Source organism: Anolis sagrei, chromosome 6 (assembly GCF_037176765.1).
Source record: "Anolis sagrei isolate rAnoSag1 chromosome 6, rAnoSag1.mat, whole genome shotgun sequence".
Lineage (NCBI taxonomy): Eukaryota > Metazoa > Chordata > Lepidosauria > Squamata > Dactyloidae > Anolis > Anolis sagrei.
The window spans coordinates 71,380,314-71,624,106 of NC_090026.1; the positions used below are offsets into that span (position 1 = coordinate 71,380,314).

The 243,793-nt window shown below is 39.7% G+C and overlaps 2 protein-coding genes and 1 pseudogene across 2 annotated transcripts; 1 reads left to right on the top strand and 2 right to left on the bottom strand.

Annotated features, from left to right (window-relative positions):
- The first annotated feature begins 22,727 nt into the window (after window positions 1-22,727).
- Window positions 22,728-23,258, top strand: FANCD2OS (FANCD2 opposite strand). The gene has a single exon (XM_060783418.2). It carries the CDS (start codon window positions 22,728-22,730, stop codon window positions 23,256-23,258), a length of 531 nt encoding a protein of 176 aa, XP_060639401.1.
- A 10,237-nt stretch (window positions 23,259-33,495) lies between these two features.
- BMPER (BMP binding endothelial regulator) lies at window positions 33,496-240,524 on the bottom strand. Its single transcript, XM_060781627.2, has 15 exons — window positions 240,232-240,524; window positions 234,171-234,256; window positions 198,919-199,018; window positions 191,552-191,634; window positions 183,387-183,477; window positions 182,130-182,212; window positions 147,648-147,747; window positions 140,890-140,999; window positions 138,106-138,246; window positions 134,996-135,100; window positions 127,408-127,453; window positions 116,197-116,526; window positions 104,884-105,220; window positions 51,103-51,233; window positions 33,496-37,684 (listed from the first exon to the last, which is right to left on the bottom strand). Exons 1-15 carry the CDS (start codon window positions 240,356-240,358, stop codon window positions 37,503-37,505), a joined length of 2,052 nt encoding a protein of 683 aa, XP_060637610.2. The 5' UTR covers window positions 240,359-240,524; the 3' UTR covers window positions 33,496-37,502.
- LOC137097464 (U6 spliceosomal RNA) lies at window positions 238,640-238,737 on the bottom strand (annotated as a pseudogene).
- Window positions 240,525-243,793: the final 3,269 nt, after the last annotated feature.

Consider the following 243,793-nt stretch of genomic DNA (forward strand, 5'->3'; position numbering starts at 1 on the left):
AATAATAATAATAATAATAAACCTTTATTTATACCCCGCTACCATCTCCCAAAGGACTCAGTGCATCTTACAAGAGGCCGAGCCCAAATACATCAGTAAAAAAGCAACAACAACAATACAGACAATAATTAAACTCATAGACAAAGCAATAAACAATAACAATAACACCACGACGCATTAAAAACCTATGGTGGGCCAATTGTAATAATTAATTTTTTTTAAAGTGCTGGGCATGACAAGGTGACATATAACTAGGATGGGTATTTGGGGAGAGATGGAGTGAGCAGACAATCCTAGATCATTAGTAAAGTGCGATTAGGGACATGTTGCTTAGGGTTTCCTTATTCTGACAAGGCACACGTTTTCAAGCTCCTCTTAAAGACTGCCAAAGTTGGGGCATGCCTAATGTCCTTGGGGAGTGAGTTCCAGAATTAAGGGGCCACCACCAAGAAGGCCCTATCCCTCATCCCCACCAATCCCGCTTGCGATGGAGGTGGGATCGTGAGCAGGGCCTCTCCAGATGAACGAAGAGATCATGTGGGTTTGTACACAGAGATGCGGTCACGCAGGTAGGTGGGTCCCAAACTATTTAGGGCTTTTTAGGTAAGAACCTGCACCTTGAATTGGGACCAGAAAATGAACTGCAGCCAATGAAGCTCCTTAAACAGGAGGGTTGACCTCTCCCTGTAAGGAGCACCAGTTAACAACCTGGCCTCCGCCCATTGGACCAGTTGAAATTTCCAGGCCGTTTTCAAGGGTAGCCCCACATAGAGTGCATTACAGTAATCCAATCTGGAGGTGACTAAGGCATGGACCACCCTGGCCAGATCCGCCTTCACAAGGTACGGTCGCAGTTGGCGCACGAGTCTTAGTTGTGCAAAGGCCCTCCCGGCCACCGCCAACGCCTGAGCTTCAAGCGTAAGTGATGAGTCCAGAAGGACACCCAAACTGCAGACCTGTGACTTCAGGGGGAGTGCAACGCCATCCAACACAGGTTGCCACCCTATACCCCGATCTGGTTTACGATCGACCAAGAGGACCTCTGTCTTGTCGGGATTAATCTTCAGCTTGTTCGTCCTCATCCAGAAGCCACAGCAGCCAGGCACCCGTCCAGCACCCGAGGGGCTTCCTTGGAGTTAGGTGGAAAATAGTAGAGTTGCATGTCATCTGCGTAGAGATGGCAGAACCTAGTTCTGGAAAGCATTTTTAATAGCAGCCTGTTGGAGTTCAGCCTGTGATTGTGTTTCAGGATCAGGGTGATTTGGATGTGGGGAATGATGTAAATGAGGCTCCAAATTGCAATGGTTTGGTCAGTGATATTGATGCAGAGAATGACAGAAAGACACCTGTTCAAAGTGTAGTTTCCCATGAGAACGTTCCCACAGGGTATAGGGATGAGGGTTTACTCCCTGAATTGCTCCCAGAGAGATCCCAGGATTTGGGGCTTGAAAACAACTCGGCACTTGCTGAAACTAATGAGCATATAGATAGGTGGGCGGAAATTAATCAAAACAGATAGGCCGAGCAGTGCTTTCAGTGTTCTGCCAGGCTTCAAGAGAAAAAGATAAGGGCCGCTCAAGGAAAGCGAAACCAGTTTCTGAGTGCTTGGGAAGGCTTAAAAGTTCCAAGCATGGAAAATACAGTCAGATGAAGCATCGTTTAGAATCATGCTAAGTTCTTGTCCTCGTCTTAGAGAAGCCTTGCTTTGAAGATTCATGCTTAAAGATTTCTTGTTTCCTGGTTTGGGTTTTTGCCTCTTGTGATTACCTGCTCATGCCTTGGATCAATGTTTTCTGGTTCTTTGGATTTTGTTAGAGAGTTGTAGACTTTGGATTTTGTTAGAGAGTTGTGGACTTTGTTTTTGGGCATTGCCAAACTCTACCTTGGACTAATTTGTTCCTGCTTATCTTTTTACCTAATTGGATTTACCTGTTCCTTTAAAGTGTTTAAGTACACATTCCCCTGTGGGAGCAAGGGATTTATCATCTCAGTCTATATTCTGAATTTTGAAAGTTCACAAACCTACACCAAGGTTAGACCTCACTTGTCACACATATGAAGAGGAAGGTCTCATGGAGAAATTTAAACAACCAGAAAAACAATATCCTCAACCTGTGCTCATTGAAGTACACATATAGATTTGCATGTGCCCGTTGACTACTATACACACAAGCTTGGGTAAAAAATGAAAGTGCCAAATTGCATTTCAAAACAACTTCCTTATTTTGATAGGGTAATCATGATTCAACTAAATTACTCCCTCCTACTTCGAGACAATTTCACAATGAATGACTCTTTAAAGATCATTTTCACAGTGCCTGACTTTTTTCTGATCACTGCCACTCTGGTTTCATATTAAGGACCTGACTAAAGTCATCCTTCTCTGGGGATGGTGCTACATGAAAAACATCAAAGGAAGGCGTGATTAAGAAAATTAAAAAAATGGTAATTTTCTCCTTATATGACTAGAATGCTAATCCCCACATAATGGTAGTCTATACATCATTTGCACAACATAACAATATTAACTGGAACATTTAGATTGTTGTCCAATCCCATTCCCCAGTAATCATACCATATTAATGATATTAGTTTTGGCATGGCTACCAATGTTAGTAAAGATAAACATAAGGGGCACAATCCACCACCAGGAACCTATTCAGCATGTTGTTGTTGTTGTTGTACCCCATCTCAAGTTGCAGGGAGAGGTGAGGAATACATTCTTCTTCATCATCATTACTGGGAGGAGCCCCTGATGGTGCTATAGGTTAAACCCTTGTGCCAGCAGAACTGCTGACTGATAGGTCAGCAGTTCGAATCTGGAGAGAGCGGGTTGAGCTCCCTCTGTCAGCTCCAGCTCCACATGCAGGGACATGAAAGAAGCCTCTCACAAGGATGGTAAAACATAAAATATCTGGGCGTCCCTTGGGCAATGTTCTTGCAGGCAGCCAGTTCTCTCAAACCAGAAGTGACTTGCAGTTTCTCAAGTAGCTCCTGACCCAAAAAAAAATTATCACCACCATCATTTCTACTAGAAAACTTACTAGTCACCCTCTCTTGGGTGATATTTGTTTAAATACAGCCTGAGAAGACAAAATGCTAAACTGTACCTTGTTAGTAATTTCATAACCTTTCCGTTTGAAGACCAATCAATCCGAATTTTCATTACATTGACCTATGAACAGCTTTGCTTTATTGCCTTTTGTGCTGTTGTAAAACTTTGGTTGAACAATACAGGAATGATAATGAGGCTCTCCTGGAAGGTGTCTATGGTTAAAAGAACTCCTGGCTTCCCTTTGCAACACCGATTGCAACATCAATTGTGTTTCTTTTTAAAGTTAATCATCAGTTAGGCACCCAAGGAGTCCAAGATGCCATTTTTCTTTCAGAGACACAATTTGGGACCAAACACAAAAGGTCATGCATTGTTCCCAAGCCAATGGTTGGGAAGTTAACAGCATTTAATTGAATTTGAGGACATCAAACTATGTCAACAAAGTCTTCTTTCTATAGATTTCAGGCATAAACTGTCTTGACCACTTTGTGAATTGCATTTAAGAGATTCAAAAGAAAACCAGAGAAACCTATGAGTTATTGGATCCTTGAGGCTCATTGACATGGGCATTGTAAATGTACTCTCACTGACTTTGCTCCTTGCTGTCCCTGTGATGTTTCTCCATGTCCAGTAAATATCATGGATTAAATCAAGTTTGTCTGGTTTGGCCCCAAATTAGGAAAAATCAGGGGATGCTCCAGAGTTTGTTTAAACTTTGGAGCTTTGGTTCAATGTCGATACCATGGCTGGGACTGATTTGGACTGGTCTTCTCTCTACGCTGGGCACTACTGACATGCCTTTGCTCAGCATTCATCAGCGCAAGGAAAAATGAATGGATCATGCCCACATCGCTGCCTACGCTGCTACCAGTTGGCCACAGGGCTTCATTTGAGCTCCTAGCCATCATGGGTGGCTCCTGCAAGAAGGTGGAGAGATCAGCCCCTCTTTCTTCCTAATCATATGCTGATATCAGCTCTCACAATGCCCAGAAGTTCATGCAGAGCTCTGCTGCTAGTTGGTAGGAGTAATGGTGACACGAATAATAAGGTGACATCCAGGAGGAGCTCCAGACTCATCTTAGATTTGTGGCCAACATAGTCTTAGTTACAGTCAGCTGAAGAGAGCAGTAATAAATTACGATAGTAGAATGAAAAGTAATGCCTCCACTTTCGTTACTTGGGTTTGGATGGGAATATTTTAATAAATCAAATGCATAAATAATCCTTAGAATCTGCTCTTTAACTATCACTATTCACTTTTCTGTAGATAGTCCACATTTCACAGGCATATAGCAAGGTTGGGAGGACAATAGCTTTATAAACAAACATCTTGGTACCCTACGGATGTCCTGGTCTTCAAACACTCTATGCTTCATTCGGAAGAATGCTGCACTTGCAGAGCTCAGGCAGTGTTGTATTTCAGTGTCAATGTTGACTTTTGTGGAGAGGTGGCTGCCAAGGTAGTGGAAATAGTCAGCATTTTCTAACGCTACACCATAAAGCTGTATTTCTGGCATTGCAGACGGATTGGCTGGTGCCTGCTGGAAGAACACTTTGGTTTTCTCAATGTTCAATGGCAGGCCGAGCTTCTTGTATGCTTCTGCGAAGGTGTTTAGAGTGGCTTGTAGGTCTCCTTATGAATGCGCACAGATGACGTTGTCATCAGCATATTGGAGTTCTATAACAAATATTGTAACCTTGGTTTTGGCTTTCAGTCTGCTGAGATTAAATAGCTTGCCATCTGATGATTTCCACTCCGGTGGGGAGCTTCCCATCAACAAAATGAAGTATCATAGCGATGAAGATGGAAAATTAAGTTGCGGCAATAACCCATCCCTGTTTGACACCTGATTCCACCTTAAATGGGTCACTTTGGGAGCTATTGCTATCCAGGACCGTTGCCATCATGTCATCATGGAGGAGCCGCAGGATGTTCACAAATTTGTCAGGGCACCCAATTTTTTGGAGGATGGCCCAGAGAGCACTGTGATTTATTGTGTCAATGAATGCCATGTACAGAGGTTGATTTTGTTCCCTGCATTTTTCTTGAAGCTGTCGTGCAGTGAAGATCATGTTCACTGTTCCTCTGGAGGGCTGGAAGTCATTCTGGGATTCTGGGAGGGTGTCTTCTGAGAGAGGTAGAAGGCGGTCTGCAAGGGTTTTTGCGAGGATTTTCCCACAGGTGACTGTCTATAATGGTTGGACTGTAAAGATGTCCCTCTGCTGCCAAGTTGGCTCAGGGTGTCCTTGTTGGGTTGAAATGCAGGCTGAAATGGTATTTTAGATGCCAGTTCCAACCCGCATTTGGTGTCTGTGTAGAACCGGTTTATATCAGGTGACATAAAGGGCCAATGGAGTTTAATTTCATCTCATTGCTGGTTATAAACTAGTTCCAGTTGGAAAATCACAGATCCTCACAATATGCCTCAATCAACCTTTATGAGCTGTTGGCCAGTCTCCAATTTGCTAAGCCTGGTATAATGACAACTATTTGTTTATTTGATTGATTAATTAATTAGAGGCTGCAGAGACTGCCACCAATATACAATATTCTGAGGAGTTTTCACTATGGAATCAGGCTACCACCAAAGTCCAAAGGGGTTTTCAATTATTGTTTGACCAGAGTCTTAAAAGTAAGCTGGATGGTACTGAATTCGAACTCAGGGCGCAGAACACTGCGGTGAATATTATTGAGATTCTTCTAAGTAGTTGCTGCCACCAGTCTGGAAACTCTGTTTCCTTATCTTGCTATGAAACTTCTTCATACAGAGGCACACTGAGACAGTTGTTTGATAACAAAGAACAAGGATGTTTATTTGTGTGGTATTTGTGTGGTTTTCCTGGGATCTGTTTACAATCACTATATCAGCTATTCTTCCCTAATAGCTCTCTGAACTCTCTAACTAACTTCTTTGGCTTCACTAACTTCCCCTCTCCTTCTAACTCTCTCCTTCAAACACCAGAACCTATCTTCTTCAAACACCAAAATCTAACTAACTGTCAGATTTTAAAAAGCACTCCTCAAGGCTCATTTTTTTTTCTGCACTTCAACCAAGCTCCGCCCACTTTCTCCCAGCCAATCACAAGGGTTCTCCACATTTCCCCCAGGCTGCTTCTAAGCTCCGCCTCCACTAGGAAATGACTGACCTAAGATTTGTCACACCTGGCTATAAAATTCTTATCTCTGTTGGATAATTCCTTAGCCATATTTTCCATTAACGTTTTGGAAACAGTGACATTCTTCAGCAAAATCAGTACATTCGATTTACATTTTAAATTCAAAAAATACACTACCTAGTCTTTCTATGGTCAGACTTTTAACAACAGAAAATTACAAACAGGACAAATCTGATGAGTACATATTCCACCTGCCCCCAAATTTGAACAGAAAGAATCCAAACATTTGCTCATGACAAATCAAATGAAAACTCTTATCCATTCTGTGCTTGGACATATTTAAGTGGTGATAGGATATGGATGAGATTTTCTTCCTGGAGGGCTTTAACAAAATAGTAAAAGGCATAGGTCATGCATTCTCCAAAACTGCAAAGCTAATAATCTCAACAATCTCAATAAATACATTTCATCTCCAACTATTGTGAATAGACATAGATTTGTATTAAGCCTGTGGCTGCTAATCTTTTTTACTGAAATGAAGGAGATCCGTTTGCCATATTTCATCTATACAAAACTCAATATCATGAGAGTGACAATGCAAACCTTGAAAGAGCCAGATGTCAAAACTCTGAGCTCTTTTCTAAACGTCTCTTTTCTGTCATCGAGCCTCCGTTCTCTCTGATTATTCATATTCTGTATCCCTTGCAAGTGGCACCAATGGTCCCAACCCACACTGCCAATGGTGACTTGCCAGCTCTGCTCCTAAAACACAAAAGCCCTTCATTTCCCCACATTCGGGCTGCATTTTTGTATAAATATAAAAGACTATTCCTGCTTTGTATCTTATTAAATTTTCAAACTGTGCCTGAGAATATCCTCCTGATTAATTCAGAGCACCTATGGGCTACCAGGTGAGGAACTGAAAAACCTGTGAATGTCTCCTTATTTAATACAAAGCGAAGTGTGTGTATCTTTGCTTTGTATTAAATAAGGAGACATTCACAGGTTTTGCAGTTCCTCGTCTGGTATCCCATAGGTGCTCTGAATCTATCAGGAAGATATTCTCATGTTGAATGTTAAAAACTGTGATGCTTCAGAAATATTTTTGCAAAGCACAAGAGGGATTTGAAGTGGATCCCAAGAAAGATTAAAGCCATTAAAGTCATCTCCAGCAACGTTTTGAATATTATCTAGAAAAATTATCTACCTCTCAACAAAAGATTCCCCCAGGCTCAGCCAGGCCTTCAAATGCTAATGAAGGTGGTCAGTTAAAACATTCACACCTAGCTCCAGCAGAGAAGAGCTCTTTGCCCCACCCCAGTCATTCCACAGATATATAAACCCATTTTCCTATTTTCAACAGACCTCACTACCGCTGAGGATGCTTGCCATAGATGCAGGCGAAACGTCAGGAGAAAATGCCTCTAGAACATGGCCATATAGCCCGAAAAAACTCACAAGAACCTAGTGATTCCAGCCATGAAAGCCTTCGACGATATCTAGAAATGATTGATTATCATAAAGAAACAGTAATATTTATGATCTAGGGCAGAATTGAGGAACTGTCCATGGTGGAAAACCACATCACCCCATTGGGAGACATTAGGGAGATGTGTTCTCTGCTATACCAACCTGGATTTATTTATATGTGTGTGTGAATGTTTATATGTATGTATGTGGCAGCTTTCTGATTGGTTGCCACTTTCACAGGTCACTGTAACCTGCATGAGCAACAGACCTGGACCAAACTTGGCACACATAACCCCCATGACCCACTTTAAGGCCTGGTGCGGTTTGGGGGAGGTGGACCGTGAATTATGGGATTTGTAGTACTTTAAAATGCTTGGGCACCTACAGACCGCTGTGGGCTCCAGCAATGACAGAACAAGAACAAATGTGGCACACAGAACCCCCATGACTCACTCTACATCCTGGTGCAGTTTGGAGGAGGATGGACCATGGATGATGGGACTTGAAGTCCCTTCGCACACTTCCCAAGACCTCTGCAATCCTCATCCAATGACTAATCAAGACCAAACTTGGCACACAGAGCCCCCATGACCCACTCTACATCCTGGTGCTGTTTGGAAGAGGATGGACCATGGACGATGGGACTCATAGTACCTTCACTAACTTCCTGAGACTACTGTGAGCCACATAAATGACTGATAAAGGCCAACCTTGGCACACAATGCCTTTCTCAAATAACCCAGGCATCGCAGGTCCCCAAGCTAGTACATATATTTATGGATGTTTTTGTGTTGTTGAAGGCTTTCATGGCCAGAATCACTGGGCTGTTGTGTGTTTTCCGGGCTGTATGACCATGTTCCAGAAGCATTCTCTCCTGATGTTTTGCCTGCATCTATGGCAGGCATCCTTAGAGGTTGTGAGGTCTGTTGGAAACTAGGAAAATGGGATTTATATATCTGTGGACTGTTCAGGGTGGGAGAAAGAACTCTTGTCTGTTTGAGGTAGGTGTGAATGTAGCAATTGGCCACATTGATTAGTATTTAATGGCCTAGCAGTTTTCAAGGACTGCCTGCTTCCTGCCTGGGGAAATTCTTTGTTGGGAGGTGATTAGCTGATCCTGGTTGTGTTTTGTCTGGAATTCTCCTGTTTCTGAGTGTTGTTCTTTATTTACTGTTATGATTTTAGAGTTTTTTAATACTGGTAGCCAGATTTTGTTCATTTTCATGGTTTTGTCCTTTCTGGGTTTTTAAACTCCCATAATCCTCTTTTTCCAGTGCACAGAAGTCATTCACCACCAGAAAGAAACTCCCCAGAGGAAGCAAAATCTCCCAATAGGAAGAAAATGAGAAGATTCTGCACAACTCAGGAACAACTCTTGCGAACTCATGGGAGTTCATCTCAGCAGATAACAGCTGTTCCACAAAAGTCATGTCCTTCTGAAGTTCATCATCAAGAAGCAGTGTCCTTAGAGGCCACTGGCCCCAGTACAAAATCCAAAGAAAACTTAGTCAAAGGCAATGGGAATACACACATAGTGACCATTCCATTTCGTCATCCAGAATCCACACCACAAGTTTCAAATCCACCAGCTTCTGACCACCCCTCCTCAATGTTGGAAACCCAGTCATCACATTCGGAGGATGGGAGCAATCATCCCTGAAACAACTGTATATGCTATGATGACTTAGACAGCATTGCTGCTGACCTTCCAACAGATCAGAACTGACTAAACCAATTCTCACAGTTTCATCAAAATGAAGATTGAACTTAGAGATGGCATAAAATGTATTAAGATCCTGACATGGAATGTGGCAGGGGCAGGGGTAAAATCCAATGTTGAAATGGTTAATTTTCTTAATAGTTTTGATTTAATAGCTTTGCAAGAATCATGGGGGGGGGGGGGGGATCAGCTACAGCTGCCGGGCTATGATATTTGGTATAGTAATGCCCAAAAATCAAAAAATAAAGGAAGAGCCTCTGGGGATCTAGGGATCCTGTTGAAACAGAACTAAACTGGAAAGGAACCAAATTATATGAGGGAGACGATCTACCACAAGTTCTGGTTGTAAGGTTCAGTTACAGGAATAATGATCTTATAATGATTAATGTGTATATTCCACCTCTGTCATCCCCATATTACATACCTGAAATTGTTGTATAGTGTATATAGAAAACAAAACAAATGGGAAAAGAAAAAATGGGAAAAGAAAAAAATGCAAAATATTTACAAAAGAGTGTACATCCAGTGCTCGTTAAACATATGAACAATCAGACTTGGCTATACAATTAAGTATACCTTAACATTTCTATTCCCCCCCCCCCCCACCCATGAACCCCACCCCATGACCTCCGAAGCCCCTCAAAAAAGGATCACACAACTAACCAGCAACTACCCATATGGTAGTGAAAGAAGCAACTACCCTTCTTTCACTGAATCCCCTTTATGGCAATCTTCAGGTTTACCTTTGTCTTCTTTTCCAAATACCCAAGTGCCAGCCTCCATTTGTTTGCAAATTCTTCATTATTTCCTCCTCTGCTGCTATTTGTCAGCTTGGCCATTTGGATATAATCTACTAATTTATATCTCCAATCTTTAATAAATAACCCTTTTCCTCCTTTCCAAGTTTTGGCTCTTATTAGTCTTGAGGCATCTCCTGCACTGGTACACATTCTAAATAGTCCTAATAGGCACATTTCCGGGTTTTTCTTGACCTTTTGGTTAATCATAATGTTTGTTTGTTTCACTACTTTTTTCCAAAATTCTTTAACTATATTACAAGTCCACTGTACATGTAAAAATGGTTTCTTCCTTTCTGTTGAAATTGTCCACATGCTTGTGGATTTCAATGGCTTCTCTGTGTAGTCTGACATGGTAATTATTAGAGTGGTCCTTCTCAAATAATATGTGATCTCAAATAATATGTGATCTCAAATAATATGCTGTGTCCACAGATATATAAACCCCATTTTCCTGGTTTCCAACAGACCTCACAACCTCAGAGGATGTCTGCCATAGATGCAGGTGAAACATCAGGAGAGAATGCTTCTGGAACATGGCCATACAGCCCGGAAAACACAGAACAACCCTATGGAATTTTTGCTTCCAAGCATCCTCTCAGGGAAGAAACCTGGAAGCAGGGGTGGCTCAATCAATTACGCAAAGTAAGCTTTTGCAGTATAGTTGATTTTGCCCAGGGACGCTCTTGAGGCGCTCTTGGGGGGAAATAGACCTTGACATATGCAAGTTGTAGTTACTGGGATGTATAGTTCACCTACAATCAAAGAGCATTCTGAACTCCACCAATGATGGAATTGAACCAAATATGGCACACAGAACTCCCACAACGAACAGAAAATATATATCAATGATTGGTTGAGAGGGGGCACCAAAATACTGTTTGCTTACCATTGAAAATTACCTAGGGCCACCTCTGCCTGGAAGTCAAATTCTGGTTCACGCTATTAGGAAAAAAAAGCCAGAAAGAGGCCAAAAGCATGGCAAAACTACACTCTAGGGGCCAGAGGCGGCCCTAGGCAATTTTCAATGGTAAGCAAACAGTATTTTGGTGCCCCCCCCCCCAATCAATCATTGATATATATTTTCTGTTTGTCGTGGGAGTTCTGTGTGCCATATTTGGTTCAATTCCATGATTGGTGGAGTTCAGAATGCTCTTTGATTGTAGGTAAACTATACATCCCAATAACTACAATTGCCACACTTGCTCCCTTGCCTAGCCCGCTTTGGGTCCAGAGGCATGCCTGAAGACCCCGGTGTGTGCACCAAAAGTCACCTCTTCTCCTGACTTTCTCCTCAGCCATTGGGACCAAGAGAGAGAGAGAGAGAGAGAGAGGTGGAGATGTCCACCTTTCCTGAAGGTAGGTGCAAAAACAAAGGAGGGAGCGGAGCTGGGAGATGCCTCCAGCTGGAGGGGCTCTCTCTCTCTCTCTCTCTCTCTCTCTCTCTTGGTCCCAATGGCTGAAGAGAAAGTCAGGAGAAGAGGTGACTTTTGGTGCACACACTGGGGTCTTCAGGCACACCTCCGGATCCGAAGCGGGCCAGGTGTAGTGTCTCTGCCCCTTGGCCCACCTGCGGATTGGGGAGAGGAGAGGAGGCGGGTGGAGAGCTGGGGGATCGGGAAAGGGAGCCAGTCATGGGGAAGGGATAGAACGTGGAGAACGATTGAGTGCCGGCTCTGTTCGTGCACCCGGTAGCCGGGTGGAACAGGAACGAGAGGGACTAGGCGAGGCTCAAGGGCCCAGCCCCTTTGGGAAGAGGATCACCCGGCAGCCAGGCAAGAAAGCCAAGGCTCCCCCTGGACTGCTAGGGCTGTTGTGAGCTGAGGGGGCGGTCCTCAAGTGGTGATCGAGGGGCATTTACAGAGGCGCCTGGCAAAAAAAAGTGTTCTGCGACCGCTTACTTCGCGTAATGGATGAGCCGCCCCTGCTAGGGGCTAAGAAATGGCACTGGTGAGCATATGATGTCCACATGGGCTGCCCTTGTGGCTTTCCTCCAGCTACCCTTTACTGCAACTCCCACAATAGAGGAGCTGCTATTCTGCTTCTTGCAGCATCTGCTATGGCAATATGGAAATCTCACACAAACTGAGATTTTAATTGCATTTGTACATTCGAGACTATTCAAGGAAGGCTGTAAGTGTCATTCAGTTATCTGTCACCTGGAGGAAAGCCATAAATGTCAGATTCTTTTCCTTTGTTCAAGTAATATTTTTTCAAATGTAGGTTTACTAAAAATAAACATAAAACTAAATATGTTTGGGAAAATGTGTAAAAATGTAGGTATTAAGAGAGCTTTCTAAAAACACATCAATTAAGGAAAATATATGCCAAAATATGTGCAAAAAACTCACAATATGTTCATAATGTTGGTAGGATTCTAAGAAATACAACAAAAATGGGGAAAAAAGCTTTTTGTAATCTTCCTAGTATGACATGCAGGATTCAGCTACCCTTCCAGATGCATTACAATCAAAACACAGCAATTAACATTCTATCTTTATTTCCCACCTGTTGGCATAACAATTCACCACCAGAGCATTCAAGTGTCAAAAGTATATCATCTACAAAACTTGAGGGAACAGCGGGAATGCTCATTATTGATAAACATACCATCTTAATGAGTGCGTTCGGGTTATTGTAAAAAGAAAACACTTGCTCTTTGTAGCACTGGCTTGCCATCTGGGGTTCCATCCTTTCAGCATTTGACAAAAGCTTATGCCTTTCAGGTAATATTAGTCACTAAGGTGCTACAATTGTCATTTATAAAATGGAAAACATAGTTAGAAAAGGAGCAGAAAGACATCAGCTGATATTTATATCCAAAAAAAAAAAAACAGCACTATGGACCTATTAATATCAAATTTACAGAACCAGATGGAGCACTGTTTCTTTATCTTTTTTAAAAAAAAACAAGAGTATTGTCTACATGGAAATGAAACTCTTGTTGGTGTCAATCTTTACTTAACAGAACTTGTTTTTCTCCTATTTCAGATCAAACAATTGGCCGTCTGCAAGGATGTTGCTCAGGGGATGCCTGGATGTTTTGATGTTTTACCATCCTTATGGGAGGCTCCTCTTATGTCCCCGCATGAGGAGCTGGAGTTGATAGAGGGAGTTCATCCACGCTCTCCCCAGATTCGAACTTGCAACCTGTCAGTCTTCAGTCCTGCCTGCACAAGGGTTTAAGCAACTGCACCTCCGGGGCTTCTTAAAGTCAAATGAGAAAGCAAAACATAAACCTTGAGAAAACAGCTATTCCACCATAGCCTCCTTCAGAGAAAAAGCTCTCCAGAACTGTATTCTAAAAACCCATACAGTTATACCCTATTGGGTGTGATCCAAAATTGCTGGTTGACCTACATTACCAGCTGCACATAATAAATTCATTGCCCCACTTACCGGGCAAGGCCTGTTGCGGTGGGGGGGGGGGATGCCCTTCCCTCTGGCCATGTTGTTAGCAGGGGCTTCTCTTTCACAGAAGCCCCTACGTGGCGGGAATTTTCCCGCCACTGGATCAGCTGGCCAACGAGCGGCCATCCCCACCCAGCACCTGGCATTGGCCAGGGGCTGGTTGCACCCCATGCCCAGCAGCCTTAAATAGGCTGCGCTGGGCCTAGCAGGTACCAGGTCTGCTTCGAGTTGTCCTCCTACCCACCCGGCATGTTCATGTTTTTGTTCATTGCTGCAGTTGTTGTTCATTATCTGTTCGTCACAACTCCGGTTGGCATGTGGCATGGGCCCTGGATCTGGTTCTGCCCCTCCCCTATTGGCGGGGAGGGAGCATCCGGCGGTTTCCAGGGGTGCCGTGTCATGTGGCCCGGTATTGTGCCGGTGGGCCCCCTGATGGACTCATCAAGTATCGGTCAGCAGCAGGCTGATCGATCTTGATCCAGAACCCATGCCTAGCAGCCAACCCCTGTGTTCCTGTAATTAATAAATTAAGTTGCGGCCATTTTTACTCCATCTATGTGTCTGTGTCATATCTGGTTCTGCGGGAGGGAGGAATGTCATCCATCCACACGCAATTACCATCATAAGGTTTAGTTCAACACATACACACACTGGTCCTGCTACAACTTACTGTAACACATTTCACATATGCATAGATGCCACTTTCATTACTTAACCATTGGTGTTTGAACTGATGGCAGGTTGGCATTGCTAGTTGGGATGCAAGAACTCATAAGCAGAGTTCCCTGAGAACTATTTTACCATAGTACCATTAGGTAGTGAAGTAACTACTTTAGATGATATGATTTTATTTTGCTTTTATAATTGTAAGTATTGCGGCATCAAATCGCTGCCATTGTGAGCTGCTCTGAGTCCCCCTGCAGGAGTGAGAAGAGTGGGGTAAAATGATGTAAATAAATAAATAAATAAATAAATGATAGGTGATTTGGGATAGGGCACAATATTAGGGACCTCCTGGCTTTTCCTTGAGATTATCTTGTTGTTTCTTCTACTAGAAAATAGAAGATTGCATTGCATTATACAATCTTCTTGCACTTCCTAAACAGTCCTGATGCCTTGGGGGTGATGGAGGATACTGTTTCATCATCTGTGCTGAACAAAGACTGAGGACTTCATCACACAGGCAATTTTACCCATCGTATGACACTTTCAACACACTTCAGCGACAGAGTCCACCAGTTCCCACCAAACGACGTAGGGCTACTCCTGGCATGGCTTCTTCCCTAAACTGTTGTGAAAGTGTCGTACAACTGAGCAATGAGAACACAGGATGCTTCCCCTGTTCTCATTGCCTGCAACAGGGAGAGCACAGGGGGAAGCCGGGCAACAACACTTTTCCCCATAGGATGGAGGAAATGGCACTGCAGGTGATGCAGAACACAGGGTGATGGAGTCCCCTGCTGCCCACCAGATTTGCAATGCTTCCTGACAAATTCCTCCGCTGTTGCCCGCATTGGGTGACTTCATGTGATGAGGTTCTAAATCACCAGTCCACCCAGCTTATATAGACTTGGGAATGGAGATATTATCTTCTCCTTTGCTTTATGGAGCATAATCCCTTATGTCAGTCCCAAGAAATCCACTCATGTGATCACCCTTTCTTGCCTTGATTTTCCCACTGAAAATCTTCCCTGGTGTGACAAAGAACAGAACAGAATGATGTCAGATGAAGAGCAAGAGGTGATGGTGAGGTGATGGAATCAACAGAAACCAGAAGCGAAGACATGTGCTTTCTGACCATGTGTCCCCTGGGCAACATCCTTGCAGATGGCCAATTCTCTCACACTAGAAGCAACTTGCAGATATTCAAGTCGCTCCTGACACGGAAAAAAAAATCAGCACTGCTTACTATGATTGAGGTGATGTGAAGGAGTATGTTCCAGAAAGAAAGAAAATGGCAAGTGTGTAGCAAGGGATACCAAGGTGCTTGTTTATAAAGCTATTCTCCACCCAACCCTGTTATATGCCTGTGAGACGTGGTCTATCTACAGATATCATGTGCAACCACTAGAAAGATTCCATCAGCGTTGCCTCTGAAAAATCCTGCAAATCTCTTGGGAAGACAGGCGGACAAATGTCAGCATGCTGGAAGAAGCAAAGACCACCAGCATTGAAGCGATGATCCTCCACCATCAACTCCGCTGGACTGACCACATTGTCTGGATGCCAACCACCGTCTCCCAAAGCAGTTGCTCTACTCCAAGCTCAAGAATGGAAAATGGAATGTTGCTGGGCAGGAAAAGAGATTTAAAGATGGACTCAAAGCCAACCTTAAAAACTCTGGCACAAACACTGAGAACTGGGAAGCCCTGGCCTGTGAGTGCTCCAGCTGGAGGTCAGCTGTGACCAGCAGTGCTGTAGAATTTGAAGAGGCACAAATGGAGGGCGAAAGAGAGAAATCTGCCAAGAGAAAGCTGCATCAAGACAACCCCAACCGGGACCACCTTTCACCGATGCCCTCACTGCAGGAGAAATGGAGCCCCTGGTGGTGCAGTGGGTTAAACTCCTGTGCTGGCAGGACTGAAGACCGACAAGTTGCAGGTTCGAATCCGGGAAGAGGCGGATGAGCTCCCTCTATCAACTCCAGCTCCTCATGCGGGGACATGAGAGAAACCTTCCACAAGGATGAGAAAAACATCAAAATCATCCCATCGTTCCCTGAGCAACGTCCTTGCAGATGGCCAATTCTCTTACACCAGAAGCAACTTGCGATTTCTCAAGTCGCTCCTGACACGACAAAATAAAAAAAACTGCAGGAGAACACGCAAATCAAGAACAGGGCTCCACAGTCACCTACGGACCCACCGCCAATACACCGATCTTGGAGGACAATCCTACTCGGACAACGAGGGATTGCCTAAGTAAGTACATATAGAATAATAGATTACGTACTGGGTGGCATTGAATTTAATGTTGTTCTGAGTCTTCAAGTCATTTCCAACTTAAGGTGTCCCTAATAAACCTATCACAGAGTTTTTGTGGAAAAAAATTGTCCAGAAGGTGTTTGACTTTACCTTCCTCTGAGCCTGAGAGTGTGACTAGCCAATAGCCAGCCAATGAGTTTCCATGATTGATCAGGGATTCAAATCTAAATCCCAAGTCATCGCCAAATTCTCATATCATTACACCATACCTAATTGTATCTGGATAGAATTAAATATTTGGGAGGGAAATATATGCCTTGTGTCATTATATAGTTTTTTTTTTCATTGAGTGGCAATGATTTTAATTCTATTTATGTCGAGCCAGGTGTTCCTGCAATCTGTTCTCGCTGGAATAAGGGTTATTGTCTAGTTTATTAACTGTTCTGTCTTCTAAGACAAGAAATGTACAGGGAATGTCTTTACAAACATTAGCCCAAATTGTTTTTACAGAACATAGGACCTCAATACAAGTATTTAAAAAACAACAACATTGTTATTGCCTCATTGACTTAAAAATATATCAACGGTATTAAGTACAACTCTAAAATAAAAAAACGGCACTGTAATTACTGCACATTGCCATTTGTCTAAGCTAAAATTGTTCCAATTTCCAGAGCATAGCACATATTCCGCTTACATTTTAATTAAAGGGAATATAATTGGCAATACAAAATGCATCTGGTGGGTAATGCTGGGGATTATATTTTGATTTATCCATTTGATGTATCTATTACTTGTCCAAACGTATTTCCTGCTATGAACCATCATGAAGCTTAAGATCATCAGGAGAGGCTCTGCTCCCGATCCCACCACTCTCGCAAATGTGGTTGGTGGGGACGAGAGACAGGGCCTTCTTAGCAGTGGCCCCCCGTCTATGGAACTCCCTCCCTAAGGACATCAGGTCGGCCACCTCCCTCCTGTCCTTTAGAAGACAACTGAAGTGACAATAGGAAAAGGAATTTGGAGGCTTCCCGTGTTGCCATAGAAAGCCATGGGGGGAAGCCACGTGGTTGATGCTTCCTCCCATGGGATCAAGCAAATCTGCAGCAGGGCAATATGAGGCATGGGGCACTGGGTTCCTCACACCCCCTGACAATGAGAGACGACATGGGGCAACTCCAGTGACCGTATGACAAGGTTGTTAGTCATTTTTGTCACATACTGACCCTATCACAGAATTTTCCTGGCAAGATGTGTTCACAGAGGGGTTGTTATTGTCCTCCTCTGAAGCTGAGAAAGTGTGACTCATCTAAGGTCACCACAACTTAGTGGGGAATCAATACCTACTTGACAGAGTCTTAGTCCAGTGGATAAACTACTACACCAATCTGGCCTTTCCATTGTCTTTAAAGGTAAAGGTTTCCCCCTGACATTAAGTCCAGTCGTGTCCGACTCTGGGGGTTGGTGCTCATCTCCATTTCTAAGCCAAAGAGCTGGTGGTGTCCATAGACACCTCCAAGGTCATGTGGCCAGCATGACTGCATGGAGCACCGTTACCTTCCCACTGGAGCAGTACCTATTGATCTACTCACATTTGCATGTTTTCAAACTGCTAGGTTGGCAGAAGCTGGGGCTGACAGTGGGAGCTTATGCCGCTCCCCGAATTTGAACCTACAACCAACAAGTTCAGCAGCTTAATGCTTTAACCCACTGCCTTACCGGGGGCTCCATTGTCTTTACCCTCTGTTAATGCCAGAAGCAAATGGCAATGTATTATTCAAATTTCTTACTTATTTTCCCCCCCTGTAATCTCAAATATTTTTCATCGTCTTAAAATACATGTGTGAATATGATTTTTCCTTGAATAATACACGTATAAATACCGGAGATAAACCTGCCAACTTGCACCATATAGGTCTTTAGATTCCTATATCCATAGAGAAGTCTGTAGATGAAGAAGTCTCCTTGGACTTTCTATGCAGATGAAAAAAAATCATATTCAACTCATAAGTGCTCTGATCTTGGCACACAATGTCTCTGATGATTTCTTTGCTTCTTTGGGCTTTAATACAGTTTGAAAACTTTGCCTTTCACCCTGCAGTTTTAAAGGACGTTTGAGCCTGTAGCTAGACCCTCAGATGGTATTGTTTTGCTTTGTCATTGAAGGGTGAAGTTTGCGGGTGGCCATAATGGATTGGCAAAAGAGTGACATTTCTATATCAGATATTAAAGTCCCAAGACCAAAGAGCTTTCTCTGAGATGAACCTGCCTCATCCAACCTTTAAACTGGGCCTCAAAAGCCTTGGTCTGAAAAGCCTTACCCATATTTAATATCAGATTCAAGAACATAATAGGCTGCCCAGCCATAATGCTACAATTCATGCAAGTAAGATAGAATCATAGAATCATAGAGTTGGAAGAGACCTCATGGACCATCCAACCAACCTAGAAGCAGGAAAATAGCATTCAAAGCACCCCTGACAGATGGCCATCCAGCCTAGAATCATAGAGTTGGAAGAGACCTCATGGACCATCCAACCACCCTAGAAGCAGGAAAATAGCATTCAAAGCACCCCTGACAGATGGCCATCCAGCCTAGAATCATAGAGTTGGAAGAGACCTCATGGGCCATCCAGTCCAACTCACTGCCAAGAAGCAGGAATACTGTATTCAAAGCACCCCTGACAGATGGCCATCCAGCCTCTGTTTAAAAGCTTCCAAAGAGGGAGCCTCCACCACACTCTGAGGCAGAGGGTTCCACTGCTGAACAGCTCTCACAGTCAGGAAGTTCTTCCTAATGTTCAGATGGAATCTCCTTTCTTGTAGTTTGAAGCCATTGCTCCGTGTCCTAGTCTCCAGGGCAGCAGAAAACAAGCTTGCTCTCTCCTCCCTGTGAATTCCTCTCACATATTTATACATGGCTATCATGTCTCCTCTTAACCTTCTCTTCTTCAGGCTAAACATCCCCAGCTCTTTAAGCTGCTCCTCATAGGGCTTGTTCTCCAGACCCTTGATCATTTTAGTCGCCCTCCTCTGGACACATTCCAGCTTGTCAACATCTCCCTTCAATTGTGGTGCCCAGAATTGGACACAATATTCCAGGTGTAATGATTCCCTTAATTTTTATGATGCATTAGGCCTTTGGTTTCTGCTGGAGTTGGGTCCGGGTCGTCTGTTCCTCGGGAGATACCAAAATCAGTGGCTGCTCAAGTCCCATTATATACAACGGCATAGTAGAATGGTACTCCTTATATAAAATGGTAAAATTGAGGTCTGCTTTTTATAAAAAAAAAAACTAGCTGTCCCCTGCCACGCGTTGCTGTGGCCCAGTCTGGTGAGCTGGAAAATAAAGTAATGAGAAAGTGTTAGCTTCTAATATATGCAATGTTTTTATGCTTGTGGGTAAACAGTATTTCTTCTTGTTTCTTTGTCAGTGTTGATGTGGAGATTGTCTGGTTTGCCTACTCTGGAACAGGCAACATATCGTTGTCCTTCTTTAGGGGTCCTTTTCAAATCTTTGATACTGCATCTGTCATATACATATATGTGTGTGTGTGAATGGCTGGATGGCCCTTTGTCAGGAGGGCTTTGATTATGTTTTCTTGCCCTGGTGAAGGGAGTTGGACTGGATGGCCTTAAGGCAGCATTTCTGAACCTGGAAAGTCAAGACCCGGGGGGGGGGGTCACCAGGGGAGTGTCAGAAGGGTCACCAAAGACCACCGGAAAACACAGTATTTTCTGTTGGTCATGGGGGTTCTGTGACCTTGAGTTTGTTAGTTGTAGTTCACCTACATTCAGAGAGCACTGTGGACTCAAACAATGATGGGTCTTGGCACGAATATTCGATATGCCCAATTATGATCACAGATGGAGTTTGGGCAAAATAGACCTTGACATTTGGGAGTTGTAGTTACTGGGATTGTTCACCTACAATCAAAAAGCATTCTGAACCCCACCAACGACAGAAATGGGCAAACTTCCCACACAGAACCCCCATACTTAAGGCCATCCGGTCCAACTCCCTTCACCAGGGCAAGAAAATGTAATCAAAGCACTCCTGACAAAGAGCCATCCAGCCATAGATATAGATAGATATATATGATACACACACAGAGAGATATATACAGAGTTAGTCAAAATGCATAGGCCAATAAGCCATTCAATTGAATGGCTTATTGGCCTATGCATTTTGACTAACCCTGTATAGTATCATAGATTTGAACAGGACCTCTAAAGGACAATTATATGTTGCATGTTCCAGAGTAGGCAAACCACATCAACAGTGACAAAGAAACAGCAAGAAATGCTGTTTACCCACAAGCATAAAGAAATTACATATATTAGAAACCAACACTTTCTCACTACTTTATTTTCCAGATCAACACACGGCCACAGCAATGAGTGGCAGGGGACAGCTAGTGTTACATAAATTCCTATCTATATAAATAAAAATGTAATGTTCATTTGTGGGATTAACAGAACTCACAAACCGCCTGACAAATTGACACCAAATTTGGCCACAAGACACCTACTAACCTAAGGTGTGACCATCACTCAAAAAATTGATTTTGTCATTTGGGAGTTGTAGTTGCTGGGATTTATAGTTCACCTACGATTAAATTGCATTCTGAACTCCATTGATGACGGAATTGGACCAAACGTGGCACACAGGACTCCTATGACCAACAGAAAACACTAGAAGGGTTTGGTGGACATTGACCTTGAGTTTGGGAGTTGTAGTTCACCTAAAATCCAGAGAGCACTGTGGACTCAAACCTGGAAAGTCAAGACCCGGGGGGGGGGGGTCACCAGGATCTAGACCAAACTTGGCACAAATATTCCATATGGCCAAATATGTACACAGGTGGAGTTTGGGGGAAATAGACTTTGACATTTTGGAGTTGTAGTTACTGGGATTTATAGTTCACCTACAATCAAAAAGCATTCTGAACCCCACCAATGACAGAAATGGGCAAACTTCCCACACAGAACCCCCATGACCAACAGAAAATACTTAAGGCCATCCAGTCCAACTCCCTTCCCCAGGGCAAGAAAATGTAATCAAAGCCCTCCTGACAAAGAGCCATCCAGCCATAGATATAGATAGATAGATAGATAGATAGATAGATAGATAGATAGATATTAGGGCTGGGCGGTTTCGTTTCGTTAATTCGTAATTTGTTAAAAATTCGTTTTTTTTAATGAAGCGATAACGAACCATTCTGGAGAAGCTTAAAAACGAAACGAATTTTTCACTTCGTTTCGTAAATGCTTCGTATTTCGTTATGTATTCGTTTCGTTATTGGTTTGAGGTCGTTTCGTTATTATTTCCGCATGTCTGGGGCAAGTTTTGTAGTTGTTTTTTGTTTAATTAGTGAAAAAAAATTATAATATCACACCAACAGTCAACAACAGAGGGAGAGGGAAGCTTCAGAAGTTCCCCCTGTCCCATTTGGAGGTTTTTTAGAGTATTGCGCGGTCGCGTCCGCCATTAACGAATCGATTCGTTATTGTTTCGTTATTGTTATGTAATTATTTTACCATTTACGAAATTTCGTAAATATCGAACTTTTTTTAAAAAAAAATCGGAATTCTTTTAAATATCGAAATGCAAAAAACCCCAAAAAACGAATCGATTTTAGAAACAAATTTTTCCGTTGTTACCCAGGCCTAATAGATATGATTCACACACAGGGAGATATAGTATCATAGATCTATGTTGCATGTTCCAGAGTAGGCAAACCAGACAATCTTCGCATCAACACTGAGAAAGAAACAGTAAGAAATACTGTTTACCCACAAGCATCAAGACATTACATATATTAGAAACCAACACTTTCTCATTACTTTATTTTCCAGATCACCAGACTGAGCCACAGCAATGAGTGGCAGTGGACAGTTAGTGTTACATAAATTCCTATGTTACATAAATTCCTATATTACATACAATTCCAATGAAATTCCTATGTTACTCCTTCCCTATATGAAAGGAGTCCTTCCATTCGAAGGAAGCAACATTTGCATTCAAAACCAGGTGGTGAGGGAAGCCACTCTGTTCTTTTCTGAGAGCCCATTCTGTGCTAAAAGGAGGAGGAGCTTTTGGAACACTGGCTCACTCCGTGTGTTCCACAGCGAACGCAAGCTCATAATGGGTTGCCGAGGGCGCCAGGCACAGCAAAGATGTAACACGAGCCTGGGGAGAGCAGGGTGGAAGTGGTGGGGCAGTGCTGACCATGGCCAATGGGTACCAACTTTGGGCACCCTGGTCACCACTGGATGAGTCCCTGCAATGGCTGCGGGGTGCTGTGCCCAGACCCTCCAGCACTAAACACCCTTTCCGAGGAGGGCCCAGCCCCGCAACTACTACTGACCTGGAGGAGCAGCTTTGTTTCCAGGGGCTCAACCTGGTGCTGGAGCCCAGTGCAAAGTCCGGAGGGAGGGCACTGCCAGCCCTTGGAGTAGCGGCGGAAACCAAGGGGTGCAGTGGGGCTCTTCACAAACCCCAGGCTGTGAGGCTGACAGGGCTCGACTCTGTCTTTGGCCACCTTGTGACAGCACAGCCTCCCCACTGGACTGGCTCACTGAGGGTGTCCGAGCGCTCCGCCTTTTGCCAAGTCATCAGCCCCCAGCAGCGTAGGCCTCATGGTCTCCGGGAACCACAAGTACGCATGGCCATGGCCATGTGCCGCCAAATGCTGCGTGCCATTCTTCTGCTTTACGCCGCCTACAAGAAGTGTGCCTTTGCCCTGCAGCATTCCCGGTAAAAGTATCTTGTCTGGGAAAAGGTGGGTCAAACTGGGACGCTTTCCAACCAAAGAGATAGCACTTGCACCCATTCTCCTTCAGAGACATCCACTCACTGATCCATCACATGTCAGTCTACTTCCTGAAATAATCATCTCTTCTTTACCATCACCAAGCTAAACATCATCCGTGAAGATCAAACATTTATTTATCAGCATCCGGAGAGTGGCACGTCGCTTCAGCTTATATGCAGAGAGAAGAAATCATTTTTTCCGACTTTATCATGTAAAGAAGAACTTGCAGATGGGTATTTTACAGATGCTGATTCAGAAATGGGAGAAACAGAATAACAGAGACAGTGAAAATCGAGCCTAATTTCTGACTACATGGACCAAATGAAACAAATTTACACACATCTTCATTGAAAGACAATCTTCAAAGACAAAAACACTTGCGGAGGGGTGAAAACATAATTTTTCCTCCAAAGCTGCCTACCTGATCATTTCAACATGGAGAGTAAGAGTAACTGTAATACTAGATGAGATCTATATTCTGAGTGGCACTATTTTAAGATTGCTGAAGGACTGTACATTTTGGACATGTGCAAACTGAATTCTAGTTCTAAGACTGGGACCAAAACCAAATGTAAATTAAACTAATCATTCTTTAAACCAACGACGAATAAAAGACTGCACACCAAAATTCATCCAGCATGTAGTTTTGAAGATTGTGAAATGGCTCAAGTTTCAGATAACTTGAATGAAATATCATTTGCTTCTAATGACTGGCATGTAAGGCCAAATCTCTGCATTTGAAATGCTGAACAGAAAGCATTTTTTTTCTGAATAGAAAGCATTTATGGCTTCTACAAATCATTATTTGTTTACTGCAATGGATGGCCTCTTAAGCAATGTGACTATATGATGTCCAGATTCAAAGAAATTAATACCAGCTTTCTTATGGAAAAATCCTGTAAACGCAATATTTCAAGTCCTACAATTTCCTTATTGATGCCAGATAACTATCAAAATTTGAGAAATGCAAGGTTAAAGATCCCTGTAGTTTTCTGATGTATCAAAAGTGCAAGAATACAAGATCCGAAGCCCCACAATCTCAAATTCTGTATAGATTCTGATAACTATCAACAAGTTTGGAAATGCAATATTTAGAGCCACATAACGTCCAGATTCCTTATTCAAACATTGTGCTAATCTGAGTACTAAAGTCTAAACCAGATGACACAGCTCTAACATCACAAATATCTTGGAAATCGTTTTCTTTTTTTGGTGTGTGTGTGTGGATATTTTGAAATGGATCTACAGAAATACAGCTAGATGGCAACTCAAAATAGAACGAACGTTATTGCTTAATTATTAATTCCTACTTTTGCCTATTTTGATGTTAAAGATCCTGGCTTTACCACTGGAAACTATGGAGGATGGGCTGAACCAATTTAGTCACCGTTCAATGCTTGGATGGGAATTGTTTGGCCATCCTAATATTGCTCCAAATTCCAAGAATTTGGAGGGCCACGTAATCCCTATTCTGCTTTATCACCATTGTAATCACAACTACCTGACACATCCGATTGGTTCAATAACAGTGAAGAAACTTACAGAGTTCGTATCCAACTCTGTACAAACAAATTATGAGTCCATTCTACCCCGCACTTTCCATTTTCTGTTATTGCTTAAAGAATGGGATCCCCTCTATTTTCTAAAGTCAAACGGATGAAATGATCCATAATGAGAAGCAATAATAATAATCTAAATTTGCTTCTTTGTTTCTTCCTTGGCTTTACGTTTTTTAAAAAAAAATCATTCTCCATATGTTCACACGGAGATCTGTCTTTTTGCAAGAAGCATCTTAAATTCAACTAACCTCCGAAGGAAATGGACAGATTTTTTTTTACCATCCGAAAGAATTATTTATATGTGTGTTTTAAATATAGCTGTAGAGACTATTTCTGTTCTATAATATAACAAAATTGTTTCTCGGTTATATTTTGGTTGAGTGACGAGGAACTTTCCGGGTCACTGATGACACCTAAAAGGACCATCTCGCTGAAAAACAGCTATCCAAAATTGACGGCATAAGAGACCACCAGCCAGATTAATATGAATGATTCTTTCACTTCTAATATGAATGTTTCTTTAATTTCTAAACAGTAGCACGGCGTATAAATTAGTTTTGGGGATGTCGTTGGACTGCAATTCCCTTCTGCTTTAGCTCATAAAACCTATGGTGAGTAATAGTAGGATCTGCAGTCCATCGACACTCCATGTTCCCCGACAATGACAAAAAGCAGCATGCCACAAGCATAGTTTGCAATAGAAACACTGGGTGGCTTTGGAAATTAAAGGCATTTATTTGCAATTCATATTAAGTATATCTCTGTGCCATTTATTCATCTTAATATTGAAAGATAAAACAAAAAAAAAGGAAAGAAGGGCATGAGAACAAGGCATTTGGCATGTAGCATTTTAACAGTTTGGAAACGGAAATCAGTGGGCCATCGCTTATTGGAGCAAAAACAATCCATTCTTCGTTTGGAAAAGGGAAACAATTAATTGCATTTCTAATACCAAAAGATGGATGCCACAACAATAAATAGGCACTCTCGCTGCTTATTATAACTAACTTTCATTGAACATCGATTTATAAGGTTGAAGAGGGAAATTTCTATTAGTGGAGTGGAGAGGAAGAACACAACAATAAAAGGACTCCAAATACAATTTGATAGGATTGGTAATGATCACCAAATATACCAGATGACATTCATATCTACCTGACTGCGATTCTCAATATGAACACAGGCTGCTAACACTCAGTTTGTATCTTTGAATGGTGTGTGTTTCCAAAGCTTTGGATTTCACAAGAAAGAAATTAAAATTGAATTAGAAAGAACTGAAGACAAAGGCCAGTCGCAACATTTAGGAAGATAAATGACTCCAATTTTTGAATGGATTGCATTGTATAAAAATTCAGATCTTCAAACAAGACTCTTTACATATAAAGTGGGAAAAGCGGAGAGAAGAAATCTGCAGAGCCAGCCCTAAGTCAAGAAAGCTGTTCCAGGCCTAAAATATCGGTGGCAGAAAAGAAGCATATAATTGTGCTCTATCCGTATTTGGATTGTGCCGCACAGTTTGAGCAAATAATGTTTTTGTTTTTTAAAAAAATGAAGAAGAAGAAGAAAAACCTCATGTTTTTAGCTAAATGGATGAGATGGGGAAGTAGATTTTCACCATGGCATTTAAAATAAGAATTTGACATGACTAGTTTACAACTGAAGTATGGAGCTTAGAAATAACTCTCAACAGCATTTGAAGGGAAGCTTTTTTTGATGGGTTTGCTTTCCATTACAGGAACTAACATTTTAAAAGTGTTCCTTTACCATGTGACATCAAAGGAAATCATACGGGTTTGGATCTTATTGACATGATGCTGTTTGTTTATGAGGAATGTCATACTTGGGGGGAAAAAAATAAAAACCACCCTTATGGTCATGTGTTGTCTGAAATGTTTTCCAGTCTATAAAAGGTAAAGGTTTTCCCCTGACATTAAGTCTAGTCGTGTCCGACTCAAGAAGGTGGTGCTCATCTCCATTTCTAAGCCAAAGAGCCAGCGTTGTCCATAGACACCACCTAGGTCATGTGGCCGGCATGGTTGCATGGCGCCCCGTTACCTCCCCGCTGGAGTGGTACCTATTGATCTACTCACATTTACATGTTTTTGAACTGCTAGCCTTATTTATTTATTGTGTCAGGAGCAAACCAAACAGTTGTGCTGCATTTTTTAACAAACGAACAAAAACAAAGTTTGCAAGCTTGGTAGTTGATTAAATATCCTTTGACCATTAGCTGGCCACTTGGAGTGCCTATGGTGTTACTATAAGAAGGTCCTCCATTGTGCATGTAGCAGGGCTCAGTTTGCATTGCAGCAGGTGGTCTGTGGTTTGCTCTTCTCCACACTCGCATGTTGTGGATTCCACTTTGTAGTCCCATTTCTTAAGGTTGGCTCTGCATCTCGTGGTGCCAGAGCGCAGTCTGTTCAGCGCCTTCTAAGTCGCCCAGTTTTCTGTGTGCCCAGGGGAGAGTCTCTCATTTGGTATCAGCCATTGATTGAGGTCCTGGGTTGGAGCCTGCCACTTTTGGACTCTCACTTGCTGGGGTGTTCCAGCAAGTATCTCTGTAGATCTTAAAAAACTATTTCTTGATTTAAGTCATTGACGTGCTGGGGATGAGTTGGAGATGTCACTGCCTTGGTCCTTTCACTATTGGTTGCTACTTCCAACTGCTAGGTTGACAGGAGCTGGAGCTAACAGCAGGAGCTCACCCCGCTCCCTGGATTCAGACTTACGACCTTTCGGTCAGCGAGTTCAGCAGCTCAGCGCTTTAACTCACTGTGCCACCAAGGGCTCGCGCCTGTGTCCTCTGTTAATTATTACTCTTTCCTGGTATGACTGGCTATGCATGACATGTGAAACAATAGTGATTTGTGTGACCAGTGCCATGTTTTCCTTGGAAAAACATTATTCATGGGGAAATTCACAACATCCATAGCCACTGAGCAGAGAGGGTAAGTGGTAAGTGAACATATCCACATGTGCAGTTTTATTGTCTTATATGAAACAATATAATTATATATTGAAGTTGTCTAATAGACTACAAATTCAGCTTTTATGTAGGGATCTGAAAAGTTGGGCTGTTAAATTAGATAACTGCTATTTAGAGGGTATTAGTCACATTAAAAAGACTTATAGTCTTTTTTAAATGTGACTAATACTCTCTAGATAGCAATTTAGCACAACTTCTAAATTGCCAAGTTAGCTGTACAGCAGGACCTTGTTATCGAAAAAGCACACAGTTCTTTCTATATTTTTCAAAGATTATGCCACTCTGGTCATCTTTTGTCCAAGGCTAGATCCATACCAGCAGAATAATTCAGTTTCAGTGTGTAGCATTCTGCCATGGTTTAACTCCTGTTTCCATTACATGGGCCCCTTATAATTCTTAATTTTTGTATTTTCTATGTTTTAAATTGATCAAAGTATGTGGCTGTTAGCCACCTTGAGTTCCTTTGGCCAGAAAGGCAGGGTAATAATAATAATAATAATAATAATAATAATAATAATAGGTTGTTGTAGGTTTTTCCGGGCTATATGGCCATGTTCTGATTAAGAACTCCTCAATCAACTTCGACATACGACAACAGCTATGTAAATCGGAAGCCCTTCCACCTAGGCTTTATGGACTCCCAAAAATCCATAAGGACTCCACCCCGCTCAGACCCATCGTGAGTGCCATTGGACCTCCAGAACATGGCCATATAGCCCGGAAAAACCTACAACAACCCATGGATTCCGGCCATGAAAGCCTACGACAATACAATAATAATAATAATCTGAAAATAATAATAATAATAATAATAATAATAATAATAATAATAATACTCTGGGACTTCCGAATTTAGACTGACAAGAGTTTTGGAGCACAATACTCCTGACCTCATGATAGTGTTAAAAAGTATGGATTGAGGATGCTGCAATACCAGGTGACAGCAAGATTGAAGAGAAACATCTGGAAAAGCTGACACGATATGAGGATTTAAAGATCGAACTGCAAAGTCTCCGACACAAGCCAGTAAAGGTGGTCCCAGTCAGGCATGTAGGCGGGGGGGGGGGGGGGGGCTCGAGGAGCTTCAGCCCCCCCCCCCGAAATTCTCATGGTGGTTCGCGAAAAGGCCTTACTGGTGCATTATTTAAACTGTTATGTTTATTCATATCATGATCTGATCACCATACTCAATATATCCCATATGCATGGGGGTATTGGGGTAATGATACAAAAGGTTTGCTAGGCTAGACACTTTCACTCAGACTCAGCCCCCCCCCCCCGAAACTCACCCCCCCCCGAACTCCCCCCCCAAAAAAATTCAGCCTCCCCCCCCCCCCCCGAAACAAAATCCTGGCTACGGGCCTGGTCCCAGTGGTGATCGGCACACTGGGTGCAGTGCCTAAAGACCTTGGCCTGCACTTAAACACAATTGGCGCTGACAAAATTACCATCTGCCAGCTGCTCAAGGTCACCTTACTGGGATCTGCACGCATTATTCGCCGATACATCACACAGTCCTAGATACTTGGGAAGTGTCCAACGTGTGATCCAATACAACAGCTAGCAAAGTGATCTTGTCTGCTGTGGACTCATCTTGTTGTGTTTCAAATAATAATAATCTGAAAATAATGGTAATCGGAGGAGGAGGAGGAGGAGGAGGAGGAGGGGAAGAAATTTTCTTTGTTTACAATCTCTCCTAATGGCTCAAGATGGGACAACAAAGTCATATAGTGAGCCATGCTGCACCCCCTCCTTGCATCCGAAATAACATCAAAAGGGAGTGTCATACCATATCCAAGTGTTCATTGCATTGGATTGTTTTGGGGCAGATTACCTGCAGCAGTTGCATATTTATGTTTCTTCCCAACATGTAAAACCCAGCAACCAATAGGCTTGGTTATCTGCTGTCAACCTTATCTTCAACCTTGCACTCTAATTGGGTGGTGTTTTTGTCCAAGCTCATTCCTCCTTTGCAACCCATAGAGTGATCATGGGCGTGCAAGGGGACTTTAAATGTATCACAGCACACATAACACATAACACAGAAAATATGGGGGAATGTGGGTGCAGGATGGGATGAGGGGGCGAGGAAGCAGTCGGGAGGTCGGGCAGCAGGAGAATGCAGGAGAGGGTTAGGGCTTACAGACATGATGACAGTTACTCCTATGGCAGTGGCTTTGGAGGATCTAGCATCACTAGGGAGGTGTACAGCTAGATCCACCCCTTAGCTGAACATAAATATCATCTGTTCTCTACACCTCTCCCACTTCAGTGAGATACTCAAGGACAGACGTTCACACATACTCCCTCCACTATCTGAACCCTTTACACCCCTCTTGCCCCGGAGAGTCTCAGGGCGCTTCCAGACACAAATTAAACCCACTTCAGAGCAGGTTTAAGTCCCCACACCCTGGGGGGAAAAACGAGCTGACTCCTCACCCCCTCACCCCATCCTGCAACCATGTACCCCGGGTCCAAGTCTTGAGGGGCTTCAGCCCTCCCCCCCCCCCATTCTCAGGGTGGTCTCCAAGAAGACCTTACTGGTACATTATTTAAACTGTTATATTTATTCATATCATGATCTGATCACCATGCTCAATATATTCCATATGCAGGCCCGTAGCCAGGATTTTGATTTGGGGGTGGGGGGGGGGGCTGAGTTTGTTTCGGGGGGGGGCTGAGTCTGAGTGAAAGAGGGTCTACTCTAGCAAACCTTTTGTATCGTTACCCCAATACCCCCATGGTGATCAGATAATGATATGAATAAACATAACAGTCTAAATAATGTACCAGTAAGGCCTTTTTGCAGACCACCATGAGAATTTGGGGGGGGGGGGCTGAAGCCCCCAAAGCCTCCCCCCCCCCCCCCCGGCTACATGCCTGCCCATATGCATGGGGGTATTGGGACAATGATACAAAATGTTTGCTAGAGTAGATCCTGAGCCCCCCCACCCCCGAATCAAACTCAGCCCCCCCCCACCCCCGAATCAAAATCCTGGCTACAGGCCTGCCCGGTTCTAATAAAGTATCAACGTAATTCAAGACAAAGCAGGGTTTTCCTGCTTTGTCTCAAATTACTTTGCTTTTACCTGAGGCATCATTTGAATGCCTCAGGTAAAAATCCAACAGGGCCCGGGATACGAGCACTGTCTGGAAGGGCCCTTAGTGACAGATGAGGGGAAAGGAGCACATCCCTTCCACCCATTTACACCTCTCCTGCTCCAGTGAGAGATTTGTGTAATAATAAATATGTTTTAAAATTAATACACAGCACACATTTTCATACATTTAGTAAGAGTGAAATGACACATTGGATTTAGGTAACTACCTACCAATCTGTACTGTCCTCCAAATCACCCCATCTCACCCCACCCCCATTCTACCTCAATCCTAATTTGGTTCAGAAGGTACTCTTATAAGGGGGGGGGGAACCAAAATCACTGGGTTTTCCTTTAAAAATACATTAAAGCCCTCAAGCATCCAAAAGAAGTGCTTTCAAAAGCAGTGAACATTTTGTATTCCAACAGCATCTGCAATGACGTACAGACAAATTGCTTTGCTGGTGAGGATTCAGCCCAATACCTTTTCTGGAGCATGGAATTGAATTGCATTGCAAAGCTCAGAGAATGCAAAATCTGAAGGATAATATCCCAAACTTTGCAGTCGTTCAGGTATGGATTAGCTCAGATGCTATCCGTGGTGGTCTGAGCTGGAGTATGTGTGCAGGCCACCTTGTTCTTTGGAGGACAAGCTCTTCCTCTGTGCTTGGTGAATGGGCCATCTCAGTTTGACATCATAGTTAACACTTACAAAATATGACACAAAATCATCCAGCCCATCACAAACTTGCCCACTAACCATCTTAATAGAAATGGTAGCTGGAGGATGGGAAGATCACCTTTCTCTGGCTTCAGTCTTACTTCGTGACAAGAGTTATTGGAAGTTTTAATTTTGTCAAAGGTGATCCTAAAATAATCTAGGAAAGCAAAGAGGAGTAGTAGTTTTCATGTGTTATGTCTCATTAAGGTAAAGTACCTTTCAAATAGTAGAGAAGATGCAGGAAAGCAAAGGATTTGAACCAATGCAAGTGTTCCCAGGATAATATCATCTGAAAGCCCAGATGAAAATGTGGAATTGCCACATATATAATCAGATCATATATAATCAGAACTTGGCAAAGTAGTCACATCACTTGCAGGATTCTAAAGATAGTTCCCTATCCCCTAGAGAGGAATTGGAGTCTAATGACAGTGGGAAAAAGTCTGGGGCTACTTGTAGCCCATGTTTTTGGCAGATCCCTGGTGCAGGCTAAAGATTTGTAAGATTAGTGGCTAGAAGTATCTAGTAAAATGAATACCCCCTCTGTTTGATTGCTATTGCTAATCTTATTTTATGCAACTGGTCTCCATTCTTTTCAATTCCAAATCAATAAAAATAAAAAGATGCTGGAGTCCTTGTGGACAACAAGTTAAACATGAGCCAACAATGTGATGCAGTGGCAAAAAAAAAAAGCCAATGGGATTTTGGCCTGCATCAATAGGAGTATAGTGTCTAGATCCAAGAAAGTCATGCTACCTCTCTATTCTGCCTTGGTTAGATCACACCTGGAATATTGTGTCCAATTCTGTGCACCACAATTGAAGAGAAATATTGACAATCAGGAATGTGTCCAGAAAAGGATGACTAAAATGGTCAAGGATCTGGAGAACAAAACCTACGAGGAGTGGCTTAAATTGCTGGGCATGTTTAGCCTGAAGAAGAGAAAGTTGAGAGGAGACATGACAGCCATGTATAAATATATGAGGGGAAGTCATAGGGAGGAGGGAGAATGCTTGTTTTCTGCTGCCCTGGAGACTAGGATGCAATGGAACAATGGCTTCAAACTACAAGAAAGGAGATTCCTCCTGAACATTAGGAAGAACTTCCTGACTGTGAGAGCTGTTCAGCAGTGGAACTCTTTGCCCTGGAGTGTGGTGGAGACTCCTTCCTTGGCTGGATGGCCATCTGTTGGGGGTGTTTTGAATGCAATTTTCCTACTTCTTGGCAGGGGGTTGGATTGGATGGCCCACGAGGTCTCTTCCAACTCTATGATTCTATGATTCAATATTCATGTAAGTGATTGCTATGTGTGCATATGTAGCTAGAGAGTAATTTCAGAGATATAAGGTTCCAGGAAAACTGAGCCAGCAGTTACTTTTGTCCATCTTTATTATCCAACATTATATTTATCTGATTTTCCTCAACTGGGACGATCTATTGGTGGCCAAATTAACTTAATCTAAGATGTGAAAGAATGTCTATCTTGGCTTCTTTGACCGTTTCTCAATTTTCACAAAAGTCACACTTGTAATTATTAAGAAAACAAAAAGGGTTGTACAAAAATTGTGAAGTTTCGATACTAGATCTGTGCATTATTGTGATTCTCCATTAACATCAGATCCGTGTGATACGACGCATTACAGAATGATGTATTTAACAGAGATGCAGTTTTCTTTAATTTTGTAATATTTATTTTCAATGGTATCAAACATAATATATATGGGTATATGCCTTTAATTATTTAAATAAACAGATTCTTTTTTCCTTTTGTAAATAAATCTGTACAATACATAGGCCTCCTTGATGTTTTTTTTATATATATATATATGGGAATATTGAGCTCACATATCACTTCCCAAGTTCAACTTGCAGAACATGACACAAATACATGCTCAAGAAGTTCACGGGAATAGTCTTTGACCTTTTTACTCCATTAAGTATATGCCCCTTTCTGGTCATATTTCTTAGGTGTTGCTTAGTAACCAGTTCAAAAGTCTGAAATGCTGTAAAGATGACTCAAACAGGATTTTCTCCTACAATATCAACATGCTAGACAATGCAATGGCCCTGTATTCAGGAATTAATGTCCATTTACTGTAAATGGCAGTTATCTTCATTGATGTTTCCTCCTTTTGTCCATTTGGCAAGATGAAAATGGGTGTGAATCATCAGTCTAGACAAGCTCTTGGTGCTTCTGAGGATTCGTTGTCCTGTTGCACATATCTTATCAAGCAATTTTAGAACAAAGGCCACAGTCCAAAATAGGTCAGCTCAAACAGAACAGCAAACCACAGTATGATCCTAGCTGATCCATAGTTTGTTCACACTTGAGAGCCATTCAAGACATTACAGCATGCAAGGGAATGGGCAGAGAATAGAGAGTTCTGAAGCCTGCACTTGTCCAAGTATGTAACGTCAGACAAGAGGCACGTCTACACTGACCACTTAAGTCTATGTGACAATGGATCAGCCCCATAGAGCAGTGTTTCTCAACCTGGGAGTTGGGACCCTGTGGGCGGTCGCAAGAGGGTATCAGAGGGGTCGCCAAAGATAATCAGAAAACACAGTATTTTCTGTTGGTCATGGGGGTTCTGTGTGGGAAGTTTGGCCCAATACTATGGTTGGTGGGGTTCAGAATGCTCTTTGATTGTAGGTGAACTATAAATCTCTGCAACTACAACTCCTAAATATCAAGTCTATTTACCCCAAACTCCACCAGTGCTCACATTTGGGCATATTGAGTGTTCGTGCCAAGTTTAGTCCAGACCCATCATTGATTCAGTCCACACTGCTCTCTGGAGATAGGTGAACTACAACTCGCAACCTCAAGATCAATGCCCACCAGAACCTCCCGTTTTTTCTGTTGGTCATGGGAGTTCTGTGTGCCAAGTTTGGTTCAATTCCATTGCTGGTAGAGTTCAGAATTCCCTTTGATTGTAGGTTAACTATAAATCCCAGCAACTACAACTCTCAAATGACAAAATCAATCCTCCCCAACCCCATATGGCGTATTTGGGTATATGGGGTATTTTTGCCAAATTTGGTCCAGTGCATAAAAATACATCCTGCATATCAGATATTTACATTACAAGCCATAACTGTAGCAAAATTACAGTTATGAAGTAACAATGAAAATAATATATTAAGGAACTGTATTAAGGGGTCGTAGCATTAGGAAGGTTGAGAAATACTGCCATAGAGGCTAAATGCCACATAGGGATGATCTGACAATTTAGGGGAATGCAGACTTAACACAGCCTTCCCCCAGGTTAAGCTAAACCCTGCACTATGATATGGGTTCTCCCCTGTGTTAGGGGTTGTCAAGACAGTTGGGTTGGTTCCTAACCAGAACTGCCATTCTGGCTGATGTCAGCCAGGGCAACCAAACAAAAAGGTAGGTGGGGATGTTGTGGGGTCCCAGAGGATGCTGTTCAGCGGCACAGGTGTTACAAAAATTTAATGTGCAGATTTTATAAATGCAGATTTAATATTATGTGTGGGAATGAATGGAAGGATGTATGGAGCTAATAATTTTGGAAGCACCAGTAAAATATTAAGGCCTGCAATGACTAACTACCTGCTTGCTGGACTGTGATTAAAACCTGGTAATAAGAGCTGAAGAGTAAACTCTGATAAGAACTGGGACAGTGATAACAGAAATGTTTACAATGTTAAGAAGGAAGTCAAAATAAGATCAACACCAATCAAGAAGATCAACATCTGGCCAGGAAACTGAGATGGAGCCAGGATGGAAGATGTCTCATTAATTTACAACTTTGGGATGACATCAACAGAATATTCTTATAAAAGACTCAGTCTAAAAATGCTGAAAGTGTAACAGACAAAGACGCTGTTCTCCCACTATGCTCTGCTCCAAGGGAAGGAGAGAGATAGTGTACCTATGGATAGTGGCAGATTTCCACGGGAGCAGTCTGGTCACTTTGGGGCTTCTTTCTCAAGGGAAGAGGAAGAAGAGTGCTTTGGAGTCTTAAATTTTGTGCATGGAGTCAGGTTCTGCTGTATGGAAAACAGAGATCTGGTCCTTGACATCGTTCTTAGGGAAAGAAGTATTGGCATTTCGCATTTTGAAGTTTTGGCATTATGGAACTATGCATTGGCAGGTTGCAGGAAAGTAGGGTCTGGTCTAAAAGGTGCTTCTCCAAGGAGGGAGAAATTGATATGGTAATATTTGGGTGCATGAGGATGAATGCATGTACATGTGTGTGAATGTTGAGTGATTCCCCTTTGTTTGTTTGTTAGCCATGTAATTGTAAATCCAATGTAGTTGCATAGAATCTTTATGTCTGTATGTCTAATGTCATTCTTTGTCTAAATGTTTTCTGTAATCTGATATACCCTCTCATACTGGAAATTGCAATAAAGAGAACTTATGCTTTAAAGTCACTGAAAAGTCATTCATGACATAGATCAGTGTTAGTTTTGGTTGAGCAGTCAAAAATCCCTGATATCTTCAAGGTCGCCATGAAGCAGACCTAATTTGGTGTCTTGGATGCCAGATTGGGACAATATTTGTGGTCAGTGTAGAAGGGCTCCATGTTACCATGTTTTGAACCAGCTTTCAGAATTCAATAAGCAAAACACCATTGTCTTCAATGTACTTTAGGATAGGAAAACCTACATAGAATTATGGCCCAAATATTTCTGGGGGTGGGGGGCATGGCAAGGGACTGTAGGCTTCCATGATCCAGTGGGAGGATCAATGTGTTTTCTGAGCCTCTGACCTTATCACTCCAAGCTTTACTACTGATTAAAACGTTATTCCACCCATTTGTATCAGGCAACTAAAGTAATCTTCAGAAGACTGAACCAAAAAAGAAAGAGGACAAAATGCAATGCCTAGCTTCTTTCCTTTTTTGTATTATTAAGTTGTTTTTCACATCCATCCAATTTTCTGCATTTAAGGCTTATCCACTCTTAGGAGGAGAAATCTTCAACACAGACAAAACATTTTCTGCATGTTTATACACAAGAATATAAAAGTAACCTTAACTGGAAATTATGTAGCCTTGGTAATATTGCCATGGAAACCAGAAACATATAGATTGGCAGTCATCCTCTGGGTGCTTTTTAAAAATTAAAGCCCTTGATTTAGTCTCTGCAAAGACTCATATAGTTTAGAGGCTAGAATCATAGAAGTATTCATACATAAACTTTATCCCAAAAATATACATATGATAATTCATCCTTCTATGGTTTATATAAACAATGCTTACATTCATACATGTGTCTATATGTATACTTACGTATATGCATATGTGTGCACACACATGTTGATAAACTTTGCTGCTACCTTGATCAGTGACCTCACTGAGGATGTTGTGTGAAAGGGCCTTAACCCAGTTCAGAAAAGTAAAGGATGGTCCCTTACTGTCATGGATGATATGTGATACTACGATGCATAACCCGAGAATTTATGGTTTTGATTATAGGTTTTTGGTCATTGAATTATTTCCGTCTGTTCCCTCTGCACACAAGTACACATTGCAAACGAGCAACAATTTGGGAAACACATATTCTTTGGATTATAACTCCCAGACTAGCTACCTGGTTGAGGAATTCTTTGGCGCAGTACTCCCAATTTTTTTTACATCAAGACACAAGCCCATTTTGTATGAATACACACATACTTTGCTTGAACTGATAATATTTTTCCATATACACATATAAATATATGGGCACACTTTTGCTTCACTCTTTGTGAGAGCACTTTACAAAATCTGCCAACACTGCAGTCCTTCATTGGCTGTGAGCTTCAAAAGATACGAAAGACACCAGTTTCCAAGTCTTTGGTGCTGAAACCTAATGTCACCGCTGTGGACACAGGATGGGCTTGATGCATCTTCCTTTATGGTGGACTAGGTTTGCAGGACAGTGGCATCCTGCAACACATGGCTTACTGCAGGGGCCAATTTCATTCCAGTTGTCGCAGGTCTTCACGCATCCAGGACCACAGGTGTCATAAACTGCACCGTGTTTACACTGAGTTGCTGGAAGACAAATCAAAGTATTACTGTGTGAAAATACTACATGTGGTTATTCATGGATTCCATCCCAGCTATGACCAGTTTAACACTGATTTCAATGGAACTTCTCCAAGCAACAAAATAATTCAGCTACAATTCAAAGTATCTTCCAATGGATTAACCTTGTTTGTTTCACATCTACTCCAAATAAATCAGACTCCAATTGCATAGATAACCACACATTTCTTGTGTCCAAATTCACTTCCACTTCCACAAACATATCAAGTGATAGCCATTATTGTTTACCTATCAATCTTAACCATCCACCTTGTACTCTTCTTGGATTGCTCTCTCATTCAATCCTCTTTTTCTCTTCAAGTCTCAGTGAGTGTCCATAAGTAAGGGAGGGAACATTAAATGTCTCCTGACACACACAATTTTAATACAATGTAACAAGTAGGAGGTGGGCAATGCTTATATTAGGAAGAGTCCCAAAGGAGTTTACCTTATGGTCATTTTTGTTGGGTGAATGTATGTATGTATGTATGCAGATCTACACCCAAGCAACTGAGTGACTGCATGAGCAAGCATGAACACTCTCCTGATAGGAAGATGGGGGGGGGGGGGTCCTGTGGGATGGGGTAAGTAAATCCTTTGCCTTTTTCAAAAATGGAATCCTACACAAAGAAGATTTTCCCCCACTTTACCGTTTTCCCCAGTTCCGTCTGATGAAGTCCATCGACAGTTTAGTTCTGAAAGGGACACCTATATTTAGTTTGGTCTATTGTGAAAGCAGACCATAGCTATATGTTGGCTGTATATGGCATGAATACATTCTTCTGTCTGTCCTGTACAGGCATGTAGCTGAGTGGTCCACGAGAAGGCCTTACTGGTACATTATTTAAATTGTTATGTTTATTCATATCATGATCTGATCACCATGCTCAATATATCCCATATGCATGGGGATATTGGGATAACGATACAAAAGGTTTCTATGGTAGATCCTCATTCACTCAGACACAGCCCCACTCCCCCCGAACCAAACTCAGGCCCCCCTGAATCAAATCCTGGCTACGGGCCTGGTCTGTATGCATTACCAGTCAACTGCAGTAATAATTTTGATCTACTTTTGCTTCCCATTATTGGGACAACTTTTTTCACCACAGAAGCATCTAATCCAGCAGAACATTTCCACTGGTGGAATGTATAAGCAAGTGGTTTTCAGCGATTCTCCATCTGTATTCCCCCTTGTCCCCCTAAAAATCTACTTGGGAGACTTGGAAGACCATGTGGAACAGCATGAGAGGTAGTGCTGAGGTTTACAGATGGAAAGGGGAAATCAGCAACTGCCTCTCCATGCATATACGTATTCCCTGTGGGTAGTAAAATCCTTTTAATGTGGCCCATAATCTGGACATGCCTCCCAAAATTGGTTGTTATTGTTTTTCTTAGAATGCCTCCAAATGCCACCAAATATTAGTTTGCTAAAGAACATAACATGATATCTGGGTCTCTTCCTGCTCTAAGAGTCCTCTTCTGTGCCTAAAATGGATAAACCCCTCCAAAAATCTAAAAAAAAAACAAAAAAAACTGTCATAGCCCAGATAGCCCCCGCTGCCAGGGGGCTGGGCTACCATCCTCGCCGCCGCTCCGTTCGGAACAGCTGCTCCCGGCAGGGGCCGTTGCTCGGAGATCCTGGGGCTCTCGGCCTCTCGATCGGCCGGGCGTCCTCTCCCGGCGTCTCCATCCGCCCGGCGCCCTTCCTGCTGGCATCCTCTGCACGTTCCACGCTTCCTGTGCCTGGCGGCTGGGCGACGGTGGGTTCAAGCTGCTGCGTCCTCCCCCTCCTTTCCCTGCCTTTCCATCCTGTCTTTCCATCTGGCGGTGGCTCGGCGCAGATCAGCAATTTGGAAAGGCATCTACTGAACGGCGATCGCGCCTCCTCCATCGACAGCGGAGGCTCCATTGGAGGGAAGGAGGCGCCCCAAGGCGGAGGGATCATCAGGGCCGCAGGATCTCCAAGACCGCTGCTGCTTGGGCCTGCACTTTGGCTGGTCTTACCACCTGCCATCGCTGCCCTATTTCCATATGGGCAAAGGGCCCTTTAAAAATCTGGGCCTCATAAGATCACTGCCGGAACACATTTATTTTATTTTTGGTTTGTGTGTTGCTGTGATATGCTGTGTGTTATTGTGATATGCTGTGTGTTGTTGTGATATGTAGTTTGTGATGGACATCTAAGATCTAAACATTGAAATAGTAGATAGCAGATAGGAAGTTCTGTCTGCCTGTCCATGACTCAGCGTTTTTGCGGTCATCTCCAGAGAACTATACTGCCCTCTATGGTCAAGCAAAGTTGAGCAAGATAACATCATTCAACGCAACCAGAACTGGTGCTGGTAATTAGTGTTAAATAATTATTGTCTTCACTAACCGGGCTACCATCTTCCCGTGAACCGGGTCATCTCTTCAAAGGACGGTTAAGAAGAACCAGGGACTTGGCCAATGGGTGCCGGCTTGTCTTTCACGGGTCCAGGAAGCTGGGCCTTGGTTTGAAATTACTGTCCTGACTGAATATTGTTGATTGGATTTAATCCAGAAGGCACTAATTTTGCACTTTAGAACTACCGTAGCACTAAACCACTTTAAATTGAGCACTTTAGATCTCTACCCGCTAGAACTCTGCCAATAATCAACCATCGGTCCCAACTCTAGATCCTTGATCAAGTGATTAATTGTGTTGCACTTTAATCAAATTGCTTAGTCTTGCACTGTCACTTTGGAGCTAGTTGCATATACTGTTGTTACAAATAACTTTTACCCCATGTTACCTCTGATACCACCTCTGCTGCTATTGCTAATTTCTCAAATACTCTTCCCTGACGCTACTGCACAAGTGCACTTTACCATCTCCAATACACTGGAAGGAGCAGGTAACATCAAGGGGGGGGAACATCAGGATTCAAGTGTATGTAATTATATGTGGCATCAAGCACTGACATATGGAATAACAATAGATGGAAATGGAGGGTACACCCCCGGGGGGGAGGGTGGTTCCATGGGTGGGGGCGCCACCATAAGGGTGGTGACAGGTAGAGGGAGATACGGGAAAGGGAGAGCAAACTATTCATTTCGGCCCAAAATTCATAACAACAGATTGGCAAACCAAAAAGATGTTAACAATTCAAGGAGAAATCAAATCAGGCCCAAAATTTATAACAGAACATTGGCAATTCCAAAAATCAATACTACAATCCGGCCGGAAATTAATAAAAATAAATTGGCAGCTTCAAAACACCCTCCCGACAAGATACAACTGAGGTGCCAGGATGGTGGTCCCTCCAGGTTAAAGGTGGTGCTGTTCAACGCCAGGTCAGTGAACGGAAAAACCTCTGTTATTAAAGATCTAATCCAAGAGGAACAAGCTGACTTGGCTTGTATAACAGAGACCTGGTTGGACGAAGGGGGTGGGGTTAATCTCACTCAACTCTGTCCACCGGGTTACTCTGTGCAGCACCAACCAAGACTTGGAGGGCGGGGAGGCGGAGTCGCAGTTGTCTATAAGGATTTTATCCCCCTGATCAGACGTCCCATCCCACAATCAACTGCATTTGAATGTGCCGGCTTTAGGATAGGTGACCGGGACAGGATAGGGATTCTGTTAGTGTACCGACCACCCCGCTGCACTACAGTCTCCCTACCTGAGCTAGCAGGAGTGGTCTCGGACATGGCGTTGAGCTCCCAATGGCTTTTGGTCCTGGGAGATTTCAATGTCCATGCCGAGGCCTCTCTTTCCGGTGCGGCTCAGGACTTCATGGCCGCCATGGCAACCATGGGCCTGTCCCAACTAATATCTGGTCCCACCCATAGTGCCGGGCACACATTGGATTTGGTATTTTCTCAAGGATGGGATGGGGGTGACGGGGTGGAGGAGCTGACCATCGCTCCATTGCCATGGACCGATCACCACTTGATCAGGTTTAGACTAACTGCGCCTCCCAACCTCCGCAGGGGTGGTGGACCCATTAGAACGGTCCGCCCCAGGAGACTTATGGATCCAAATGGATTCCTGATGGCTCTTGGGGATTCTCCCACCTCCTTGGCTAGCGATCCTGTCGATGACCTGGTCTCCCGCTGGAATAGTGAGTTGACCAGGGCCATTGATACAATCGCTCCGGAACGCCCCCTCTCGAATAGCCGAGCTAAACCAGCCTCTTGGTTTACTAAGGAGCTGGCAGCGATGAAGCGAGAAAAGAGGAGGCTAGAGTGCGTGTGGCGCCGGAACCCCACCAAACCAGCCCAAACACTTCTGAAGACCTTTTTAAGGTCTTACGAAGTGGCAATAGCGGCTGCGCAAAAAACATCTCTGGCAGCCAATATTGCATCTGCGAAAAATCGTCCAGCTGAGCTTTTCCGAGTTGTCAGGGGTCTGTTACACCCGCCAAAAAGCGAGGCCTCAGACAACTCGGTGGCTCGCTGTGAAGCATTTGCTCGATTCTTCGCGGATAAAATTGAGCGGATTCGGTCAGGTTTTGACGTCATGTTAACGGCAGTCTCTGGGGATGTAACGAGAGCATCTGCTTGTCGAGGTTTGTTGGATTCGTTTCAATTGGTTCAGCTTGAGGATGTGGACAGGATCCTTGGAGAGGTGCGACCCACTACATGCATCCTAGACCCCTGCCCATCCTGGCTGGTCAAGGAAGCCAGAGGGGGTTTGGCAGAGTGGGTGAAGGTGATGGTTAATGCCTCCTTACAGGAAGGAAGATTTCCAGCGAGCTTGAAACAAGCTATTATAAAACCGCTGTTGAAGAAACCATCACTGGATCCCACTCAATTCGACAACTATCGGCCAGTTTCCAATCTCCCCTATTTGGGCAAAGTCATGGAACGTGTGGTGGCAACACAACTCCAGGGGTTTCTGGTAGACACTGATTATCTAGACCCGGCACAGTCTGGCTTTAGGCCGGGACATGGAACTGAGACAGCCTTGGTCGCCTTGGTAGATGATCTGCGCAGGGAACTGGACAGGGGGAGTGTGTCCCTGTTAGTTCTGCTGGACCTCTCAGCGGCCTTCGATACCGTCGATCATGGTATCCTTCTGGGCCGCCTCATGGACATGGGGCTCGGAGGCACTGCTCTGCAGTGGCTCCGATCCTTCCTTGAGGGACGGACCCAGAAGGTGTTATTGGGTGACACCTGTTCGGCCCCACAACCGTTGTTGTGTGGAGTCCCACAGGGTTCTATCTTGTCCCCGATGTTATTTAACATCTACATGAAGCCGCTGGGAGAGATCATTCGGAGTTTCGGACTAAGATGCTATCTCTATGCAGATGACGTCCAAATCTGTCACTCCTTCTCACCTGTCACCAAGGAGGCTGTCCAGACCTTGAACCGGTGTTTAGTCGCTGTATCGGACTGGATGAGAGCTAACAAATTGAAACTGAATCCAGACAAGACAGAGGTCCTACTGGTCAGTCGTAAGGCCGAACAGGGCATAGGGTTACAGCCTGTGTTAGACGGGGTTACACTCCCCCTGAAGACGCAGGTTCGCAGCTTGGGAGTGATCCTGGACTCATCGCTGAGCCTGGAAGCCCAGGTCTCAGCGGTGGCCGGGAGAGCTTTTGCACAATTAAAACTTGTGCGCCAGCTGCGCCCGTACCTTGGGAAGTCGGACTTGGCCACGGTGGTCCACGCTCTCGTCACATCCCGATTAGATTACTGCAACGCACTCTACGTGGGGTTGCCTTTGAAGACTGCTCGGAAACTCCAACTAGTCCAGCGAGAGGCAGCCAGATTGCTCACCGGGGCGTCATACAGGGAGCATACCACCCCCCTGTTGTGTCAGCTCCACTGGCTGCCAATCCAGTTCCGAGCACAATTCAAGGTGCTGGTTTTGACCTATAAAACCCTATACGGTTCCGGCCCAGTGTATCTGTCCGAACGGATTTCCCTCTACGTCCCCCCCCCCCCGGAGCCTAAGATCTTCTGGGGAGGCCCTGCTCTCGATCCCGCCTCTATCACAGGTGAGATTGGCGGGGACGAGGAGCAGGGCCTTCTCAGCGGTGGCCCCCCGCCTATGGAATTCTCTCCCCGGGGAAATCAGATCTGCAACTACGCTCCTTTCCTTCAGGAAAAAACTAAAAACATGGATCTGGGACCAGGCATTTGGACAAGCAGGTAAATAAAGAAGAACTCCACTGATGGCTAGGAAATGACTAACGGATTGGTTATATGGAACTCTGGAATCGAAACGCTGATTATAAGAATGACTTTTATATGATGTTTATATGATGTTTATATGATGTTTATACAATGTCTTAGGTACCAGTGCGGATGTTTTATTATGATAATCGTTTTAATTGCATTTGTATATCGTTCTTTTATATTTTTATATTTTTGTATACTCTGTATTATTATGTATAGGCATCGAATTCTGCCTTTTTTGTAAGCCGCCCTGAGTCCCCCCCTGGGGGTTGAGAAGGGCGGGGTATAAGCACCAGTAATAAATAAATAAATAAATAAATAAATGTCTTCAAGAGGTGCTGATATGACCTTCTGCCCTCCAGTATTTCCCCATGTAAAAAGGAATGTTAATTTAATTAGAACTGATGCAAACAATCTTCTGGTGGGGGGACCCTTTATTCAGTCATCCCACCACCCCACACCAAAAATATAATGGATTATGCTTAGTAAGGCTTAATTAGGGTAAAGGTAAAGGTAGTCCCCTGACATTAAGTCCAGTCATGTCTGACTCTGGGGTGTGGTGCTCATCTCCATTTCTAAGCCGAAGAGGCAGCGTTGTCCGTAGACACCTCCAAGGTCATGTGGCTGGCATGACTGCATGGAGCGCCGTTACCTTCCCGCCGGAGCGGTACCTATTGATCTACTCACATTTGCATGTTTTCGAACTGCTAGGTTGGCAGAAGCTAGGGCTGACAGCGGAAGCTCACACCGCTCCCCGGGATCAAACCTGCGACCTTTCGATCAACAAGCTCAGCAGCTCAGTGCTTTAACCCACTGCGCCACCAGGGGCTCCATTAATTAGGGACGAACAGACAAATCCTCAATAGGCACAGAGGATTGAATTAGGCTACCACCAAAATTATAAGGATTAATTGAGATATAACTGGATTATGCTGAAGTTGACTGGATTCGAGCACAGAGGGTATAACACAGAGGTCTTCACAGTAGTTGCTGCCACCATATATTGGAACTCTCTTCCCCAGCCCTGTGTATGGGGATATGCTGTAAGAGAGGCACACAGAGGCTTTGGCTTAATTCAACAAAGAAAGATGTTTATTTGTTTACTGTGAACAGGCATTGAATCTTGATGGTTGCAATTTGGTTAGAGCTTAATGGTTCCTTTAAAATGTTCAATACTTCAAAACTTCAGGTTCCAAATAACCTTTCAAAATACCCAGGAAACTGTTGGTCTTTCACTAACTAGTTCCTATTCTCCAAAAAGCCCAACTCCAGGGTCTGTACTACAATACCACTAACAAATTATATCTCTTCAACTGACTTTCCCTAACTGACTCTAGGCTTCAGCAATTCCAACTCCCTCCTTCTACTCTCTCTCACCAACACTAACAGACTTTTCCCAACTGTCAGATTTCAAAAAGCCACTAGACCAAGCTCCGCCCACTTTCCCAATCAAATTGCTTTCCACATTTCCTCCAGGCTGCTTCTGACTCCGCCCCCTACTGGAAATGTTTTACCTAAAATGGCTGCCTCCTAGCACCAATACAAAACTGATGCCAAGCCACTGGGCCTATACTGAGCTAACACTGGTCTTGTAAGGTAGGACAGTTCATTACACCCCATATCTTATTCCAGGAGAAATTAAATCATGCTAAAATCACCAATTTGATCCATGCAGAATTCTAAAATGTAAGAAATTCACAGAACTAAACTTGATGCACATACACTGTTCTGTGATATATACACCTAACCAGACTCATAGCCAGGATTTTGATTGGGGGGGCTGAGTTTGATTTTGGGGGGGGGGGGCTGAGTCTGAGTGAAAGAGGGTCTACCCTAGCAAACCTTTTGTATCATTACTCCAATACCTCCATGCATATGGGATATATTGAGCATGGTGATCAGATCATGATATGAATCAACATAACAGTTTAAATAATGTACCAGTAAGGCCTTCTCGTGGACCACTATGATAATTTCAGGGGGGGGGGGCTCAACCCCCCATCCCCCCCGGCTACATGCCTGCACCTAACATAACATTAACTGGAAATTCATCTAATAAGAGTTTAGGCCTTGAGAGAGAAGCTGCTTCTCCAAATTATGTCTCAGAAGTATGTCCCTCTGTTCCTTTTAAAGACCTGTAGATGGTACTATTTCATTGGCACTAGCCAGCTAAATGGACTGATTCCAAGCACAGCGATTCAAAGAGCTCCACTTCAGACATATATAAAGGCTGCTTCTTGAGCATAAACAGTGGAGTATCTCATTGCCAGCCACAGGATGAGCCACAGGGAAATGTTTTTTAAACCTTAATGGGCAAGGCGGTACATGGAAGATGGGTCACTGAGATTAGTATGTAACTCACAAACTCTTCTAAAAGTTATTCATTGCCCTTTTGCGGAGGTCAAGGTTAAGAAAATGTCTTTATTTCCCATTTAAATTCACCTACTCTCTTCTTATTTCCAGCTATTTCTAAAAACCACCGCTCAAATGTATAATCACTAGTTTCTATCATTTGATTTCACATCTAATTCATTAATCCTTCCAACATTAAACAAATTTTGTTTTTTTTAATAGATAACCTTTCTTTTTATGTCAGTTTTTCAAGTCCTTTTCTTTATTTTATTTAAATAACTTTCAGTCTCTTAAAATGGAATTACGCTGTGAGATGTGCAAATCAGATTACAGTGATCCCTTGCTCCTTCGTGGTCTGCTTATCGTGGACTCACTGTTTCATGGTTTTTTTTATTTTTTAGAAAAGAATTTCACCCTCCTTACCTTCCTCATCCTTCTCTTCACTGCCTGGGGCCTCTTGCTGCTGCTTGGGACCCATACGGCATTGCAGCAAGAGGCCCAGGCCGCAAAGAGGAGGAGGATGAAGAAGGTAAGGAGGCGAAGGGAGAAGAAGAACCACCCCCTTGCACTCCTTACCTTCCTCTTCTTCCTCCTCTTCGCTGCATAGGGCCTCTTGCTACAGCTTGGGCCCCATGTCTGAGGAGGCATCATGGGGCCCAAGCAGTGGCAAGAGGCCCCATGCAACGAGGAGGAGGAAGAGGAAGGAAAAAAGGACGAGGAGGGAAGGTGAGGGGACATCCCTACATCGTGGAATTTCACTTATCGGAATGTAACACCTGCAATAAGTGACGGACCACTGTACTTTAAACTAGGGCTTCTTAAACTTTTCCACTCAGGAGTTTTTTGGCCCAAGACATTTTATGCAAACCTGAACATATATAAAATAGGTATAAAAAACAAATATTAATTTATAACAAATTAGCATTTGCATGGCTTGCTAAACAGACTGATTTTCTTTATTATGAAGCACAGCTGAAGCATCTTCTGCACTGTAAACACTGCACAACTGGTTCATGTAAATGTCTAAAACAACCACTAGATGATTATACAACAACACTGAGTTATACAACAATTTGCTATGTAGGAGCCCTATTCCATTTTTGTCTGGCGACTCTTTTGATTGCAGATGTTAGTACAATCCTAAAAAGTCAATACCATATAATGCAAGGGGGCACTTTATTCCTCTTGTAATTTATTAAATTCACCTTCTGGCACTTTGTTGTTGGAGACAAAGGTCAATAAACCAGAAAGGGGGAAAAGAGCAAGAGAGAAAAATGAATTCCATTAATGTTATCTAACACTAGAATCACACTTGGAACCACTTTACTCATATTGTTCTTCTCCATTATAAAAGATGATCACAACTTTCAGGGCAAATGACCAACTATTTTTAGCTCTTGTCATTCACCCTTATCTGCTAATGCATCTTCCATTTAAGAAGAAGTTAAAAGGCCTTCGTGTCACATATAATTAGTGATATGGGCCTCTAAGTAATAATTTCTTGGAGAAGCAAACAATATTGTTTCTGTAATCTTTCCCAATAAGCATAAATCCTTTCTAGCAAGTGCCTAGGTTACAACCTCATGAGAAAGTCACATGCAGTAATAAAGCCATCAACAAGGAAAACAATTATGTTTAGTAGTGTATCCTACTATGGAGACAAAAGGAAATTATTTAGTATATAAGTCACCAGTTGTAATTAAGGACAGCATATCTGGATGTTCTGAAAAACAGCAATCCAGGATACAAATCAGAAAATAAATGTTAAGAGATGAGGTGGACTGTGATAGCCAAGAGCAAGTGTAGTTGGGACTCCTATCCTTTAGTGCAGGGGTCTCCAGACTAAGGCCGGGGGCTAGATACAGCCCTCCAAAGTCTTTTACCCAGCCCTTGCTCAGGGTCAACCTAAGTTTGAAATGACTTGAAAGCACACAACAACAATCCTATCTCGTCAGCCAAAAGCAGGCCCACACTTCCCATTGAAATACTAATAAGTTTATATTCATTAAAATTGTTCTTCATTTTAATTATTGTATTGTTTTAAAGTGTTTTTTGCACTACAAATAAGATATGTGCAGTGTGCATAGGAATTCATGTTTTTTTTCAAATTATAATCTGGCCCTCCAACACTTTGAGGGACTGTGACCTGGCCCTTTGTTTAAAAAGTTTGAGGACCCCTGCTTTAGTGGGTAAGTAGAACAGGGGATCGGGGCAGACATAACTGAACTATTTAGCATATAGTTAATTTATGATGACTCCTTCTGCAAGTGAGAAATCAGATATGGAATGACAGCACAGGTTTTAACTATAACAAGGGGGCATTACAATCTATGCGATTCTAATACACCATCAAATGTAATGCGCATCTCCATTTTGGCTAAGCAATTAAGCCAAAAAAGATGCACATTACATTTGAGTAAATACAGTACTTTGCTTCCTGATTGAGAAAGAATCAGGAAGTAAATGGCAGGAAGCTCAAGGTAAGTGGAAATGTCCTTCTTTTGAAGGGGGTGGGGATGGGAAATTGTGCCCATGCCCAGCCCTGCTGAACCAGCTCTGGCATAGCTGGGCTGTATGGATGGTCTCCCATTATGGAGCCTTTTTAGGGCACCATTATCACTTGGAATTCGCGTTTTAAAAAAAATGTGTGGCTTGACTATATCATGAGCAGTAGATTTTCCCAACTGCACTAGACCCAACTAAAATGCTGTATTGAGCGACAAACACTTGTATGCATTTTCCAAAGCAACTCTTGTAACAACACAGCCCTTCTATCAACATGGGTATTATCATATTATCAGAGAGCAGTGGAGTAACAGAGATGCATCCAACTATTTTCTTATAGCGGGACTCCTTGTGACAGGCCTCAGTAGAAATCTCTAAGGAACCTCAAGAGATCCCTAGTGGCAATCTCTTTGCATTGCATCCAGTGACAGGAAAACAACTGAATGTATCATTGCTGATCCTCCTTTTCCCTAACGAAATGGAAATGGCCAATAGTGGGGCTTCCCTTCTCATATGGCAGGGTTTCGAAGGGAGCTTTTACATGGTCAGTCTAAATTGCACCATCATAGTTCACTGATAGAATGGCAGATGTTTTTGGACCAGGTCTAAAAGCCGTATTGGCGCAGTAAATCCAAGGCCCATTCCAGAAATTTATTTATTTTATTTTATTTACTTCATTTGTATACCGCTCTCTCTCAGCCCGTAGGCGACTCAGAGCGGTTTACAACCAAATCAGTATACAAAGTGAAATGTGTCCAGTGAGATAGGTTAGGTTAAGAGAGAGTAACTGGCCAAAGATCATTTAGTGAGTTTCATGACAGAGTGGTGACTTGAACCTGGATCTTCCAAATTCCAATCCAATACTGCCATAACCATGCCACATTTTTTTTTTAAAAAAATAGCCCATTTCTTGGCAATATTTTAAGAAAACAGCAAGATTTTGTGTAAATAGAACTCTGTCAGGCTGAAGAGTGGAAACCTCCTGCTTCCCAAGTCCATTCTCTTTAGCCTCCCATTGAGAGACTAAGGAAAGGGGACTCCTGATTGAAAAAGAATCAGAAAGTAAATGGCAGCGAACTCAAGGTGAGTAGGGGCTTCCTTCTTTTGGGGGGGTAGAGGTGGGGAGAATGGGAATGCACTGCCTCCCCCCCACCTCCTCGGGCTGCTTGAGCCCTGGGCATGCAGGATGACTGTGGGGATGCAATCTTTGATCTCTCATAAGGATCCAAAATGGCAATACCCATAGCCCCAAAACTGGGAAAAGGTGCAAATATTTCTGGAAGATCTGTACTTTCCCCAGTATTTTAAAACCTGGGATCAAGCCGGATTAAAAGGCTCACCCTGGATTAAAAGTATTTGTGTGTGTGTGTGTGTTTCATTTGGATGTACCAGGCTAATGCGAGTTCTACACTAGATTAAATGTAAATGTAAATGCAGCCTATGTTGCAGGCACTAAGGCATTTCTAGAAAAGTGAAAGAGCAACATCTCCGCTGCTTCTTCACTCTACTTTTCGCAATGATAGTGGTTAAGACACAGGACACTTTGGAGTTCAGACAGAATTGAATACATCTGTTCCATGCTTCTCCAAAAGGTTTCAGATTAGAATAAACTTGGTTCCCTTGTCCCGCACCCCCTAACTGCAAGCACTTGGTCTTGAATGATTGGGAATTGGCAGGGCTCCTCAGCTTAATGAGTAAAATAGATGGAAATCAGCTGTGGCAGCACCACTCCTCTTTCCTTTTTCCTTCCTATGAAGGCAGATCTATTACAGCTGTGCATCCACATGAACTAAACCTAATGCAGGAAATGTTAGTAATCAGATGGACTGTTTCAGAAGGAGAGCTCTGTGATCCTTCCAGTAGCCACCCAACAAGCTTAAACAAGCAGAATAGGTATGTGACACAGTTTTACAATGGCCTTGTTAGCATAAAGTTGCTGGATTTTCACTTGCTTCCTGTGTTCTCTCTAATACAGAGAACACAAACCGGATGGTCATTGAATTTTGGCACCTGGTAACCATTTATTGATCTGTGCTGTGTCTTTTTTTTTTTTGTCTTACTGGCATCACAGCACTGTAATAAAGTTGACTGCTGGATTATGGATTCAGGGTAGAACTATATTACATGCATATGCCGAACTGCAATTTTTGCTAAGGAAAAGCAGCTGTGGGAGGGGCTGCTTCACCCATTCCCTGGTCACCACTTCCTTTCCAAAACCAATCTTTTAAGCTACAAGATTGTATTTCCAAGGAAAGGAAAGCACCCAGGGGTGGGGGGATATGAAACTGGGCAAAAAGAAAGAGCAGCTATCTGGATTTTGTTATGCGTGTTACCGCACCAGCCATAGTTTTCAAGAAGTAATCAGCATTTCCACTTACCAGCACAATTCTGTTCAGGCTTCCAGTGGATTTTCAGACCTTCCCTCTGGCAGGCTCGAGCATAGGCTAAGAAGGATTCACAGTAGCAGTTCTTATGAACTGGGCACTCACACATGTCTGTCACACAGGACCTGCAGGCAACATCCCAACCAATGAGGAGAGAATAATTTTGAAAATATTAGAGAAGGTCTTTCCAAACGTTTCATGTTAGTGACACACTTTTTTTACATGCATCATTTATTACACAGTAATTCAGTTTTACTATCAAACCAGACATAACCTTCATACAACCCATGTACATACTGCAGCTGACACACTAACATGTTGTCACACAGTCATCTTTTTATTTTTTTGGCAAATCAGTAAAATTGTCACCTTTATTTGGCTACTTATTTTCCTTCTATGAATGGTTCACAGAATAGGGATGGGGCTTTCTCAACGTTTCCCTTCCCATCATAAAGCCTCATGCATCCTACCAATCAGCCGTTGGGTACTATGGGGATCTGGGGGGTGATGTGACATAAGCTCAGTCGATGGAGTAGGAACATCTGAGAAATGCCCTAACTTTAACTTTTTCAAGGACCCTAAAGGCACATGAACTCCTACAGACATATATACACACAACTGGAAATGCCTGTACATTCATTTATGGTTTTATTAAATGTTTAATTGTTAGTTAAACAGTAGGCATGGTTAGGTTCGGTCAGAATCTTCGTAATTCGGAATAAATTTGGAAAGATTTGCTTTTTCAAGCGATTTTGAAGTTTTTAAGGAAACCGGAAGTCTCTTTGCCCTTCTGATGCTTTTTCTGCCATTTCTGTTACGAAGCAATAAGTGAGTCGGAAATGATTCAGCGTTTCCCCGCTTCTGGTCCCTGGGCTTGGGTCAAGCCTGGAATGCATTTTAAAACCCAGTGGATGACTTTCCTCCCTCTTGTCTCCCCTCATGAGCCTGGGAAGCATTTTAAAACCCAGCGGATGACTTTCCTCCCTCTCCTCTCCCCTCGTGAGCCTGGGAAGCATTTTAAAATCGAGTGGATTAATTTCCTCCCTTTGCTTCCCCGCCCCCTTCTGGAGTAAAACAACTACTTTCAAAGTAAAGACCACCCAATGAAACAGGAAATAACACTTTCAAACCATTAAGGAAGTCTCAGAAGTTTCAAAAAGTTTTGAACATTTTTTTCTATGAAAATCGGAATTGACTTTAGAATTGAACCTCCAGCACCCCCTACATCCGAAACAGGTTTTGAACCCTTTTTTAAAATCAAACAAGCCTATTAAACAGTAGTGGGGATCCTGAGATATTTTTTAAAGGGGGTTCCAGAAGAAAAGAGATAATCTGGAATATCTAGAGGACCCAAAAGCTGCAAAAACATGCTTGGGGAAGCTGCACAGGGACCATATCTTGCTCATCTAGATAGTTGTTATACTAAAACTGCCATCAGCCTAACCACCTCATCACATTGAGAGGGGAAACCATGGGTGACTGTCTCTTTAAAGGAGAGAATCACCCCGTTTGGAGTTCTGCCTCCCAATTAGACTCACACTGGAAACTTAAGAGCTGGCAATATATTCATCTTTTACATTAATCACAAGGTCAGTATTATTTTTTAAATCTGAAGAAACAAGAGATTGGAAAACCAAGAGATCCCCTGCCCTGCCCTGCCTAAAGCCCCTTACATTAAAGGAGACTGACACCAGTCTTCACCAAACACTACTGGGTAGTGGTTCTTAACCTGCGGGTCCCCAGATGTTTGGCCTTCTACTCCCAGAAATCCTTAGCTGGTAAACTGGCTGAAATTTCTGGGAGTTGTAGGCCAAAACACTTGGGGATCCACAGGTTGAGAACCACTGCCATAGGGTACAAGAGACAGTGTTCCAAGTTATAACCATTGTCTTCCATGGGTTCCTGTTGATCTTCATAGAACCCCAGAGGATACAAGAGACAGTGAGCCAGGTTCAAACCATTGCTTTCCATGAGATCCTATTGGTCTGCATGGAACTCCAGAAGATACAAGGGACAGTGATCCAAGTTAAAACTATGGCTTTCCATGGGATACTATTGATCTGCATCAAACTTCAGAGGATACAAGAGACAGTGAGCCAGATTAAATCCACTGCTTTCCATGGGATCCTATTAATCTGCATTGAAACCCATAAGATACAAGAGACTGCAGATGGTTGGAAAATGAAACAGGATGGAGAAACTTTGATGGTTCCCATCCCACATGTTTTTCAGTTGTAAACATGTGTAAAGCACAATAAGAGGTAGGCGCCCTGAACATGATTGCTGGTCTGTGTTCAGAGTTCCTTCCTTTCAGGACATTTTTACCTGTTTTCAGCCCTGGAACATGTGATGAGTTCAGTGTCTCTCCATGTTAGGAAAGAGGCTGAAGGTTGAAGGCTGAAGGGTCCTACAGGGGGAAATTTCTCAATGTGATGAGGTCAGATTGCCAGAGTTCCCTCCTTTCTGAATATTTTAGTCTCTTTTCAACCATGGAGGGCTATGCATGAGGGTCAGAAATAGTTTAACTCATGGGATGCGCTCAGTGTCTCTCCATGCTTGAAAAGAGGCTGAAGTGTCCTACCGAGGGGACATTTCTCCATGTGATAAGGCAGTAAGTGAGCTCAACCAGAGCAGAGGAATGACATGTAATGCAGTTCCACATCTTGAGAAGTTGATTCTGCTTTATTCAGACACTCAATTCCATCATGAGCTAGCATCACAATTTTGTCGTGTAAAGAAAACCAGCTAAACAGAAAAATTAAAAAGAATACAACTTTTCATTGCTTTACCAAGCATTTCAAAAGCAAACTTTGATTTTTGTACAAAGAAAACATGCAGACACTGGCTCCCTCTGGTGTTCCAATTCCAAAATGTCATACAATGTGGTTTTCTCGACATATCTTAGGTTGTTATGGCATTGGCGAGCCACCTCTGAATATTCTTTGCCTTAAAAAAAAAACCTATAATATTCATAGACCTGTCATAAATCGACAGCAGCTTGAAGGCACATACATACACATATGTGTTTTTTAGAACAGTAGTTCTCAGCCAATGTTTCACCAGTTTGAAGCAGAAGTAGTCTAGGTGGGGCATAGTTTTATAGCTGCTGTGCCAGTAAAAAGTATTCTCAATAGTATAAAATGTGTTAGATATGTTAAATCTTGTCTAGAGACTGGAACTGACTTCAGCCTGTTTGGTTGCTCCATATTATGTCATTTTTATAAGGTTTTAGATAGCTATTGTTCTTATTTGTTTTATCTAGTGTGAATTCTTATTAAGTGTTATATTTGTATAGGTCATTTAAGTTTCCTATATTTGGATAATTTGTCTATTATTAAGTTTAAAGTTAGGTTATTTTTATCTTCCTTCATGTGGTCTGTCCTGATGTAATTTATCTGTATGCTTTTTCCTTTTTGCCATTGAATGTTTGCCATACATGTTGGAAACCACCCTGAATTCCTTTGGGGAGACAGGGTGGTCTATAAATAAGTTGTTGTTGTTTTTGTTGTTTATGAATAATTAATGGAATTATTAGTTGGTTTATGTATACTCCACCAAGTACTACAGACATTTTATTTACCTTGAAACTTATAACAGGTGTAATAACAGAATGCCTGTACACATAAATGTCATTCTTAGAATGGCTTATTTTCTGTCATGGCGAGACTAATATTGATCAGAAGAATGAATAGTGGGACATGAGATATGAAAGGCCAATAATGACTTTTCTAGAAAGATAACACTGTAGTATATAGGACAAATATTGGCAGCTATTTGCAACGTGAATAGCTGCCAATATTTGTCCTATATACTACAAACTATCATACTTATGCCTATTTTCCTCATGCACAGAGGACGAGAATGTATGTGTTTCCAAGTGCGTGTCAGTTCACCACATACTACAATCCATACTATGTTTCCTTACTTGTCTTGTACATAATTTCATTGTCCATAAAGTAGAAGAGGCAACAAGGAGACCCAGCTTTTTGGACCCAACATTGATGACCCAGTTAATGACATGGAAGTGATGGGATCCTTAAGTGTGAGTAGCCATCTTCTCCCTGAGTATGTTATACAGCATAGTCGGGCATACATTGTAGAAGTCAAGAAAGTTGATTTCAGTAAACTTAGGGAAATACTGGGCATGATCCTGTGGTCAGGAATACTAAAATAGAAGAGGGTTCATGATGGATGGGAGTTTCTTAAAAGTGAGGCACTGAAGGCACAATTTCAATAAGTTCCAACATGGAGGAAAAATGGGATTTGTCTAGAGAAACCAGGATGGATGACTACAGAACATTCAATTGGGGTGAGATTTAAAGGGTATGTGCACAAGAAATGGAAAAAGGAGAAATCACCAAAGAGGATTCCTAATGAAAAGTCAGCATGTGTAGAGAAAACGTCAGAAAGCTGAAGTTCAGAAGAAGCTCAAGATTGCTAGAGAGATTAAAAATAATAAAAACAGATTTTTGATTACATCTGTAGCAAATAAAAAAAACAACCACTGCTTGGAGGAGATGACAAATTAGTAACAACAACAACAACAACACTTTATTTGTATTCCACTCTATCTCCCCAAAGGGACTAAGGGTGGATTCCAAACATAAAAGGCAAACATTCAATGCCTGAATACAACTACAATACATCCATGCTAACAAAATTTATACAACCCAACATATAAATACGAAGTATAACTTAACAAACTAAAATTAAACAGGGCGTAAAGAAAAGGCAGAGATACCCGACCTATCTTTTGCTTCAGTCTTCTCCCATAGGGAAGTGCTTAACCTAGGGAACATGGAGCAGATGTATTTCTTTGATAATGAGCTTATTAAAGGAATACACTTCATGCAGAAAATCTTGATTCAAGAAGGACTTCAACAAGGTCCCCCATTAGATTCTTGCAAATAAACTCATAAAATATGGTCTAGAGATAATGCTACTGTTAGGTGGATGTGTAATTAGTTGAGCGACCAAATCTAAAGGGTGTTCACAAATGGCTCCTCTTCATCCTAGAGAGGAGTGACTAGTATGATGCCATAGGGTTCTGCCTGCTTCCACTGGTATTCAACATCTATATAAATGACGTGGGATGATGAAACAGAGGGCATGCTTATTAAACCTGCACACAACACCAAATACTCAAAAGGACAGGATCAGATTGGACAACTGTGACAAAATTAACAAAAATATGAATTTCAGCAAGGAAAAATGCAAGGTACTACACTAAGGCAGAAAAAATAAAATGCAAAAATAAAGGCTTGATGGCATTTCTCCTGACAACTGTACATGCAAAACAGATCCAGGAGTCTTAGTAGATAGACCACAAGCTGAACATGAGTCAACAGTGTGATGCGTAAGCTAAACAGTCAATGTGATTTCAGGCTGCATCAATAGTAGTATATTGTCTAGATCAAGGGAAGTAACAGTCCCACTCTATTCTGCTTTGGTGAGTCCTCACCTGGAATACTGAAACCCATTTGGATGCCATAAGTCACGAAAGATATTGTCAATTTGGAACATGTCCAGAGAAGGGTGACCAAAATGGTTTAAGGTTGTGGCAAAAGAAACCACGCCTTATGAGGAGTCATTTAAGGAAAGTTAAGAAGTGACATGACGGCCATATTTAAATATTTGAAAGTATGTCATATAGAAGAAGGAGCAAGCTTGTTTTCTGCTGCTCCAAACAAGCTGTTCAAAATGTGCATTTCTGTAAAGATTTATAGCTCCGGAGCCATAAGTGGCTCAGGGAAGGAAAAGAGAGGAAATTATTATTCAGAAACCAAATAAAGGAACCTATGAGAATTGTGCAAGTGAAATACATAAAAGAAAAAGTTCAGGTTTTAAGGGAATAAGTTTGAATAATGGTATAAGGAGATTGTTGGAGAAGCAGCCTATTGAAGAGTTGTCTGCAACTTGAATGGAAATGATATAAACACAAAGGCCCATAGTTGCAGTAAGTATAGCAAATCATCTTCCAGACCTCCTCAGGAACACAGTCTGTAAGATGCATTACAATAAAACATTTGTCCTAATGATGCAGGAGTTAAGGTTTACATCTACGTGGAATATAAGTAAAGCCTTATCTGGCAAATCTAAACCAAGTGGTATGGGTCAATTCACTTGCTTGATTCCCATGTCACCCTTGAAAGCAATGTCCCTGGCATGCCAAAATCAAATTTTAGCCAAACAATTCATCTCCATCCAAAGACTTCAAGACTTTTTATGTCTGCTCTGAGATGCCCAAAGATCCCCACCCTAGTTGAAAATACCCAGGAACATTAAATTCCTCAGAATGGCAGGTACAGCAGCATCTATGGATTGCCCTTAGAAATGTGTGTGCCGTAACATTTGATTGTCTGCTGAAGGAAAGACAACAAGAGAGAAAGTCTAGCATTTCAAAGAGGAAGCTCCTGAGGCAGAAACTGAGAAGATCCTATATGGTTCTGGGATCAAGCTTTGGGCCAATACTGGAAGCAATGTAATAAGATACTATAAATTAACTTAATGTTGACCTGGACTGGCTTTGGAATATGACCTGGATTATGTGATTTTAATTGTTGTTTTAACGTTATGTTTTAATTGGTTGGTTTTAATGTTTTTGTTTATTCATTGATGTATGTGTACAAGCGGCATTGAATTGTTGCCTTTGTGAGGCCACCTTGAGTCCCCTTTGGGGCTGGGAAAAGTGGGATATAAGTATGATAAAAAAAATAAATGTATCATCTACATAGCAACAATACCTGTGACTGCGTTGGGACTGTAATAAGGATCTCAAATGCTGATTTGTTCTTTTCCAGCCATTGATTCCTTATAAGCAGCTTGCAGGTGTTAAAGTTATCAGGCATAAGAATGCAGTTTGTACCATACAGTTCATAGGATTTGGATTTCAAAAGAAGCAACTTAAAAGGTAAAGCTAAGTTTGAAAAATAGGCAAAATAAAGAATTACACCTGTAAAGGAAATAACTATGGGGAGGAAGAGGCTTGGAACTCACTGAGACAGCAATTTGGTTCTCTGTGCAAATGATGTTCCAAGCCAGAGCTCTCTCCAGTTGGTGTTCTCATAGCCTGGCTGGATCTCACTGGAAGCTGTCCTGTTAACTGTTCCAATCTGTTTTATGGAGAAATGAAGTGGAAAGAGCAAAGACATCTATTGTCTGAGGGATGTGCTCTCTCACGAGACAAAACCATATTGTTCTCATGTGTCCAAAGCAAGCCATGTGAGGGCACTTCTTCAGCAAGAGTTATTGAGAATTCTTTAAAACCTACAAGAAAGATTTTCTTTTTGAATAAAAAAGACAGCCCTCTGGTTCAAATAATATCTTTCCCTCTTTTTTATTTGATGGCTGTTTTTGCTGTTCCTGCTGCCCTTACACATTCCACTGCTGTATTGAAAATGCAGATGTTTGGTGTCTTTCATCAACCATCTGTAGTTCTTTTTACTTGACAGTAAACAAGACCTCCAAATCAATCACCATAAGTGGGAATGCCTTTTACATTTAATATCCAGTGTCTTTCATTCCACAAACCCAGCATGATGTATTGCACACTAAAATGTAGAAATTCTTCCAATCCATGACATTAGACAGAAGAGAAGCAAGAGAGATTTGGAATAAAAGATATGGACAATACAGATTTAAACAAAAATCCCATAGGTATATATTTTTAATAGTTTGATATAGAAATAGCTCAAAAGAAAAAGTGTGGGGAAACGTGGTATTGAGATGAATTTTCTTTTCCTTTTAAGGAAAAGGAATCAATGTGCAAATTTTCATCTCAAATATTTTAAGAATGAAATGACAAGAAGTTCATAGTATAGAGATTTATATGAAAAGCAGTCCCAGGCCCTTCATCATTTCTAAGAGGAAAATTGGGATATGTTTGTATCATGAAAATATCATTGCAGGTTTGATAAATGTGGGTTTGAAATGATGTGTGGGTATGAATGGAAGAATGGATGGATGGAGTTAATACTTTTGAAATACCAGTAAAAGACCAAGGCTTGCAATGACTAACTAACTGCTTGCTGGATTGTAATTAAAAGTTGCTAATAAGAACTGAAAAGTAAACTGATAAGAACTGGACAGTGATAAGATAAGTGTTTACAATGTTAAGAAGGAAGTCAACACAAGGCTAACCCCAATAAAGAAGAATCAACATCTGACCAGGAAATTGAGATGGAGCCAGGATGGAAGACGTCTATCATTAATTTACAACTTTGGAACTACATCAGCCGAATATTCCTATAAAAGACTCAGTCTAATAATGCTCAAATTGTGACAGACCTGAGGAGTCTAGTTCACCTGTCATGTTCTGCTCCATGGGAAGGAAAGAGATGGTGTATTCAGAGAGTGGCAGATTTGCAAGGGAACAGTCTGGTCACTTTGGGGCTTCTTTCTCAAGGGAAGAATTGTGCTTTTGGGATCTTGGATTTTGTGCAGGGGGTCAGGTTTTGCTGTATGAAAACAGAGATCTGGTCCTTGGCATTGTTCTTAGGGAAGGAGAAGTTTTGAAGTTTTGAAATTATGGAAGTTTTAGAACTGTGCATTGGCAGGCTGCAGGAAAGCAGGGTCTCCAAGGAGGGAGAAAAGGATATGATAATATTTGGATGCATGTTGATGGATGCATGTACATGCATGTGAATGGTGACTGAAAATGTAACTCCCCTTTGTTTGTTAGCCATATAATTGTAAATCCAATTTAGTTGCATAGAATATGTATGTCTGTATGTCCAATGTTATTCTTTGTCTAAATGTTTTTCTATAATTTGATGCATCCTCTCACATTGGAAATTGCAATAAAAAGGACCTCTGCTTTAAAATTATTGAAGGTTATTTGGTTATTTGGTCATTTGGTCAAGATAGCAAATGTTATTAATGTAGAAGAACATATAAGTTAGGAGAGGCTGCAATGGTTGCTTTTGCCTGAGGTTTTCTTTTTGGAAATTCTGATCCCCACCTGCCATTTGAGTTAACTGATTGCAATCTATATTCACACTTTGACTTCAGGCCCTATTTACATTGACTACTTAGGTGTTTATAGGTGAGGATCGGCCCTGTGGTAACCAAGCACCTATGAGACTGATCCATGGTAACACAAGACAATGCCATCTTTATGCTTCATTGCCCCACATCAGGGGAATTATAAATTCTGCTACAGAATTCATGTTTTCCCCTGACTTAGCACCATATTCTATTCCCAAATAGAATATGGACCCGTTGCACTGGCTGACATCATGGCAAGAATATGTAGGACCCTTTTCATGGCAAGGGACCTCAATGACATGGAGGTATCGGCTAAGGGGAATAGTTAGGGTGACACTCAGCTAAGCTAGGAACTTCCTTCTGCCTCCATGGCAGTGGGGAGCGGGGGTTGTGGGGGCAAGACCCAGATTGGCCCTGGGTTTTAGGTCAGTGTATATCTACCTTCATTTTGCAGCATCTGAAGTAAGCTAAGGACAAAGGGGTAAAATGGTAGGTGTAGTGAGAAACTAGGACATTTTAGAAGCAGCTCAAAAAGTAGGATAAGAGAGGAAAATCTGGACTGTTCCTGCCAAATTGAGTATGTAATTTATACATAATCAGTAAAGGTTTCCCCTTGACATTAAATCTAGTTATGTCTGACTCTGAAGGATGGTGCTCATCTCAATTTCTAAGCCGAAGGGCTGGTATTGTCTATAGACCCCTCCTAGGTCATGTGGCCAGCATGACTGCATTGAGCGCAGTTATCATTCCACAGAAGCAGTAGAGAAGGATAATTAAATGTGCCTATCCTCGACATACAGAAGTTTAAACCTCTAAAGCAACAGGGTGCTACTGTCTTCAGAAGAGCTCACTATCATTGATGCCAAGTTAAACTTTGTATCCCTAAAACAGTGACAATATGAGACAGTTTCTGTTCAAATAACAAACTTTAGTATGTTTATTATAAAATGTGTGGTTTCTGGTCTCAGCATCTACAGCATCCTCCTCTTCTAATAATCTAAGCTATGTATACATTAATGATAGCATCAGATACAAAGATTTCTATGAGGTCTAGCGGTGTGTCCTTTTTATTAGAACGATACTAGCTGCAAGCCTCATCCCCTACTGCAACCACAAATTTGAGTGGTTTGTTTGCACGAAGTCTGGAAATGTACCCAGCAAGATGATCTTTAAGACTTTGCTGAAAAATTGTTCTTTTTTCCCCCCCAAGAGTGGTTTTAAAATTATTATTTTTGAATTCATATTCTATTTCTTTTAACTTGTCACACAGGGTCCTAAAATATAAAAATCATGAAAGCCAAGCAAATTTGGGAAGGGGGGATACAATGTGTTTAATGAAGTTAACATTGAAAGTATCTAAAACAGTGGTTCTCAACCTGGGGTCCCCAGATGTTTTTGGCCTTCAACTCCCAGAAATCCTAACAGCTGGTAAAGTGGCTGGGATTTCTGGGAATTGTAGGCCAAAAACATCTGGGGACCCCAGGTTGAGAACCACTGATCTAAAATCTTGGCAACCAAATTGAACACTACCATAATCATAATAAACACACACCCCAATTTGTTATTGTGATGAAAACTTGAGCCTAGTTTTCCATCATGATTTTTTCTCTCTGGAAGACCAGGTGATGCTTGAAATGCTGCACAATCTTTACGCAAGTTGACTTACATAATAATTCGAATTGAGAAAGCACTAAGAATTGCAGAAATATGAAACATCTTGGAGCTTCAAAGGAAGGGGCCACAAAACTTCTCAATGGTGATGGAGGCTATTTCATGGACAGAAAAGCTGGATGATTGTTTTTGGATGGAGAAGAAAACCAATTTATGAGTAAAATTGGATATCTTGAAAGAAGGCCTGGCTGCCTGGTTGGAACAATGAATGGAAAACTGCAAACTCTTTAAACATTCAGTAACAAGCACCATCTTTAAGATATTTAGTATTCCAGACTGTATCTGTAATAGGGATGATGATGATGATGGCAATGAAAACCACAACAGGAATTCTGAATTCCTATTGTGGTTTTCAAAAGCCCACTACCTGAAAAGCCTGCTACCTGAAATGTAAGTAAATATGCGGTTCTGCAATTAAGAAAGGTCATCATAAAGTTTAAATTTAAATGCAAAACTATGTTGCATCATTAAAACCTTTTAGCCAATTCTGTTAAAAATACAAAGGCTTACAAAAATACAAACAGAACTGCAGTGTGTGCTACAGTGTATTTTTAAACCTTTATGCGAAAAAGAACATGAAACCAAATTTGCATTTAATAGCTTTCATCGGCATCCTACCACAATATTATGTGAAAATAAATAATGAAATCTCCTTGCATATTTTCCAAAACCACACAAAATAAAACTTTCAAGACTATGTAATCATAATATCCACCTCAAAGAGCTTTATTCATAATCCTCCCTAAATCTGGAACCATAGTTTTGAAGGCAATAAAAATCCCACTCATTTCCTCATACTATTCATAATATTCTCCTGATGAACCACCCGGCGGGATCCCTCTTATGTTAAAGAGACACATGGTAAGTAAATCATTCTCAAATTCATGTGTGTGTGTGTATATGCGTGTGTGTGTGTGTGTGTGTGTGTGTGTGTTCACCTCCAGTTTCTGGACAAAAGGCAAGACAGTGTCAAGCCATTTAGAGGCCAGCTTCTCCATTCCCATTTCCAATAATGACTTAAGAATTTTGGAAGAGTCCAAAGTCCACTGGGAAGTTCTTTACAGAAATTTATGTGACTTGTATAAGTGAACCTGCTGGTGTTTATCTTGTATTCATTTCAACTAAGGATAAATAGCTAGTCCAAACCATTTGGCTGTAGGACAATAAGCAGCAAATGGCACCCCTCCACTCAAATGAAGGGACACCATGCCTCTAGTGAGGCAGTAAATCTACAAGTATATCCTTGACAGTAAAATACGGGAGTAAATCTTAAATGTAAAGAAACATACAGGTGCATACTTGCTTCATATGATACACAGGATTTGCTTCCTCAAGCAGATATCTCACTCTGGCACAGTAGGGGTCCTGCCCTTGGGTATCCTCGACTCAAAAAGGGATTGGACCCTGTCAAACAGATCCCTCAAACAACAAGCTCCATTAAGGGTAAAAAGATTTGATATCTGGTCAGCCCACTAAATGGTACCAGTTTCCCTAATCTACCCTTGAATAGTGCTTTTTCTCCACTTGCCTCTTCATGATTGTCCATTTACCCAAAACTAAGAGTGTGTCAGATACCCTCTACCCTCCTTCCATTATGCTGGATTCTTTTAACAATCAGAAACTGGTTGAGTCAGTGTCTTGATGGCAAAGAATCCCACTCTGCCTCAGTTATCCAACTTCCATGTTCTTCCTGGCCTCTAATGGAAGCAAACACAACAGCATTGACTTATCTGCCTTGTTATCTTCTTGTGTAAGAGAGCAATGTCAGGTTTTCTTCCAGGAAAAGGAACATGCAGGCAACACTGCAGTGCGTAGCCTCCTGTTATAGATGAGTTGGACTTCTTACCCTATTTTTCGTCACAAAACCATGAACACTGCCACTAGATATTACGAGTACCTCTGCATGATTCTGTATGGTGTCATTGATATCACTGCTTTTTACAGCTAGGCAGAAAACATGAATATTTGGAATACACACTTAATGTATAGCAGAAAAAGAAAACTGCTGGGCCTTCAGACAAGGGCAACAGTAGAAGATGAGCTTTAGCTTTTAGACTTGAACCCATATTGATGTATCAGGACTTGTGACTTTTGTGTCATTAGTTTTTTCTCTTCTGTATTTGGAAGACAAAACAAATCACTGGAGTTGTGCAGAATCTGCTTCCTGTTCTCATTAGAAATATAGAAAAAGCAAAGCAGATCTTTCATAGCAGGTGGTACAATTTTGGGGCAGATCTGATACTCATTATACAATTTTTGCCCTACTCAACAAGAGAACATACCCTGTCATTAATACGATGCTGTCTGATTTACCTGTCTTTCTGAACATTATATGTCATTTATGCAGCATTCCACACAGGTCAAGTCTATCATTCTAAAGTAATACCATATAGTATTGTTCAGGAAACAAAAACAATGGTTGATGGTTGTTGTTGCTGCTGTGATTGTTGTTAGCTGCAGCCGTTTTTTAGATAACAGCCAGATTGTCAGAAATTGTTCTTATGTTAAAACCCCCCCCAGAAATTTGAGAAAGTTGCCATAATGACCTATTTTAATAAAGTTGGAAGGCAAGTTTGGTGTAAAATGGCAACAGCTGTATTTTCACTTAACATGTCTAAGCCGTGTAATCAGTACAGATATAGTAAGTCATCAAATCATTCAGCTTAGTATTAGTCAAGATACGATTCCTTTGCAGCTGGCTTCAATAGGCTCTGCAACTCTGAGGTGTACATGAAAACAAAGACTAGGAGAAAAGAGAGGTGAAAGAGGTTTCATAGCAAGGGAAACAGCTCTGATAGCTGTTCTTTGAAGAGCTCCTTTCTCCTAATCTGTCTTTTTAAAATCCAAAAGAGGACAACCCAAAGCCATGGTTTCTGATGGAAATCTGTTGTTGCACTAGTAGAATGAAAAAGAAAAGTACTGTAGCTAAAATGACAGTGAAGGACATAGAGCACTGAAAAAATAGACTGATTAGAGCTGGCAAAATTTAAGCATCTTTTCCTACCATTAAAAACGCAAAACCCAGTGCAGTGCACTCAAGAGGATTCTAGTTGGACTACTTTAATATCCCATGTGGATCTGCCTCACCATCACAATGCCATAGTGTATTCACAGCAATCATACCTTATGATGTTTTTCCCTTCCCTCTCAAGACCTTTTTTGAGGGAGAACAAGGCTTCTGCAGAAGCCAGCATTGTCCTTCTCACGTCTGTCTGCAACAACATTGTAGACTTTAGTTCCGCCACTTTTAGATAAGAGAGAGCAGTGGAAACTTTGGTATCTTTGCAACAAGACCTGCTTTTTTGTAACAATATAAGCCAAACATAACGGAATTAAATGGATCTCTGCAACCTGGTAGCACATAAACTTGAATCAGATCTCTTAAAAGAAGCATTTTCCCAAAAGTGTTTCCCATCCAGCCAAATGACTATTCAATCTTTTAGCTCTCAATTTAAATAGTGAGCCAAAATTGAATTTTGTTCCATCCAGGCTATCTCTAGGAGCCCCTGGTGGCGCAGTGAGTTAAAGCACTGAGCTGCTGAGCTTGTTGATCGAAAGGTCGCAGGTTCGATTCCGGGGAGCGGCGTGAGCTTCCGCTGTCAGCCCTAGCTTCTGCCAACCTAGCAGTTCGAAAACATGCAAATGTGAGTAGATCAATAGGTACCGATCCGGCGGGAAGGTAACGGCACTCCATGCTGCCATGCCGGCCACATGACCTTGGAGGTGTCTACGGACAACGCCGGCTCTTCGGCTTAGAAATAGAGATGAGCACCACACCCCAGAGTCAGACATGACTGGACTTAATGTCAGGGGACTACCTTTACCTTTAGGCTATCTCTATGAATGCTCTATTTTTAATGCAGAAGAGCTTCTAAAAAGCTTTTAAAACTTGCATTGTTACTTTTTTTTTCTTTAAGCAAATCAGCTCCACCATTTATGCTGTTTTATCAGTGGCATGTTAATGAGTCATTGTTTTAATAACTCTTTAAATTAATTATTTTTAGTAGGCTACACATAGAAGAATGATCCCCCCTCTCTCTACATACATTATGTTGCAAGTAACAGATAAATATTGCTTGTTACACCATTGCTTCTAATAATGTGTTTACATTAAAAAATGTATAAAACTGTTATTAACCCCTCAATATTGCAAAAAGCACTTTGTTGCATGTTACATTGTCATTTGCAAGATGTTACTTCCATGCTCTGAATTGGATGTGATGTTACTTTTGTAACTTTTAAGATGTTACTACAGGTATCAGACCCCCAAATCCAAAGACAAATGACTTGCTGTCTGGACATCGCATTATCATCAGGTCCCATTTAAAATGCAAACACTAGTTCACAATGATGCTATGATGAATATTCATCAAAATTTGGGGAACAAGTGGCCAAGGGAAAAGGGACCAAATTCCAAGTATACGTGGATATGAAAAGTCAAGAAATTGGAGGGAGATGGCTACAAATTATTCGTCTCCACTTCATGCTCCTTTAAGCAACAGCTCCAAAGGTAATAGGTGGCAACAGGGAAGAAAGATGCACTGCTACTAGACAATTTTTTGAAGTTTTTATTCTACTCCCAGAATAACATCATGCTGTAATCTCTAATCCTTCTGAGGGGAACTGCAAGTAAAAAATGGCAAGAACAATTTCTTTCCCAGAATGCTCTTCAAAACAAGTCCTATGAAAAGCAAGGAGGAAAGCCTGTGGATTTGGTACTCCCTATCACCAAAGTTTATTGTATAACATAGCCAAATTAACCCTCTATCAAAAAAAAACAAAAAACCATGTCACCCAGAACTGGGGCAGTAAAAAAGAGGGGAGCAGTTCAGCCCAGCCTTCAAAACATCAGCAAATCATCTATCTGATAAAGAATGCTCTGTCATCATCTGCAACTGGAACAGTATGGAGTCAAACTGAGATGCTGCAAGATGCGTAGGTGGGTTAACTGTTCAGGCTTTGATGAATCAAGCATTGCCTACTCTGTGGGCTGGTCTTAAATGAACTCTTCCAAACTATGTACTGTTCCATGAACTGCAATGACTGTTTTGCTTAAAGGCCTTGAAGTGATGGCTCTTCTGTAAATACTGGAGCAGTGGAGCTTTCGTGCAGCTTATATTTGGGTTTCAAGCTCATACCAGGCATACTTGGAAAATAAGGTTAGAAATAAATTCTCCGAGAATACGCCAGAAGGGACTCATTAAGAATATTTGGAACAGGATTAAGAATGCAAAGCACATGCCTGAAAGCCTCTCAGAAAACAGACCAATAGTTGTATACCTTGTCCATATGTTAGCCCATGGAAGATTGTAAACTACATATACTTACAATCAATGTAACTATAGACCAACAGGCTTGAGCCCCAGTTATCTGCAGCCTGAAAGTATCAGTTCTGTGGAATCCTAGGTCCTTGTGGTTATGGTCACTGCAAAGCTTAGGAGGTTGTACTCATCTATATAAATATTGGATACCAGTGCTTGACAGAATGATTCAGCTAACAGTAACTGGTCACCAACTTTATGTTAATGAAAATTTTAAAAGACTCAGGTGCGATCTTGCTTAAACTTCTGATCAAAAGATCAAACCATACCAGTGATGGAATAGCTTCACACCAACAGACCAGGGTGGATGCAAACATACTCCCTGGTGCATGTCCTGGCCTCCACGTTCAGCTTACTCATAGATAACTGTTCCGCACCACCTACAGAACACCTTCATTTCTACCTCATCTTCATCATTAATGCCATAGAAATTCAGTATGGAACAATATGTCCATCCTCAAAAGCTATATTACACACACGAGGACTACATAGTAAAGACAAAGAAACCCCATGTCTGTGCTCCTAAACTAGATATGCCAATGTTAAAAATTGCAAACCTGTAGTTATTTTTCACTATAGTGCACCAATTCCTCATACAACCATACTTTAGCATCCAGTTGTTTCTATACTGGCAAAAATACAATGTTTTGATAGGGCTCATGTGCTACTGGCCTTCTTGAAAATGGATATGGATGTTTGGCCTGAGTTTAAATGTGAAATATAGAATTGCTAAGGATTGCACTAATTCTAATCCCAATATGATATAACTTAGTGGAGTTTTCATTTATCTTTTATTTCCCTTACATGTACAATTGTGACAAACCAGTCTTGAAACATTATGTTGTTAAAATAGCTGCCATGGTTCACAAAACACAGTATTATGTGATGGACATGGTCATCAAATGCTAATTTGGTAACTCTACAATCCAAGCACTTATGTATGTATTTTCTTCTACCTGTTCTACAAACTCTAGTAGTACACAAACCTAAAATACAGTCCTATGCCCTAAATATAACAATAACATCATATTCTAGTATCTCTATGTTTAATTATGTTTCTCAAACAAAAGAGAATGCCAAATAACCATTAACTTCATGCAACCAAAGTAAAGATGTGTGAATTGCATTGTAGCCCCACTTAAAAAGTTATTTGTTAACAAATATTCCTGCAAATTCTGAAAATGACAAGTCTCCCCCCCCCCCCCCCCCCCCACAAACACTTCTCTCTGTAACTTCAACAACTGGTAAATTGAGAAAATTGAAATGTTTAAGAGATAGGGTGGACATAAGCTACAGGGGGGAAATGAAGATTACATTGAATGTAGATATACAAGTATCTGCCTAGAACGAACTTCAAATACAATTTATTCTAACAAGTTTGCATAGCACTGATTGGCTAGCATCTGAAATGTCACAAACCCATCTTCCCTACCATCCCACTAGTGATTCTGAAGAATCTTGGAATTGACAACTCCTTATTCTTTTAAATGAAGTTATGAATTAACATTTAAAATTAAAATATCCATGGCACACTTGAAAAGAATGACTAGATAAACAGAATAGTGAGGGGAGGAATGAAGATCAGGATTAAGCTCTTTAATTACTGATCTATATGTCTGCTGGATGTAGAGATGGAAGCGGGTCAAGTGTGTAGGGTAGCTGTCATCCCTAAGGACAGAAAGGCATGGGACCTAGATGGTAGGGAACAAAACAAGACAGTTTGCTAAGCTCTTCCCCACTTCTGCTCCACTCTTCTCAGCCCCAGGGATCAGATTCGTAGTATGGAGTCAAGCAAACCAGAATCTCTCACAGGAGAAAAACCAAGAATATAATGAAGTACATTTGTATATATGCATACAGTAATAATTAATTATTTGATGAGGTTCCTGTTTTTGAATTTATTTAACAAACAATCAAATGATTTATAGGAATCACTGGGACAATGTCTTATTCTTATGATAGCACCGTAAAAGTCCATCAGGTCTTTCTTTGAACTGTATCCTTTCCAGGTGAACAATTTAAGAACTATGAGGGATTACCGGTGAGTATCAGGTTCTGTAGACTACACTTCAGAGGAAGGATCTGGGAAAACCACCTGAGTATTCTTTCCCTATGAAATGAATGCAGTCACAATAAGTCTACAGGCAACTTGAGGAAACATGCACACACATATGCATTTAAGAATTGGTGCCCTGTTTAGGTTTTGTCTTCCTCTGCTCCTTGTCCTTTTTGTGGGATATTTTTCAGAATAAAAATAAATGTATACAGTTCAACTAAAAAGGCAATTAGGTATTCTGATAAAATTACAAATATTAATTGTACAGTTTAATTTTTTTCTTACCTTAAGAACCCATGCATTTAAGTGATCCTGGATTATATCACATAAATATATTCTATAGTTCTACCACAGATACTGACTTATGTATGCATAGTTGACTGTCAGCCGTGACAATTCAGATATAAACAGATTATACTAATGGATGAGAAACCTTTGGCCCTCCAGATGTTTTAGGCCACAACTTCTATAATTGGCCCTGCTGGCCAGGGTTCCTTGGAGTAAAATCCATAACATCTGGAGGGCCAAAGGTCCTCCACCTCTGTTGTATATATTTTTCAAATGTATACAATATTCCATGTAACGAACTGCACAAAGGCTGGGAGAACAAATGAGAAGAATTTGAAAATGGACATACAGATAAAACTCAAATAAATAATGACATCATTTAACAAATCAAAAACTTTCAGAAATTGTTTTCCCATGGGGAGATTGCATCTTGATCACCCCTTGTATGGAATTCAAAAATCTCAAAGACTCCAAATCTGAAATCAAAATTCCAAAATCTGAAGTTGTCCACATGGTTGGCTGAGATAGTGACACCTTTGTTTTCTGATACCCAAATGTTGTTTCATGCACAATGTATACATTTATCTTCAGGCTGTATGTATAAGGTGTATTGAAACATCAATTAATTTTATGTTTAGGTTTGAGTTCCATTTTCAAGGTATGTTATCATGTAATATGTATGTACTGTATATGCTTTTTAGTTTTTACCCAATTTGGGTCCCCCTATGTGACTGAATGACAACTCTTATCACTTTTGGTTATCTGCCATATGGACTGGGAATAATGGGAATTGAAACCCAAAACACTTGTGGTTCTGAAGTTGTGGAAAGATTATAGAACATTTTCAAGTCGGACATCATGTCCACAAGCCTTGTTTCTAAAGTCAAACTCCACTATCTTGACTAAACAGAACAAACTGCACCCTTCCAGATGTTACTACATCATAACTCCCATCAGCTCTAGTCATGATGTCTAATGAGGGGGAGGAATACAGAAGTTGTAGTCCAGCATCTAGAGAGCCACATACAATGGCATGGCGGGCCAGATCTGGCTGATGGGCCTTGAGTTCAACACATGTGAGACAAGGGATACTCAACTCAAATCTCAAACTTCTGTAATCATGTAAGGTCTATTATCAGTACTACTGTTTTTCCAACTATCCAAATTTAGGAGGAACAGTCCATGTTAGATCTCTGCCATTTCACTTTTTCAATTGTTTTAAAATGTCCCAGTTTATCCCTTCCTTTTCCCACATTCTCCATTCGTCCTTGCTTCCTTCCATTGCTGCTAACTGAATTTCCAATTGGGGAAAATGGAAAGAAAGGGGTGAAATCTTGTAGGCAAAGGAAACTGCTGCAGACCCTTGTCTGTACTTTGTCATTAATAACTTTTGGCATCTTGACCACATTCTGATGTGACTAGGCCAGATGTATTCCAGTTTTCACTTGTGAAATGTTGGAAGATGTGCTGTTTTCTCCTACCTGAATTAAATTGTCCATACACTCCTCTTGCCAATGAGGCTGCAAAAATGGTCATTTGTAAACAAGGGCCTTCTTTGAATAGAATTTTCAGCACTCATTTTCACAGTAACTTAAGGTTTCTCCTGCAGAATGTACACATTTTACATAATTAAATTATTATTTCCACCTGAGACTAATTTTTAGAAAGCTACGTTGGAAGCTTAACAACTTGTAATGTAAACTTTGAAGATGAATAAGGTTTTGTTCATGCGAGCATGAAACATTTTAATGATTTTATTAAATCAGAACATGCCCCTGTGTGGACTGTCTTGTTTTTGTTAAGTGTGGCTTGTTTTAGTTTTATCTTAACTATAATCGAAGATTTCTTTCATGTCAAGCCAAACAAGACTAAAGTAAAGCACACATAAGCTATTTTTGAAAGCACACACACTCTAAACATTCAAAAGTGCAGTGTGCTTTTGACATAATTTATGCTAGCTCCATTATGTGTGTATGTTCCTTCAAGATGCCTGTTGACCTATCACAGACCCATGAGTTTTATTTGGGGGGGGGGGGGTATTCTGACCATAGATAGGTTCTTACCTATCCATTATCTGCTGGGCTGTCCTTTGTCTACGGAGCAGTTAAGGAACCAACATATTCTACATGGGAGCTAAATGTGCCACTACTGTGAAGTGAACCATTATGGAAACTTGGGAATGTACACATTATTTTAAAAATTCCAATAACTCCAGTTCAAAGGGATTAATGTGGGACTGAGGAGCATATGGAGGGACTGCTCCATCTTTTTCTCTCATTGAAAACTCCATAAATCTTTATGTCTCTTACATACACACAGAGTTCTGCCAACGGCCATTGGAAGAAAGCTGCCTTTAGTGCAAATCCTCCTGCTCAATCCCTGGAGAGGTGGCAATGTAAGACTTTTGTAGGTCTATAGAGGGTTTTAAAAATAGAATTAACATAATTTAAGGCCACCCCTTAAGACTAATAGCCCTTTGATTTCAGGCTTGCTTTTTATTTACTGTCATCATTTACTTTACAAGGATGCTGTGAACCTAAGAGACTGATACTTCACTACTCAAACAGCTTATCTCACTAATTTACCGTCTATTAAGCAAAGCTGGCTATATAAAGCTAGGAAGACAAAGAGAATGTTTGCTAATGGTGTAGAGTTCTACTTTTCTAAAACACATTTAATATTATAAAACATATATAATATTGGAGTGTTGTGTGGTTTCTGGGCTATATAATACTGATTTTATAATATAAAACAGCTAGTATTAAGCAGAGATCCATAGGAAGGGAAAAAGAAACAGTTGACAAGAAAGGAATGAACTCCTCCTGAAAACATGCATTATGCTTCAAATGCCATGAGCTTGCACTAGGACAACAGGCAGTGTCCCAGGATTCACAACACAATTCCAGTCCCTCTGAAAAACAGCCACTATAAAGTTGAGACTTTCACTCTTCAACCTTTAAAACTGAAGAGCACTTGAATTAAAAAAAAAACAATACTTTATTTTCACAATATTTTTGTCAACTCAAGCCACCCATGACAGCAAGCTTAGAGTCATGGTTTGAGTGTTGGACTAGGATAATAGATACCTGGATTCATGTCTCCACTTGTCCATGGAAACCCACTAGGTAACATTGGGCAAGTCATACTTTCTCAACGTACAGAGGAAGGCAATTGCACCACCCCCTCATGAAGAAATCTTGCTTTAAAAACCGTATGATATTAGGATCAGTATATGTTAGAAATGACTTGAAGGCACATAATAATAAAACCATCCCATAGACTGCAGTGACTGGGTACAACATTCAGAACTAATGCCTGGCTGGGCCTGGGTTGAAGATGATCGAAAGAGGGATATCAGGGTCATGTAATTCTGTCATCTTAATGTAAAGCTTTGTAATAACAAGCTGGATCTCACAGAAAAAATATTAATAGAGTTTAGGATTTGAGGGGGAGGGGTTCAACTCCCAGAATTCCTTAGCCAATATGGCTAACTGAATTTATTCAAAGCCCCCTGCTACTTAGTGTCTCCAGCAGCTCTGATTTGGACCTCTGTAGATCTTATTGGTAAAGCCCCCGACACACTGACTTATCACAACGTCATCCTACTTACAAGTCACATAGATAGGTTTAATTATTGGTTTTGATTATGAGCTTAAAGTGAAAATATTAATGCATGATTCAACTTCAGTATCTTTTCCCAAGAATCTAAAAGATAGTAGTGATTCTGATATTGGGGACATGATCCAGGTAGCTGTGTACAAAATATAAATTCAACTTTGATAAACTATTAGGAAAATGTAAAATAGAAAGAGGCTGTGTGTGTGAAGAAAGAGGGGTTGCTCCACAAAAAAGCTTGCAGGTGACCACCCCCAAAGGATTGCCCCCCCCCCAAAAAAATACCCGTGCGGGTAAAAAGAAATCTTACCCTCATAGTAGGCCAATAACTATTTAATCCTCATACAATCTGCATACTTGTCCATGTAGACCTCTAATGGATGCACCATTGTACAAGTCCAAGCAAGATATTGCCTTCTGCTTGGCCATATGAATGAGTTAATAAGTGTGTGACCTGACAGAATATGTACCTGAACAAGAAGCAATTGAAAGGGGCTACGTCAGTGGTTCTCAACCTGGGGTCCCCAGATGTTTTTGGCCTTCAGCTCCCAGAAATCCTAACAGTTGGTAAACTGGCTGGGATTTCTGGGAGTTGTAGGCCAAAAACATCTAGGGACCCCAGGTTGAGAACCACTGGGCTACACTGTATTCAAAGGCATATCATATTAATGTTGTACAAATGTACAAGAAACTAAGAAGGCTATACAGCTAACTTTAATTAGTACAATGATATTTAAAAATGTAAGGCAAAAGTTATACAACAGTCTGATTCCTTCTTGTCCAGAGTGAGGAGACTCATCCATCACCAACACACCCACCCTGATGATCGCCATCTACCCTTCATCTCTACATCCAATTTTACTTTCTGGAGGAAACACAAATTTCATTTGCCATTTAACTGCCTCACAGTCAGGCAATAGAGAAGAACTGCCTTTATAGGCATTGCAATCTGTCACAGATAATAATCTCCATGAAGTGAGTGTGGTTTAGTGATCTGAGCATTTGACTATGACTCTGAAGACCACAAAACCCCATGATGTTTGCCTTAGGATCACCATAAAACTGAAATGACTTGAAGGAAGACAGCAATAACACCTGCCATGGTTGTGCTATACATATACTTGTGAATGCATGGCGATGTACCTTCTAGTTGGCTATCAACATATGGCAACCTCATGCATGTCACAGGGTTTTCACAGACAAGGAATACTCAGAGGAGGTTTTACTAATTCCTTTTTTTTAACTATATATCACAGCACCTGATTTTCACTGTTGAGGAGACTCAAATTATTTTTGCATTTTGCCTTATGTACAGTCTCATTATGGAAAGATGTGAGAAGGAGAGAGTCCCTGCAATGAACCACATACAACTGCAGGAAATGATAGTTACATCTGGCTTCAGAACTTGTTAAAAAATGAGAAATATATTTCTTATATACACATATGTTTCTTCACCCTCCCACTTTAAAACAAAGATGCTGAAATGGCTCAAGAAGAATACACCACTGAAACACAAGATGAGAGCCTGAAGCGGGAAGAGTAAACTCCAGTAAAGTTATCTTCAACTTCTGATGATGATTCACTGTATATGTTTCGTAGGAGGTCCTGCAGTATAATAATAAACACTCTCACTGGCTGAGAAGGCTTTGCATTCTTAAACTTTTGAAAACACTCTCTTTGGCATGATGGATTAAAAGAATTCTTCCTTTAGGGGTCTACAGAAAACTGAAAAAGGCATTTGGCTCTTGTGGTATGGAAAGAATTGGTTCGGAACTAGCCTGTTGCTTTGAGTCAATACTGTAGAGGACGGATAAAAGCTTCTTAATAGCGCAATTAGTTACACAGAGTTCATACCTCTGTTCTCAGCTCCCACCCTGTGAAAGACCAGTAAACTTTCCAGGCTCCTTTTGCTGCCCTTTTTGTATGGAGAAGGAAAAGAACCCTATCAAATCAAATGGGCTGGTTTCTGTGTCATGCTTTTTCCCACTACTAAAAAAAAAAACCCCAAAATTTTGTATCAAGAGCCCAAACCTGTATTAAATTGCTAAAGAACAGTACATATATAGAAGATTTGGGGCTGATTCCAACTTAGTGCTTTTCTGTTTTGGAGAATATCCATGAGAGAAAATGCATGGAAAATAAGGCAGCCACATGCCCTCTTCCACAAAGTATAGTATTTCATTTCAAGGGCTGCCAAAGGACAGCCCTCTTTTTTGTCTTCTATTTAAAAAGCTATCTAAGCCACATCTGATTTAATGGCAAAGCACCATAATGAGAGAGAGCAGAAGTTTGAAGTTGGCCATCCACATTTAGCACCAAAGCTAGCTGGCACATGGAACTCCTGGTCATAGTGTTAGAATTGTAATTCTGTTTATATCTAAAATTCTAGTTATGGATCGAGATAGGTACATTTGTCTTTTGATCAATAAGCCAGTTCTTATGTGTCTACTCTCAATATGCTTAGCTACAGAAAAGCAAAAGACCTGTGTTTTCTACAGGGATATTTTACACAAATTGAAGCAGCCTCAACCCCAAAAGGACTGATTCTTACTCTTGTACATGAGACAAAAAAAATCTCATGGGAGGCAACACATTCTCACTCAATGGTCCATCTCATATAACAACAAAGAATAATGACAACACTTCTGCAAGATTTTTCTTCTTCATTTCACCATCACCTTAGTGGCAGCCACCACAAGATGAGAGAAAACCAAGAAGCGTCTATCCCTACTTTTTGCTGGTCAAGCATGCATAGATGTTAATGTTCATGCTGTTTGCGCCTGACAATGCAGAAGACATAGATCTACACCACTTTATATAGAGAAAAGACTCATCTCTGTCTCATAAAGATAACATGGGGTGTGGAGAAGAGCAAACCACTGACCACTTGCTGCAATGCACCCTGAGCCCTGCCATATGCACAATGGAGGACCTTCTTGCAACAACACCAGAGGCACTCCAAGTGGCCAGCTACTGGTCAAAGGACATTTAATCAACTACCAAACTCACAAATTTTGTATTTTGTCTGTTTGTTTTGTTCTGTTAGAAATGTAACACAATTGACTGGTTGCCCTGACACGAAAAAAAAAACCATGGGGTATCTCCAAGAAGCAGTTATCTCTTCCTACATGAGCTTGCAAAAGTTATTTTCTGGGTAGGGATTCACTGAACTCAGCATGGCCATTGGTTGTTGGAGTATTCTCATCCAAAGTAGCCATTTTTTTCCAAATTGTGGCCAAGGGTCTTTATAAGCTGCTCGGTTTTAGAGGCTCAACTCAAAATCTTGGGCATATTAAAAGTGCTGGAGAGATGCTGTTCTGATTAAGAGGTTTAACACACTGTATCTCAGGCCTGTACAACTTGTGACCCTTCAAGGTGTTTGAATCTCCAGCTCCCAGAATTCCAGCTTGCCAGCTGGTCCAATACTAAGGTATTCTGGGAGCTTAAGTCCAGAACATCTGGAGGGCTACAGGTTGTACAGGCCTGTTGTATGTTGTCAGACAGCTTCCACCCATGTCATCACTGTTTCGTAAAAAAAAAATGGACTGATTAAAAAGGAGCACCGATAAGTGATCACAGGTCAAAGGCATAACACTGAAGTATTTACATAAAGTTTCATGTTTCTTGATAACACTGGTTAAAATACGTCCAAGTAGTAAAATAAAGAAAGCCTGGATCTACATTGCCATATAATTCAGTTACTGAATACAGATTAACTGCATTCTAAAACTGGATTATATGCGTCTACACTGCCATATAATCCAGTTCAATGCAGTTAATCTGCAATCTAAAACTGGATTATATAGCCGTGTAGATTCAGCAAAAGATGGCAAAGAGCTGCTGAAGGAGGATTCCAGTATCAAGTAAGAGGAATCAATAGTCTAAATCAGCACAAGGTAAAATAATCACACAATGTATTTTTAGCTGTTGTGCTGGGAGCCATCTACCTGGAAGTGCCTCAGATTAGTTTCTCCTCCCCATTTTGCGCTTGAAAACAGCAAGAGATATCAAGGTATTTGTAATTTTTCATCTTCTACTGTCCCCAGAAGGTTTAAAGGCCCAAAGAATGACAGAAATGGATGGATCAGCTTTCTGGGGATGAAAATAGTACCTGTTATACATTCCCCAAGCCATTTTTTTTAAAGTAGCAACACAGAGAAAGCATTCACAAATATGATAAAATTATGTGTATAACTTTTTCTAATGTTTCCCTAAGGTTTTCTTTTAAGCATCTTGTTGTTTGCAACACTTTGCCAATTCTGTCTCAGGATTGTCTGTATCATGTTATGTAGCAAAGAAGCCTGTTTTATTCCTCAGAGTTACTATTGTCAGGAAACAAAGTGAAAACCAAAACAGAAAAGGATACTGACTTCCTCTCTTCACACACACACGTTATTGTATATTCAAAGAGATGAATGACAAAAGCCATAGAACCAACAATGAAAAACCTATTCAGGCTCCTCAAAAGTCTAAGTTTGCGGAGATATTTTTATATAACAGCAATGTAGACGGTGTCATAAATGGACTGATCAAGTAGAATATACAAAAGAGCAAAATAAGAGATGATAGCAATTCGATTTGCAACTGTTGTGATATGATCATAGTTCAAGATATTCATGATTTTTCTTTGGAGACATAACGTAATCTTCTGCAAAGTGAACAGTAAACAATTGTGGTTGTCCTACAACTGATCTGGAATACCATTTTTGATGCTTTCAAGGTAAAGACGATTCATGGTTTTTGTATCAAAAACTTCATCATTGTTGTGGAGACCAGAGCAGTATTGAAAAAATCAAGCTGTTACAAACCATAGACACCGATTTATGGGTCATCAATGGTTTAGCAAGTTCAGTAAAAAAAACCAGCCTCTTCAGTTCTATGTAGGGAAGCACACCTGTGGCTGTCATGAATCCCTCAAGCCCTAGGCATGCAACCCTCACAGTCTCCTCACTGCCATCACCCCATTCCTGTTGCCATTTAGGATTGTGGCTTCTACACAAAAGTAACAGCGCTCATGATGCTGGGTGGAGGAGGAGGCTGCAGCTGCTGTAACACCCATCTAAATTTCCAATTGGCTTTACTGCTTTTGTGTTGTTGAAAAATGTGTGCATTACCTTATATTGCCTTATGTGCCTTTATTTTCACATAACAACTGATGAGGTCAAAATATGACCCTGACTTTTATAGTAATTGCTCTCCCATGATTTTCTAGAATAATAAAGCTATTTTGATATTGTACCAAGAAGGAGATTTTTTTTTTTACAAAAAGAAATATTTCTCTTTATTTGGTGTAGGAAACACAGAGTACAATCCTATGCATATTTACTATAATGGATTTAAATCCCCCTTGAATCAATGGATTTTTGAATACATTAACTAGCATTAAGGCATTGTTTACTTGAGTTCCAGAGACATAGATTCAATCAATAGTCTTAGTCAAGTCATTTTCTTTCAGCTTCACAAATTTCCACATGGAAATATTAGGGACCAACATCTCAAAGTTGTGAGATCTAGTCTGGGAATTAGTATCTTGCATGTTGGATGTACTATAGATATTATTATCAAAAAATCTGTTATTCAAAATCCAATTTAAACTCAATTGCACTTTTATTTTTAAAGTATTATTCAAAATACAAAATAAAGGGACTGTAACTCTCCAGTGGCTTGGGAGATGAAGGAGGCAGAATAAACTTTCAAGTGAGTCATAGAGGACCTCATCACATTGAGGTTCTGAATTTGGGGGAAAGCGGGGGCATCCATGGGGCAGAGGGGCAAATCTGCCGAGCATCATGGGAACCCATGGCCCCATGCCATGCATCGCACCCTTCTCCATCCCACGCGGAGAAGCGACACTGCCACGCTGCCCCCCGCACTTTCCCCATTTGATCATATGAGAACACTGGAAACCTCCCATGTTCTCAGAGCTCCGTTATAGGATGCTTCCAGCACAGTTCATGAACGGAGCCCCGCTAGAAGTAGCTGTGCATCATCTGATGGGATCCAGTGGGCTCCATCCAGAAACTGTGCATGAAGCATCCTACGATGGGTAAGATAGCCCATGTGATGAAGTGCAGAATCATAGAGTTGAAAGGGACCATAAAAGCTGTTGGATTCAACTTTCTGCCATGTAAAAATATACAATTAAAGCACTCTTGTGAGATGGCCATTCAAGTTCTGTTTAAAATTGCCAAAGAGGAAGAATCCATTCCCCTCTGTGGCAGTCTTATTCCACAGGTGAACAGCTCTCAGGAAGTTTTTCTTAATGTTTAGGTGGATTTTTTCCAAGTAATTTTCACATCCTAATCTCTGGAGTAGTAGAAAATTTATTTATTTATTTAGACCATTTTTATCCCGCCCTTCTCACCCCCAAGGGGGGACTCAGGGCGGCTAACACAGGTAACAATTCAATGCCAACAGTATCAAAACAACAATATAAAACAGCAATATAAAATCCATTACATAACAATTAAACAGTAATATTAATTAAAATTACATAATCACATAGAACAAATCACAACAAAACAAACTTGCTCTATTTTTAAAAACATTTTAAAAACATTTAAAGATTTCTATCATATAATTCTGCAACAGCCCCTTTTTCAAACTAAATATACACAACTCTTTCACTATCTTTACAGCCCTCATCTGAGTATGGCCCAATTAATTGATATAATGATTGTGGCTAAAATTCTTGCTTTCCTTGATGTGGACATTTTGCAGCCTAGAATGGTATTGGCTTTTTTGACCATCATATCAAACTGTTGACTCGTGATGATGATGCTTATTATTACGTTTATTTTTACACCACTTTTTCTCTCCACAAGGAAACTCAAAGTGGCTTAGCTTGTGGTCTACTAAGACTGCTAGATCTGTTAAAATTAATTGTGCTAGTTTTGGCCTAAAACTTCAGCCTATCATCTGAACTCTAATCTTACCACTGGGATATTAGCTACCCCTCCAACTTTGGTTTCATCTATGAATGTGGTAATAATGCCCCCTGTTTCATAATATATGTTTATAAAAACACTAAACAAGACTGAGCACAGAACAGAACCCTATGGAAACCCACTGGTCACCTCTGCCCACAACGAAGAGCAATCACTGATGAGTATTCATTGGGTTCATCCTTTCAACCATAAACAGGCAGACTCGGTTAGGAACAAAGCCACAGTTGAACGTACAAGGAAGAGTGTTGAGGAAGACCTGCACACATCAACCCAAAGGTGGTCTGAACACTCAGAGTCACCCAGGCATCAGTCTGACATATTCTGAACACCCTGAACCTGTTTTCATATAAAATCTAGTTGGTGCCACAGCAGAAGCCGCCCATAGATTGGATTATGCCGTCAGATTTCAAGAATTAGCATGGGGAGATCTGCAAACTGATAGAGGACGCACATTTTCATCTGAAAGGCTTCATTAACAAACATAACTACAGAATTTGAAGTTTGTAATATCCTAGGGCAATTCGTCAAAGGGAACTGCAACTTCTTAAGTGTACGGTCTGATATAGGAAGAAGTAAATAGACCTTACTTTTTGATTACTGCATTGGGGACCCTATCACAGGAGATGAATATGAGTATATGATTAAAATGTCTTATTCCCAGCAGTTCAAGATAAGCATGACATGTAGTTCCAATACGAAACAGAGACCATTCATAAAGAAAGGGACACAATCTAAATAGGTATATTTTTGAGGGAAGGACAATTTCCTCCAGTTGTGGCACAACCTGTCCATCACGTTCTTCAGATCTGATGGTGCCTGATGTGTTCTGATGGGGCTATCTCAAAGAAAATGTTTATGTTAACAACCCGCAGACACTCCAACAGCTAAAAAACAATACTCAGGTCAAAATTAAAGAACTAGAATCTAAAACAGTAAGAAATGTAATGGAAAATGTCTTAGGGATGGCATGTTTGTGTGAAGCAGAAAATTGATGCCATTTGATTTTTCACATGTAATGTAAATGATTTTTAATATACACTGCATGTAATGCTGTAAATTTAAAACAAAGAGAGAGAGAGATATTAAATACTGAAACATCTTTACAGTTTTTGGCCCAGCTAGCACTGCCAGAAGCTTGGCTGAATTCTCTGTCTGCCCTGTCTCATTACCATCAGTGTTAACTTTCTTTTCTTATACTTTAGCTAGCCCTCTTCAATCTAGGTGCTGATCTCCTACAGGCAGAGTGACAAACAATATGGTATATACAAATAATACAGATGAATGCACAGTCAGTTTGGTGTCTGTTGCGTCTCACAACAACTCCCTAAGAGCCTATGCAGCTTGCATACAGGAAGAGGAGGAGGAGTAGGGAAAGAAAGAGAAAGGGGAAGTGATTCAAAGCACAATGGAATGGACTATAAGCTACATGAGAAAATGAATTAGGGTCCAATTATAGATGAATCTGCACTAAGAAATAGGTGATTGAGGTGGATAAAATGTTGGTTTTGCCAATGTATTACAATTGTATTCCACAATATGTCATTCCCCTACTGTAAATCAATTCTTTTGGATTCCTCGCTGTTTGTTTTCTTTTTTTAAGTGTTGTATATTTTGCAGACAACCTCTAGTGGGATATAAATAAAACTCTTCAAAAATGTCTATTTTACCAGCACTACAAGCTGACTAATGGAGGGACTGGCATGAAGGAAGGTTTAGGAACAGGATGAAATGCACATTCTGGGTTAAGAGAGGTGCTGATGATAGCAACGGAGGCCAAGAACAATATAGTTAAGAGATAGCAATTGTAGCCACTAAGACACTACAACCGCAACAGGAACAGCAAGAGCCAGGAAGCCAAAGTTTCCCATCCCATATGGGCTGACCATCCTCACATTTACTAGAGGTCTCTGACAATGATACATGCCACATGGTCCTCTCAGGAAAGAAAGAGTTCCATGACTCAGGGCCTGTGGGAATGAAAACCACAAGAGGAAATGGAATCCAAAAGCAGAAGGAGACATCGAAAACATCTGCAGATATGGTTATTTGTGGTCAGAGGTTTGCCATTGAGGAGGGAAGTCTATGCCTATGCAGCACCCACAATGTATATATAAAAAAGTGAGGAAACCAATACTGCTAGTCCCAGCAATGCTTTCAATTACTTCTACTTTGGAAGCATCCATATAAAATGCAAGCCTTGGGTTTTATGAATGAAGATGGAAGGAAAGTACACATGCGTGCCCATGAGGACATCTGTAGGAAGCCATTATGTAGCCCTACAATGAAAAGGGAACAACATCTGTACAGACCACCATCTATGCTGCATTTTCAGAGCAGGAGGAATATGGAAGGAATATTTCAAAAACACAAAAAGTCAGCTGTGTTGATTTAAATCACAGTGCCTGTTTTCAGCACACAATAAAATTTAGGGAACAGAAAATAAAGCTATAGACTAAAAGAGCAGGAATCACTTAGGACCACTGATAGTTAGCCTAAGAGGATGCTAATAATCCTGCTACAAGATCATATGGCTTCTCTACATAAATATGTCCTACTTCAGCCCCATCTATGCCATAGATCCATCATTATGGTCCACTGCAGCAAATCAGAAGGTAGGGAAGACAGTTAGGGTGATCACCCAGCAGCACCAAATGGTAAAGACCATACCTGGGGCCCATCCAGTGTGTGGCATGCCAGAAAAGCCCCAGATGATGGGTCACTGTATATCTGCCCCATGTTACCAATATAGATGCTGCACTTTTTGCCTTTTTAAATACTGATTCAACACCTATTGTAGGGAACAGTCCCATTCCCTATAATACCAATATCATAGTATTTAGCTATACATTAGAATTCCTTGGGCTCAACCATATAACCTAAGAGCATTCTGATCCACAAGCACATTATTTCAAAATACTTTGATTTAAATGCATTTTGTCCTATCTAGAGACCATTCAAATGTTAAAATTATTATTTTTTTGCATTTTGAAGGTCCAGCATTGCTGAATTATCTCAATTACCCAAATTTATTCAAATGCAACATTAAACTTGTTTACTTGTCCAAATGTATCTCCCGCTACGATCCACCTAGGTCTCTAAGATGATCTGGGGAGGCCCTGCTCATTGTTCCCCCATTGTTGCAATCTTGTCTGGTGGGGACAAGAGACAGGGCCTTTTCTGTGGTGGCCCCCTGGCTATGGAACTCCCTCCCAAGTGAAATTAGATCTGTTGCATCCCTCTTGACCTTCCAGAAACAAGTGAAATCCTGGCTATGGGATCAGGCTTTTGTTGATTAAGTTGACTTTCTGATGTGATTACTTTTATAGAACTGACTGACTGCCCCTTGGATGATGATTCAAACCAGTGACTTCTGACTGCTTGATCGTTTTTATACTGTTTTATATTGTTTTATACTATTTTACACTGTTTATTGTTATATTGCAGTTAATTTGTTAGCCGTCCTGAGTCCCTCTGCGGAAGTTGAGATAGGACGGGATATAAAAGCCCTAAATAAATAAATAAATAAATAAAGCATAGTAGTAGTATTATCAGCATAAAATTCATACTATAATAATGGATACAGCATACCTAAAGTATATAGGGTTAAATTTGCGAAAGGACAGAACTGAAGCATAACAATATTACTCCTTGTTAACCTTAGTGAACACATTTGAAGAGTGAATGAAGTGTCCAAACTGACAGAGATGAGTGGAAGTGGGAAGAAGACAAGGGAGATGCAGGTGAATGGGAAAACCTAATTGAGCAGGTTGAAAATGAGAACCCATCATTGAGGACATCTATTCTCAAGCAGACAGTTTTCAGATATATTGAACTCCCCATCTCCTTAGATAACAATTCTATTATGGGCTATGAGGGACAGAATCCAGTTTGGGCCATGAAAATTTGCAAACAAAACTTTTGCATGTGCCAGTTAAAAAAGGTGTGCTCCTATGGTGTCAGCCTCTACACAATTCACTGCAAATCCTATGGCTGTTATGAAAAGTAATAAGAAATTATAACCAATAAAATGAATTATACTATTTCAGCTACTTGTGATAGCAAGCAACAAATCAACACTCCAGTTTCTAAGGTTTACTCTTGGCTAATTAATTTTAAAACCTAGCCTTCCAAGCCTTGGACTTATTATACATCTGTTAATATAAACATTTATAAAACAGTACATTCTTTCCCACATTAGAGCTGTTTCTCTGCTCAACCCAATCCTGAGAAAACACCCATTGTTGACTAATTGAGCAAAATGAAAATGTTCATGGGTATTTGAAAAGTGAGAAAAGTCAGAGGTTCTGGATTTTCGCCTGGGATTCTTAGCATTCATGCATGAATGACATTATTCATCAAAATTTGGATATTAACTCTAATATATAGTATGTGCAATGAATAGCAGTGATATAAATTGCAGTTATGCAATTCTTTATTGGGGGAAGCAACAAATAATTTTAGCATTTTTCTGCTATGAGAACATTTCCCAAAAATTACAATTTTGGATATATTCTGTGCAAAATTCACACATGAGGTTGCACAGAAATAGCACTTTCTACAGAGAAGAATATTGTTGCTGTAAATTGTCTTGTTTACTGAACTTCTTGTCCAAAATTTCCTTACAAAATCTCTTGAACAGTAGCTGAGCAAAGCTCAAACTCTTATGCTCCAAATACGTTTTATTCACATGTCCTAATACCATAAACACAAATACAAAACAAGCAAGTCAGAAATCATATGCACTGGGGATCTGAAAAGTGACAAGTTACTGTTCTGATTTCCAGTTCAGGCATCCAGCTGCTCTTCTTGTCTTTACATCCCTCTCACAAACCTCAGAGGCTCAGCAGCCTGGAGCTCAACCTCTGCACAACAGTAATCAAACTGAACAGGAAGCAAAAAAATTAACCTGTGTAAACATTTCCCTCCAACTCACTGCCTCAAAAATTCCCAATGGCTGAAAACCTAACAAAAGATCAGTGTTAAGCATTTGCCAGAAAGCAGCATTCAAAAAAAACGAACTTATAGCTCTAAACACAAGTTGCTTTTTGCCCATTGCCAATTACATGGGCAATGGAGACTAAGCAAGGAGCCGTGTGTTGAGCCAATGATAATTCCACACAGATAGAAGCAAGCCAACCAATGGAAACCATGATGGAAAGTTCAGACCCAGGGCACTACTTCAATCATCAAGGCCTTGTTGTGATCTATGAATTCATGAAAACCTAAGTTCGAAGATGAGGGCAAGAAGAATACCTTGAAAAAGAAGGGAGAAATTCAGAATTTCTCATAATCAACATAGCTACCTCTGGATTATATGATTAAAACATTTCATAGAATCATAGAATAATAGAATCAAAGAGTTGGAAGAGACCTCATGGGCCATCCAGTCCAACCCCCTGCCAAGAAGCAGGAATATTGCATTCAAATCACCCCTGACAGATGGCCATCCAGCCTCTGTTTAAAAGCTTCCAAAGAAGGAGCCTCCACCACACTCCGGGGCAGAGAGTTCCACTGCTGAACGGCTCTCACAGTCAGGAAGTTCTTCCTCATGTTCAGATGGAATCTCCTCTCTTGTAGTTTGAAGCCATTGTTCCACGTCCTAGTCTCCAGGGAAGCAGAAAACAAGCTTGCTCCCTCCTCCCTGTGGCTTCCTCTCACATATTTATACATGGCTATCATATCTCCTCTTAGCCTTCTCTTCTTCAGGCTAAACATGCCCAGCTCCTTAAGCCGCTCCTCATAGGGCTTGTTCTCCAGACCCTTGATCATTTTAGTCGCCCTCCTCTGGACACATTCCAGCTTGTCAATATCTCTCTTCAATTGTGGTGCCCAGAATTGGACACAATATTCCAGGTGTGGTCTAACCAAAGCAGAATAGAGGGGGTAGCATTACTTCCCTAGATCTAGACACTATGCTCCTATTGATGCAGGCCAAAGTCCCATTGGCTTTTTTTGCCGCCACATCACATTGTTGGCTCATGTTTAACTTGTTGTCCACGAGGACTTCAAGATCTTTTTCACACGTACTGCTCTCAAGCCAGGTGTCCCCCATTCTGTATCTTTGCATTTCGTTTTTCCTGCCAAGGTGGAGTATCTTGCATTTGTCCCCATTGAACTTCATTTTGTTAGTTTCAGCAAACATGATGTCATGTCTCAACACATTTGCTCTGTTTGGGAGATCCTATGTGTCAACAGCAGTTCAACATCTCTGGATCAGCATGATCAGAGGTAGGCAACTAGAGCAAGTCTGGTGAAACCTTTGGAGGCTGATAAAATTACCAAGAATTTAAAAAGAATTGCAGTTAGACATGCAATTCAGTTTTGAAGATAAATAAATAAACAAACAAATAAGCAGGGAAGAATCTGAAATCTATTGAAAGAGGTGAATTGTTGCTTCTGGAGGCTTCCAGGAGAAACAGAGGGGACAAAGGCTACAAAAACAGATTTAAGGACTGTATATGGCCCTGCAGCAGCATTCTGTCCATCCCTGTGCAAGACTGGTCCCATTTTGAATCAACAGCCAAAATGAAGCTTAGATATATAAAGGAATCTTGAAGCATCTTTCTGGAAGAAAGTGGTTTCTTAGGGCCTATCTACACAGACCATTTAATGCAATTTCAAGACAATTTGAACCAGTGTATTAAATATTTTCCTCAATATGCTGACATGTGTATTTGTGTATATTAATTGAAAGAGGCTCTACGTCATTTTCATTTCAGCCTGGTGGATGTGTAAACCAATGTGGCTCCAAGTTGATTCAAAACTATGACAACCATTAAATGCAAATTTCTATTGTCTACTGGAGCATGGATTAAAGCGTATGCATCAAAGAAAGTCACTACAAAGTCCAAGCTAAACCCTTCAATGTTCTGCAGCAGACCCCAAACCCATTGTAGATACCCACTCTTGCAAAAGCCCTTTGTAGAATTTGGAACATGGAGCAACAGGGCTGCCAAAAAATGCCTCAAGTGTAACTGAATAATTGTCATCTTCCCTTTTGTTTCCACCTCCTATACCTCCAAAATGCAGGTGCACATCTCTCTTAAAAATGGGGGGGGGGGGGGCTCCATAAAGCAGCTTGAGGTCAGGTTCAATGGCAGTGGTTTTCAACCTGTGGGTCCCCAGATGTTTTGGTCTTCAACTTCCAGAAATCCTAACAGCTGGTAAAGTGGCTGGGATTTCTGGGAGTTGTTGACCAAAACAGCTGAGGACTCACAGGTTGAGAACCACTGTTCTGTGGTAAATTTAATCACCTTCATGGCTTCAAGCCAGTTCCGCAGAAGTCAATCTAATCACCTGCACACTGAAACCAGTTCTTCCCAAACTGGTTCCAAGGCAACCTAAGTGGTCACCATAGATATGCCCATAGGCAGTCTATTATATCAGATTAAACATCCATTAAAAATTTAAGGATTTTTTTTTTCGAGCAGCAGTACCACAAATGACTTCACAGCATGAAGCCAAAGGAGATTTAAGACTTTCCTCCTTGGTTCCAATTTCAGTCAAAACTGACAGCAATGGAAGATCCTTTCCTCAACTCTAAGTGCTTCAATACAGAAGGGAAGAATAACTGAAAGTGTTGCTGGTGCAGAACTCATCAATCTCAGCTGACATCTTATCGCTGGTGAAAAGGAACCCATTATTACCTCATGTTTTTTTAAATGATAATTTAAGTGCTACTCACATTGTTAGTGTTCAACCTCTGTGTTTGAAACCTTATAAATGGCCCTCCCAATATATAATTAATGAAAAAGTTGTCATTTTAAGAAAATTGGTTGACCTTCCAGTGTAAGTAGAATAGAAGGCTTTTAGACTATTTCAAGATGAGGCTCAAGCTTCATCCAACCAATAGATTCACAAGTATTTTGAGAGACTGACTCTGAGTGGCAGTCTCTCGGAAAAGTGACCAAGATCTTCTGAGGATTCAACCATGACAACACATTGTAAAACACTTCTTTTCTGCCAGAAATGTGTGCAACCATCTCAAGAAAAGTCCTCCAGGAGATCGCCATTAAACCAGCTCTGAAATTTTGGACACGAAGTTGGTAGTAAATTAGAAATATGATTCCATTTCAACTCCAGGTGTTTTTCTCTGTGTTTATGCTGTCTTTATTTGATGGCAGCATTCCACATTTTATGTAAAACGTGAGATCTGATATGAAAATCTCTTCCTTATGCTTCTGCCACTTATTGTGATTGAAATATTCCGGGAAAACAAACATCTGTACTGAGGTATAAAATTGAAATTTCAAACACGACTGCATTTTCATATAGCACTGAAGTGATTATTTCCGCCTCTTTCTGTATCATTATAAATAATGCGTACTAAGCTAGAATGAAAGGCTCTGAAAACTAATTAAAAGAGATGGTTCAAAATATGTGCAGGCTGACACAAAAAACAAGATGTGTTCACTCTTCTCCATCCCATGTACAAAGGCCAACTGCTTCTTATTCCTATAATTGGCTGTTTGAGGCAACTGCCCCAATCTGTCTAATACTAGACCCAGTCCCAGCAACTACTACCCTGTGTCCAAATCAGATGTTCATGAAAATAAGATAAAATTAGTCACATAAGTCCTGAGTGTTTTATGTTCTATGAAGCTGATGATGCTGATGGAGATACCTCCTCCCTCTTAGTACTCTGAGAAAAAGCCTGGGACAAAACTATTTTTCTTGAACCCCACATGCCTATAAATGTGCGTCACCATTACTATACCTGAATGAAAGAAAGAAGTGATGGGGTGGGATTCATTGTGCATTTTATGATTTCTGCATGATTCAGAATGAAAAGGGCAGTGCTATATTAACATTTACAAGCTATCAAGGGAATCACTAGGCAAAACCTTAATGCTGAAGCAAGTGTTTCATATTTATATATACAATGAAACAGTTTTTTTCTAAGAAAGGCAAGTTGATAATGTCTCTACCTGTGACAAAAACACCCCCAAACCCCCAAACCTTCCTTTCTTTATATGTTATTCTACTTCAGTATACAGCCGGGCATATTTTTAAACTTTGCTGAAAAAATGCGGATACCTTCTGTCTATCCCTTTTCCTGTCAGGGCAACCATTGTGGTTGCTGACTAGATAAAATATTTTAAATGAATGTAGTAGCAAAGGAGACAGCTATTCTACCAGTGCCGTTGTAATGAATGTTTCAATACTAGCCTTCCCATTGTTAAAGTCCAAGGCATATTTATTTTGGTGTTGTGCTTAAACAGTTTATCAGACATTATAATGACTATGAGACATAGTTTGGTTCATGTGCCCAAAATCCCAAAATATCTGGGGCATCGTTTAAAGTTCAAATGGCATGGGTGTAATAGCATGCAAGCATATTTCAAATGGTAGACATATTCTCCTTTGGCCGTTTATTGGTTAGAATAAGGTGAACATGTTCAGAAATAATTTTGGCTGCTTTTTTGTAACTGAGAGAAAACAGCAGTGGTTTCATTCCTGAGCTCCAGAAAAAACACTACAAATACAGTATTGTGATTGTTGCTCTTTTTTCAGCTTCAGCCAAATGGTTCCTGGCTGCCCCAAATCCTCCCTTGACCACTAGATGGCTGAGGTAGCCCTTGCAAGAGGTCTGTAGAATGAGGTGGGGGGCACCGTGCAAGGAATTACCAAACAACTCCTTGCACAGTTATCATAAAAGGGTGACCACCAACAGGACTCTGGCCTACAACATTCAGCAGTGAAAATATATTTTGAAACATGTTGAAAAACTAGTGTTCCATGCTATGTCTCCTTTGTTTTAAACTTCAAGTGCTCATGCATATGCTTATGTAATATGCACACCCAAATTCATAATTTAAGTTTTACTTCACTAAGCTGTTTCTAGATATTCTCTGTTACAGGTACACAGAAAAAATAGGCAATATACTGTATTTCAAATTTAGTTGTGGCAAATTAACATGGGAAGGTGTGTGGAAGGCATGTATTCATTTGTAGAATTCAATGACACCACCTCCTTGTCTTTGTTATATAATCTGAAATGTACTTGCAAGATTTAACTACATTCAGTTCATGTACCAATCAGATCATAACTTCCATGGCACAAAATATGTACTTCTCCCTGTCCAGAATTTAATTGTTGCATAAGAAAAAGCACTTCTGATATGAAGCAATCTAAGTATCATCTCATTGGTGGATGTGATTCTCTAGCAACATATGGAATTCATGCACCATCTAGGGGAAAAATATTCCATTCCCTTTTCCGGTTTGATGGTTATGCTATGCAGTTCAGCATAAGAAACTTTGGGGTGGTTTGGATTATCAGGAGAACAATTAGCCATAATGTAAACAGATTACAGCGGAATGTCTTTAACACACAAACTTCTGTTTTCAGTTAACATTTGGATTTATAGTTCCTTGGGGTGAATAGGAACTTGTTTCTTTCCCCTCTCAGTCAATATTTGCTCTCGAGTCAATAAATCTTCATATGGACCACAATACAGAAACCAGTAATTGTTTAATACCAACTTGGCATCCATTATAAAGGCCAAAGGAAGATTTCAATCTCCCAGTTTCCTTTGCATCTGGAAAATCTTTTACCCATTCAGTATAATTTGTTTGCCTTTAGGCTTCATGTTGATTATGGATCATTCCTGTTCCATCTATAATTGCTATACAAAAGGCCCCTGCCTTGGGGTTGGAAACCTGTATCAGTGTGTACCCCAAGAATAGCAAAGAAATTAAGACGGTATCTCCTTGAAAATCAGAATGTTTATCGACTCCAATAATATATAAGGCTCTTACTCTAAGTTGAGGAAACTTGAACACAAAACCCTGAGAAAAGTAAGGGCAATGTTGAAGAATTATTCAGAAATCAAATAAAGGAATCCATAAAGTACCGTACAAGTGAAAAAAAGAAAGGCATTACATTTTTAAGGAAATAGATTTGAATGATGGATAGAGGAGATTGTTGGATAAACAGCCTATTTAAGAGTTGCCTGTAACTTTCACGGAAAAAATATAAACACAAAGAGCCATAGTTGCAGTAATTTTTAAGACGAATCAACATTCTATCATGTTCAGGAACACAATACGGGAAATGCATTACAGTAAAAACATTTATCTTAATGGTACAGGATTTAAGGCTGACATCTATGTGGACAAATAAGAAAAGGTTTAATGGACACATCTGAACTAAGTGCTGTGGGCTGATTCAATCGGTTGGTTTCATTCTGACAGTAGCCTACAGCTCAATAGAACAGATACTGGATATCTACAGTATACACACACCAACTGGTCAGAAGACAGAGGTCCCCCCCCCAGTAACTCTGGTATCTGGCATCTCTGACACGTGGCTCTTGATGTTGGCGAGTTTACCCATCTTTAGTGTTTGTTTGGATTTATGATATGCTTCCTATCAGACTCCTTGCCCAGATCTCACAGAACTGGTCTAAGAAGTGTTGCTGGAGTCACCCAGACTTTTGCTTCTGGGAAACCAGAATACCACTGAAGACCAGTTCATCGCTACAGATGGGAGATTTGTGGTATCTGTGGCAAACATGGGTCTATCTTAACTGATTTCTGGACATATGCACTTGGCGGATGATACCCTTGATGCAGTTTTCAGTTCAGAACATAAAGATCTGGGAGCTGACTTCACTAACATTCCCAAGTTGTCATGGACAGATCATCTTCTGGTGAGGATTAGTATCACAGCTATAACCTGCTTATTAAAATGGTCCACTCTTGAAAGCTAATGGATCCTTTGAGATTGCAGGAGGCCTTAAGAGTTTTATCAGCAGTGATCTCATTAAAGCCCTGGTCAATAAGTGGAATCAAAATCTAATCAGGGTGATGGACAAGATTGCTCCCAAACATCTCTGATCTGTTACTATTCAGGCACTGTGGTATATAGAGACACTTGGGTACCTGAAAGGGGAGTAGTGAAAAACCTGATGTCTATGTGAAAAGAGACAATATAAAGGACTGTTCTTATAAGGGGCAATACATACAGGAAAGAAATATTTTTTCTATGCACATATTGAGTCTGCGAATTTACATCTAGCTGAACAATTTAGAGTGTTTTAAGTCAGGCACTCTCCCCTCTGAACCTGTTGTTATAACACTCAGTAGCTCATTTTAATGACCATTTCATAGATATGGAAGAAGAAAAGGGGAGCTTTCTTCCCCATACTCTTCCCAGCCTCCTTTGAAAGTCATAAGACATGGAAGGAAGGGGAACCTCCAAGCAACAGGTATGTCATTTTTTCACTGCTGCAGCTACCAGCAACACACAGGGAGTAACGTGGCAGTTAGTCTCCTGTCTAGCAACACTAAACCACTGGGCAGTAGGGATGTCTAATTTTGGACACAGATCTTGGCCCACATTATTTGTCAGTGTAGAACCACTTGTGGTTAGATCATGCATGGTCTTGGAATTTCTGTGCAAGCTGTTTAATTTTTCTGACAAACATATAATTTCTAGGAGAGGACTTGGGTTTTCCTGGGGAAAGGGGGGGTAGTCCTGAGTTTCCCTTCTGTAAGTCCTGTACAAATTAATTAAAAGTTGCAGACCACACCGAAAGGAAAAACACACATCACAGACTTTCCAAATGACCTTTATAAGCCTTGCAAACTCTGCCATGGTGCCTGCCCTCTTCCACAATATTTTTTGAAAATATAAATATTCAGTTCCTGTACTAAACATGCGCCGTTTTTATAAACTTCATGCTATATTTGAGAGTTGGCACACAAAACTCAACAATTGGAAGAACTGAACATTTAAAACACTTTCTTCTAAAAAGGTCTTAAGATAAATTACTTGATATGAATTTTCACAACCTTTTTCTATATTTATAAATTTTAAATAGGATACCATTTGTAGGAACACAGGGAAAAGAAAACTGGATCCAACCTCAGCTGTCTTATTTGCATCTTAATTTCATCCAACCATTTATCCCGTCATTTTAAACTTGTCCATGGGAATGACATGAAGGTTTACTCTTAGTTTTTCTGAGAATTTGTCCTTTCTTTATGCCCATCTCTCATGTTCCCTTCACAGGGGAAACTAACAGATCAGATTTTGATGCATACTGGTCGGTCTTTATTAAATATGCTTTAGAGAGTGAACACGGAAAACAATATTTCCTTGTTGGTCAGGAATTTTGGATATGGCATTTGATTAATGATTGATTTATAAATATATGGCGAAGGAAATTATACTTGTTCAGGCCTTGGTGTTAGGGCTATGTGTTTATAAAATGTTCAATGTTTTGTGTTTTGTTTACACTGTAAGTTGTTAATGTATGTAAATAAAATCTTTAAAAAAATAAATTGATTTTCTTCCTACCAGCAACCTCCACTGTCCAGCTTTCACAGCCATTTATAGAAACTGGCAACACAGTGCCATGAGCCATCTTACTTAGTATTATATATCCTTATAATTCAAGATCTTTAGTTTCTTCATAGCTGCTCGTTCATGTCTTATGTCTTGATTTCTTGACATGGGAAACTCTAGCAGCAGCACTATTATCGTCAGCATAGCCTCTTGTTTCACAGATGTATGCAATCCCATACCTCCTCAACAGCATGTAAATTGATATGTGTGCCAGCAGGATGCTCATGGAAGCACAATCTTCCAAATATTTTGCATGAAAAATGCAAAAAATTTTTTTACTACCATCAAATGCTTACTTTATGGGCAACAAGGTCTTGTCTTTGATCTACAGCCTCAATAAAGCCACAACTGCCAAACTTTTCAGTTAAGAAGAGGTGGTCCACAGCTATAAATGGGGAGGAGGTAAATATACTTGGGGCTTCACTGTATTACAGATGACCCAGTGCAAGCAAAATCTTGGAATGAATAATATGTGACAATTCACTTTGAACCTTTACCCCGAGAACCTATTACTATTTGGGACAGGAGCTTTGTTTATTTGTTTGCTTGTACACCTCCAAGGTCATATGGCCAACATGACTGCATGGAGCACTGTTACCTTCCCGTTGAGGCTGTACCTATTGGTCTACTCACATTTGCATGTTGTCAAACTGCTAGGTTGGTAGAAGCTCACCCCATACCATGGATTCAAACCGCCGACCTTCCAGTCAACAATGGGAGCTTACTCCATCCCGCGGATTTGAACCACCTTCCAGTCAGCAAGTTCTGCAGCTTAGCAGTTAATCTGCTGAGCCACCGCGGCCCCAAAGAATAATAGTTTACTCATCAATTATTTTAGTTGAATATTTGGAAGTACTTTGGTACCCCAATTATATCATTTAGAATGTCAAAGATCAAATCTGAACTATTTTAGCTAGAGGGTTTTTTAATTATTTAATGCTGTATTAAAAAACTGAACTGGCCAGCATGCTAACAAGACCAAAACAGACCAATAAAGTGATCACTAGCAACGTCCACAACTCACTTAGAAGAAGAAAAAGTGTAAGTTGATCCTGGGTATATTTTTCTTTTGTCCCTATCCTCCCTAAATGCTGCTGAATAATCCCTGTCAAAAACAGCCTTTAGCTCTGTAGTACAAAGCAATATTTCATAAAGATATATTTGCCCTTGAAATAGATCCAAGTGCACTAAATGGCAAGCATTTTTTTTCTAATCTTTTTCATAAGGAAATATATCCCAAGGTTTTCTCCTTCCTCCCACCTTCTTTCAGCATGCAAGGATTTGAGGCTTGTTCTATAGTGCTATATTATCAAGACACCAGAGCTATTTTTCAGGAAGACAGTATAAACATTTCCAGTAAGAGGAATTCTTATAAATTCGTTTCCCAAATGGTGCTTCAGCTGTTCTTGGTTGTAAAGCTTAAATGTGAAAACAAAGAAAGCAATCTTTCAGTCCCTTAGCTTCTCTACTATACAAGCAGACATGTCTAACATTTATTTAAGAGTTTAAGAACCACACTAGCAAATCCATATAATATTCCTGGGTACCAATTTTAATACTGTTCTTTCCATTCAGTAATAGGTTCATGTGAAATCCAACTCATACCAACACATTCTTCTTGCCATGTCTACGTCTTCAGTCTTTAGATCCCATACCTCAGCTCAATGACCTATCTGACCTCCTGCCTAATGAATTTGAAAGCCAGCAGCAGCCCATAAGGATCTGAAAAAGTATAAGCTTTTCACCATGACCCCAATATGGCATAGACATATGATATGATGGAAAATCGACAACGCAACCGGACAATGATTTGAGATGGAAATGCTTTGACAATGTTTTTAAATGCTGTGTATGATTTTTTTTTTTTTTGCTTTATATCACTGTTAGTATTTTAAAGTATCTATGATTGTTTTAATTTGTTGTATCTGCACTGGCATTGAATTGTTGCCTATTGTTAACCGCTCCGAGTCAGCCTTGGGCTGAGAGGGGTGGTATACAAATAGAGTAAATAAATAAATAAATAAATAATGGGAAGAATATTCAGAGGAACAATGATATGATCAGGATGAAGGTGATGGCCTTTTTGACAGTTTGTTTGTTTGGGTTTTCTAAAAATGTACTGACAAAATAGGAATTTCTAAGAACAAAATTAGGATTCAAACCAACCACAAAAGTATTTTGCCTCCTCTGTGCCCTGTCAATGAATCAAAACACTCCATCTAGATGTGGGTGTAGGAGTTGTTGGCTCATTGCATTGCTTTCTTGCCTTATCCATTGTATTGCCTTGTCAAAGGTGACTCAAGAAAACATATTTTAATCTTCTTAGGCTTTCCACATATTAAATTTTTACCTGTACACATAAGAAGTTTAAAGTGTACACTTAAAATGTAAGTGTATCGAATATACCCTTATAAGACGTTTGTCCTTAGAAGTTATAATGCCTGCAAGCAAGGCATAAAAAAGCTATTCTATTATTATTATTATTATTATTATTATTATTATTTTACTGACACAAAAACACAGTCCAGATCTATATGCTGAGTTTCGTATCACAAAATCACAAGTCGAACACTTCCCAAGCGTCTAGGACTATGTGATGTATTTTCGAATGATGCGTGCAGATCCAAGTAAGATGGCCTTTTGCAGTTGACAGATCGTGATTTTGTTAATGTTGATTGTTTCCAAATGCCGGTTGAGATCTTTTGGCATTGCACCCAGTGTGCCAGTGACCACTGGGACTACCTGTACTGGTTTATGCCAGAGCCTTTGCAGTTTGATTTTGAGCTCCTGATAATGGCTGAGTTTTTCCTGTTGTTTTTCCTCAATGCAACTGTCACCTGGAATGGCAACAAACTTTTTTTCTTTTCCACAATCATGATGTCTGGTGTATTGTGTTCCAAAACTTTGTCAGTCTGGATTCAAAAGTCCCATAGTATTTTTGCATGTGCATTTTCCACTACCTTTGCAGGTTTATGATCCCACCAATTCTTTATTGCTGGCAGGTGGCACTTGTGACATAAGTTCCAGTGAATCATTTGGACCACAGAGTTGTGCCTTTGTTTGTAGTCCATCTGTGCAATTTTCTTGCAATAGCTGAGGATATGGTCCATGGTTTCATCAGCTTCTTTGCACAGTCCGATGATGCTGATGATGCTGATGATGATGATGATTATTATTACTATTTATTTCCCTCCTTTCTCCATGTAGGAACTCAAGGCAGCTAATAATCCCACACTTAGTCAAGTTTAAAAAGCGCAATACAAAAGTTTAAAAATAATTGCACTGTGGTAAAAATAGTGTCAGTTTCAATTTTCAATAAACATACAAATGGAAATGTGCAGTAGGGATTAGTATTTATTACTATATATACTGTATAAGTAAGAAAAATGACATAGATTGTCCTCAAAAACCTGGGTCAACTCATACATGGGTAAGTGCAAAGGCAGTGGCAAGAGGCAGAAGCAAGAAGTGCTTCCACCCCATTACTCCTATCGTGCCCAACATTTCTAATAAGGGTTTCCTGCATAAGCTTCTCTGCAGAAAGGCTATGGTGGCCATTGTAATAGGAGCAGACAGACTTTTAAACCATGACAGTACTATCGAAGTCATGAATTACTGTGATTAAATTCACCCTCTCTAATAAAGATGTCAAAGGTACTTCTGACCACAAAAGCCACCTAGCCTCTCGGGGATAACCCAGATTCCAAGACTACCTCTAAACTGTGAATCTGGTCTTTTAGAGTTAATGCATCCACGCCCAAGACAGACTGTAATTTCAGGCTGGGTTTCTTGTTGACCAACTGAAGACCTATCTTGTCTTTAAATTTATTCACTCTCTCATTGAGTATTGAGAACAACTCAAGATCTGCACAGCCTCCTTAGCACCAGCTGAGAAAGACAGATAGGCTAGTGTGAGCTCCAACCTCTAAATTGTGGATGACCTCTTTTGATTGTTTTATGGGAGTGTTTACTAATCTAGGAAATAGTAGCAAACTATAGGAACCAATGAGGCTGAGTAACAGTCCCAAAGCACCACTTCTAACAGTATTCTGTCAACAGGACCAGAACTACTGCAAATGGTGCTCCAAAGTCCTGTATGAGCAAACGGGTCAGATAGTATGATCCATGACACTGAATGCCACTGAGAGACCAACAGAACCAAGAAAGATACCAGTTCCCATAATCAAACAAGGTGACAAATGCTGTTTCTGTTATAAGACCAAACCAGAGAAACATACAATTAGTAGACTGGAAGGAAGCCATTGGGAGTCCCAGGTGAGTTATGTCTGACCAGTACAATATAATCTAATGTTCCATCCCACTCCTAGCATCTCACTGAGAAACATCCATAAATTTTTGGCAAAGTTTCAGTGTTCTACAGCTGAAATTACAGCCACTAACACAAAAATGAGGTGAAGGTTCAGGGTTAAGGTTTCCTGATTTGAAATAGAAATAGAGCAGTGGTTCTCAACCTGTGGGTCTCCAGATGTTTTTGGCCTTCGACTCCCAGAAATCCTAACAGCTGGTAAACTGGCTGGAATTTCTAGGAGTTGTAGGCCATAGGCCTGGGTAACAACGCAAAAAATTGTTTCTAAAATCGATTTGTATTTGGGGGTTTTTTTTGTTTCGATATTTAAAATAATTACAAAATTTTCCCTTAAAAAAGTTCGGTATTTACGAAATTTCGTTAATATTTACAAAACATTTTGTAAAGATGGCGCCCTTTTTTTTCAATATTTTTAAAATATTTTTTAAATTTAATTATTAATTTAGTAGAATAGGGAGGAGAAATTATTATTAAGGAGGGAAGACAGGCACTCACTCTGGCGGGCCCTCTCGCTCGCCGCTCGCCCTCTCGCTCGCCGCTCGCCCTCTCGCTCGCCCTCTCGCTCGCTTGCTCAGCCGGCGCCTTCCCCGCCCTCTCCTCCTCCTCCTCCTCTTTCAGGCTCTGCCTCTGACTGGCTAAGAGAGGAGAGAGAGGAGAGCTCCCAGCAAGCATCGCCAGGCGGTCATCTTACGTATTTCCGAAATGGATGGAAATACAAAAAATTTTGGCGCCTGCCGTTTCGATATTTAAAAACACTTCCGGGTTTAAAAATAAGTTTTGTAATCGTTTTGTAATTGCTAAAATTAACGAATATTTAACGAATTACAAAATTAACGAACGAAACCGCCCAGGCCTAGTAGGCCAAAACACCTGGGGACCCACAGGTTGAGAACCACTGAAATAGAGAGAACTGAATAATGTATAAAGAATATACAATACAATAACAATGCAGATACAGGTAAATATTTTCAGATAAATAGGAATTAGAGTTAAGATCTGCCAAGGTCTACCATTCCATCTATCAACAATTTATAAGATTAAAGTCACCAATGTAACAAACTATTTTGGTGTCTTCTGGAGCTAATCACAAGGGATATCCAATGCCAATGGCTTTTACCATAACAGTTGATGAATATAAGTTAATGTCAGTTTCCTCCTTTAAAAAATTCAAAATGTTTGGGTTCATACAGGTTTTATATGCACCATATAAAGCAAAAGCATTCCCTTACATTTAATTTAATACAACAGATATTGGTGCTCAGTAGAATTGTGACAAGAAATTACAGGAGTGTTTAAAATTATAAGTGACATTATAAATCATTGATTATATTTTGAAAAGAAATCGAAAGCTGTACTTTTTATTTTCATACATCCATTGTCTTGTCAAGCTTTTTCAAATGTTCTGGCCATTATTTTGACATTCAAAATTAAACAAAGGAGTTATACCCAAAAGTACACATAAACTATCCAAATTAGTGGTTTTGGTGTATGCTTTGGTTTCCAAAATATAGAATAAAATATAATTCAAGAAAAATATCTTAACCCTGAAGAGTAAAGGTATCATCACAGAGTTTTCATTGTTATTAGTGGTGTCATAGGATGTCTGAAATGCTCAGTTGATTGTCTTTTTAGGTATCAGAGGAGAACATTCCCTAATTCATAATGTTCTTTCTCAGTTATATTTCTCTTCTATTTATCAAACGTAAATCCTTTAAAAAGCACTCTAGAGAAAAATAAGTAAGTGTTGATGATTTGAGGGTGGGGATGGATTCAGTCTTAAATGTTTCTTCACAGGTTTCAAACCAAAAACAATGGAATTGAAAGAAAGCAATTCTGCCAACAATTCTATAATCTGTGTTGTGTATGTATTTTTCATTCTATGTGAACCCTATAAAACCGCTTCTCCAGGGACCAACAGAAAGAGAAAAATGATACCCTCACCACAATGTGAAGTTTAACAACATCCATTGAGACTGGCAATTTCTAAGACAATAATATGGCAAATCTATCCTTCTAAGGCATTTAGAGCTAAGACAGACTCAAAATAACATTAAAATCACATTAAAAAAATAAGGAAAATGCTTTATAATCTTTATCTAACAGTTTCTTTAGATACATTGACTTTTGTTTTTTCGGTGAGGGAGTCCAGATTCATTCACTTGTCTTCTCTAATGATAATCTACAGGTAAGGTGCAATGTCTTCGCTTGCCAAGTTAACCCACATGCAAAGCTAGCATGCTCATCTCAGCTATGTTTAACAACATATTGGGCAGCCATGCCTGTGATACACAATCAGTAGAGATGACCAAAACTGTTTTGTTATTTTTCAGTAAATCTGTTCCATTCTATTTCCGTATGGATCTTAAAGATTCTTTTAAAATATTTGCAAATTTGTAATTCAATTCAACTTTTTTATGCTTCAGTGGCCCAAGGACTGCCTCCCTCCACACTGAAAATATAGCTGCAGTTCCCCTGAGGAGTGATAAGTTTGTATGATGAGCCCATTAAAATGGGTCTTAGAACAAACCAAACCAGAACTGACACTAGATGTAAAGATGGCTGTTTAAACTGTCATACCTGGACATGTCAAGAGACATGCTTCAGTTAAAAATATGATAAATATTTGTTAAAGTGGAAGACAATAGGGGTACATTGATTCCATCAGGAAGCCATGGCCCTGGTCAGGCAAGGCCTGAGAATGGCAGTGATCACTAGGAATCTTGGAGGATGGCAGTGATCACTAGGAATCTTGAAGGTCCCTTATTCATAGGGCTGGCTGAAGACAAAGTCAACTTGACAGCAAATAGTAACGAATAATTAAGAATGTGCTATCGCAAGATGTGGTGACCTCTAATTTAAATTAATTTTTTAAAGAATTATAAAAGTTTAGAGTCAACAGAAACTGAGCAATCACGAGTCCAGCTGAATTATGTAGGCCTTCTGTAAACATGACTGAATTTGGAACTACTTCACAGAAAAGGATCTAACAAAAGCTATTAGGCATTATAGTGTTCTCTCACTTATTGCAGGGGTTCCGTTTCATCACCAACTGCGATAAGTGAAAATCCACGAAGTAGAGATGCCATATTAATTTTAATATTTATATATTATTTTATATATTATATATATTATTTTCTTGCCTGCACTTCCTTACCCGCTTCCCAGACCACCCCAAGGGCTCCTGGCTGCCTCCTTGGCCTCCGCAGAACCTCTGGAGCCACACAGGCAGCAACAGGCCAGGGAGGCAGGCCTTCCCCATCGCGTCTCAGGCTGCTGCACTTCCGGGGTCTGTGGAGTCTAGGGAGGCAGGCCTTCCCTGCTGTGCCTCAGGCCACCGCACTACTGGGATCCCTGGCCTCCAGTGGATGTAAATATTTTATATTCAATATTTTTATTAATATTTTCAAAACCCGCAAAACAGCGAGTCCACTAAAAGCGAACCGTGAAGTAGCGAGGGAACACTGTACACCTAATAGAAACTCTAGGCATCAGGAGCCACAAACAAACAACAGGAGACTGGTGCCATTATTTGCTGCTGGACATTCTCAGAAATATCTTGTTGGGAAGTACTACAAACAACATACTGGCCCAAATGGATTTTTGCTCTCATCCAACATGGTTGTTCTGTCTTTAATTCAAAGATATAGCTGTGTCAGTCTGGAACAGTATGCAAAGGGGTCTTCGAAATTAACTAAGACAAATATATTGGTGGCATAAGCTTTTCAGAAGACATAAACTCTCTTTTGTTGTTGCTGGTTTAAAAAAATATTTCCCAGACAATATACCATGTGAAATGTGAAAAGATAAAACTAGCTAGAGTAACCTTTGCACATCATTTTTCTGTAATGTTTTATATCTGCTTCTGCCAAGATATAAATCTTTTTTTCCTGATGTCAAGGAGTTTATTGCACTGAGTTAATCACAAGAAACTTTAAAAGGGGAAATAAGAAGAAATCCCAGATACAAAATAAAAAGAGCAGATGCAGTGTTTGATGGCAGAAAACCCGATTTCTCAGTGTCTGGTCTACATTTTCAGTTTTCATCACTTACCTGTGAAAAATGGTAGAAATAAAATTGAACTATTGTTGATTTACGGACAACAGATCTTCCTTTGATACTTGTTCATTAAGCTTTCTATTGATCTAACACCACAAAGGAAATTAAAATTCTAGGAAGGTCACATGAGACCCCTCTCTACTTTTTGAAGTGCATGTCTCTATGGTCAGAGTTTCAGGTCCAGTCTAATACACTGTAGTGTACATATTACTTTCCTACAGCACTTAATCATATTGCATATTGAAGCACAATATGTTAGCTCTCCATCACTAGTGCTTCCAGCAGCTTGGAAACCATTTCTCCATGGTGCAATACCATGATATGCCTAGTGAATAATAATGCAGCCACTGAATAGGGATAATGGTTTTTTTTTCACTATCTAAACAACAGATTTTCATCCAGTAAAGCTTCCAACTACACAGAGAAATCTAGAGAATTGGGACATTATTCAAATATTTGAAACTGTATGTAAAACTACCTCACTACCTCTGAGGATGCTTGCCATAGATGCAGGTGAAACGTCAGGAGAAAATGCCTCTAGAACATGGCCATATAGCCCGGAAAAACCTACAACAACCCTGCATGTAAAACTAGTTCCTATGTTTCTGCTGACATTGATGCAGCCCGCCTCAGAGAAAGCTTCACCCAGGAGAAAGATATAGAATGCATACAGATTCCAACAATATTTTAAGCATCCAACCAAACAATAATATTCACACGGTATTTCCTTAGCTATGCCAGTGTAACATGCAATCAGCATGTAAAGCAAGAAGAACATACAAATTAATGCAATTTTCCCAGCTTCTTGGCAGGGTTTTGGACTGGATGGCCCACAAGGTCTCTTCCAACTCTATGATTTTATGACACTAAATAGATAAACTGTCATTGGAGACCTTTGATTTTCCACTGCTCTTGATCAGTTTACTGCATACTTTGGGGTGTTTCATCAAACTTTCATTCCAGAAAATGCTAGAGTTCTATGACGTCAACCATAGCCGAGATGGTAGCTAATACTATGTAAACTCTGGGGCAGTTATTTCTTCAAACTCACCTCTTAGTAACATGAAAAAATGAATGTTTAAATCTTAGGTCAGCCAAATTCAAATAAAAACAAACACATTTAGTGTAAGATGAAAACAGGAAAAGAAACAGCAGTTTTAGAATCCATTTTATACGGTGGTGACCACATAATGCTAACATTTGCAAACAGGGCAAAAAAGAACATAATCAAACATGGGCCTTGGCTTTCAGGAATGCTAACTTTAAGTTCAAGGAATAACTCAAGTGAATTTCATAGCTAGACATATTAAAGGAAAATGACACTAAGCAATGGTGGAAGTTACTGAAGAATGCATGCTGAAAACACAAACAATCACTTGGAAGCAGAAAAAAATAGGGAATAAAGATAAAAAATAGTCCATGTCTCCTTTACAGCTGGCATACATGAATCCAAGTTTAATTTTTTTCTTTTTCTGCAATATTATTTATTTATTTATTTATTTAAAGCATTTATATTCTGCCCTTCTCACCCCGAAGGGGACTCAGGGCGGAGCACAGCCCTGAGTCAAACATTCAATGTTATGTTATGTTATGAATAGTAACATAAAAATGAGTGAATTAACAACACTAAGGCATTCAATGTCAAAACTCTTAAATCTTGATTGTCTATTTGTTTTTGAGTATTGAATGTTTGCCCTACGGGAAGAGGGCAGGTTATAAATAAATTATTATTATTATTATTATTATTATTATTATTATTATTATTATAACTGAAAAATGTAATCCTACAAACAGCACTGCTGCTTAATTAGTTAAAATTGTTCTTTTAATGTCCGTAATGTTAATGTCTTGAATGAATCTTCCACATTACTTAAATTTGGAACTATTAGTGGATAATGTAGTCATTTTAACTGATTTCTTTAAACCCACTAAGTATCACAAATGTGTTAAATACTGATTAAGAAAATAATTTTCTTTAATAGCTAAAATGAATAACAAGTTAGTTTTTAATTAAAGTTAACATTAGTGCATAACTTAAATTTGAAAATGAAGACTTCTAAACTCTGTTTAAATAACAGATTTTCTCGTCACCTTGCACAGGTTCAAGTATGTTACATGGAAGGAAAAAGGTATAAATCTTTTCACATCATATGAAAGCATTTCCTATTGAAGAAAACCTTCACCACAAATGACTATTAAATCCCTCTTTTCCTGCTATCAGCCTGTAGAGCAACATGCTATTGCAGAGATCTTTTTTTAAAAAAGAAAAAGAAAGAAAACCTACTGTAAAAATGTTAAAGGGTTCCCAGGCACTGAATTATATTCAGTTTAAATGACTTCACAAACAAACTAAATGTGTTGGGGAAAGAAGGAGTGAGAATTATGAGTTTCAAAATGCCACTAAATCTTCTTCCTCTTTCATATTTCCTTTGGGGTTTAGTTTTGTTTATTTAATGTTAGTAGAGTGTGTTGATTAGCCCCCTTGACAATACTAGCTACTTTGCTATTAAACACTTACTAATTATATACTCTCGTAGTGAGCCAGTTCTACACAAATTCACTGTTCCTCAGCAGTAGGTAAAAAACAACCATTTCTCAGTCTTCCAGCTATGTTATGGGAAGGCAAAGTATCAAAGCTACTTCCTGGCTAGTAAATCCATAGGATTTGGAAAGCTACCAAGTTTAGCCCCTGATACCTCAACAACATTTCTAAAGCATCACCAGCATCATATATCTGAACCCACTGCTGACTTGTACTCCCACTCTTTTGTACAGCAACCATTCCAGAGGTTCTGCTGAAGTGACATTTCATTTGGCTCCATTTGCTAAATCATTTCCATTCCAGGTGACCATTATAAAAACTACTATTAAACTTTAAGAAGTTATGACTGAGATACACCTTTCCTCTTCCCTCTCCATTTCTTTCACCTTCTATATCATGTCTTTTAGCTGTAAGCTTGCAGGCAGGAAAGGACTGCTTTGTTTTATTCACTGTGTGAAAGATGACATGGAAGCATTTTCTGTTGAAGATTTGGATTTAAACAAATCGTATATAACCGTGTCCCTCTTCCTCCATCTAGTTTCTAGAGGATTTGTAGTACAATCCTTGGCAATAATTTTGTTAATTTTACTCATTAGTTTCACTCATTACTTACCGATAAAACACAGTATAATCCACCGTGGAGTGGCAACTCTGAAAATCCCATGCTTTGAGTTTCTGGCATTCCCGATGGGCACGAAGTTTTACCCTCACTGTTCCTTGGCACAGTTCTGGAAATTGTTTCCTTGGAGGGCGAGCACAAAATTCATTTGACTCCACACGCCAGGATTCTGCAAAATCATCCACATCAAACTTAAAGTTCCCATCGCCTCCAATCAGATCATCTCTTTTGTGCCCATTGTAGTTCCCACAAAGGCCACAAAGCCGACCCTTAAGATGTGGTGCAGCCATGACTTCAACAAAACTGTCTCCATCCCAAGAGATCTCTAGTCCTAAAAAAAGAATGAAAGAAGTTGAGAAATCCATTCATTTTCAGCAATGTACACGTGAATAACATGAAGTTATGGGATATATTGAGCCAAACTATTTATTCCTCCAGCCTAGTGATGGAGACTCCTGGTGGTAACAAAGAAAATCATGTTGCCCTCCAAATATCATTGGAATGCAGTTTCAAGCATCCACTGACTTGGCTATAGTCTCCAAGGCTGCTGGGTTTAAGAGACCATTGACAACTGTTCTACATGGCCTTTGCAGTCCTAATATGTGAGCCCTTTTTAACCAGAAAGGCCAGGAACTAAACCTGGAAACTTCAGCCAGCAAATCATGCCCTTACTTCCAAACAATGGTTCCAACAAAGCTTGTAAAGTTATATTGAATGAGTAATTGGTTACAATCTCCGATTTTAAGGTAAAAGCTGTTTAGTTATTCATTTCTCCAAAGTAACTAAAAAGTAACTAAAAAGTCACCTTCTATAAACTTTTTTAAACTATCTGAACACTACAAGAACCAGTTTGTAATACTTTTTCCTCATCTTATTGTCACCTCATTTCCATTATTGCTTCAATCCTACTAAAAGAGTATGAGGTATGGCAACTGCAAAAAACTAATTACCTCTAGTAATAGAGGAGGTAGAAAGTGAAAAAGAGGTAAGTTGTCTAAATGAGCAGGTATTATTGAATCTAAAATTTCGTGATATATTTCAATCAAGAGTTGCTCAGAGAAGACTGTATTTCTTTGCTTGCTATAATGAAGCCCAGTTTAAGTATTTCACTCATTGCAGAAACTGGGCTTCATTATAGCAAGCAGGGGTATTTTCATTGTGCTTTTCTTGCATGGCAAGGGGTGGGATAAGATGGCCCATGCAGTCTCTTCCAACTCTATTATTCAACGATTCTATTATTTATATAGTATTGCAGGCCACTGGACAGAGAGCCTTTGTGAGGCAGTTAGTCCAACAGTGGTACTAGCATTTCCTGCATTCAGCTGGGCACTTCCTGCCACATCCTGTGGACTAGTGGCTGGCCATCTTGGGAGAAGGCAGAGCTTTGTTTGGGTGACAAATTGAGATATATCTGACCCGTTGCACTGCCAGGTGAGTGGAATAAATCACCTGCATGAGGAGGAAAGCTTGGAAAAAGTAAAACTTATTACAACTCCATATTATGTTCCTGTGCTACTGGATCCTGATAAATTTTTTCTAAAATCATATTGAAGGAAAGGGTTCTAGTCCAACCATTTGATGACTATGTTAGTTCCCTAAATTCAGGGAACTTTGATTGTCGAGAAAAGCTTTCCAAACACAAATATTTTGCAACATAGTCATTCAACTTTACTAGCAAACCGGATGTTAAACCAACCCCTTATAACCTTTCATTTGTGTGTATATATATATATATATATATATATATATATATAATATTATTTATTGTTTATTTCACATAGACTCAGAGGTTTCTTATTATGTTTGTGCAACATGCCTACACACTGTAACCAACGTATTATTATGTTGTAACACACAGTTTGTAAACCTCTGCTGTAGAGGAAGATTTGGAAGTGTGATTGTCTACTTTCATGCTGAAGTACTATCCCCGATTGTTTTACCATCTTATTCAGGAAAACAGGGCAATCATGCTGCATAAGGCAGGCAGTTGAGTGTGCTAGAAGAATTCACTGAGTTTTGTTAAAAGAAGCAAATCATCAGAAAGATCTAATAAGGAACTGAAAGACAAGTAGATACATGGTACACTTCAGTGAGACTTCAGAGGCTGTTTTCAGCTATGTGTCAAAAAACACAGAGCCTGCATTAGAATACTGTAAACAACTCTTGTTTAAATAATTTCTAGGGGATGGGAAACTTGGTTGTGCTGCACCTTTCTGCCCATGGAAATACTGAAAGAAATGCTGAGGGTGACATTTTAGCATCTTACAAAAAAAGACTAAACAGATGGTTATTGGATCAACAGCCATGAGGATAAAAATTTTCCCACAGTTTAAGCTCAGAATGAGGGACAACTGAGAAAAGTGGGGCATTCAGACTCTTCTAGTCAATTAAGCAGAAGTGGCAGGACTCTGGATTCTGTTCTCACAACTCTAAACATAGTTTAAACGCACAGTATTTGACAAATAAAGATGCAGTGAAAGACTGTGATAGCCTTTACCACCTTGATTGAACAAACAGGAGTAGTGATAATTACTTTTGAAGAAGTAAACTATTCCTTTTAGTAGCCTAATCCTGTTGACCAACTTAGTAAAGACGGACATTGGAGAGAACAATGAAAATGCTAAAGAAAAGCAAGTTGCTTGTATAGTTCAGATACTTGCAAATCCCTCTTGTCTGCCACATACACAGAAAGCAAGCACATTTGATCTTTTATTCTTCCTCTATCCAATCTAGTGTAGAAATTTGTGTTGGAGTTTTTTGCACACATAATTCAGGCATATTTGTGTCTCCCTCCTGAGGAATGTGGCCAGCAAGGAGGTACCTCAGACAACCTCAGGCAACAGGATATGCAAGTAAGAGTAAATTTAAGCAATAATCCCTGAATTCCCTAGCCAATCTAACTAATGGCTATGCTGTTCCAGGAATTCTGGCAGCTTTACTGATTTCTGATTAAGACCATAAAAAACCAACTACAGGCAGCCCCAAAGTTATGAACAAGATATACTATGTAGGTTTGTTCTTAAGTTGAGTTTGTTTGTAAGTCAGAACAAATACATTCTATTTATTTATTTATTTATTTGCTTTACTTCTATATTTATTTGCTTTACTTCTAAGTGTAACTCTAGCCATATCTACCTATCTACCTACCTACCTACCTATCTATAACCTTTGGGTAGCATAGGGAAGGGTTAACACCCCTGTGATGTTTGTTTTACTGCCAATGCCCCTGTTCAGAAGATTTCACCACACTTTCTGTCCCTGTGATAATTGGATTGTGAAAAATTTGGATTCTTGTGGAAACAAGGATTGTCAAGAAAGCTTCAGTTTTCCCATGATAACTTTCAGGAGTGAATTTTCCTTCCTAGGGGTGGACAGATTTCTCTCACTTCCTGTTATCTCACCCCCATTCTTAACTATGAGTCGTTCGTAAATCAGATGTTTGTGATGCGGGCACTGCCTGTAATCTGAATGGACAATACTGAACCAGATGATAAAACATGGTGCTATATTTGAAAAACTTTGAGATAATATGGAAATTTATATGAACTATTTTAATAAATAATAGTATAATAATGACACATAAGGGACAAGTGTCTTTAAGGACACTTAAAAACACATCACATCATTCTCAGTTAAAGACTCAACTATAATTGCCTATGATTGCCTATAATTGCCATTTGGAATAATGTTACACAATGATACTGACTTTTCTTTCTAAGGGAAAATAGTGGCTGTATTTTAGTAGACGTAAACCGCTTTTATTGGCACCAGAATGGCATGATGGGGTTGCAGAAGGGAAGGCACAGTTTAGAAACATGCTTTCCTTGCATGAAGCCTTGGCCAGGCACAGGATTATCTGTTAATTTCTCTTTCTACTACACCTGTATTTTTTTTTAAAAAAAAAACCTTAACGTTGTTTCTAAATAAAATGTGAACTCTTAAAAAAACCAACTGAAATTATATTCTTTCTGATTTGCAACAGCTAAATTCAAGAGGTAGAGCTATTCTCATTATAGAAACAGCCAGGCTGTACTAGCTCCCAGGAAAAGGACTTTTCAGTGCTAGTTTACCCACGCATTTTAAAATTAAGCATTTAGGCTTCATGTTAATATATTCTACTTTGCCAGTTTTTGTTAATGTTTATCAAAAATTCTCACCCACCCTGAGTGTCAGATTCAATCTCTGTTATTTCCAGAATCTTAGCAGGATTGGGAAAGAACTGGGCATGAAACTGGAAAACACTGTTTTTCGAAACAGTCAGTTTTGGCTGTGATCCCCAAACTCTCATTCTCCAGATTTTTTGACTTCTATCAGCTGCTTTGGCCAATGATCGGGGATTCTGGGAACTGAAGTCCAAAACGTCTGGAAGCAGTGTTTCCTACATGCTGGTCCATGTAGGAAACACGTGAACCAGCAATCTGACTCAGCACAACAGAGCTTCATGTTGACAAATTAGAATGTGTCCAGAGGAGGGTGACAACAATGATCAAAGAGACCATGCCCCATGAAGAGCAGCTTCAAGAGCTAGGGATGTTTAGCCTGCAGAAGAGATGGTTGATATGATAGCTATGTTTAAATATTTGAAAGGATGCCACAAGGAAGAGGGAGCAGGCTTGTTTTCTGCTGCCCTGGAAACTAGGACTCGAAGCAATGGGTTCAAAGCACAGGAAAGGAGATTCCACCTGAACATTAGTTAGAACTTCCTGACCATAAGAGCTATTCAGCAGTGGAACTCACTGCCCTTCTTTGGAGCTTTTTAAGAGAGACTGGATGGTCAACTGTGGAGGGTGCTTTGATTGTGCTTTTCCAACATTGCAAGGGGTTGGACTAGATGGTCCATGTGGTCTTTTCCAACTCTATGATAATATGATCTATGTGATTGTTTCCCTAGTTTAACTAACATATAACTGCATCACATATGAAATAGATGAAAGTCTCAGCAACACTGTTTTCAATCACTGTGAGTAACTGAACTACTGTCTCATTGTTCCTTCAACCCTCAATGCTCTTTTGTAGCTACCTTCAATATCAAAATACCACACCGGCATTTGGTATGAAGAATATAAGCCTATTCCATTGTTAGTTGGGAAATAATGTGGGTTGCAGCATGCTATAATTACATACTATTGAGTGAACCATTCTATGGCATGTTTGTCCTGGCTCTACCAAAACAAAGGCAATAATGTTTGCTGTAATTTGCTGAGCTGAGAGAAGAGCCAAATAGAATAACAAGAAAAATAATATCTTAGTTAATTTAAAGCATCCCACATTGATTTTCAGGAATTTAATGGAATTTCATAATTTAGTTGGCATTGAAGAGAGACACTCAAGATGTTTTTAATTACAGCTTATGAATAACGCTTCCTTGTGTGCATTCTACAGACAGCCACAAAAATTTTAGTCTTGCAACTGATAAATGAATCCATAGCTGAAGCTCTATTTTGTAAGGGACAAAAGAGCAGGTGTATGAGCTCTTAGCTCAGGAGGAGACACTCCAAAATGGGTCTCTAGTGAGGATGACTTTGCTTCACATCCATCTTTTGTCTGGTAGATCAAGGGCAGTGGGGACACAAGCTTGGGAACCTGGATCTCTGTCAAATATTGGAATATAAATGTGCATGTTTTGAGTTTGGCTTTCTCCATAAGCCTCCTCCCACCTACTGCTCTCCCTTTGCATGTGTATTCCCCAGGAACCTTTCCCCACCAGGATCCATAGGTGAGTGTTCGCTAAATTTGTGAGAAAAGTGACTGGAGTGCATGGGAAAAGTGGTGATGGTGGGATTATCTATTCATTTATCATTTTGAAAATAATTTCTCTAAGGAATCTAAGGCGGCTAACAGTTTTCTAAAATTGAAAGAAACAGTAAAAGGAACAGCAACATCAAGCTGAGGAAACAAAAACACAACATTTGGATTCTTTCCCTATCGGCACATCTGTGAAGGTCAACAACTATCAGCCTGCCTCAAAGGCTTCCTCGTGGAACAGTAATGGCTTAACCAGATGATGAAACACACCAGATGATGAAACACATTGTGGAGGGAGTGGGGAGAGGGCAAAGGGTGTTCTAAACCTCTTGCCTGAACATGTGAGAGTCATTGTATATTTGCAAGGGAAATGGGTTCATGCCTACATCAGACCTACATCCTCATGCCTGGACATCAGCCTGCTCTACTGGTCCCAACCTCCTTGGCTACTCACATTCACTTCAACTTGAATAGATCTTGTGAACAGAAACCCTGATGAAGCCAAGCAGCAGCCATCCATAAAGAGTACCCTTCTCATACTCAAATGAGTACAACAACTCTTTAGATCTGGGATGTCAATGTCTGAAGACACAAAGTTGCAGGGGGTAAGGCCAGCACTGTCCTTCCACATACTTACAGCTGCATGCATACAGGGCAATCAAGAGGACAAAAGGGCCGGAGCCAGCATATTTAATCCTGTCCCTATGTAAACAGCTAATGGCTCAAACAAATGCTGATAACAACTAAAAAAGCCCTACTCATAACATCCATCATATTAGCCAGTGGGGGACATACATATGAATGTAATGCTTGAGGTGGCCAGCTTATCAACAGGGACCATGACGGTCTATTATTACAGAAATAATAAAGCTCTTAAGTAGGATAAAAGGAACCATTGGCCATGTCTACACCTATACAATTCAACACAAGTCCTTCTGCCATTCATAGAATTCTGTAGTATGTGGGCAAGAATCAATAATTAGTCTACAAATGCACAATTAGTAATACTGCAGTTACAGTAGTGTACTGCAATATATTGTAGAAGTTCAAACAATATGCTTTATTTCACCCCTATCTCCTGTTTAAAAATGTCCCTTATATGTTCTCGTTCTGTGGTTTACACCCCCACTCCCCAAGAATTAAAGGAACTGCTTTAGAGTAACTATATTCAGGCTTTGTAATATATATATTTAAAAATCCCATTCACACCCTACAATTATAGCACTACAATACCACATGAAAGCCATGATAATATTCCATGGAATCATAGGATCCGCAGTTTAGGAATCTTAGTGCCTCAACAAACTAGAAACCCGAGGATTTCTCAGAATGCAACCATAGCAATTTAAGTCTAATCCTACTTGCACAGTGTGAAATCAAACTCAGATATTGTGGAAGGACCTAGTGTCAGAGCACTTACTCACAACTACATATTCTGGCAGGCAGCCTGTTGGCTGGCGTACTCACAATTACAGAGCTGAAGAGGGTCTGGTAAGCCATTTAGTTCAACCTTCTTCATTGGAAGAAGAGCCCTTCAGGCTGCTGCTAGGGAATGTTGGCTAGAACTGTTGTTGACATGCAGATGTTCAAAGCATCTGGCCAGTGAGAAATTTGCTTTAAGTTCCAACTCATTTTAATTTGGTTCTGATGGAATGGACTAACAAAAACAACTTTTAAAAGCCCTATCATCAAACATCTTGATCACCAATATAATTTGTTTTAGATTTGATTCAACATTCTCAGGTTCCTGTGCTTCCCATTTACCGGCTTTATTTAAAGAAGCTACCAGATGTTCTCAATTTCACTATTAAATCATATTTCAGGTTTGAATGATGCAAGATACATATGCACACAAAAGATTGACTCCAAACACAGAAGCAATTCATCTAGGCAGAAAACGAACCCAGACAGATGTTACACAACACTACCACACTTCAGAAAAGCACAGCAAACAGCTTTTCTTTCACACTTGGGATTTAATATCACACCAGATTTTGGTTCAGCAGGGGATTTTTATGCAGAACACATTTGCTAGTGAGTCCTCTAAAGCCTTCTGGATTTGTTTTCTTTTATTACATTTGTTTGGGTTGGATATGTTTTACTAAACTTATTCCTTGTTCTACAAGTACTTCTGGCACTGCGCTCACGTATTTCCAATCTCAGTGGTTTTCAAACTCTATTCTGAGAAGCCATGGAATCCTTCAGAAGCTAGTGAGGACTGTCACATCTTTTATAAGATCCAAACTCTATTTGGTAGGATCTGAAAGACTTTCAAAATAGCCAGTTCTACATAATCAGTGCCTGTTATTTGAGTAACTATTCCATATTCTCCCACCCTCATTAATTTTTAGCACATAAACATTAATACAATTTGTTGCCAGGACGAATGGCATCAAGCAAAAAATCATTATATCATTTTTAGTAATTTAATTCAAGTTTTAGGTTGATGAAAAATATAAACCTCTTTGATTGGCTTCAAACAAGTAATGTAATTGTCTTATAAAATACAAACGTATTCACTTCATTATGCGTCGATGGGTCAACACCCTTCATGCAAGAAGCAAAAGGAAACTACCCAGAAAATTATTTGCAACTTCTTCCTTATTTTTACACAAAGAACATCAATTGATTTCAGAACTCTGGGGGTGATTTGGGGAGATGGGGGATTAGACCTGTTTGGTTTCTCAGTCTTAACCCAGCAATGAGAAAAGGCATTTGTCCTGTTAGTTCAGTTTGTTTGGCCTTCTTCTTTATTTTGAATTCCCATTGAACCTGGCCTAAACCTGTTAGTCTCCACTATAGCAGGCACACTAAACTAAAATAATTTATGTAAATGCTGGCTTCATAAGTTCCCATTGATGTAATGGGTCCATAGCAGGTGGTACTAACATTTGTATTTAAGCACTTACTTCCTAAAAATAAATATTTGCACAAAGACACTCATGGCATTAAATCTTCTCTGAGCAAGTCTTCATGGGCAAGGAGACGTGGGCTAAACTGAAATCCACTACATAATGTTGGCCATTTCCATCGCGTTTGGGGAGTTTTATTGTTTTCTTTCAACTTTGCCCCACTTTTGGCAAAGTTGAGGTTACTCTGGAGCTTGATGAAAACTCCAGAGTATCTCAGAACTGTCCAGCTGGATTAGGCCAATCTGCTGTCCAGACAGACACTATGCCATCATCCTTCCCCTGCGCCGAATAGGAGGAGGAAATGTTTAATCCATTGTTGCTGTTGCCACTCTGAGACATCCGTGTAGCTCCATTAGCACTCCTGGCCTTTGTGGATGTCTGTTCTGATGTGAAAATGGGGCACCCAAACAACCAGCAAGGAGTAGTCTCCCCTCTTTCTTTCTGGTCTCATAGACAATCTGTTCTGCCATCAGCAGAGACACTCGTAATGCCCAAAATTTCACATGAAGCTCTGCGACCACCAAAAAGCTGTAGTGGTAACATGAAGGAAGATGTGACAATGTCCAATGGAGCTGGTGCAATCTTGTCCTGGATGCCTACATAGCACCACAGTAGATTTGGCTGGGTGGGTCTGGCACCACGTTTAGTGGCCAGTGTACACTTGGACTGTGTCTATTTAACATTTCCACACTTGCTGGCACTATATTCTACTAGAATTGAAAACAGTGGCGTGGATAACAGCTTTTGTTAGATTGAGGAGAGACCTAGGATCCATCTACACTGTAAAATTAATGCAGCTTGATACCAATGCTATGGATTCCTGGAAGCTTCAGCTTTACAAGGTATTCGCCCTTCTCTACCAAAGAGTGATCATATTTCACCAAACTACAACTTCCAGTGTAGATGCTGAAGATGCAAATATATAAAGCTATTAGAAATCTTTGTGGGGCTTTTCAATGAAAATAAAACAGTAGCAGTAGAAAAGTCAATGATTGAGAAGTTCCACAGCACTATCAATTTTCCCATAGACAGAACAAAGTGTTGAATGTTCATATACGGCACCTTAACTCATATGACATAACAATGAGATAAAATAGACTTGGGCTATTCAGTGAATGTAATTGTCTATTTCAGAATCTCCATGATACAACAGGTTCATGCCTGAAACAGGGTAAAAAGATTATCTAAAGAAAAAACTATTGTTGTGGACAGTATGAATGTCTGCTAATTATTCAGAAATCCTGTCACAATGAACTAATAGATTTGATAAATTCGTGACCTCAAAGTTTGGCTGTCAGATTCAATGCAATGTGCATCTTTTAGTTTATATACTTCAAAAATAGCATAGTTCTTGTTGGGAGAAAACTGAGTGCTCCTTTTGATAATTAGTTCCTGAGTTTCAACAGCAATCAAAAATCTTTATATTTCAGTAAAGGTGAAAGTATCCAGCTTAAAATGCTCTCCTCAAACTGTCATTTACAAAAGGCAGTATCTTTACAAAATGTATTTCAAATTAAAGTTTGCAAGGGAATTTCCCCTTTAACAGAGCTCATTAAAATGATTTAGAAATCAATTTCAATGCAAATAAGTTTGGGTATAGAAATATTCAGGTCTTTATGATGAAGCCCTACATGGCTGAACCATGTATATGAAAATTGGTTTATATAATTAGTGTTCATCTTGTATTCTGGGCTGCCATGTTCCTGCCAATGGAAGACAATAATCAAAAACAGAAAATTCAGTAGACCCTTGGGGCACACAACAAAGTTTTGGTAAAGTTCAGCTTGGCAGTTTCTAAGATGGAAAGGTCTAGAGAAAAGTGTGCTTCCTCCAATGTGGAACTCCTTTACTTTTGAGCAGGCCTCCTCAAACTGTGGCCCTCCAGCTGTTTGGGCCTTCAACTCCCAGAATTCCTGACAATTGAACAAGCTCATTAGAACTTCTGGGAGTTGAAGGACCATACAGCTGTAGGGCCATAGTTTGAAGAGGCCTGCTCAAGAGAATTACCTTTGTTTGAACATATACTACACCTCTTTTTTCTCAACTTCATTACTTCTTACAGAATATAAATACTGTAAATAAATAAATAAATAAATAAGTATTTTCAATGTTTGCAAATCACAGATAAGGTCCATTAATTTGACAAAGGATCCACTCATTAATTAGGTCGTCTTGCCTATGAGGCTTGATTGGGCCTGCTTGCAAGCACGTGTACAATCCCAAGGCTTGTTTGAGAAAAGAGTGAGCCCCTCCTTGAATCACTTTATTGTTGTTGTTATTGTTATTATAATATCCTGCTTTTTTACTCTTAAAAAAGACAGCTTCTGAAGACCTTTTAGATTTATCATGCATTCAAAAGTAATGTTGTATATTATTTACTTCTTTCAGCAGCCAATGGCTCTGCAAACGAAAATAATCTGGATTCCACTTTTCAACCAATTCCATTTTCTGACAGCACTCTGGTCCCTTAGAAGATACATTATATTTTCTTTTAAAGTTGTTATGTGCTTTGGTTTATATCAAATAGTTGAAAGGTAGTGATAAAAATTAAAATGAACAAATATCAGATCAATTAAATAAATAAATATCAGAATAATTAAATGTGAGCGTGGACTCAGGAGGGGAAGTAGAACGCTCAGAATAGGCCCACCTGCTTTTGTTGTCACTTTCAACAAATAGCCTTCCAAGTCGATGTGAAAATGTACTGTTTCATATGGCAGAGATATCCGTGTCCCATTCCACTTGACAGTTAGGTGCTGATGAAGACTGATGGTGCTGCTGCCCAGCACAAGGTCTACAGATTTTGTCCAAGAAAAAGAGCGAGTCCTTCGAGCATCGTTTTTCACCAGCACCTGAAAGGGTGAGGTAGAGGAGGAGCAGTCTTTTGTCAAAACATATTGACATGTTCCCTGAAAGTTAAATGTCCGTCCATCAAAAGTGTTGTAGTGGGGGTCTCCAAATACAGTGCAAACACCAGGCTCTGCAGGTAAGTGAGAAACAAAAGTGTCATCAAGATCCATGTTAATGTTTGGAAAGTTAGGAATTCTAGGAATAAAAAGCATTCACATTCAGGGCCAACTTCTATATTACAAGTTTTATATACATTTGAAAATGAAAGAACTATATAGGTAAACTCAGAAAGATAGGTTGAGTTCCAATCCCCATTCAAGAGTACACTCAAAAGGAAACCTGGATTTACTGCTATGAAATTAATAAATTGTACTTACTACAAAACACTGAAATTCTGGACCGGTCCTGTAGATTACAACTACTCAACATCTGCAGACTATGTAAACTGTGATTAGTCATAAAATCCATATGTTGCACATTACAGCTTTATTATGCAATCCAGATACATACTATCAGGAGTAATTCCCACTTTATTTATTTCAAAGGCTCAAGGATCAGACCGATTTTATGGAGGCTTAAATTATATCTTGAGAGACCTTTATCTCCTTTTCACCCATTCAGCCTGTCCATCTTATAACTGAAACTCCTCACACTGCATTATAAACTGCTTTTGAAACTCTGAAGAAGATAACAGTATTCCACCATTATTGTTAAAGTACTGTCACTGCTTTCAGGTTATCTTGATTGTAAAACCCACAGCAAACATGTGGAGGACTGGATTGCATTGCAGACTTGCAGATGTGGTCGCTATCAAAGAACTGGTGGGAAAATTGCAATACTATGCATGCAGCCAGTTTATCCACCTTATTGAGGGAGCTTTTCCCAAACTTTTGGTCAATTTCATCACAATACTATAATATTTTTGCCATTGGTTTTCTTATAAATCGTAATAAAACAAATCTATGAAAGTATCACAGGAAGCCTGTCTTCCATTTTCACTATGTTCCACTCCCTTGTTTTGTGTACTCCAGCCTTTGCATTACCTACCTTTTCTTCCACCCTTTTCATCAGCTTCCCCCAGACTGGAATGACCTGTGATTTGACAGCTAGATTGGCTGTCAGAATTTAAGACACAACTGATGACCTTTTACTTCTCGAAGGCCTACCCAATCAATTTTAACTTGTTAATTTTAACCTGCATTTTACCTGTGTGTATTTTGTGATATGTATATCAATGCTGTATTTTGTATAAAATTGCTGGAAGAAACATTAACAACCTGAGATATGCAGATGATACATTTTTTATGGCTAAAAGTGAGGAGGAGCTGAGGAGCCTTCTAATCAAGGTGAAAGAAGAAAGTGCAAAAGCTGGGCTGCACCTAAACATAAAAAAACCCCAAGATTCCGGCAACCGGATTGATTGATAACTGGCAAATAGAGGGAGAAAACGTGGAGGCAGTGACAGACTTTGTAATTCTAGGTGCAAAGATTACTGCAGATGGAGACTGCAGCCAGGAAATCAGGAGACGTTTATTTCTTCGGAGGAGAGCAATGACCAATCTCGATAAAATAGTGAAGAGTAGAGACATGACACTGGCAACAAAGATTTGCATAGTAAAAGCAATGGTATTCCCCATAGTCACCTACGGATGTGAGAGCTGGACCATAGGGAAGGCTGAGCGAAGAAAGCTAGATGCTTTTGAACTGTGGTGTTGGAGGAAAGTTCTGAGAGTGCTTTGGACCACGAGAAGATCCAACCAGTCCATACTTCAGGAAATAAAGCCCAACTGCTCATTGGAGGGAAAGATAGTAGAGGCAAAGATGAAGTACTTTGGCCACATCATGAGAAGAAAGGAAAGATTAGAGAAGACAATTATGCTGGGGAAAATGGAAGGAAAAGGGAAGAGGGGCCAACCAAAGACAAGATGGATGGATAGTTTCCTTGAAGTGACTGGCTTGACTCTGAAGGAGTTGGGGGAGATGACAGCCAACAGGACGCTCTAGCGTGGGATGGCCCATGAGGTCACGAAGAGTCGGAAGCGACTGAACGAATGAACAACAACATATCAATGGTGTTGTGTTTTATCTCTCTATTTTAACCATGTTTTACCCTGCTTTGAGCTGCAAGGAGAGGTGGGTAATACATTGATTGTTGTTAAAATAATCATCAACATCATCATCATCGTCTCACCTTGGAACACCATTTCTCCTTTTCCTTTTTTCCCTCCTCTCTTGCTTCCTGGACCCTCCCAATGCATTTCTCACTTTCTCTTCTTTCAGTTTCCCTCCCTTGTTCAACTCACCTCCTCTTGTTTCCTGTGTTCCATCATTTGTATGTCTCACCTTTTCCCCTCCTTTCATTCCATCTTAACTCATGATGCCACACCACTCCTGTTTTGCACCTTGCACTTGACAGCTACACCTTCCATCCTCACACTCTTACTCTTGGCTCTGCATGCATTCCTCCTCCGTTGCAGCTGCAGCTCCAGCCACAACACTCTCTTCTTGTTTTACTTTACAGGGATGCCTGCCTACAATCTATACAACCAGAGGCTGCACAAAATTGCTAGTGCTTCTTTAAACAGTGAGCAGGAAAGGAGGCAGATAAAAACAGTAGCAACAATTCTACTGCAACAGGAAGAACTGCAGCAGGAACAGTTTTTTTTCTCCCTTGTTGTATCACTCCCACCTAGTGTTCTTGCAACTGGAAAATTTGGTGAAAATTGACATCTGGAAAGTTTGTATTCTTGGCTACTTTCCCAAAAATAGATATTATACCTGGAAAAGCTAGAAGAAATTGGTTCGTGTGGATTATTTAGAAACCTCTGCTGTTACTCACACCTACATTTGTTCAACCACTTAATTTGATGGGCATAACTATTTGGTTTTCAGGCCATTTTCTTGAATACAGGATGGGTAAAAATAGCTCCTAATTATTTTTTGTTATTTGTTGCACAACCACCATTAATACAGAGGAACTAGTAAATGCAGTAAGCCAGGCATACATAGAAGATGGAGTTCTGGATAATTTCATTTTGTTCCAGGTTATTTCTACATTAAATGAGTTTTTTTAAGCATAATATTTGAAGTGTCTCTGTTCTAAAGTGTGCCCAAAACATTTCAATGCTTTTGGCTTTATTTTATTCAAAAACTGATCCATTCTGGACTATTTAGGTCAGGAATTTGCCCACAGGCAGTAGAAGAAAAATAATTGCCTCTTATAAATGGGGATTTGCCTTGAATGTGTAATAAAAATGTATGCTGTTGGTACATGTAATGAGTAATGAAAAACAACATGGAAAGTTAAATACAAATAATTATATTCCAGGTTCACTCTACTTTACTGCATTTCTCCATCTTCACTACAATGGCTCCACAGCGTTCTATGCAGTATTTCCAAATGTTTCTGCAAAACAGATTTCAGCTGAACTATTAAAATATTTCAGCTGAATTCTTTTTAATAAGGCTGAACTATTTCAACCCCTATTAAAATGGCCACCAGTGTGTCTGGAGAGAAGCTTAAGCCAAAGCTCCACTCTACCTCAATCACCTAAAATTACTCCCATGCTCTGGCTGGAAAAAAAAGATAACAAAAGAGATGGTTACATTTTTTTCTCAGTTTGAAAAATGAAGAACCTTCCCTTGCCTGCCTCTTCACTGCCTTTGCACTGTCCCTATCCCAGCATTGGTCCCATGTGGGCTAACATATTGTCAAAAGAGTTTCAACTTATACATGAGTATAGAATATTTCATCACATAATAGTCCTGGTTTTTGTTTTTTAGGATTCCTTGCATAATAGCCACACCCTTAGTTCATGGGTGTGACGATTATGTGAAGGAGGCAGGCACATGAGCAGGTGAGGCTTCACTCACTCACATACCTATCTTCTTGGAGCTCCGTGGCCTGCCTCAGCTGCCAGTTGAGACAAGCCTCATAGCTGTGGAGGTGAGAGGCAGGTGAGCAGGCAAGTTCATCAGCCTGATTGCCTCTCCATGAGCTATAGAGGATTGTCTTAGGCAAGGGTTGGTTGGACAGGTGAACTCGCCCACCTGCCTGCTTCTCCTCTCCAAGCTACAGTGACTTTGTAACTTGGAAGGGATAGACAAATTCACCTGCTCGAGTGCCTCTCTGTTCTGAGGTATAGATAGCTCAGAAGGGAGATGTTGGTAAGTGGGAGAACTCATCTGCCTCTCCCTTCCACAACTACACTTTGGGGGTGCAACTGTGCAGGCACGTAAAGGTTTACCTGGGTTGTTGTAGGTTTTTTTGGGATGTATGGCCATGGTCTAGAGGCATTCTCTCCTGACGTTTCGCCTGCACTTTGGCAAGCATCCTCAGAGGTAGTGAAGTCTGTTGGGACTAGGCAAAAGGATTTATATATCTGTGGCATGACCAGGGTGAGACAAAGGACTCTTCTCTGCTAGAGCTAGGTGTGAATGTTTCAACTGACCACCTTGATTACCATACAATGGCCTGACTTTGCCTGGGGCAAACTTTTGTTGAGAAGTAATTAGATGTCCTTGTTTGTTTCCTCTCTGTTGTTGTGCTGTTGCAATTTTAGAGTTTTTTAATACTGGTAGCCAGATTTTGTTCATTTTCATGGTTTCCTCCTTTCTGTTGAAATTGTCGTCATACACATGTTATGGTCATAAGACCATTTCAAATCAAATTAAATGTATTCAACTCAGGCTGAAATCTCTTCCACTGATATGAATGGAACTTTGAAATGCTTATTTTTATTTTTTGCTGTTCAGCCATTCTCTTTTCCATTTATTTCAATTACCTCACTAGATGAGACATCTCTTTCAAGCATTAAAGATGATACTCACTCAAGCACATTGGAAAGCTGCACATGCATGCAGACATACATACTTGAATACCTGAAAGCTGCTTCCTTTTCATTTTTCATTTGTAAAGTGTAATTCCACATGCTGAACACCCATTTTCCTGAGTCAATAATATAAATGAATCATACAGATTTGTTGTCCCAGGACTTAGCATCCTAAGTTTAAGAGCCATCGCATGGCGAACTGCTACTATAAATTACTATACCATTGTAAGGATTTTCGAAGGATTTCTGGACTATTTTCATTGTGTCTAATAACCCATGCTGGGAAGATGACCATTTTGCAAATTAAAAGTGCTGTAATATAAAGCATGCAAACCCTGTACAAAAGGCATCAGGGGAAAGAAGGACCAGAACACCCGATCAGTCAAGCTAATTCCAAAGCATCCAGATGTAACATATTCTTGAGAAGGAGCTTGCAGTTAATTTACATCAGCCAAGAAAAATATTATATAAACCATAACTAAGAAGACTTTGGATGTTTTATAAGAAAAAAAAGAAGACATTAAAAATTGAAAAGAGAAAAAATTGTTCTCATATACATAACTTAACAGGCTTTGGCTTTAAAAGTCAAAAAATGAAACAGAGAGCACACTTAGCCAAAATGAACATTCAGATTCAGCACAAAAACAAAGCAGCTGACCCTTAAATCAAACAGAAGCAAACATCAATTAGAAAGACACCTATAGCAGATGTGGAAAAGAAACAGATTACATTTACCATTTTGTAAAGAAGGGGAAACTTCTGCTACTAAAATTGGATGTTTACAAAGTGTTTGACATTGTAAACCACAATTCTCCTCCCAAAAATTTGGGGAGAGAATTTTGTGAAGTAATTAAGGAACTTTATCAAGATAACCAGGCGCAATTACTCATCCATGGGACTGAAATTGAGATGATTGATAGAGTAAAAGATAAAAGGAAAATACAAAGAACTGAACAATACACTCTCAATGATTGATCAATTGAAATAATATTTGAATGAAAGAAAGTACTGTTCCCAGGTGGGGGGAGGGAAGGGGGTAATATTGTTAGACACTTGTGGAAGATAAACACAGAGTTGGCAATGTTGAAAAAATGAGTGAATGATATGCTGTTTGTACAATGAAAAGGTTGCTGAAATTGATTTTATTCTACCTGTGTTAACAATAAAATCTATTTATTTTTTAAAAAATATGTAAAATGAGATATAAGCTCTTTTGTCATGTTGAAACCAAACAAAATTCATATATTTTGCTTATATAATTTTTAAAAAGGTCTTTTTTAAAAGTAGAAGTGACAGTAAAATTGCATTCCCATCATTATATTAGACTATAACTATCAATAATATTGCTTGGTTATGAAAGCAGACAAAAACATAAGCTTCCCCCTTTGTGTTCTATGTTATTGTGAAGCCACGCAAGTATTTTCCTAATAAGGAACCACAGAAATCCTATCTGACAACTGTAAATTTAAATGATGTCTATGCAAAACATTAAACATACTCCAGGTAAATGTACCAGATATAATATATGTGAAAAGCCTCTAACTGCGTGCAATACAGTGCTGAGGTTATAATTGTGCTAAATGAGGGGATGTGCTTATTATTATTATTATTATTATTATTAACTTTATTTGTACCCCGCTAGCATCTCCCGAAGGACTCGATGCGGCTCACACAGGCCGAAGCCACAAACACAATACAAAGAAAACATATCACAGCAGTAAACAAGCAAATCAAAACAATTAAGCAAAATAAACAGCAAATGACATACATCAAGACACTATTAAAAACTGGTTCGGCCGGCGCAAAGGGGTACAGGGTTAAAAGTGCTGATATGGCAGGAGGAACGTAGGATTAAAGTGTGATGTGCGGCAACATTTGTTGTACTAAAGTGCTTCCAGGACTTGGGATGGGGATTCCTAGTTTGGGAAGGCACAACGGAACAGCCAAGTTTTTAAATTCCTTTTGAAAACGGCTAGAGTGGGGGCCTGTCTGAGATCTTTTGGGAGGGCGTTCCAAAGTCTGGGGGCCGCCACGGAGAAGGCCCTGTCACGCGTCCCCACCAAGCGCGCTTGCGACGTGGGTGGGATCACGAGCAGGGCCTCTCCGGATGACCGTAACATGCTTAGCATGTACATGCTGGTATAGCAAATCAATAAAATACCCTGTATTGATTTTATTAGACGTCAGTGTAAGGGGCATATAGATTTTCTCTTTTTCTCTTGTGGCTTGGTTAATTGCATAAAGTATATTTCTGATTTGATCTGCTAATCTTCTATTTTAATAAACCCATATTGGTCCTCTCCTATTAACTTTGGGATTATGTCTATCAATCTATTAGCAAGCATTTTTGTAAAAAATTTATAATCTGCATTGCACAGTGTAATTAGCCTATAAAAGTTGGGATTGTTCTCTTTTTTATTGTGTTATAAAATTGTAATTATTTCTGACCTTTTCCATGTTTCAGAGGTGGTTCTGTTCTTTAATATCTCATTAAATAAAATTTCTAGATTAGGGATGATTTCAGATTGGAAAATTTTATTAAAAATAGAGGTAAAGCTGTTAGGACCAGGGGAAGAATTTGGTTTGAGATTATTAATAACACCTTCAATTTCCTTACTGGTGATAATTTTGTTCAGTCCTGCTTGTGTGTGTGGGTCTAATTTTCTTGTACTGATTCCCTCTAATCTTCCAATTTCTTTATTTGTACAAAAAAATTTCATAACAGTTTGCCGTTATTTCCCTCAGATCTTCCTCCTTAGTTGTTATTTGACCATTACATCTCACTTTACTTATTAAAACCAGAAGAATTTTAACTAATAGAAATTAATTTTGATTGGCTTATGTCTACTACTGGACATTCTCAGGAAAGAAACACATGCCTGAGATTAAAGTTATCAGTTGCCAGAGAAATAAATGTGCTTTGATTTTCTGACATGAGCACCTGAAAACTAGGAAAATAGAAATGAATCGTAAACAATCACCATCTGAACTAGGCTGAATCTTCCAATTATAATTTAATTTTGATTTGTGGGCCTGGATGTTTTGCTTAGGATCTACTCTCATAGTACGTGAACATAGCTGAAGACATAATCTTCGTACCACACAACTCTTTCCTATCTTGTTACATGTCTCTTTCTCATCTCCCAAATATTTTAGAAATGTTACAATTCAGCCAAAGGGTAAAACATTAGGAAAACAGTGCCACTTGGAAATGCAATATCATTGAGTCATATTGTCTCTTCCAACAATTTTGCAACTTGATGAAGTGTGATACACAACCATTCTCTTATAAATGAACGCAGTGGGAAATCCTGCTCGTTTTTTTTTTTTAGTGCTTCTGTTGTAATCAGAAAAACTCATATTGATTTCAGTGGGTATCAATACAAACATGCAAGATGGACAATTTTATGTCTCTTTGTCTCTGTTGAATAATTTTCAACTGTACAATGTGTTCCTGCTGAAGCCAGTGTACCACTTCTTATTTTGCAATGCTGTACCCACTTGGTGACAAAGGCATATTTCCACTAGTTTCCCACTTATTACTAAGAGCTATTTTAATAAAAGACACAATGTATCATTGTGTAACATTTGGACTTACTTGATTTTAATTTAACCAAAATCACACTACCAAATTTGAAACAGTATTTTGTAACTGAGTTAAAAGACTTTATTTCTGAAATACACGGCTCTCCTAGTTTAATCCCAATGACTTCATAGTTATAAATATTTTCACTGTGGCTTAGGAAAGCTACATATTGTGATACATTATGTGCACAATCATCCAGGGAAGTTTCTCTCTTTGCAAATCTAGTATTTTGCAACTTTTAATTACACTTTAATCTAAGGCTATTTAATGGATTAGCTGTGATGGAAAGGGTAGTCAGAATGATATTTTTTTCAAAAAAAAAATCATCTGTTGCAACTTAAACCATTGTCAATCATAACCTATTTCCAGGGCAATGTCCCAGAATGCTTCCTATTTGAATGTTTATGGGCTGTTCATTTCTAACTTTCTCTGCGCATACCCGCAGACGTCTCATCTACCATATTTCGTTTTTACCAGGTTTTAAATTGTACTTCCAGACTGCATTATAAATCAGTGGTGGAGAAATTTAGGGCTTGCTTTCTTTGGAGAAAGTAGGTGATTGCCCTTTCCAATAATATACACTCACACCTTTGCAAATGAACTTGAGTCTCACTCATTTCTCCAAGAATACTGTATTTTGAAATTTCAAACCCTTATCCAAGACAAGAGTTACTGGCTCCTAATTCCAGACTACTTTTTCTGTGCCTGACTTCTCAAAAGCTGCCTTTTGTGAGAAAGAAGACTGCTTGCTAACCATCTGTCGATGGTGGCTATGCAATTGAGGGATTGGTGTCAACTGCTGACTTTGTAAGTTAGCCATGAATCTCTGGCAAGATCCAAGGTACTGTGCCAAAAACATCTACATGAGGGAAAGTAGTTGTATGAGAGAAAACCCAGATATGCACCTTCATCACATTATTTGTGGGCTATCTACATATTTGAATGGGACATCAAAGATCATATAGTACAGACAAGATTATAGTGTCACTTCATATTTTCTGCAAATAACCATAAAGTGAAACTGAATGTTGCATACACTTGTATGAAGTCACTCTTTAAAGAGGAATTTTGACTATCATTAAGATCTCTTGACTTAAAAAAAAACTCCTTAGAAGCTTAGCTTTCATTTTCTCAGGTATATTGAGGAAAGTCATAGTCCCATTCTATTCTGCTTTGATCATACCTTACCTAGAATACTGACAACCTAGGATGCGTCCAGAAAAGAGTGACCAAAATGATCAAAGGTTTGGAGATCAAGCCCTATGAGGAATGCCTGAAGGAGGTGGTATGTTTAGCTTGGAGAAAAGAAGGCTAAGAGGGAGGATGATAGCCATGTTTAAATATTTGAAATATCTGAAAGGAGGGAGCAAGCTTGTTCTGTCATGCTTTGGAGATGAGGACACAGAACAATGGATTCTAATTGCTGGGGGAAAATTCCATCAAGGATACTCTATCTAACATCAAAGATGCTGTATCAAACTCACGTAAAATCTCCCTAAGTCCATCCAAAGAGAACCTAAGAAAGCACTGCGCATCTCTAGTCTCTCTGCCATGGCACCACTTCTGGCTTTTTTGAAAACCTGCTGGGAAATGGTGGTGATGGCAAGGGAACGCTGCCCTCCTGAGAAGGATTGCTGTTTTCCCTTCTCTGTGGAATGACCCTCAACTTATCCACAGGACATATGAAAAATCCAATTTTTGACTCCCAAATCTGTCATTGACATACATGAGTATATTCAGTAGATTGCCCCTGTTTCTTTATATACCTCAACAGTTAAAATAAAATAAACAACTGTTACGAAAAATATTAAATATTTTGACGGTAAATAATAAAAAATACTTGTAGCTAATAAAAAAAATCAATAAATTAAAAAGACCATATGTTGTAGCAGTGACTGTAGAAATAATACTGCACTTTTCTTAAGTGTGCATCATTACAGTAGACTTTACAACACAGCCATGAGATATTATATCCTTATTATGATGGAGGGCTAAGGTTGAAAATATAGTGATATCACACAGACCAACCACTGAATTATATGGAATTTGATTTATTGCTCATTGTTCTAAAATTAAAGAGACAGTACATTTTAACAGACAATATTTACAACTTTCACTTTGGGTTAGCCTGGCTTTAATTTCAAATACTTTAATGTACCAGACTTTCTCATATATACTGATGGGGAAAGGAGTGGCAACAGGAATTTTCAATCTCACTTTGGTTAGTTTAATAGAGCCAGCAAACAACAAACAAGAACAATGTCATCTGCAAATATTATGCCCTAATCAATTTTGCCTCTTAATTATAAATATCTTGACTTAAAGCTTTACAGCACCATTGGTCATCTTGCTATAAATACATAATATGCCGATTGAGATTTCTGATTATATTGATCTTTCTATTACAAACGTATGTTGCAGGGTTTGGGAAATTATCTAAAAAGAAAAAAAACTATTTGGCATGATGAATAATCCCAACACTGTCACAAATATTTTTTCTGTTACTCATAATGAAATTGGAAGGCTCAAAAGACAATTCACACATAATTTCTCTGAGAAACGGTTTAAAAACATGAAGAATGAACTTACTCACTTTCAGTGCAAATGGGACAGCATCCTTTTCGGTTAAGGATCTTTCCCTAGACAAAATAAATATAAATAATGTTTATGAGCAAATCTTTTGAACTATTAACACCTTTTGTAAATAAATAAAATATCTGAAAACACTGGTGGTTCAAATTCACCTAGTAAATCTTGTCTCAGTGGGAAAAAAGATAGTTGATTCTATGGCTTGAACAGAAAGATTCATGCCAAATCATGCCAAATCTTCTCTCTTGGGCCAATAAAATCACAAAAAGCTATACCCATTGTTTTAATGTTTTCTATAGTTGCTTCTGACATCCTTTAAGATGAGCTACTGTGGTGTTCTTGTGTGTGCTACTGCCTTTTCAATTATGGCTGCACCATGATTTTCAGGTTAAGAAATATTTGGCACTCTAGATGTTTTAGATCTCAGATCCCAGGAGCCTTAGCCAACGTGGCCAATGGTAAAGAGTAAGAATTATAGACCTGGAGGTTTATATGGTTAGGTCATTCATCCTATAATCAGCATTCCATTAAAAAAATTCTTTCCATTTCCCATTTTTCCCTTTCATCTTCTTTTCAAACCAACACTCAAACAATTTTTATTTAATTTTATTTACTGACTACTGTTTTTGGTTCTTTGTGGTTTTGTTGCTGCATTTAGTTTAATGTAAATATGTTTTAATTATAGTTTTATGGTTTTTATAGCCCTTTTGAAGATCCCTTCTTTTTTTGAGAGGAAAAGCAGAATATATGTTTCTTACATATAGAGGTCTAAGATTTCATACGCTATGTTCATAAATCCACTTGTTTAAAAAAAAAAGTGCTACATATAACTGAATTTTCTATGTGAATAAGTATGCAACTGTAGAGGTTTGGGCAAAAAGAGCTATTCAAGACTTTGCACTAGCTGTCAGTACAGCAAAGTGGCTCATTTACTTAATGTGTAGGTGTCTGAGGCAGCTGCACAAATGGTCCAGAGCCAAGTCCTATCCAATTTGCCTATCCTGACTTTTTAGAAATGATGTTTTAGACCTTAATCCAACAAGGGAAAAGAAACTAGTTCCTTCAGGAAATTATCTTACAGCAAATAGGTCTCTATTGCTAGCAGCTTCAGTGTATGTTTTGAGGACAGAAGAAATTTTCCAGTGTTTCTGGCTCAGTGAACAGACAAATGCCATTTTAATCTCACTTGAATCTGTAAATTGCTCTTGCATTTCAAATGAAAACAAGGTTCGGTTCTTTATTTAGCATGCTACAAGAAGCCAAACCTTTGTTATGAACTCTGGCAGAACTAGCAGTGACTAAAAGTAAGAAATGTGGTATATGTGCTTTAAAAAAACTCTGTTAAGTCCTTTAAAAATAACTTAATTGATTTTATTTGGATTAACCTATTCCGAGATTGAAAGAATTACTTTACGTATGCTCAAGAGCCTGGACATATCAAGTGGGACTTCCAACTTGGTTACAGCGTAAGGTAGTTCTGAAAATTCTCCAGTTTCATGTGTGACTTGCCATGTAGCCTAAGAAGCAAAAGGTCACAATTCCCATCAACATGTCTTATGTGTTATATGCTGCCTTTGGATTCCACCTTAAAAGTCAGGACCAGTCCTACTGTCATTCAGAAGGAGGTTGGCTCAAGACATTTTGCTATCCGTGATAGAATAGTAAGTAGTCCATCCTCCCAAAGCCCATAGCTCCAGGACGAGATAAGTTGTTTTGGCGTCTGATGCAGAAAATCCTGCACATTTCTTTCACCCATTTCCTGGCAGCAAGAATACAATAAAAATAAACAAATGACGAATTATTTGCTATCTTTTCACGACCCTCAAGAATCTGCTAGGGGATTCTTTCCACTCTCTAGCCAACTTTGGGCAGTAACCAGTTAAAATGATCATAGTTACAATTCAACACAAAATAGAAAACTCAGTCATGTAAAAGAGGTAAACGTTCAAGATAGGGAGTAAAATTCATAAGCATCAAATTGATCAAAAACATTGCAGAAAAATATACAACAGTGACAATTTTGCTTTGTTTAGCATCACAGATAAATAAAATGTCTTTGAATGTGGCTGAAGAGACATAAGGTTAGATAACAGGGACACTATATCTAGGGAGATAATTTTTAACACCCTGGGGACCACTGCTGGAAAGACCCTTTCACATGTGGCCATCCCCTATACTTCATTTGGTTAGGAAAAGATAACTGCAAAACATGAATAGGAAAGATGTGACCCTGCAGGTAGGTAGTTCTCATGTCGCTAAAGCTTCATCCTTAAAATGCTTGGTAATCTGATCATCTATAGTGCCTTTCTAAGTGAATGGTGTAGAATATCTTATCAAACAGATCTCATGGTTTTCTAGTCAGATACAAGAAAATGATAACATTCTTATTTCTTGAAAGACACAGAATGGCAATTACAGTCCTCTCCAATCCTCTGGGTTTTGTGTTCTTCAGTTGTGATACAGGTATAAAGCATGCCAGATGAGCACCAGTTTGTTGGGTCATTGTAGTTCCGTCCTGGGATTCGGTTTTGCCAATGTCTGTTTCATCACACTAGGCCCTAGCTTCATAGTCAACTAGAGTGCTGGGCTCATGTGTATCCATACTGCACAATCTTGGCAGTTGGATACCATTTTAACTGCCTTGGATCCATTGTAAAGAACCCATGGATTTGTAGTTTGGTATGATGCTGGGGAAAATGGAAAGAAAAAGGAAGAGGGGCCGACCAAGGGCAAGATGGATGGATGGCATCCTTGAAGTGACTGGCTTGACTCTGAAGAAGCTGGAGGTGGTGATGGCCGACAGGAAGCTCTGTCGTGGGCTGGTCCATGAGGTCACGAAGAGTTGGAAGTGACTGAATGAATAAACAACAACAACAACAAATACAACATGTACTTCTCTAAATTACAACTCCCTGGATTCCGTCGTATGAGGACAAGGCAGTGGAAGTTGTATCACAGTGGTGTAAATATACAGTGATAATACAGGCTGGAGAAGGCATACGTTCAAATTTCCATGCAACCACGAAGCAAGGATTACTTTGCTTTATCTAAGTGACCTTAGATCATTTCTTCAGCCAGATCTACCTCAAGAGGCCATTCTAAGAATAAAGGCGTGGACTGCAATTCATAATGGGCCTTATGTTGTCCCCATAGTGAAGGGTCATATACCAGTATGTGTGTGTGACAGAAAGCTAATATCTAGCAAGCAACTAGTCTGTAACTTCGCTAGAGATGAGATGCCTAAGCATGCAGCCTATGTACCTGGATTTTGCTCTGAGATTTTGGCAAGTCAATTGTTGCTCCCTTCAGAATAATAATCTGTTATAATTATCTTATATATCTTATATTTATCTTTTAAATGGGAAGCCTACAAGTCATCTCCTCCCACAACCCCCTTGCCCCCACAAGGAAAAGGTCTTAATTAGGCAAACGATACTAGCACGGATGGAAAGGCTACAGCTGAATGCTGCTTAATTGCACTGGATAGTCTTACCTCTGTGTTTGCTTAAAAGGTCTTCAGCCATCATTTAAGCTGAAAGTGGCAGGAATTCAAGTAAAATTAGAGTCTCCAAGCCAACCTGCTAAGGCTGGTTACTTGAGCCACCATGCTGGCATGGGTTTCTGTTTTTGTCTTGCAGAATAAGGAAGTCCATTATTACTACCATGTGGTGCTAGCGTTTGTTACCACTGAAGGCTCCCTTAGGAGTAGACTACAAGATGCATTTCCATTTTTGCCTATGAATATTTATAAGCAGAATACCTTTGAGAATCTATTAATCCTGCAGAATATTTTCCTTCCCTTCTTATTTTTAATGAGGGTTTCAGTTTTATATCCAAAGGTCATATTTTTCTGTCTTTTTCTCTCTCCTACATTTTAAAGACAAAGCTAATTAGGCTTCTTTTTGTTGTTATTGTGTTCCATTGTGCAATAGTAGCAGCTGCTGCTGTTGTTTTGGGGTTCATCTGGCACTGGCATATGACCAGCCAGTTTTCTTTTCTTTTTTCTTTGTAAGAATAACAGATGTGTATAAAAATGTAATTCTGTCTGTGTCAGGCATGGGACAGCATTCTGTGAATAAATATAAAACTCACAGTAAATTCATAACTTCAAATGTATTCACACAATACATCGCTGAAGACCACCAGAAAACACAGTATTTTTTGTTGGTCATGGGGTTTCCATATGAAAAGTTTGGCCCAGTTCTCGCGTTGGTGGGGTTCAGAATGCTCTTTGATTATAGGTGAACTATAAATCCCATCAACTACAACCCCCAAATGTCAAGGTCTGTTTTCCTCAAACTCCACCAGTATTTGCACTTGAGCATGTTGAGTATTCATGCCAAGTTTGGTCCAGATTCATCACTGTTTGAGTCCACAGTGCTCTCTGGGTGTAGATGAACTACAACTCCCAAACTCAAGGTCAATGCCCACCAAGCCCTTCTAGTGTTTTCTGTTGGTCATGGAAGTCCCGTGTGGCATGTTTGGTTCAATTCCTTCATTGGTGGAGTTCAGAATGCTCTTTGATTGTAGGTGAACTATAAATCCCAGCAAGTACAACCTCCACATGACAAAATCAAAATTCTTTGAGTGATGGTCACTCCTTGCATTAGAAAATGTCTTGTGGCCAAATTTGGCAGGAGATTGTCCAGTGGTTTTTGAGTTATGTTAATCCCACAAACAAACATTACATTTTTATTTATATAGATACCTATATGACACTCCTTGACAGTTTATTGACATTCCATTCCAATTCCTTCCCTTCTAGTTTTTCAGTTCTGTTCCCAGCTTGTTGAGAGAACTAGCATTCCTTGCTCAGTAAACTGACTCAGTCGTTGCTGAGCTGTTCTCTGCCCACCTTGTACATAATATTGCTATATTAATTCTATGCTGTCTAATGGGAAATTATTTATTTAGTTATTTATTTATTTATTTATTTCAAAGTTTTATATACCGAGCTTCTCACCTCATAAGAGGGACTCAGTCCGGTTTCCAACCATAAAAACACATACAATCCGTAAAAATTAGACAGTATAGAATTAATATAGCAATATTATTATAAGATAATTTGCTATATCTAACCTGTTGTAACTTCACCTCCATTGCTTTATGTAACCTTACTCAAAATTATTAAGAAGTGTTTTTCCTGGAAAGTTGGATATAGACATTTCAGATGAATCCATTATGACAACATGGCTCTACAGAATATGCACTGAAAATACTATGAAACAGAGATTGTGTGATTATTTTTATGAGACCATACTCTTCTGTCTTAAGGACACAATAAGATATATGAGACACAAACTGATGACTGTGTGCACTTTAATATAATATGTTACCAGAAGCAGCAGATAGATAACTTAAAACTTCCATCATTAGCATGTCTGGATGCAAATCAATTCGACATACTTTCAAGTAAAGGCATGGAGCAAGATGTTATCAGCTGCCTTCAAAACAGCTAAGGATAAAGTGTCTTCTCTGAATGAATGCCTGGATGAGGAAAAACAAATTGAAACAGGATCCAGACAAAACAGAGGTGGTTTCCATCAAGAGTCCTAATCTGGGGATGGAGGTGTGTCAACCAGTACTGGATGAGGTTACATTTCCTCTTTTCTTTTTTTGTGTCAGGAGCAACTTACTGCAAGTTGCTTCTGGTGTGAGAGAACTGGCCGTCTGAAATGATGTTGCCCAGGGGACAACTGGATGTTTAATGCTTTACCATCCTTGTGGGAGGCATCTCTCGTGTTTCCGCATGGGGAGCTGGAGCTGATAGAGGGAGCTCAACCTGCTCTCCCCGGATTCTAATCGCTGACTTGTTGGTCAGCAGTCATACCAGCACAAGGGTTTATCCCATTGCACCACCAGGAGCTCCTACATTTCCCCTAAAAGACTGTCTTTGCAGTTTAGAAGTGTTCCTGGATCCGTCTCTGCAAATGTCAGCCAAGGTAGATGTGACCATCAGGAGTGCTTACTACCAGCTTTGGTTGATACACCAGCTGTGTCCTTTCCTAGATTTGGGGGACCTTAAGAAGGTTGTGCATGTGCTAGTGAAGACCTAGAAAGAGTAAGAGAATCTTACAATAAAGAATTGGTTAAACAAGATACTGGTGACAACTTTATCGAAAAAATGAACCTATAAATTAAGATTAGTAAAAGGAGAATTAAAAGAAGATCTATTTGATAGCACTTGGAAATTTCATGTGTAAAAGTAATGGTAAATTTAAACCATGAAACATCCAAGAAAGATTGTAGTTGAGTAATAAGCCAGATGTTATCATCAGCAAGGATTATAATATATTCATAGTGAAAACAGAAAGTACTTTGAAGACATCAGAATTCAGCTTCAAACTAGGGGAGAAGTTTGACGAGGACATGATAGATGGCTGGAAAATTCAGACCCTTATCACATTAGATGATAACAATGTATTGATCCAGAAGCAGCAGTGGGATGGCAAAGAGACCACAATAATAAGATAGAGAATGATAAACTTGTTGTGGAATGTGTCATGAATAGTGCCAAATGTACCCGGGTGTACCAGAAAGTATGAAGACACGGGCTTCCATTTTGAATTTAGGAGCTAATTATATACAGTTCAGTTCCAGGAACAAACTAGACTACATTCTGTATTTCCCATCTCTTTTTTCCCCTTCACCCTATTTTTCAAACATTTTTGGAGGAATCAGTACTGTATGCAATTAAATTTTGAGTCCTTGATGTAACAACTAAAATGTGAGTAATTAGTAAGCATATTACAATAATTATGTAATGGGTAAAATTAGAATAAGCAAAAGTGATAGAATTGACAGAGCTGTATTTTTATAATGTTATGTGAGTGATGGGAGGGTTGGGATATATAGATCTGGAAACAGATGAGGTGATAAGACGTTTGTATTATGTTTTAAATGTTTTAGAATTTTAAAATTTTGAAATAATTAATAAAAGAAAAAATTACAAAACAAAAAGTTTACACATATTCCATCTCTCTCCACTTAGCACTTTTAATTATTAAAAAGGCAGAAAAAGCGGTGGGTAGATGTTTTCAAAATGGAAGATGGCATGTGAAAACTACCACAATAACATTTCATGAATGAAATAAGGCCTGATTAGACCTGTATTTGGTCAGGTCTAAGGCCAAAAAAAAAGGTATGCATAGTTGCTAAATACAGCCAAGATATTTTGGCACATGAAACAGAGAATCTCACAAGTACGTATCTCCCATCGCTGACTTTAAAATGCAAATAATATCAAATGGAATAACCAACATTTCCTGCTCTTTAAGGATACTCAAAATCTTCTGCCTAAGGCCCTTTAATACTGGCAAGAGAGAGATCAAACACAGAAGGAATGAACCATAGTAGAAAGAATGACTGATACCAAAATAGGAAGGAAAAAGATTATAGACTGAAGAGAAATGGTTAGAGGAAAGTGAAACAAGAATAGAGATGGGTTAAATTGCTTTGTTTATTCTAGTCAACTGAAAAACCTGAAATCTCCTTATTGTTCTTCTTTTCCCAAAATCTTCATGCATCAAACCTGCTAGGGCTTCTGAAAAAAATGGAGGGGTGGTAGAAAACATAGTCGTTGTTACACTCACATGAGGGCAGCTGCTGACTGGAATGCAGTGCTTCTTGCGACATTCAGTCTTGCCTTTCACACAAGCACAGATGGTGCAGTTAACGGAGGACCACATCTCTCCATCCTGCAAAAGAGAGAACATGATACAGCCATCAGCTGGAGAAGCAGAGGGAAGCTATTCCAGTAATGCATCATCTTCTTATACAAGGAAAAAGAAACACTGTCCCTACTGGAGTTATGTCATTGTTTAGTCTAGATTAATTATGAAATGTCCATCTCCACCCAGATAGATTAAGAATGGAAACTCATCTGGGATAGTTTTCCCCTCTGGTCCTTCAAGATGGGGAAAGTATTGTTCCACACATAATGAAGACATATTAAAGCTTTTTTTAATGACAGTCTAATTAGTTATATTTTGTCCTGAAAAACATTCCTTCTGCAGTGGTCCAACATCATGATTTTTTCATTTGGAATGACATAATTAGAAAAATCTGACTCAATATGGCCACTGTGATTGGCATGTTTAAGTTACTGCACATGAAAATGTTTGATTAAAATGTCAGGACACAGAAAATTTATTCCCAGATGTGGCATTACTTTGGTTTAATCCAGAAATATACTTAATGCTGAATTCAAATTTGGATTACTTACAATGCTAAGGCAGACATCTGATCTACTAAACATCTGAAAATGTTTAGAACAGACAGAGAGCACACGCACAAATGAATCCTAAATTCTTGTAGGTACAGTTATATGGGACTAAATCCATGTATTCTTTTCCCTCGCAAGGCTCTCTGACCCCAAATGTTGTTCCAATAATACCATGGCAAACATCTTTGGAGACCACATGTTATAACCAGCATTCCCAAGCTATTGACCAATGCCGTTACGCAAGTCCTTTCATAGACAGCATATGGAAACTCTTGATGTATTGGAATGAAATAAAGATGAGGCAAATAATATCAAAAGGGAGTATTTATAGATCTTGATGTTCCAAAGTACAAAAGGAAGATACATTTTTCAAAAAAGGAACACATCAAAGCATTATACCATATTTCATCGCATAATAGTCACACCCCTATTTCTGGAGTGGGAAAATTGGACCTTTACCATTCCCCACATAATAGTCGCACCCTTAGTTCATTTGCCTGGGTGAGTGAATGAAGGGTGCATCTGCCCTTTTGGAACTACAGGCTCTGACTCGGCTACCACTAAAATGTATTAATGGCAAATCTGAACAGACAAAAATGAGTGTTAAAAAATCTGACAACCTCCCCCCCCCCTTCGCTCCCCCATTTATATTTATATAAAATACAAAGTTTATTGATCTATCAAGGGTGGGGACTGTAACTAACCATGCATTGAGAAGTAAACTTCTTCAACCATGGTATTCAATTGGGTAACTTCAAATCCCTAAACCTCTGAGGATGCCTGCCATAGATGTGGGTGAAACATCAGGAGAGAATACTTCTGGAACATGGCCATACAGCCCGGAAAACTCACAGCAACCCAGTGATTCCGGCCATGAAAGTGTTTGACAACACTTTAGACAAGTCATGTTTTCTCATTTTCCCAGCCTCAGAGAAAGACAAAGTCAAACCTCCTCTGAACAAATTTTGCCAATAAAGTCCCATAATAAGTTCATTTTAGAGCAGTTAGGAATTGAGGGAGTTGAAGTTCAAAACAACTTGAGGGCCAAAGTTTGCCCATGCCTGCCTGAGGGTCACCATAACTCAGAAATGACTTGAAGGCACACAACAAAGGGGCATCATCTCCGCAAGCAGCAAATAACAGTTCCTAGTACCAGTGACTGCAATAAATGAGGCAAAATTGAGGCTCATATAACACTACTAACTAAAAAAAAAATTTGTTGTTCTAAGTCAGTGGTTCTCAACCTGGGGTCCCAGATGTTTTTGGCCTACAACTCCCAGAAATCCCAGCCAGTTGACCAGCTGCTAGGATTTCTGGGAGTTGAAGGCAAAAAAATCTGGGGACCCCAGGTTGAGAATCACTGTTCTAAGTGAATTAATATCCTGGAGTCCAAAAGTCTGTGTGACCTGTTCTGTCAGTAGCTAGATGGGGGAGCTTCAGGTTTTCTTTAGCAGGAGTTCCACTCTTCCAAACCCAGTTCCCTGTTTTGAAAAAGAGGAGTGTTTCACATATATTACATGGGTCTATGAAAGTGGGATAGTCAAGGTCTTGGATGCACCTACAGTAGCCCTTTGGAATCCTGTCCTCATGATAATAAGGCAATTCTCTTCTTTCTTTTTATGAGTGTGCACGGAAAAAGAATGTAAGTTAAGGAGGAGGAAACTGGTTGCACGTATAATTACTGGTCTTTATATGAGTGTTAAGTGAATGAAGAGTAGCTCCTTTCACTATACAGTAAACAGCATTTTCATGACCTACAGAACATTGCAGCTTTGTGCAAATGGGAGAATGCAAATTAATGAAAAGCAGCATTGGCTGGATAAATATTGTGCACATAAGGGATTTAACTTTTCATGTAATCCCAGGATCTCTCAACACACAGATGGTGCATGCAGTGACAGAAATCACTTCCAACAGAGATGTAGGAGGGAGAGAAACCCTGCACCACTTGAAAAAACAAACAGGCACACAGTAATATGGGAAGTGTTTTGAGGGAATCCCCAATGACCTTGTGTGGGAGGAGGGCAGGAGGGGATTATGACAGCACAACTTCCCAATTCATGAAGCACTGTCTGTACTTATAGCAGTGTACTGAATTGAATCCAGAGAAGCAAATTAAGCTCTGATTGGTTCACTTAGGGGTGGGAGTGGGAGGAGGGTTCCCTTTTGGCTGGGCTGTTGTCTTGCAGCCCACAGAGAAATACCTTTCTGATGTCTATCAGGAATCTGCTGGAGAAAATGAATCATATCATCCTGTACATTTTATGGCAAGAGGCAGCAGCTTCGTTCTCTGCCTAGGGAAAAGGGAGCCAGTGTACTGTGCTGTAGGACTGACTAAAATAAACCACATTGAATGCCTCTGCCTTATTGTAAGGGCCACTTTGTATGACATCGATTACTCTAAAATTACAAACACAGTTTAGAACGTGTCACATCCCAGTCATTCTAGTCTCAATGGAACTCTGCATGCCTATTTACCCGGAAGATCTTGTTGCCAAATTTGCACACTTTTGTTTCTTCAGGAGACATGTAAGAGATGCATTCCTTGCAGCATTGTTCATTGGTTCTGATGCAATCTCCAGGTGGTAAGCATTTCTTCTTACACACAACAGTAGAATCCTACAAGGAAGGGAAGAAAAAAGAGACTGCAGATGAATGATATTCCCTCCTCAATTAATGACTATCAGATACACCCAGTGGTAGCCAATTCATGTCACAACTACTTTAGTCAGTATATATTGGGTATTTAGAGACTAAAAATACATGTTAGCATGTAGAGTATTTTCCCCTTATGTTGCACATAGTATATTACCTTTAACATTTTAAAATATGGAACTGCTGTTGCTGAAGTGACATTTTGATGACCAAAGAAACCAAGTCACATCTTTTATTCTCATCTTTGGGGTTGCTTGGGCCCCTTCAACTGTTTCAATGCTTTTTCATACTGGCTGAAGGATTATTGAGTTTTTGAGGTAAGACATTGTAAGCTGGTGAAGCACACAAGATAATGCTTCTGATCTCGGCGAGTGCTCCTTACAAAATGAGTAAAGCAGCACTACTGGGTAGTAGGTAATTTGCCTCTCGTGGAGCCCAGTAACCACCTGTCTGACACCTTTTGGAACTGATTCTGGTGTTTCCCTTTGAAATAGAAAATACACACATGTCTTGTTTTGAATGTGATGCAAATGTTCAGGTAATCATATCATGCTTCTTGCAATGCATCTGAAAGGTGTAGAAGGATTCTTATGAAAACTAACTGGTGTAATTTGACTCTTAACCATATCCATAGCATGTTACCCCATAAGTATATGTGAATTCTCCAGGTAAACCTCAGGCCTAGTTGCAAATATTAGCAACTTCGACATCACGGTTCCAAGATAGCATAAATACAAAAAATATTGCTCAATTATATTTTAAAAGGTTTCTCCTTTCAACAGCTTTCTATATAACCTTAAAGAAGTAGAAAATATGTCCTACAAGTTTTAGTGCACTGTACCCATAACTTACCATGCACAGTCTGTATCAAACCATGATGAAATCATATCGTTGGCCACTAGGGACTTGATAACATTCTTAATATGGGTGACTACCCATTGGAGTAAAAGGACAAGTTTGCCTTCAATAATCTGGCAAGCAAATGTTTGAGTGATTGATTCTGTCTTGGTGGTTTTAAGACCTCCAATGTCAGGAGTTCATGTTGTACATAGTGGAGGAAGTGACTGAACTAAGATGCAAGGGAGAATGGGAATGTGACACTCTGTCCTCCCCTACTACTGTAGTTTATTTCTATTATTGCTGTTTTCTCCTCTGAGCCTGGCACAGAAATAAGGGAGCTGCTGTTTTAAGATTGGGGGGCCACGGTGTCTGAAAGAGATTTTTGACAGAGTCAACTTGCTTCTTTTGGAAGTACAAATGAGTGCAACCAGATTCAGGTAGACATACATTCATGGTGAGTTGCACTGTCTACTCTATATCTTTCCTTGGAAGAAGAGCAAACTTTTTCACTCACACCAACAGCCTTTCTCGGTTTCTCTTACAGTACTTTTTAGTCAAAAAGGAAGGTGCTATTTGGAATAATCAACCAAAGACTGATCTTTGGGGGGTGGGGGGGGGGCAGTATGCTAGAGTTGCGTTTACACCTAGTCTGCTCCAAAACTGCAGTGCGTACATCACAGAGAGTCCACATGTACCAGCATGGAAGCACCTAAACAACTGTTTTGCAATCCAGACGGCTGATTAGCCTAACACCACATTGACACAGGTATCCTGTCCTCCTGAGGACCACCACCACACAGCTGTTTCGCCAGCCAGAAAAAAATCCCCATCAGAATCTTGCTGGCAATGCCACTCCTTGTGATAATCAGAAGCAACATCATTAACAAGACTCTGACAGGGAGTTGCTTCTGGATGGTGAAACAACAGTGGATCTTTTTGACAAGTGGATAGCCCTATTCAGCTGTCCACCCATCAAAAACATCGTACATCACTCCAGAGTTTCTTGGAAGCTCCAGAGTAACTTGCAATTCTTCTTGTGATGGATTAAAGCAGTGTTTCCCAAACTGTGCTCCCCCAGATGTTTTGGACTTCAGCTCCCAGAAATCCCAGCCAGTTTACTAGCTGTTAGAAACTGTGGGAGCTGAAGTCCAAAACCTCTGCTGGAGCATAATCTTAGAAACTCTGGATTAAAGGATGGAAGAAACATTTCTGCTGCAGAACTGACTGTACATCATCTGGATTATTTGGTTTCAAAGTGAGAGTATTTTATTTGGCCTGTGAAGACACAGGGTAAAAAAAGCAAAGTATACGTAAATAAGTCTGCTTCCACTGGATACATAACTAAGATAAAGAAGTAGAAAAAGTAAAGCCAAACCTGAATGTGTCAATTTTACCAATAAGGAACTCTACCTCTGTCTCTAACCTGTTGCCCATGGAGACATACAGACATACATACTTTTATGAAAGTATTTCTCTATTTTCAGTATGTTTAAAAATGGTGGAGTTATGACAGCATATTCACTTTAGTGGGGATGATACTGAAACAGTAGCAAAACAGGAAATAAATCAAGAAATAAAAAAAAATCGTATCCATGGGGTCCAGAAAGAAAGCCCATGATCTTCCCATTTCTATAAAGCCCTGTTTCTTACTTTTAGATGTGTAACTGCAAATCAGTGGAAGAAAGCATCTTATCCTCTGAACTATAAAAATGTCATTGCTGCACTCTAAAAATAACTTAATTAAGAGATGGGTTATTACTGACTCACCCTGCATGTACATTTTGTACAATTGTCATATGCAAAGGAGGCTCCGTTGTCATAAACATCACTGTGAAAGAGACAGCTTCCAAATGGGAGATCAAACACTTTCCTCTGTCCTGGATATAAATAACAGGAAAAGAAACAGAATGTGGTTGAAGGGGAGTGACATTGCTAAAAAGATAATTGCGATTACTGTCATAAAGGGCTCATCTGCCACCAATTGTTGGGTGCACTGTTCTATTTAAATTTCTTTTTTAATAGACTGTTATTTTCTCTATGGTAGACTACAATGATCTAAGACAAAGATAGGGATCTATAAATGACATTGAAGTGCCTGTTACACACCTTAGGAAGTAAAGGAATTCTAAAGCAATTTATGGATGTATGAACAGCAAAGTGAAAGATATGCTTACAACCAGCAGTCATCCAGAATCCAAAGCAAAGATTTTAGTTCTCAGTCCTCCAGAATGACATACCTTTTAAATGGCAGAATCCAGGACCAGGATCCAGTTAACTAAACCTAAGTCTTCCAGAGTTGTGATATACTGTGTCTCACTTTTTTCCCTCTCTCAGGGTTGGGAAACCACAAGGTTTAGGTCACAAGTAACAAAGGAGGGAGTGACATGGCTTTCATTTTCTGTACTAGACGGCACATACAGTTTCTTAATCTGCCCCAGGAAAATGGGATTCTGAAGTAAATTTGTTGGGACCCATAAAGAAGTCAGCAAACTAAAGAAAGGGCATGGATAAAGAGATTATAAAGGAGGGAGAATGAGAAAAAATACAATACTTTTAAGTGGGCTGGGTGAGAAAAGAGGTTTTCAAAAAAATTTGTGTTTCATTCTCTCCAAAACTCAAACCAGGGATATGGAGGGAGAAATTAAATTATAGATGAGACTTTTCACCTTTCCTTTGGTCTGTCTTTTAATAATGCTACAAGAGTAAAAACACCAATTTAAAATTAAATGTTTTAAACACTTCCCTTTCAATGTAAATGCAGTGTAGCTTAATAACGATTAATATTTTATTTTATTTTCCTACAAACTTGCTCTTCTATTATTACAATGCTTCACTACATTCCAAACTGAGATACATCCTAGTTTTCAAACTGTTCTAACAGATCCTACACAAGCAGGGCATGAAGACAGTCTCCTCCTGTTGTGGCACTCCTGACAATGGAAACCACTGAATCTGGGCTGCCAAATGCCATTATAACTTGTAGTCATAGATATCCTTATCTTACTTGTAGTTGTCCTTTTTAAAGAAATGCACATTTTTCTTATCATATGTCGAGCAGTGAATTCCAAAAGCTATTTTTGTGCTAAATAAAAAGGTACTTATTTTTTCTTAAATCCAGGCCCACCTTCTGATAAATGCCAGATTCTACAAGTCAGGTTGGTTCTACACAGACATTGTAATCCAGTTTGGAAGTGGATTAAAATGAATAAGTTTCACTGCACAGCATCTACACAAACACCTCAGGAACTGGATTGAGGCTGAGAAGGTGGCCATAGTATCAGTTGATTGTGGATCAAAACCAAAAACTGTGTGTGTGTTTGTTTCTTAATCTGTTTTCTGAGATACACTAATGCGCACATCCATGTCCATTTTGGAGAAGTGTAGGATCATGGCGGGGCACAGAAAATGGGAACAAAGCGTTGCAAAGTGAAAATTCTCATGGGAATTACGTGGTTTTCTCTCTCAGGAGAGTAATTGTTTACCTTCCAGCCAGGTGTGTTTTGGTGTTTTTAATAATGCTTTAGCTCTAGCCATGTCTTGACAAATACACCATATTTTCCGGTCCTGGTTTTGAGACCTACATGGGATATATACTGTGAATCGCAGCACTCTCTGGACTATCCTCCAAAAAATCAGGTGCCCTAACAAATTTGTGGACATCCTGCAGCTCCTCCATGATGACATGACGACAACAGTCTTGGACAGCAATGGCCCCCAAAGTGACCCATTTAAGGTGGAATCAGGTGTCAACAGGGATGTGTTATTGCCCCAACCTTATTTTCTATCCTCATCGCTATGATACTTCATCTTGTTGATGGGAAGCTTCCCACCGGAGTGCAAATCTTTATCAGACAGATGGCAAGCTGTTTAACCTCAGCAAACTGAAAGCCAAAACCAAGGTTACAACAACATCTGTTATAGAACTCAAGTATGCTGATGACAATGTTGTCTGTGCACATTCAGAAGAAGACCTACAAGCCACACTAAACACCTTTGAAAAAGCATACGAGAAGCTCGGCCTGCCATTAAACATCGAGAAAACCAAAATGCTCTTCCAGTAGTCACCAGCCAATCCCTCTCCAATGCCAGAAATACAACTTAATGGTGTAACTTTAGAAAATGTTGACCATTTCCGCTACCTTGGCAGCCACCTCTCCACAAAAGTCAAAATTGACACTGAAATACAACACCGCCTGAGCTCTGCGAGTGCAGCTTTTTTCCAAATGAAGCAGAGAGTGTTTGAGGACTGGGATATCCATAGAGATACCAAAGTGCTTGTTTATAAAGCTATTGTCCTCCCAACCCTGCTATATGCCTGCGAGAGGTGGACAGTCTATAGACGTTGCATGCAACTCCTGGAACGATTCCATCAGTGCTGCCTCTGAAAAATCCTGCAAATCTCTTGGGAAGACAAGCGGACAAATGTCAGCGTGCTGGAAGAAGCAAAGACCACCAGCATTGAAGCGATGGTCCTCCGCCATCAACTCCGCTGGACCGGCCATGTTGTCCAAATGCCCGACCACCGTCTCCCAAAGCAGTTGTTCTACTCCAAAATCATGAACGGAAAACGGAATGTTGGTGGGCAGGAAAAGAGATTTAAAGATGGGCTCAAAGCCAACCTTAAAAACTCTGGCATAGACACTGAGAAATGGGAAGCCCTGGCCCTTGAGCACTCCAGTTGGGGGTCAGCTGTGACTAGCAGTGCTGTAGAATTTGAAGAGGCACAAATGGAGGGCGAAAGAGAGAAATGTGCCAAGAGTAAGGCGCGTCAAGCCAGCCCCGACCGGGACCACCTTCCACCTGGAAACCGATGCCCTCACTGTGGGAGAAGATGCAGATCAAGAATAGGGCTCCACAGTCACCTACAGACCCACTGCCAGGACACTACCACTTGTAGGATCATCAACCTTGGACTATGAGGGATCACCTAAGTAAGTAAGTAAATATTCTGTTTGGCTGCAGCTCATTATCTGGCTTGTTCAGGACTTTCTAGTGAATTTTTAAAGCTTGATGTGCTTGATATGCATTGGGGGTGGAGGTGATTGGGGGAACCATCCTGTTCCTGAGCCAGTTTTGAACTGCATTATAGTGTCTGTATAAAATCACACTCAGACAGTCATTTTGTCTTTGCTTAGCTACACAAGTTAAAGAAGGGAAGAAAGGCAGGTGTGGAGAGCAGGGGGAGAAGTAGCAGTACTAGAAAAAGGTGATGATAGAGATTTTTTGTGCAGTTAGTAAGCATGTAAAAAGGCTCAAGAAGCTCAGATCAGATGTGAGGAAATGCATACGTTTTGAAAGTTAGGGAATCCATTATTTTAGACTACACATCTTTTAAAGTGAAGAAGCTCTACAAAGCTCTGACTAACCACTGAGGGTTTCTCATACTCTTCAGTGCAATGGAACTCTTTGTTCATTCGGGATATTCCACAGCAATGACAAGAACAGGGGAACACTTTGCCTGTCTGGTCTTCTTTTTGTCCACCACTGCAATTACACATAAGGTACTGCTAGTTTGTATGTGCAAATATGCACCTACATGCCACAGCTATTCTTTTACGTCAATTTGAACAATGCATATGCTAGTCTAGGGCAGCAAATAAGTGTTAGTTCATCTGATGAAAATAATAATAATAATAATAATAATAATAATAATACCCTATCACTATTTAGTTATAATGTATTGAAGCATTATGTTCAGACATTGTGTGCCTTTAACTCATTTTATCTGCTTTGAACAGACAGTCAAATGATCCCCAGCTCCACTGATACACCTAGTTTTTAAATAGGCGCATGACTTTTAAATGGCACATTATATCATTCAAAACAATATCCTTGATGTAATGTTTTGAGTTAGAAAGCAGTAATCACTAAGTGATGATGTGCACCAGCCCAGAAGATAATTCAGTACAACTTTTATGGCATGCCAGCCAAATCTTGCAGGATATGAAAAATCCTAGTCAACGCCAAGACAGTCCTATGTAAATCAGTTCAAGATGTTGAGAATTCCCATATGGGACAACACATCCTTTGCACTGCTGTATATTGCATAAAAGACACATTATATTGGTCTGGCAGTGCTGCAAAGCCACTAGAGTTATCTAGTATGTTCACTAACAAAGCTTCCTTCTCAACCACAACCTCCTTAAAGGCAGTTATATCCCACAATCACCCATCTAGATTGCAGGTACACAAAGAAGCAAAGCATTCTGCAACCCCCAAACAGATGTGGTACTGGATCCAACCTATGTAAAGATATAATTTAAGGATTATCTACACAAGCCCCAAAAGTTGGACTCACTCTTTTTTTCTTTTCTTTTTTTGAGGTTTCAAAAAATATATAACATTTAGGATCGCTTCCACACAACCTTCCCTGCCCTTTAAGAATTCAAATAAAAATAAAAATGATATAAAAGACACAGTTGACTTCTCCCCTTTCTTGCCACAGCATCTATCAAGATGATATAATGTACTTCGATTCTAATTGCTTTAACTTCTGCTAAATATAAACAAATCTAGTTAAAATTTCTTTAAAATGATGGATCAGGAGATGGGAGGGGGAGGAGGGAATCCCCACAGGGCCCACACCTGGAAAGATCTTAGTTTAAGGTCCAGAACTTTCCAGGAATTTAATTAATGCGGAGTAAACGAGAAAAATCGAGTTTTCTCTACATTAATTTGCTTTTACTTGAGGCATCATTTGGACACCTCAGGTAAAAGCGAGACAGATCCCGTGTTTTGGGCCTGTCTGGAAGGGTCCTTAGATACAGTTTAAGTTATTCATGCAGGCTTTGTTAGTCTGTTTGAGAAAAGTTTGAAAATGTATGCCTCTCCTTACATCTCCCTATCCTTGTTCTAGATGGAAGGGAAGGGCTAGGGAAGAGAAAGGGAAAGGGAAGAGAAAGAGAAAGGGAAGGGAAGAGAACGGGAAGGAAAGGGAAAGGGAAAGGGAAAGGGAAAGGGAAAGGGAAAGGGAAAGGGAAGGGAAGGAAAAGGAAGGAAGGAAAGAAAGGATGGGGAAGGGGAAGGGGAAGGGGAAGGGGAAGGGGAAGGGGAAGGGGAAGGGGAAGGGGAAGGGGAAGGGGAAGGGGAAGGGGAAGGGGAAGGGGAAGGGAGGAAAGAAAGAAAGAAAGAAAGAGAGAGAGAGAGAGAGAGAAAGAAAGAAAGAAAGAAAGGGAACATAAAGAAGGAAAGGAAGGAAGGGGAAGGACAGGGAGGGAGGGAGGCCCTTCATGGCTAGGGTGGCCAGCCTGACTCTGGGCTACTCCCTGTAGGGCCTGGGGGCCATATTGCCTGCTGGCAGTGCCTCTGCGCCCCTAGGCCACACTCTATGGGATCCCCACTGCCATCACCATCAAGTTGCTCTTTGAGGAGGGCCTTGCTGGTGCCGCTGCTCCTGCCCTCCTGGGTCCGCCCCACATACCCCTTCTACCACTATTGCCAACAGAGCCCCTGCCCTCCTGCACTGCCCGACTTGCAGTGGTGGTGTTTCTGGCACTGGTGCTTCTGGTGTTTCAGAAGTGGAGGAGCAACCAGCCAACTGGGCATCCTTTCCCGCTGCCATGCACTTGGAGGGGAAGGGAAGCACAGACCCCTGACTATACTTTGTAGAGCCCTAAGGGCTCCATGGACCATAGTTTGAGAACTATTGATTTAATGCTTTGACTATGTTTATAATTAAACTGGCTGCACTTCTTTACCCATTATTGTGTGCCTTCAAGTAATTTCTGGTTTATGGTGGCACTAAGACAAACCTACCATGACATTTGCTCTGATTTGAGGGATTAGCCATTGCCCCCTCTTAGGCTGAGATAATGTGTTTTGTCCAATTAATATATGTGGCCAAACAGGGATTCGAATCCTAGTCTCCACTTGTAGTTCAACACTCAAACCACTACACCATGTCTGCTCTTTGATGGTGCAACTTGGATTCATAACACAAAGTAGGAGGCTTGAAAGTTAGGCCTGGCAAATAAATTCAAGTAGCTTATTCATTAAGTAGAAATGGATCCTTGAATCCTGACAAAAATAAATTCCTAATTGTCTATCCTGCTTAGAAGCAGAAAGTGCACTCAAATTTCTCCTAGCTCAGACTTACAGCTTTCTTAATGTCCCCCTCCACAATGAAAATATTTAATTATTTTTTTAAAAACTCATCACAAATACTTCAATGTCAAAAACACTGCTCACTTCAGAGGGAGGAGAATCACATATACAGTAGTGATCTTTGGAATCCGCTTGATGTTGACTCTCCAAAATCTATTGTACAGCTCACAGCTGAACAAAACAAGCATACATGACTTATTGATAAAAATGGAATAAATTATTAGAATAATAACAATAGCAGTGACAAGAATAAATATGAAGATGCAAGACGTTTCATATAACTATACTCTGTATCATAAAAAAGATTTGTGTTTTCATATTTCTGTCTATAGCTTCTGTTTAACAACATAACACTCAGACTTCCACAAAATATAGTACAATTCACATGGAACATGCAATACATTGGTGAAGACAATACTCACCCAAACATTTTGGACAACACTGTCCAGTAGGAGTGTGACTAAGATGCTGAGGACATGAAAGAACGGGACATGCTTCTTGTATGCACTGTGTCCTGCCCCCCTAAAAGAAAATGAGGCAGTTAGAAAATACACACATATTCTGGTGACAACATAAATATGCAACCTAGTCTAAACATTTTTTTTAAGATGCCAACTTTAAAGTTTGGGCAATTCATTCCACGTGCTTCTGGATGTCTCAAGGACAATATGTAAATTGCACCTAGGTAACTCATGTTCAGCACTAAAGAAATATTATTCTTTTTATCTCCCAAAATGTATTATCCATGATTTCTTATATTTTACAAAATTTATTCCACAGTTTCCAGTTTGCATGATTTATTCTGGTTTTGCTACTCATGTGGCTGGGACAAAGAAAAGAACCCTCACATACATTCAGTGAGATTTGTGTTAGGTTTGGAGGAAAGCACAATCAGAGAACGAAGTATTCTGAAAGCATAGCATATGTTTTCTACTACTACTACTACTACTACTACTACCTAACATGTGGGGACTAGGAAATTCCTTTTGAAATTAATATAGACAGAAAGAAATCTGAAAAGATATAATTTTAAAGAAATTGCATGATCATTTTCTGTATTCATAAACAATTGTGATATAGGAATATACAGTACACAGAGATACCGGGGGGGGGGGGGGGGGAGTACACAAGAGAGAGAGAGAGAGAGAGAGAGATCTGTGCATCTTCTATACACATGCTGAATAATATTTAATGACAGTTTATGACTATTTTGCCTAGGCACAATCTGAACTCGACTTAAGTCAACCACATTTTAGTTGTTTTAATCACCCCAATTGTAACTATATATGAATGTAGTGCTATTTCTTCATTGATTCAGGTGCAAAATAATCCTACAAAGGGAAACGGAAGAGTTGGATAGCAGGCCTGACAATATCTGCAGAATCTACATACTTTGATGTGGACATACAATAGCCTAAATTCTAGTAGACCTCTTACCATTTCAAACCAACCAATATAATACCAGTTAAACTTCTATATATGCCAAACTATGACTCATGGTCTACAAGACTCATGAACATAGAACATAGAACAGAAGGACCCTTCATGCACTGACACCATACAAGCAATTATTGAGGATAAAGAGAAAAAGAAATTTCCCAAAGAAATATCAGTCTATACAAAATCTTGTTTAGGGGTAGTGAACTGTGGTCCTCCCCAATCTCATTTTTATCTTAAGAAATGATGAAGACAACCAGGGGTGTAAGTCTAAATATGAATTAGCACGGGTCTGAGAGATGTATCGATTTCTATCTAAACTATTTTGTGACTATCCAAAGGGCTCAAATTAATTCTTAGTTTAAAGAGAGAGAAAATGTTCCAGATAATCCCATCGAAGCTTCCTGTGCAGCCTATAGTATAATTCAAAGTAGCAGAAGAAGACTGCCCTTGTTTCTTTCCATTCCCTCCTGTAGGGTTGGGTGAAATCTATGCTTTCAGTCTGAATGCAATCTGCAGCAGCTGAGGTTAACTGAGGATAAAGTGTAAATGTAGAAGGTGGAAACAAAAACTGGGACATTTCTAAAACAGTTATAAAACTAGGACAGTAGATGATTAATTAGGACAGTTATGGTATTGTGCGTGTGCCAAATTTGGATTACCTATGACATCTATTATGAAACAAATTATATCACACATATATATAAATATACAGAGAAACAGAGAGAGGAAAACAGATATGTTTTGACACTGATTCCATTGCAGGACATAACAATGGACTTCATGGACAAAGTTGGGTTGGTCTTGATACAATTTTAAGAGTTCCTGTTCATGTAGCACAATCTTTGAGACATTAGAACCCCAAGTAATTCTGACATTAAGGTTTTTGCGGCTGCACCCAGCTGCAAGAAACTTTTGTACTGTCCATGAGCTAACAATTTAGTTCAAAGTGAAGCCACTGAATTACAGACATCTTTCCCAACACTGGCAGATGTGCCAGAGTGTGCGATGCCAAGTGCCAAATCAGTGCTGCTTTTTGGTCATCTATTCCAAGGACTGTGCTTCCTGAGAACACAAAAATACACTTCAGCATATCAGGCTTACAGCCAAAGTGCCTCGTAATTGTGTCAAAGAATTTGTCTTAACAGAGAAATTGATTGAAACTTGTAACACAACAACCTAAAATATTCTACTAATTACTGTTAAAACTGTATATAGTGAATAAATTACTACAATTTGTTTTTATAATTCATTAAATTCAGTACTGCTACCTAAAGTTCTATTACAATACCATACCAAATGTCTTATCACAGTTCAGAACCAACTGTGGATTGTGGATAGCCATCTTGTCAATACTCTGTTTCATGAACTGTCTCCATGATGTAGCAGGCTATAAAGTACCATAATAACCAAAACTGTAGCTTCTCAAAACAGGTTGGGTATCACTTATGAAAAATGATTGGGACCAGAAGTGTTTTGGAGTTTGGAATGCCTGTTTTTGTGTATTTTATTTAGTTATTTGTTTTATTTATATTATTTGTTTTTATTCCACCTTTCTCTGGACATAGGAACTCAAGGCAGCTATCAATAAATATGGCATTATGCAAATAAAACAACACACATGTATTAAAATATCAGTATAAACATTTAAAATGCAATTAAACCCTTTATGTTATTAAACAATTAAACGTAAAAGTATTAAAATACATTAAAAACCACACGGCCACCCCAAAATCCTAATCACACCATTTCAGCAGCTTGCCCCTCATCATTTCATATACCAAATGTCTGATAGTATATGTATGCTTTCATCTCCCTGCAAACGGCAAGTAGGGATGGGGCCATCCTGGTCTCTCTAGAGAAGGATTTTAGCAAAGGTGATTTTAGCAAAGGATTTTAGCAAAGGTGCCCAGCGACAGGCAGAAGCTCCATAGCCATCTCAATAGTAAATGGAAGACGATACAGGCTCAATCTAGTCCCTTTTTCCTACTCTGCCAAGTGCAGGGGAAAGATGATCGACAGGTCTGTAGCCAGAAAAAAAATTCTGGAAGGGTTGAAACTCCCCCTCCCCCAAGATGACTTGTCAGGTCCATGTCTCCTGTTCTGGCACTAGATCTCAACAAGGCCCTGAAATTACCATCATTATGCAAAGGTTCTTCACAGATAATAGGTCTTTAATCTTTGTTCCCTCTTGTCAGACACAAAGGACAATAGTTTACACAATTGGCATAAGGTTTTTTTTAATGTTTTCTTCATCTTCTTATTTCCTTTATCATGATGACGGGTTACATCAAGGCATTTTCCACTGTAAATTAGGAAGACGTTTTCACCCAAGCACAAATTGTTCTGGTGGTGCTCTTTTTTTTGGTGTCCATTAAAGACTTCTATTTCATTTTTCCATTGCACAAATGGTTTAGCCACCAATGCACCAAGCTTCTGATGACCACATTTACCCTCAATGTCTCCTCCAAACACCACAGCATACTTCCAGAGCACATCTTTTACATGAAATGAGTAGGCTAACCAGGGAAATATGCTGAACCATTTGGGTTGAAATCTTAGATGCCTCTTCTTATCCACAGGAAATATATCCTGCCAATGGAATCTATGGATTTTGTAGTATTTGAGCTTTCACTTGTCATCAGAAACAGTCTTGTTCATATAAAGTCTAATGACACAGCTTCTTCTTTTTGCTCCTGTTCCATTGCTTCCTTGGCAGGGCTTGGATTAGATCAGTGGTTCTCCACCAATGGGTCCCCAGATGTTTTGGCCTTCAACTCCCAGAAATCCTAACAGCTGGTAATGGATTTCTGGGAGTTGTAGGCCAAAACACCTGGGGACCCACAGATTGAGAACTACTGGATTAGATGAACCAGTGGTAGACACCTCAGTTTCCACAGTTTCCTCAGTTTTCACCTGCAATCCAGGTCAAATCCCCTCTCCCTTGCCACCACCCTGCACCTTAGGCTTTGCCTGGCGGCTGTGGAAAAGCCAACTTGGTCGCTTCCACTATGTCAGCTATTGCTTCTATTGCAATGTAGATTGGTAGAAAGGTAGGTAATGACAGTGTGAATAATCAACATTTGGTTGAGATAGTGCTTGTAGTTCTGGGGAGACTCTAATTTTTGTTTCTCATATTTTTCACATGAGGATTTGGTTAACCAGTTAACATTCATGAGTAAACCAGGTTTTTTTTAACCTGAAATTTTGAGGGGTTGAATCCCTAAACCGCTCCCTTGTCTATGGGCCTGATGATAGATGGCACTGGGTGGTGTGATCTGTCTGTCGAAATTTATCTCAAGGTCCACCAAAACCCGGAGTCTTCCCCAACTTTACAAAACAGGTTAACTAATTTTCCCTGCATTATGAATTGGAAGTCCCTTGACATTGTTTGGACATGAGGAGCATAATCTGGTCCAATTCAGGGTCTTCCCTGTGTGACAGAGGAGGGCAAGAGCAGAATGTTTTACTGCAGTTGTACACATTGCTGATTTTAAATGGAAATGTAAAAACTTCAGTCACTCCTCCAAATGTATATATGGTGATCGCAATGCATGTAGCTTTGCAGCCACAGACTATTATAATGAAACCAAAGGCATTTCCCCCCATTACAGATCCTTCCTGAGTGAATCTTTTCTCTTTTTTGCCATTGCTCTGTCTCCTATACTTTAATTGAGCACTATGGAATTGTTTGCCTTAATGAACTATGGATTACAATAAGCTGTCAATGCACACAGCCACATCCAGCTCACACACTTCCGCTTAAAGAACATTTGCATTCCACACTTATCACTGATATAATCTCCGGAAAGACAGGATTTCACACATACCACTTCCTTCAGTACAGCTATCAAAGGGCTGCCTTAACAGGAAATCCTGCTTGTTCTTCGAAATATGCAGACATAGGAGATTGGAAATAGTAAACCTCATGCAGTAATAGACATACTTAGTAAAGGCCTGAGAACATTTGCAGCAAACTTCACAAAACTAAAGTATATTTACAGAAACACAATATTCATATGCTTTGTTAAAAACAACCAGCTGTGCGTCCACATTACTAAGTGTCAGTAGCACTGTATCTGTTACGGATACAAATTCAGGGAATATGTTTGATCCCTGTATAATATATGCAAAATCAGATAATGCAGACATGACTACTAAAGTAGTTAATCTCAAACCATTTTTCCTTGGAGTCAATAAACTACTCCTCACTGAATGTGTTTTAGCTTCATCATAAATTATCTTCGGATCACAATAATATGGTAATGTGTTGGATGGAGTTTGCTTGAATTGCAATAAAAGCTAACCAAATTATTGCAGCATAAGCACACTCTTAAATCAATGAGATCCTAAAGGCTCAAATTCCATAAAATTTTATGTTCTAATTAAAAGCATAATTGTGCCCATGTGGAGCATAATGTTCTATTAACAAAGGCTACTACACACCAGAGATAATGTAGAACAGATTCAATATAAAGGATGGCTCCTAAAGTTTTCATTGCCACTACAAAGAGGTCTACATAGTCAAGAGCTGAGTTAGAAAGTACATAGTTTAGCCAATTTAGAAAGTACAGTTGTACAGGACATTCCTCAGCTTGATTATTTTCCTTTTTGTTATGTAGTATGATAACAACATGCTATCCTGCTATACAAAATGAATTCAAGGAATCCACAAGTCTTGAGTGGTTTTGTCTTCTACAATTTGATTATTACATTTAGATAACTGCCATTGTCATTTTGGTGTTTTACTTTACAGAGAACTAGAAATCAGTATCACCACATTTTCAAAATAAAGGTCTCAATGCCTGCCTAAAGCCACTTGATTCTCCCATCTTAGGGAGGGAATCATGGCCTTTTATATGCTATATGGTAAGCAGATGTTCACCAGATGAAGATTTCCCCCACTACTGTAACTGCTGAAAAGTTACTTCTTTTGTATTTTTTTCCTTAGAATTATTTCCCCTTTGTTTAAAGGAAAAGGGAAATCTATCTAGAAAAATGCCTGACAACTTTTACGTGATCTATCAAATAAGCCCCAGAACTAAAACAAGATATTTTCCCATCAATTCTTTGTCACTTTGCTATATCAACTTTTAAGCTTTCAATGGGATATAAGTACAGTACAATTAGCACAGTGGGAGTCCAATCCAATATAAATATGACCTGTTGCATGGTCTCTTTGTTTATTCTTTGTAGTTCCACATTCAGAACATCTTCCTGTTTCTTGTTATCCCATCTTTGTCTTCTCTTCATTACCTTGCTTTTTTTCACACTCAGTCAACAATAAGATGTAGGTTTGTAGTATCAGATCTACATTTCTTATTGTGAAATTGAAAATATAGTATATGGGACAACATGTTTTCTCTAGTCTAGTAGGCAAAATGTATTAAATTAGATGAAAGGTAAATGGTAAAATCCATCTTCAAACCCCTTTCTTCAGCTGGGAAAAGAGTGTGGCAAATGTTTTCAAGGGAAGAGTCCGAAGTTTAGAAAGGAGATTCTCATTTCCTTAAACTAGTGATAAAACTATTTTCTCTCCTTTGTTTCTCAGCCATGTTGTTCTTAGCTGTATAAACTGTTGGAGTTTTATCAACTGGGATTACATACATTTTAATGTGGTGGTACCAGTCAATCTTTTAACAAAGAATAAGAAAATGTCACCTGAAAGTGAAGATTGGCTTCATGGTCAAACCATAACTATAGGCCACTGGTTAGCAGACGAAATATCATCTATCCACAATGACAAAATAATAGCTGTTGCTGCGCAAAAAGCAAGTTTAGTGTTGGAGCCAAGTGCCATGTTTATTTAGATATGTGCCTCACTGCTCTTCTAAGTGGAAGCTGATGACAGACGTGTTTTTAAGGAAAAAATATTAACTCTAGAGATGTCCACATCTGTTCTTTTTCAGTCAAGCCTTACAGAATCACACCTCATTTTTCAACAGCAAAGAGGGTCGCTTTTTTTTTTACTACAGAGAATCTAAAAATACTAGTATAAATTACTGGTACCAGTGATTGGCAGCTTTATTATAACACCTCTAAACCAATGTGGTTCTGCATAATCATGGTCATTTTGTTTATGAGGTCTCCACCTGCATATTGATATTCATAGCAGCATAGGAAGCATTTCAACTTATCTCAGTCTCCATAAATAATTTTAATCATTTTTCATCATCTTCAAAGCAGCTTTCCTATCAAACCACATTGTCCAAAGCAGAGCTTGGAACAGTTATTTTGAAGGGGAAATTATTCTCAGAATCATGCAGGCAGCATGTTCGCTGGGTTGTTCTCAGTATTTGTAAGACTCCCAAAAGTAACATCTTAAAGTTTTACTTCAAGTGAATCCACATATGTAAATAAGGCCGTGGTTGTGCACTAGTAATTTGCAGTCTACTCAGAAAGGAGAACCATTGAGACCTATTTACTTTATCCATTTTTAACTATCCCTCTTTGTGGCTTTTTTCTTCTTTTTCCCTCTATGACAGTGGTTCTCAACCTGGGGTCCCCACATGTTTTTGGCCTACAACTCCCAGACATCCCAGCCAGTTTACCAGCTGTTAGGATTTCTGGGAGTTAAAGGCCAAAAACATCTGGGGACCCCAGGTTGAGAACCACTGCTCTATGAGCTTGTCTACAGAAGCTTAATAGCTTGCCCACAGTATGTAGTACTTCTGGCTGTCCCCACAATGTTCACGTAAACCAGGTTATCCCTGTGGTGTTTAACCAGACTTAGTCCCATGCCTACAGTAGATAGGAGATGATTTGGAATTTGCCCCAAACCTCAGAGTACCTCACAGCTTAGGCAGTGTGGACAGCAGAAGAGGGGCCAACTGGGACCACTGTCCACATGTGCCCACATGTGCTCATCAAACAGCTACAGAGCTTCAAAAGCATTTCTGGTTGTTGCATGCACCTCATACTGATATCAGAAGACATAACCAAGGAGAAGGAGGGTGCCTTTGATGTCAGAACAGAGTGCTCACTATTGTCAGGAGTTCTCACAGTCATCTACAGCCATATGACAGTAGTACTGACAGGAATGGTAAGATGATGATCCAGTAAAACTGATCTTGGCCCAGTTGAACTGTCTGGACTCCACTCCAACATCAATATGGGTTGCGGGCAGTGTATGTGTGGCCACCTTCAGGGTCTCCAGGGCCAATCCAGAGCATTTCAGTGTAGATGAGTTCTCTATCTATGACAGTTACTCAATCATGGGCAATAGCTTCAATTGAGATCTGCTACATCTTTTCTTCATCAAACATAAGATTATAAGAAAACAGTACCATTTCATTTCCATTGCATCCAAATTAGGGAAAAGAACATCCTGTTACAGTGAAATAAATATAAAGGTTCTTCAGCTGAAATATCTAATATTCCAAAAGAGGTACAATAAGAAAAATATTACAATTTCTTTTGGGGACTTTGTACATTTCTATATCCCTGCTAGCTCCTCCCCCCCCCCCCATGCAAAACTGGAACAGGTTTCCTCAGGCAAAATACTTAAGGAATATTGAGGGAAAGCTAAAGAATTGTATTCCTCAATAATATTTATTTCCCAATAATGCCTTTTCTAGTATGTTCCCACTGATGCCTTTTCTGTTATGATAAATTATCTTACAAAGTCTTCTGCAAGTCTTACGAAAATAATTGCACCTTATAATACTCTCATTAACTCAAGATTGTTCTTAAGTATTCTTCCTCACTGTATTCTTTTTCTTATTCCACGCTGTAATGCAAAACTCATGAAGTCTGATTATGGTTTTTTTTAAAAACTAAAACCCATCCCAGTGAACCCCAACCCATTAGATAAGTACAATGAAACCTTGTTAGAGTAAAATCTCCAACAGGAAATTTCGTAATGCAGGGAATTCTCATGAAGAATTTTGACTTATTCCCAATGTATTTCACAGGCAAGGTTAAATTCAGTCTGGTGTAAACAGGTGCTACTCCAAAGAAATCAGTTTTGAATCAATACCCACTTTCCCTGTTCCTCTCTCCTCATCTTTCCCCCACTACTAAATTAAGCAGAGAAAGAGGAAAAGGTGTAATGGAGAGAAAATGCTCACATTCATTAAGATGCCAATAAAGTGCTCACTCTTCAGGTAAATACTTCCCACAAATTGTATCTTGCATCCATTAGATTTCTAATTCTTAGAAAGAAGCCCTTTCCTGAAAGTAAATCTCATAAATTAAACATAATGAAGTAACAGATGTCTAGCTATTTTTAAGCCAGAGAAACATTTAAGAAATTGTCATTCAACATATAGTAAGAATTGCTAAAACATCTGCCACAGATCCATTGGGTATTAAAAGATGCAGTATTTAACCACAGGGAGGGTGGGGGGAGATGAGAGACCATGGCAAGTACAAAAGGAGGCCTTCAGCAAGCCTAAAGGGGGAAACCTGTAGCTTAGTGCTGTCTGCTCCACTGAGTGCTATAGTCATCATATGAGCAACAGACACATGTGAACCAAGACTACGACCTTACTCATCAACATTTCAGGTCTGAGTCCGTGCCTTCCAATATCTGGCTTACATTTTCTCACTGAATACAACATATTTCAGAGAGCAATGGATGCTCTCAGAATCAGACAAAATACACTAACTGAAAATAGTTTACTTAAACCATATTAGCCTATTTGTCTATCTAGAACCATACTATTGAGTGCTGTCACAACCAGAGTGTTTCCAGATCACTTGTAAACTAATTCTTTTATACGTAAGACCCAAGGGACTCGAATTAGAGTTTCTCTGTGGTAAAACGTGTTTGCTCTATCATCTACACAAAGATTTCTACTTGGTGAGAATATGCAAAAGATTTTTCAAAGAAAACAGAACCTATGCTTTGCACAAAATCGCTTACAGAACCTACACTTTTGCACAGAATTACAAAACAAAATACTTCTTTTTTGCTGTTTTGATGGTCTTTTAAAAAGCAACCATTTGTTCACTGGTTCTTGCATAAAATAATCAACTACAAATCATAATCTATATAAATAAAAATGTAATGTTCATTTGTGGGATTAACAGAACTCAAAAACCACTGGACAAATTGACACCAAATTTGGACACAAGACACCTAACAACCCAATGTATGTCCTTCATGGAAAAAAATGACTGTGTCATTTGGGAGTTGTAGTTGTTGGGATTTATATTTCACCTACAATCAAAGAGCATTCTGAACTCCACCAACGATGGAACTGAACCAAACTTGGCACACTGTTCTCCCATGACCAACAGAAAATACTGGAAGGGTTTGGTGGGTATTCCCCTTTGGTTTTGGAGTTGTAGTTCACCTACATCCAGAGATCACTGTGGACTCAAACAATGATGGATCTGGACCTTACTCTACACGAATGCTCAATATGCCCAAATGTGAACACTGGTGGAGTTTGGGGAAAATAGAATCTTGACATTTGGGAGTTGTAGTTGCTGGGATTTATAGTTCACCTACAATCACAGAGCATTCTGAACCTCACCAACGATAGAATTGGGCCAAATTTCCCACACAGAATCTCCATGTGGGCCACAGCAACGTGTGGCAGGGGACAGCTAATATTTGATAAAGTTATTGCGTGATATTTTATCAAATGTTTGTGCAATGTACATTAACGGTTTTATATAAAGCAATGAAATGGAATAATTTCAGACTATTATACAAGATAGGACAGGAAATGATATTCTATGAAAACATAAGAAATTAGCCATTGCAACATGAAATGTACTTTTCCATTCTCAGGCTGGCTCTCTGCCTGATTTGACAAGAACTTCAAAAGAGGAGAAGGATAAAGTGTGAAGCATAGAATGGGAAAGACACTCTTCCATTCCTACAATAGGGCAAGAAGCAACTAATTAAAAGGAACTGTGAAGTAGACAATTAATGTCTTTACTTCTCAGAAAGTAAGAGAAGAGCATTTCCATGGAAGGAAAGTTCATGTTCAAGCATACTTAGTTGTTGGGTGTCTACTTTATCATTCTTACAAAAAGATAAGTCCAAGGATATTAAAAAAAGGTTTAGTCAAATAGCCCTTCTTTATTAAGAATCATGCAAACCTATTCCTCTTCTTTCTCCCTCTCCATCAACAGTGAAATGAATACATCAGAGACCTCCACATTTTTAATATTCTATATCATTGCTCTTAGTTTGGATAACTTTTCGAAAACGTTTTAATAATGGGCATGTGTCCCTTTATACACACGTTGACTAGGACTTAGATCATAGATAGTAAATGCCAATTGTTATCAGCGAACTTTTTTCCCTGCGAGGTCAGTGACTTGCCAATATTTCCTGCTAGAACTTGAGAAGCAAATATGCCAAAGCACTCTTTAAAGACATTATTCTGACAGCATCACAACAACCTGTATATAATTAGTATGTCACATGGAAGAACCTTATCATTCCTGCTACCTTAAGAAAGCTCAAAATATTCCTAAGGATCCATCTCACCCTGGATATTATTTTTTAAAAATTATTACTATCTGGCAGTTGGTATAGTAAGTACATTTTATTGATTAGCCCATTTGACAAACATTTGACAAACACATACACATACACAGAGGGTATAGGATGATAAAAAGGACAAACAGGCTGAGAAATAGCTTTTACTTAGACATACGACTATATTGAACTCTATGGTTTCATACAGATGTGGCATTAGGGGCTGTGCAATAGTGAAAGGGTGATGTTTTGCTTTGTAATCCTACATATATAATGTGTATTGGGCATGGCATTTAGTTTCGTTGTATAATTACAATGACAATAAAGTTATTCTATTCTCTTCTATATCTGCATTAAGAAAGTGTCTGCAAAATTTTTGGCTGACTATCAGAATAATACATTATTCTATAAACATGAACTAAACTGGTATCTTGTTTTAATTACATTTCACAGACTTTAAATGAATTCTTTTTTTTTCATAATGTTCTCAATGGAAAGAGTATTATAAAATTCTGTATCTTCAGAACAACTCTGATGCATTCTTTTGTGAGACTACTGCAAATTTTATCCTTGAGATTAATAACTTTTAAGTATGTTTTCTTTCTATCTGTGACTTCCTCTCGTTGTATATACCTGTGTTGTATGCCACTTTTGTTGTTGTATGCCCAAAAGGCTGTGTTTGACTTTAGATGGCATCCCAAATATTTACCAGTGAGATCGATCATAATTTTCTGAAAGACTGCTTTTTCACCATTCTTAATTTTGGCTTGTAATATGCAGCTACATAATACTGTTGGGTCCAAGATGCACAGAACTCATGTGAGGCATCAGGGAGACCAATGCAGGCCAGGCAACCTGATTGTATGTACAGAACACATAACTCAGAATATAACCTGTAACATTCCTCAATGTACATTGCAAAAAAGCACAAAAACATAAAGTACCCTAGTCACTCCTTAGTAGATTTGATGTATTTCTCATATGCCTCTTCACTTAGGAGTTCATCACCTTCTAAAGGACTATCCACAGTCATCTTGATAAGCCAAGATTTGATAGCAAGATTTGCTGACAAGTACTGGATTATCTGCAAGGGCAGTGTTAATTTCTGTAACTTCTCCAGTGAGTAGGGAGTAGAGGTTACTAGCGGCAAACTCATCCTGTTTGTTCAACTTTATTCCAATTTCTGGAAGACTACAGTAAACAACATCTCATAATGCTTCCTGTACAAACTTGCTAATTCCTACGGTACCAATACTGTTTTCAACCAATACCCATTCATTCTTGTCTGTGAATCGGTGGGAGGCAGCGAGCATCAAGGCAGTGCTGGTGCTGAGCAGATAGGCCTAAGGCAGTGGGCAGAGGCTGCGGAAGGCCTCCAGGGGCAAGGAGTCTGATGCAGTGCCCACCACTGCCAGCGTGGCCCACTCCAGAGAGAGAGAGAAACAGACATTTCAGACTTTAACTCCCAGAATGCCAATGGTACAAGATGCCGAGTATTGAAATCAAATATTCTATATATTATTGGCCTTATTCATATAAAATCTGAATAAATTTAGACAAACTTTAGTCCAAATACCTCCTGTTTTCTTATATGCAAGGTTTATGAAAACAGGAATCATATTATCACTAATAAGGTTCTCAATTTAAATGGAAGAAAACAGTCAAAGCATTTGTTTTGACACAGTTGTCTATAATCTCAGAATCATGCCACATTCTATCATGTCTAACTAGTAGATGGACTACACATTACAAATAATTATATACTAGTATATCATAGCATATTTTAGCCTATTCACCATTTTATGGACAGAAGTATTATTACATTTTAAACAGATTAATTTCTTTCCATCGCTCCATCTCTGCCTTTATAATTTCAGCTGGGCCTGGAATTTGTAAGAGTCGTACACAGGATTCCTACAATGTTTTGAAATGAGACATGACTTTAAAACTTTTGGTATACTTCAGTGGTGTACAGTTGAGTGAAATATTTGCACAGATATAAAGCTCATGGGACAACCAAAGCTGGAGACTATATTTCACAGGGTTTTGTCAGGAGATAGCTCTTGGCTCTCTGAAAGCCAGAGAAGACAGAAACAGGAAGGACAAGTCAACATTTCCAAGAAGGGGTGAAATGCACCTGACAATAAACAAAGCAGAGAATGATTAACATTACAAACAACTTCAAGTCTACGGCAAGTAACCTGGAAGTGCATGAACACTATACTGGAAGAAACATCTCAACTGCAGATCTGTGGTTGTCTCACAGACATTGGAAATATACCACTGCAAGTTGCCCTAAGTACAAGAGACATAAGACAGCAATATAGGTCTTTCTTCTCAGCTTTTGAACACTGTTAAATGGCAGAATGTTATTCACTCCGTACTTTAAAGTATGTGTTTTTCAAACTGTCACTGAAACCTAGCAGTAGTAAAAGTCACAGCCGTGCAAGTGATGCAGGGAAAGCAGTTCACTAATATTCCAACTCTATGTTCCTTTTGTTTTTGCCTTTAATAAGACCCTGGAAAGAAATAAGGACAAAACCCATAAAATCTTTTCGGATACATATATTTTTTCATTAAATGAGTAATAAAACTGTTGAGTATGCGCAGCAACAACAAAAAAATGAAGCGCCAAATTTGGGAGTCATGCACAATGATTACAAAACAATACTGTAATAAGAGAAAGTGTCTGGCTGTTTAATATAGGTATACAGGGATTCTTTAAACAATAAAACATGGAAGGCACCCTCATCTGTTTTCTTTTGAATTTGCTTTAAATTTAAGCAAGTAACAGCAGATGACTCAAAGACTAATCTTGTACTTATACTGGCAATTAAATACAGCATTTGCTTCCTTCTGCTCTTAAACCCCCACCCAAAATGACAAGTATGCATAAGCCTCATTTTATTCAAATGATGAAAAACATTCCCTTTACATACTTCTGAAGCTTCAGTTCAGATGGCCCAAATATTCCAACAAATTTTCCATAGTTAGCCAAGCCCCATGTAGCAGAGATTTTGATAGGATTTGGCACATTCCAAGGCAGCAAATTTACCCTCTCATTATCATTTTTCAGCTTTGTGATCTTTAGCATATTTTATATTTTACTCTCTCAGTCCTTAGCCGTTCCCTGGTAACTTTCAGTATTGGCAGAGGTACAATTGTGCCCGTTATTCCCTTGAGAACCAGGTAGTTTCTAATGAAAGCCACTAGATGGTGCCAGAAAACAGAAAGGTTGGCACGATCATCAAAGCATTTCCAGTTTTTCAGCCTTGATTCTAAAACCAACACTGTACAATTTTGATTGCTGCATTATATTCACTAAATATAATGCTGATCTTTGCAACAATAATAACAAAAACCTAGAACCAAGCTTCATACAAATAATTCAGTGCAATCCTTCAGCATATTTTTCTCAATATACCTCTTTATCTAATGATAACAAATCAGTCTTTTTGTTCTCCTACCAGAAATCCAGGAATGAAAAAAATATACATATGGACTAATAACAGAATTAATTAATTCAACTGTTAGGGCTGGTGGTTTAGCTAGTTCCAATAGTGTTAATTTCACAATTATCATATAATACTAACACTATCGGAACTAGGTAATCCACCAGCCCTAACAATTGGATTAATTCTGTTATTAATTAGTTATTAGTATAATTTTGCAATTATCATATAAAACTATGTGGCAGATGGTTTTTGGAATATACCAAATAACATTTGAACAAATAAAATTCCTAATATTTTTACATCACATTACCAGCAAATATACCAGTCCATCACATCTAAGAACCCTTCTTCACTGCCATATAAAATCCAGATTATCTGCTTCGAACTTGATTATATGATATGGCAGTGTAGACTCATATAATCCAATTCAAAGTAGATCATGTGGATTATCTGCTTTGATGCTTCAAGTCACAGCAGCTTCTGGTCAAAGAACATTTAGCATAATGCCAAGTTCTTTTTTAAATCTTTGTGGTTTTTAAATACATTTTAACTGTACCCTCAACTCACTTCTGACACAATAAATAAAATCTGCTTTGATAATCTGGATTATATGGCAGTGTAGAAGGGGTCTTAGATTCTAAAGCTTGGGCACCAGCTGTAATAGTCTCTCAAGAAGTCTGACTTGGCCATGGTGGCCCACGCCTTTGAAACCTACAGATTGGATTACTGTAATGCATTCTACATGGGGCTGTCTTTGAAGATGGCTGGGAAATTGCAATTGGTATAACGGTTGGTGGCCAGGTTGATAACTGGAGCTAATTATAGGGAGTGGACAACCCCCCTGTTGAAACAGCTCCACTGGCTGCCGATAAATTTCCAGTTCCAATACAATTTGCAGGTTATTGCCTACAAAGCCCTAAACGGTTTGAGTCCTACCTATCTTCGTGATTACATCTTCCCCTATGAACCTGCGAGGGCTTTAAGATCCGCTGGGGAGGCCCTTCTTTCGTTCCTGCCTCCGTCACAAGAATGGTTGGTGGGGACGAGGGAGATGGCCTTCTCAGTGGTGGCCCCTAGCTGTGGAACTCTCTCCCTGAGATGATTAGATTAGTGCCCACCCTGTCTAACTCCAGTAAAGACCTGAAAACTTGGATGTTTCAATGTGCATTTGATTAATTGGTTCATGTAGAACCCCCTAGCCCTACTCGTTGTCTAGCACTTTACTATCCACCCTGCCTTTACAGCTGAATTGTACTAGCCCTTGCTCTTCCCTCCTAGATAAGAACACACCCACTCTCAGCAATTGGCTAGTGATTATGTTGTTCCTTTGTTTTTTATAGTGTTTGTTGTCTGGTTTTTTCTTTTGTTTTAATTATTGAAATAAGATGTTTCAATTTGTGCTATATTTTATTTCTGTTGGGCTTGGTCTCCATGTAAGCCACCCTGAGTCCCTTTGGAGAGATGGTGGCGGGATGTAAGAATAATTAGTATTATTACCCCACTGCTTCTTAAGACTGTGAGCCCCAACCCAAATGGGGTCCTTTTGACTCAATGCTGGGGTCCCAGAAATGTTGTCAACAATAAAAGGTTTATGACTATCACCTATTTTATACATTTACACAAACCTGTTGTGCAATGTTTACAGTGGACTCCACATAGGATGCTTCAGCTGTACTTCATGAAAAGCAAAATTATCCTGGCTAGTAAGCCTTGCGAATAGTGATTTGTTATCAGCAAATGTTTGTTTTTTATACCTATGTTATATACCTGTTAGTAACATAAATATTTCTCGGGTGGAAAGGGCTGTGAGTGGAAAAGTTTAAGAAAAATTGCTTTAAACCACATACAGGACTTTAAACCACTGGGGGGGAATCCTGACTTGTCAAAAACAAGCAACACACTGATGCACACTGATGCATACTGCTCATTCCCTGCACTTACAAGCAACAACCAGTTTGGAAAAAGGACAAATCTTGAATTATTTTTCTGTTCTGTGGTTTGCTCAGCAATTCCTACTGAATCAAGTGGCATGCACTCAGTACAGTAAGGCACTAGACTGGGTTCTTCGTGTAAAAACAACTGCACCTAATTTCAGATGACAAACAGTGATGAATGAGATTGTCAACGCTAACATTTAAAATAACTGTTGTTTTGAAGTGTTTCTATAGAACAAATAATCTTGCCAGAGTAGTTCATGCCCTGAGAGCTTCTGCTTAGTTTACTGCAGTGTTCTAAATTGGACTTTCACTGAAGATGACATGGAAGCCGCAGATAGTGCAAAATGCAACAGCTACATTGCTGCCTGAAGCTTAAAGGAAGTACATAACCTTGGTTTTAAAGAGATTACAGTAGCTGCTAAACACAATACGAGTTCCATATTCATGGATTCAATATCCATGGGTTCATCTACCACACTACAGAACTTGGCTCCCAAAGGGGTTAATTAATGGTTTAAAATATGTATATTTTTAATAGAGTTTCTTGCTAACTATTTTAGATAATCAGGTTGCTATAAGGAATTTACCGAATTTTGATCTGTTTTAATTTTTGCTTTGTATGTTCTTATTGTATTGTTAGTCGCTCAAATACATATATTAATAATTAAAATATCAGACCATCAACTCAAATAAATAAATTAATAATAAATAAAATATCAGCCCTTCCTACCCCCAACCCCAGAAAGTGTTTGTGGACCTTTTTAAATCCTCCAGTGTTATTCCATGGCATAGAATTCACTATTATCCACAGTTTCAGGTATCTATGGCCCCTTCTACACTGCCATATAAAATCCAGATTTTCTGCTTTGAACTGCATTATATAGCAGTGTAAATTCATATAATCTGGTTCAAAGAAGATAATGTGAATTATCTGATTTGATAATCTGGATTATATGGTAGTGTAACGGGGGTCTATAAGGGAGGAGTGGGGTGTTGGAACTTATCACTTACAGATACAGTGGTCATACTGTACACTTCTTATTGGAATGCATAGCTTGGAGCCTTATTCAATACATGAAGGAGCACATCTCTCTCTATATGCCTGCCCTACTTTGTTTTCACCTTGTAGTAACACACTGTGTGAGGGTATGGGAACATCCGCACCCTGGTTATGGAACGCACTCCCTTGGAAGCCTGCTAGGTGCCAGCAATTCTTTCATTTTTCATTCCAAGTTCAAATTTGGCTTTTGTTGTTTAATTTTTCGAGTCCTAATTATTTCATTCTAATTTGTATATATAGTGTTTTATAATGTTTAACTTTTTAAATTAATCAACTTCTAATTTATTTGACTGCTTAATATGTCTTCCGGTTGTTTGTTTTTAACGTAAACTGTTTATACAGATTTTATTGTAAGCAACCCAGAGGTCTTACAATATTGGTTTATTTACAAAAAATGAAAATGTTTATACTTCTGGGAAAATTACATGCTCAATAATAGAAATGCACTATGAACTGGTCTCTGTGACTTGAAGTTTTCACGTGTAAACAACAATACAGATAGCTTACATGTGGCATTTAATGAGGCCTACTGTCTTTCATTCTGTCAGCTGGCAAATATATTCTTGAAACCAGAAGGAAAATGCAATGTGGAAAAGAAAGATAATTGTTAACTTGAGGACAAACATCTGGATCCCTTTGCAACAAATAAAAAACCACACGCTGAAAATATACGGCTTGGAAAAGTGGTTCTGTAAGCTGGGGAATTCTAAGAATATCCTCTCTAATAAATAGTCTTTAAAAGTAATATTCACAAGCTCCAAACGCTCAAACTATCAAAAGTGACTGACTAGGAAGGCCATTATATGTCTTTGTATAAGTGAAGAACGGAAGATGCCACTAGTGAAAATGTCTCTCTAGTCAACTACCTCTGCCCATGAAAACAAAAAGCAGGCTCACTGCACTTGAAAACTACTGGCACAGTTATTACTTTCAGGCAGCACAGAGTAAACATCATTAAACTGCTGCTGTGTTTTCCAGCAGTCACATAACAACAAATGACTATGAATAAAAGAAGTCTAGCCGAAAGAAGTGCAACATAGCAAGAGTTCACACCATAATCTGGCAATAAGGTGTGCCAGCACTTTTAGATCAGTTACAAGTTCTGATATGACTTACTATATATATTCATGTAAATCTTTTAAAAATTGTTAAATAATCAACCCAAAATACTTATCCACAGGTCAATGTAAATACTGTACCTTAAGTCTTATCCCTTTCTCTGAGTGGAATGGTCAAAGACTAGAAACGTAGTCCCTCCGGAACAACCCAAACGAAAATCTGACTTTGTCTACTCCAGGCATGGGCAAACTTTGGTCCTCTGAGTGTTTTGGACTTCAACTCTTACAATTCCAAACAGTCTACAGACTGTTAGGAATTGTGGGAGTTGAAGTTCAAAACAACCAGAGGGCCAAAGTTTGCCCATGCTGGTCTACTCTCTCTCTCTACTATGGTGCTGCTAAAGACCTTGTGGAGTGTCTGAAGGAGACAATGGCAACAATGGCCGGTTATTTAGCATCCTTTACATCCTTTATTATATGTCCCTAGGTATTACCCATGACTTATTCATGGGTCATATCAAAATCTATCATTGTGCCCCCCCCCCCCCGCCTCCCAAAGCAAGACTTACATGTGAGGTTGACTTATATACAAACATATGCAGTAGATTTTCAGTATTACATTATGTTTAGGCTATTACAGGAATGGGCAAACTTTCTAACTTGGGGGCCGCATGGTGGGCTAGAGAAGGTGGGTGGGCTGGGAGGGAGGGAGGGGGTTCTCCCCAAGGCCCCTCCCTGCCCTTTCTTCCCCTTTCTTTTTTCTTTCAAAGGCAGAACGTGAAGGAAAGACAGGAAACATTCAGATCCAAAAAGGATTGGCTTTGCTTAGGATAAGATGGTGGACAAGAGAGAAAAAGTGTATCCATTAGACACCACATTGGCTACACCTGATATAGAATCCTAGAATTTTAGAGCTGAAAGAGACCCCCCAAGGGCCTTCCAGTCCAACCCCCTGGCATGCAGGAAATCATTTCTCCCTTGTGTCCTAGTCTTTGGAGTAGCAGAAAGTTTTTCCCCCTCCTCCTCAATGGAGCACTCTTTCAAATCTTGAGACTTGGTTCTCATGTTCCCTCTCTACCTTCTCTTCTCCCAGGTAAACATCCCCCAGGAGGAAAGGAGGAAGAAAAAAGAGAAGGAAGGGGGAAAGAGAAAGATGGATGGAAGGAAGGAAGGGTGGAGGGGAATGGAGGAAGGGTAGGAAGGGTGGGAGTGAGAAAAGACAAAAGGGAAGGAAGGGAGCAAGCCTGTAGCCAGGATTTCGTTTCGAGGGGGGGGGGGCTAAAAAAAATTCAGGGGAGGTTTCGGGGGGGGGCTGAGTCTGAGTGAAAGAGGGTCTAGCCTAGCAAACCTTTTGTATCATTACCCCAATACCCCCATACATATGGGATATATTGAGTATGGTGATCAAATCATGATATTAATAAACATAACAGTTTAAATAATGCACCAGTAAGGCCTTTTCGCGAACCACCATGAGAATTTCGGGGGGGGCTGAAGCCCCCCGAGCCCCCCCCCCCCCTGGCTACATGCCTGGAAGGGAGAGTAGGGAGGGAGAAAGAAAGAGGGAGGTAAGGAAGAGAGGGAGGAAAGGAGGGAGGAAAGAGAGAAGGAAGGAAGGATAAGATGGTGAAAGAGAGCAGGGGCTGAGAAAAAGAGCCCAAGGAACCGCATCCAGCCCCAGAGTGCGGGTTTATTCTTATATAAAAATTCATCTGTTTCAACTATGCGACTGCATCCACATAGGTATTCTGCCAACTGATTATCAGTGAGAGGAAACAAGGGCACATGATTCTAGACTCCTTTTTATCAGTGTAAATCCCCTTGTATAAATTAGAAGTAGACTGTAGTGAGCTAACATCAGCACACAATAGTGGATTTAGTTGTGCATTTAGCCATAAGGTGTGTGTGTGTGTGTGTGTGTGTGTTTGTTTGTTTTTTTACTTTTGTTTGATTTACAACATGGAATTATCTTGTTATAATTGGAAGTGGCCCTGTGAGACCAAACAAGTGGATGAAATGTATCACCAGACTACTTTGGTGGCAAATTAATTCAAGAGCTAATTTGAAGGGGAGGGTCGTTAAAGGGTTCTCTGAACAAAGATAAAAAAAAATCTAGTTAATTAATCCATTAAGTAATTGATTTTTTACAGATTTCCCCAACTTGGTTTAGCTCACTAGATTTCTTGATTAATGCCAAGTTAATTAATTTAGGTTATTGGAATCCATTAGGGTGGTGAATCTCTCTGCTATATTTTTAATGAGTTAATTAATTTAGGTCATTGGAATTAATTATAGTGGTGGCGGTCTCTGCTATATTCAGTAAAAGAGTAAGACAGGAAGGACTCAGAAGAAAAAGGATTAGTGTTGGAGGAAAAATATCACATGTTCCAGACAAATTAATCTGCCTGCTCTACCACAGCTATCTTAGGGAGGAGGGAAACAACAGAGAAACTTCTGGAGGCCAGAAGTAGAAGAAGAGCTGGGAAGCCATTGAACAGCTGGGTAGCAGAGCAATTGAAGGAAATGGTAAGAAGGAAAAAAGTGAACCCTGGCCTAGAAATAGAATCAGGCTAGGGTGAGTGATTTGTTTTTCTTAGCCACCAAGCAGCAATGCTCTTTTCAGAATGTATGTCCCATCTACCCTGACATATAAAACAGCATGAAATTGCATTATATGGCAGTGTAGATGTGGCCTCAGTCTCTTTAGATCTGAGAGATGTCACTGTTTTTTTTTCCTAAGGATTAGCAGAGGATGAACTGTGACTTTATTCAATCCTCCTCTACTGATTTTTGATTTCTGCTGAATAATACAAGGTATGTTTTATCAGACAAGACAGAGGTCCTCCCGGTCAGTCACGGGGCGATTGGAGTATAGGGTGCCAACCTCGACAGGATTATACTCCTCCTAAGGACACAGGTCCACAGTTTGGGGGTCCTCCTGGATTCATTACTCACACTTGAAGCTCAGGTGTCGGCGGTGGCTGGGAGGGCCTTTGCACAGTTACATCTAGAATGGATTACTATAACACACTCCTTGTGGGGCTGTCTTTGAAGACTGCAATTAGTTCAAAGATCAGCAGCTGGATTACTAAAAAGGGCTAATTATAGGGAGCATATGATGCCCCTATTAAAGCAGTTCTACTAGCCGCTGACAAGTTTCTGGACTCAATTCAAAGTGCAGGTTATCACCTATAAAGCCCTATACAGTTCAGGTCCAACCTATCTTCAAGACCACATAGCCTTCTAAGATGTGGTGCGGGCTCTGAGATCTGCTGGGAAGGCCCTCCTCTCGGTCCCACAGTCTCAAGCATGGTTGGTGAGGTGAGCTAGCTGAATCCATCTTCTCTTAGCCTTTTTAAAAAGAGGTAGTCAAAATACGTTTTACTGAATTAAATGAACAAAACAATGTGCACTCCCCACTGATTTTTGCGGATCTCAGTTCATTGGAATGAGAGAGAGAAGATGCCATGATTCTGCAATGCAGGAAAATATTCTATAGTCAGCCTTTCATAAACACTTATTCAACCATCCACAGCTTGAAAACATTCCTCCAATAATAATAAGAAGAAGAAGAAGAAGAAGTAGTCACAAATACCACCTGCCAGTAGTAGTAGTAGTAGTAGTAGTAAGAAGAAGAAGAAGAAGAAGAAGAAGTCACAAATACCACCTGCCAGTAGTAAAGAACTGGTGAGATTATAAACCTGCAAAGGTAGTAGAAAATGAACACGCAAAAATACTGTAGGATTTTCGAAAGCAGACTGAAAAAGTTTTGGAACACAATACGCCAGACTTCATGATTGTGGAAAAGAAAAAAGTTTGGATTATTGATGTCACCATACCGGGTGACAGTCGCATTGAGGAAAAACAACAGGAAAAACTCAGCCATTATCAGGACCTCAAAATTGAACTGCAAAGGCCAGTACTGCTGGTCCCAGTGATCATCGGCACACTGGGTGCCGTGCCAAAAGATCTCAGCCAGCATTTGGAAACAATAAACACTAACAAAATCATTAACTGTCAAGTGCAAAAGGCCACCTTACTTGGATTTGCACGCATCATTTGAAAATATATCACACTGTCCTAGACACTTGGGAAGTGTTTGACTTGTGATTTTGTGATACAAAATCCAGCATATAGCTCTCGTTTGCTGTGACACACCGTGTTTTTGTGTCAGTAAAATAATAATAATAATAATAATAATAATAATAATAATAATACCCACCTCTCCCTGTGGCTTGAGGCAGGGTACAACATAATTTAAACAAGAGCTAAAACACCATTAAAAGACATACAACACAGAGTTAAAATGCAAATTAACATCCACTAATAAAATCAAGCTTTTAAAAAGCAAGCCATTTTGCCATTTTATATATGAGGCACCATTTTTCTGCACCACTGTATACAATTGGAATGGAGTATCCATGGATTTTGGTATCTACTGCAGGAGGGGGTCTAGAAGCAAATCCCAGGAGATACCAAAATTCAGCTGTATATAATCTGAAGTACTCAAAACACCATTCCCAATCAACATGGTACTATTGCCTTCCCTGTCCATTTAGGGAGTAATAGTCAAAGTCAAAGGAAGCTAACTTTAAATGACAAGTCCCAATTCCATTTTCTTTTAACCTGATGGTTGCTTTGGAAAACAAGAGTTTTACATTAAAAAAATTACTCAACAATGCTCCAACTAATTAAACAGTATCAATTATTAGTGTTAGTGGAGATACATTAATTCTCCAATAACTAATGTTTAACATTGTCGCATTAATTTTCAAACCTAATGTTTCGTGCTCTGCTACTGGAATTTGAGAGCTTGGCCTTACATTCAATAATCTTATTGTAATTCTGATTAACTTGCACTATTCCTTTTTTAACCTGCTATCAAATTAGAAGTGAGTGTGAGTGAACACAGCAATGGATTCCTAAGCTTTTTTTCCATGTCTTTATTTCTGTCTTTATTTCTGTTCAAGGAAGATGTCCTGCAGGAAAGAACAAAGTGGTGGCAAATGTTGTAGATGATTACAATATGAATGTGTCTATCTGCATGGCTATCATATGGGATACTTATTCTGTAATTACATTGTCTGAAATTGTGGTTGTGTAGCACATTTTCCAGCTATATAAAAAGTGCTTGCTCTTTATGTTGAAAATTCATCATGCTGGGATGTGCCTTCCCCTATCTCTTTCCAGGCATTGACTTTTAGATATATGCTAAATGTGTTTTATCTTGCTTCATGAGTAATGTGGTAAATCTGACAGCAACTAGCATGTAGTTGGAAGTGGCACTGCAATACAATATATTTCATCATGCACTTTGCCTTCTCGTGTGACCTGTCCCTGGAAAATATATCCAAAACTGCCGTCTGCAAGCCAGAAGGATCCTAGACTCATCATAAAACGTTTCACAAACAAAGGCTCTAATCACTGACAAGTTGTTGCTTTTACTGCTTCCTACTACAAGTTGTGGGAATCTTCTAGACCTAAATCAATTTTTAAAACAAGTGGCCCCATGAGATACCACACACATTCCATTTGAAAGCAATTTATAAAAAGTGCTTCAGCAGCTGAACATAAATCCACTGCACTCTCTGGACATGTCTGCAGTAATGCGCAATGGTTTCATTCCCTTATGGTCATCCAAGGTTATTTTTCATTTCTTTTTCAAGTGGCTTCCAGAGGCTATGCTTTTCTTTTCAGTCTTTTGTACTTCTTCCCTGGGAAACAACTTATTTTTCCACATTTTCTGAGGTGTCCATTCAGACAAACATATTTATGAACTCCAGTGAAGCCTCAAGTCAATAAAAATGTAGGTTCACATCAGGAGCAGCCCATAAATGGCCCTCATTTATGGCCTGAACTGTGTAAACCTAAGCCTTTCCTTGTCAGTAGAAGAAATCAATCCTGGCTTGTTAATTAGGAAGGCTTCTTGAACTGGGACTTGTCAACTTTTAACATCATTATGTACATTCACTAAATATCTACTACTTTCTATATACTCGACAGGTGAAAATGCAAAAGGACCCTGTGAAACAAATGTTGCACAAGAAACATAAAAACACCCTTTATTAGATCAAATCAGTGTAGTATCTACTTCAGTTACCTATTGTCACTACTGTTGTGCTGGAGACTATATGAAAAGAGCTAGCATTTATAAATGTTTGTGCTTAGAGACGCTCTGTGAATGAAGGCATAATATTGAACCTGTACCTTTCACAATTTTTTAATCGGTTACATTACTATTCATCATTTTTTAATGGCAGGGAGAAGAAAAGGATTCTTTGATTTATTTTATAATTGACAGACATTCTATTCCAATACCACATTTTCCAGTATCATGGGAAAATGTAAATATCATTTATCTGTTCCATCTTTTTCCAGTTCAGTTATATCATCTACATTAGTCAAAGAAGAAAAGGAGCCTGCAGTGGCGCAGTGGGTTAAACCCTTGTGCCAGCAGGACTGAAGACTGACAGGTCGGAGGTTCGAAACCAGGGAGAGTGCAGATGAGCTCCCTCTGTCGGCTCCAGCTTCCCATGAGGGGACATGAGAGAAGCCTCCTACAAGGATGATAAATCATCAAAACATCAATGCATCCCCTGGGTAACGTCCTTGCAGACAGCCAATTCCCTCACACCAGAAGCAACTTTCAGTTTCTCAAGTCACTCCTGCCACAAAAAAAGTCAAAGAAAACATGTAGAGCACAATGTCCATCTTGGTCACATTGTTTCTAAGTTGCTGATTCATTTCACATGGCAACAGGCAAACAAATATGTAGAATAATTCCATCAAAAAGCACTGAGCAAAACTGTGTGATGTAAAAATCATATAAGTGATGGCCCATTTGCTCTTGTGAAAACCAATCCTGACACGAACACCATTTGGGGAGGAGGATATTTAGTTCCTTCCATCCCACACCTCTACTTCCAGGCAGTGCAGCAGCCTTCTATCCTAGCTGACAATCTGTATCCAAAATTAAATAGAAAAAGAAAGGATTTGAATTTTATGGAGACCTGTCCCTACAAGTATATTTCCAATCTGACAAAAAGATATAAATATTTCAGCTTTATCTGCAGGTATGCCTTAGAGATAAAGGAATTTTGCCTTGTGATATATTCACAATATCAAAATGAATATAAAATGGAATAAATTTATTATTAAAGATGTTGGATTGGTCCTTCTGATGAAAATGGATAATTTACTATCAGGATAAGGCAGATGAGAGACAGGAATTCAAACATGTAGCTATGCTAGTCTGTTTTAGATTTTTTTAAAACCATAAAGGAATTCACCTCTGATACTAACTGCAGAAAAGGAATTCTAGTACTATCTAAAAGAATATGTCTGAAAAGAGGATCTCCTAAGCTAAAACAAAACATCTTGGGGTACTCTAAAGAATAGAAAGCTTGCAAAGGACCAGAGTCTATTTCTCCACATCCCTTAAACTAGTGATTCTCAAAGTATGCTGTGCAAAGCTCTTAGGGTCCCTGGGGCGCAGAGGCTGCACCAGTGGGGGGCGGCCTTCAGGCCTCACCGGGGGGGGGGGGGGTAGCCTAGGGCTGGCTGCAAGACCCTTTCCAGAGGGAGCAGGTCTTTGGCCACCAAGGATTCGATGGAGAAGCAGCGCTTGGACCCTGCCTCCACAGCCATTGAGGGCTGGAACATGCTGAGACTGGCAACGCCCACTCATTCCTTCCTTCCTTCCTTTCTTCCTTCCCTTCCCTTCCCTTCCCTTTCCTTCATCACCATGCAGACCCTTTTCCCCCATGCCTTCCTTGCTTCCAGAACCCTTTTCCTGCATGGCAGAAGTGGTTGGACTGGATGACCCCTTGGGTTTCTGCTATTACTACTACTTCTACTACTACTACAAAGGCTGTATGGCTGGATGGTTGGTGGTGCTTTGATTTGTGTGTTTACTGCATGGCAGAAGGGGATTGTACTGGATGGTCCCTGGGGTTACTCCTATTACTACTACTACTACTACTACTACTACTAAGGCTGTATGGCCATCTGTTGGGGGTGCTTTGATTGTGTTTTTACTGCATGGCAGAAATGGATTCATCTGGATGACCCCTGGGGTCTTCCACTGAAATACTGTTAAATTTATGTTGGTTAAAATTATAAATATTTTAATTGTAAACATTGTTTTGTTCTTTCTTTTTTTGCACTACAAATGAGATATATGCAGAGTGCAAAAGGAATTGTTCATGTGTTTTTTCAATTTTCACACAAACTTTCTCCATTCATCTGCCACTGGCCTTGCCCATCTGTCAAAAAGTTTGCCCATGCCTGATATATACACATTATATGTAGTGCAAAAAAAGAAAGAACATATATAACATATTATATAATATAAACATTTCTCGGGGCTTCACAAGAAACTTTTCCTTCGAAAAGGGCTCTGTGACTGAAAAAGTTTGAGAACCCCTATTCTAAACTAAAGCAAGGGCAGACAACTGTGTTGTGGGCATTCCTCTGCATTTCGGAAAGAATACCCAAACTGTGACCCCCCCCCCCAAAAAAAAAAACCCCAAAGCGCAGTTCTGATTTTGGAGAGATTTTTTAAAATGTTAAACAGGTGTTTGGGGGGGCTGCCATGCACTTAAAAGGTGAATCACCACTCCCCAGAGGATTTCAAAGGAGGTAATTCACTCTTTTTTTATGTTCTGTCTGACAAAGGCTAGTGCAAGGAGTCAAGAGGGGTTGGAGGATGCAAAAACAATGAGTGGGCACAGGCACCTCTGTGCCACACTTTGCCCAGCTGTACTCTAAATTACTCTCAAACGTTTTGTTCCCTCTACGGAAGGGAGCCAATCATGCTTCTGAGAGCAAACTACTGTCAGTTTTTGAAGAAGGCTCCTAATGCAACATTACTTTAACACCAGCTTTTCCTTCTGGGGAAGGTTATTAAATCAAGAGCAATGCAAACCCTCCTATTCTGATACTGCTTGGGAAAAATACTTTTTGAATGAAATTCCTACTGGATTTGCTGATTGGAAAACACCAGGAGTTCTGCCCCAAAGCAGATAATTTCTCCAAGCTCAGTTTTGCAACAAATAAAATAGTCTTGTATAATGACAGTGCTGCAGCAGAAATGACCTTCCCCTTTCCACCTCAGTCATCAAGGAGTAAGACCTTCCAGTTATTGACTGGAGCTGGCAGTGGAAGAATATTCAGGAAAATGACAATCCTTAAAATAGACAGGAACCTAAACTAGAAAGGTGTAAAAGAACACCAGCCAGCCAAAAACTAAGCTTGAAAGCACATCTCAATGAAAGTTCATGAAGACTACCACCCAAGAGTAACAATATGTTTCACCTGGCAAGCGCTTGACAAAAAAAATCTGGCAACAACATTTAGGCACTCGAAACATTTTGAATACATAAAGTTCTCTGTTTTATAGACCTACTGTTTTTCTTTGATTTTTGTAACTGGAACTTGTTAAAGGGAAGTACAAAAATGAAGGCCTCTCTATAGAATAATGTTCCTTTATATATTTATTCGTAAATCTATTTTGATATATTCTTTTAACAAAAGTATAAATAGTCATGATCAGGTCAGTCCGCTCCAGGGAAGACAACACATGGCAAGTCGGGTGTGTTCCGTCTCCCAGGAGACTGGGTTTTGCATTACCTTTAAGTTGCTGGAAACAGCCTCTCCTTGCCTTTCTCCTAGGCTGCTGCAGCCTCTGCAAAGGCCTAAAAAGTTAGCAGCCAGAGGCAGGAAAGGCAGTTTTCAGGCCCTCTGCAATAATTGGCCAAAGAGTAGCTCTTTGGGCCCGCCCCTGTTTCCAAGGTAGAAGCAGCCATTTTTGAGGTCTCCCTGCCCCTTCAGCCTTAAGGAAGAATCCATGATGTGCTGTTGGCAGACAGGTACCTCAGAAAATACCATTGTAAAAACAATTTAGTTTAATTTAGTTTAATTTAGTTATAGATAGAAAATAATTGAGTAATTTAGTTTAATTGAGTAATTTAGTTTAATTGAGACCTATAGATTATAGATAGATAGATAGATAGATAGATAGATAGATAGAGATAGATAGATAGATAGATAGATATCTGGATATGCATCTGCTATCAGCCATGGAACAGCAGCTATATGAAATAAAAACTTACACCAGAATTGACAAAACTGGGATAGCTGGAACAATGGTCTGACTCAGGCTGGATATACACTTACATATATCCCAGGATCGCATCTCAGATTATCTGCTTTGAACTGGACTATATGAGTCTATAATGTGGCATAAGAATCTGGGATCAGATCCTGGGATATAGGGCTTTACAGCTCCACCATAAGTAAAATTGAGGTTTTACATTTTTCTCAAACCCTCCCCCTTTCTTGTTAAGAAGTAAGTACATTAGATTTCTATTTTATGTCAAGAAAAAAGGAAAAGCCACAAATATTCATTATTTCTAAGACATAAATGTTTTAGACAAAATCGATTAGATTTTGTGACTCTCAATATCTAGTGACGCCAACTTCTGTAACATCCAGACAGCATGGCTAGTGCTTAGGAAGGATGGGCAATAGAATTGAATGATATCTGAATGACTAAAATTTTCCAACACTGAATCAAAATATCCTGCCTTAGAAAACACAGTCCTATTTACTTTGTATTACTGTTCAAATACTTGCAATAGGATTGTCCAGCTACCCCTCCCATGAGATCCCTCAAATTCAGACGTCCAAGAAAATGGGAGGTTTGGAGATGTCTTTGTCATTTCCACTGGTGCCGCCCCCTCTTTCACTTCAGTGCCATGCCTGACATATGCCACTGTCTTTACACCATTAAGTTAAGGATTACAGCTTCCAGACTTCTCTAGTCTAGATGCATAACCATACTAGCTGCAAGTTAAAGAAGCTATAGGCCCTAAAGGTGATTCGCAAATAATTTATATCATTTCATTTTAATTAATAGCCAAGCTGATGGGAAATAAGGTACCATTGAATATCTAAATTTAATATCTCTTCCCCCAGCATCTTTCATTAAAACAAAAATATAACATCCCTCCTTTCCAATTCACTTAGCTTTAAAGTACAACATTCAGCTGTATTGGCAATCATATAATTTAACATCCTCCCCCCCCCCCCCGCACGCACACACACACACACACACACACTTTGGTCATTTTATAGATCAGTGTGTTATTTTGCCTTACTCCCCCACTGCCGGCTGGGGACAGAAAATAAAATGGTCCTCTCTGAAACCACTCAAAAGCCCTGCCTCACCTCACAGCATGGTGGTACCTCGTATCTCCAAATATTTCACATGCCAGTACTTATAAAGATTATAGTCTCGGTAACACGGGAATGCGGGAAACTCTGCAGTTAAAAGAGCCTGGTTATGGGTTTGGAATACTCTTATTTGACAATAAACTTTGCCATGGTTACCACCCTCACATGAGAGCTGCTTTACTTGCCAAGCCTGCTCTATTTTTTATTATTTTAAAACAGTTACATCAAAAGGATGGGGGGGGGAGTAATAAGATAATTGGAATCTGGCTGCTTAATATAGGCTGCAAGAAAGTACATGTGAAAGCCAAGAGTTTCTGCACTCCTCCTCTTTGTACAGCCAGGCGGGCTCCTTCTCAAGCTCTTGTAAATGTGGTTTCTGAAGAATAACACCTGATTAATATCACCAGTCCATCATTTAAGTTGATACTTCAAGGTGAAGCAAGGGCAGGAGGGGAGCCAAGGCTTCCCAAGAAACCTGAATTGGTGTCTTTAGAGCAAGTGCTGTGCATTAATGGTAGATGAACAAATTCAGCAAGACAGCTGGGCTTCAGTAAGTGATCCTCATAACCCTGCCCTTCTTTCACACATAAATGTACTTCCCCAGAGAGACACAGCCATTTAAAGCCTACTCGCTGACTGAAAGGCAAGATGTGAAGGATGAAAGGGATTACACATTTTAGTATACATCAGGAAATTGTGAAGTCACCCAAAGGACTGGCTTGCTCAGGGAAGAATAAATGAAGAAACTCTCTGCCACAAGAAAAAAAATACTATCTAGACTACAGTAACAGCCAACAATTAGTGTTCAACATATGGATACTAAACCTGGATGCATTGAAGTGATTTTAGTCCAGTTTCTGCTGAACTCACTGGAGGCATGGATTCTGAAGAAAGGGTCATAAATCAATAACTTTGGACATGGAAGAATTAAAGGCAGAAGAATGAAGATGTAGTCTATTAATAAAAACAAGATGTAGTCTATTAATAAAAACATTATTTGCAATTTTCATTCTTTTAGAAGATTAGAGTATTGGCAGAGAAAAGAATCCAATCTGGGGAAAGAGACAATTCTCAAATGAATTGCCATGCACTGACAAATTCTGTATTGGGTACCAGTCATTGCGGCTAACATACTCTACAATATTTCACAGATGAAAACTGGGACATGGGTGGCTAGGCAGAAATATCAGAATGGGCCATGATAGCAAAACGTATTAATGAGGAAGAAACAAGCTAGTTTGTTTTTGCCAGAGACTACTGGGAAGAGCAAAGTTCCACTCCCTCTCTATTCCTTTCTTACCTTTCTGAGTCAAATGAAAAATTGGGCCTTCTTGGGAGGAGACGAATCTCAATAAAACAGTTAAGAGTAGAGACATCACTCTAGCAAGGAAGATCCACATAGTTAAAGCAGTGGTATTCCCCATAGTAATCTATGGATGTGAGAGCTGGATCATAAGGAAGGTGGAGCAAAGGAAGATAGACACTTTTGAACTGTGGTGCTGGAAGAAAATTCTGAGAGTGCATTGGATCGCGAGAAGATTCCAGGAAATTCCAGGAAATAAAGCTCGACTGCTCACTGGAGGGAAGGATATTAGAGGCAAAGATGAAGTGCTTTGGTCACATCATGAGAAGACGGGAAAACTTGGAGAAGGTAATGATGCTGTGGAAAAAGGAAGAGGGGCTGACCAAGGGCAAGATGGATGGATGTAATCCTTGAAGTGACTGGATTGACTCTGAAGGAGATGGGGTTGGTGATGGCTGACAGGCAGCTCTGGTATGGGCTGGTCCATGAGATCACGAAGTCAGAAACGACTGAATGAATAAACAACAAACTTGGCATGTTACATCTCAATACAGGTGATACTCACTCAGCTTGTTGAGATGCTAACTCAGGTCTAGATATTCTTGGATTCTGCTCTAAACTTTCAATGTTGGCATTAGCAGAACAACAATATCAACTATGTGGATGCTTCTTTGTTTCCTACTTCCAAACCACTGTGGTCCATTAAAGCCTAATCAGCCTAAGGAACAAAAGAAAAAGAAAGAGCTCCAACTTCATAACAGATAGATATGCAAGAGATTCCAGACTGAATCCCTGACAACTCTAGATAGAGTTACAAAAAGCACCTAGACAGTCTCTGCTCAGTATAAGGCAATTCCCATCATTCTTAAAACTGCCTACATAGTGCTATAGAACGATGTTGAATTTCCCCAATTGAAAAAAATAGTATATATCCGAGTTGGTTGTCAATTCTAGCATGAAATATATTTGTAAATAGAATCACACTGTGGTAGCACAGAACAGGGGACCCTAGGCAGAAGGTCTGAATACCCTAAAGGCACCAAGAAAACCCTATAAAAATCATAGGATTGCCATAAATTGACATGCAATTTGAAGAGACCGCCTCCTCACCACACACACACAGCACATGTAGAACATGGAGAGGAGTAGTTCATACTTTGTTGTCTCTCTATAAGAAGGCAAGTAAAAACCTGCACTGCTGTGTTAAAATGTATAACTTTAATGAATAATTTTATGCTTGATCTTTCTGGTTTGTTATAATTAAGTGCTATGCTATTCTAGGCTTTGGCAGTCAGACATACCCCAGATTTGAAGTTTATAGTTGAACAAAACTATCTTGTGTTTTTCCGTCTCTTCTCCTGTTGCCAAAACTGAAAGAGGAAATAAATTCTGGCAGAAATATTTCTCTGGTCCTCCCCCACTACCACTGCCCCCCCCCCCTTCGCCGCCATTCAGGAGTCATGCTGAACAAGTACAATCTCAAATCACATTGGAAAGTTAATTAGGGGTGGGGAAAAATATCTTTCATCTAATAGTCTTCACATGTTGCAACACATTACTCACAAGTCAGTTCCCATATTATTGCATGACTAGATAGGTATCTGAAACAAGACATCCACCCTACTTTTTTGATAAGAGATTCGCTGTTGTAACCTTGTTTTTAAGAAAGGGGGAGGGAGGCCAACTGAAGCAGAGACAGCAGTCAACTGCAAGAAGCTCTGTGATAGCTCCACATGTCTAATGCAAACTAAATTGCCTAGGTGGAACCTAATAGGAGAATAAGTAGAAGAGGCTGAGGAGTAATGAAAATAACAGTGGCAAGACAAGCATGACTTGAAGGAGAAGGCCTTTATTGCTCTTAAATTGGATGAAAGTTTTGTTTTTACTAACAAAAAAACAGCTCTTCCTTCTCTGCCAGCTTTATTTGGGTAGGAATAGAAGGGGTGGGGAAAAACATTCACGAGCTGGCAACTTATTAATCATATTAATCAACGTGCAACTCCTGTTTGATGAAGTTAACTTAAGGTGGTGCTGGAGAGGAGACAGAACCAATTTCACTCCAGGCAAAAGCAAAACACACATCTACTGATCTAAACTGGCGTTATATCTCTTTGTGCTGAATGATTAATTGAAGTCATCAGAGGCCAGATCCTATAAGTTACACAACATCCCTGTGCCAGGGGCAAAGTTGCCAAGACAAAGGCATTAGACGGCACTGTGCTTTTATCTTCTGCTATTTGGAGGCCCTTCTGAAGACACTTGATATAAATTAAATTTAAGAGAAAAAGAAAATCAAAACTTGTACACGTCAATGCAAGTTATACGATGCACAAGCTGCCTTTTTATTGAATCAGATCACTGAACTCACAAGCACCAAATCACTATGGTTTCAAGTCAAAGCTTATTTCCGAACCTACCACATTGACTCCTTCTTCTAGGTGTGTCAGATTAAAATGGGGCTTTCCTAAAACTCTTGAGTTATGTGCACTATTGATGACCAAAAAGAAGTGTAAGGGAGTGCTAGTCAACCTCCATATGAATATATTACACATATAAATAGCATTATACACTGTAACTGCATGATAGCTTTTGCTTTGGGTCACAAGTCAGAAAAGACTTGAAGGCACACAATGACAACAAAAACACAACTATGTGAAATGGCACCACGTGCACAGTGGTGTTTTTACAACCACGAACTGACTCTGATTCAGCAAGATTTGAGATGTCTAACAAATCATTACAAATTTGTCAGCAAATTTAATTCATTTATCCCATTATTCTAAATATACAAATTTTGCTGATTTTTTTTAAATTTAAGATAAAATAAAACCTACTCTCTCTTGTTGAGTTTCAGGGTTTTGGTTTTTTGGCTGGGTTTTTTTTTTTATATCACACTACTGCTTCTGTTATAGCAACTAATAACAACAATATAATGTCTTTTAAAAGTCATGTACATTGATACAATGCTAAAGACTTACAATACAAGCACACGTGATGCATTTGTTCCCTTCAGGCTGAAATTCCTCACCTTCTTGGTACTGTCTACCTTCAAATGTACAACCTGGGGGAGGAAAAGCAATAATTTTTATGCATGTACATACAGTATTTTGTTTTATTCCCTCATCTGTGTGTAATTTCTCTTGCAATACAAAAACCATGGGAGGAAAATATTACCAGTCTTAACTGTCTGCAAATCCCAGGCTCAGATAAAATCATTATCTAAAATAATATGAGCATTAATTGCCTTTTCATTTCCAGGCTCTTAAGAGTGCACCACATTAACATTTCAAATCTTATCTTTATAACCACGACTGTCTACAAACTTAATTAAATGCCTTAAATAGAGAGTTCTCATGGATGTACCATGCATCTCAGAAATTTCAGTTTTAGTAAACATGGGAAAATCTATGTAATGCTAGTAGATTGTTCCTGAATCCCACAACTATGAATTAACTGCAATATTATGATTTGTATACTTTAAAAAGTAAATCTTAGAAATAATGTAGCACTTAGTAGATGAGATTTATGATTAAATGCATGGAAAATTAACATGGATTTTAAATTAATTGTTTTATCTACCTTTACCTCCCATTCGATATGAGTTAGTACCATATATCTATTGAAAAGCAACAAAATGGTGGAAAGGAAGGCATAGTGGCCAAACAAGTAGTTAATAGATATGGGGACTAAAAAAATGCATCAAATTTTAAATTAGTATTGTGATTTAGCATCCAACTTTAGAATATTTATATACAGTTTCAAACTACTCTAGGATAGGAATGAGTAAATGCATGAAAAGAATAGTAATAATATATGGAGTGCTATTGAACTGGTATCCAAACACATTTGCTATGAGGTTTTTATTGGTTCTTACACTGTACATTATTAACATGTTCGTTATTAACATGGGTTTCAAATACCATAGAAATGTGTTCTTCAAAAACCATATGGACCCTGCTGGATTTGAGAAGCAATGGGGGCCTGGGCAGAAGAAATACAAACTACTTTATAGGCTACCATTTCTATCTCGCTGAGATACCAAATACCCTAAAACTCCAACCTTAAACAAGCTTGGCCTATCACATTCTTTATGCATTCATTTTGCCCCCCTACCTCATCCCCCAAAGCTGTTACTAATGTTATTTAACTGTAAAAAATACACACACAGAAAAGTCTGACCTGCTTTATTTTTTAAAGATTTTACATTTATATAGGATTTATATTTGAAATCTTACCTGGACATGTGGGGCAGCACATTCCTAGCTGTTTGGAAGGGTTTTTGCAATGAACAATGCATTGAATCTCAGATTCTGTGATCACTCCTTCCTGCCAGAGAGAATAAGAAAGCAACAGAACTTTAAAAGTTCAATTAGATAACGGACATACAAAGAGTAATTAGAAAAGCAAAACGGAGAATTCATTATTAAAGATTGACAAGTGGAGCAAGAAACTTATAAGCTGCAATGACTTTCCTGTTTAAAAATCTTGGAAAGATATAACACAGATAAAAAGAATGGAGATTTTGAAGGAATAAAAAGAGAAATTGAGGGGGGCGGGATATGCAACAATAATAATTATTTACTGGAAAAATTGTATGATTTCCCACTAAATTTTAATTTAGAGGAGGAACAAATGTTTAGAAGTAGAGGGTACAGTATTAATTTAGTCTAATAACAGAAAGCACAGGAAAAAAATCACATCTTCTTTGTTATTATTTGAAAAAAAAGGGAAATGATGTGTCAATGTTACTTTTCCTCTGCTCAACTAGCAAGAATACATAAAGAATTGAGTAATAAGTGTCAGAAGCGTATTTTGTTTTTCTTTTTTAATAAGAGGTAGTTTGCTCTGTCATATGTGGTGGAAGTTTAGGACAGTACACAATTTTAGAAAATAAATAGATTATATTTACAATTTTAAAAAAATCTAATTTAAAACCAAACTTTTTGTTACATTTTTGAGAAATGTTCTACATTAGAAAAATAACATTGAAGGTTAAAGTGACCCATGGTGACATCAGCACAAATAGTTTGTGCTAAATATTGAGAAATTTTGACAGTCCTTCAAGTGAAAATTGGTTTTGAAAAGTTAACCCATCCATTTCTGTTATTTCTAATACTTTTCAAAACCAATTTAGGTTTTGAAATTTGAGAATATCTGAAAAGAATAGAAGGGGATTTAATGATAACAGGATCTGAGATGTGAAAATTGAATCACTTGACTATGAGGACTGAGCAGGCGAAGGCGGAAGAAGGCTGCAACAGAGACTGAGAAGCCACGGTCATTGTGTTAAACTACATCACCAGTGGAACCTCACTCTGTGAAGACTGTGTGTTGATCAGTTGTGCACTGACCTCCACACATTAAAAAAACCCACGCACAGGCGTCTTCCAAGAAAAAAAAACAAACCAACCAAAGCCCCATGGCGATCAGCGAGTGGCGACGGGGGCAGGACTGTGAAATCTGGAAGCCCCTAGTCACAGACTGGCACATGGGCGGTGGGTACGGACTCAGTCGTTCTACCTCAAGGTCCGAGGCAGTTGAGTAGTTCGGCAGCTGTATCCGCGACTGAGCAGCCCTTTTGAGGACCCACTCTGCTCACCCCACATGGGGAGGGGGCTAGAAAAGGTGCCCTAAACATAGTCTGCCTCACTTATCCCTGACTGGACTGCCGCGTCCAGTGGGGTCACCACCCTGCGGCCAAAAAAGGAAAATGAACTTCGGTACGTGGAACGTACGGACTCTGATGGACAACAGTGGCAGTGAACGCCCCGAACGCAGAACTGCCATCATCGCAAGGGAGCTGGGACGCTTCAACATCAACATAGCAGCCCTTCAGGAGACCCGGAGAGCAGGAGAGGGACAGCTGAAGGAAGAAAAAGGAGGCTACACCTTCTTCTGGAAGGGACTGCCCGAAGAAGACCAAAGAATGCACGGAGTTGGCTTTGCTATCAGGAATGATCTGGTGAAACATCTGACCGAAGCACCCACTGGCATCAATGAACGTCTCTCAACCCTCCGAATCGATCTTGCCAAAAACCAACGGGCAACCATCATAAGTGCCTATGCACCAACACTAGACGCTGATGAAGACATCAAGGAGAAATTCTACTGTCAGCTGGACACCGTCCTATCGGGGATACCTAAGGAGGACAAAATCATCCTCCTGGGGGACTTCAATGCAAGAGTCGGGCGAGACTTCGACCTGTAGCCAGGCACCATAGGAAAAGACGGGGTTGGAAACAGCAACTCAAATGGCATCCTGCTTCTCACCAAATGTGCGGAGCACAACCTTGTCATCACCAACACGCTCTTCCGCCAGAAAAACAAGTTCAAGACATCATGGAAGCACCCCCGGTCAAAGCATTGGCACCTCTTAGACTATGTAATAACACGCGCCAGAGACCGCCGTGACGTGCTCCTCACAAGAGCCATGACAGGTGCTGATGACTGCTGGACTGACCACAGGCTAATTCGATCCTCGATGGCTATCAAGATCGCTCCCAAGCGCAGACTCCAAGGAAGGAAGGCAAGCCGCAAAATGAACACCCAAGCCCTTCAGGAGCCCTCCAGGCGAGCCCATCTCCAAACAGCACTCAAGAACCATCTACCCACAGTACACCCCGAAAATGTCGAGGAACATTGGAACAAACTGAAGACCTCCATCATTCAAGCCTGCGAAGAAACTATTGGATACCAAGCCAAGAAACATCAAGACTGGTTTGATGAAAATGACATCGAGATCCAACAGCTAATTGACAAGAAAAGGAAAGCCTTCCAAGCATGGCAGAGAGACATCAACTGTGCTGCTAAGAAAAAGATCTATGCCAGTGCAAAAGTTGAGGTCCAAAGAAGGACAAGAGAACTCAAGAACATCTGGTGGACAAAGAAGGCCGAAGAAATCCAACACCTGGCAGATACCCATAATGCTCAGGGATTTTTCAAAGCCACAAAGGTCATCTACGGACCAAGAAACCATGGCATACAGCCTCTACGCTCATCAGATGGAACCAAACTCCTGAAGGACCAAAACTCAATTGCACTACGTTGGAAAGAACACTACCAAAGCCTCCTGAACCGCAGCTCCAATGTGGCCGAAGAGGTCCTCTCACAAATCCCACAACAACAAACCAGGGATGAGCTTGCAGCACTGCCTAGTTTGGAAGAAGTCAGCAATGCCATCAACCAACAGAAGAATAACAAAGCCAGTGGACCAGATGGGATCCCTGCTGAAATCTTTAAAGAGGGAGGACCTGAACTGACACACCAACTCCACCAGCTCATAGAAAAAGTGTGGGTGACCGAGAAAATCCCAGCAGATTTCAAGGACGCCACCATCATCACCCTCTTCAAAAAAGGGGAAAGAACAGACTGCGGAAACTATCGAGGTATCTCCCTTCTAACCTCCGCTGGGAAAATCCTCGCAAGAATCCTTGCAAACCGCCTTCTGCCCCTCTCAGAAGACACCCTCCCAGAATCTCAGAATGGCTTCCGCCCCTCCAGAGGAACAGTGGACATGATCTTCACTGCACGACAGCTCCAAGAAAAATGCAGGGAACAAAACCAACCTCTGTACATGGCATCGACCTCGCAAAGGCATTCGACACAGTGAATCGCAGCGCTCTCTGGACCATCCTCCAAAAAATCGGGTGCCCTAACAAATTTGTGAACATCCTGCGGCTCCTCCATGATGACATGATGGCAACAGTCTTGGACAGCAGTGGCTCCCAAAGCGACCCATTTAAGGTGGAATCAGGTGTCAAACAGGGATGTGTTATTGCCCCAACTCTATTCTCCATCTTCATCGCTATGATACTTCACCTTGTTGACGGGAGGCTTCCCACCGGAGTGGAAATAATCTATCGGACAGATGGCAAGCTATTCAACCTCAGCAGACTGAAAGCCAAAACCAAGGTTACAACAACAGCTGTTATAGAACTCCAGTATGCTGATGACAATGTCGTCTGTGCGCATTCAGAAGAAGATCTACAAGCCACTCTAAACACCTTCGCAGAAGCATATGAGAAGCTCGGCCTGTCACTGAACATTGAGAAAACCAAGGTGCTGTTCCAGCAGTCACCAGCCCATCCCTCTCCAATGCCAGTAATACAGCTTAATGGCGTAACATTAGAAAATGTGGACCATTTCCGCTACCTTGGCAGCCACCTCTCCACCAAAGTCAACATCGACGCTGAAATACAACACCGCCTGAGCTCTGCAAGTGCAGCATTTTCCAGAATGAAGCAGAGAGTGTTTGAGGACCGGGACATCCGTAGGGAGACCAAGGTGCTTGTCTATAAAGCTATTGTCCTCCCAACCCTGCTCTATGCCTGTGAGACGTGGATTGTCTACAGACGTCACATGCAGCTCCTGGAACGTTTCCATCAGCGCTGCCTCCGGAAAATCCTGCAAATCTCCTGGGAAGACAAGCGGACAAACGTCAGTGTGCTGGAAGAAGCAAAGACCACCAGCATTGAAGCAATGGTCCTCCAACATCAACTCCGCTGGGCCGGCCACGTTGTCCAGATGCCTGACCACCGTCTCCCAAAGCAGTTGCTCTACTCCGAACTTAAGAACGGAAAACGGAATGTTGGTGGGCAGGAAAAGAGATTTAAAGATGGGCTCAAAGCCAACCTTAAAAACTCTGGCATAGACACTGAGAACTGGGAAGCCCTGGCCCTTGAGCGCTCCAGCTGGAGGTCAGCTGTGACCAGCAGTGCTGCAGAATTTGAGAAGGCACGAGTGGAGGGTGAAAGAGAGAAACGTGCCAGGAGGAAAGCGCGTCAAGCCAACCCCGACCGGGACCGCCTTCCACCTGGAAACCAATGCCCTCACTGCGGAAGAAGATGCAGAGCAAGAATAGGGCTCCACAGCCACGGACCCACAAGGAAATCCATAATGGAAGACCATCTTACTCGTCCAACGAGGGATCGCCTAAGTAAGTAAGTAAGAGGACTGAGCAGATGAATGGCTACTAAATTTTGTTTTAATAAATTGATATGTATGAAATCATGTATACTTAGATGGTATTTAGAGTGGTTATAGATTATAGAAATAATCTTGCAATTAGGTTATGTTTAATTATTTTTATCTAAAGTAAAGGGCATAATAACGATATATAGAGCTATACACTTTTCAGTATAAACTGGACATTATTTTAATAAGCTCAATTAGACCCCTTCCAGTCTGCCTTCCGTAAGGGGCATGGGATGGAGACTAAAAATAAATTGGAATAAAATAAAAACGTAAAGTAAATATATATTTAAAAACAAGTAATAGCTAAGCATTAGCAGTGGATGTGCCTTTTCTTCAAATGGGATGCTGCTTCACAAAGTGGAAAGAATTGGTAAAAGAAGAATAATTGCTTTATCCCTTATCTACATTTTTCTACTTTAAATTGCATCCTAACAGTTTTTTACTCCACAAAGTCCCAAAAGCTCAATAAAGGGGGACACTTTCATATTTCCATGACTAGAGAAGTAACTGGCACTGTGACTTGATGGGTCAAGAGCAGGTATACAACTGAAAAGAGAACCATTTGGCCCAAGAAGATATCTAGAAGAATTTTTAATGAGTCTCATGGGAAGAACTAATATGAAAAAACTGATCAGGAATTCCATCTCAGGTCTTGGCTTGAGTTTTATGTCTCCACAGCCATTCAGACTGTGTCCACAGGTACCACCATAAGAAAATCATTTGGTGCAGCTTTGCTTCATGCACTACATTCATCAGTAACTCCAAACTAAAGTAGACCATTGAATCAATACAAACTTAGGAAATCAACAAGCATGGAAGTTCTACTGATTCAGGGAGCTAACTTTAGTTTGGACTAACAACTGTGTCCTGTTCAGCTCTTTATCTGCATATTACGGTCCATATGGAGATTAGCCCAAAAGGCATGAATCTTGAGATAAAAACAAGAAGATGATAAGAATGATGTCAATCTTATCAAAAATCATTAGCCCAGAGGAGATGTGACAATAACCAGTCATTCTGTTTTCACAGTAACAGCCTTGAAAAAAAACATTCCTTCCACCCTAGATCCTTGGTAAAAAAAGGAGCTTATTGAGAAGAGATAAAAGGTTCTCAACCTAAGGGATGGAAGCTTCTTATCACTGATGGTTCTGCTGATAGGGCCAAGTAAATGATTTGCATTCCTTGCTCCAGAAGCTAACATCCTGATAGATTTGGAAGGGGAGGAGTATATTTTGCTTTTTTCTGATAGATCTGTTCATATTCCTAAGCACGGAGAAAAAGAGAAATATTTTTTTAAAGTTCAAAATTTGAGCTTTAAAATGAAAATAGAGCTCAGTTTTTCATTGGAGCATTGAACAGAAGAACCATATGAAGTCCATGAGTACACACTTCATCAATAACCATATATTTAATATAAATGACTAGTGTTTTTATTTAATTCATCGTTCTACCTCCATGCTGTAGGGGATTATTTACCCCAATGTTGGAATGCTGTGGATTTTACTTACCCACAAATGACAATCCATAGCTATGGGGGAGGCAGAGAATTGTCACAACTTGACAATGCCAGCATATCACAAGTTACTACAGACACAAATAGATTTAGCACCAAGGAAAATCCCTCTTAGGAGAGACTGACAAATCCAAGGCACTACCGTAGAGATGCCTCCCATGCAATTGCAGCAAGATCCAAATATTAATCAAACTGAACATGGGCAGATCCATGCAGAAAAGTTGGCCCCCTGTGGTACCTGGATAACAACTTACAAGCTAGAATCCTGCTGATAATATACATAGACATGACACTTCTTTTTATATATACATTGCAGCAGAACACATTATTTCATACCACAACTCCCTGGTTGTTTAACTACCCTCTGCTGCTGGTTCATTCCCCCTCTCACTGCTTGCTACTTAATGGTTGGGGAATTGCATCAGTGTTGGAAAGTAATCTGTGTGCATCCAAGTAGTTTTCCTTTGAACAGAGCCATATGGGACCTCAGCCATGGTTTACAGGTCAGTATCAGTGCTTTGCATTGCATTGCACCCAGAAATATTCTGAAAAACATTACAGCATTCTCCAAACTAAGATGAATGACCATGGCCAACCTATTTCTGCTCAGGAGGCCACAATGTCATACAAATTTGAGCTGGTGAAAGGCACATCTTCACTCAGAAACCAATTAGGCTTCCTAATACAAAGTCAGGTTTAACAAAGTCTACAGAGACTATGAGACTCAACATAGAGTGTAAGTTCATAAAATCTACAACAAACTGAGCAGCAGTATCCTGAATTTTTTTTTAAAAAGCCCACAAAACTCCATATTTCATGTACTAAGATTCATTTTGTTGATCTTAAATATGTATTTCTGACCCTACTTGTAAACATATATTTCTGATCCTACTAAACCTGAGGATCTGTTTTACCTTTGAAGTGTCTTCGAAATACATTTTTAAGTAGAAGGTACAAAAACCATGTTTTACTGTTTAGCTTCCCGGAAAAATTCAGAATAAGCAATACTTAGATATACGATATTTAAGGGTTGAGAACTCTAAAGATAGTTTCATACTTAATATAAACATTAAAGATTTTTAGAGCCCCACTCTTTCAACATCTTGAATCCATTTCTCTTCCTAGAAGTACTTTCACAGAAGGTCTTGCATCTTTCCTCAGGGAGTTCTTTACTTTCTTACTATTTTCATAGTCAAATGTCTGAGCAAAATAATACATACAATGCTACCCTTATGCTGATGATGCCTTCTATTCTTCTCTTACCTCTAGATTTTTCATTTAACTCCCCACTGCTGATCAATTTAATTAACTTAATAAATACAAGACAAAATTCTCACCTTTCCTCAGCTTTATATATATTGGAAATGTTAAAAAATGAAGCTTTGTGCTGTATATATATATATATATATATATATATATATATATATATATAAAAGTATCTGCTTAAACGTAATGCTTGCAATATAATGAAGACAAAGTTTTCTTGCGGCATATAATGTGGTCATGTTCAAAGATTACTCCTTTTTGATTGGATGTGTATTAGAAAAATCTGTGGTATTGAATGGGGGGCACAACATCTATGCTGTCATTGCTCAAAAACTCATAAGACTGCAAGGCTGGAAAGATTATAATTCATTATCCATTGGCCAAAATATCTCATTGCTTTAGCTATACATACATATATTTCTATGTCAATGTCTAAAAAATGTATTTTTGGAAAAATTGTCAGTCTGTATCAATGTATGTATTTCCTTATTCCATGCATTCCTCATTTTCAATTTTTAATTTTTTTCTCTATTACTTTTTTCTTTTTTTGCAATTATACTTTTAAAATCCAGTAAATTATATATTTAACAATATAGCTGAAAAAGCAAATACTGCAAATGTAGCCTCAACACTAATTTTATTCCTTACCTGACACTGGTGCTTGATACATTGTTTGCTTGGGACATACCATGACTCTGAACTATTATATGAATTCCCTTCAAAAGTGCATCCTAGAGATAAAAAACAGAAAGAATAAATAGCCCAGTTCTTTTTTGCTAGCAAGACATACAAAGCCACTAAAAACCATCAGTTTCCTTAAACAGGTTATTCAGTTTCTATAGTTTTGCATCCCATATCCTTTAAAGTAAGTCTGTTAGCAAACACACAATTTGGAAATGTTCTCCATGTAAAGAAAAAATAAGAATGGTTTCCAAACCTCATGGGTCAGAAAATATATCTGAAAACATGCTAATAGCTAATTGTAACACTCTGCAAGAGAAAGAGAACCACTGAAAGGGATGGGAGCCAATGGTGCGGTTAGGACGAGTTTAGTAATTTCAATCCTTTTGGGCTATGTGATAATGAGACTGAAGAAAGAAAAGAAAACAGCAAATCTTATTTTAACAATGTACTGTTGCTAAATAAAAAAAAGCAGTGCCTAGGAAAATAGCAAGAGCATTTTGAAGAATTTGTCCAAACCACACATCCTTTTTCCATAGTTTTATTTCTTTTTCAAGAAGCTGCAAATTAACCCACCTAACCAGGCTATAAATGCCTGTAAAATTCTTCAGAAAATCAACTGAGTGGTAAATATCTTCCACTTTGGCAAGTTTACTCAGCCAGGTAGAATTCCACCTGCTACATGACTGAGCACACAGCATATTTGGCTCAAAAAGTAGCAATTACTGAATTCCTTACATTCAGAGATATCCTTGAAGGCATTGCTTTCCATCCTGCTCATTACACCATAATCAAGCATTAAGGCTATTCATACTACTTATCTTCCAGATGAAGAGAAGGAAACTTCTGGATTAAATCAAGTAGGAGAAGGAATCATAAACTTCATTTCAGTGCTTTTCTAATGTGTAGTGCAGAGGTCCAAGCTACTTTCATTTCAACTACAATTTTAGTGGTTTTTCCTACCAATTGATATACTTAAACCTTTTAGACAACTGCAAATTGTTTTATCAAGGTAAAATAAATAAATATCTGAGGGTCATATGCTTATTTCTTTGTGGCAGAGATAGAAAGATCATATTATCTGCTGCAGCCTGCTTTGTATTCTTTGCTGATCCAATGTTATCAAGAAATGTTGTAAAATTAGAAGCTGTTGTTTGAATGGAGTAGATTCCACAAAGAGCACAACGTTCCTATCTCTGACGGCAACCAACATCAGTTGATGCAGCTGAATATCATTTTGATTTTTTGTTCATTATAAAAAACAAAAACAAAAAACCAAACAAACAGGCCAGGTCTAGGTTCCCTGATTCTGCCAGAAATGAATTAACACAGAATAAATCAATGTTTCCCTGTTTGTTCTGTATCAATTAAACATCTCATGAGATTCAGACTGACTCCTGGGACACGTCACAAATTCCCCAGAGGTCAATCTCCACTGCCATCTTGCACCTTTGGGCTCCTGGAGTCCAAAGGTGTGGGAGGATGCCCACGCCCCCCCCCCACCCCAATTAACCCCCTAAAACTTACTGAAAAATGTCCCTATCTGCCACCTCTCCTAGAGTCCTTGTGGTGTGAGCAAATGATGTCTGAGGAGACCGGGGGGGGGGGGGGTTATCCTCCTTACCCTTCACATCTCAAGAGTCATTTTTTACACCATGAGGAGAGGCTGCATGGTGGCTAGGGACCCTTTCCAGTAAGTTATGGGGGGTAGATAAAGGGCTCTGGGGTGGCTTCATGCTATCCAGATTTCAACTGGGATAGCATGTAGCCACCCCAGGAAAGAAATCCCAGGGTTGTGGGTGGGGGTGGGGACTAGAACCTGCACCAAAGCAGGTTACTTTAACCCATTTTGACGTGGGTTTTAGTGCTATCTGGAAGCACCCTTAGTTCCATTATCAGGGTGCAATAAGTGAAACTGGCAAATGCTTCACTGGAAACCTCCCTAGAGTCTTCAATAACTGGGGGAATCAATTTCCAAACAAATCAGTGATTCTCTGTTCAGTGGCTAGCAAATTTACCACAGCAGGCAACTGAAGGTTCTGATCATGGTATCTCTGAGCCTGATCCCAATATGCTCTCTTGCAATTGTATTTGCTCCTTGATCTTCATCACATGCATTCTAGCCTTTTTTAATGTAAGCAAAATCCAAAAAGCTAGCTACTCCACCACACGGGAATGATTTAGACACATTCCATTTTGCATTTCTAAAGAATAATCTTTTTACAACCTGCTTCATTTTATATCCAATTCCCAAAGAACATGTACAGAATACTCTGACTTTTACATCCTGTTCAAAAGAATACCTGGAATCAAAAAAAGGTTGATTCCAGGGACACAAATGTCTGAGTCCTGATCAGTATCAAAGTAAGAGGTTCACTGGGCTGATTGGGAAAGGGCCATGATGCCAAAGAACTACTAAATTGTTTTGTGCTAAAACCCACACACACACCTGAAATGGTTTGAAATTTATTGTAATCATAAATATATAGAAGACAAAAATGTTTCCCTAATGGATTCTAATTTAATATGTAGATTTTGAGTTTAGCGGATGGTTTTAAACACTGGGAGAAATTGCAAACACTAAGAAATGTATTTTTTTTCAAATTTCAATTGCCTAAAAATTGGAGCATGAAGCAATTAACAAAGTATTCTTCCAGATTTGCCAAATCACAAGAAATGAACTAAACTCTAGTGCTGCTGGGAAGATGTTCCCAATGACAATGAGTCACATCTGAATATAAGTTGGTGATGTGCATTATTGCAAAAATGTCTACTAGAGATGCATTCATAGAAACAGTTGTTATGTTTCATCAGTAGTAATGTGTTAAATTTTTCATCACCAAATTTTAAAAGCACCATAAACAAATTAAAGAAAATATGAAGCAGGGCAACAAAGATAATGTGTTGTAAAAAGTTAAGAAATAGAAGCATAAAGTGATTTTTTTCAGTATGTTTCTATATTATGAATTGTAAGAAAAAATAATCTTATGAGGCAAGAACAAGAAGACATAATATACTTTTTTCTGGAATTCCGAACTACCATGACAACACTTTAATCGCATAAATAAAAACACAAATTAGGAAAAATACATTTAAAATGTCATGAAAAAAAATGTGGAAAAAAACACATTCTTACAATCTTATCCAAAGCAAGGGAAGGGGGAAAAATGTGGCATGAAGGTTAAAGATGGAGAGTGAGAAATGCTTTATTTTGAAGCATTTTCGTAAGGAAGGGGGAATAACTAGTAAAATTAATTGAGATTTGTGGCATACCTATGACCTGTGTTTTCTGAGCAATTAAATAAAGTCATATAAACAGTGTAAGAAAAAAGCAGTGCTCACAGATGGCTCACAATTAAGCCACTATGACCCTTTCCCCTGGAGAAATGCTAAAGTCCCTAATTTAGTAGTCCCGCCCAAAAAATCTAGATAACCAGAAATCATTTTGAACCCTGTTTTTATGATTCTGGACTCCTACGGACATCAAGAGATGTACTTTGGGAACAGGAATAGAGTATGCCTCACAGTTATCATAAACGTAGCTTATCCATCTCCAATCCACTAATAACAAACACTTATTCAGAAAGCAAATATATATTGTTATAGATGGAGACAGATCCAAATTAAAATGACATATCTCTGTCCAACTGAATAAAGAGAGTCTGCCAAATACATTTCTATAACAATCTGTGAACTCATGTGTTTTGATTAAATATATTGAATAAATGAAGGCAAAGAAAGGGATTTTCTTTTTTGCCCTACTGCTATAGCCCTAGAAGAAACAAGGCAACCATCTGTTCTTTAATTCTTTCCTTAGAAGTGCATGAAGAATTACTGGTAATTACATAAGAATTGTCTTCATGATAGCAAGTAGTTCAGTACCATGGATCCAGCCATAGTTGGATCTAGACTGAACTAGCTGTACTTATGTATGTGCATGTGCCTTCAAACTGCCTGTCGATTTATGGCAAACCCATGAATTTCATAGAGTCTTCTTAGACAAGAAATACTATTTCCTCTGAAATACAGCCTATAGCAGCTGGTATTCATTGGCAATCTCCAATTCCTGTAACTTAGCAGAATTGGCCCTGCTTAGCTTCCAGGATCAGAAAGGAGCAGGGGGTTTTAGGCACCAAGAAGTGATTATACATAAAGCATGACACTGATTTCAATGGGAAATACAACATAACCAGGATCCAACCTTATGAATCCTCCAATTTTGAAAAAAAAAGTATATTAGTGTTTGCAATACCTTGAAACAATGAGGGTTGAACACCTTGAAACCATTGGGCAGTCATTTTGAACAACAATAAAATGAAGGGGTAGGGGGTCAGTGTTTCTCAACTGCAGTGAACCACGTAAAAAATGTCTCAATGTTCTACAAGTTGATATTTATTCCAGAATCACTTCTCTCAAAAGAAATGATTTCTCAAAATCATTTTCTCAAAAAGGAAACATAAATTTACTCTTGTTCAGCAAGTTCAAAACAGCAAAATAAGCTTGTGGTATTGCGTCAAAATAACAGTCCTTCAGAGTAACAGAACACACATAATCTTTGTATGCAATCATACCAACAAAGATGGCGTGGCTTCACCAATTTCCATCCCTAGTGAGCAAGGGAGAGCCTCACGTATCCCGATAGGCACCCAGTTATACCCCAGTGGAAGTGGCCCAAACCTACTAGCCTTAATGAGCACATTCATGTAACCTGCATATAACAACCACCAGAATTAGTCCTTTTTCTCTTAACTCACCTGGTACAGGGAAGGTAGTAATCACACGCAAAATTTACTGCCAGTTTTACAGAGACCTTAACACATATTACACTTATACTAGTCACTCCACTGGTTGCCAATGAGTTTTTAGGCAAAACTACAAAGTGTTGGTTTTGATCTTTAAAGCCCTATATTTATTTGGGTTCAAGCTACCTACAGCATCACCTGCTCCAGTACAACCTACCCTTGGGGAGATAGGGTGGAATATAAAGTTTTAAAAATTATTATTATAGGTCTGTTACTCCAAACAGTCAGAACCCAACTGCTGACTGTAACCCAGAGGACTTTTTCATTGGCTGCCCCAAAACTGTGGAATGACCTGCCAAAAAAGCTATGACAACTAAATCAGCTTTCCGAATTTAAGATGCAACTGAAGCCCCATCCCGTCTGGCAGGCCTACCCAGTCAATTTTAACTTGTGATTTTTAACATGCAGGGTAAATTTTAATCTGTATTCTATCTGTGTATATTTGTTATGTGTATTTTAATAGTATTTTGTTTTATCTTGCTGTTTTACTGATGCTGTACCCTTCTTCGAGCCACAAGGAGAGGTGGGTAATAAATACCCATGTGCTTTTAAAAAGTGGGATAAGAAATACTTTCAATGTATGCAAATTCAGTTCAAAATAGAGTTTTCCCTTGTGGAGCTATGAAACCATTGCCTATGGTTTCATTTATCCACATCTGACAAAATATGTCTTCAAAATGGCATTCTCCAGGTCCTACTGTTCTTGGGGTTGGGGTCTTTCATTGAATAGCATTTGCTATTATCCATGATTTTGTGTATCCATCTGCAGTTTGGGAACATTTCCCCATGGATATGGGTGTTGTACTGTAATCTAAAGAGGCATTTAGGTTGTCCATTAGATCAGTTTTGTCAGCATTGTGGTACACTTTAATTATCTGGCACTCTCCCCTCCCCCATCCCTCAAAAACCATTGATATTCTAGTTATACTGGGTGTGGTGTTAATGGGTGTGGTACCCCAGTAACACATCTTAATATTATCTTTTCTTAAGTTACTGTGTTCGTGTCTAGAGTATTTCTTAGCTATCTCTTAAGAACATTTCATAAATTGTGCATTTAATTAAGTTAAATGTATGTGCGTCAGATTATGAGATGAAAAGTTTCCTAATAGATTATGTTTAAAATAATATGTTATCATACGTATGAAATAAATGGATAACAACAAGATCATAAAACAAGATTTTTCATATCATTCTCAAAAATATTCATGTGGTTTATGGAAATTATTAGAGTTTACAGTGGCATTGCTATTATTACTATGAACATATATTGTGTGTGTATATATATGTAAGATACATTTTTTTCCAAAAGATTTAATGTGTACTTTCTAACTTCCTCTGTTTTTCTTTTTTAAATACACATTCTGGTTTCTAAATGCCAAATGTAGTATTTCTAATGTTCAGTGAATTTAGTTGGGGATTAACATTAATTTGAAAGGCCATTTCACAAAGTGCAACTTAGCAGGCCACAACCACACATTGTAGTTCATTTAGCAGGCTATTTGGGAGGGGAGTAGTAGTAGGATCAAGATGCCAGTCAATTCATAGGTCAGGTGTTACCAGCTGGCCACCTATTATTTGATTGCTACTAAACATCCCATGGAATAAAGAATGCTATCGAATGAGTGCAATACCTCCACCTTACTGTCAAACATCTTGCAACAACTGAGGATTCAAGTCAGGAACTGCTGGCACAGTTCTTAGCATGGTCAGGATAAATACAGACTTGCCATGGGTAAATCACTTTTGACTATTGGGTTGTCATAATCACAGTATGTGTTCTATAAACTCAAAAGGCTGGTTCAGATATTACAAGATATTATTAATTGTAACAAAGAGGTCAGGATCAGCCTGCAGGATCACATTTACTGTTCTTGAAACCGATTAATCAGATTTTGAAAACAGTATCTGAAACTGGTTAGGAAACTGAGAACGTGTTAGCTTTTGCTGTCAACATCATCAACATATCCATGGAGTGAGAGAAGGATACTGGACAGCAAAGGAAATAGCTAAAGGGAGAAATCATGGAGACGTGAGTACTGACAGAAACGTTTAAACCATGACCAAGCAACACTGAATGCTATATCTGGACCAGTGGTTTAATCATATCATACAAAAACAAAGTATTATCGAAGGCTTTCATTGCCAGAATCATTGGGTTGTGGTATGTTTTTCGGGCTATATGGCCATGTTCTACAAACATTCTCTCCTGACGTTTTGCCTGCATCTGTGTGCCACAGATGCAGGCGAAATATCAGGAGAGAAAATGCTTCTAGAACATGGCCATATAGCCAGAAAAACCTACAACAACCCAAAAACAAAATATGTTGAGAAACCTAGTTAACAGTGACACACACACACACACGAACTAAGAGTGTACTGAACCAATCATAAGTGTACTCATTTGCCATTTATGTACTCATACGGAGTGTTTCCATGTTTCCCTGTGTGCATCTATATCTGCATGTAGGCCAACAAATTGTATAGTCTAAACACAACAAAATTAATGTTCAGAAAAATGAGAAGCCACTGCACCTTTGCATCGCTCGCAGCATGCTCCCCTCTGTTTAACGACCAGAGCACAGTCCTTTGAAAGTAGGGGACACTTCTCTCGTTTGCATGTCACTTCCTTGTTCTGTGAGGAGGAAAGGTAGGAAGAAAAATGTAGTATCAGTCTCCATTTAGTGCTAGTAAGAAAGTACACTATGATGTCAGATTTGGAAATTTTCCCTCTGCTTGACAAGGGATATGTGGAATACAGAGAGGGCATTATTACCCTTTCATACAATCAGACACAGTTTCTCCCTTGTGACAGATCTGTAGCTGAGGGGAACTGAAAAATTGGGGAGACAGGGAGATCAGTGGCAAATCTTAAAAGGAGACTGAACCCAGATAAAGTTCTGCCAAAGGAAATATGTGACTCGTTTCATGCTAATGTTACTTTTTGGTATACTTTAGAAAGGATAATATTTGTGTAAACTGTAGCTGGAGCTCTTAGAATACCTGGCCCAGGACTTCCTTGTGCGAATAAAAATATTTAGCCGTGGCTGTTCTACAGATCTGCGTATTCCAGTTGGGATTTTTTAAAAATGCAAGTCTAAATCTCCAAGCAAAATAAAGACAAATATGGCCTCAGCGAACTCCATTTATAGAACACAAAGATAATCACGAAGTAAAACTGCAAACCAAGAATAATGCAATAAATATTAGGCACAATAATGTTGAAGAATAGGGTAAATATTGTCACCATAATTGCTAATAAGTGTGAGATTCCCTATTCTAGATGTTGTTAGACTGCAATTCCTATCAGCCCCTGTCACAACATACAGTACAATGGTGAGGGAGGGTCAGAGTTGCAATCTGTCAACCTCTGGAGAGCAAAATGTTTCCCATCCCTAGTGTAAATTAAATACAGGTTATAAACATGAAGGACTTTTAATTCCCATTGATTCTGACAGTAAAAAAATAAGTACATGTTTTATTGATTGATTTTTTACATAAAACTAACCAGTGTTTTAGCATCAAGAGAACAAGTTTCATATGCTTTCATTGCTTCTACCACTGTCCTGAGGAGGTCAAAACCTTTGTTTCTGTTTTACATACCATAGCTATAGTTAATGGTGTCCTTCAGGCCCTAACTGTGGCTAATCTGAGTTGGGGTTAGTTCATGCAAACTAGTTTCCTAAAGGCGTGAAACTTTTTTGTTTGCGAACCAAACTCAGATTAGCCACCATTTGACTAGGTTAAGAATGCAGTGGTTAATTTAAAACAGAACCCAAAGTTTCTAACATCTCACTGAATTGCTCAGTGTTTGCTTAAGGCTAGCTGTAGCTTCTTCTAACAGTTCAAAGCAACTGTTCGACAGTACCCAACAAGCCCATTTTCCCATTTAAATGGGTTTCTTTTCATTTGGATTGTGTTGTTTGCATTTAAGCACTCTGAAAATGTTTTTCACATGAATAGGTTTACTACTACTAAATAAAAACCAGTGACAAGGACAAATGATGGTAGCAATTCTGCTAAGAGGAGGAGTAGCAGCATTAATGGCCTCCAGAATGGTTAGCCTCCTCTGCCACTCCACCCTAAGCTAGTTTTGCACCATTTACTTTCAGAAATAAAATTTTACTACTGGAATTCCTTCCTTAAACATAGCATACAGGACTTCACTCTTCAGTGATCTCCATCTATAATTACTAGCTTCATCCATCACATGATGGGGATGCCCGAATGCCACTGTCCACCATAGCAGATGACATGGCCTAATTAGAGATGTCAAAAAGTTAGGAGAATCAAAGGGGAAAGAAGAATGTGAATCATAAAACAAAGTAATGAAGAGTCTCTGATTTGTTCTTTGTTTTCGATGGCCAAGGTACGTTTAAAGGCTAACTCAACATTTTCCCTGTATCTTTCTCTCTTGGGTTGTTTTTTAAAGGAAAAACATACCAGCAGTTTGTGTCATTCCTTCTGCAATCCATGTCAGTTTTGTTATAAAAAAAATGATCCATTATCTCCTTTCCTAGCCAAATCTCCAATTATCTCAACTGAAGAATTTGAAGATCAGCTGCTGTCAGAAGAGGGTCTATTGTTAAAATGATTCACTTATGTGCTCTTCTGGTTATTTTATTCTATTGTGCACTTACTAACACTTGGACATAAATCTGGCCTACATTGGTAGTTGTTCATTTGTACATCTTACTCCTGTTTCTGAGTTTGCTCAATGCAGGCATAGCATACACTGACAAAATTGGCTAAGTTGCATTTGTGTTAAATTATGCTTTTTTAAACATTACCATAAACCCCAGCAAAAATATCCCCTGTAAAGTGTGGAGATTTCCACAGGCAGAAAAATTCACCTCAGAGTCCCACTCTTTCAGACACTCAAGATTAAATTAAAGAAAAGAAATACATGTTAAAAGCATTTGTTCAATTGTGGTTAATGACTGTCTAATACCTAAAACAAAGTTATAAATACACATAATGAAATAATCCCTTCTGACAGTAAATCATGTCTTATTTAGAGGGATCATTTTACTATGCGCCAACAACAAGTATTCAGGAAAATATTTGGGTTGATCCTTTCTGGGCAACATTGATTGGGAGCGGAATTAAAACTCACTCTTCATGGTAAAATCCATATATAATATCTACCTACAAATATGTTTCAGTTGTCAAAAATCCCTGCCAAATTCCACACAAAACTGTATTGCTTTGAGCAGGGGTCCTCAAACTAAGGTCTGGGGGCCGGATGCGGCCCGCCAAGGTAATTTACCCGACCCTCACTCAGGGTCAACCTAAGTCTGAAATGACTTGAAAGCACACAACAGCAACAACAACAACAACAATCCTATATCATCAGCCAAAACCAGACCCACACTTCCCATTGAAATACTAATAAGTTTATATTTGTTAAAATTGTTCTTCATTTTAATTATTGTATTGTTTTAAGTGGTTTTTGCATTACAAATAAGATATGTGCAATGTGCATAGGAATTCATTCTTTTTTTTTTCAAATTATAATCCGGTCCTCACAGTTTGGCGGACTGTGACCAGGCCCTCTGTTTAAAAAGTTTGAGGACCCCTGGCTTTGAGCATTAGATCCCTTTATTCTCTATTCATCCTAGTTGGGAAGTTATGGTATCATTTTTCTCCTCTGTGAATTGCTTCATGTAAGTTACTGTTCTCATTGGGCATGAGACTTTTTTAGTTGCTCACTTCATCTTATGCTTTCCTTTTTATCATTTCCCCCTGATTCTGCTTCATTTTTTCCATTGGCCAAAACATTTTGAGGGAGTGTCTCTTCTTTTTCTTTTAAAAAGAAGTTCTTTTAAAAACAAAACATTCTGACAAACTATATATGGTGCTATGGAAGTATCATTGTGTCCTGTCTCCCACCACATTGCTTTTTTGCCTCTCACTATGTTCCCCCTTTGCAATCATCCAATGCTTCAGTTCATACAGGTAATGCATGTGGCCAATGGTGATATTACCCAGAGCAATAAAATGAGACATGGCTTCATTTTCAGTTGAGCTACTAATTTAGATGGTTTCTATAAGTCTCCTTTGACTTAGGCAGAAAAATATCTTGGGCCAGACCTTCCCATTTCCTTTCAATGTACATTTTTTGCACTACCACCAGGATTGCACACTAGTTCTCCAACCTCACACAAACAATCCAAAGTCTGGTTTCTATCAACAAGCTCTTAAGACATATGTCTGGTGGCTTCTCAGTGATGTGACTTTAATGTCAGTGGGACAGTGGATTTAGTCTGGGTTTAATCTAAATCTTAAAGAAGCTACCTAATAGGCTGCATCTATTTTGAAATTCAGCATCTTAAAATGCTCCTTTAAAGTTTGGACTAAACCCCGAAGTCCCATGGACATGGAAGCCACCAAGCATTACTGAAAAGCTAAAAGCCATTCCTATATGTTTTAGAAACTTGTTTTAAACATTACAGTACTAAGAAATGATATGATTTTACTATCTTTATTCAGCCAAAAAGACTTGGCAAGTCTCCAAATGCAATCAAGTGTTGGTTTATAAGACTGCCCAAAAGCTAAAACCCTTCTGCTTTTCCTGCCTGCCTGATGAAGAAGTCTATACAGGTTGAAAATCTAGATGATTCCCTGCCAACACACAGTTGGCTCAAGGAAGATATTACATTACCGATTCTGAACTTCAAAAGATCTGCTGAATATTCATCTCTTAAAACAAGCATGTGTAATTCCACGGAAACCTTTGGACCTGTGCCTGCTTTCTGCTCCAGCTAGCTATGACCCTTAAACCATTCCAGAATATCCTTTGAAAAGTGTTATGGTCTAACATGATTCATACCATGTAGGCTGTATCTTCAGAAATGTCATTAACAGTAAAATTTGATGTGGAGGAAAAGGACATTTCTCTGTATATCAATCTCCCACCCCACTTTTTTCTGTTGCCCTCTCAGATTAAGCAGGGTTAGTAAATCATTGTTTTGTCTATTGTAGCCTTGTGTTGGAAAAAGCAAATCTCTTGAACCCTTTGTAGATTGTAAGGATAAGGAGACAAAACCTCATCAAAAAAGGAGCAATTCTTTTTCAGTTCTGTTTTAATTCATCTCCCAAAACGCAGTCTTAACTTGTACCACAAGACTAGTTTAATCTGTCTTTCCAGTTTTTTCTCTTTATGGAGGATAGAGAGAGGAGAGGAAGAAGAGCAATTTGACCAAGCCAAGGTCCCAAATACTCTGAAGGCACAGGAGCCCTTCTGTTCTTAGAAGTTAAGTAGGGTAAACCCTAGTTGGATTTAGATGGGAGACTACCAATGAATACCAGGTGCTGTAAGCTGTTTCAGAAGGATTTGGTAAACCACCCTTTAGTATTCCTTACCTAAGAAAACCCTATGCAATTCATGGGGACATTATATGTCAACAGGAAACCCAAAGGCATACATACACACAAGCCTTGACCAGCAAATCTACTTTTTTCAGATAGACTGTACTTTAACCTTACTTAATTCTCTCTACTGTACAGTTACAAAACCATTAACATGAAGTAAAGATACAAATGTAAAGTAAAACCAGTGCTTCCCTATCTCCAAACATATGTCAGCAATGTTTCAGGAGCTGTTGAAAGCTCACTGATACACTGATAATGCTGCTAGAAAGACAGACAGACTAAAAGAAAAAGATGAGCATCACTGTCCGTTTTCAATATTCAGAAGCCAGTTTCTTACAAGGCAAGGAAAAGAGGATTTTCTCCATCTTTTGTTTTAAAAGTAGTTTTGGCATCGGTAAGAAGATACAAAAGAGACATATTGCTCATAAATACATAAACCATTTTATAAATCATAAACCTATGACTCAAGCAAGATCCATGATAGGATCTTAACATTCATAATAAATATTTTAGTCATGCACCACAGTTATTTTAAACAGATGGCTTATACATTCATATCTGTGTGGGTTTTTTAATTCAATTTTTGTGCATAAACACAAGGAAACAGCATATATATTAGACAATGGGTAGGACACAGGGCACTAGGATGTTTTCCTGTATAAATCCCTCTTATTTATTTATTTATTTATTTAGAACTTTTATATATCAGTCTTCTCACCTCCAATGAGGGACTCAGGCCGGTTTATATACGCAGAACTAGTGAACATAAGAGAAGTTGCTGTTCAATTTATGGTATCTGATTGGGTGATATATGGCCTGGATTAGAAAAATAGGATAGGATTTTTCAAAGGAATGAAGTTGATGAATAATAACACTGTCATGTATGAGGCATCTGTCCTATAAATACTGTAGTTAGAATATCAGACATGTTTCTTCATTAAGAAAACTGCAATGTTCCCCACAGCCTGCCAAAAACTACCTATCACATTCCTGGTTGGATAACTGTCTTGCCACCTTGATTCACTCTCCAAATGTCTCTCTAGCTTCCTTGTCGCTTAAATGCATATTTCTTGGAACGCTGCCGTACTACCCCTTTCCTATCATTACTTTTATCTCACCTTTTCTCTGGAGCTGGGATTCTGCTGTCTTCTGGCAATATGTATTTGAAGGTCCCTTCTACACTGTCCTATAAAATCCAGACAATCTGCTTTGAACTGGATTATATGGCAGTGTAGACTGATAAAGTTCAGTTCAAAGCAGATAATGTGGATTACCTGCTTTGATAATCTGGATTTGTTAGCCACCTCTTGCTAAGCGCTCTTTCATTAGTTAATATGTTTATGAATATCTCACTACTCTTATTGAGTAGTGTCACAGCTACTCAATAAGAGGCTTGTATACTTCTAAGATACAAACTATGAGAGAGGTGTCTGTACACTACAAGAACTGCCTGGAAAGAGGTTTATGCATATCTGAACAACTAGTTTAATAAGACAGAAGCAAGTTTTGGCTCCCATCAAAATTTGTGTGTGGTGCTTTCCTTTCCCTGTGAGACAAAAAACAGGATGCGCTTCAAATTCACTTAATTCCCCAAATTTTAAATGTAATACAGAGACTCAGGATATTTACTAAAGTTTTGTAATTTGGTGCTGTGGCAGAGGAATACTAGATAACAAATTTGCAAGGCTGATTCAACATTCAATGGTTGTCACTCACTATTTTCCTCCCAAGAGCAAGGATGTCAAACGAGTCTTCGTGCAGCCTGCAGAACCTATGGAGATGTTTGCTGGTGATGTCGTTTGTTCAAAAATATTCAAAAAATGGTTTGAAAAACATGTTTCTTAAGGATTGCAAAACAATTTTGGACTACAAACAATATTTGCAGTTTGGGATTTATTCTTTGCAAAAATCACACCTTTTTACTAGGCCTGGGCGGTTTCGTTCGTTAATTTTGTAATTCGTTAAATATTCGTTATATTTAACAATTACAAAATGATTTCAAAACATATTTTCAAACCCGGAAGGGTTTTTCAATAACGAAACGGCATCCTCCATCCCTTTTACGAGCTTCCGCCCGTTTCGGAAATGACGTTTAGGGATGGAGGATGCTGGGTGCCCTGGGAGCCAATCCGGCGCTCCCAAGCACCCAAGCAGTGCACCGTGGCTGATTGTGATTGGCCGGGAAGCCCTTTAAAAGCAGCTCCGCGTGGCCGCATTGCTCACTGTTGCGAGGGCGAGGGAGAAGACAGGAGGTCCGGGAGGGCGGCTTGGATTGGCTTGGCTTGGTTGGCTTGGATTCATTCCTTGCATTGATTCATTTTTTGCTTTCATTTTTGCATTCCTTAATTCACATTGCTTCATTCATTCATTGTTGTTGGGAGAGCGAGGGCGGTTTTTGTTAATTTGTTAATTTTCCATTTTTAAATATTTTTGAAAAATACCTTTCTTTTATTCTTCAAAAAATTCAAAAAATATTCTAAAAAAAGAAAAGACCCTTGTGTGCCTGTGTGCTATCGTTTGTCCCTGTCCTGTGGCTGTTTGCTCCACAGCAGGGCGAGCATTTTGTTAATTTTCCATTTTTGAATATTTCTGAAAAATACCTTTCTTTTATTCTTCAAAAAATTCAAAAAATATTCTAAAAAAAGAAAAGACCCTTGTGTGCCTGTGTGCTATCATTTGTCCCTGTCCTGTGGCTGTTTGCTCCACAGCAGGGTGAGCATTTTGTTAATTTTCCATTTTTAAATATTTCTGAAAAATATTTCTCTTTTATTCTTCAAAAAATTCAAAAAATAATCCAAAAAAAGAAAAGAATCTTGTGTGCCTGTGTGTACGTTTCTCCCTGTCCTGTGGCTGTGTTCGCTCCACAAGAGGGCAAGTTTTTTGTTAATTTTCCATTTTTAAATATTTCTGAAAAATATTTCTCTTTTATTCTTCAAAAAATAACCTTAATAATCGATTCGTTATTGACGGTTTTACGAATAACAAAATTTCGTAAATGCTTTGCGCATGCGCTAACGCGGGCGCCATCTTAACGAAACGATTCGTTATTAGCTCAGCCACCAACAATAACGAAATTTCGAAACCCGCTTTGCGCATGCGCTAACGCAGGCGCCATCTTAACGAATCGATTCATTATTCCTGGCAAAATTACGAAATTTCGTAAATGCTTTGCGCTTGCGCTAACGCGGGCGCCATCTTAACGAATCGATTCGTAAATATTTACGAAATTTCGTAAATACCGAACTTTTTTAAGGGAAAATTTTGTAATTATTTTAAATATCGAAACAAAAAAAAACCCCAAATACAAATCGATTTTAGAAACAAATTTTTCCGTTGTTACCCAGGTTTACTTTTTACTATTAATGACATGTTTTGCCTTTAAGGTGTTTTTTGCGCAAACACTATGTTATGTACATAAAATAAATCCTCAATTGTAGTATAATCTACACAGGAAACAGTATTTTCTGTCCAAAAATAACATTTCTGAACAAAATTGCAGTTATATACAAGAACTCACAATTGGTTAATTTTGTGGAGAGTAAATCCCAAAAACTAAGAGCCAGCAAGGTGTAGTGGTTTGATGGTTCGACTAAGATAAGATATTGAGAAACTATTGTTCAAATTTCCACTTGGCTACTGAAACCTTTGGCAAGTCAGTCTCTCACAGCCTCAGAGGAAGGCAAGAGCAAACGCTCTCAGAACACATTCTGCCAATAAAACCCCATGATAAATTTGCCTTAAATTTGCCATAAAATTAGAAATGACTTAAGGCACACAACAGGTCTTCAAAAAGAGATTTTTTAAGGCTTTATCACAGATAAAAATCACTAAAATTGATGTCCTTCCAGAACAAAATGAACACAAATTACATCCCTATTGTTCATACTGGCTGCTTAATTGGGTTTTACACAGAAAATGCAGGATATTCAAATTCTTCAGACTCTTTGCACATCCATCATCCATCCTGTCTTGTCCCCTGTCCTATTTCACATCCTGTGATGTAGATGCTAACAGAGCAGAAAACAAAAGTCTTGAACTGAAATTTAATTTTGAAAATAAGAAGGATCTAAAAAACTTCCCTTTTGTTTCATTTATTGGTATGCTAGACTGTGACATTAGGATGAATCAAAGAGAGGGAATAAACCTTTGATAAAGACAGTGATTAAGAGGTATTTAATTCTATTGTTGGACATAATTTCTTTTACCTATCACAAACTAGGTAACTAAAATTACCCTTGCTATAGAAATAAAATTTATATCAGCAAATTCATAGGGGGGGAGGGGACTAACTAGACAAAGGGTTGACTTCACAGAGTTTTTTTTTTTTGTACGGGAATCCCACCTTACTAGTTACGTATTTATCCCCAACGTATGGCCTGTATTTCACCTACCATCAAACAACTCTGTGCTTTAAAAATAACATTATAATGACAAATCATATCAGGACTAAAAATCCTTCACTCATATGGTGCAGTATAATAAAATGCCAACATGAAAAGAAAGAGCTTTTTTAAGCACACACATACAAAACCTATCTGGCAGAGATCTGAAATGGGACCAATTCCAAACCACAGTTTAGGTCGGCTGCCAAAATTTCTACAGGATTCCCTATTGCGTCTCAGCAGAAAGAAAGAAAGAAAGAAAGAAAGAAAGAAAGAAAGAAAGAATCAACCATTCCAAGAATCGCTTTCTTCAACACACATGTGGCTTGGAACAGGAGCCAGGCTATCTTTTGGGGAATATGAGAATCACTTAGAAAAACCTGACTTGCTGCGCTTTGAGCCCAAGATTTGATTATCAGGTGGAGAGGAGAAACAAGCTGTACAGCTGGTGCAGATGGGAATCCTCAAGATGCCAATTTCACTTCCAATGTTCAATTCTATTGTTTTCGGGAGGGGGGGGGTGTTCTTTCCTACATTTTAGTTTGTTTAAAGATGTTTTTAACAACTGCATTACATTTACAACGTTGCATACTTTAAAATATTTCTCCTGTAGCATTTCAAGAAGTCTGGGAATTTTGTAATGTACTCTTTCTTTTCTGACTTCACAATTCTGGATAGCAATGAAAATTGCACAGGGTCCATAATGTGTATTATACATCACAGAACCTGCCAAGATGCTTTGAGCCGGCTTTGGGTCTCATTCTATAATAGTGGAGTAAGATACCATTCCTCATCTCATGGAGTGAGTTACCTACCACATTTTGATAACTGGCTGCCATCCACAGAAGGGCAAAAACATAGTTTGGCCATGGAAAAGTGTGCACATAACCATTTTGCATTAACCAATAGTTATAGTATTTTACATTTCTATATTATTTAGATAGAACATTTCACCTTTTGTTCGTTCTTAAAAGTGTTTTAAACCATTTTAATTTTTAAAACTTTTGTACTAAAGGCTTTTTAGCTGTGTAGTCAGAGAAAACTACACTAAGAAAGTTTTATGACTCTAACAAAGTGCACCACTGAATACAGAGCTAGATTCCAGACCAACCTTCCCCAGTTTCATCTGACCATTCCAGATATCCACAGTCTACTCATGAGTTGTCAGCTCCAAGTCCATGAGCAGAAGTAGTAAAGGAGAAATCTTAGAAAAATATGGGAAATGGGAAGGGCACAATTTCTGTCTCTGTGCTTCTCCAGTAGTCTGCATCATTGTATTTTTGCAAAAAGAAAAGTAATCTGACTTCTAGATTCTTTTTTGGCTGATGTTTGACCTTGGGTGTCAGGTTGTATGTGTGGAGAGAATAAAAACATGGCAAAACCAGTGTTTGAGGAAGGTTTTAGTGTGATCTTGTTAATTTTTAGGTAATTTCGATCTCAAAGTGGTCCAGGAGGTCTTGGAGGCACTTTAAAAATTGATTCAGTACCAGATACACTTATACGTCCAGCCTAGAATATTGGGGACTGGTTTTCATTAATCTCATAAAAAAAATTACAAAAAGGCCACACTTTCAGTATAATGCCTCCAATGACCCTTCTACGCAGCCATATAACCAGAATATCAAGGCAGAAAATCCTACAATATCTGTTTTAAACTGGGTTATCTGAGTCCACACTGCCATATATTCCAGTTCAAAGCAGATAATGTGGGATTTTATTCTGTTGTGTGGAAGGGGCCCTAGTTACATTTTTAATGAAACTGTTTGAGTTCCAGGTCTATAATAATACCCAACTTTCTAGTCAGTCTCTCAATCAAAATCAATCCAAGTACACTTTATTTTAAAATGTTATAAATAACCGTGGCACAGCCTTTTGCTCATCTTAATTTGTAATTAAATTTAACCAGCCTGGTGGTAGCCTGTATCCACATCATTTTTCCAATGCCTGGGCTACTGCCCTGTTAAGTCCTTTAGTTTCTCTGCCTCTGAAGCCAGGTAGCTGCAGATTCTCCTGAGCTTTTTCTTCCCCTCTAATCTATCCGTCTTCATCTCTGTGTGCCACCATTAATGCCAGCCAAATGGTAATTTCTCAAATCTACATCTCTGTATTTTTACTTGACTTGTTGGTACTAGTGTCTTGGCAATGGGAATTTCTTTACTATTCTGATCTGCCTTTCTTTTCTGATATGAGTGTGCATGTACATGTTCAAGAACAAATATTTCTAAAAGCAAAGTTTCCAGCTTGTCCTATCATTAACCTCCAGTAGATAGAATCTGTATGTGGAAATTGTATGAATTTATGAATGAGGGCATGCAGCAGTAGGTCAAATAAGTAGGAATTACCAATGTGAAACTGCAATTATACATCTCTTTCACATTGTTTAGATTATCTCCATTGAAGCTGCCCAGATGTAGACCTGTCTGATGAAGTTCTGCTATCTGAAAGCTTGCAATGTGGTACAGTAAAGAAAGCACTTCTTCTATTTATCAAGAGCAATTTTCTTTTGTGGTGAAGCTCCTTATATAAAATTTCTGTATACAGGATAGGAAACCAACTTTGCCATGATATTAGATTCCTTTTGGATGCTGTACCATAGATATGTGTGTGTGCCAACATATACAGATTTATTTCCAGTTAATTTTCAATTCCACCATATAATCTTCTATGCTTGTACCTCGGTCGAAATCCTCTGAGAAGGATTTCCTAGTTCAAAACAGGCCTTGAATATCACAGACTGAAAGAAACACAGTGCCCAATGCTGTAGGGCTAAATAAGAACGGTTGATGTTACAGATTTGTCTGTACAGGAACTCTACCAACATCAATTACTCCCTTTGGTAATTGACTTTGACCCAAAGGAGAAATGAATAAAAATAAAGGTTTGAATGTAACACAAAAGACTTTACATTGCACTGCAGATTTTCATCCCTCCACCAACTTGTATAAGCAGTTCACACCACTCCCTAAAGGCTAAACAATCACTTCCTGCAGTGTGTCTGCTACTTAAACAAATTTTCTCCTGTGCTCAGTTGCACATTTGAGTTTTCCTGTCAGCAGGATATTGCCCTAGTCCTAATATAAGTCATTCTCTTGCATTTGTTTTGTCAGTCTATATGTGAATGAGAGAAAGAGAGAGAGAGTTCTCTGTTTGATGGGATAGGAGTCCATTAAATTATTTTGAACGGCATATATATTTATAACCTGACAGATAAACCTTAAACTAATTTATTTCATGACATAAACACAAATGTTGTGTCTGTCATGGATTGGTGACTTCTTTTCCAGGAGCAACAGTGCAGTACTGGTTAAGTGTGCACATCACTCTTGTCACAATCCAAAACCCGCTGTGATCAGTGCATGATGGAGCAAGCAAAATTCTCTCAAACTGGTTTTTTAAAACTGGGAATAGGGTAACAGCAAAATGAACGTCTGGTCTCCACTGGTTAAGGAGTTATTGAATCCTCCCCCTCTGTTCCTCCTTTAGCTCAGAGATGAAATAAAACCAGTAATTAAGACAGCATGGAAGAAAACTCAACCATTAAACTTTAAGGGAATCCAGTTCCACCTAGGAATCAAATTAAATAAACTTTATTGGAGAAAAGTATGAAAGGACAACAAGCAGCAGATATCATAAGACCAATAAATCAAAACTTTAAACTTTATATCATACCTTAAGCAAGTTAATACTACCTGCACTTAGATCAGGGTCACAGCAAAAGACACCAATGGGGGACAATTATTTTATGAATCTAATCAATATGGTCCTTTTTGACAACTTATGAAAATCAGTCAATGGGAAAATTTGCCTAAGGCAAAAGTAAATTGCACATACAAAATAAAACAAGAGCAAAGTGGTGATCACTTTACCTTGAGAATGTGATAATCAGCAACTGAAATAATGAGGGACATTAGATCCATTTTCCTATATGTTTTTTTAATTTACATGCTTTTACTGCTTGTTTGTATATTATTAGTAGTAGTGCATTCTGAGATGATAACTGATTTTCTAGTTAATAATACAGAAAATTTAAAAGTTTATTTTCCAAATTCGGAAATCTGCAGAAAAATACCAGGAATCAGAAAAGGACACAAATATGTTTTTTTCACTGTCAATAATCTTGCAAATTGAATTCTCTGATCTCAATATTCTCTAGTTTGTGAAAGTATCCAGGATGAAAGAATGATTGCTGAAAGGTTTTAAAACTGTAATATAGAAATGTCGAAGTCCTTCCCTTTCAAATTAACAAAAGCCTATAAAAGAAATCCAAAATTCCAGTAAAGAGACATCTGTACAACTGTTTTCAAAACTATAAAGCTTGACAAAATAACACTAACTCCCAAATTTCAATTTCAATATAGCCATCTTCACTTATACAATGCAACAAGCCAGTCCTATTAATTGCACTATGCAGATGGAACCTTTTCTAGTATCACTATGGGAAAGCAACCATTGGCCCCTGTTCAAGCATGGCTACTAAATGGAACTAGGTTGACTGGGGCATTCCTTAGCTCTAGATCTTCAAACATTCGGGGAAAAGGTGTATCAAGACCCTACAGCAAAAAAAATTAACATTTTTTCTAAATATATACTAGAATCCCTCTTGTGTACTAATAATTTATCAACAACACAAAACCAATGTGCTGTTTAGTACATTTTGTTGCATTGCTGTACTACTAGCATTGTGCTTTTCTCTAATTATAGTCTTTCTCATCCTATCTCTGCATTCGAGTAGCTGCCTTGATTGTGATTTTCTCTCAACCCCCGCTACTTTTCCGACATATCAAAGGTCTGCTTAGATGGTCATTACACTAGAGATTTGGACCATGATAAATATTACCTTGTTGGGCTTACTTGTGGCCAGAGCCTGTACTAAAACTCAGAACAAAGCAGCCCTTGAAGCTGTTCAGTTTCCAAAGGGTTTACAAAGCCCACTGGGCCTCCCAGCTTATTTTGCAACAAGTCATATCCCATGAAGAAATTCACTTCTGTGTAACACAAAAACAAAGTTAGATTAAAGAAAAAGAAAGAAAGAAAGCAAAATCCCCTGCTGATCTGTCTGGCCAGAATCATGTCTTTCACTACTCATATCCTTTAAAGAAACGATCTTCAGAGATATATGACCCCAATATATCATTAAAACTACAGTGTTCTCAAGATACTGTATTCTCAAGAATATGTGAGATACTAGAAGAAGCAACGGGGTATACTTTTTTCTCTCCCCCTTCTCCCTCTCCTTTTTTATGTGTGTTATTTACTGATTTAACCTGGGAGGGACAGAGCTGTTAAAAAGTTATCCTTTTTTCTTGGGCTTTATTTATTCTCCAATAGTCCTCTGTTCTTCTTTCCCCTTTTGACCTTGCAACACTAAAATGTTTTAGTGTGATATAAATAATTTCATATGTTTATGCATAGGGAAAACATATCATGAAGGTTCATTATTGACTTTGTACAAAACGTGAAAAGAACTTGAAGAGGGAACAGCAAATTTTTTTAAAAGTAGCCCAAAGAAAGTAGCAACAATCTGTTTTCCATTACAGAAATTATCTAAACAAGAGGCCTAAGCCACTGCAGCTTTAATGTACTTGCAGCCAGAATTAAGGTTGACCCTGGTTTAATTTTCTGCTGTGATCTTGCCTATGCTATGTAGTAGCAAATATTACAAAAGAGAGAAAATAACCATGACAGACCTGTGTAAACAAAGGTGTAATTGCGGTATGTCCGTTTTCCTGAAAAACCCAAGATCTATGCAAGCCAGCCAAAGCTATCCTTAAAGGTAATATATTACAGCTTTTAAGGTAAAATCTATCACTTTCATTTGGTTCTAATAACTGCCACTTAAAACTGTATAATTATTTTCGAACATATCCCAATGAGTGATATTAGCAATTATAGTTATCAAAATAAGTTTTTCAATGTGCAAAACTATTGGTTAAAGCAGAAATCTTGGAAAATTAAGATATTAAACTTAAACTTTTATTAGACTCCAAGGTCATGGTCCCAGGACAGCATTCAAGTGGCCATAGGGTAGTCTAATATTCCTCCTCTGTCACAAGAGAGATCATCCATCAAAGCACCCATTGCAACACTCTAACTTCAATATTCTGGACAATACACATTTGCATTACACAAAGGATCTGTTCCATATTATCTTTTGAGTAATATGATTTCCACATATCTGGAAAATTACTCCAGCAGCCAGTATGTCACTGAAAGTTGGAAAATGTGCAATATACAGTCATAATACCCTCACCTGCAATCCTGCAGAGGGAAGAGTAGCTGAATAGATATGGGGTGCAGTTTGACTTCGATGAGGCTCAAAAGCAGCCCCCTTCCTGGGTGCCAAATCTGGAGGGAACCCCAGTTGTGTGGAGCCATACACCTCTCCCCTCCAAGACAGAGGCTGGTCTCTTTCCACTGCAGAGTGAAACAACTAAAATCTGGCTACATCCACAGACAGAAACACAACTAGATTTCAGTCACTTTAGTCCACTAAGAAAGGAAATTGGTTTATTTCCTGGTGTACAGAAGTGGCAGAAGTTAGCCCCATTTCCATTTGGTGAGTAACTCTGACCTATATCAGTACCACATAAGGGGCACTTTTTTGTTTTCTTTAATATTGGCAGCAGCTCTGTGCATATATATACTGGGATTGGATAAAATTGATATTTCATATCTATGTTAAGCATTATTTAAAATAATCCAGCTACCCAAATGAAGTAAAATCACAATTAATAATATTCTCCCAGCCAACTGTAAGAGAGAAACTAATTGACCTACTAATGAATGATCTGCAATGCCACATGTCTTGTGAATCCAGAGGGACACACTCCCCCGTCTAGCTCTCTGCATAGGCGACCAAAGTTGTCTCTGTTCCATAGCCAGGCCTGAAACCAGATGAAAATGGATCTAGATAATCCATTTCATCCAGAAATCCTTGGAGTTGGGAGACCACCACATACTTCAAAAACCTTGCTCAGAAAGAGAAGGCTGGCTGATAGTTGTCCATTATAGAGGGGTTCATGGGGCAATCGGCAGTAGGAATTTGAGAGAGGGTGGTGACTAGACTGTGGGCAGTAGGAACAGAGGGAACAGTAATAAATATCAAGGAAATGGGTCCACTTACAATATCTTGTCCTACATGATAACTCTGACCCTGATTATGTGGTCAGTATAGGCAATAAGAGATAAGAAGGGTTGATTAAAAAACAAATGAAAAGGTTTGAGCTAGATTGCTTTACAATAGCTATTTACACATGGTTGGAGACTGTTTTCATTTGGAGGGATGTTGACCCAACCACAAACTTCTCAAGTTCTTCAGTTGTGCCCAGAAAACCCCAAATTTGTACATAGTTATTCCACATACATTCAAGCATCTATATTATGTAGAAAGTAATAATATTTCAAGATGTATGGATGAAAGCCAAAACCAAGGCTACAACAACATCTGTTATAGAACTCCAGTGAGCTGATGACAATGTCGTCTGTGCCCATTCAGAAGAAGACCTACAAGACACTCTAAACACCTTCGCAGAAGCATACGAGAAGCTCAGCCTGTCATTGAACATTGAGAAAACTAAAGTCCTCTTCCAGCAGTCACCAGCCAATCCCTCTCCAATACCAAAGATACAGATTAATGGCATAACATTAGAAAATGTTGACCATTTCCGCTACCTTAGCAGCCACCTCTCCACCAAAGTCAACATCGACACTGAAATACAACACCATCTGAGCTCCCAGTCCAATGCTGAGCTCTGGAAGTGCAGCATTTTTCTGAATGAAGCAGAGAGTGTTTGAGGACTGGGAGATCCATAGGAGGATTATCCTACTCGGACAACGAGGGATCGCCTAAGTAAGTAAACCAACAAGACAAAATTGGTACAATGGAAAGGTGTAGACTGTATTTCCGCTTCCTCCATCCAAATTTGCAGCCATTTGTTAAACATCCATTTCCTTTACCTCCCCTACCCCGGCTGCCTCTGCTGACTGCCTTCACAGCAGTGCTAAGGAATCTGTGGTCTTCTAAAACCTGTTGTAGCACTTCAGTTGCATCAGAATCTATGATATTACAATCAGTGGTGATGGATGATGGCATAATCTTTCTAGATGCTACAGGATCCCTCCCACCTACGCACTACCAAAAGTCGTAACCATAAAACCATTTTGCTTGGTCCACAGCAGTTCTAGAGCTATACAAGTAGAAAATTGCCAGGTTTCCATGCTAGAAGAAGAACATATTTGAGGTTGATTTCTCAATATATCGCACATTCCCGGCTAGTGAACAATAATTCACATGAACAATTTTGTAATGGATTTACTTGTGGTGATAAATTCCTTGCATTATAGGTCTGTAAAAATAGTAGGTATTTGAAAATCTTAACCTTACAAATTAGGAATCACTTTGGGAAAGATGATCACTTTCTGTGTCCAAGTACATTCAGGAAAGAGGAAAGTTTATTATCCTGAACAATTGTTGACTATAAGCAATTCAGATTGTGTGCTTTTCTTTGTCACGTTCCTCCGTCCACTGGCTCTGTTGGATGTAACAAAAATACTTGCAAGTGAGCAAGGCTGACATCACACATGAAGTGGCAGAGTGAAAAAACTACATGTACAACTAATCTATCATTTTAGCTAAGTGACTTCTGGTCACCAGTGGGACATCGTAAAAGACATCGGCAGGGCCGGTGTCAACCACCAGAAATTTATACAATCCTGGAAGGGGCCCAGTGAGGCTTGAAATGCAACCTGGGTCAGAATTGTCCCTAGTAATTATACCTAGTGATAGCTATAAAAGCTGTGTGATATATCAAGTGGCATTATGATCTTTGCTAGGGAGTTACTTTTCCATAAGTAGTGACAGCGGATAGTATCTTGCTAATCCAACTAATCTTCCTCAAATGCCAGGAAACGGGATTATGCATGGCTGAAAAAATCCACACAGGATGAAAGCCAGCTACAGATGTTATTTCTGTTTGAAATGCCATATTCATTTGAACAGAAATGTACAACTCCAGTTTACATTCAAAATAGAATATGAAAAAGTAGGAATTCTCTAGCAACTTTCAAAAGTGAGCAGAATAAGAAGAATATGCAACGATGTATGCACAATTTGCTATTGCTAAATGCCTTAAAGGTTTTGTAAAAACTTTGTGCCAATAATCCTCTTCATGGTGCAGCTTAGATCTTTGTGGTATTTGAGGGGCAGAAGGTCAGCTGTGAGTTTAGCTGCTACAATCTCATTCCTTCTGAAATCTGAAGAGAAAAAGATTTTCTAAGCCTTCCAACAATCACAGAACAATACAGATCAGTATCCAAACGTTTTTGGAATCTTGGCAGATGTTGCTGTGGGTGCAGAGGACAGCATCAACTCAGAACAAAGCATTGGGATCAGGTGGCTTCATTGAGACATGTAGATGAGAGGAGCAGTACATGTTCATTCACTGTTTATCCAATAGAAAAATGTGAAGAGCATCACAGATTGTGTACCCCTGAACTAAATGGATAAATAGTCCAATTCAATATAAAGATATTTTCTACGTTCCATTGATGGAATCCCAAATTGGATATCCTTTCCATAATGGTGGAATTCTAGATTGAGGTTGGTGATATTCCAATAATAATTCCCAACATTTTAAAACTCAATTTTTATAAGTATAGAAAATGGAATTTCTAAACCTTTGTGCTGGCTGAACTGCTGACCTGAAGGTCAGCAGTTTGAATCTGAGAGACAGGGTGAGATCCCATCTGTCAGCCCCAGCTTCCCATGAGGGACATGAGAGAAGTCTCCCACAGGATGGTAACACATCCGGGTGTTCCCTAGGCAACATCTCTGCAGACGACCAATTCTCTCACACTAGAAGCGACTTGCAGTTTCTCAAGTCGCTTCTTACACGATTAAAAAAAATGGCCTGCGAGTTAAGGCCAATGACTTCTCAGAAATAATCTGCCTTTGCAGATAGGGAAACAATTTCAGATTTACATATGCAAGGAACCATAGGCTTGGACGCAACATAAATTTGGCTCATATCCAAGGCACCTTCCCACTCCTTCATCACCCTCCTCGAGACTTTCAAGTCCTAATAATTGAAGGGCCCTTTTCTGGGCTTCCTGTGTAGTATGAAAAAATTGGCAGTTTGTGATATTTCCACTTACATGGGGGGGGGGGGGGAACTAAGCTGATGAAAAAGGAAAACATGTGAGGGGTGACTTTTTTTTTTACAATGCAATGTTCAGCTAGATAGATTTCTGATCCATCAGGTACTCTTATGTTCTTAAACAAAAGAGAAGTAGAAGCATCGCTAGCACAATGATATCATAATACATATAAAGAGAGAAAGGCAGTTTCAGGAATCTTGGCAAGGAAAACACTTAACAGAAAGTTACTTTTATTTTATAATGCTCTTTCAGGTTTAACAATGAATTCTTTAAAGTATCCACCTCAAAAATTCAATATTAAACATTATAGGGAACTAAAAATAAGGGGGTCCCCTCATTTTAGGAAAAATGACTGTTTTTATATAGCAAATTCTGCAGAACACCAGATATCCTGCAACTGAATTACAAGATCGTAATATTTAAAACGTCTATTAGCAACTCAGTAGAAGAAACTTGAAAGCTTATAAAGGATTTTGCACAGGTAACAGTGTGCTTTTAAAACTGAATTTGGATATTGAACTTTCTTTTTAACAACACTACACTTATTGGCTCTATATGTATATGGATAGCACAGACCATGACCTATTTTATATATAAAATAGAGATATTCCAGAGGCATTTGCAATCTATATTACATTTTCCCATTTAATTATAGCATTTTGTAGGTTATGCTTTGCAATTTTAATTATTTATTTATAGTAACTACGCATTTTTGTCATTCAGATTTCTGGGGCCTTAATTATTTCCAAGTAAAGCTCTTGACTCTTTCCAACTGGTTCTAGTTTAAGCTCATAAGAATCCTACAATTAATTCCATTATAGCAAAGGAAATCAAAATCTGTAGGCAATCCAGTCTTCCACATCCTGCATTATCTCTCACTGTGACAGATTCAATGTGAGATGTACTGCTCATAATTTGGGGTTTGGGGCTGTATCAAAAAGAGTATAGTATCTAGATTAAGGGAAGTAATGCTGCCCCTCTATTCTGCTTTGGTCAGACCTCAGCTGGAATACTGTACCCACAATTTAATTGCACCACAGTTTAAGGGATATATTGACAAGCTGGAACATGTCCAGAGGAAGGCAAATAAGATGATCAAAGGCTTGGAGACCATGCCCTATGAGGAGCATCTTAAAGAGCCTGCTATGTTTCGCCTGGAAAAGAGGAGGTTGAGAGGACACACGATCACCATGTTTAAATGTCTCAAAGGCTCTCACAAGAAAAAGAGAGCAGGCATGGTTTCTGCTACCCCGGAGACTAGGACATGGAGCAATGAGTTCAAATTACAGGAAAGAAGATTCCACCTGAACTTTAGGAAGAATTTCCCGACTATAAGAGATGTTCAATAGTGGAATTTACTACCTAGGAGTATGGTGGAAGCCCGTTCTTTGGAGGCTTTTAAACAGAGCCTGGATGGACATCTGTCAGAGGTACTTTGATTGTGCTTTTCCTACATGGCAGGGAGTTGTATAAATAAATAAATATTTTATTATTTATTTATTTTGGGCACTTCTACCCCGCCCTTCTCAACCCCCGAGGGGGGACTCAGGGCAGCTTACAACTGGCACAATTCGATGCCAACAATTCAACAGATAAATTACATAACAGCAATAACCACAATAGTTAAAACAGTCAATTAAAACAATAACAATTAAAAGCCAATCTAGTGGCCAACGTTCACCGAGTTCTGATATCTGTAAGTCCATTCAGCATTACCATAGTCCTTTTCAATTTCTGGCCGTCATTATCTTGTCAGTCTGCCAGATTACCCAAAGGCCTGGTCCCATATCCATGTTTTCAGCTTCCTTCTGAAGGAGAGGAGGGATGTTGATGACCTAATTTCCCCAGGGAGTGAATTCCACAGGTGAGGGGCCACCACCGAGAAGGCCCTGTCCCTCGTCCCCACCAGCCTCACTTGTGATAGAGGTGGGGCCAAGAGCAGGGCCTCCCCCTGAAGATCTTAAACTCCGAGGTGGGACATAGAAGGAGATACGTCCGGACAGTCACGCTGGGCCGGAACCGTTTAGGGTTTTATAGGTCAAAACCAGCACTTTGAATTGTGCTCGGAACTGGATCGGCAGCCAGTGGAGCTGACATAACAGAGGAGTGGTATGCTCCCTGTATGAGGCTCCGGTGATTAATCTAGCTACCGCCCGTTGGACTAACTGAAGTTTCTGAACAGTTTTCAAAGGCAAACTCATGTAGATCGCGTTGCAGTAATCTATTCGGGATGTAACAAGAGCGTAGACCACTGTGGCCAGATCAGACTTCCCAAGGTACGGGTGCAACTGGCGCACAAGTTTTAATTGTGCAAAAGCTCTCCCGGCCACCACCGAGACCTGGGGTTCCAGGCTCAGCGATGAGTCCAGGATCACTCCAAAGCTGCGAACCTGCGTCTTCAGAGGGAGTGTAACCTCATCCAACACAGGCTGTAACCTGTTCGGCCTTGCGACTGACCAGTAGGACCTCTGTCTTGTCTGGATTCAGTTTCAATTTGTTAGCTCTCATCCAGTCCGATACAGCGGCCAAGCACTGGTTCAAGGTCTGGACAGCCTCCTTGGTGACAGGTGAGAAGGAGTGACAGATTTGGACATCATCTGCATAGAGATAACACCACATTCCGAAACTCTGGATGATCTCCCCCAGTGGCTTCATGTAGATGTTAAACAACATTGGGGACAGAATTGAACCCTGTGGGACTCCACACAACAATGGTTGTGGGGCCGAACAGGAGTCACCCAGTAACACCTTCTGGGACCGACCCTCGAGAAAGGACTGAAGCTACTGCAAGGCAGTACTAGATGACCCATGTGGTCTCTTCCTACTCTATAATTCTATGCTTCTACAGAAAATTACTGTCTGTGTATCACATCTAGTAGTACGTGCAGTGCAACTAGGAGCCATTTCCAACGACGACTTCAGTACAAAGACCCAGTAAGTTGAGAATCATGCTTATAGTACTGCAGGAAACCACTCTCATTAATAAAGTGTTAGGTACCATTTTGCATTTCTGGTGTACTCATTTATGCATTCATTTAACCATTACTGTTCTCCTACTACATTGAATCTTTATTGCCCAATCAAACGCCTTTGGGCTTTCCAAAATCCTGCTAAATTTTCACCAGCAGTGTTGAAGGAAGGGAGGAGCAGCAAACACTACTCCTTTTGCTCTTATGGTTGTTGCTGTTCTTATTAGTGTTATAAAAAGCAGGAGGGCCAATCGAAATAATCTTCAATGTTAGAATCATAACAGAAGACAACAAGCGCTTTGGACACTGCATGTCCCAAGCTTCCAGTCTCTCCCTTCTACCAATATTCCCCTCATTTGACCACTTTTCATCTCTCAAATTGTGAAAAGATTTTACTCTGACAGCCCTTGTGTAAGGACAGGGAACAACAATCTGAAACTGGATGTGCTCATCTGAGGTTGGAGAGACCCAGGAACCAAAAGATCACAAAGTTAGTCATTTATGCATTGGTAAATCAGGTAATATAAAGGCATGCTTTCAGTGCCCTTCTACCCTATATGTCGTTTCTGTTTCAAGTACATTTTGTACATTTAAAGCATGTAAAATAACCCACATATGTTAATGCTTCTACTCTAAGATGTATTTACTAGACTTCAGCGTAAGGGAAGTGAAGATTACTCATAATTACTATGGAGGAGAAAGAAGAAAATTTATTATTCCTTATAGTTAAGAAGGCAATTAAACTGAGAGAAGATTCAATTCAGTGAGTTGCATTTGGATGATGTATCTTGAAATTGTATTGAATTAAAGGAAAATAAAAATACTGTTTGATGATTTTATTTTAATATGCACTATGCCACAAAATTTCATCTGGCCTACATTATATCCTGACACAGCAAAAATTGGATCCTGATGTATTAAAACATTGCCATTTTCACCAAAGACATATGCCATACAGTTGCTTTCAGTCCAGACTGGGTATCACTCACAAATACAGTTTTGTGAAAAAGAAAACAATTTCCCTTGCAGGTGTTACTAATACCTACAGCATTTAAGAATATATAGATAATTGGGGGGGGGGGGAGTTCAGTAGGCGATGATTATTCTTATTTGACATCAAGTTTGAGGAATACAAGATTTCCTTCATTATACCTCAGCTCTACAGAGCTGCAAGAACACAAGTTCTTCTAATGCAGAGTTTCACATACGTTTTATAACTTCAAGGTCAAATTCTATATGGCACATTTGGATATAGAAATGGAAATTTAAACTACAGAATGATGTTTCATGCTGAATAAAACTCATGCCAAGCAAAGCTCCGATTTCTTGTTTCCTGAGTGCCTGTCTCCTAACTTCTCTCATGTTTCCAATGCCAGGTTACACTTTTTGGCTCACATTGGTTTCCTTCTGTTCTACATTTAGGTGATAAAAGGTTGGGAACTACAATTACCGCTGCTCAGGTATACTTGGCAGGCTTAAAACTGTGGGGGTGGAGAGAGTGGAAATTGGTATGGATGTCATTTGTCAAGGTTCTCTGGCTTTCCTCAGCATTTTTTCCATGTGTGCTTCTCTATGGAACTACAGAAGAATGTGCAAGGTAAACAAACAAACAAGCAGAAATAAAAACTTATCTCCATACCCCAACGTCCTGGTTCAATTAAAAAACTGTTTTATTTTGAGAACTGAAAAATGAAAAATCACAATGAATAACTTTCTAAAATAGAATAGAGTCATACGGTTGGAAGAGACAGCAAGGTTCATTCAGTCCAACTCCCTGCCATCAGGAAATACAATAAATGCACTCTAGACAGATGGCCATCCAGCCTCTGCTGAAAGACCTCCAAGAAGGCTCCACCATGCTCCAAGGCAGCATGTTCCACTGCCGAACAGCTCTTACCACCATCCTAATGTTTGGATGGAAACTTTTTCCTTGCACTTTGAATCCATTGCTCCATGTCCTGCATAAAACAAACTCGCCCCTTCCTCAATGTAACATCATTTCAAGTATTTAAACAAGATTATCATGTCCCCTTTCAATCTCTTATCTCCAAGCAAACCATAACCAGCTCCCTAAGCCTCTCCTCATAGGACTTGGTTTCAAAACCTTTGTTCATTGTATATGCCCTTCTCTGGACACATTCCAGCTTGTAAATATCCTTCACTGCAGTGCCTGAGTAGACATAGCATTCCAGGTGAGATCTGACCAATGCAGAATAAAGAGGTGCTATGACTCCCCTCGACCTAGAAACTATACGCCTATTGATGGTAAGCAGATGTGACAGTAATGCCAGATCTTCTGTGTTTGAAAGTTAATTAAATACTACTTTTCACTGAGGTTACAAATCTGTATTCAGCTGCTATATTACTTTAGACCACATAGCATTGGAGGACTCAAATGGGCAAACTCCCTCCTTCTATCAGTTCTTACCTTTGGCATTTAGTTTTTAACGTAGAGGTATTTATTTATCTAATATCAATTATGGTATTTCCTGTGATTGAAACAGTGCAAGTTCAACATCAGTTTACCAAACTGAGAGTTATGCCTTCCCATGGAATGAAATTATCAGGCTTCTTATAATTTCGAAATAAGGTTTTTCCTCTGTTCCTTCATGCATTCACTCTAACCATCCAAAGGAGCTGCTGGTTCGGATGCATTGCTTCCTCTTTTCCTTATCCTCTGCTCTCTGTCACCTGATTTATTCTTATGAAAATCCTTTACCAACTATAATAACAGGAGTTCTGATTTAAGTTTGTTTGAAATGTGCCATCAAAATATACAGATGGATTGAGCCATATCAATAGGAAAACATTTGCTCATTCTGCAATATTTAATTAATCGACTAATTAAGTAATTAATATCCCACTCTTCCTCTAAACATGATACAAGGTGACTCTTAGGACCCTTCCACACAGCCTTATTCATTAAAAAGGTATAAAAATAATCCAATGATAGCTCAGGGCCCTTTCAGAAGAGCTATAATCTCAAGAGGAACTTCGATTTTAAATTCCAGTTCTTCTCAGGATTGAGGCCACACAGAAGCCCCAAATGCCAGGATTTTGAGGTGGGTGGCTACATGCCCTCCTGGGTCAAAAAGAGGTCAACCCAGGAGGGCATATAGTCAGTCGCACCCCCCTCACCCCATTTCCCCTGTTTTTCCGGGGAAATGGGGGGGGGGGCTAGGAAGGGAGGGTGGAGCTGCCATCCTGCTCCTTCCAGCTCTTAAAGTCAGAAGAATTTGGGTGGCAATGGAGATTTGGGACCACCTTCCATGTCCCCGGGATCATGGAAGGTGGTCCCAAAAAGTCAATCTCCACAGGCCCAACACCTGAAAAGAACACCTGCAGTAAGGTCCGGATCGTTTCAGCCATTTTTTAATCCAGAGTAACTCAGGAAATCCTGGTTTACTCTGGATTAATACGGATTAACCTGAGGTGTCATTTGGACATCGCTGGTTAATCTGAAACCCATCATGGGTTTTAGACCTTTATGGGAGGGAGGGCCCTCAGTTTAAAAAAAAAAGGTTTAAACCAAGTAATATCCCAGAAAAGCACAGTAAAAAAGATGAAAATATATTTTAGAAAAAAACAATCAGAAATACGAACACACCTTTTATGCCATTTCAAGGAGACCAATGCTCAACTAGTTTAAATGAATGTAGGACTCTAACTACCAAACATTCAGTGGAAGTAGCATGCTTGTTTTACCCCTCTGTCTTTGTTCTAAAAACTAAAATTCAAAGGCAGCTTTTTGGAAGGTTATTCTTAGATCCCAGCTGCCATCTGGTATGTTTTTATGTTGACAATGACACATGCAATGAAATTATATGGTTCTTCCCACTACCACCCAGGCTGCAGCCCTCATAATCATATCCTAACACTTAAAAAACCATTTTTTTTACTTCAGACTAGGCTGATTTTGCGGAAAGTTCTCAAATGTTTTTAATGTTGTAAGTATGTAAAGTATCTTATTACACCTTTTTCTTCCACATCATGACAATTTTATGCCTTTTTAAAAATAATATTAAAGCATGGCATACTTTGCATGAAATACAACAGTATATAACAGAACTATTTTCAGTCTTACAGGAACCCAACTAACCATGGTAGTTTATTGTGCTTATTCCAAAGTTTATATTAATATATACCCTCTGCTATATCCCTTTCCTGTTATCACAGAACTTCCATACAAATCATGCTCCTACTAAGTTTCCCTTCATATTCAATGATACTGTACCATGAAACCTTTTCCAAGCATTTCAAGCATTCCAAACATTTCTTAAAAACAAGTATGAGGACTGATTTATATATATTTACATTATATGCACATTTGTATGTGTATGTATGTATGTATGTATTAATGTGTGTGCATGTGTATACACTTGATGATTAATAGTTGAATAGCTGAATGTGGGAATTGATTCTGCAAGAGGGAAAACTCCAGTAAAATGAACCTGTTTGTAATGTTGTCTTTGTGTAACATTGTTACTTAATGTTACAGTCAAAATGTAAGGTATCCAAATGAATGAATCAGCAATAGTCTACATTCAAATGTCCTAATGGATGGTCTATCTAAGCCTACATTGCTATGAAGCTTTTTATTCAAACTAACACAAAGTCTCTCCAAATTTCACCACCTGAAATATATGTCTGGAATAGTTTTGCTTGGCCCCCACTAGAGTAGGCTCATTAAATAAAAAATTGAATGGTGAATCAACACAGGAGCTTCAATGGCTCTATTCTTGTTGTGAGTAACAATTATATTTAGGACACAAAGTCTAAAGACACAGTTCTCGGACTTTTCATTTGCTTAAGTTGTGTTCTTTTAAAGAGATCTGACTTAACTAGTTCTCAATTTTCTAAGACTGGCTTTAGATATGATGAATTTCAGCAGCAGTATCACTGCAGTATAGTTGGCTCTCCACATTTGTGGATTTAACTTTTGTGGATTTGATTATTCACAGATGTTATCAATATGTTATCTATAGGAATCTCTATGAGGTTGCTTACACTGACCCAAAATCTCAATCTGGATCAAAGATCACGCCTGGATGCCCGTCCAAATATTAATTTTATCCTGGGTTTTGCGAAGTTGGAGGATGCTGTAGAGCAGGCCTGCACAACCTGTCGCCCTCCAGCTATTTTGGCCTCCAACTCCCAGAAGCCCTAGCCAGCTTGTCCAATGGCCAGGAATTTTGAGAGTTGGCCAAAACAGCTGGAGGGCCACAGATTGTGCAGACCTGCTCTAGAGTTTGAATGCTCAGAGTAACCCTGCACTTCAGGGTTAATGTGGACAGCCTGTTGATCTCTAATTCGAATGGGGCAACTATCCACACAACTTTCACTTCCTTCCTCTTTTCCCTGCACTAAGCGGCACAGGGAAAGGAGGGACAGATCAGGCCTGTGCTACTCTCCCATCACCCTTCTCCCTGATAGGATGGAAAGCTGTGTTGAGCATAGGTGTTTGCCAATGGTCAGGGACTCTTCCAGAGCCCTGTAGCCACCCAGCAATGGTGACAGGGACAGTCAATAAGGTGGCTGTGCAGCAGCGCCAAACCAGCCAAGGCCTGGCTAAACAGTTGGAACTGTGAGACAAAGATGAAATGTGTGCCTGAAGTATTGCTACTCCAGACCAGCATTTTATTTAGGGGCACATGTGGAGGCACTCTAGGTCCTCCAGGGTGATCCTATGGTCAATTTCCAGAGGAATTTGAACACAGAGTTGCCCTGGAAGACCTAGAGATTTCCAGAGAGGTGATCTCTCAGGAGAAAACATCAGGGAACAATAGGGGGTTACTTGTGGTATTTCAACTTATGAAAGGGTTTTATGTTCCTAACCCCCATGAAAATGGAAGGCTTGCTGTACATTACTGTGAAGTATATTTGCACTGCAACTTAAAATGCAAAAAAGACTACAGTGGAATAGAGTACTTCCTCAAAAGTTTCAGGTCCTTTTCACATCCATGCTTTCCTTTCTTGAAAAAAATCTTCACTTTTAAAAGAGTAAAAACAGTATTTACCTGCCAACAGAGGGACAGCAAGAAGGGAGTCATTCTAGTTTCTTTAAGCAGGGAGTTCCAAAGTCCAGGAGCAACGACTGAGGATGCCCTCTCTCATGCTTCCACCACCCATACCTATAAAGGTGGGGGAATGAGACCTAGCCCTCTCCTGTGGATCTGAGTGTTTGTGTAGGTTCATTTGTGAAGAGTGGTCTGTCTGGTAGCCTGGACCCAAAGCGCATCAGATTTCATAAGGCAGAACTGGAACTCTGAATTCTACTCAGAAACCCTCTGGGTAGCCAGGGAAGTGCTATGACCCCTATAACCAGCCCATTGGCACTCTAGTTGTATACCAAATAAAGTTGATGAACAGTCTTTAAAGGCAGCCACATGTAAAGCACATTACAGTGATCTAAACATAATTTAACCAGAGTATATGTCGTTATGGCCAAATCAGGCATCTCCAGGAACAGGCACAGTTGGAGCACAAGCATAAACTGTGCAACAGTACTCCTGACCACTGCAGGAGCTTTTTCTTTTATATATTCTGAACAAGATGCCAAAAAAATCTTGGTTTTTGTATGTGGACCGTTCATAAAGACTTCATTTAATTTTTGAATGTGGACAATGTGTTAATTTTACAGAGAAACATGGCTAAATTAAACTTAGACCACACACCTGTTAATAGTTGCTTTCCGATTGTCAACCCTACGTGTCTGCAATTTCAACAGTCACTTATTGGTATGTTCAAATTCTGGCCACATTAATATTGAATCACACCAATGGATAAAGCCAATAACTCACACAGTGCCAGAACTACATGTGAAGCGAAGCTAAAAATTGTTGAGAAGCCACTGAACAGTAGGCTCTATGTCCAAAGTCAGATACCATCAGTTAAGCCTTATAACTAATATATAGAAAAATATTATGCTGCTTGGTCAAGTGTAATCAAGTAGGTATTGGAAATAGAGCCAAGTCAATTTGAACTCAGTTAAGTAGGTTTCATCAGGAATAGAGTTGAAGTCTGTATAAGCATTCAAGAAGTGTCCTATTTTAACAGAAGGCAACCTATCATGAACACACCAAATCCAATCTGATCTTGGAAGCTAAGCAGGGTCTTCCCTGGTTAGTACTTGGATTGGAACTCACGAAGGAATACCAGGTGTTGTAGAAACTATATTTCAGAGGAACTGGCAAAAACCTCTCTGAGCATCCCTTGCCTAAGAAACCCAATGAAATTCATGGATTTCTTGGTGTTCTAACTGGACAGGTGACTTAAAGACAAATATGTACAATCAACAGAGACCAGAGAAACAACTAATGGGGCAGCTGGATTTCAAAAGTTTCTACAATACCTTTTTGTCTTTAAAGATTGAACTATGGGACCTAAACAATGGGTTGAATTACATGACTGTCAGAATTTTAGCAATTCAACATTGGTTCTGTTGCACGCCAGAACAGGAAAAGCCCTCTGACTTTAAACACATACTGTTGAGTAGGAAAAAACAATCCTTTTATTGAAGATAATTAAAAAGCAGTAAAGTAAAAAGCACTTTAAAGAAATAGGTAAATCCAATTAGGGAAGAAGATAAACAGGAACAAAGTAGTCCAGGGAAAATAGTCCAGCAAAGTCCATAAAACAAAGCCAAAAGTTCTCTAATAAAACCCAAGAAACCAGGAAACATGAATCCAAGGCATGAATACAAAATCCAAGAATCAAAATCATGAAACAAAAGGCACTTAAACATGAATCTTCCAAGCTAGGCTTCCATGAAACAAGGACGAGATCTTGACTTGATTCCAAATGATGCTTCATCTGACTACATATCCTGTACTTCATCTGACTACATATCTCCTCGTTAGCTATGTTCCAAGCACTCAGAAATTGGTTTCGCTTTAGTTTGGAATCTCTTATCTTTTTATCTTGGAGCCCGGCAGAACGCTGAAGCCACTGTTCAGCTTCTCTGTTTTGACTAATCTCCTTCCGTCTATCTATTTGCTCATTGATTTCTGCACCTGGTGCCGAGCTGTTTTCAAGATCCAAATCATGGAAACTCTCTGGTAGCAATTCAGGGAGCACACCATCATCCCCACCCCTTCAGGGACATTCTCATGGGAAACTACACTTTGAACAGGGATCTCCTTGTCATTCTCTGCATCAATATCATTGCCCAAACCATTGCCATCTTGAAACTCATTGACATCATTCCCCACATCCAAAGCACCCTGATCCTGAAACACAATCACAGGCTGAGCTCCAACAGGTTCATTGTTTTTCAGCAGCAAGACATTTAGGCTCTGCATTCCCATTTTGTTGCAACACAAAACTTTGTTAATTAAAACATCTTTTAAAGGGGTAATAACGACAGTTTACATAGCATAAACCAGAGGCAAAGTAGTTTTGGTGTTATACATTTATATGAAGGAAAGAAGGCCTCACTAGAGAAATCTGGTTTCACAAACCCCCAGATTTAAACCTGCATACTGCACTCAGTTCTCCTATGATCTAGCAGACGAAGAGGAGAATAATGTGTGTATTCACAAGTATCCAGACATGCAATAAGTACTCTATTTTCCATCTTGTATGAGATCAGATAAATAACATCCATCTTTACCTTTAGTTCCTTGTTCAACACAGAGTTCACATGAGACTAAATTCACTAATGTTTGTAGAGTAGCCTGAAGTGCATGGATGGAAAGTACTATTAAAGTACAAATCACTGCCCTTACAAAAGTTCATATGGAAAGGATTGTACAAATATACACTTCCTGCCCTTCAGCAGGAGAGACATACAATACAATTCACACAATCATTTTCTACAGAGAAAAGTCAACACCAGCCAAGTTGTTTTAAGCAATTCCTGGCTTTTAAAAAAAGTAAAACAAAGTTTTGCCAGCATAAATTTATTTTTCATTAAAAGCACATTCACAGCCAAAACATTTGACATTTTGGAATGATGGACTACCTGCAGCTTAACAAAGAATTTCAGCCAATGACCTTTCCTAGTAAATGTTTCCCACACTTTTAGCTATGTTAAGTTGCCATGCGCAGGTATATTCTAGTCTCAACCAGAGGCGGGCAAACTGGGATGCCCAGGGTCTAAGGGCCATTTTTGTTACCTCAGAATTCCCGAGGTTCAAAAAAAAATCAGTTTTCTAAAGAACACTTTATGACTCCCAAAAAATCTTTGGGGAGACAAAAATTTGGTAAGAATGTATCCATTCCTCCTAGAGGGCGTTTTGAGGCGTTTTCTTTTTTTTAAAAATGGCTTAGCAGAGGTGTGTTGCAAGGAGTACAGCTTTTCTAGGACTCCTGGTTGTAGCAGTCCAATGCCTTCGACAGATACTCACACTTGATCTAGAGCAGTGGTTTTCAACCTGTGGGTCCCCAGATGTTTTGGATTCAACTCTCAGAAATCCTAACAGCTGGTAAACTGGCTGGGATTTCTGGGAATTGTAGGCCAAAATTCCTGGGGACCCACAGGTTGAAAACCACTGATCTAGAGGATGTGGTGAGTAGTTTTAAATCTAGTAGGTCTACCATGGAAGCTGTTACCACACATTTTGCTTTAAAAGATTCCTGCTTCAGTCTCTATGGGTAATACTAATATAAAACCTTGGATCCGCAGGAAGACTCATACGCACATCGTAACAAGCTTTTATTTTATTTTTTGGTTTGCATTAACATGGGTCAAATGTTAACATAAATAAACAGTTCAAGTAAGCTCAAAGGTGATTTAAATTTAATAATGTGAAAATGCCTTTAATATCTAGTATGGGTAGGGTTAATTCATTACAATCTAATTTTTGCCCATATTGGGGACTATTATCCCATTCTGTGCATATAAAATGTTATAATGAAATACCAAGTTCTTGTTCTAAAAATAGGGTTTAAATTTTTATTAACTTTGTATGATTTTTAAAAGATAAATAACTAAAGTACAGTCCTATATGCAATTACTGAGAAATGAGGCATACCAAGTTCATGATAAAATACTGCCAGATAAGATTCAATAGGACTGTAGCCTGAATGTACATACGGTCACAATTAAGCCACTTTGAGTCACCTTTGTGGAAAGACAAAGTAGGGTATAAATAAACATTATTATCATCATCAAAATTTATAGAGTTGAACCAAATATTGCAGGACAAGGACAGAAACTGTTCAGAGGGGAACTGAAATTTATATGGAGCTTTGGTACATATCTTTGAAAGTAATGCTTTCCAAAAGGCATTTGTGAGCATCCAATCTCAGGAAGCTTATGGCACCTCAGAGACTAACAAATGTGTTATGGTGGATTAAGAAATGACAAAAATGTTGCACCATTTCTGAGAGCACAAAACACTTTTTGTTATTTTTTATTATATTGTACAGTCCTGTGGTTGTAGATGACCAACTGTTTTTATCTGCCTGCTTTTCAATTGTTGATTCAAGTGTTTAAATGGGTAGATGTTTTCTACTGAGTAATAATGACTAATATGTGTACCATATCATATCCAGACTGGCAACAAAGATCCACCTAGTCAAAGCCATGGTATTCCCTGTGGTAACCTACGGATGTGAGAGCTGGACCTTAGGGAAGGCTGAGCGAAGGAAGATCGATGCTTTTGAGCTGTGGTGTTGGAGGAAAGTTCTGAGAGTGCCTTGGACTGCGAGAAGATCCAACCAGTCCATCCTCCAGGAAATAAAGCCCGACTGCTCATTGGAAGGAAGGATACTAGCGACAAAGTTGAAGTACTTTGGCCACATCATGAGGAGACAGGAAAGCCTAGAGAAGACAATTATGCTGGGGAAAGTGGAAGGCAAAAGGAAGAGGGGCCGACCAAGGGCAAGATGGATGGATGGCATCCTTGAAGTGTCTGGACTGACCTTGAAGGAGCTGGGGGTGGTGACGGCTGACAGGGAGCTCTGGCGTGGGCTGGTCCATGAGGTCACGAAGAGTCGGAGACGACTGAACGAATGAACAACAACATCATATCCAGTACTCCATGAAATCTACAAAATCAAATCTAGACAATTTTCCTTGGCTGGAGAAGAGGTGTGAAAGATGGAAGGGTAAAGATATAATCTTGAAAATCAGAGAGACTTGTAGAATACTAGAATTCTTCTCATAGTTTTCTAGCAAGGAAAACAATCACCCTTCATCTCCCCACCTGTAACAATCTATTGGGTATCTTTTGATTTATTTTTGAGTGCAAGAAACCTTACCTTTTGTACAGGAAGGCCATACAACAGGTCAAACACAGATTGATACTGGACAGGGACAGACCTTGAATAGGCTAGGACAAGGAAGGATAGACACCAAAGGTCTACTATCGACACTCAGACATAGGAAGGAGAGGGTTGAATGGGACTTAGGCAGGTAGAAAAGCAGCTGGAGCAGCCCAGAAGGAGAAATATACACACTTGCACACAGGCACATAATAAATAATATTGCACTGCCTAGTAGAGTTCTCCTGATGGGAACTTATTGCCCAGATTGATTTTTTTAATGAAAAAGGAAGGAAAGGTTTTTATAGCACAGAAAAACACTTACACAGGAAAAGAGTTATTATATGATGTTGTAACAAATATTATGGACAGCACACTAACACTACTTTAGCACCATTTTTTAAAAATATTATCAGATCACCAACTGAGATAGTTGTGCTATCTTCAGCTTTCTCTCACTTGCACATACATACACAGAGAGAGTGGAAGGAGAGGAAAGAAAGAGCTTATTGCAGATGTCTTTAGAATATGCAAAACCAATAACCATTTATTATGTTTCAATTCCTCATCTAACCCATTTTCCTTCACTTTCTCTTCCTCCCCTGCATTTGCTATCAATAACATTGATCAAGGATTTCGATTACTCTCCAAATAGTTATCATACACACCTGCCTTCACTTAGAGATGAAGTGCAAAGCTGAACAATTTAATAGCAAATATATATATATATATAATAGCAATTTAGATTTTTTTTGGACAGCAACAACCTAGAACCTGACAGATGGAAAATCATCGTGTTTCAGCCCAAAAAGCTTTTTGCAAAATCCAGTATATTGCATGACTTTCCAAAGCCTACAAATGCAGAGACTTTTTCTACCAGTTCCCATATGTATCTATAATACAAAACATACTGTTTTTCTAAAACCCTTTAAAATGATGTTCTGGCTATCAGTGATAATTTCTCTGGGACTCTCACAGTCTGGTGTGCAAAGTGTTTCTACTGTGAAATTGAGATCCACTGCAACAATAAGGGGGGCACTTCCTTTGCTGAGAAATACAAGCCAGAGTCATTGTTAACTAAAAGAGAATCTGAACTTCCCTAACAAACAGCCTCCAGTGTCATCCTCAGAGCAAGTTTCTGATAGAAGTATCATGTGTGCTGGCATTGTCTTTTTATTACAATATGTCTAGCCAAGAATGCAGAGCTTGAAAGAAGACTATACTACATTTTGAAAGCAGATTTGGGCTTCCAAACCACCTGGATCGTGTTGCCTTACTGACCTGTTGTAGCTTTCATGCCAATTTTTAGAACTTGGACGGGTAAATTATAAGCAAAGATTCTAACCAAGCAGTTCTTTTTTCCTACTTTGCCATGAGCACAAACTCTATGTGCAAGAAAAACATTTAGCAGATAATGGTTTAGCACCACAGGCAATGCAAGGGGAACACCTTTAATCACAAATGCATACCATGTAAATAAGAACATTAAGGTAGCCCTACAAAGTCATAGGCAAAGTCAGATGAAAGATTTATGTCTAAGCTAAGAAGTCAAGGATATAACTCCAAGATTATGGAGTTGAAAATGTGTGCAACCAGTACAGAAGTGAGATAACCTCTCACTATACAAAGGAAAAAGATAAGCGATATTTGATTACATGACACATTCTTGTTTGATCTTATCAGTGGAATTCACACTTACCAGGCAAATGCACATTATGCAAGGATTGTCTGTAATAAAGGGGATCTGCAGAATCTCTCCCTCGTTTTCACATTTTGCGACAGAGCCTGTGTGGGAATTTTCAACATTAATACTTTCCTCTTCATTTTGTGCATACAGTGTTCAGTTAACAACTTAAATCTGCTACATCACAGGCCTGCAATCCTCATCATACTTACACAAAAGTAAGATCCGGTAGGAAAAACAAAAACTAGACTTCTGTAACTCTGCTTTGTTTTTGTTTTGTGTGGAATTGATTTGGTTTGTTAAACATATTATGATTCCTGCTGCTGTTGTTATTTCTTACCCTCCTCTTCCCATGGACTGAAGTAGGGAACAGCAAGATATTAACATATCACAAATACCATCACTTAAAACATTGAACCCAATTAAAACATTAAACTGTTACTTTTTTGTTATTTGACTCTCCCACCAAATTAATAAAAACCTTAAGCTGCGTAAATAATAGCTTTTGTCAGTTAACAACCATCTTTAACATTTATTATACATGCCATACTTAGGTCACCGCACAGAGGGATGCCTCTGATTTTTCTCTAATGCCTTGTTAAATGAAATTTAAGCAATCTGGATAAGGACCAGAGCTCTTTGTTGTTGGTGTTGTTATTGTTCTGACTGATGGTGACCCTAAGGTAAACTTATCACAGGGCTTTCTTGGCAAGATTTCTTCAGAAAAGGTTTGCCCTTGCTTTCCTCTGGGGCTGAGACATTGTGACTTGCCCAAGGTCATCCAATAGATTCAAACCCTGGTCTTCAGAGTCCTAGTCCAACACGCAATGCATCACTCCACACCGTCTCCCTGACCTGATCTCTATCAAGACGCAAATGAGAAACCTGCTATTGTTAACGTATGTTAGATCCAATCAATGGAACCAAATACCAGCCTTTCATTTCACCGGCATGTTTGAAACAGAAAAATCAAGACTGTGAACAGCGTCAGAGTGCACAGAGAAATTCAGCTAGCAAAGCCTCCCCAGGGGTTTCCACATTCAAACACTTTATCTGATATTGGCCTTATTTCTTTTTCACAGTGCACATCTTTCTATCTAAGGGCCCTTCCACACTGCCCTATATCCCAGAATATCAAGGCAGAAAATTCCACAATATCAGCTTTGAACTGAATTATCTGAGTCCACACTCAGATATTGTGGGATGTTTTTGCCTTGACATTCTGGGATATAGGGCTGTGGGGGGGGGGGGGGGGGGGGGCTAAGGTGTGTCTGTCAGAAACATGACAGGTGGAAAGGGGCACCTTGGGTTCTCCATTGAGTCTGAATCGCCTGAAACTGACTATGATAGTCATTTTGGGTTTGTTATACAATTCTATGCCATTACTGAATTTAACCACAATCCCAGTGCTTTGAAAGATACTAGGAGAATCCCAAATTGTTTCGGATACAATTTTAGCACCAGATGGAGACCAAGGGCCCTTCCACACAGCCCCATATCCCAGAATATCAAGGCTGAAAATCCCACATTATCTGAGTGGTACTCAGATAACCCAATTCAAAGCAGACATTGTGGGATTTTCTGCCTTGATATTCTGGGATATAGGGCTGTGTGGAAGGGCCCTAAAGGGTTGCCAGTTTCTAGTCGCAATTCAAAGTGCTGGTTTTGACCTATAAAGCCCTCTATGACTTGAGTCCAGGTTATCAGTCTCCTTTGGAAGGAACAAGGGAGAGAAGGGTCTGTTCTGTGGCAGCTCCCAGACTCTGAGGCCCCTTCCAAACAGCTGAATAAAATCCCACATCATCTGCTTTGAACTGGGATATATGGCAGTGTGGTCTCAGATATTCCAGTTCAAAGCATATATTGTGGGTTTTTCTGCCTTGATATTCTGGGTTATATGACTGTGTGGAAGGGTCCTTGGAAGGTCTCAAGAGAGAGACTTCGGGCCCTTCCACACTGCCCTATTCTGGGATATTCTGTGTGCAAGGGTCTTAGCTTTCAACTATAATTTAAATTCTAATTTAATGTGTATTCTAATGTCACTTTAAAGTTTATATTACTTGTAGCATTACTAATAATATTACAATATATTAGTATAGTACAATATAGTAATATTTAATACTGATATTGTACTATGCTAATAATATAATATATTGTAATAAGTATATATATCTTGTAAGCCGCTCTGAGTCCCCTTCGGGGTAAGAAGGGCAGCATATAAATGTCATAAATAAATAAATAACTAAATGTGAGGGGGGGAAGAGAAATAATAAATCAATACAAGAAAACAGAGGGTGAAATCACAGCAGGGTAAACTGGGCTACTGCAATTATTATTATTATTATTATTATTATTTTATTTCTTACCCACCTCTCCTTATAGCTTGAGGTGGGTTAAAAACAATTAAAATACACACAGCGAAAACACTACAAATACATACATTAAAACATACCTTCATAAAAGATACACACCAAAATGTATCTCTACAAAATACATACTAGAACACACAAAACAGAGATCAAACAATGGACACTTAAAATTCCTGTTTAAAGACTGTCTCAATAGGCCTGCCAGAAAAGATGGGTCTTTTTACGTGGTTTTTAAATTCCGACAGCTCGTTTAGCTGTAGGAGTTCTTCTGGCAGGTTATTCCATAGTCTTGGGACGGCCAATGAAAAGGTCCTTTGGGTGAGGGTCATGAATTGGGTTTTGGCTGGTTGGAACAGACGCCTCCCAGAAAACTGAAGATTGGAGGGGGAAGAAGGTGATATTTTAGGTGACCAGGACCCAAACCATACAGGGTTTAAAGATCAAAACCAACACTTTGTACTTTGCCAGAAACTATTTGGCAGCCAGTGAAGTGACTTTAGGAGAGGTGTGATATGCTCATTCCAAGGTGTCCCCATAACCCAGCATTTCTCAACCTGGGGGCCGGGACCCCTGGGGGGTTCGTGAGGGGGTATCAGAGGGGTCGCCAAAGACCATCAGAAAACACATATTTCTGATGGTCTTTGAAACCCCATTGGCAGAGAAGGTTGAAGATCTCTCTGCTGTCATGTGGGTTCTGTGTGAGAAATTTGGCCCAATTCTATCGTTGGTGGGGTTCAGAATGTGTACTATAAATCCCAGAAATTACAGCTTCCAAATGACAAGGTCTATTTTTCCCAAACTCCACCAGTGTTCACATTTGGGCATATTGAGTATTCATGCCAAGTTTGGTCCAGATCCATTATTGTTTGAGTCCACAGTGCTCTACCTGGATGTAGGTGAACTACAACTCCAAAGCTCAAGGTCAATTCCCACCAAAACCTTCTAGTCATGGGAATCCTGTGTGCCAAGTTTGGTTCAAATCCATCCTTGGTGAAGTTCAGAATGCTCTTTGATTGTAAGTAAAGATAAAGGTTGTCCCCTGACATTGAGTCCAGTCATATTCGACTCTGGAATGTGGTGCTCATCTCCATTTCTAAGCCGAAGAGCAGGCATTGTCCATAGACACCTCCAAGGTCATGTGGCCGGCATGACTGCATGGAGCGTTGTTACCTTTCTGCCAGAGCGATACCTATTGATCTACTCACATTTGAATGTTTTCTAACTGCTAGGTTGGCAGAAGTTAGGGCTGACAGCGGAAGCTCACGCCGCTCCCCGGAATCGAACCTGCGACCTTTTGGTCAACAAGCTCAGCAGCTCAGTGCTTTAACCCACTGTGCCACCAGATAAATCCTAGCAACTACAATTCCCAAGTGACAAAATCAACACACACACACACACCCCACCTCACCAGTGTTCAAATTTGGACATATAGGCAGAGGCGGCCCTAAGTAATTTTCAATGGTAAGCAAACAGTATTTTGGCTCCCCCCTCCCCCAACCAATCACTGATATATATTTTCTGTTTGTCATGGAAGTTCTGTGTGCCATATTTGGTTCAATTCCATCATTGGTGGAGTTCAGAATGATCTTTGATTGTAGGTGAACTATACATCCCATTAACTACAACTTGCATATATCAAGGTCTATTTTTCCCCAAGAGTGGCTCAAGAGTGCCCCTGGGCAAAATCAACTATACTGCAAATGCTTACTTTGCGTAATGGTTGAGCCGTCCCTGCATATAGGGTATTTGTGGCAAATTTGGTCCAGTGAATGAAAATATACCCTGCATATCAGATATTTACATTACAATTCATCACAGTACCAAATTACAGTTATGAAGTAGCAATGAAAATAATGTTATGGTTGAGGGTCACCACAACATGGGGAACTGTATTAAGGGTTCGCGGCATTAGGAAGGTTAAGAAATACTGCTGTAACCAATCTGGCTGCCGTATTTTGAACCAGTTGGTTTCTGAACTTGATACAAGGGTAGCCCAATGTAAAGCACATTGCAGAAGCCTACGCTTGAGGTTACCGGTGCACTGCTATCTTCAGGTCCTCCAAATCTAGGAAAGGGCGGAGTGGACACTGATAGTAAGCACTCCTGACTGTCACATCTACCTGGGTTGTCTTCACGAATTTGCGTGTCATCCTTGTGCAGGGGCCATGCTAATCTTCTCTGTATCGTTCCAATTTTAGTATATGTGCTGCCACAGTCAAAAGTAAACTCTATGGATCCCAGTAGACTTCCTCGCCTATGTCTACTGGATCAAGTCCAGCATGACCAGAAGTCATCGTGGATGGTGGCTCTTAATAATGAGCTGGCTGGATTCGGTCTGCCTTTGCAATTTCTGGGTGTTCTGGGTCTGGTGGCAGGGCAAGTGCTCAAGCGGCGCATTAGGGATGTCTATGCACAGCTAGACCTAGAGAGCATAGGTAGGTCTTCAGCCACAAGGTTTCTAGCTTCCCACAAAAGGAATATTCATTTAGAGCACTACCTAACTATTCCACTTCCACTACCCTTAAGAAGAATATATACTAGGGCTAGGTTTGAACAACTCGGTACTATGGTGCAAACCGGGCGCTACTGTAACATCCCAAGAAGTGAGAGATTCTGTGTCTGGGGAGAACAAACAGTGGAAGACATTGAACATTTCTTAATTGACTGTCCAGCATATATTGAACTGCGAGACAGATATTTACATCCAATATTATCCAACTGCAGGTCCCCCAACAGAAATGATATTCTGACATCCCTCTTGCAAGGGCAGGAAAGATCCAGCATAATCAGAGTAAGCCTTTTTATTCTGAAAGCTATTAAGCAAAGAGCAGATTTCCTGAAAGAAGAACCACGAAAATAAGACTATAAATAGAAGGTCGGCTGCTGTCTTCACCTTGTTGCCTTGTTTTTTACTCGTGTTCTATTTTGAAATGGTCATATGACCGATCAAATAAATAATAATAATTATTATTATTATTATTACCTGGGTTGTCATTTGGAGAGACAGGTCCAGGCGCATAGACAGCTAGCTAGCTAGGGCAAGTGAGTGCGGCTTGTTGGCGCATCAAGAAGTGCATTACAGGCATGGGCAAACTTTGGCCCTCCAGGTGTTTTGGACTTCAACTCCCACAATTCCTAACAGCCTCAAGGCCTTTCCTTTTCCCCCCTCAGCCGCTTAAGTTGAGGGGGGAAAAGGAAAGGCCTTGAGGCTGTTAGGAATTGTGGGAGCTGAAGTCCAAAACACCTGGAGGGCCAAAGTTTGCCCATGCCTGTAATACATGCCTGTATTGCCCATGCCTGTAATACATGCCTGTTTGCCAAAGTCTGGTGTATTAGGTCCATCTCAGGCTTCAGGGCCAGTCCTCACAACACTAGCCTGTGCTGCTGTCCCCTTTGGGGTATGACAGACACTTCACAGAGCGTCTGAGGTAAGAGGACACTCTACCTGCCTCCTACTCTGGCGCCTTAAGGTAGGGTGTCCTCCCCCTCCCTCCCCTTTCTGACGCTCTCTTCGCTTGGAAGTGGCTCGCGCGCCTATCTGCCCCTGACAACCTCCTCCTCCTCTTTCCCCCCGCCCTTCCAGCTGAGCGCGAGCCCCTCTCTCAAACATTCCCCCCCCCTCGCGCGCGCGAGCCCTGCCACAATTCCTATCGCTCACTCACTCGCGCGCGCGCGCGCGCGCACACACACCCTCCTTCCCTTTTTACCTGTCAGGATGGAGGACGCCAACGGCATGGGCAGCAGCACGAGCCAGGCGGCGAGAGTCAGTCCCGAGGAGGAGGAGGAGGAGGAAGGCAGCAGCGCTCGGAAGCTGCGGAGGAAGAGCCAGAGCATCGTCCCTTAGAAGCAGGGAGCTTAGGAGACGGAGGAGGAGGTCGAGGAGATGCAAGAGGGAAAAGGAAGCGAGGCAAGGCTGCTGTTCCTCCCAGCCCTCCCGGCCGAGCTTTGAGGCGCTCTCCTGCCCACCGGCCCCTCCTGGGCGCGAGGAGGGAGGGAGAGAAGGAGGGAGGGAGACGCCAGGAGGGGCGGGGCCACCACAGCGGGAGGGACTCGGCCTCGTGCGCGGAGAGCAGCGCGAGCCTCGACGGCAGCCCCTCAGAGGGCGCGTGCCTTGCCCCGCGCTGAGGCGTCACTGCAGATGGCGACCCTCAGAGCGGCTGAGGGGAGGAAAGGCCTCCCGTTTCGCCTCTCTCTCAGGCATGGGCAAACTTCCTCCCTCCAGGTGTTTTGGACTTCAACTCCCATCATTCCTAACAGCCTCAGGCCCCTTCCTTTTCGGTTAAGCAGCTGAGGGGGGAAAGAGCCTGGTCTCTTCGCTTGGAAGTGACTGGCGCGCGTTTCTACCCCTGACAACCTCCTCCTCCTCTTCCCCCCCCCCCCCCGCCCTTCAAGAAAATAGGCCCCTTGTGATCAGAGGCGGCCCTAGGTAATTTTCAACGGTAAGCAAACAGTATTTTGCCCCCCCCCCCAAAAAAAAACAAAACACCAAATATATATTTTCTGTTGGTCGTGGGAGTTCTGTGTGCCATATTTGGTTAAATTCCATCATTGGTGGAGTTCAGAATGCTCTTTGATTGTAGGTGAACTATACATCCCTGGGCAAAATCAACTCTACTGCAAAGGCTTACTTTGCATAATGGGTTGAGCCACCCCTTCTTGTGATTGAATGACATTATTATTATTCAGGTGTTGCTGCCCGTCTTCATAACAGTGGAGGGAGTCTTCACTTGAGAGGTAGCTTGAAAGCCCCTTGTGACAGCTGCCATGATGTTTTCATCTGCCTCCAAAAATGGAGTCCTTTAAGGTGGATTTTGCACACAACCAATAATAATAATAGTAATAATAATAATTCATATCCTCAGCTGTTGCAAGAAAATCACACAGATAGACTACAAACAAAGACACAACTCTGTTTCCCAGATGATTCACTGGAACTTATGTCACAAATAAAGAATTGGTGGGATCATAAACCCGCAAAGGTCGTGGAAAATGAACATGCAAAAATATTGTGGGACTTTCGAATCCAGACCGACAAAGTTTTGGAACACAATGCGCCAGACATCACAATTGTGGAAAAGAAAAAAGTCTAGATTATTGATGTCGCCATACTAGGTGACAGTCGCATTGAGGAAAAAACAGGAAAAACTCAGCCACTATCAAGACCTCAAAATCAAACTGCAAAGGCTCTGGCATGAACCCGTGCAGGCAGGCCCGTAGCCAGAATTTTGATTCGGGGGGGGGGGGGGCTGAGTCTGAGTGAAAGAGGGTCTACCCTAGCAAACCTTTTGTATCGTTACCCCAATACCCCCATGCATATGGGATATATTGAGTATGGTGATCAGATCATGATATGAATAAACATAACAGTTTAAATAATGCACCAGTAAGGCCTTTTCGCGAACCACCATGAGAATTTCGGGGGGGGGGGGGGCTAAAGCCCCTCAAGCCTCCCCGGCTACATGCCTGCGTACAGGTGATTCCAGTGGTCATTGGCACACTGGGTGCCATGCCAAAAGATCTAAGCCAGCATTTGGAAACAATAAACCTTGTCAAAATCACGATCTGTCAACTGCAAAAGGCCACCTTACTTCGATTTGTGCGCAACATTCGAAAATACATCACACAGCCCTAGACGCTTGGGAAGTGTTCGACTTGTGATTTTGGGATACAAAACACAGCATATATATCTCGTTTGCTGTGACATACTGTGCTTTTGTGTCAATAATAATAACAACAACAACAACTTGGGAAGTATCCGACGTGTGATCCAATACAACAGCCAGTAGAGTGTCTGCTGTGGACTCATCGTTGTGTTTCAAATAATAATAATCTGCACACTGGGTGCAGTGCCTAAAGACCTTGGCCTGCACTTAAACACAATTGGGGCTGATAAGATTACCATCTGCCAGCTGCAAAAGGCCACACGCATTATTTGCCGATACATCACACAGTCCTAGACACTTGGGAAGTGTCCAACGTACAATCCAATACAACAGCCAGTAGAGTATCTGCTGTGGAACCATCTTGTTGTGTTTCAAATAATAATAATAATAACTTTATTTTTATACCCTGCCTCCATCTCCCCGAAAGGACTCAGGGAGGCTTACAGAGAGACAAGCCCAAGAATTACAAATAAAACAGACACAATAAAAACAATAACAACAAATAATAAACATATTAAAATCAATTAACATCATAAAACAATACCCTGGCTGGCCAGTTTGAAACTGGGTGAGACAACAAGGATGAGACAACAGGAAGTGAGACAAACCTACCCCTAAGCAGGGGAAATCATTCCTTGAAGATTTATAATTGGAAAAAGTGTCTCCAGCTTTATCACCAATCCCTGTTTCCACAATAAGCAAAAATTTTCAAAATCCAATTGACACACTGACAGAAAATAAGGTGAAATCTTCTGAACAGAGGCACAGACAGCAAAATAAACAACACGGGGTTAACCCTTCCCTATGCTATCCAAAGCAAGCATGCATGCATATATACAATGTACCTGTTCTGACTTACAACTTAATAACAAACCTATAGAACCTAATTTTGTTCATAACTTCGGAACTGCCTGTATTCCCACACAGAAGGAAAAGCCTTTTCTAAAGTACATGCTATGATCCGGACACCATCTGAGAAAACATGAAAAGATGTTAAATATGACTCTTGCTTTAGGACTAATATTCTATTAAAATATTTAAAATATACACACATTTGTCATTAGCTAAAAGTAATTCATGTTTTTTAATCAAATGATTACATTAGCAAAATCAGGCTAGGGAGTAGAGGGGGCCCCATCTACCAAGAACTCTCAGAGGACTTCTAGGGCCTTTTATACACTGCCATATATTCAAAGCAGATAATCCACATCTACTTTGAACTGGATTGTATAAGTCTACACTGCCATATAATCTAGATCAAATCAAATCAGATAATCTGGACTTTATATGACAGTGTAGAAGGGGCCTAGATCAAAAGTCTTTCCAGAGCTGAGCTCCAGAGTCCATTACGGAAACTACATCATTAAAGATCAGGCAAAGAGACCACTTCGAAAGTTGCCAACCATATAATATTGTTTCTACCATATGTATTGAATTGTTTTTCCATTTTGATATGTGAGAATTTATGGAAACATGGATCAAAGAAATAGGAAATGATACTTCCTCCTTCCTCCCATTATTTTCTATGGAGAGCTTACACTTCAAATGAGGTGAGATGCCATAGTTTATAGCACCTCAGAAGCTTAACACAGAATTGCACTTTCAT

Excerpts from the sequence above, each read along its gene's own strand:
- FANCD2OS (XM_060783418.2), top strand. The coding sequence starts at position 22,728 with ATGGCCAATGGGTACCAACTTTGGGCACCCTGGTCACCACTGGATGAG.
- BMPER (XM_060781627.2), bottom strand. The coding sequence starts at position 240,358 with ATGCTCTGGCTCTTCCTCCGCAGCTTCCGAGCGCTGCTGCCTTCCTCC. Across the intron at positions 182,213-183,386 it reads GTGCTGCCCCACATGTCCAG|GTTGTACATTTGAAGGTAGA; the intron begins GTAAGATTTCAA and ends TTCCTCCCCCAG. Across the intron at positions 105,221-116,196 it reads GAAAGTGACAACAAAAGCAG|GACTAGAGATCTCTTGGGAT; the intron begins GTGGGCCTATTC and ends TTCTTTTTTTAG.